We start from the raw sequence: 237,626 nt of genomic DNA, 5'->3' as shown, positions 1-237,626 counted from the left end.
AGAACTTCAAAGGAAGATAACGGGCAATCCTAACTTAACGAGCCTCTTCGTGACTGTGTGCCTGAGACACAGCTTCCTGCAGGACTAAAAAGGCTGTGACAGGAGACTCTTCATGAGAACGGCCGGGGGGGGTTCCTGGTATGATCACACCATTAGACCACATTTTTGGGGTTTGAGACAGGAAGGAATTTCATTTCCTCCACAGTGAATTTCTTTGCCTTTCTTGACTGCTTTTAAGCTTAATGCCATTAAAAATCAAGCCCTTTAAAAAAATACAATCTCTGAACGTGGAAAAACAAATTGCTTGCTCATTCCCATCCTCAGTGGTGGAAGGTATGAGCGCAGCCACCGCGGGGCACACACCTCCCTCACTCTCAGCCTTCCCTGTGGTGAGCTGCGGAAAGTCACGAAGACAGTAATTTGAATAAAGGTGGGAAGACCAAGTCTTGGGCAAATGTCTCCATCATTTTTGCCTGTATTATCAAGTTGGTATGAATAAAAACTCCAGATTTTTAAGGTAAAATTAATGCCAGGATTTCAGCATTTTTTTCCATTATATCAATTCTCTAATCAACCTCCATCTCCCCCGTTCAGAAGGGGAAATACATACCAATGTCTGAGACAGTGCCTTGTACCCCATTTAAGTTTTCCGTTTTTTTCAAGGTTTAACTTTTTTAAAAGTCCATATCATCAGGACCCTGTCAAAAACAGAAAACTAGGAATTCACTATGAATACACCAGGGCAAAAATTCACATTTGATTAGAGGGGAATGGTTTTTCTGTTTGTTCATTTTTTTCTATGTGCATCTCAAAGTTACTTCAAATACCAGCAGCACAAAAACAACGTCTGTTCCTTAATTCATAATGCCACCTGGTTCAAGCCCCACATTTCACCACACAGGTGAAGCAGCGAGTGTGGAGGGCCATGTGGCCTGGAAGAGGGGCTTCAGCCTGTCTCCTGGCTCCCACCTGCCCTCTCCCCCAACAAGAAGGTGGCTCAGAGTGGGAGCACAGGGCAGAAGAAAGGGGGGCATTTGCCGGAGGCCAGACTGGAGGAAGAGTACGTCTGCCAGCCTAGAAAATCTAGCCCAGGACAGAAGAGGCTGACTGGGAGAGCTGAGGTGTGGAGCTGGTCTCCAATCCAGAAACCGGGAAACCCTGGCAAGAGCCATTGAGGGGCACCAGCCAAAGAGGGATGGTCCAGACCAATCCAGAGACCTGCGTGAAGAGGTCTGGCTTATTAGGAGACCAAGGAAGGGTAAACACAGTAAGTTTGACTTTTAAAACCTAGAATTACTGAATTAAAGTTAAAAATATTAACCTGAGACCTCACCCAAGCCCTAAGGCACAGTGGACAATAATCTTCACACTAACCAGAGGCAATTGGTGAGCCCTTCCCTTCTGTGCTGACCAGCTGGGACTGGCCCCTTGGCCTGGAGGCGCCGAAGCAGCCACGGTGCTCTGACTGCAGCCGCCCCTGGTGAGCCTCAGCAAGCCTAGGACCCTCTGTGGAGAACCCTCCTCCTTCCTCCGTCCTCGGTCCACAGCAGCCAGATGCCTACTCAGTTCATCAAGTCCAGTCAAGTCTAAGCACCTCGTGAAGAACGTCTGCTTTAGTTGCTACTATGAGTCCCGCACGGTGTGGTGGACACTGTCTCCTCGTCGTGAACTGACAGCCTTGCTGTCCCCAGCCCGTGCCCAGACTGAGGTCCTGTTACACTGGCTTTAAGGAGCCAGCCAGCCAGACCACACGTCCAAGCATTTTCTCCAAAGGCTGAGCACCCTGGGTAGGCCATCAGAGCAGGCCCCTCCTCCCTGACAGGGTACCCACCCTTTGAACTGCAGGAATGGCTCAGCAGAGCCCCCCAGGCCATCTGAAAGGTCCTAGTGAAGTGAACCTGGGGAGGCCCTTGCCCCCTCAGCTCCTGCATCGCTGCACATCAACCCCCTCCTCTCCAGCTGCCAGGCCATGTCCCAGTTCTGTCCCACCACCCCTGAGGCAGTGGGCACCTGTGTCCTCTTGTCTGCATATCATTTGGGACCGCTCACACTACCATCATGAAAAAGAGGACCCGTTGTGCCCACCTGTGCCAGGGAAGTGCGAGCAGTTTCTGTGCTGGTGGAAGTGCTGACACTGCCAGCCTGCAAGGCACTTGACACCTGGACCCCCAGACGGAAGGAAGTTCATGGAGAGCAGAGAGGTGTGGCAACTTGTGCCACACCCCCTGGCCTTCAGGTCCATCTGGGCAGGCCAGGGCAGCAGGGCAGCACACAGCGGGGCCCTGGCCTGAGGGACGGCAAGTCTTCTGGGGGAGAAGGAGCCAGTGCAGACAGACGCAGGCGCCTACCCCTCCGGTCTGGCCTGGGAACGAGGCCCAAGGTGGGCGGAGGGAGGGAGCACTGCTGCTCAGGTTGCCTTTCAGTCTAGCTCCCGTGAACCCAGCTCCTGTGTCCAAGGGAGAAGGGGCTACAGCAAAGCGGAAAAAAACTCAAAGAGCTGCTTATTCAACTTAGCAGACCTTGGGAAACCCAAGACAGTACTTTCCAGAGGAAAACCAGGAGGGGGAGTTTTTCCAGAGTTTCGGTAGATGCCGGCAGGGCCCTACAGTGCAGGCAGCTTCAGGTAGTGGCCGAGGGGAGCTGGGCTGGAATGGAAAGTGCCACGTGGGAGCAGTGTGACCCATGACCTCCCACCAGGCCTTTCAGAATTCGCTGTGAGGAATTTCTGCAGAGCAGGTAGAAACAGAGCAGGCACAAGACCACTCTGTGGCTGTCACCCGATTCTCTGTCCCCTGGTCCAAGCTGGGACACACGCACTAACACACCACCGAGGCTTGAGTGCTTGCTCCTCAGAAGACTGCCAAGTCTTCTGCATCCCATCAGCTTTCTGTAAATTGAAAGGCTCCAAAAGCTGTATGACAGGAATCCTTGTGAATAGTAGCAGCAGCCGGGGGCTACAGGGGAGAGACATCACTCTGGACAATGGGCCTGGATTGCCTGGTAAGGACCGGGTAAGAACCAGCCGCTGGGAATTCAACGGTGAGGACGGCGAGGGGTGTGCGGGAGGGTCTGAGGTGCAAGGCCTGATGGGCGCACTCTGCCCTGCAGCCCCTCAGCACCCACGGGTCTCGGCATCTGAAGAGCCTGAGCTTGTGTTTTCATTGCTTATGATTCAAAACTGTCTCTTTCTGAAGATTAGAGCAATATTATGTTTCCATTTTTAAAAGCTCTTTGATTTTTCTGTTTTACTGAATAATCTCTTAGAAGATTCTCTCCTTTTTACCTTATTTTTCTTTCATTTCTGTTTCATAAGTGGGTACGAGGAAGAACAGAAGAGTATCATCTATAAAGGGAAGACTGAAACTGTTTTTCTCCCCCAAAGGGAGTAGTCTTTATTGTTACTGTTATTATAAAGGTAATACTGTTTATGTCAAAAGTTCAAAAAATATAGAAAGATGTAAAGGAAAAGTAACAATGATCGCCAATTCACATTATGCAGAGGATAATCACTATTAGTGTTCTAGTAAACTTACATGTGTCTGTCTATACACACACGCACACATACATTTGTACAAGACAAAGAGATGGACAAGGGGGTGGGACACAGAGCATGTGAGAGCCTTTCTATGTCCTCCAACAAAAGCCTGGTACTGCCCCTTGGACCAGCGCCCAGATGCTGTCACTCAGGGAAGACAGATAGATAAGCAAACCCCATGTTTCAAAATTACCCATAACGCACGCAGCAGCTCCACAGATCAAATTAACCACACAGGACATCCCTAAAGACTGCTCAGGAAAATCGCTAGAACCACACTGTTATCTAGTTTCCAGAACAATTCAGAACAGCATCAGTGAGGAAACTCATGCAGTGCAAAGCATCGTCGTTGACGTACATCATCTGATAGGGGCCGCAGCTCCTGAGTGGCTCAAAATACCGCAGGTGTGGGTGGGGGGCCCTCCCGCCCAGGAGAGTCCTCCAGCTCACTCCCCCGCGGGAGGCTGCAGAAAGTCCGCACGGAGCAAGGCTACCCCTCTATTTGGAGAAGGCCCCAGAAAACTGACAAAACTTTTGGAAACGGTTCATTGCTGGTCTACATCTAGGATAAACCAACTAACTTTCCATCAAAGCAGGAATTTAAGAAAAAACAACACAGAATGAAACAAAATGTCACTAACAAGGAGAGTCAGCTGGTGCAATCCCCATGTTTCCTCTTTGCGGTCAGACAGCTCTGAGTCAAAGTCCCTCCCTAGGCTGTGTCCCAGCGTGTTCCATGCAGCATCTAGGACACCATCACACTGAAAGGCAAGGCCAACTGGGCATTCTGGACCGCACTTGCTGAATTGGGCACCCTCGCACTCCCCCACGTGAGCTTGCACAGACATGCTGTTTCTCCGAGTTGCAGGCTCTGTGTGGGAGGCACCGAGTGGCAGTAAGTCACTCGTGGGTCACTGAGAAGCACCTAGTGTTTGCTCAGTGGATGTTTACTGATGCCACTGCGGAGGGGACTCCGGCCTAGGCCCAGGCAACATGGCCCACCCTCCGGAAGACTCCATGAAACAGTTAAGAACACAACTGGTTATTGACCTGACACTGTGGTTAGCACCACAGCCAGAGTAGGATGTTAGCAGATCCTGGCCTACCTGTACCCTGCAACTGGCAGAGAAGCTTTCTCTGCAGAAATGACCATTGAACTTGGAGGCATGTATCCAAATGTGTGTACTTGGGGTACCTGAAACTCAGAATATCTAAAGCTGAACTTGGTACCCTCCGTCTTCTCCCCCAGAACTGTCCTTCGTGTTATGTCCTTGAACCTTAGTTGAAGGGGCCTCCCACTGCTTGTCCACGTTGGAAGCCTGGGAGTCGTGAACATACTCCCCACACGGCCTCCCTCTCTCAGTTCAGTGATCAAGTTTTGCCCGTTTTACCTTCTCCATCTGTACCCCAACCCCCACCCTCTTTAATAGCTTCCTAACCAGTTGACATGGTGGTGATTCTGTTCCCTTTAAACCTACATTATACACTTGAACTAGGAAGTTATTCTATTTCCCTGCTTAAAACATTGCCGTGACGTCCTCACTGAAAGTCCAAGCTCAGTGACCTGGCAAACAGGGTCTTCACCAATGGTCCTGCCTGAACACTGACGTTCAGGTCACACCGACCTGCGTGCAGTCCCCCCCCCCGCACACGGTGCGCTGCTCCGCATGGCTGTGCTGCTGCTCAGCCTGCTGCCTCTGCCTGTACACTGCTCCCTCCTCGTCCAGCTCCCACTGCTCTCCAGACTCTGCTCCGCAGTCCTCTCTCCAGGAAGGCTTCCCTGGGTGGAGCATGTTGCTGTGAATGAACAGACCAGGCCCGCTGCACTGACCCATGGCAGAGCCTCGGGAGTGTCTGACACTCGTTCTGAGGGTGGCCCCTGGCCTGAGTTGTCACACTGTGGGCCCAGGACACATCAGCGAGGTTACAGGTGACTGTACCAGCAGATCACAGACAACCATCAAAAGCCCTGGCCCTCACCAGGAGGCCCGTTCTGTGTGCTCCACCTGACCTAGCACTGTGCTCAGCTGACACAGATGGGCAGTATGGGCTGAGCCACACTCTTGGGGAGCATGAATCCGGAACACTCAGCATCACAACCAGCAGACAACAGTTTTGGTGGAAGCCAGGAGACAGTGAGTGGGAGCAAGAAACAGAGGCCATAGTAGAGTAGAAGCCACTAGTGAACAAGTGGGGTGGACATTAAGGTCAGTTCACTGTTAGCACAGTTGAGCTATGGCCACACAGTACAGCTGACTCTATTGCAAGCAGCTGACACCTGCTTAGGAGAGACAGACGCAATTGTCAGTGACTGCAGTAAGCAGCACATCAGAGTGGGCTCCCCATGGCTGTCCCAGGGTGTGACTGAGCCACCTCAGCTGTTTCCAGAGTGACGCTCATGCCTCCATTAGACGGCTATGCCCGAGTGCTCCTGGTCTGCTGACGTCCTTATCAGAACGCCTCATTTCCTGAAGCACTCCTCACAACTGAAGGGGCTGGGGTCGGCCGGCACCCGCCCTCTGGCCCTGCAGGCCCTCTGTCCTGCCTGGGAGAGCCTGCACATTTCCTCTCTACAAGAACTCAGCCAGCAGGCCTGTCCCAGCCACAAAGCCTTTCTTGTGAGGAAGGAGTCATCACACGATGAAGAGAGCCACCATACCAGTGCACAACACAGGCAAGACTGGCTTTGCTTCACCTCACTCGACTGCACTTGGCAGGCACTGCGTGTTTTACAGATGAGAGGTGTGTGGTGACCGGCACGGAGTGAGTCTACTGGTGCCATTTTCCAACATTTGCTCACTTTGTGTCTGTGTCACATTTTAGTAATTCTCCTAACATTTCAAGTGTTTCCATTATCACTTGTTATGTTGATTGAAGTTTATAACCTGGAAGTGGCCTCTAAGTGAAAGGAAGGGCCCCTGACTCTCACTTTAAATCAAAAGCTAGAAATGATCAAGCTTAGTGAGGAAGGCATGTCAAAAGCCGAGATGGGTAGAAAGCTAGGCCTCTTTTTCCAAACACTTAGCCAAACTATGAATGCAAAGGAAAAGTTCTGGAAGGAAATTAAAAGTGCTACTTCAGCGAGTGCATGCGTGATAAGAAAGTGCAACAGCCTTGTTGCTGACATGGAGAAAGTTTTGGTGGTCTGGACAGAAGATCCAACCAGCCCCGACACTCCCTGAGGCCGAAGCCTAATCTAGAGTGAGGCCTTGACTCTCTTCAATTCTGTGAAGGCTGAGAGAGGGGAGGAAGCTGCGGAAGGAAGGTGGGAAGCTAGCAGAGGCTGGTTCATGGGGTTTAAGGAAAGAAGTTTTCTCCCTAACACCAAAGAGCATGGTGAAGCAGCAAGTGCTGATGGAGAAGCTACAGCAAGTGCCCCAGAAGGTCTGGTTCAGATAATTAATAAGGGTGGCTACTCCAAACAACAGATTTTCTATGTGGACAAAGCTGTCTTCTATTGGAAAAGGCTGCCATCCAGGACCTTGACAGCCAGAGAGAGGAAGGCAATGCCTGGCTTCAAAGCTGCAAAGGACAGGCTGACTCTCTCATTAGGGGCTAATGCAGCTGTGACTTCAGGTTAAAGCCAGGGCTCATTTACCATTCTGGAAATCCTAGGACCCTTAAGAATAATGCTAAATCTACTTGGCCCTTGCATCTATAAATGAAAAAACAAAGCGGGGATGATAGCACATCTGTGTACAACATGGTTTCCCAAATATTCTCAGTCTACCCCTGAGAACCACTGTTCAGAACAAAGATGTCTTTCAAGGTATCACTGCAAGGACCAATAGTACACTTGGTCACCCTGAGCTCTGAGGGAGACATACAATGAGATAAATGTTGTTGTCATGCCCATTGACACAGCATCCATTCTGTAGCCCATGAATCACGGAGTAATTCTGACTTTTAAGTTTTAGAATTTAAGAAATGCATTTACTAAAGGTGGCACTGATGGTGATTCCCTTGATGACTTTGGGGAAAGTGTATACATTGAAAACCTTCTGTAAAGGGTTCATCAATTCCAGATGCCATTAAGAACATTCATGATTTATAAGAATAGGCCAAATATTAACAGGACCTTGGAAGAAGTTCATTCAAACCCTCGCAGCTGACTTTGAGGGGTTCTAGACGTAAGTAGGGAAAGTCACTGCAGGTGTGGTAGAAATACTAAGAGAACTGGAATTAGAAGTGGGGCTTGAAGATGTGACTGAACTTCTGCCATTTCAAGATCAAATTTGAACAATGAATGAGGAGGTGTTTCTTTTGTATTAGCCAGAAAGTAATTTCTTGAGATAGAATATACTTCTTGTGAAGATGTTAAGACTGTTGAAATGACCAAAAAGGTAGGATTTGAGAGAACTGATTCCAATTTTGAGAGACGTTCTATTGTGGATAAAATGTATCAAAGTGCATCACACACTACAGAGAAATCATTTATGGAAGGAAGAGTAGATCTACATGTAAACTGCACTGTTGTCTTATTTTTAAAAGGGCCGCTGCCACCCCAGCCTGCAGCAACTACCACCTGGCTCAGTCAGCAGCACCAGCCTTGAGGCGAAGCCCTCCACCATCAAAAACACCATGACTAGCTCCAGACTCAAATGACGGTTAACATTTTTTCAGCAATATTTTTAAACTAAGGTATGTATGTATTTTTCGACATAGTGCTATAGCGCAGTTAATAGACAACAGTACAGGGTGAACATAACTTTCATTATAAGAACTGAGAAACCAAAAAATCATGTGCTTGCTTCACTGCAATGTCTGCTTTGGTACAGTGGTCTGGAACCAAACTTACAATGTCTCCAAAAGATGCCTGTAACTATCATAAAACTATAACACACATAAAATAAAGCCACTCTCATACATTACTGGCATATGTCTGACAAAGACAGGCCTTTTGTAATACAATTTGACAGCAGCCACCAGGAACAGCTGGACACCCTGCTACGTGGTGAGCTGTGTCCCCTGAAAAGGATGTGTTCAAGTCCTAACCCTGGAACTTAGGAGTGTGTCCTTATTTGGAAATGGGCTCTCTGCAGATTGGTTCATTAGCAATTAATTGAGACAAGGTCACATTGGGTTAAGGTGAGCCCTGAATCTGGTAGCTGGTGTCCTACAAAGAGGACGTGGGAGGACACAGAAGACCACACCATGTGTGGTCACACAGAGAGAGAGGCAGACGCGGTGCATCTACAAGGGAAGGCCAAGGACCGACGGCACCACCAGGAGCCAGGAGAGTGGTGAGGAGGCGACTCTTCGTCAGACCTGACCCTGCAGAAACTGTGATTTTGATGTCTATGCTCCACACTGTGAGAATGAATTTTATTACATTAAGCCACCCCGTAGGTGGAATTTTGTTACAGCCGCCCTAGGAAACTTTACACCCCAACCCCCAAACAAAATGAAGCTGATCTTAGGAAGCTATTTCAAAGATATAGTTTAAAATATGGAAATATTCGTAACATGAACATGTCCTTCATGGTGTTATTTACAAGTGGGAAAAAACAGAAAACTATAAAAAATATAGTAACCCAAAATGGCTAAATAAATTATGCTCACGAAGACTATACATCATGAAAAGTGCTTTTGATGCTTCATTTAATGTGTCGACTTGACTAGGCCACCGGGTGCCCAGCGAGCTGGTCACACACACTGGTGCATCTGCAAGGGTGCTTCTGGATGGGGGCACAGCGGACTGAGGAAAGTGGTCTGCCCTCCCTGGGGCGCAGTGACCTCACCTGTCAGTGGGAGACCTGCCCATAAAGGGCTGAGTAGCAGGGAGCTCAGCCGGCCTGGTGTCTAAAGGTCAGGCCAGGTGCTTTCTGGAGGTCGTACAACACACTGAATGACTTTCGGGACTTCCTTCCCCTTCCCCTCAGGTGTGTCTTTCGGGTTCACCCCGAGCAGCCTGTAACCTACTCGGGGAATTGGGATGCTCTGGGTCTCCAGACAACAAACACCACAGCCTCTTAGTACACCAATGGCTGCTGAAGGATCTAGAAAACACGGGGTTGCTTCCGAGTAGGAAAAACAGTAACATGCCTAGAACAGGGATGGAAGAAAAAGATGTTGGAAGAATTCTGCTCTTCCAAACAAGGCATGCCTGTTTTACCTTCAGCCTTGTGGCTAACCCTGCGTGTCCGGGGCAGCAGAGCGCAAGTCCCAGGTCCACGCAAAGGGCTGCCATCGCCTAGCTCCTCCATACCTGACACCTCCTGTGAGTGACACTCACTGCCTTGGCAGCGACCCCTGTTCTCACGAGTTAGGTGTGGGTCTCTGGCACGGACTTTCCATGTGTCTATCACTTCTCTGCCTGAGCACTGAGTTTCCATCAAAAAATGAAAACATGTGTCACTTCCCCTCAGACTCCAATTGTGAAAAACCATTAGCCAGTTCTCCAGACTCAAAAGTCTAGAGTAATTTTCTACTTCTCTTGGCCTCAGAACAAAAGCAGCAGCATCTAAGGCAAGGGGGCTGCTCCACAGCACAACTTTCAAAGCAGCAGGAGGGGGGTCCGTATGGAGCAGAGGGATGCTCTGTACTGACAGAGAACCAAGTGGAATGGAAGGCGACAGAAGACAATTGTCTCCTACTTGCTGCCTTGGCTCCAAGGAGCTCTGGGATTCCAGGAGGCTCAGCTGTCTTTGAGTCACCAGGAGGGCTTCAATCTTTTCTCTGTGCAGAGCAGGACCAGCCCAGGGGAACTAGAGATGTGGGGGGTAGGTCCTCCAGTCTTGCCCTCTTCATCCAGCTCCCAGATGCTATGAGAACAAAGCAGGACTTAGGAAGGCCAAAGTGAAGTCCCCCTTGCTACAATCACTTTTCCTTCTCCTGCAGCCTCTCCACACCCACTGTCCACTGAGCTATAGAGGTGACCAGAGAGAAGATATGGGAGTTGAAGCAAAGTCGGGGGCAACTGCTGGGGTTCAGGCAGGGAAGCCAAGTCATCTGCGCCATGTGCAGAGCTGGACAATGCTAAAGGAATGAGGGCAGAGGGGCAGATGGGGAAAGGGAGAATCAGGACCTCTCATTCTTCACACAGACACTCTGAAGGAGTAAAGAGAATAACTTCTGCTTGTGGGATAATAAGAAACCAGGTCAACCACAACTTCCTGAAGCCTTGGTTGTAATTCAGTTCTCCAGACCAACTGGATGCCTCTGGACAGGAACTCAAGAAGCTGGGCTGAAAACCACAAGGTAAAAGGAGCCAAGAATAGCACACAGTCGCCCATGTCTAAGAGGGCTGCCACAACGAGGCATCCAGGGCACTCCTACTGAATGGGGCAGCTGGACCGGGCAGATCTAGATGCTTGCGTCTATCACCACCTATAAATCCATTTCCAGCTTCTGGAGAAAGTAGCACATGTACTTATGTACTTTACCCAGGTGGCAGTGTGTGACTGACATTGGGTTTGGTTTACCCAAACCCCTTCTCCATAGTCACCTACCACCTTGCCCCCTTCTTCCTGCTTATAATGTGAAAATGATGTCTACAGTTGCAGCAGCCATGTTGTCACCATGAGGTGACAGACATATATAATTAAGGCTGAGAATCACAAGTGACCCTGACACTGTCAAGCTACTAAGCCAATACAAGCAAATACATATAGCCAGATTCCTTATGTGACACAAATAAAATCCTATTTGTTGAAGTACTATATTTGGGTTATGTTACTTTCAACCTTAAAGCTTTCCTAAAAGTACAGGAGATCCAGCTACCTTTACTGAATTATTAAAGTGTGGTTCCTGACAATGACTTAAGTCAAAGTGAAATAAAAAATGCATAGCTTGGTCAAACAATTTTTCTTCCAACCTCTAGTCATGCATGCACTAGTCATTCACTCTAAGCTCTTAGGTGCAGGAGAGCCCAGGGAAGAATTTAGCTAGTATTGAGAGACAGGTACTTATTTGCATATGAATACACAATGAAATATGTTCAGCTATGGAAGAGATCGCAGCCAATGCTCCAACACCCATTCTATCTCTGAAGACCAGTGCAAGCCAGCCATGATAAGACTGTCTCCCTTGGAACTGGTTAATTAGGAGACAGGCAGACCTAAGCCAATTTGGGTTAAGGGCCTACTTAAGTTTCTGGGGAAAGGAGCTAGTTTCACTCTCTCCTGCTGGATGCGAACAGGGAAGTATAATTTTTCTCACTGCTGCTGGCAGCCACATTATGACCATGAGAGTAACAAGTCTCATCAGGAAGCCAACTCTGTGGCAGCATGGAATAGGTCCTTGGTGACATCACTAAGCTGCTGAATCAGCTGGCTCTGGAGTCTACCCTTTCAGATTTCCTAATATATGAAAGAAATGCCCTTGTTGTTCACATCCACTTGAAGCAGGGCTTCTATTACTTATGGCTGGGGGTATCCTATTTGATACAGAATTTGGTACATGAAACTGAAATTCTACAAGTCTCAGACTCTAAACACAATGTAAAATATGTTCAGTGGAGAAACTGGAACCAGTGGCAATGGGTACCCTGCTATTATTGCTGGTTGGTAGGTTCTAAAAACTTGTTTGGCAAACAGTTGGGAAACTGTTTTACTTGGAGTACAGACATATGTCTATTAAAAGTACCGCATTTGGGGTAATAATAGGACAAATTAGGAATATTGGAATGAATGAGCTGCTTCTTGTTTAGCAAAACCCTACAAGAAAGAGTCAAGCAGGTACTAAAAGTGGCCCACCTGATAGCAGAAAAGAAAAGGAATATAGGTATTTTCCAGAGAAGCCCATTCTGTTTATGGTCTATAAGTTTGTTGAGAGTTCAATAATTTTGAGCCTTGAAGGTTGAAAATAAACAGACAAGCCAAAACAAAAAGGAGGAAGAGGAGAGGGTGTGCACATTCACAGAAAAGAGGAGGCTCCCAGACACCCTGTAAGGGCGAGGGTCTTTCCTGGCCAAAGACAATATGTAAGGATGAGGAGAGGTGGTTGTTTCTTCAAATGTACAGATACCAATGCAAGGCTCCAAGGAACATGAACATTCATGGAAATATGATGAACTGAGGAAAAATAAAGCTCAAGTAATCAACTCAAAAGAAATGGAGATCTATGTAGTTTCTGAAAAAGAATTCAAAATAATTGTCTTAAAGTACTTCAGTGAATTACAAAAGAACAGATGCCTAAATAAAATCAGAAAAACATAACATGAACAAAATGAGAATACCCACAGACATGAAAACCATAACAGAGAAACCAAACAGAAATTCTGGAGCTCAAGAATTTAATAAATGAACTGAAAAATTCAATAGAGAGCTTTAACATCAGACTTGATCAAGCAGAAGAAAGAATCTATGAACTTAAGGGAAGTCACAGTCATTGGAATAAAATGAAAAAGAGTGAAGAAAGTCTAAGGGACTTCAGGGATAGCATCAAATGAACCAATATATGCATTGTGGAGTAAAAGAGACAGAGAGAGGGAAAAAAGGACAGAAAGGTTATTTTAAAAAGTAATGAAGACCTGGCTGTTGTAGCTCAGTGGATTGAGTGTGGGCCTGCGAACCCGAGGATTGCAGTTCAATTCCCACTCAGGGTACATGCCTGGGTTGTGGGCCAGGTCCCCAGCTGGGGGCACATGAGAGACAACCACACACTGATACCTCTCCCCCTCTCTTTCTCCCTCCCTTGACCTCTCTCTAAATATAAATGAAAACAAAACTTTAAAAAATGTATGATATTGGTATAAAGACAGACATATGGCCCAGTGGAGCAGAATAGAGACTGTGGAAATAAACCTATGCACACAATTAATTTTCAGGAAAGGTACAATACAATACAATGGGGACAGAATAATTTTGTCAACAAATTTTGTACAGAAAACTGGATATCCACAAGCAAAATAATGAAACTGAACCCTTATCTCCCACCAGACACAAAAATCAATTTAAATGAATTAAAGACTTGAATGTTAAGACCTGAAACCGTAAAACACCTAGAAGAAAAGCTTCTTGACACTGATCTTGGAGAGGAGTTCTTGGATATGACACCAATAGCACAGGGGTCAAAAACAGCAATCCACAGGGGAGACTACACCAAACTGAAAATGTTTCTGTGCCGCAGAGAACAACGGAATGAAAGGAAACCAATGGAATGTGAGAAAATATTTGCTAAACACATATCTGTTAATATCCAAAATATATAAAGAACTTCTGCAACTCAATCAGGAAATAAAAACAAAAACAAATAACCTGATTAAAACATGAGCAAAGGACTTGGACATTTCTCCAGAGAAGACATACAAATGGCCAACATATATGTGAAAAGATGCTCAACATCACTAATTATTAGGGAAATGCAAATCAAAACCACAATGTGATAGCATCTCACACCTGTCAGGATGGTTGTTATTAAAAAAAATAAAAAAGATAAATGTTGGTAAGGGTATAGAGAAACTGTTGACTGAAATGTAAAATGGCGCAGCTGCCATAGAAAACTGTATGGTAATTCTTCAAAAAATTTAACATAAACTATCATACGACCCAGTAATTCTACTTCTGGGTATATTCAAAGGATTGATATCTGCACTCCCATGTTCATTGCAGCATTATTCACAATAGCCAAAATATGGAAATAACCTACAATAAACATCTGTCGACAAGTGAATGAATAAAGAAAATGTTTTATATACATACAATAAAACATTATTCAGCTTCTAAAGAGGAAGCTATCCTACCACATGCAGTAGCATGGATGAACCTGGAGGATGCAATGCTAGGGGAAATAAGCCAGTCTGAAAGGGGTACACACTGCATTATTCCACTGCATTATACATCAGATATCTAACAAAGTTCAACTCACAGAAACAAAAAAGAATGGCTTCCAAGAACTGGAGGGAGGGGAAATTGGGATTGGGTGCTCGACAGAATGAAGTTTCATTTGTGCAAGAGGAGTTAAGTTCCAGAAATCTGCTGCACAACTTGGTGCCTACTGTTGCCAATACTGTGTTGTGTGCTTACCATCTCTGCTGACAGCAGATCTCGGGTTAAGTGTTAGCACCATAAAAAGGGGTGTACAGGGTAGATGTGTTTATTAGCCTGACTACAGTGCTGGTTTCATAAAATGTCTATGTCCAAACTAGTCACACTGCACACATTAAATATGTGCAGTATTCTCTATATCAACTATATTTCAATAAAGCTGTGAAAAAATGGTAACTCTGGAAAGCATTTGTATTCTTACAAGTTAGGTTCAGATATAGTTGACCTATCTCTTTAATGTGGCCAATTATCACATGTGAAAAAATTTTCCAATTCAATAAAGCAATTGTCCTTGAAACAATACCCCCAGTTATGGACGATTTTTGAGTCACACGCACACTGAAGATAGAATTAAAAGACAATGCTTGCTTCTGTGACTGCACCTTCACGGAACCTCAAACTCCACCTTGTGGGTCATGAGTCTGTGGTTTCATCTGTTTTTTTCCACCCTTGATCTCACACTGACTTAAAATTGGGAAGAGTTGCTCTTCCTCAGAAAGTGAATCTCTCTGAGGCTTCACCCTGGAGCGGAGGCAGTGGGGTTTATTCCCAAATTCACTAAATTTGCCAGTCCCTTCTCCCACCCCCGCACCAAGTCCTTCTGTTGTCTATCTGGAGAAAGAGAAGAAACATCATGTTGAAAATTTGGATTAAATAGTAAATTTTGAGACAGTGGGAGATTAACCATTTCCCACTAAATTAATAAATTTGGTATTTTACCTGCTCTGGTTCTAGTTGATGACTAATTTATGACTTGGACAGACATTTTTAGCCCAGTACACGTGGCCAAGTAACACTGAAATCCCACGAACGGATGGCAGGGAAGTCCGCGGAACCATCTTTTGTGGAGCCGCTCCACATTTCTGCAGCACCTGCTCTACAGTCATTCATTCTGAAACGTATTTTTCAAACATTCACACATACTGAAAGGTTGAAGGTTGCCATTTTCATTTACAACTTAAAGAAAAAGCATTCCCACTTCTTCAAAGTTTGGGACTTAATCAGGTGATGAACTTTGGCAACAGAAGTAGCAACTGAATGCCATGTGGTATCTTGCCACTTAACAAAAGAGACATTTATAAAATTTAATTCATTTAGTTCCTTCTTTCTAACTGTAGTAACACAGCTTTTCACACATGCTGGTGATGTACACAATTCTTCGAGAGAAATAGAGTTTCATCTGAGGACTTCACTTATTTCAGTGTAGCCACAAACCAAAAGCATACTACCTATCTTTCAACCACAACTGTGAAGCTAGCAAAAAAAATTAACAGCTCTGAGATATAATTTACATACCCTCAGTGTACAATTTAGTGGTTTTTAGTATATTTGCAAAGTAGTGCAACCATCATCACTATCAAACTGCAGAATATTTTCAGCACTCAGTAGGAAACCCCGCGCCCACGAAGTCACTATGCATCCTCCCCTGACCCAGCCCCCGGGGACCACGGCTCTGCTTTCTCTGGACACTTCACACACTGGATCAGGCAATATTTGACACTTTGTGACTAGGTTTTTGAAATGAGTAGTGTGTTCAAGGTTCATTAATGCTCTGGAATGCATCAGTCCTTCAGTATTTTTATTGCCAACTAATATTCCATTGCATGGACATACCACACTTTACTTACCCACACACCATTTGAGGGTATTTACATCATTTCCACCTTCTGCCTCTTTGGATGAATGCTGCTATGCTCACTTTTGTGTGGTTATGTTTTCACTTCTCTTGGGCATATACTAGGAGTGGAACTGCTGGGTCATATAGCACAGTACTCGATTTTTAATGTTTTGAAAAACTACCAAACTGTCTCTCAAAGCAGCTGCACCATTATTTTCCATTCTCATCAGCAATGCATCATGGTTCCAATTTCTTCACAACCTTACCAATGCTTGTGATTGTCTTTTTTAGCTCAGTTATCCTAAAGGGCATGAAGAGGCATCTCTTTATGGCTTTGATTTGCTTTCCCTCGTGATCAAAGAGAATGAGCATTTTTTTATTGTGTGCTTCCTGGTCATGTGTACATCTTTCTTGGAAAAATGCCTATTTCAACCATTTGGCCATTTTTAAGTCGAGTTGCCTTTCTGTTGTTCAGTTGCAAGGGTTCTTTTACATTCTAGATACAAATAACTTGTAAGATACTTAATTTACAAGTATTTTCTCCCATTCTGTGGGTTGTCCTTTCACTTTTTTTATCATATCCTTTGAACCAAGTTTTAAATTTTGATGAAGTCAAGTCCAATTAATTTTTTCCTTTTATTAATTTTGCTTTTAGTGACATATTTAAGAAACCATTGCCTGATTGAAAGCAAAAAAATATTTACTTCTGTGTTTTATTTCAAGTCTCTTATACTCTAAAATTTAGGTCTATTATCCACTCTGAGTTTATGTTTGTATGTGGTGTAAAGCAGGGCTCTAACTTTCTTCTTTGGCAGGTAGATGACCAATGGCCTCAGCACCAACTGTTGAAAAGATTATTCTTCCTCCACCAAATTGTCTGGGCAACCTGGTCAAAAACCAATCAGCCACAAACGTAAGGGTTTCTGCCTGGACTCTCAGTTGCATCCTGTTGATTATGTGTCTACACTCTGCCACAGAAGCTAGAAAATGTCACCCTTAGTGAACTGCCTACCTACCCCCTTGCATTCGCTGTCTTACAGTAAGGTGTCCGTCCCTGTGTCTGTTACACAGGTCAAGATAGTTGTTTTGATGGTGAAGGGCAGCAGAATAAGCCACCTCAAAATATGTCTCTTTGGTGTAAGGATTACGTTTTGAGTTGATTTGAGAAACTGCAGTAGGAGAAGCTACGAAAACAGAACATTAACCCTTGTATAAAGGACACCTATACGTACAATGGAAGTTTATATTCAGAAGGGGGCCTACACCAGGCAGAGAGCTGTCACCAGATAACTTGGTCACCGAGAGGCTTGTTTGCAGAGTAGCTGACTGAACCCCTCCTCCTCCCGCCTTCCCACGCAGAGCCTTCCCCATGTTGCAGGCTCAGACCCCTCTCTCCTTCCTTGGCTGAGGATGGTATGTAAGTCTCAACTGTCTGGCTGCCTTTGAGTCTCGTATCTTTGTGGGGCTCCTGTAGGTACACACGTATAATTAAAACTGTTTGTTTTTTTCTCCTATGACTTTCTCCTTTATTACAACTTGGGAGGAGAAGGGAGGAGGGAGGGGAAGGGGTTGATCTCAGCAAAGCACCTAGAAGGATGAAAATAATTGTTCCTTTCCCACAATGGACAGGGACACCCTTAGATGGAACTGACCTAGTATGCAATAATATTTCTGTTACACCTTACCTCTCAGAACCATATAGAATGATTAAAATTATTTGGTCAATTAATTAGATTTTTCCCTGAGTTTAATCTGGTTGATGCTGGCATGGTCAAAATTTCCACATGTCTCCTTCTCAACCCTGAAATCAGGCAGATTGGTACGCCTGGATGGTATCAAGAAATCATGCAAAACAAGTTTCATCATTTTAAAAATGTGTCTTAAATAGAAAGGGGGAGGGGGTAGCATATCCAAAACAGCTTGTGTGGTCACTCATTCATTCCAAGTTAACATATCAGTGTTGGGTGCTTTTATTTAAGCTACCTTATTTGTCCTTCATAAGAGTCCAGTGAAGTCCAAGTTGTCATTTTAGAAAGGAAAAGCCAGGCTCAGGGGAAAGTAACTTGTTTGAAGTCACACAGCCAGTGAGTGACAAACAGGACTTGCTCCCCGCTGTGGACCATTGTGCAGAGGCCTGACAGCCAGTGGGCGGACATTCCCTACCCCCTCTCTGGTCGCTGTTACACTCCCTCCCCTATTCAATAATGTGGAAGCTACGCAGGCAGTGGAGGAAAACAAGCAATGAGTGTCCGCCCACTGACAAGGAGTGTCAGGTTGTTAGGAACTTTCTGAATGAGCATCAAAAACCTTGAAAGGTGCATATAATTGGACTGAGGAATTCCACGCCTAGGGTGTTAAACTGAGAGGAATCAGAAACTTGCACAAATATTTATGTACAAGAGTTTAGTGAATTATGGTACTATTCATAATTGTGAATGATTGGAATTAATATAAATTCCAATAAAAGAATAGTCACACAAAAGAATTCTACAACTGTTATAACTAATGTTTTAGAAGAATACTAACATGAGACATTTATAACACATGATTAAAGAAAAAGAGCATGTAAAAAAAAACACCAAAAAAAGACTAGATGGACATATATCAGTATGTGATAACTTGTTACCAGAGTTATCTTTACCTGGTAAGAATACAGTTAATTTCCATTTAATTTTTTAAAGCTTCATTGTATTTTCCAAATTTTCTGTAATGAATATTATTTTATAATTATATAATAATGTTATAATTTTAAATCAGAAATAAGGTTATATTCTTTCTTTCTTTCTTTTTTAGAAAAAGAGGAAGGGAGGGAGAAAGAAAAAGGAACATTGATGTGTGAGAGATACATCAATCAGCTGCCTCTCACATGCCTGCCTATGACTGGGGACCCGGCCTGCAAACCAGGCATGTGCCCTGACTGGGAACTGAACTGGTGACCTTTAGGTTCACAAGCTGGTGCTCAATCCACTGAGCCACGCCAACCAGGACAAGAGTATATTCTTTAAAATATATATTATTTAGTGTTAAAGACAATAGGCCCCAAATGGAGTCACCATGCTAAATGCCACATTACCAAACCATGACTTAACTGCAGTCTTGGCTCTCCCAGGTATGGAACCCTCCAATCAGAACTCACCTGATCAGCACTGGTGAGGTCACCAGGCTGGCACAGCCCAGCCATCCATCCCCTCTGGCTTTGATCCACAGTGGCCTCTGCATGGCCTTACTTTAGACACAGGAGAAGTGCTAGGAAAATATCAAGTGCCCGAGTGCTTTTAAAAGACCCCCTGCCCCAAAGGAGATTCGGAACATGAACAAAACCCCATTTCTGTAGCTGTGTAAATCCAGCTGCTCTGAGTTCCTGGAAACTGTCAAGTTGCATCTAGAGGTTGTTCAGGTGAAGGCAGCTGATGCCAAGAGAGAGTGAAAGGTGAGAGGATGGAAGGCACGCTCTGACCCAGCCTTCTCCACATGGCCTCATGGGCCCGGCACTGGGCATCACTACCTTACACGGAAAATGTATGATCACTGGGAACAAGGAAGGCTTGGGTTCCAGACACTGCTCTACTGCATTTTGCCACGTATAATGTGCGTCCACATTTTTATGCACATTTTACATGGAATTATTATACCCATGGCATGTAATCATTATACCCATGTATAATGTGCATATTCATTTTCCCTTCAAAATTTTGGGGAAAAAAGTACACATTATACATGACAAAACATGGTAATTTCATCTCTAACTTAAGAATGTGATCTTGGTTAAGTCACTCAATCTCTACAAACACCAAGTTTCTCACGAGTAAACTGCAACTTAAAATGAGAATGAACTGAAAACACTTGCAAAATGACAAGGACTGAGGAAATAATTCTCCCACTCCAAAGGGTTATGGACACTCTTAAAAGTGGCCACACAGAAAAGCACACATGAACGAGACTTAAGTGAGACATGGGGCAGATTCCCAGGTGTGGGTTACACTGCGGAGGACCCCAGGGTCACAGACACAAACACACCAGGCACTGACCCAAGCCTGAGGAAATGCAGACTTTCATGGGAAACACAGCTGCTAGCTGAATTCTGGAGGTTGCCCAACAAGATGTCGTAATGTTAAAGGGAGAAATTGTGTCTTGCAGAGCAGGGAGGCTCTCGGAGGCCCTGGCCAGATGCAGAATGCAGGCATCGAGCTCCGGACTACACCAAACTTTCACAAAGCTGCCACGGGGTCAGGAATAAGGAACTCCAGCAGCAGGTGAAAGGCCTGGGAAGTCAGCTTTGAGGGACAGACGACTGCAGCTCCAAAACTAGACAGCCCAAGGACAAGGATTTCCTGTTTTTCAGAACTTGGGCTGCTCTAGCATCTAAGAGGCTAAGTCACAAATGATGCTAATAAGCAATGAAAATAGCTTCTTACTGAATAGAACATTGTTATTTTCAAAGGGGAAGTAGGGAAGTGACTTGAGGTATAGTTAGCAGTCTAATGCTGCCTTTGTCACCACTACAGACGGAAAGGCCAGCTCATGTGTCAGACACGTTAAAAAGTGAAAGCACCCGCAGCCTACAGGAGCTTTCTCCCCAAGTGCTTCAAGAAAGAAACGAGGCCAGCCTCCATAATGGTGTCGACTACACAACAGCGTTTCTACAGGGTCCCACAAATGTCGCCACGCTGACCCATTCTTTAATGGAAATAGCCAGAGAAGCAGAAGTACCAAGACTCTGAGAACATCAAAGGCCCCGCTGGAAAAGCCCCCACACGGAGCAATGTGTGGGCCTGAGTCCTTCCATTCTGGAAGGGTGAGGCCTGCGCTGATGATGCTGGGACGAGACACCAAAATCTTTAGAGAAGTGAAACAAGATCACTAAGTAGCCTTTCCCTTAGAATGAATGCTAATTATGTGGTTTTGATTTAAAAGGTACAGAGAGATGTTTTGCATGTTTTACTAATATAAAAATATCATGATCATTGGTCTCTATCCCATGTCTTCTCTTCTAAAAAACACCATTTGTCTCTAATTTGACTTACCTTCCTTTTTTCTCCACCCAAGGAACTACAATGCTTATTTTTAAATTGTACTGTTTTCTATTTGTCAGAATACTGCCTGCTGCATAAATAGCACTGAATCACTTCTCTGTTCTTTGCAAGGATACTAAGTGAGTGTTCCTCCAGTGCCTAACCTTGCCTGCCCACCCGCCCTCCTAACCCTAAAGTTACATGACCACAGTTTGGCCATGTTGTCAAACCCAGGTTAAAATCTGTTCCTTCTTCCAAACTCTCCCTCCCCATCTCTCTGGAAGCACTGCCAGCCCCTCACCCAGGATCACACCCATCTCTGTGCACGTCTGCCCCGCAACGACGCAGGTTCTTTCAGAGACATTACAAGTGTTTGGAGAGTCAGAACATTCTGCTTTCAAATCCTTGTTCTGCCTCTTGCTGCAGTAAGGGCTGAGTGACCCAGCGGAAATGACCGAACTTCTGTGGGCTTCAGTGTTCTAAGCCTCACCCACCAGGTTCGCTGTAAGGCTGCAACCAGCCCAGCCCCAGCGTGCTGGGCTTTCTCTCGCCGTTCTGAGGGCACTGTAGGTGCTAGACACACGCCTGTGTAAAGACTAGATAAGATATGAGTGTGGTAGTAGAAATGGAGGAGTCGCAAGCAATCTGAGAAAGGACAGAACTGGACCTTGACTGCTCTCTGTTGAAATCAGAAATGCTGACCGAGACCGTCTGTCAGTCGGTACATCATATTGCTGACAGATGAACACACACCCCAAGTATCCTCCTCAGTCTACTGACTGAGAAAATACCCATCTTCTTTCATGATCAGTACTGCTATACTCAGGGAGTCCCAGGAGCTTTAGAAGATACGTGCAAATCTATTAAAGAGGTGACAACATAAAAACTAGAAACATATGGGTTGGTTTATAATATGACACATGTAAAGTCTATTTATTTCAAAACTAACATCAGCATCCTTGAATGCAATCCCTTTTCTGCCTTTGTTTGCTTGTTCCAGTGCTTGGAGCTTACTCATTTTTTCATGAAGGTGGTTCATGAATGGTCATGGATGTACCTCCTAATAACTGCTGTCACTAAGTTCTGCCTGCTGCATTGGAAGAGTCATCCTGGAATAAATGAGCACAGGTATCCCCATCCTGAGGACAGCTCTCTCCCCAGAGAGCACACACGTGCCTCCTGGCCCCATTTCCTCCTGGGCACTCACCCCAGCCCCAGTGAGGGGCCGCTACCAGTACACAGCATGCTGGCCGCATAATGTTATCTTTCTCCTAAAAGATGTACAAATGGTGTCCAGAAATCCTACTTAGGAAGCTTCCTTCAGACACACTTGGGGATTCCTATTGCTATGTTTATTTTCTGCCTTATATTGGGAGGAATATAAACAGCATGTGTGTAAGAGAGTGGCAGGGGGGAGGGGATGAAATGGACATGGGGAGAGATCTAATAGTCACGTGATCCCTTGGAAACCAAGAGGAAGTAGGGCATCCTTGGGTCTTGCAACATTCCAACTTTCATTATGTCCCCTTGATGCCCAGCAACAATAATAAAGGAGCAAAAATAAATCCCTCTCTCTCACACACATGCCCCTAACATCAGTACCCTTGGATGCAATACATTTTCTGAGCATCTGTTTGTTGAACACTACACGTTTTTTTAAAAGTTCCACAGGCAGAAAGAGATCGAAACAGTTACAAGAAATGTTAAAATTAAAACATAAAACATCTCAAGATCAATGAGCATGACATGGGTCCTGATCTCAGTATTTCTCCAGCTGATTATGTAAGAAACAATCTATTGTGTTGCATGCATTAGCTGAGGTACTGTGTAGATAAAAAGGTAAAACCATCCTGAAACAGGAAACCAGTATTCTTCCTGTCTAATCAACAAATCTAAAAATTTATTTTTTTTAACTATTTACTCTGGCTTCTGTCCACCACAGTGGGGTGAACCACATGTTCAGAGTAGAGGAGAAAATGTTCATGAGCCACTTTTGTCTCCCCGCCCCCTTAGAGAAAGAGGGGGAAAAACTGCTTCATACAGGAGGCGCGAGGCGTGTGCTTTGGAGCCGCCACAGCAGTGTGGGCTCAAGTAACCGGAGGGACTTCACCTACATCCATTCAGTCAACTATGGGGGTTTAAAGAAATTCCAAAGAGTCATCAGAAGAGGAAAAATAAAGGTAATGCTTCTTGCCACACAGGTAGAACCTTTGAAAATATGTGTAATATGTAAAATATTTTGACACCCCCATGTTATTTTTCCAGAAATAACAGTATAAATATCCTCCCTTGTTCGAGGGCTCCCCATCAGCCTCTCTAATCACTACTCACAGCAACCTCACCACCTGCTGCGATGTCCAAGATGCACTTCTTGTCCTGCATCGCACTAACTCTCGCGTTCATCGTAGATGGTGCACCTACCTCAGGCTCTAGCAGGGACACCCGGCAGAAGCTGGTGGACATAAAGGAGGACTTGGAGAAGCTTCTGAACGGGGTCACTGTAAGTCTGTCCACTTTCCTACTAAAAAGACTCTGTTTCACTTTTCTGCCTGGAGTGCACTTTGTACTAACAATCTGTTGTGCTTTCTCAGAATTACAAGAACCACGAACACTCCACGATGCTCACGTTTAAGTTTTACACACCCAGGAAGGTAAGTACAACTCTCTAAGTTCATTTTTGTGTTTTATTAAGATTTGAAGTAACATGCATATTCACACAGATTGCATTAATAGCATTTCAACTGAGAGAAAGAATTAGTAACTTTGATTTTTAAAAACCTAAGTTTGATAATGGGGTTTTTGTAAAATGGCTTTCTCTGTATATTTTTATGTGGACTTGCTGTGTTTGGGGGGGGAGAAAGGGGGAAGAAGAGACAAGAATGTTATTCTCACATATTGCTGGGACAGTTTTAGAACAAGAGTATGTTGACGTACTGCTTTCTCTGAAAAGGCAGAATTCAGGGATACTCTATGATGCACTTTTACCATGTGGATGATCAGAGCCAATGTCAGAGGAGGCCCCTTGGGATAAATCCCTCGCTTTAGGGAGGAAGCCTACGGATCTGCCCTGAGGGCAGCGGAGCCCACATCCCCCGCAGAGGCTGAGGGCCAGGCTAGTGGAGCAGAAATCTCAACTCTGCCAAGTCCTAGCTTTGTGAACTTGGGCAAGTCACCGACTAACTTTGTAACTCGGTTTATTATCTATATCTGTGAATAACTGTAGTACTTTATGTGGTTCTGTGAGGATTAACGAGTCAAGGAAAAGGACTCCTAATAGTATCTGGCATATGGCAAACACGGCACAAGCACTGGCTATCAGCAGTAGTAAGCAGTGAAGATAAAATTCTCCCCAGGGAGGAGAAAGTAAAATTTCGATTTGGCTGTTTGGGGATTCAGGCAGCAAAAGCAGCACAGCTGGCCCGAGTCCTCATCACCCAGTGAGGACTGCCAATAGCTGGGCTATGCCTGCCCACAGAAAACGGGAAGAGCCCGTCCCAGGGTGCAGTGCGGCCCACAAAATGGGACTTACCGGATCCCAGAGTCGGCCCCATTGATCTACCTCTCAAATTATGCTCCAAGTTACTCTTTTGAAAGATGAAAAGAAATAACTTAGAGATCTCCAGCTTAACCAGAGGCACACATTTCTTACCGCCAGCAACTTAAAAAGACTCTAGACTTTTCTGGGGGGACTGGCTCTAAGTCATGCATGCCAAGAACTAAAGCCTTGAACTTGTAGAACTTGCAGTAGTAAGTTGAGAGGCCAATAGATGCAAATGTAAGATGTGTGGTGTAGTCCTGCCTCTCCCTGTGAAGATTGTTAGAAAGATAACAGGAGATGTGTGCATAGTTTAGAGGGTGGTAGATTCTTTGAAATCTAAGTTTCTAAATGACAAGTCAAGATCTGGTTGAAACCAAAAGTAATGTGATAAACTCCATCCAACTGTTCATTTTACCACCATTCCATCATTCTAAAAGATTTTGGAAAACTAAAAACATTTAACTCAAAGGATGCTATGTAATGCTATAAAAGAAAAAACGGAAATTTAATCCTGTCTCCCCCTAGTCATGTAGCCTTGGGGAGAACACAAATTCTGAGATTTACTTTCCTTATTTGCAAATTTGAGATGACACTGCATTGCCTATCTCAAAAGGTGGCTGTGAGACTTAAATGGACTTATTTAGGAGAAAACACTTTGAAATTATAATGTACTACTGAAGTGTGAAATCTTATCATTATGTGTGTTTAACTCAAGAGGCCCATCCAAAATCCTTCAAATACTGCAATGTTTTATTTGGTTGGCATTATTTTTTAAATGCATCTTAATGTACTCATAGGAGAGTAAACAATGAAGATGCAGTTATGTGACTTGCTGTTGTGACAGCCATCACTACATACAGTGACACTCACCTGATCTGTAAAATGTTGGGACTGCCCGATGGCTTCCCAGAGCCCTTCTGAGAGTCTCAGCTCTTAAACCACGAGATACTGGAATCACAGAACATGAGCCTGAATCTCCGCTTTCTGACTACTCTGTCCTAATGACCTCTGTACAGACTGGGAAAGAATTTAGCCTCTATCTGTGATTTGCAATTGGGTGCAGAAATGTTGACTTTTGCAAAGCCAAATTAGGCTGAAATTAATGATTTGTTATTTGTTAACAGTTAATTCTAATGGTGGGTAGCTGAACCCTAGTTTTTCCAGTTTTATAACGTAAACTCTATTGGTCCATCTTGACAGTAATGCTTACACAGGGAGGAGAGTGGAAAAGACTCTATACTGCTACTCTTAATAGAGTAAATTTGAGATGACTTTCTGATTCACCCTTCGTCAGGGAACACTACCCTAATCATTATTTTTATTATTCAAGGTCACAGAATTGAAACATCTGCTGTGTCTAACGGACGAACTCAACCCTCTGAAGGACGTGCTAAATTTAACTCAAAGGAAAAACTTTCACTTGGAAGAGATGGCGCGGTCAGTGGGAAACATCAATGTCACAGTGAACGCACTAGTGGTAAGGCCTCACCCCACTGCCTGCCTGGAAAGAACATGTGAGGGGTGTTCTGCAGTGGCTCTGCGTGTCTGGTACTTGTGATATGCTCCTACGTTGTAGGCCCACTGTGAGCACGAACCATCTCCACACTGGGTGCAGTGTGGGGTGGGGAGGGGTGGGGGTGTGAGGTAAGAGCCAGAGGGCTTCCTCCTGCCATGGTGACTGGGACAGCTCTGCACTGTCCTCACCCTGTTCACCCTTCACTGGGAGCAGGACAAGACACTTGAGTTGCAGTTCACAGAAAGCAGGCAGGTTTCATCATATATTTTTTAAATTACTGTAGATCATTTTCCAGAATAGCCAATACTGATTACCTGAAAGGCCTTTTGAATGGGGTTTCCTTACCATTGGTAGAAGGACAAAGAGATCTGTCCAAAAAATGGCAACTATTAAAATGGCCAATGGACTAGATGATTAACTCCTTACTTAGAGGCAATACTTTCAGAATCTAAAGCATCTTTAATGCCTGGGAAGCATGGACCCTGCAAGGGACTCAGGTGCTACGAGAGAGATTCATGACTTTTTTCCTCATCTTATTTGCCAGGATACAAAATTCGTGAGTGAAAAACTGTCCTGAATAAATAGCATAATTTTGATAATAGTAGAACCAAGTTTCTAAAAATATGTTAGTTAATGCTAGCTGTTTCCAAATAGGAGTCATTTTATTAGTAGCCTATTTCTTTCCATCTAATTTTTAAAAAATGATAGCCAAGTGCTAGAAGCAACCTAGGTGCCCATCAGTAAATGAATGGATCCAAAAACTTTGGTACATTTACACAATGGAATTCTATGCAGCAGAAAGAAAGGAGCTCCTACCCTTTGCAACAGCATGGATGAACTGGAGAGCACTATGCTGAGTGAAATAAGCCAGGCGGTGAAAGACAAATACCATATGACCTTACCTTTAACAGGAAGCTAAACAAAAAAAACAAACAAACAAGCAAAATACAACCAAAGACACTGAAATAGAGAACAGGCTGACAGGGACCAGACGGGAGAGGGGAGGGAACGTCAGGGGAAAAGGGGAAGAAGAGTTTACAAGAACAAGTATAAAGGACACATGGACAAAAACTAAGGGGGGGTGGAAATGGAAGGGAGGTGGGGAGCACTGGGGGGTGAGCTAGGATGGGAGTAAAAGACAGAAAACTGTACTTGAACTATTAAAACAAATAAATTTAAAAAATACACTGAGAGCAACATCACCTAGACACCATCATCGAGCAACATCATTGATATCTAGATGATATCGATAGACTCTTGTTTCTCATCTATGCCAAAAGGTTTGCTCTAAAGTTTTTGGTGAACATAGGTAAACTCACTCTAAATTCTTGATGCAAAAATTAAGATAAAATTATGAGAAAATGAGAGACTCTGCATTTCAAAAGCCAAGTATTTTAAAAAATCTAACCAAGAAGTTGCAATATTCAATTATACAGGATCTGGCAGAAGTAAGGCCTGCTTGAGTGTGGTTGGTAGGATAATGTGAGTGTAATAATTTATAGTTTTCTTTTTAGTATCAATGTATGGTTGCCTCTCATGCATCCCCTGCTGGGGACTGTCCTGCAACCCAGGGCACGTGCCCTGACTAGGAATCAAACTGCAGTCCTTTCGTTCGCAGGCCCACACTCAATCCACTGAGCTACACCAGCCAGGGCTAATTCATAGTTTTCATTTGAGCATTTCACCTAAAATGTCATATAGTATGCTTGAGTGTGATATTGTCATGTTACAGAATTACATGCTTACGATTTTGTAATAAAAGATTTTGTAATTTAAAAAAGGCATTATTCGTGCCAGACCCATATGTAAAAAAAGAGTAGAGTATCTTACTACAACAGTTTTCTCTCACTCAGTTTATGTTTCCAGGATAAAAATTACTTCAAATTTGAAAGATCTTCTTTTTGTCGTCCTATGAATCAGTCTTAGCTTGGCCCACAGAGGATGAGTTGAAATAGTTCTTATCGGTACAGAAGGTTAATTTCCAAAAACTCAGTACAAAGAACAAAATTTCTAACGTCTAGGTTTTCAAAAGTTGGTTTGGTACCTGATTGATGCTGAGGTAGGGTGGGGGTGGGTATGAGTATTTAAGAAACTGTTTTCCATGCAAACTTCCCCCAAACAAAAGTTTGTCCTTACTCTTGGCTGGTTCCATCTGGTTTGGGGGAATACGAAGAGATTCACTCAAAGGGAGTAACAGGAGACTGGAGGTTTAAAGAAAGAAAGCACAATGGGTCCAGCACTGCATACATGTAACTCTCAGATACAGATGTACACCCAGGTGAAAGGAGGGGTAAGGACTTTATTTTGCATGCAGCATTTAATGAAGTATTTGTCTAGATCTGTTTTTATTTAAAATGCTTACAGTTCAAAGGGAAAAAATCTTGTGTTCATTGAGATGGACAAAATTAACAAGCGAGGGAAATCTCAGCTTGTATGTTACTGTCACCTGATGTTGAAACATGTAATTTTGGCACGCCAATGTGATCATTTAGAAAAAATGTGAATATGATTCACCTACTTGAAAATAAAGTCCATAAGCCTATCAAATAATATAATGAAGGTAAACTACCCTGAATTTTTAAAAAACAATTTGTTTCATAGGAATCCACAGCAGAAACCCCATGCGAGTACGATGACGAGACAGTGACCTTCGTGGAGTTCCTGAACAAGTGGGTGACCTTCTGCCAGAGCATCTTCTCGACGCTGACCTAAAGGCTTCCCATTCAAATGGATTAGGCTTTCTATTTATTTAAATATTTAAAATCTTATTTATTTTTTGATGTATGGTTTGCTATCTTTTGTAATTATTATTCCTAGTGTCCAGCTGGTAAATATGGATCTTTTAAGATTCTTTTTGTAAGCCCTAAGGGCTCTAAAAATATACGTAAATTATTTATCCCAAAGTATTTATTGTTGAATTGTTAAATATAATGTACATGTAGACCAGTTAATAAAATTATTTAATAAAGTTGATGGATAACAAGCCCAGATATGTTATTCTGAGAATAGCACAGACTGATCACTAAAATATTTCCAAATCGCTCATGTGACCTCAGAGACAGTTAAGATGCTACAGAAGCTGCTCTGCCCCTGGAGAGGCACATGGAAGAGGAAATAAGCTCTTAAAGCTCTTGCTTTCTCCTGCCACAAGCTGATCTGTTCCTTAGTTCCAGTCTGAGAAAACCTCATCGAATTGTATGAGTTTCCTTCTCCAGGTCATGCCTTAAACAAGACACCAAACACAGTCTTGAAACCCCTCATGTAACTGGTGTGCCTCTCCATCCACTCTCTGAATCTCACACCTGTTCTCTGCCCTTAGTCTTCTCCCTGTCCTCTGGGCCTGGCTGCTAAGGCACCCAGATGGGAGGGCTCAGGGGCAGCAAAGATTCCTGACTGTCCCAGGCAAGCAGCCTCTGGGTGGCTGTGCCTCTTACCCAAGGTGGCCTCGCTCTAAGGTCTTCACGCTCCGCCCGCCCCTGGGGCCTGCTAACCTTTCTTTCACCTCCTCCCTTCCAGCCAGCGTGGTGGTGGTCCACTGTTACCTCTCCAGGTGCTGTGCTGCCCTTGCAGTGTCCCTGGGCCCAGCTTTGGGAGTCATCTCCCAAAAGATGAGTGAGCGTCTCATCTCTCCGTGAGATGCTCCCTGTGTGACTCTTAGTGTGCCATCTGTTTCCTGACCCAGACACAGTCGCTGCCCAGAAAACAGCCTCTCAAACAGGCTCCTAGGACTGGATGGTTCATAGAGTCAAAAGCACAGTGATGGTTGGGATATGGGAAATCTTTGGGTTGCAGTAGCATCCTTACTAAACTATCATCAATGGTAGCACAGGATGAAATGCAGATAAAGGGCAAGATATTGTGAGATCCAAGGCCATGACATTAAATTGCTACAGCAAGAATAGTAATAAAAATTGTGATTATCACCTAGATTCTTCCAATGGTCCAGATACAGGACAAAGGGAAAAATTAGTTATGAATATACAACTTCATAAAAAAGCATGTATGGACATGCTCACTGTGGCTTTGAAATGGTCTGTCTCTACAGCAGTCACAGGGCACACCTGGCAGAGCCCGCTATGGGTCTGCAGAGAGGCAGCGGGCCCTCCCAGACCTCTCACCCAGAGGGCAAGAGGCAGAGGGACCCTGAGAGGTGGGGTGTGGACACAGGCTGAAAACACCCTGCTGTGCTGTTGACGAAGACAGCCCCTTCTCTGAGGAAAAACCACTCTTCTCCTTGAAAGCATCTCAATGTCTCACAAATTGAGGGTGATTTTCTGCACAACTCGCCTCTCCTAGTTTTCATTTCCTCCAGGCCTAAAGTGGGAACTGTTAACATCTCAACATTGCTGGGCAGTGAGCTACAAAGTGTTTAGACCAATGGGGGTGGAAAACAAGTCTTGTTCAGGCTGATCTAACTGAGATGAGTGAACTCCCTGGAATTCAGAAATGAATGAAAACTTGCAAATGCCATTAACAGCTGATTGAGTCTATGCGTGGACTCCAAGTGGCCTCTTTTAATGATGCTGAAGCACCAGAGCTTCCCTCTGAGGGAGGCTAAGGACAGGGAAAGGGCACTGTTGGAGTGGACTGACACAGGCAGACTTCACATCTGGCCCAGGAAGACACCAAGAAACACTTCAGTAAGGGGGCACCAGCAGCCACCTGAGTTCTGTGGAGATTTTCTTCCTTAGGACCAGAGATGACAGATGGTGCTTAATGGCTTAAAAACCATTAAGACATCATATGTATCTGACATCTATTATCACAGAGAAAATGACAGAGTAGTAGGTTGCATTTTAAGTCAATTTATAGGATGTATTAGGATCAAAAGATTTTTAAAGAGGAAATTCTCATACTTCTTGTTTACATAACGACATTCTTTCTCCTTTCTTACATCAAGGAACAATTATATTTAGGAATCGTGAATTTCACCTCATTCTCAAAGAAAATAAATTCGCCTTTGTAAGTCACAGTAATCATTAATGTTATGAAACTTAACAACATTCATATCTAGTCCCCATCAATATTTGCAAAATATTTTTATGTATTTCATGCACACATTATACTCAAATTATTTAGTTTGATTTAAGGCTCTCTTAAAATAATGCTCACTTCGTTTCATGTGCAAAATGAAATACAGGGCCTGGTACAAATAACACCCCTTTTTTATTACAAAAACATAAGCATGTAATTCTGTGCCATAACAATATTAACAATATCACTCTTGAGCATACCATATGACATTTTATGTGAAATGTTCAAATTAAAACCATAAATTATTATACCCACATTATTACCCTACCAACCACACTCAAGCAGGCCTTATATCTGCCAGACCCTGTAAAATTATCTAAGAATACTTCCCAAATAAAAAATTCTAAGTTTCTATAACAGATACAAGTGCTCATTTGACTGTTTTATCCCATATGGGCATTGCCTTAATACACGATGAACACAACTATGTTTTTTATTAACAGGTTTAGCATGCCACTTTCGAACCACTTTTATCCCATGGCACAGATAAGACGAGATTACCAAACATGGAGTAAAAACAGGCCAACTGCGCTGGGCTCCAGCTGTCCCTGGCCCCACACACAGCCCTCATAGGTTGAAGGGACTCAACACTAAGCCCCCATTCATAAGCCACCATTCACGCCATGAGTTTAAGGACTGCACTGCTTCTCCTAACTGAGCAGGATGGAGGGAGAGGGAAGCATGACAAAATGCAGGGCAGGGGTAGATCTAAGAATACAAATGGACAAAACACAAGCATGTAATTCTATAATGGACAGGATAGCCTGGACACAGCCTCCTGTCCTCACACACCTGTCCATCCTTCCTTCCTCAGGGCAACTGCTCGGCTTCTGCTCAATTCTTGCTCCTTGGGGTTCCCTCCCTGATTCCATTCAGTAATGCACTCACACAGCACAGGACTCCCCGACGGCAGGGCATGTCCCTGACCTGCTAGCACCCCACACCCCCAAACAAGTCATGACCATTACATTAGGCGGCTCCACTATAAATACACGCACATCGATGAAATTTTCCTGCTCTTATAAGCAAACATTAAAAATCAAACAAACACCCCAGCCACAGCACTGTTGCTCACCATCAAGCCACTGGAAGGCGACCTGTCTCTGCCTCCCTCCAGGTCCCCACTGCGCATCCAAGCCCTGACCACAGCCCGTCTCACACGGCCATGCAGCTCTTCCTCGCCTGGAGGACGGTGCTCCCCAAGGGTGCTGGTAGACCTGCCCACACCAAGAGGGCCTGTGATAACCTGCTCGGTGCAGCATGGGGGCCTTCTTTAGGGAACCAATCAGCATGGTGTGGCAAATGCTGATCCGGAAAAGCGATCAATGCGAGGCAGCACACAGGAGCCAGCTGTGCAGATCAGCTTTCCGTGGGGTGGGGAATCAGGCCTGCATTGTACCTAGGCTGCTGTGAGACTTGCTTTTGCTTCTGCTAAAACTCCCTCACCCTGAGTTAAGACTGCAGATGTTTAATGTGTATCTCTGAAGCAACTCCCTCAAGTCTGTGCTAAGATGTCCCAAGGACAAAACGTAACCAAATCAATCATTTTTATCATTCCCTTGCACTTGCAACTTTTTTTTTCTTTTTTGTTATCTTAACTAAATCTATAAATAATGAGAACCTTCTCTGATATAACGTGACTGGAAAGCAATAAAAGCCTGTCCAGGCAAGGGTCAACTCGCTCTCCCCTTGAGAGAGTGGCCGCGCCGTCCCTTTTCCTCCACAGGCCTTGGCAGTCCGTGTGAATTTGTGTACTGCGTCCACAACACACAGACTCCAGCAGGCCACAGTCTGCATTAGCCTTCTGCCACTTTGGCTCCACAAAAGGCCTTGGACTGGTGCCTCCCGCAAGCAACCAGGTTTGAGTAGTGCAGTTTTGTCCCTGGAGGACTCTTGGGGGTCCGCACTACCCTGGAAACTCCTTGTTCTGCTCCCCTAACTCTTCAGCTCCCCATCAGACAGCCCCACGTGTTCCTCGTACTTTCTCAGACTCAGATGTTCCGTGTTCCTTGATGTTCTAGTCCTAATATTCTCCTTTCACTCTCCCTGAGGCAAACACCTTTTCCCACAGTCTAATTACCTCTGTGCAAGTGATTCGTAAGTTTTTATCTTTATAAAAACGTTCAAGGTCTCCACCACAGCAGTTTCCATTGCAGACCACCTCCCAAACTGAGAAAGTACCCTAGACTTAACCCTCAACTTCTCCACTGAGTTCTACACTCCAGCATCAGTGACATCTCCCCTCTAATCTTTGCTGTGTCACACCCAATGAGTGTGAGCTCTCTGATGCAGCCTTCCAACTTTCACCCGTCCTTACTCAGACAACAGAACCTTAAAGCTGAAAGAGGGCTTCAACTTAGACACAACCAGTTCAGTGGTTTCTGAACAATTTTGGAAGTTGAAGTTTAGAAGTTTACTTCTCTGCAAGCAAAACAGCTGTACAACCCCACTCTGTAATAGATAAAAGATAATAAGCATTTCTGCTTTGACAAAGAGTAGCCTGGAGCCCTTTTTTCTATCTAGCTTCTACCCTTCAACAATAACCACTAGTAATAATTTCATCCTTGTAATAATGAAAAACCAAGCCAAGAGAGATTAACCTATAACTGTCACAAAAGCCAATGTCGTGTTTCACACCATCTCCTGACCCTTCTATTAGATGACAGACAGCCTTCTATGAAATGCCCTCTCCTTCATCCTTCACATAGTCTCTCTTGCCATCCCTACCTAGACATGATCTTTCCTTCTCTAAACCAAACCAGTGCACACACGGAGTAGACAGAGCAGAGAGAGACACTCAGTGACTACCGCTATCTGCTGAATGAGTAAGGGGCGCTTTAGCAGAGTCTGTAAAACAGCTGGGTCTCTCATCACTGCACCTTTTATGAGGAAGTGGAGTGTCCTACACTGGCCCTCACAGCAGTGCCTCACCCCGGGCCTTGACTGGGCAGGCAGACTCAGGGGCCAGCCTGGGCCGCTCAGCGTGCTCTGCCTACCGTTTCAGTGCCCATCCAAAGCAGAACACATACAAGCGTGAAGAGCACAAAGAAGGTGAAAGATCTCGTACTGATATTTTCAAAGGCAGATTTGCCATAAAAATAATACAAATAAAGGCTGGATATTAACTGGCCAGCCTTTAATAATTGGAGGAAACAATTTAGAAAAGAGACTAAAAATATTTAGTAAGAAAAAATCAGTCTGGAGAAATAAGCAAACAGTTCATCTAACTGACAAAAGTGGAACTTATTAATAGTACATTTATGTTTCTCCATATAAAACTGACCCCTTAAAACTATTGAAAAATGGCAATTTTACATGGTTCATCCTACTATTAGTAAGTAGTGTCTACTTTATGAAAGACATGCATGCCTTTCAAGAATGACTTCAATGCTCAGCCATAATTTTAGAATAGACAAGCCCCCCGCCCCCAAGAAACAAAAAAACCCTACATCAACCTCTTAAGAGATTTTTAAGTCCATATGGGGTGGCATGAAGCTTATAAATCTGATGAAGATCCAAGATGAGAGGGATAAAGCCTGAGAACCAACAATATTCAATTAATTTACCTGTAACTGAAACTAAGGACTATGTTGACGAGGCTAAAGTTATGGAACACACAGTTTCACTAAAGATACGTGTCCTAACTTCAGAGTAAATAAACTGTTCCTTTTCAGCTAAGCATCATATCAAAAAAATTTAAAATTAAACAATCTTATGATCTTATTCCCTACTAAGTCTAAATTATAAAGAATTAAGTCACATTTGGATCAATCTTGTAGGACACTTATAAATGAGTAATCTTATTTAAAGCATCTATGATACTCCTATTAGGCAGAATAACTCATTTATCAAATTATTCCCTAACATGTCTAACATTATTCTGCATTTAGAGGTGCAGTTTGACACGAGAAATGATGCTTTAGTCACTGCTTTTTACTATCATGTTAACATGGTGATTGCAAATATTAGGCACTCAAATGTCTGTTGAATTAGCCAACAAATGAGTAAAAATTACTATTTTTATTCTTGGGTTATAATTTTTAATTAAAAAAACTTGCAAGATATCAGGACACAATGTTGAATGTATTTTGCTGTATGAATAGTTTTAACACCAACTTAAAAGAATGAATTTCCTTTTAAACTACAAAAAGTGTTAGGCTTTCTGATTGATGTCTGTAAAAATGAATACAAAATGGCTACATAATGAATAAGGTAATTATTCTTAAAAATAATAAAAATTCAAAACCCTCATGCTTCAATGTGATTTGACATGAATGTTTACAAATTTTTGATAATCTCTAGACACTGCTCTTGCAAGATTCTGAATTTGTAAGCTGAAAATCACTAATGTGCTTCAAAGATTCTACTAGTCAAAACACACCGAAAAAAAGAAAAGGTTTTTAATGTGACCATGGAGAGCCTAATTCACATGCTAAATTGCTCTATACAGGGAGACTTCACAATCCAGGAGCCATAGCCATGCTGCTGTAAGTAGGATTTCAACACAGTTTTAGCTTCTTGATAGGATCCAGACACACACTACAGAAAGAAAAAAAATGGAATTATAGAACACAGGCAGAATTTGGCTAATGAAAAGTAAGTAGCCCTAATCTTGACTCTTTAGTTCCACACTTTAAAAATTAAAATATGTTTGAATTCCTATATTATATTTGAAACTAAAAATTTTCCTTCCCATCACTCCTGAAAGAAAATTTCTTCTTTAACATTTTTGATTAAAGAGTAATCACACTCACTACATAAAATGTGAAAAATAGATAAAACTTAAAGAAGAAAATAAAATCACCTCTAATCTCCAAACTATAGATAACCGCCATTCACATTTTGGTTTATTCCCTATGTCAGCCTGGCTTCCTTGTGGTTGCCCTGCACCTGCAGAGCTCCGGGACAAGCCAAGGGCTTCAGCAGGCGCTGTGCTTGGGCACCTCACACTGGTGAAGCTTCTGCCCCTTCACCAGTTCACTCTCCACCGGCTCCTCCCAGGTCTCCCCGCGCACAGGGGCAGTTTCTCAGGCAGCCAGGATACACAGAGGATTGACCTCAGCCCTTCCATGGCTCTCAAAGTACAAAATCTACCCAAGTCCCTGGCTGGCTCACCACTTGCCCCAAGCAGGACTGCACTTTGGATTTTTCCCATTGGTATCCTACCACTCTGGGCACTTGCAGCTGACAAAGCCCCAAATCAAGACTGCCCTCTAGCAGCAGAAGCCTTGCTTTTGGTGGCGTTCTCCCTCTGGTAAAACTATAGTTCTTGCCATCTGAACTAGCAAAGAGGAGGAAGAGGGACAGGAACGGCCCCAGCAAAGCAAGCTCCTGTTTTGATCCTGAGTTTTAACCATTTTTCAACAATATACACTTTTCAGTATGTTTCCTGCCTCTAGTCAATTTCCAAAGTCATGAAAAGAAGGTTTTTGACTATTTTGTCTAGTTTCATACTTGTTTTATAGGGATGACTTACAATCTCTTTATGTTGCCAAAACCAGAAAATGTCCAGATGAACTTTTACATTTATGAATGTGTGTGTGTGAGCACAATCGCATTGAGCACAACCACTTCACAACTGTGGTCACACAGTCTGAGCACTAAGGTACCAGTAAGACTGAGAGATGCTCACATGATGCTACATCATTACTGAGACTGGAACTAGATGATCAGAGACAATACCTTAATAGCATGGATGTCATATTATGAATATGGCTCATATCAGATTATGTTGAATGAAAAAACATATTAAAAAGATCCTTATCCAGAATGCACTTAATATTTTAAAATTATGTGTACCCCAAAATTTATATGCATAATGAGAAACTGAAATAACAGGCTTACAATTATATGATTATTATATTTGACTAATAGATGAGATTACAAGTAATATTTTTCTTCTATACTTCAAAAAATTGTCAAATTATCCACTTAAACATGCATTATACTAAAAAAAAATAAATATTTTTAAAGAAAGAAAAAGGTTATCTACATCACCTACTTTCTTGGGCCAAAATTACATGCTGAAATTAAAGCTGTTTCACAACTTTGATACAGAGAAATTAGTTTATTTTGATATCTTAGTGCACTATTTTAGAACAGTTAACTTCTACAGTTAGCACAGTTAACACTGCAAACAGAAGGAACCTGGTTCCCACTGGCTGCTCCAGGCATGACAGCAGGTTCTGAACTACACTGTCAAAGCACGTCATACAAAGACACACCACGGCTACTTCAAGTGACAACACTTACGTACCTAGTTTCTAGCATGTTTGTTTAAAATTAAGTTTACCATTACAGGGCAATATCCTATATTCAAGACCTATTCAAACAATTTGTGCTACACATGATCATGAAATGACTACACTATTGTTGTCTTCAGTTACATTCCTACGATCGATCACTGCATTCCTTTTAGGACTTACCTTAGCCGCATGATATGTACTAGCTTCAAGTACATCCTCTTTCTTTGCTTCCCCGGCAAGCAAGTTAAATCGACTTAACATTGCGGCCTTGCACAGCCGACTGGCCATGGACACGCCACTTTTAAACGGGGAGCTGAGAGAAAAAGGAATGCAGCAGTCACAAGTGGTCATGCAAGGACTTACCACACAGGCTACTCTAGGGATTAAAATCTGCCCAGAATCAACAGATACTTATCTCAATTATGTACAATACACATATAGCGAAATTTTCACATAATAATATTTGGAATATTTCATTAGTTTCTGAAGTTAACTTCTTTTTGGTTTTAAATTTTATTTATTATTGTTATTGAAGCACAGTTGTCTCCATCCTCCTCCCCATCGCTCCACCTCCACCCTTCCCCACCTCCCACCCACCTCTGGCTTTGTCCATGTGACCTTTATACATGTTCCTTGATAACACTTCCCCTGTTCTTCCCTCCCCCCTTTAATGAAACTACAGTTTAAGTTATTATAGCACTGCATTAGAAATTAAAGTAGACAGTGCTTCTGATACTTGACTGACCGAAGCTGGGGCACAGGAACACTTTCTGGGATGACAGAAATGCCCTGCATTTTGACTGGGTCGATGGCTGCACGGGTGTGTGCCTGTGTCAGAATTCACAAAACCGCCCAGTGCATTTATTCCACCGTGTATAAATCCTAACTCCCTGCTAAAGTAAAATATGCACACCAACCTCCTGATCCTACATATATGGGTGCAAGTATGTACACGTAGAAATATGTATTTTCCTGTTTTTAACAAAAGTAGGTCCACATATCAAGAACTTTTTGGTTATTGTAACTCCTTTCCTGAATATCTTCTCGTTATTTGCTCTTACAATAGATTACAAAAATGGCCCAAATCCTTCATTTCTTCGTCTCCACATTCTTTATAATATAATCTTTCAGGTTCACCCATCAATTAGCCTTCCCTCCCCCCTGAACTTGGGCTACCTTTGAGACTGGCTGTGGCAGACAGACTAGACCACGTACCAGCTCAGAGCCAGGATCTCAAGAGGTATTGTGTTCTCATTCTTGGTTCTGCTTCCTCTGCCACGTGAGCCCGATGGGACAAGTCTGCTAAGCCGTGAGAACGCAGGCACTGGGCCCAGCTGTCCTGCTGAGATCCGCCAAGTGGACCTTCAGTTAACCTACAGCTAACCCTAGACACGTGGGGGAACCCAACCAAATCAGCTCCGTGGATAGAAGGACTTGTCAGTGGTAATGAACGATTGCTGTTTTAAGCCGATAAAGTGCTAGGGTAGTTTGTGTGCAACAGCAATTAATGTGCGCTCCTCTGTGGGAAAGCTTCTGGTCTCTACATATTAGTTTTCCACCGACTTTCATTCTTATAGTTTTTCACATTATTCTCTTGGGCTTTTCAGGTATAAAATGGTACCTATGCAAAGAGTAGTAATTTTACCTCCTTCTTTCCAATATTTTATATCTCATTTCTTTCTCTTGTCCAACTGCATTAAGTAAAATGTTAAGTAATAGCATTAACAGTAAACAATCATGTTTGTCTAGATATTAGTGAAAATGCCTCTGAGATTTCTTCAATCATGATACTTCTGGACTAGTAAAGATACATTTTATCCTTAACAAAAAATCTATTCCTGTTTTATTATCTTCATCTAGAATAGTTGTTTCTTCAATCATGTACTTCTGGCCTAGTAAAGATACATTTTATCCTTAACAAAAAATCTATTCCTATTTTATTATCTTCATCTAGAGTAGTTGTAGAGTTGTATCATATGCTTTCTTATAATTTATAGAGATGCGGTGTTTTTCCCTAGATCAACTAATCTGACAAATTACATTAATAAGAGTTTCTAACCTGGTATTATTTTTATTATGTTACTACCCACATGTTCCTAGGGAAAAAACCCAATTGATATTGTTGTATAAAATACATTATTATTTTAATGTACTGCTTGATTCTGCTTCCTAATATTTTATTTAGCAATTTTGCTTGGATAAAAAAGTGAGCTTGCTCTGCAACCTTGGCAGGGAGGAGCAGCAATCTTCTATTATACTCAAGAATCATTGATACATGATTAATAAAAGCATGTCAATGTTTTCCTTCTTTTTAGATAATATTGGAAATTTGTGCTATTTAAAGGTTTACAAAATTCCTCTGACCCACCTCAGAATGGGTCTTTCTCTGAAGAAGAGTTAGGGTTCCTTCTTGATAACTTCCTCATGAAAATAATCTATTTAGATTTTTCCTTCTTCTGTACCAGTTTTAGAAATATTTTTTCCTAGAAATTTACACATTTCAACCCAGATTTTCAAATATATTAGTGTGGTTGAGCAAAGAAAGTTTATGATTCTTTTAATTTTCTCTGTTTCTGAGTAATTACTCCCTAATTCATTATTTTATAAGAGATTTTTTTCCCCACAGAATCAGTTTAGGATTACTTCTTTTTTATTCTCTAGCTCTTAGCACTTCTAGTTTCATCAATTTCTTAATTCTGCTCATTTCCATTATTTGCTGACATAAGCATTTAATGTGCTGGCTTTTCCAGCAGCTTTGCTTTAGCTGCATACCCTACAAGTTATGATATGTAATGCTTTTAATAGCCTTGTTTCCTACATATTTTGCAGTTGCATTCTGTATTTCCTCTTTGAGCCAAAAGTTAAGAGAACTGTGTCATGGTCATGAAATAACACTTGGAGAAATACAGGTTCTGGAAACTGATTTTGAAAGCTGGCTCTACCACTTTTATAGCTTTAGTAAGTTATATAACTTCTCCAGGCCTGTCTTCTCTTCAGGAAAAAAAAATTTTTAATTAGTACAATGCCTACAGCATAGTCACATTCAATTAATAATATCGATTATTGTTGTTGCTCAGAATTCAAATAATTGTATCTAAAAAAGTTAGAATAAAAACTTGTGTTAAAATGTGTTCTATGTAATATGTCATTTTTAAAGAAATTAACTATGCTGACCTTTCCGTGATCTTCCCACTTAGGCCATCCACAATCTCCAAAGAAACATCTCCTTGTGCCCAGTTCAGACTCAAGAATCTACAGTCCACATCAGGCTGAAGTAGAAATGCAGATGGCACTAGGCTGATGTGAGGTCGGTTGACCAGGTAAAACATGGGAAGCTTTGCCGTGAGTGCGTCATCCACACGGTGCTTGATGGCGATTTCTAAGCCTCTTGTGTCACTGCAGTTCTCATCCCCTGGAGGACAAAATCAGAACACTCTACTGACATCACAGACGCCCTGCAAAATCCACCGAGGAGTCTCGCGCCCACTTCCTTACCCCTTATCCTGCATCCTGCCCTCCCTCCTGCTCTCGGGCAGCTACTTCCGCATTCCTAACCGGAAAGAGGGCAAAGCAATGACAGTCAGAGTCTCCACTCCCCCCACAGGAAAGAATGAATTAGTATTCCAGTGAATAAAAGCAAGAGCCAGAGCCGGCACAGAAGGAAACTTTTTTACAGGGTTTGCCAGAGAGAACCGGCTCCTCCTGTCTGGGTTTCTCAGAATCCAGCATGACGGCAGTGGCACATGCGCAGCACTTACATATGCTGAGAAAAACTCAATGAGAGTAATGTTACTTTTCCATATCCGAGGGCCACAGATTACAGCTGTTCTAATACCACAACATTCTACATTCACAACACAAAGTTTTTTAAAGGTGACCATTTCCGATTAAAATTGCAGGCAATACCAAAGGCAATTGGTAGCGTTTTCAGATAAAATAATTGTTGAACAAGACAGCTCAAAAAGCCAGTGGGATTAGTAGAATGTACGGACTGCACCAAACTTAGCACAGAAGTCAGGGAGCAGTCATTCCTGTTCAAGAATCGGTGACTTTACAGCGGGTCTCTTTGCCTTAGAGGCTGGGGGTTTTCACAACAGGAGGGTCTTGTTGGTACCACCAGACACATTTCACAAATAAAGATTTGTGTCCACATCACTGGAGGAGTTGCCTTAGCCTCCGGACTCACCCTCATGACTATCTGGGAACTAGAAAGGGGAGTAAAAAGAACCTGAGTCGCTTCCGACACCTTTTTCCTAAACCCTCCATTGAATGTTTCAAATCAAGATATACTGACAGCTGAAGGCTAGTCAAGGATATACTGGGGCACAGAAAGAAGTTGGGAAGACATAAGGTTTGTGGTATAGTCATTATTTCTGCAATGAACAGAAGACATGAATTCAAAAGAAAACATTAGATATTATTTACACACTGCCCTACAGACTAAATGTGTCCCTACAAAATTCACTGACTTGCCCTGGCTGGTGTGGCTCAGTGGACTGAGCGCCAGCCTGTGAACCAAAGGGTCGCTGGTTCGATTCCCAGTCAGGGTACATGCCTGGGTTTCAGGCCAGGTCCCCAGTAGGGAGAGTGCAAAACACTGGTGTTCATCTTCCTCTCGCTCCCTTCCACTCACTCTAAAAATAAAAAATATTAAAAAAAAAAAAAAAGACGTTACCCAGGTGAGGATCTAAAAGCTTGCACGTGGTGTAATTTTTCCCAAAATTTAACAGTGAAAAAGAGGCACATAATGGTAGTGCTTAAATGGATCCACAAGAGTACCTAAAGCTTTGAAACTACTAGGACTTTACAAAAACTACAGAAATAAGCTCCAAAGTTATTTGCCACTGAACTAATGTTTGACAAGCCACTGAAATATAAATACAGCATTCTGTAATATCCCCCATCGAAAAAAGAGATAATTTACTGATTCACCTTACTGATTCTGCGTTCTACTTACCTCCTACTCAGAGGATGGAGATCATAACCAAATGTATGAAAAAGGCATAAGGGTAGAAAAGAACCAAAACAGGCACTTAGTATCATTCTTATTTCAGGGACAACTATATGTAAGCTATTAGATTTGAGAAGTTCAAGGGAACATCTTCTAAAAGAAAGTAAAAATTGAATATTGTGTAAATTGAAGTATAAGTTCTAGAGCATATCTAATTGGCAAACCAAAGTATTAAGTCTTGGCCTCTTGCAGGATGACAAAAACTACATTATACTAAGTGTGAAATAATCACAGAAGAGTGGATCTATTTTCTTCCCTTAAATACAGTGCCACACACAGCCAACCTGAGTTTACATTGATGAACAATGTACCTCCTTGTACGAGCACTAGGAGGTACCAGGGCACACTCACCTACAAGTACACCGCTGATATAGACGGGCTGTATGAAGTGACTCAGCAGCGCCCCCTGGACACCAAGCACTTCCCATTTCATCAATTTGTCACTTGCGGACATACTGCTTACTCTATTGGCAACATCTGCAGGACAGTAGACAGTCAGGTAAATTTTGCCTTCGACAGCCACATGGAGACTCAGTTCTTCATTGGCTTCAAATGCAGATATTGAATGTGGATTAAGACGCCTGGAAAAAGAAAAGCAAGTTTCTTCCTTTAACAAACAAAGCCGATCAGGTAAAAGCCACATGTACGTAAGAACTGTTCTTAAACCTGTGTGCCTGGCCAGTGCACATTTGATTCAGCAGCAGAGGCAGATGCAAACTCAAACCGAGGCAGGAATGCAGTGGCTTGGTTCCAAACATTCTTCACGTGCCTTAAAATCAAATGAAAACCTAACTTTTTGTCCTTACTACAGTTTCAGAGTTATGAAAATTTTTTAAAAACTACAAAATGAGGTAATTAAAAAAACTGACAGTCTTGCCCTGGCTGATGTAGCTCAGTGGATTGAGCATGGGCCTGCGAACCAAAAGATCGCGGTTCGATTCCCCGTCAGGGCACGTGCCTGGGTTGCAGGCCAGTTCCCAGCAGGGGCCAGTTCCCAGCAGGAGACGCAGGAGAGGCAACCATACGTTGATATTTCTCTCCGTCTCTCCTTCCCTTCTAAAGATAAATAAATAAAATTTTAAAAAAACTGACAGTCTTTATTCAAGATTCATCTTCAACACAATGTTAAAACAATGAAATCTAGAATTATTTTTCTTGAATTTCCTCTCCAGAAACACCCATTGCCTTTGCTTTCGAAGGTGTGAGAATAATTTTTAACAAAATATTGAGCATGGTTTTCTGCAGACAGTTGGACTTGAAGTAAATTTTACTTTCTTTTTTGTGCTTCTCTACATTGTTTAATTTTCAGGCTAACTAAGGCTACCCACTCATCAAGATAATGAAGTGTTGGCCATGTACTAACCAGAAAAACAAAACTCATTCCTTAACTCCTGTATTACTGTTTGAATGGTGCATAAAGCCAAACCTTTCTGACATCTATGAATTCTTAAAACTGGAGGTTTTCAATAGCACAGGAAAGTGCTGAAGTGCATCAATATTTAAGCAGTAGCAACCGATCAGACCGAGTAGAGGGAGGGAGGCGGAATTGGGGGCCTCTGCAGTCTACAAATAACATCTCGCGGCTGGAGGGGAATACGTGAGAGATGTGACCGGCTGTCCCATGGAAGGGACTCAGAACCGCTGACACAACCGCCCCAGCTGCTTTTAGAAACAACTTCTGTGGTACTTACAGCTGTGACTTGATCTGGGCCGATCCTTTAGGCAGCTGGTTCATGTAGAGGTAAATGTTGATGTTCTGTTTGACAGTGAGTAAATTTGAAGCTGGCTCAGTACAAAATATTGATTTTTCCATCATAGCAGGATTTTTGCTGTAGAAGAGCAGAAGTTGTCTGTAAAAGTACCTAAAATAAATGAATGATAATGTTACTAAGTCATATAGCTTAAAAGTATTATCTCAATGAGCATCACATCCCCATGTGTAATGAGCAACATCCCTGTACTTCAGACCGCTCATCAACAACTCCTAAAATAACCTCAGAGCCAGTCCCTCGAAACGGCCTCAGCTGGGGCCCAGCTGGCCCAGTGACCCGCCATAAAACACCCTTCACTCCTGGACTGCTGCCCCACTCCCGTCTCACACACACAGAAGACTCGTTTTTCTCCTGACCCCTCCCTCCCTCCTGTCACAGATTTTGGAGACCAAAACCCAAGAGCACAGGAATGATACAGTGAAGACCACAGTTGTATTAAGAAGTGAAGGTCTCCTGAAAGACACTACTAATCAAATCAAGGACAAACACTGTTCTGCTTATTAAAAAATGGCTTTAATCCTATTATCAGAAATATGTACATAACACGAAATTAAGCACCAGTATGTAACAGTGCCAAGCATGGAAAGAAATAAATCTGAAAGAGGAATCTTTAAAGAGGTCAAGTAATCCAACAGCACCAGGGGGGAAGGGAGGACAATGACTTGCAGCACCTCAGTTGACTCCCTCAAACTTTCAAGATCCATATTTAAGTTTTTCACATAAAGTAATATGCCTAAATTTGTTTAAAAATACTCCAACTAACAAAACACCACCTACAAAAAGTGAGGATGTGTAGTTAAATAAAAAGACACATGCTGATAACTAGATACTGATAACTTAATATTAGTATCAGAATGCTGAAATTAATTACCCCATGTGAACTGTCCACTAAAAGGTTTTATATACTGTAAGTTCAGTGAGGTAGTAACACTTATTTCCTACCTCTCCTGCTTTCACACTGGCCTCTCTCCTGCCTGTTATCGATCCGCTTGTAAGGAGCAGAGGGACTGATGAGTTCAGAAAAGGAAACTAGGCGTGCTCACCTCACCCCTTTCTCTCTCTCTGAGATCTGTCAGCGTAAAGGTGACCTTACCTACACTGTTATACAGTAAACTTACACAGACCTCCTGAATGGAAACCCATCCGACTCCCATGCTGCTCTGGACAAGTATGGCTAACTCAGAGGTAAAATACAACCAAGCTTACATGGTCCGCATTTAAAGCTATGCTCTCCAATTAATTACATTCATCAGTAATAAATATGGTACTTTTATCTTGGGGAAAAAAGGTTGTACGACTCTTACAACTGGATTCTTAAGGTCTTGTTATTAAAGCCACTAAAATCCACAGATTAAGACAGCGCAGTCCATACAAGGCGGCTTCCAAAAATGACATGGAAATAATCAAATCAGATGGCTTGGATAAGAGACTGTCACATCCCTGGCTCAGAGAGCAGTGAAACTCCATTTGTAAATAAAGACAAACATAGGCAGCTAGCTCTTTTAGAATGGAAGCATTAACGTTTGGTGGCACAAAGTGTGTTTACTACCTTACCTAAGGAGAGACCTTCTTGCCGTAACCACAGCATGCGTGTCGTGCAACACTCTTCCATCCGGCTTAATGCACTGGCTGTAGTTGTACTCGCCCGTGCCGAGAGCCACAACTTCATGCCGCCCGGCTGGAGGGAGCAGTGACAGCAGCAGGTTATTCTACCTCCCTCTGCCCCAGGTCCAACCACCATACCTCCAACTGACCATTTCACAGTCAGTAAAATATACAATCCAAAATCACGGGAAAATAATTCTACAATTTCAAATAAGAGTTTGAGAGTCTCCAACAACTCAATTAAAACAGCATGTTTTATATTGCCATTTTATCTAAATTTTTACAAGCACTAGAATCACCAGATATCCTTCTCCATCGAGATGGATTTTGCTTGCTAAGACTTCGCTTGCCATTCTATTTCTGTTAAGCAAATTATAGAGTGCCTCTATTTTTTGTAATGCCCTCAAGCACAGCAATTTTTCGTTTCTTTCTCTGCTTTACTGAAATTGCTCTAAGGAAACAAGCACCCCATGCTCTTCCCAGTCTTGCTCCACTTCCTCCTGCTGCGCCTTGAGATTTCCTTGAGGCTATGCTCCCCACAGACATCACTCCCCTTTCCTTTCACACTAACTATGGGGTCTTCCCATAGCCTGGGCCCTACTTCATTGCTCTTTTTTCTCTCGATACTCTCCTCTGATTATCTTGCTTATTCTTTTATTTCAGTCTTGATGATCTGAGAAAATCTCTCCTCTTAGTCTTTCAAATGAAGGTCAGTTTCACATTTGCAATTACCTAAGGGACTTTCATTAATTCAACCAAAATTGTTGAGGTCCTCACAAGTACCAGGCATGGAAGTGGACGCTGGGAGGAAAAGGCTGAGCCAGATCCCCACATGAAGTTTCTAACAGAAGACTGAATAATTCGCAAACTGTGATCAAGCCTTGAAGGAAACAAACATAGACCTAATGCAAAGACTGGTGAGGGAAATGCTACTGCACGCAGACCAAGTGCAGAGTCCTTCCCTCTGACCCTGGAATGGAAGTCTCAGGAGGCAGCATCAGCAGCACAGTGGGGAGGGAATGGTATTTCACCATCACTTAGAAATAGCTGGTGCAGACCCAGGCCTGACAGAGACCAGCGCGGCTGCTTCGGGAGAGGGCCGCGAAGGGTGTGGCACCAGAGGTGGTTGAGAGAAAGAGGCACTGTAAGCCGAGTCTATGGATGTGACCCGGGAGCTGTGGCAAAGCCACTGAAGGTAAGAAGCAAACAACATATTGGGTCACATTCTCTGTATTGATCACGTAAGTTATCCCAGGAACATGAACTTGACTTTCCTCAGGCTTTCATCCTGTTTCTAACTTCTCTCCCATGCTCTCGCCACACAACTTCATGTCAGCTTCCCTGTGTGCATGAAAACACCTCTCTCCCACGCAAACTTCACGTTTTTTAAAAACATTTTTTCTTTTCCTGTTCAGTAATTCGGCTAGAGCACGCTCTGAAGCCACCCATCCACTGCACTTCCTCCACTGCCCTCCTCTATATAACTCCCTCCATTTTGAAATAAAGTTTGCAGCTTGATCAGAATCCTTTGTCTTGCTGCCATTCTTCGCGCCTCCTGTCCCATCCCCCTTCATCCGTTACAGGTACATCGGCGGACCCCGTTGACTGCCTCGCGGGCCGAGGCAATTCTCTAATTAAGATCCAATCCTTATAATATTTGTAGCAAATTATTTGTTGCCCATTGCTTAAACATCAATTACCTTAATCATCACAAATATAATTTACTAAGCTTTTACTAAATTTATGCCTACATTATCATAGCCAATCCTAACAACTCCATGAAGTAAAAGTTGTTACAATTCCTATTTTTAAGAAATGAGAATTGAAGCAGAGAGATGTTAAGCATATAACTTGCCCAATAAAGCAGCAGAGCTGAGCCTGATGCTACTGTTGCCAACTACAGCACATTATCAATCCCTGTTCAAAAATCTTTCACAACTTACTATCGACCTCATTCAATCCAACCTCTGACTGGCTTTAAACCCCTCCAATAAGCTGGTGACATCTCGCCAAACTTCTTGTTGTGTATTACTCTGTATATAGACTCTTCTGCACTCACCACCGAGTTCCCTCCCTGGCCCATGGACAGTTCTCTCTCTGCTGCTCTCTTCCCTCCACTGGGCCTGCCTACCTGTCTCTCTCCAAGAACGTCTTCCTTTCCTCTATCCCTCTCACCTTACTAACCCTTAAAGAGCCAGCTAAGTCTCACCTGTCCGAAACCACTCAACTGTATCAGTTCCTTCCTGTGAATTCTTACGCATTTGTGGATTACAGGAAACAATTTATAACTTTTATTCACCTTTGACTTTAGAGACAAAATCTCAAATTGTTTTATATCATCTTTAATACCTGACTCAGAGATGAACATAAAATCCAAAGTCTTTTAATTAATGGTCAAGAACACTAAAGAATAAATAAAAACTAAAATATAGTTGGAACATATCATATCCACACAAAAAAACAGAAGGTTCATGATTTTTTTCATGTATTGATAATTTCTTATTTGAAAACAAAGCAAGTCTGTTAATTTTTACAGAGCCCTTCTCAAAGCTTGTTATAATGGGGATTAGATTTCAAAATTACTGTTTAAAATGTCAGGCATTTTACCATCTGCGGTTCTCTACTGGTTCCTGCTAAGTATACTTCACCTTTGTGAAGAGAATCTTTGTCTAATGACCCACACCTATTAGAAAAGGCCACTTCAATAAAACACCATTGTCAACGGAAGCAAAGAGAATCAATTAAGTTACTATTATAGTTTGGATCATTAAGGTATCTAATAGCTTTTTTACACACCAACACATGCCAAATATTTGGACTTACCTCTTTCAGTTATAAAAGCAGCCAATGAATTGCTACATTTCAGATATTCTGAATGACTGGAAATTAGTTGATTAAATGTTTCTTTAACGATATGAGAAATCTTTGCATACTGCTTATGTCTCCCTTCTAGAAAACAAAACAATCACATGTAATATGAATTTGAATATTGTGTTTTCTCCCAGAGGCCTCTATTTTTCATATTATAGTTTCACAATTGGATGAGTTAATAATTTATAAAGATATACAAGTAAGTTTATATTAGGTCAGGATTGAGATTTTAAAGTATTTAAGCTGTAGTTTTCTTGGTCTTGAGTGACAAGTAACTACCATCAAAAAATGAATTGACACGAATTTCCAAACAATCGAGCAGCAGAAAGCCAGTGCTTTTTATTAATGACAAGACTACCAATGATAAGGAACAGAATTCTCAAAAAAGTAGTTACATGAAACTGATAAACTCTCTCCTAGAAAAAATGACATTTCTTCAATCTTTCTTCTGCATTCCCTATTTCTTTAATTTTTAGCAACATACGAAAGGGAATTAATTCTCTTTGAAGAAATGCGACAGGTTTGAATGATAAAATATTAATGTTTATTTTCATACTTGTGCATATTTTAATTATATATTGTTATTGGGTTGGCCAAAAAGCCTGTTATAATTTTTCCATAAAATAGAAACACATTTTTCATTTTCACCAGTAACTTAATTGATCTGGATATTTGGAGCATGTTGGCTGTCTCCCGCTATTGGCTTCTAGTGGGGAGAGGCCAGGGTGCTGCTAAACATCTTCCAATGCATAAGACAACCCACAGCAAAGAATCATTTGGCCACAATGTCAGTGGTACCAAGAAACTTCGCAAACCACTCTCGACACATTCGATCAGTCACAGCACCTTCTCCACACACTGCACAAATCTTTTTTGTGTGTGTTTCAGCTACATTTTTACCTTTTCTGAATAAAGCAAAATACATTGAAAACACATTTTCTTCCATCTCCAATATTAAAATGGCTGCACAAAAATTCAGCAATTTTTGTTAGTTTTTTATAAATACATGCTGATATAACAGCTGTCATTATACAATCTAACAAAATTGTTTCCAGTGAAGTTAAAAAATATCATCCTAGGGAAAAAAACATAAGTGGACTTTTTGGCCAACGAACCCGACACAATTTTTAGTTGGTTACTCTTCTAAAACAGAACACTACAAAGCACTTTCCTACCATAGTGCACTTTTGAAACATATGCTGGCTCAGGTGAAGCAACAGGTTCTGCAGGGATGGGAGGAGGGCCTGTGAATAAAACCAGCAGAGAAGCAAACATAAAACTTCACTATTCCAAGAGCTAGTGAAAAATAAGAGTCCAATAAATTACAGAGAAGAGCAAGTAGCTCACCACTCTGTAATGAAATGGCAATCCAAGAAGGATTAGTTTGTTTGTACACTTCTGCAAACTCTAGACCATTAAATACCCATTAACTAAGTCTGGAGGAATGTCCTTCCTGTTTGAAGTCAATTACACAAACACATTTCTGGGTTTCCTAATCTTATGCTACTATAAAGCTTGCTTTGTAACAGTTATGACATTCTGAGAAGACGTTCAAATGAAATCCTATTTTATGTGCTTAAGAACAATTTCCTATTTATAGTAATACTGTGTAAAACATTTAAAACTAATAGTTTATTTAAAATTTAATAAGCAAAAAATGATCATTTTTAGAGCTATATTGACTAAAGTGTTTTCTAGAGGAACACTACATTCAAAGTTTTCAAAGCTTTTAATCCCATCCTTTGCAATGGCTTTGCAATTTGGTTCCAAAGTTAGGAAATCCAGGAAGAATAAGAAAACATGACACTAAACCAAGAGGTAAACCAAAATGTAACCTAACACGAAATGAATATATGCTTACTATGCCAGCTTTTGTAACATGTTAACATGTTCCTCAGATTGATGTTTACCGGGAACTCCTATCATCTGATCATGTGTTACTCACACACTCTGCTGAAGGGCTTTGCATGTCAGTCACTGGAGGTAGGTACTACCCTTGGCCCCACTTTTCAAATGACAAAAACTCAGGCTTGGAGGGCAGGTAATTTGTCTCCCCAGCATCAATAGTCCAACCTGAGCAGTCCAATTCTGCAGTTTACACTCTTAGCATATCTGCTATGCTACTTTAGGCCGTTATTTTCCCAAGTAATTCCAGCATTACTGAATTTAACACAGGCAAATGTCACAAAAATTGCATTAAAAAGCTCTAAGTATTAAAAGCACAATGTTAAGTGAAAAATAAAAGCCCAATAAATTACAGAGAAAAGCAAGTTCTAGAGCTGGAACCCACTGACAATCTGACAAGTTATCAGACAATTCAGCAACATGTTTTCCTCTTTGGGGATTGAAATATATTAGAACAATTTTAACTATCAAATACACCAGAAATCAAACAGCAATGGTAAGGAAATTACCCAAATCCTCTCACTTCTATCTTGTAGTTGCCAAGTTAACTCATTAACATCACATTCTCCACGTGAATCCCCCTAAGAAAATGGTAACATTTTACTAACACTTCATAATCAAGAGTATTTACCTGAGGTTTCCAAATGTCTTGGCTCAGGTTCATCCAGCTGCAGTAGTTCATCAAGAGCTAATTTTGCTGCATTGGATCTGGACTCCTTTTTATTCTGTCCCAGTCCAGTCTTGTACTGAATACCATCCACCACAGCACAAAAAGCAAAATATGGTCCCAAAACATTTCCTTGAAAAAGAACTTAGAGTAAATGGTGCAGGACTTCACAGCATGAACCTGCAAAAGGTATTTGTCACACAGGGCAGCACTGAACGACTGTGGGAAACTAGCTATCTCAGCCTGTCTTTCTGTAGGGCCAGCACAGGACAGAGGGAAGCTGGTGGGTCCCGGAACCAGTTCTGAGGAGTCCTTCAAGGGGCCGGCTGCCCCGCACTCGGCAGTAGGGCCCACTTTACAGGACAGGGAGTGATGGCAGCTGGCACAATGCCCAGCAATGGTAAGCATCCGAAAGTATCTGCCAAATGACCAGGGACAGGCAAAGGTGGAGCCTCTGGCAACACCTCGCTTCTTGCCAACTTCAATACCAACAAAATTGCCTTTCTCCCTCCCTCCGAGTGCCCAGGGTGGAGGGGAACCTCTGAAGAAATCCTGTGCCCTCTCAGGGAGTCAGTGAAAGCAACTCAACCCACCACAGTCAGAGGGCAGGTGAAAGGGATTCACGAGGAAAACCAAACAAAATAAAGAATTAAATGTACGGTCATCCAAAATTCCTACCAGGATTACCTTTACACCATTGCTCTGACCAGTTTTCACATTTTCCTGATAAAAAGGGAAATGGAATCATTTCCTAAATTTACAGGCTGAAGAGTGTCCCCGTTCCAGTCTCATTTGCTGGTGCTTGGACTTGAGGAGGCCTTTCGGAAACGTCGGCCACTACTCCGGTTATGGACAGCTAAGTACAACGTCACCCCACACGAGCCTCCTCCTCCTCATCTCTTTGTTCTCGAACATTGTTCTCGAACAGTACACCCACTGCCGGTTGTTTGTGAAGAAGTGCATCAGGTTACAGGCGACTACTGACTGCACCTGGGAGAGCTGCTCCCCCACCGCCTACGACCTGCTTCTTCCCCAGTTTCTTCCTCCAGGACCACCTGGGTTCCATTCCAGGTTTGCTGCACCTGAAAATACTACGTGTCCTTCACAAGAGGCCCAGCCAACCCCTACGTGTGAGATTCCTACGTGTGAGACTCCGTCTGGCGCATCTCTTAACCAGGGCTGTCGGAGCCCTGGCCCCCTAGCTCTGGAGCTCCGGTGGGAATGGGTCTGAATCCCCTGTGGAGCGCATGGGACACATTGACACTCTGCTCTCACCACCAAACCCACTGAATCAGAGCGATCGACTGGTACTCCACTCTCAATCAGGGGGTGGTGTTTTAAGCAGTTTTTGCTCAGCTCAGGGAAGATGTACCCCAATCAATTTTTTCTTCCTTGTGAGCCACAGTTTACCTTTCCCAAGGGCAGCCTGAGAAGAATGGAGGAAAGCCAGCTGGTTACACAGAAAGTGAGCCCCTGGTACTGACCACATGAAGTAGTCCGACCAACAGTGACGGACCTGGGAAAACTCCCTTCCACACCCAGACCCCATCTGCCCAGAGGGAACACACACGCGTGTACTCAGTTTCAAAGACTGTCGGCACCTCTCAGGAGCACGTCTCTTATCCCTCCACTCTCCTGAAGTGCTTCCTGGGCACTCGGCACAGGTGACACGATCAGAAGCTGCTTTCCACCTGTGGCTGGTCTGCACGCCCGTGGCCTCCACAGGCACAGCGTGGTGACAGAGGCTGCTGGGCGAGGCAGTTTTGAGACAACTGAGAGGAACAGTCACAGACAGGTCTGCAAACGACTATATGCTTTTTTGACCTGTTATTCCTGAATTTCAGAAGCCAAATTTGACCATAATTTTTGTTAGGCATCAACCTCACAGAATCTAGTTCATGAGATAATCATAATCCAAATATTTAATGTCCCTAAAAACTATCTTTATTCTACAAGTATTTACAACTGAGAATAACACACGAGGCTGATGAGATTTCAGTCCAACAAGCTATACACAGGAAAATTAAATGCTATGATTATAAGTATTTTCAGTTATTTTGATTCTCAAAAGGCTAAATATTAATGCAAATTTTCTGAAATATACCAGTAAAAGATACTAGTAGTTATCTGGCCGTAACATTACGGGAATACAGAAAATAGTCAAATGTGCACCATTTGCATGCTGCTTGTAATAGAAAAAGTTTCCCCTCCTGTAATAAGCAGACTCGGCTTTCACTTGCCTGTTGTTACTGTTTCCTTAAGGTCAAGCTGAACCCGCTGCATCTGTGCAAACTGGTGCAAGGCCGACACGGGATTAATCTCTCCACGCTTGTATTTCATTATAAACTCCTTAGGTATTTTTTTTGGAGGAAGGACTGGGTTTGAAATAGATGAAAGACCTTTGGAAAGCAACGGTTCTGGAAAATTACCTAAAAACAAAGGTTATGCTTGTCAATTTGGTAAATTAAAAAAAAAGTGAGCAAAAGCACTAGTCTTTCCTCTAAAGTGGAAGACTGTCCCTGACACGCTTAGTCTTGTGTGTTTTTCATTTCATTACATCCAAGTGTCTGCTCAGCAATCTGGTGCAAACAACCATTGCAACCTGTCGCTTTGAACACTAGATACACTTCCAGAGCCCTGAAACTAGTTTGCAAAGAAGGGCTATCACCCCGTTACCAGCGATGAAGCACTGCGGGATTGCAAGGATGCCAAGGTCTGCAGAGGCTCTCCAAGCCCTTTGTACGAAGGGCGCCACCGACACCGAGAACGGAGCAGACACAGACCTGGAGCTAGGCCTGCATCTCTGGGTTCCCAACTACTGCGTATTGTCTTCCACACTGAATTCAGCAGAACTGTTAACGGGTGTTTGTCTCCGCTGCACACAGCACGCTCTGCCGAGTGACCTCTGGAACACAGACATGTGGGTCCAGGCCCCTCCTGGAAGGGGCCACAGCCTCACCTGGCCCTGGGAAGACACACCTGAGCTGCATGGCAAGCCAGCAGTAAAATGTAACTGAGCAGCCAGGGGAGGGGCATCTACAGGCCGAGTGGCAGGTGGGGCACAGCCACAGGTGTTGGGGTGGCTAACAAGTCCCTTGCGTTTATTCCGTACAACAATATCATATTCACCAATACCATTGATTTGGATATTTTGAGCAGAGTGACTATGTCCTGCCATTGACTTCCAGTGGCCACAGACAAGGGCTGTGGCTAAACATCTTCCAACATGTAAGACAGCCCCACAGCAAAGATTTTTTTTCCAAAATGTCAGTAGAACCGAGAAACTTCCGGAAACCACTTCCGGCAGGTTCCATCAGTCACAGCCCCCTCTGCACACACCATACAAACCTTTTCTTGCGATTCAGTTGCACTTTCACCTTTAATTACAAAGCACAATAAGCAAACAATATTGCGTATTTCCTTTCATCCTGAATATTAAAATGGCTGCACAGAAATGCACCAGTTTGATACATTTAAAAAATTGCTCGTCAACATGACAGCTGTCACGATACAATGTAACGAGGCGGTTTCCAGCGAAGTTAAAGACCGCTAAGCGCGACCAGAGCGCGTCCTGCCGGGGTCGGAAGGGAAGGACCTGCTCTGCCAGCCCGACACCAGCCCACAGGCCCGGAAACCCCTGCGCGGTGCTCGCCCGGAGTCGAGAGAACTCGGGGAGGACATCGTACCCGTCACCGGAGTGACCTTGGACGCCAGGCGGGCCAGGCCGTCACTGTCCGAGGAGGGCGCGGCGGGCGGCGTCACCGTCGGGGCTGGCGGCTGGGCCGGCAAGTTCTTCTTCAGCATCTGAGCAAAGCTGGGGACCCGGTCGCTCTGGAACCAGCCATTGTTGGCCGACATTTTCTCGCCTGTGAACGGCAAGAGAGGTGGCACGAAGAGGCACACGCGCCGGCCGCAACTCTAACTGACGTCGTGGCGGCTTCGGGACCAGTTTCAGGGGACGAGGGGCCTGCCCTGCTACCCGCGCTCCGGGGAAAGCCTGGGGCCCTCGGGGCTTCGGGGAAGGGGCGACGAGCAAACCACAGCGCCCGGGGAGGCGCTGTAGCCGCCGTCCTGGGTGGCCTCCCCGGCTCCCGCCAACTCCCACCCACCGGAAGCGTCCTCCCTGCCCTGCGGCCACACTCCGCGGGCGGAAAGCTGAGGCCCGGCCGCGGCTCGCCAGCCGGTGCTGGTACTTCGCCTCCTCGCCTCAACCTCTCACTTCTGGCTTCTGTGTGAGAGAGCCACGCGGCCGGCGCTGGCTGTAGCCCTCAAGCGCGGTCTCGCGATGGTGGCCTGGTTTGACAACGCCCGCTCCCGCCCTCACCCAATCACCACCATCTCTGAGCTGCAGGCCCGCCCCTACACCTGGCGTGAGCCAATAGAGGGTGTGGAGCTGCCAAAGGTCCGGGGCGTTGGGGCAAGTCACGTGCGCTGAGGCCACGTGCTGCAGGCGGGCGAGCTGAGCGTGGGCTGAGCGTGGGCGTGCGGGCGCTGCGACTCTCAGTGCTGGGGAGTCAGGCAGGGCGACGCGGGCCTGGAGGGTCCCTGGCTCGGCTCACTGATGCCCCAGCAGCCCTCACAGAACCGTGCATGGGGCCCCTTGTCCTTGGTGCTCTCGCCTTCGAGGAAACCCTTGGTTCTATCCCCAGTTCTCTGCTGACAAGGCCTTGTGAGTGCCCGAGGTTCAGCTTCCTTGGAGCCTAGGGTTGACGGAAAACACGGGAGACTTGCGCTGTGATCCGGGAAACGGGTCTTCGCGCGGCGGCGCTCGCGGCCTGGCCGAGCCCCGCGTCTTCCCTCCTTCGCTCCGGGAACTGCTGGGGAGGCCCTCGGGGAGGTGTCAGCTGCTGGATTGTGGAGCACGTCTTTCTCGTGAATTACTAATAAGTTTCGGCGCGTGAGGCAGGAGGATTTGAGTGACATTGTTGTAACAAAGTTTAAGTGTGCGCTACTTTTTCTATGAACAAGGTTTCTGAAGAGTTAAATCACTGCACCCAAAAAGAAAAAAACAATAGAGTCGATGGAGTTATACCGCCTTACAGCAATAAGTAATATCCACCCACAAATACCGGGGCTAATTGGTAGAAAAAAAGCAGCTTAATTCTTCTCATTAAGCAGTGCGTTTTAGTAAAAGCCTACGTTTAGTGATTATCAAAATGTGTTGATTATGTCGTTTTGATGAAGTGTCATTTAATAATTGTAATCTAACTCAATCCACAATTTTACTTCGCAACATTTAGAAGCTTTTGGTCACAAGAAATTGAGAAAATTCAAATGTTGCCAAGAAGCGTGGTAAGGATGATGAATAAAACTTCCAAGCACAAAAATGCATAATTAGGATTAAATTTCAGGAGACAGGCAATAGAAATAAAAGCTCAAATAAAAGGAACAGGTAAAAATTACTCTTACAGATAAAGCATATATTTTTTTTCTTCTGAAATAATTTTATATTTACAAAAAAAAATTGCAGTAATCCATCTGTACCCCTGCATGCACTGTCCCTTAATGGTAACATCTTGTCGTAACCATAGTCTATCAAAACTAAGAAGTTAACATTGGTACTAAGTTTCAGTTATTTTGTTTGATGAAGCGACTTTCTGACAATATTATCTTAGATCGAAAGTAGCTAAAGAAAGCTTCTCTGGAAAGTCGGCGCAGTGGACACAAGGTTCCCACAGTCCCCAGGGCAGGGGCCTGGGGAGCACGCAGGGGGTCGGAGGGCGGCGGAGCTGGGCTCCCGGAAGGAATACGAAATTTCCAGCCACTGGGGTTTTAGGGTTTTTTTTTCGTTTGTTTTTGTTTTTTAGATTTTATTTATTTATCTTTAGAGGGGAAGGGAAGGAGAGAGGGAGAGAAACATCAATGTATGGTTGCCTTTCGTGCGTCCCCTGCTGGGAACTGGCCTGCAGGGAACCGGACTGCAACCCTGGCATGTGCCCTGACTGGGAATCGAACCATGATTGTCTGGTTCGCAGGCCCGCGCTCAATCCACTGAGCTACACCAGCCAGGGCTGGGGTTTTAGTTTGCATTGTGCTGCTGAGTTAATAAAAACAGCCGTGTTGAGCAGGAGTCAGGGACTAGAATACCCGCTGTTTCTGCAGCGTCTGCTGTGCCTCTCCCTGGGTGCCCCTCCTCGAGCTCATTTTTACACAGACATCGTTTTTATGAGCACTGCTTATCTTCTATGAAAACATGCAGTAACTGACAGAGGGTGGACAACTATTATTTTAAAAAGCTATCCAGGGAAGAAAAAACTCAAAAACAACTACAGACTGAAACCAATTATCGTCACTTTATTACAATAGTGGCAAACAATATTTTAATAGTATTTAATCATATCACAATTACTCAAACTATATACAAATAGATATTTATACAAGTCTGCATTAAAAAAGAAAAAGTAATTAATAACCAAATATCACATTGTGAACAAGATTTTTCCTAAAAATATGGCCAATAACAAGAAATTCACAGTTACTTTGAAAGTGTTTTGAGATGCAGAAATCATATTGCACATAATATAAACCCTACGAAGCAGGTGTATATATTTTAATCTAGTTTTCCACAAAATTTACATCATGCAATACTTCATTGTATACAGAACAAATAGGTTAACTTAAAAACCTTCAATATAATGGCCACAAAATTAGAATTATTTTAAAGTTATATTTTAAATAATTTTACTATACAAAAAAACCCAGTGTAATAAAACTTAATGGACACAATCACAATGTGTTCACAGATCAAGTGACTTTTTAGTGTTCTTCCTTGTCCTTTCCTTTCTTCTCCTTCTCGTCCTGTAGTGCAGTCCCCAGCTTTTTGATGAGGACGGAGAGAACCTTGTCCAGGGGGTCCATGACCCCTCTCTGAAGCCACTTAGGGATGGTAGTTCTGGCGTGGTGGAAGCCCAGCTTTTGAAGGATGTAATCAACGCCCACTGGATCAATCTTCCTTCCAGTCCAAGAAATTAATCTAAAATAAGGATAAACAATAATTAGGAGCACAGTGTCCCAGCACTGTCCTGAAGGAAGTTCAAGAGCATCACTAGCCTCCATTATGTGCTCCAGACAAAGTATTTTCAGTAGGTGCATCTGAATAATCTCACCCACAATTCTTGGATTCACTGTAATAGCATTAAAAAATATGTGATTATTAGTAGCCTTAATAAGCCTACACACAGTAATGGGGGTCAGTGAATTTCACCTGATTCTTCCAAGCCTAGTGTTCCACAGCCATCTTAAACATTTAAAGGACATCTGGTTCACTCTAAAAGATGTTAATTACCTTGGTGGGAGAAGTCGTTCCACAATGTATAGCAAGTCAGGATGACACACACTTCAAATACCTTTGTTTTGTCAATTACACCTCAGTAAAGCTGAAAAAACACAAGTTCATGTATGTGGCACAACAGTGGGGGGTAAAATATGTGGAGTGTTTGCTGTGTACTCAGCATGTTCCAAGGAAGAACTGTTTCTTCCAGTTCTCGGTAGTCCTTTCCACGTGGAAGAACAGCCACTCGTGGAAGGCTCCTGGCCTTGGCCCACCCTTTCCTGAAGGTTTATCTGACTGTACACTAAGGGAGGAACGAATGGAGTGGTGTAGTTCAGTTCCCTCCGCCCTGCCTTCTCTTAGGAACCATTTATGGTGGTCTGTCCCTTTATGCCACATGGTTTTCAAGGACAGGCCCCTAAATCTTCGAGGCAAGACTGTTCCTGGCTGCCCGCCTATGGCCAGGTGATCACCCAGTGCTGCTGGCCGCATAGCTCCAGCCACCCCTGCCAGGAAGGTCTGTGGCGCTGAGACAGGGCAGCCCAGCCTGGACTCTGTGGTGGAAAGCCACTGTTGCTAGACACCCAAACCACAGTCTGTTACCAGCTTCATCAGTAAGGAAATTGTCATCGTGATTTCCAGCTGCTTCTCCCACTGTTTCAATTAGGGGAAAGGCTGGTACTAAGCTCAGATCTCCTGAAACTCTTCACAATCATAAGCACTCGGTGTTAATTAACTTATGCCACTACCGTAACAACCCTACATGGCACATAATACCATTTTCTAAATTTTTCCTGTGCAGCAACTGAGGCAGAGAGCAGTTCTTAGGGCCGCTGGGTGAGTCGCTTCTCCAGAAAGCAGGGCTAGGCACCCCGGCTCTGCCCCATGCTGTCCAGCCCTGCCCCACGTCGAGGAATCGCGTGCTAGTTTGCTGAAGGAAGGAAGGAAGGTACTTATGGCAAATGAACTATTATATGCTCATTTCAAATTAGAAGACACAGTAGGTCCGTAAACAACGTTTCGTCACAACGTTGTGGAACCTCGCTGAGCCTATACAACAGTTTTGTTACCCACTGTTTCCCTCAAAGTCACAGAACCAACTTACTGACGTGAGGGGCTGACTTAACTAGCCAGTTATGTTTACTTAGACTTAACAAATACAAAACAGATTCTCTAAGCAGTTTTATGCACTATGACCTTGGCAATATTTTAAGGTTGTTCCTTAGTACTGACATTGTAAATATTTCTCCTGTGTTTATATGCTATTCATACTGAAGTCATACTGAAGTGTTTTGTTGATTTGGTTACAACACATTTCACTGCATACCAATTGCTAACACGAAGTCACTTTCTGCTTATACAGGGGCCCACTGGCTCACTTCTAAATGTGCGTGTTGGTGAAAAGCATTTAATAACTCGACACCTAATTGTGACCCTTTCCTGCCCGCTCCGCAGCATCCAGGCAGACACACATGCCCGCTGCTGACCTGAGCGTGGGCTCCAGGTGCCACGTGTTGCACAGAAAGTCCCTCCAGTCCACGGTGGTGTAAGTGATACCATCTTCTCTGTCCTTGTCCGAGGCGGTGTCATCGTGGATGATGACTGGACTTTTCTGTCCTGGCCGAGTCGATAAAATGCGAGGTGGGAAAATGGCTATGATAAAAATAATAGATTAGTATTGCAAATGTTTATCAGTTTACTTTAAATCACTGCACAAACAATAATTGGCTCCCCTTGTCATTTTATCTATGAACTGGCCAAAGCCTCATTTAATTACATTTCTTAAAAAGTAGCATTTTTATATAAGCTATAAATGAGTGTCAATAACTAATATTGCTTAGAGAAAGATAATTATCAAAGTCATTTCATTGTCTTACAATCAGAGATAATGCCATCATTTACTTTTGAGTGAGGGCGTAGGTTTTGCGTGTACCTGTGGGCCTAAGACGAATGGGGAAGGATAAGGGGACTTATCTGACAGCGGGCCTGGGGCGCTGAACTGACAGCTGTAGGTTTCCCAAAGAGTGGCTTCAGGTGAGCGACTTGTTATTTTCACCGCTTTGTGGAGATGCAGTTCACATACCGTACAATTCATTCATTTAGAATGTGCGGCCCAATGGTTGTAGTGTGTTAATGGCTGTATGTGCATTTGAACAGCGGCAACTAACTTAGAAGCTTCTTCTGTGGGCAGGCTTCTCATCTGTGTAGCGAACACTCAACTGTCTTATGAATAATGGAGTCTTTCTGAGTTGGTGATCATAAATAATAGACAACATGCTACTTTAGTATGCAGTTGTTTCCCTTAGTCATTTCACTTGAGTAGTAACATTTCTTCAAAGAGGTTTTCTTTTCTTTTCCTACTCTGAGAAACTCCTGCACGTCGATAATGTCCACACACACATGGAAACAGTGTGACGTATGAAATACCACCCGGTGCGAGGCATGACTACAAGGAGCACTGTGTGTACCTGGCGGACACTCAGTCTGTCCCACGGTCTTACTGATAGATTACTTATGGGTACTTCTTCATTGACATTCGCTGCTCCTGGAGGAAGGAGACACATTCTTCTCGTGTACCTCAGCCCATAAAAGCCTGTATAAGTGGCAGACAGCTGCCTTTCCTGAAGCTTGAAAGAAAAACCACAACCTGCAAACACGATGACCCTGCGCACCTTTTTCCTTCTCTTTAAGGTAGGCCGACACGAGGTCGTGGAGGAACATGATGAGCTCGGCATCCATGGTCACACAGATGTGATCGGTGAACTCCGTCACCACACTGCACTCCACCTTGGGCTTCAGGCTGGCATCTGCAAGGCAGAGTTCCTTTACTGTAAAGGGCGACAACCTAAGTCTCTCGCCTCGAGTCAGTGAGGGACAGACGGGGTCTGTATACATGTATCCCCCTGAGGGCAACGATGGGGAAAGGAGCGGCTTCTGTGTGTGATTTACAGAGTGAGGATAGTGTCAAGTGCGTGCCATTCATTCCTCATAAAACCCCTATGAATGAAGTCCTATTATTATCCTCCATTCTACTGAGAAAGAGGTACAATGGGTTAAATTATTTGCTGTAAGTCATATGGCTGGTAAGAAAATCAATTTGACCCAGGATATCAATCTCATCAGATTATATTGATATCATAGAAATAACCTTCGGGAAGACCGTTGCTTGAGGTTCCTTTAGAATTTTCTTAGTAATGTTAGAAACTAAAGGTCATTTTTCCACATACCTTGTAGCGAAGGTTCTTGTGGTTCTTGAACATGAATGGACTTGAAATCAAGCTGCATCCTCGGCAATGCGAAGATAGTCTCTGTTTCGTGGTTGTAGGAGGAGCCGCCCCTGAACCCGCTCAGCAGGCTGGAGTTCTTCACCGTGGTGCTGTTCTCCGTGTTGTTAGCATCTACGTTACGAAGCAGGTTCAGCTCTACGGGCACGAGGGGACAGTAAGCACCAAATTAAACCAACAGGCATGGGTAAGCCTACAGCTCTCATGAAACTCCAATACAAGAACTTTTATCATTTCCAAAGGTGGGAAATAAACTCACATTTGAAAACATAGAGCCCTGTAGGGTTGTGGTCTTGAGAATAGTTATATTCTCTCTATATATAGATAGGTGTGTACATATATTTATATGAATAAACATAGTGCTAAAATCGATGGAGCGATTTATATTTATCTATACATATATACACGTATACATAAATAGTAACACATATAACTACTCTCAAGACTGAAGCTTTGTAACATGATTTTGAATTAAATCCAATAATACAATCCATTTTGGTTTTTGTTCCTTGAACTTTAAAATAATATTATTCTCACCTGAATTCATGTCTGAGTTTAAGAGTGTCATTAATCTCAGAGTTCTCCATACATTGAATACTTCACTATTACAGAATTTGTGATTAAGTATGACCCTGATCTTGAAATCAGGTAGAAGTCCTGATTTTCCTCAACCAATGTGCCATGATTACATTATGGTTGTCTTGTAAAATTAGCGCCAGGCACATGGGTAGCGGTTCAGTAGCTACCAGCCCCCCCGAAAAAGCCCTCCCTCCCCACAACGTGCACTTGGAGGGAAGAGCATCACTACGTGCACAGTGCTCCCGGTGCTTCCTTCTCCCCTGTTCTCAAACAGTCTTCCAACCCGGGGGCTGCCTGTGCCACGGTAACTGTTTTCCATGGGGCCCAGGCCGTCATCTTTCACATTTTGCAAAGTCATTTTTTAGTAAAACATTCCAGTCTTAATATGTCTCAATCTAGTCAGCTTTCCGATACAAGTAAAACAATTTGGTAAAAGCAGTACTGTAACCTTGAACACAAAACAAGCATAAAATAAAACTGTTCATGGCTACATTATTACAAGACTGGTGAATCTAATCGAAGAAAAAAACTCACCAAAACTTACCACTTTATAGGAATAATATTATTTAGTTTCATTTTACTTTATCCAGAACCTTAAGTTTGTGGCATTCTATTACTGAGCTTTGCAATAACTTGCCCAAACCTGAAATGTTTAGCGTTAGTGTGAAAATATTTTTCCAATCATCATGAAGTAAACTTAACTTCATTTATGTAGGCCAATTCTATTTTGAATGTTCTCTGTTACAGGTAAACTAATTTAAGTCCATGAGATGTTGCATCCCCGGGGCAGTGAAGCCCAGTACTGATATTGTTACTATGGCAGCAGGACTAGAACGAAGCTTGTTTAATTGAAAAAATGAAAGCTCTCATTCCACTTAAATGCTAAACAGTCAAAAGAGCCCAGAACAGAAAAAAAACAAATATCTTCAAAACAAAAAATCAAACTTTTGACCTTCATTTCTCGTGGCCGTAACGTAATTGAACCACTCCTTCACACTCGCCACTCCGTGGGGGGGGTTCTCATGGCGACGCCGTGTTATCTTGGTTATTGTCGCCATGGGGCTTTCCAGAGCGCCACAGGGTTTGGTGACCATGGTGTTGTGGCCCAGGTGGAAGTCCAGAGTTTGTACGATGTACGTAGAATGGTCACCCGAGCCTAGAGGAAAAGAAGTTTCTTGATGTAACAAACTGTATTAATACAAGAAAACAGTGTGGCCTTGAGAGCGACAGATTTAACTAAGTCATAAAAAAGGCTGTGAGCACGAGTAACTACGTAAGAAAAACTGTCACAAGTGATGTTGCTTTTAGTTATAACTGGATTTACCCCAGTAAGGTGAAGAGCACCCACCATTTTTTTTGGTCATCATTAAAAACCACTAAGGAGGAACTTAAGGCTGCAAGGAACTGGGTTTATCGCCCCAAATAAGAGGTGAAAGCAGAGTCCGGCCCTTCGCAGCTTCACGCTTCAGTCTTGACTGGCAGCTCCCCTCCTCACACACCACTAAGAAGAGGCTGTGTTCCCTTCTCCGACTTTGTGAGACTCTCCTACATGTTCCTGCTCAGGTAAGACATTTCGTGACGGCTACCATGACTCCGGCCAGCCCTAGCAGCAGAAACCTGAATGCCCACATCAGAACCGGAGCCGATGGGCAGGTTCAGGAGTAAGTCCTTCCCCACGTTCGCGGATACTGACTCATAGCAGTGAACTTGCCACGTCAGCCACAAAACAACAAACAGAGATGGACTTCAGGAATATCGTAAGAAAGAACAAAATATGCACGTAGGAAAAAAAATCACTCTGCCAGGTAATACCATCATATCAGAAGAAAGAAAAGAGTAAGAGCTCAAAATATGCCAGTTTACCATCTTCCCAGATTTTCTGAGCTTCGGTCCAAAAAGCAATGTTTGGTTCTTCCAAGTGAAAAAGGGCCCAGGATTTTGAACGAAAATTTGGACCGTGAAAACAGGCCAGTGTCATATGATTGCCGTGCAAGCTCATCGACCCTCCAAACTGCATCCCGTCCTCTGGCAAGGGGACCTGGAACAAGGAGAGGTGGCATCCCGACACCACCTTCAGCACGCCGGGCCAGTGCCGGTGGTGCGCGGCGTCCAGCACTGTAAGAGAACCAAACAGCACCTGTCCCGGCTCCTGCCACGCACGACTTGACCGGCAGTGGCAGGAGCCGGCAGCGGGGGCTCGGGTAAGGGCAGCCCACCACCACCAACCCTGGTTACTGTGACACGGAAGCTAACAAGCAGCCTTGGGAAAGACGCTGCGCAGGGATGGACACACAGAAAAGGAGCCACCGCTAATGACGGTACAACCGACACTGCCGTGACGCCTTGCACATGCTCACGACACTCCCCATAGTCTCACAGCAGCTCTGTGAGCTGGGCCTTCATCTGGATTCTGAGTGAGTGAAGCAGAGGAGGGGTGAAGAGAAACAAGTGACCACTGGAAATCAAACGCAGTCCCCTGATTTTCAGTAACTTTTTTTACTCTTTTGTACCCTTGCTCCTCAAAAGTGAGGTCTGAGGACCATCAGCACCGCCCCGGTCCTTGTCTGAAAGGCAGACTCCAATAGCCCCCGACTGCAGTGTCAGAGTCTGCAGTTCAGTGAGGTCTCCAGGGGCCTCGGACGTGCAGTCACGTGTGAGAAGCTCTGCTTCCCACTGACTTGTGTCCCCACTCACTCTTGCAACAATGTCCTTTCCAGCTGTCCCCACAGCTTTCATTCCAGACCGGCGAGGGACTGTGCACTGTGTATAGTTGGTGTGTCTCTAGTTCCCTTTAATCGGAAACAAGTCCCCAGGCCTGTCTTCCATGTCCAGGACTTTTTAGAGAAGCCAGGCCAGGCATTTTGGGACACTTCCCTCTACCTGTACACACCTGATACCAATTCCAGTGGAAAGGAAATATGGGCCCGAGAGGAACAAAACAAATAAAGCCACAGGGAAGCAACTGAAAAATATCTAGAAGGTAGAATATTCTGCAGGACAATTGTCCAAATTTCTCAAATAAGTGAGGTCGTTAAAAAAGGACTATGCTGAATTAAAAGGGTAAAGGAACAAAACTGGATTAACATGTGATCTTGGACCGGAGATACTGCTTTGGATGGTTTTAGGATAATTTTAGGCCAGCTGTGGAATGCAGTCCCAGGCTAGAGCAGGCAAAGCGGCGAAATGGAGTGTGGGAGGCTGCTGGTGAAAACATCTGAGCAGCAGGGCGGGCACTTTGGCAGGAAGTGCGCACACGCACACACACACGCAGGTGCACAAAAAAGTGTCTGGGGGTCTGGGCCTCCAGGTGTTCATAGGGGTGATTTCTGGGTGGAATGTCATGTCTTTATTTTTTTTGTATTTTCTAGTTTTTTTCCCAATGAACAAGTACTGCTTCTGTGATAACAAGAAGTCATTAAAAATTATTCTGACCCTAACAACTTTTTGCCAGTGTCACCTCTGTCCCCTGGCTATAGCCCCTTGGTCTGGCTGGGCTCCCGTGGGGGGCGCCCCCGCACTGAGGTGGTATGAACGTGCGCGTCATGGTGGCAGCCACTGCGCTGGGTCACCTTCCTGCCACTCTCAGCCGCCTGCAGTCTTTCCTCTCCATGGTGGCCAGGGCGACATGTCACAAAGGAATATTTTCAGACAAAGTTAAATGCCAAGTCTGTTCAAACTCTCCAACAGCTGCCCACCCACCACATGATGACCCTTATCTGAGGGCTGCCTCTCTGAGTGCAGGCCCAGCCTTCTCTTGCTCGCTCACCTTGTTCCACACAGTGGCACCTGACCAGTCCTCAAAGCCGGTTTCCTCCTGTTGCAGGGGCTCGGCCCCCTCCCGAGCCCCCTGGGCCAGGACACTCCTCCCCAGGTCTCAGCCTCGACCTTTCTCTCTAGAACAACTATCCCTGACCCCCGTCTTTGGAAAGGGCCACCCCACACACTCACTCTCCATCTCCTTCTCCCGCTTCGGCCCCTTTCCCGGCACTTCTCTACCTAAATTGTCTTCGTTGTAGTTAGTAAACCAGTTACACTGTCTCTCCCATTAGCATGTAAACTTCATGAGGCTAGAACTTTGTCCACTAGATCTTCTGCACCTGAAACAGTGCTTAAGGACATGACTGAAAGTACTGAGCATGTGCTGGCTGAGGCACCGAGGGGAACCAGTGACGTGCCTACTGTGACACGTCACTACCGGGCCACGCAGACCCTCGGACTCCACAGCCCACTGTCTGGGGGGAATGCGGGACTGGCACAGTGAGTGTTTGGGGGCTTCGAGGAGCTGCTGCTGGGGGCGGAGAGGGGAAGGGGTGACTTCTCGCAGGACGGCTGCGAATCCCACTGGTGGGCAGGGATCGGTGGGCCGCTGAGTAAGCTGGGGAAGAGCGTAGGGCTTACTTTGTAAGTGTGGTGCACAGGCATTACGTGGCTTTAAGTGAGGGCTCTACCGCGGTCGCTCAAAGATAAGCACACGTGCGGGCTCAGTTCTAATTCTTACACTGCTCCTGCGAACTTCTCTCCAGGTTGTTCGGCACGGCCTTGGGTGGGAGGTAAGGAACGGGTCCCCAGGTGGACAGAGCTCGTTTGCTGGTGTCAAACTGTTGCGTGAAAAATTCCTGGAGCTTCATTCCTATTTTTATCAGGTCTGGCGTGGTTGACCTTGATATCATCACTTGGAAAATGTCCCACTTCAGATCTCCATGGACAAAAATCTCGCTGGAACATAAAGCAGAGTCTTTCTCAGGCACCCGACAGAGGACGGTTTAGAAGCACGTGGAGAGCTCCCCTCCCCACCCAGCTTTCGTTCCCACTGAGCGCACGAGGGGGAATCATCCTGCAGCGCAGGGCCTGCCGCGGCCTCTCCAGCATGGCGGCTGCCCGGAGCAGCGGGCGGAGTGTGGAGGCGCCCCTCCTCCCGAGTACCTCTTATCGGCCATGCTCGAGTCCGGGGCGGCGCACAGGTTCACCTTCCACTCGTCCTGCAGCTTCAGGTCCGCGTTGCTGAAGATGCCCATGAGGATGCTGGAGCCCATGTAGTCCACACGGGCCTCTGTAGAGCCCATGGTGACCTGGATCTTGTGACTGGGCTGCTGATTCGGGTGTTCGGAAATATGCGCTGAAACAAACAACAGTCACTGTTCCCAGAAACGCCCACTGGGAACGACTCCCCAAAGTCATTTTTTAAAAACTGGAATGTCAACATACCGACCATCTCCAGAGCGTTGACATCAATGGTGCCGCCAACAACTCCCCCCTTGGAGTCTAACTGGGACCTGCCCAGCCCCACGGACATGCTGATCTCCCGGTCGCGGTGACTTCCCACTGACAGGCGGCCCTGGCTCTTCAAGCCGCTCGTGGTCCAACTGCAGAAGAAGGTTGCCAGTGAGACACATGGCTTCCGGCATCATGAGTTACAGCAAGAGTGAGATGATTTCAAAAGTTTAAAAAGAAGCTGACTATAAAAACTGATAAATGTTTAAATGTTACCACTTACGAGGAGGCTTTTTGCTTAACTAGAAAGTTATGCTGTTTTACTTACAATTTTCTTTTTCAACCACACTTCATGTTGTTTTATAGGAGCTTTAGGATTAGATTCAGGCACTGTCAGGGTGGAGCAATGTTCTGCTTTACTCAACTGTCTTTACTGTTTCAAACATTTCAACACTAAAAAAAGTCTCTGAACTGCTTTACCACAATGTAAGAAAAATCAAGACTGACGATTAAGTCATCTCTTTAAACTGAAAAGCTTACGTTGTGTTTCCCATCACATTACTCATGTTCATCTGAACGTTCAATTGCTTCAGGTTGATAGCAAACACGACAAGTGTTTCCCACGGGGTCCCCTGTTGACTTGCTGCTTTGTTTGACTTGTTGAAAGGAGTTGATGTTTTTGAAAGTGAATCTAAAACAAGAAAAATCAAATGCACACTTATTCACATACTCAGTGATTACGATGCAAAAGCCACTCTAATCACCATGGCCCCAGAACTGCGGACACGGGGTTCTCGTGTTCAGGCCTCTCTCATCAGAGAGCGGGCCGTTCCCCGCCGGCATCCTGCAGATGCCGGCAGCCGTGCCCTTGAAAGCTCATGAAGTGCTGCACACGCTCCACCGTGGGTGTGCATGGGACGTGGCAGCACGGGGCACTCGGCCCCCAGGCTTCCTCGACAGAGCAGGAAACCCCTGGTTGCTACCGGCCAAGACAGGACCGCCAGCCAGGGCCCACTCTGCGATGCCTGGCTGCCGTGTGCCTATCTCCTGGGTCTCACGGGGACACGGGCATCAGGAATCCCACATGCGCTCACTGCACTGTCACCTCGTGACATGAACTACTTGCTCGTTTTTACACGTTTAGACACAAGTAGAGTGTGAGCACATGAGAGTTCAGAAAACACCGAGTCACCAAAAGACTGACCGAATGGGTACTAAGAGATTGGCTTTTCCAACATCGAGCTTCTCTCATAACATCGTAGGTTTGTTTGACTTCTAAATAAACTAAACCACTGAGAAGCACAGACTAATAATCACAGGAATGTGAGGTACAGCGTAGGGAACACAGTCATGACAAGGTGATAACTCTGAGTGGTGCCGGGTGGGTCCTAGATATATTGGGGGACCAGTGTGTAAAGTACACGGCTGTCTAACCACTGTGCTGTACACCTGAAACTCATACAACATGATACTGCATGTAAACTGTAATAGAAAAAGCAAACGAAATAACCACACCCCATGGAGCACACTAAAATAGGCCCATTCCCCCCTCTCCACCTCCCTTTCCAAAACTGCTAGTACCCAGCTGTCTCCTCTGCAGGCAGAAACTTCCAGGGGTTGCTGCTTGGTTGTCCAACCCCTGCCCGCCATCATCCGAAGAGACCTGCAAGGTCAGACCTGCCTGCGGGAGGGGCAGAGACCTGGGAGTAACTCGCTAAGACCTTGATCTGGGCCCAGGAGGGCCAGTGAGAACAGGCAATGTCACCTCTCCGGGGCACGGAGGAGTCCGACACGCTCCTGGACCTCACGGACGCAGGGGACTTGAGGCTCTGTGCGGCCCCTGGTGACATGGTGCTGTTCGCCAGGTGCTCGCTGAACGCGCTGGGGGACGGGGGCATGTGTGTGAAGGAGGCCGACTGGCTGGGCTGCTCCCAGGTCCTGCAGTAGGCCTTCCTCGAGGACTCGGGGGACAGGTGCTGGCTCACCCCCTCGATGGAGTCAGGCGTCCCTGGGCCAGACGCTAACAAGATGCAGAAACAAAAGCAATTGATGGTAAAATCAGCATGTCACAAAATGAATGTTGCAACTGTTACCACTTCTAATCCCATTATGCATTTCTTCTGGTTCTCTGTTTGATGCAAGTGCAGAAGCTTACAGTTCGCCAAGAGCCTTCCAACAGGGACACTGGGAGAAGGGCTAGAGAGGCACTGCGTGCCCCCTTTGCAGACGCGGGGTGGGCCTAGACCGACGTCTCCCGCTTGGAACTGTGACCTGCTAGTTCCACCTCTCACTCAGTTTCATCCGGCAGCTCTGTCTACGTCCAGGAGGAAACGCGCAGGCACCGCGGACGCACGCTCCCACCCAGCACTTTGTTTTCGACGCTTCATTCCCCACGGCTGACTTGCATGGGGGAATATACAGGGCCTGCTGCAGTGTGGCTAGCAGGGTAATAATGCGGGTGTAATAATGTATCATATTAATTCAAACATTTCACCCAAAATGTTATATCGTGTGCCTGAGTGTGATAGTGCTATGTTACAGAACTACATGCTTGTGACTTTGCAATAAAAGATTTTGACATAAAAAAGGGGCCTTATTTGTGCCGGGGCCTGTATTTCCACATCTGCAGGTGCTACAAAGATACAGAGAAACTCTCGGAGGCCACGAGTCAGCTGAGCACTGTGCTCCAGCACACTCGGGGCTCACAGACGCTTCCTGCATGAGGGAAGGAAAGGCACAGAGCGCCTTCTCAACCACCAGTCTTGTCATAGTGCTGCCCAAATTAAAAGCAACATAAGTATGAGTCCAATCACACAACAAGCTTACTTGGCAAGTTTATAGTTTGGTCTCCAAGGAAGAGGCGCCTCGCAATGCTTCTCCTGTACCAGGCTCTTGGGAACGCTAGGATCTCACTGAGTCGGCGCATGTCGTATTTAAAGGATGCGGAGCCTATGTCACAAACAGCTGGCGCAGAGACAGAGAGGACCTGTTAGAGCTGACTCCCAGACCTGTGATGTTCCACAGTGCTCGCCACACTTGAGCTACACTTGAGTTACACTTGTTACAAGTCATGAAACACCAAAGAGTGTGGCACAGTCTGATCAGTAAGTGATAACGTGCTCCTTCCACGAGAGGGAAGAGCACATTCCAACCTGACACCACTGGCTCCACCCCTTTTGAGAGGCGGGGCAGGCTGGAATGATCAATTTCTCACGACATTCTCAGAGAGGCTCCGAAGGTCAGTCTCAGGGATGGCTTTCAACTGTGACCCAGGGCTTTTCCCAAATATGGCAAATGGCTCGTGGGGACCAGCTGGGACGTATCCCCTCAGAAGTGGCCACGCACCAGGCAGTTGTGGGCAGTTGTGGGCAGCAGTGGATGTCAGTGAGTGTGCCTGTGCTCGAGCCGCAGTGCCTGAACCTGCTCTCTGCATCGGCCTGAGCTCTCGGCCACCCAGCCCAGCCCACCTGCCACAGGAAGGCTTGGGAGGCAAGTCTTTATCTTCTACCTAGCTTAGTGACCTCTCGGTCCCTCTGTCGCTCAGGTGGAAAGGCTGAGGCCACCCCGTCCCCTCTGCAGCTCAACAGACTCGTGGGTTCTCTTCAATTTCTCGACACCACACCTCCTCCCTTTCACCACTGTCCATGTCCATGCCGCCGTGACTTCTTTCCAAATGAACCACTTCTTTTCCGTACAGAAACGCACATGCAGAGATGCTGATGGTTCGTATACAACTCTGCCTTGTTTCATACGGTCTGAGCCCTTGAGGCAAGATCCGTCCTCCGTGGACGATACAGTTCGCTAATCTGCGGACGACGCTGTCCTCCCGTTTCCTGACCGCCTCCGCCGGCCCCACTGCCCACAGGAAGCGCCACAGGAGCGGCTTGGTCTCCGGCCCAGCACACGTGCGTGCCGAGTGCTCGGGCACCGCCCCCCTGGGGACCAGCCCCGCAGCTGCGGGCAGCCCCTCTCAATAATCAAAGTCAAATGTGTGTGCAACACCTTTAACTCATTCCTCCTTAGTGTTTTATGAATTTGCAATTTGAAAATCAAGTAAAAAATTAGAAATTTTACCAGTCAATGGTAGAGAAGAAAAGCAGCAGTTTTGGGCGGTTCAGTGAGGGGTGTCCCAGCCCCCAGGTGACCTTTCTCTGTGTTCTCCTGGAAACCACAATCCTCGCACGGGTGAGCACATGCTGCGGGCGGCACCGCTGCTCCTCCCCCCCCTTCCCCACTAAGAGCCTAGTGATAGGTGCATTTAATACCCGAACACTGTTAAAAGGAGGCCCTTGTTTAATTCTGGGAAACAATATTTAAATTAAAAAACTATAAAACTGCATACCAGATATATTTATGAGCGTGGTGTCCATTTTGCTCGCAGACTTGTTTACAGACTGACTTTCAAAAAACGAGGTGCCTCCTGATCGCCGTATCCGAGATAAACTCACTTTTACAAACTCGAGGTTTATGCTCAGGGAGTCCTTCCGACCGGTGACGGAAGTGGGTTCTTCATCCACATTCCCTTTAAAACACACACACACAACCACCTACTGTAGTTCCACAACATTATCCCGACCCCTGGAAGTGAGCACCAAGTGAACTCGCGTCAGTGAGGTAAGAGCCCCATGTAACCGCCTAACGCGCACCTGCAGTGGTGACCCTGCAGCTCAGAGCGCCCGTGAGAGTCAAGCAATAACAGTGACACTGGCCACAGTCTCACTGTAAATTAGTGAACACGGTGCACACACTTTAAACCTATATCCAAAGGAATTGTGCTGTGCATATCACTTGTAAAATGTTAGGAGTTTTAAAATTCTTGTATAATTAATCTACCTTGCCTATTTATTGCACATTTTTACTTATCTGTAGAGACAAGGTAGATATTACCAAGAGGAAAAATGTTTAAGTTTCTGGTCTTGGTCTACGCCCATTATGAAAGGCATCACGCACTCTGAAAAGATCAAAGCCTGGACAGGGCCGTCACGTGAGGAAGAGGCGAGTGTGCCAGGTGTACCTAGCGCCCCCGACCCGGCCGTGAGGCCAGAGACGGCAGTCTTCTGCTTCCCGGCCCCGTACGGGTGGAACACGTAGAGTGAGAAGTCGGACATGCAGGCCGTGAAGCTCAGCCCCGAGGAGCTGCTGCTGGACGTGGTCAGATCCGACTGGCTGCTGCTGTGCCGGCTTCGGCCGAGAGGGCTGCCCAGGCCCGATGAACCTGCAGCCGACACAGACACCAGAAACCTCTATAAGCTGCAGGAAACCAAAGCCTGTCACCAACAGTCTCAGGAGCCCAGCGTGACTGGAAAATAAACTAGAAACACTCAACCATAAACTCATCCATAGCTTTAAATCCTTGAAAACAAAATGATGTCTTAGATGTATTTTCCAATTAATTTACTGGGTAAACCAGGGTTGCACACTCGGACAGAGCCATGTGTGCGTGTGAGCGACCAGCTCCCCCGCTTCCTGTTTTGTCTCCCCCTGCGCCACCGGAAGTCAGCCAAAGGGGAGTCGCAGAACAGTGGGGGTCTAGGCAATGGGCGGGGGACAGACTGGACAGACTGCACACAAGCCCGAGTCAAACAGCGGGAGCCTGCACTCCAGCAGGAGACAATGGGGACCGTGAGAGAGAGGCACAGGAATGCACAAAGCTGTACCATCTGCGACAGCAGCACGGACATAGAAGGGATAATGCTCAGTGAAGTCACTCACTCAGAGAAAGGCAAGTACCATGTGATTTCACTTACACGTAGAGTCTAATGAACAAAATAAACAAACAAAATTGAAACAGACTCACGGACACAGAGAACAGACTGATGGTTGCCAGAAGGGGGGGTGTTGGGGGCCTGGGTGAAAAGTGTAGGAATTGAGACATGCAGACCAGTAGTTACAGAATAGTCACTTAGGGAACACGGTAACATGTAACAACCATGTGTGAGTCCAGGTGGGCACTCAAAATACTGGAATCGCTTTGTAAAAGTAGTATGTGATTGACTAACCGCTGTGCTGTATATCTGAAACTAATACAAAATAACACTGAATATAAATGGAAAAAATAAAAGAACTCCCACTGATAAGCCCCCCTCAAAATGCAGAAAGTTATGAATCCTCTTTCTTAGAGACCAAGTGTTCCCAGTGGCCAAACTTTCCATGGGTGGATGGGCTAACCCCCAACACGCTGTCAGCACAAACAACACGAGGCCACCCACGCAGAGTGTCAAGTAGCCCTTGGCTCTGCACAGATGGGACAGAGGAAGGGAGCTTTACCTGGGGCTCCTGTCTTGCCTGCAGAGGCCTTTGCCCCACCCTGGGAGGCACTGCTTCCAGGGGACACAGTCTCGGCCGGATATGTGGTCCCTAAAGTCTCCAGCTCTCCCCGGTTTGAGGAGAACACCAAGTCCAGGGATGGCAGCTTCAGCATGCATTCCACTCTGGACACTGGCAAGCAGCTGAACTTGATCTGAGAGGGCTGTGGTGCAGACAGCCAAAAGGGAGGAAAAGGCTCCAGGTTAGACACATTCAACCAGATTCCAAAAATTACATTTCCCTTTCAGGCCACAGGTTCTGGCTGTCCGACACACAGAAGGACTCTGTGTTTAATGTACTAGCTTTTGCAAACAGACCCATGGGGCATCCAGCAATGTATTAACATAACGGGATCACTTTTAAACATCTAAGTATTTGAGGAGTCTTTTCTGAGTGATAAATATTTAGGTATTTAGATCATTAAAGACCCTTGTTCATAATCAAGTCTAGGAAGTCCTTTCCCTTATGCTAAAATTTTAAAAGACTTGCATTGAAAAAAGTTCCATAAACTCTCAAGTGCTCAGCCATTAGTTTTCAGGAGACCCTGGAAAGCTACGCAAAGCACCAGGAGGAAGTTCTGGCCAAACGGCCGCTGCAGAGAGCAGCTTGCGCAGGGGACCGACCGCTACCGTATCTTCTATTCTGGAGATGGAGGGCACGATTCCAACTGAGGGTGAGCGAAACCCTCAAGTTTACCAGTGAGCAGTTTTCAAATCCTCTTACTAAATGGCCTCAATCGGATGCCAACTTTACTCCCAAGGGCCTACTGATGGGGCTGCATCTTAGAGGGAAAGAACAAAGAACAATCACATGACCCGTAGCAAACTCTCAGAGGCACTGCTGCGACTTTGTCTCAACTGCCCTCTCCCTTTGCCGCAGGCAGCAGGGCAAGAGATACACAGGCCGCCCTGCAAAAGATGTTCATGCTTAAGTGGGATTTTAACTCACGTATTTTTATTTTTGCCACACAGGCCTGAAATCTAAATTTTGAAAACCCTCCTTGGCAGAAAAGCACATACATGAAACTGCACAGGTGCTTCCCTGAGGTGCTGGGTGCCTTGCAGCCACAGTGCATCCAAAGGTCTGTGAGCCCCGGGAAAGACAACGTGAACGCAGAGGACCAGGTGGGAGAAGCCAGAGGACCAGGTGGGAGAAGCCAGAGGACCAGGTGGGAGAAGCCAGAGGACCAGGTGGGAGAAGCCAGAGGACCAGGTGGGAGAAGCCAGAGGACCAGGTGGGAGAAGCCAGAGGACCAGGTGGGAGAAGCCAGAGGACCAGGTGGGAGAAGCCAGAGGACCTCGGGAAAGACCGCCCCTTGGACCGAGGGGGCGCGGGGCCCACCTGCACGCGCACATACACCACGACGTCCACGGGGAAGGAGGAGCACGCGGACGTGGAGGACGACACCAGCGACACTGCCGACTCCTCCATGGGCTCCGGGATCTCAAAGTGCCCCATGTCCTCATCCTGGGAGCTGACTGCTGTTGGAAGGTCCGGTTTCAGCCTGGCCATCGGGACCAGGGCCAGCCCCGCACTCGGGGCTGTGAGCACGCTGCCACCCTTGCTTCTGCGGCCCCTGGAGCCGCGCTCCGGTCCCCAAGCCCATCCCCCACTGTGGCACCAAACGCAGCAGCAGCGATGCCTCTGCCCTCAAGGACTGCCCATCGAAGAGACGCCTCAGGACCTCAGGAGGGGACCGTCCTGAGCTCACTGTGGCCGTGCGGAACCCCCCATGCTCACCAGGACCTGGTCTGTTTACTTATAAATGAGGACTAGCTGACCCCTCAAGTTCTTTCTCAGCGCTATAATTTTTTTATGTTATCACTGAATATGTTATGTAATAGCAGATAATGCTGAAATTATGTGTTATGTAATAGTAGATAATCGCAAAATCCTTCTAAGTCCTAGAGCCCCAAAATGTGCACGATGGGCGAGCTGGAAGGAGGCGCTCACCTGTGTAATTCCTCTCAATGGGGGTGATGGGGATCGTCTCCAGAGCCTTTTCCAGGAAGTCCAACAGGCAGGGGCTGATGACCATCTCTTCCGGCAGTGACTGGAGGGCGACCCAGGCATACAGCTTGGCCGTCTTCACTCCTCCACTTCCTTTTCCCTTGGCTAGAACAATGACAGACGTGGGGCGAGCTTAACACAACAGATGGCGACTTCCTGAGACCTCAAAATTTCACGGCAGTCTATTGACATGACTAAAACCGTACAAGAATGTATAAGGACCGTGGGCAGACAGACACGAAACGTTAACATCAGAACACAGAGGTGACTAAAGACATAGATAATGAGGTATTCCTACTTGCTCTAGCTCATGAATTTTGGTTAGGTTTTCAATACAGAGAACTTTGACAATCTTTAGTGGCAAGTGAAGAAAAATGCCATTATTTTCAGGCTTCTCTCTGTTCTTGCTCTTCTTAGCACCCACACGTCCGCAACGCATCCCTGCGTGGGCTGTGCCTCTCCTTCCACCTAACCCAGTATTCCTGAGTCAGCAGGGTGAGTTCCGCGGCTGCCTCAGGCCTGGCTAACTTTGCCTTAGGATGCTGACTGTAACAACACATACCAGTTTTGTAAACCTAGGAAGTAAATTCAACTTCTGTGAGCTTTAACTTCCCTCGTGTATCAAGTGGGAATAATAATGCCTGTTCTGCACTTAGTGGGCACAGATGTTAGATGTGCCTTGTCAACTGAAAATTATATGAAAAGATTAGCATTATTATCATGATCACAGGTTACTTTAAAAGATTTATACATCAAGTTCCATCTCCCAAACGAAACCGTTTCAGATGATGACTGTCCACTCTGCCATTCCCTCTTGGAAATTCAATGTGGGCAGGGCACTGTTCACACAGTGTGGTACCCAGGCTCCAGAACAGCCTCTGATGTCCTGGTCTGGCATCCACATCTGGGAGTGGCTCCCCCCCCGACAACTCTGATCAGGGCTGGGCTGCAGGACCAACAGGCACTGTGGATGGGATGATGCGTGACTTCTGAGGCTGAGCCATACAAGGTAAGTCCCTTCAGCCAGGGACTCCTTCTGAGGGACTCCCCAGTCCAAAGGAGAGGCCTGAGGGGGCAGGACACAGCTCGCAGCCATGTGCCCCAGGCATGCATTCAGGTGACACAGGCCTCGCCCAAGCTTGGCAGAGGCTCTGTAAAGGACAGTGAGGTCAGATGAACCCAGCCACACTGCTCCTGAGTTCGTGATCTACGAAAGCTGGGTCTGAGGTTATAAGCTGCCCGGTTTTGGACGATCTGTTGTGCAGTAATGGATAACAAATGCGGTCACACTAATGCACCCTGTCTTGTATAAGTCTGATGTTTCCATCTAGATCATCGCTTCCAAATTGGAACTGCAGAGCTTTTTCTAAATATGTGGAATCAAAAAAACTAAGTGTTTACCATACTAAGTTTATTTTAACAACTGATATTCTAAGGTAGTATCAGTTTGAAAAACAGGCCAGAGTAGCTAGCTCATACTCCCATCTGTGAATCCTGTACAGCCATTATGAAGTCTATTTCCTCTTCTCTTAAACCTGTGAGTCTGAAAGTCTCAACAGAGCAAGCAGACGATGACCAAACAGTAAGTCGTGAGAGAAAGGAAAAGCCGGGCATGTTTCCATCAGTACCTGAGGGCGGAGGTGGGGGCTGGGGAGGAAGTAAGGTGTTAGTCTTGCTCTGGACAGTGCAGGGCAGAGGAGGAGGAGAGGCGGCACTATCTCTCATACCGGACAGCTTGGACTCTTTCGAGAGTGTTCTTGGCAGGGATGACCCTCTGGAGGCGTTGGGCGACTCGGTCTTCAGCGTCTTGGAATTGTAATGCAGCTGCATTGGGAAGAAAAGCCTTTCAAAGCCAAAACCACGCCAGTGAGAGAGAGGAGATGTAGGAGAGGTGTGGAAGGAGGGCAGGCGTCCGGCACCCGAGGAGCCAGGCCCCGTGCTCACAGGGTAGCTCTGGGACCCTGGCGCTTCTTCGCTTTCTCGCCTCTTCAAACTTGAAAAGGTTGCCCTGATGGTATTTAAAGTTATTTCTAGCTCAACATTCTAGGATTCCACAATTCTAGAATCCAAAAACTAGTTGTTTAATAGCATTGTACTATGCAAGGCTTAGTAAACATGTTCTAACTGTCAATGTATAAAAAATAAAATAAACTTTCTGCTCAAACTTTGTGGCAAAAGCCATCCTGGAGCAGTGACAATGTGCCATGAGGAGGCTCACACGTTAGCGAGCCGCTCGGACATCCCACTTCCACATAACCGGCGAGAGAGAGCAGACGCGGACCCCCGGGACGTGACCCCACGCCCTGGGCCCCCAGGCCTGCACCTTCACGTCCACGCCAGGGATGTAGAAGACCGTGGTCTCCAAGTCACTCGGCTTGGTCTGCAGGGACGACGGCACCTTCTTGCTTGTCATTAAGTGAGTCGTAGAAGCATAATTAGTTTGAAACTTCTTTTTTGAAGGAGAATCTTGATCTAAACTCCTAGAACTTCTGTCATAGCTCCTAGAAACAGAAAAGTGTTTTATCTTTCTAAACGATGACATTCCTCTCTCTTCTTTTTGTTAAAATCAAACTGTCACTTACACAGTTAGTGGAATGCCATCCCTCAACGATGAGGTTGAGAAGGGAAAGCTTTTTGGGGTGTCTGGCTAAACCGCAGACCCTCACACTGGCGCCGGTTCTGCCCTGCAGTCCGAGACCTTTCCTCTCACCTGGGCTCGTGCCTGGCCCACTGGGCACAGACACTGAACTGAGTGCTGCTGCCCGTTACAGAGGTGAAAACAGTGGCACCAGCGAGTTACTGTGGTTTATCGGGGTTCGACCCAAAACAAATGGTCTCTTTTCACCATCACTACTACCTTTGTAAGAATTTCATTTTTATCTTGTGATTTCATAAAAGCCTCCTTGGGACCCTTGCTGGTGTGGTTCAGTTGCTTGGAGCACCGACCCATAAACCCAGAGGTCATAGGTCTGATCCTGGGTTGGGGCATTCGAGAGGCAACTGGTCGACGTTTGCCTCCTTGCTCTCACACCTCTCTCCCTCCCTCCCTCCCCTCTAGGACCAATGGACATGACCTTGGGTGAGGGCTAAAAAAAGAGAAGAGCCTCCTCTGGCAGACAAACTAGTTAAAGACCTTTCTCACAGAACATCACGAACACAGGAGAAGGGAACACGTGGGGTCGGAGCCCACCGCTGGTCTCCCAGCTTCAAGGTCTGCGAGCCTCACCCTCTGGTTCCATCTGCACTCCCACCACCCACCCAACTATGATCTTCTTATTCTCTTCCACATTGGGAAAGAAAAGTGAACCAACAGTGTGACAGGAAGATAACCTAACATCCAGCCTGCTCATGGCACCAGCTGCTACTGATGAGAGCAGACAGTGAAGCCGCAGGTGTGCCAGGACGACACCCAGCACACGGAGGCCCCTGTGTGCAAGCAGCCCCGCCACCCCATTTCCCAGTGAGTCCGTCACAGTAACCAGCAACGCTCAGCAGCCAGAAGCTCCCGAGGTGGCACTGCTCTCTAAAACAGAGTGTGCTCTGAGAGGGGGGCCAACGGAGAGATTCACACTGGTCTGAGGGGAACCCAGAGATGCAACTGTTTTAATTAAAGAATTTCCTAGAATCTAAGTTAGACACCCACTTCTAGTTGCCAAAAAACATGACACACCTGTCTAAACAAAGCGTGCCGCACAAGCACCACTCGGACACCGAGGTACGACCGCGCCACTCTCCACACCCGTGCTGCTGCAGGGTGCACTGCACCAACGGCGCTTCCACCGGGCAAGACTACATGCACCCTCGTCCAGGCGCTCGCTCACCTCCTCAAGCTGATGTCGTCATGCTCTTGTAGGAGGGTGGTCGGGTGCAGCACGCACTTTCCACTGTCAATTTCCACCCGTATGTCTAGTTCAAAGTCGATGTTCCTCTCTGAGGTTGTGCCACTGAGGCTCCGGTTGACAGGTGCCGTGGGCCAGCGCTCTGTGAACAGCTGGTGGACAGCAGCGAAGCCCGTGGCCTTCTTACGAGATGTATGTCTATGGAGAGAACAGCTGGTCACCACATCAGAGCAAAGCGGGAAAAGTTTGGACAAACTACCCTCCAATGTGCTGTGCAAACCACAGTCTGTAAGTAGACTGCACTATTTCATAGGTTCACACAAAATACTCAACCAGCTCGCACTAACTGAAGCTTCTCCTAAGTGTAACGGAGTCACGTCTCATTCCACACCCATGTGTTGAGAGCTATGACTGTGCACCGCCCGTGCACTGAGGACACGGGCGCAGTCTCCACCTGGGGCGGGGGGGGCAGCTGCAGAGGAGTGTGGGCACCACACCCCGCATTTGGGAGGAGACAACATTTTGCAAATGCTGTGAATCTTCTGCGACTGTATTAGGGGCAGAAGCACAGGAGGAGGGAAAAAAACAACGCCCTATGGAGCCGCATTGCACCAGTACACCACGGGCACGTGTCCCCATCTCGCTCCATTAGGCATGTGAACAGCTGTTTTCTGCAAACAGCTACACGCAATGCTTTAAGCTCAGTCACCCTAGATTCAGAGATGTCACCCGAGGATCTTAAAACAAAAAGGCTACTCACGAGGGTTTCCTGTAGATATAAAACCTTTCCTTCTCATGATCTTCATCCTTTTCATCCTTCTCGGAATCTTCGCTCGTAGAAGACAAACTGTCATCTCGCCGGCCATCTTCAGGCTGGAAGGCGGCGCCTGGGGACAAGCCCGGCACACGGGGGGAACGGAACACGGAGCAGGACCCTTCGCTGCTGGGTGAGTAATGAGAGGGGCCGTCGATGGTGACTGACAGAAGATCCAGTTCTGTCTCCTCCGGAAACTGATCGTAAAAAGGGGAAACTGGAATCAGGTTCAAATCATGAACTTCTCAATTAAAAAAAAAAGACAGATGTTTAAGCATTTAAAAATTGTCCCAGAGGCAAATTTCCTCACTCTGAACTTTTTTGGAAAGAAAGGTCAGCTTTACGATCGTATGCATTGGCACAGCAAGGAAGGAAGCGGAAGGTCGAACCACAGAAAGTCACACCACCGACAGAGGAAACACTAGAGTGACACTTAATAAGCATGTGCCATCGTGGTAATCAGTAGGAAGCGCAAGTTAAACATGCTGCGGAGAGAGAGGGAAACAAGGGCCCGCTGCAGTCGGAGGCTGGGAGGGCGTCAGCAGCAAGGAGGGCGCCCCGAGCACGCTGCCGGACGGCTGGGGACAGCAAAGAGCTTCATGAATGAGCAGGTCAATGGCTCAAACTTAAGAACCCTACACGTGAGGGTGAACAGTTCGCATAAACACCGTGGCACTGAGGACTGCAACCCGTGGCCACTGCATTGAAGGGGGCGACAGAAACGCGGGGCTGCCCGCGAGCTGCTTCGCACTCCCAGTTCTGAGAGCTGCCCGAGGCCCTTCGGGAGCTGTGGGCCTCTGTCCAGTGCGATGTGCAGGGGGAGCGATTCTTTGCTGCGGCTCCTATTTGACACCTAGTGAAGTTCTAATTTCCTAATTCAAAACTTCAAACATTTGCAGGATTCACCTTTTCTTTACTTTTGATAAGATACATGTTATTTAGTAAATAAAGTAAATCAAATTTTACTTGTCAAAGCATCTTCAATTTTTAAAACTATGGTGAGAATTTATATAGATAAATATCCGTTTTATATTCATTTTTTATTTAACCATGCCTAATGATCTCTTTTGTAGTTTATAATTTTATATACTATTTTTATTAACAGCATACATTGTTATATAAAAGTAGGACTTGACTCAGTTCAAATGTTAATGCATTTAGGAATCACTCAATCATTCCCAGTATACACACATATTGAATCATTATGCTATACAGCTGAAACTAATACAATGTTATATGTCAATTATATCCATTAAAAAAACTTAGCTGGTAGATTCCACCCTATTCACTGTAAATGATTTATTTCCAAGTCCATTTTTAGAAAAAGGATAGGTTTATCAAGCTCATTGTATTATAATCTAGTAGTTTTCAAACAAAATTCATCCCTGGCTGGTGTGGCCCAGTGGACTGAGTGCTGACCTGCGAGCCAAAGGGTTTTTGTTCGATTCCAGGCAGGGCATATGTCTGGGTTGTGGGCCAGGTCCCCAGTGTGGGGTGCGCAAGAGGCAACCACACACTGATGTTTCTCTCCCTCTCTTTCTCCTTCCCTTCTCCTCTCCCTAAAAATAAATAAGTAAAATCTTTTTTTTTAAAGCCGCATATATTTTTAAAAATTCAGTTTGACTAAATTTCAGGGCAGCTATGGGAAATACAGGGTTCAGCAGAAGTACCACTGCCTGCTTGAGTGTGGTTGGCAGGGTAGTGATATGGATGCAGTAAGTTGTCGTTTTAATTTGAACATTTCACCTAAAATGTCATAATGTGCTTAAGTGCAATACTGTCCTGTTACAGAATTACATGCTTATGATTTTGTGGTAAAAGATTCTGTAATAAAACAGGGGTGTTACTTGTGCTGGACCCTGTACATTGAGAGTGTAGCATAAAGGAGCATAAAAGAGAAGGAATGCCAGGCACATGTGGAAGAAGTGCCAAGTTCTAAAAGTCGCTTGACAACATCTAGACAAAGGTTTATATGAGTAGTATGTAAGGTGCATTTTTAAAATTCAATTGTACTTTTCTGACTTATTTAGAGAAAATATCTGGCTCATATAAACATTATTTTGACTTACAAATTATGACTAGCATATTTTCCATACTGTTTTAAAAATGAGAATAATTTTCTAGGTGAAGTTTTTATACATTTTTTATGCTAGTGACTCAAAAGAAATAACATTCAATGATTAATTTGTTGTTCTGTGATAGGTTTGATTTTAATTTGAACCAGTTATCTACCTTTTTTAAAAGAAAATACTCATTTTGTATTAGGGATTAGCAAATAACCAATAAAATTGCATTTTTTGGTTTACAATTTGGTTGAGTTGATTTATCCTTTTAATTGTGAAGATTAAATAGCATTAAACTATGAAGAAGTATAAAGCTAAAGTATACTTATGCAAGAGCTCTGTAACTCAAAAAATCTTAAACCTTTATCTAAAATATTTCTGAGGTCTGAGTTTAGTATGAAATGTGAGGAAGACATTGAGAAAGAAGATTTTTCAAGATGGTTAATTAGTTTAAAAGCAGAATTTACATTGTTCTTAAAAAGTACCTGAAAGTACCCTTCCCCGGGACAGCTGGACTCTGGTGTGCTTGCCCACACTGTTTTTTTCAACTTAAAATAATAAGAAAATGTATAAAAACTCACAAAAAATGATTTCAAATAAACAAATACAAAAAACAAAACAAACTTTTTTAAGATGCTATTAAATTAGACTGCAGCTTCGAAGCCGACCTGCTTCCTTCTGGCTTCTGCTCTCGTCTGGACGTATTTTACACTGCAGTGCAAAGTACTGAAACGCACAAACGCAGGACCACTCCACGTCGCACCTGCGCACAAGCCCTAGCTTGGTGCGGCTCTGCAGCAGGAGGAGAAATGCCCCAGGAAACCTGAGCGAGCAGCGGGGTCTTCACTCTCCGCACAACGCCGCCGGGCGGCGCCCTGCTCTCCCAATGGACGCTCCGCTGCTTGGGCCGTCACAGCCCCCACCCAGCCGCAGGCAGGACTCGAGCTCTGAAATCTCAGAGCCGTCACAGCTGTGTGGTCCCTTGGCCCCATGCATCTAACACAGAAAGCCTCGCTTACTGTGTCTTGGATGTTGAACGTCACTCGGGGCCCAGGAGATGCTGCGTCCACACGGATTTCCGGGAGCTCCTCAGGGTCTCCTGCTCGAGAACTGAGTGAAATAAATGTGGAGTTATAAAACATCAGCACTCCTGTTTTTAAAAAGACCCTGGACTTCATCAGAGTCTGATTTAAGACACTGCGGTCTATTTCTAAATGTTTACCATAACCAAAGACTGAACTTTTAGTACAGCATTTCTTAACTTTAAGAATCTCATAAGAAAACATTGAATGTTTCATTGACATAAAATGTTCTAAAAAAGAATTAACAATTTTTACTTTATAGTGCTCATTTATTAGTAAACCAGCATTTTCCTTCAATATGTAAAGTCACATGCTAAACGTGTGTGAAATCACACACTTTCTAAAATGACACACTTGGAGCAGCAGCTACTAACCGGCCCTTTTTCCATTCTTTGGACAGTCCGCAACTTCACACGTAAACCTGCCTAAGAAGTGATGTCCTTCGTTCCTGAAAAGCACGCGATGACAGTGGCTTTTCAGGAATGAACGTCTTCACTGGACTCCATCTGACAGTGCCCAGGAGTCACAAACTGCTGGTGTGTGAAACACTAGGTCTGCTCTGGCTTTCACGAGTACGTGGCTCCCACCCTCAGCACACCACACACGAGCAGTGGGCCTTGCTCGGGCCGCAGGTGGCCCGGCTGGCTGGCTGGACTGCACATTACCTGGCCCTCTCCGTCCGCTTCAGAGGCGGCCTCCCAGAAGCAGAGACGGTCTTCGACCGGCTGTAGCTGGGTTTGTAGCCCAAACCCCACTTATCCTTCAGGGAAGCAGCCTAATGGAGTGGGGGAGAAACAGGGTGAGTGTAAGCCACTGTGAACCAGCCGGCGGCCGCCCCAGGTCAGGAACAAGCAGGCAGGTGGAAGTGAAGCGTTGGCCAGCTGCGCTTTGGCCCCCGTGTCTGCTGAGAGAGGGTACAGCAAACACAGTAGCCACCAGCTGGCCCGAGAGAAAGACGGGAGCGGGGTGAGCATCACAGAGAGAAGGTGGGAAGAGAGGAGACGACTGAAGAGGAGCTGAGAATTACGAGGAAGGAGGAGAAGAGCCCCAGGCCCCTCGGGTCCCACCACAGGCAGCTGGGACAGGCCCCCACGGCGGCAGGGGAAGGCAGCGGCGGCTGGAGCGCTCTCCGGGCCTCCAAACACGGAGCAGAGGGCGGAGCGCAAAGGGATGTACACGGCGGAGGCGTGTGGCGCAGGGGGACTCGCCGGACACTCGGGGGGAAGCCGAGGGAGGCCTGCGTTAGGGACACAGGTTTTCGCTCGTCGGGTTTCCCCCGACCCTCCCTGCCTAGTTTTGTTTTTCAGTCATTACTGAGTGTGAGCGACCACACACACTACACAAGCATTACTTTAATTATGCTGTGTACAGGGTTATGCATTTATTAACACTAGAAGCCAGTGGAGAATAACTCAAATGGGACCTTACACTTGACTGAAATCAGTGACTCAGAGCGACACTCAGACTAGGTTGTCTGAGACTCGGGGGGCACAGGAAGAGGGCTCAGGCCCAACACTGCTGGGCCCGTCCCACCCCGCTCTGACCCAGCAGCGCTGCCTCGGTCGGTGTGCGTGTACGGGGGCGCCTCCCAGCACCCTCTTCCGGGACGAAGAAATGGAGGGTTCTGTTGTTTATCTTTTCTTAAAAAGTGAGTTTTCCACTCACAAGACCCAAAGCAATCTACTTCCACTCAAATAAGTTTTAGGGTTTTTTTTCTACTGCATGTAGCATAGCTAGATATTTATTTGAATTGTTCGGCAACCAGAGCAAAGTCCAGAAAATGTGGTGGGTAGTGGGGTCAAAGACAAACAACTTGCTCTTTAAGAGACTAAAACACTACTACGGGCAGCTAAACACACATACGGTAAAGCGGGAATCAATCTCTGAACGGTGCAGTGAGCCGTAAGGAATGGGACGGGGTAGAAGGGACACAAGAGAGTTCCCATCTGAGGTCCGGACTGAAAAGAAAGGGCGAGGTCACGAAAGGCAGACTGAGCCCCTGGCTGAGGGCAGTTTGTGGGTCTGCATCTCGGCGCCGTGGGGACTGCTGGTGTGTAACCGTGGTCATGTGACCCCCCTCCCATGTCTCCGTTTCCTCATCCTTTAACCGGGGAAGGACACGAGCTCCTCACAGGGCTGCCGTAAGGACTTCCTGGGCCGTCACACTCACAGAGTGCTCTAAACAGTGCCTGGCGTGCAGCCAGAGTGAGGTGCACAGACTAGCTGGTATTGTCACCAGCAGTGGAGGGGAGAGAGAACAGTGTACGTGCCATCGTAAGGTTCAGGAAGCAAAAAAGAAAAAGCCTACTCGGGAGGCGCTGACTCACTCGCATGCTGGACCTCCGTAATTTCTTGCGAACGTCTCTTCGAATATCATTCACGGCAACAGATTCTAACTGCTGGTAACGCTGAATTTCCTGGTTTATGGTTCCTTCACTGGCACCTAATTTTCTGGATGCAAAACAAATACGGCAATTAATATAAAGAAGTTAAAAAGTAAAGCTGATTTTTACTTGCTCCTTCTTAATTCTTCCACTTTTCAGAACATCAAAGATTACGTACGAACAAGCCACAACCCTCTAGGAAGTTAAGACTCAAACCGGCAAACGGTGCAAGGCCGGCTCCGAGGTTTCAGGAGGTTTCAGGAGGCGGTCGGCACTCACTCCCGTGCTGCCTCCCGACCCTCTGTGAGAGCCACGCACTGCTCTGCGGAGGGGCAGGCACGTCCTACCTGCACAGTGTAAGCCTCAGGAAGGTTTTAGGGAGGAAGCATGCATCTGCTTCAAGTCAGTTTTTCCACCCAAGAACAAAACTCAAACTGTAATGTAAGTCAACAGGAAAATGTGAATCACAGTATCATAATTAATTTTCAGACAAGCTTTCAGGCAACCCCTTTCACTGTAAAAAACATGTATGTTTATGTAAAGTCCTTGAATTCAAAATAACCACAGGTAGAGATGTTGGAAGATCAGAAAATATGAGGCATGTTGATCGTCTCTGGAAAAGTAAACTTTCAAGTCTGCTGAGAAGAACCCTACAGAGAAAATGCTACTTAGCAGCAGACAGGAGACGCAGAGAACAAACTGGCCACACACCCCTCCCCCGGTCCGCCCCGCGCCCACCTCAGTGCTGGAGAAGGGCTAGCTCAGGCAGGCCCACAAGCAGACACTGAATTCAGGCTGCAGAGGTTCACACTCTAATTCTTTATCCCCCCCAGCCAGCTTTCTCAACTGCAGAGCTTGCACGATGCCACCTAACCCTGCAGAAATGCTGGGGACAGTGAACTGGGATGACATGTCAAAGGCACATGCCGAGAAATCCTCAACTTGTTTCCCTGTCAAAAATGTCGATTCCTGAACTACTGACGTCACCAAAGACAAGTGGATTCACACTCGCACGTGAAGGTACGTGTAAGCGGCCATGCACGTGTGGAGGCTCGTGTGTGGGTCAGGAAGCCAGTCACACGCTGCTGGGAAACGAGGAACTGTGGCGGCACGAGGCCAGGACCTCAGGCTCAGCCGTGTCCCTGCGGGATGCGCGCCCTCGGCCAGCGGCCAGCGGTGGCCTTGCCCGTCTCCTCCACGCACGCCCAGCCTCCCCCCACTCAAGACCCGAGGGCTCTGTCGCCGGGGAGCCGTGTGCTCCACGAAACACAGTGGCACATACTTCAGGTCATCTATGACCTTGGCCTGCTCGTTCAGCTCCCTGATGTCCACGATTCGCTTCATCAGCTTCCTGCCCCGCAGGTCTCCCGGCTGGCTGCAAGGTGCGCCTTGTCTTCGATACTCGACAGCTTCCTGAAAAATCAAGGCCTGTCTGTCAGGGCCGTCCTCTGGTCACCCGGCAAATCTACCCTATCTCAGACGTGACCCAAATCAAGATGCATGCAAGAATCAGAGGCAGCTACAGTAGGCAGGGTGATTGGAATTCTCCAGTGATTGGCAGCCCTTGGCTTTCACGGGAGTCTACTTCGTCGGCACCTACGTTTCCCCACGAGTGAGCTCTGCACACTTGCACATGGGCCTGGCTAGACTGAGGGGAGACCCATGGCCCAGGGTCGCACAGATACTCTGCAGGGACAGAATGGCGCTGCTGGGGGGGCGTCAGGCCTAGCAGGTGGTTTACGAGTCGCTGCCCAAAGGTGAGCTTGTGGCCGTCCCCACTGACGGGGCTTCCATCTGAACTCTGAACGACAAACAGGAGCGTTAATTTTTCAAAGATGTCCTTCCCAGAACAAAACTATTTCATCATGCAATAGTTAAAAGGTACCTTAAGATTTTTTAATAATCAATAACCAGAATAAAGCAGAGTAACTGTCTTTCTAACTATGGAAAAACTTGATACTATAAAATGTACAGTATCAATGGAAATACATATATTTTTTAAAGATTTTATTTATTTACCTTTAGAGGGAAAGGGAAGGAGAGAATTCTCAGTGTATAGTTACCTCTTGTGCATCCCTTGCTGGGAACTGGCCTGCAACCCAGGCATGTGCCCTGACTGGGAATCGAACCGTAATCCTTTGGTTCGCAGGCCTGCGCTCAATCCACTGAGCTACACCAGCCAGGACGAAATACATATTTTTAAATGCCTATATTTTGTGGGCATGTACTCTGCTTTTGAGTTTCATTTTCTAACGTCTTTACTTAGACATAATTTACATGCCGTAGAATGCGCCCATGTCAATCATACAACTCAGTGGGCTTTACACACTCACAAAGCTATACGACCCTCAGCACAATCAGCCCAGAACGTTTTCATGGAGCACAAAGGAAGCCTCGCAACTGCCAGCAGTCTCTCCCGGGCCCCTCCCACCGGCCCTGCTCCCAGCCCGAGGAAACCACTAAGGCACTTTCCGTTTTACGGATTTGCAGCACTTCGAATGTCACCACGTCACCTGCAGGTTAAGGCACAAGTTGGTGGACAGACATTATTATGAGAGAACTCAATTAAAAGACAGTATGAAAGGGGACAGTATGAAAAACCCTGGAATATATTTATTTAAGAATTGCGTGTTCGTCCTCACATGTTTAAACTCCCGTCCCCTTCGGAGTGCTCCCCGTCGGATGCAACGCCCCTACTGAGATGGTTTTCCCGCTGCTCCAAACATTTGCACGCACCGATTTCGGTGCCTTTTAATGCTTCTGCTGTTTTTCGTTTCAGCTCTTCCACATGGGCAAGACGTTTCCCTTTGAGGACTTTTCTCATCCGAATGGAGAAAAAGAGTCGCTTGGGATGAGACTGGGTGAATAGGGAGGGTGGGGCATGGGGGTCACGCTGGTTTTGGTCAGAAACTGCTGCACACTCAGCGCGGTGTGGGCAGGTACGCTCGTAAACCGCCCATCGTGAAGTGGGTGACCACGATGAAAGAGTCACCAAAAAAAATTTCACTGAAGCCAAACACAGCCTCTACCACCACCGCCGGCTGGTCCACTGGCACAGATAGGCTCCCAGAACACTCCCCTAGCAGGAGAAGCCTGTGCTAAAGGGGCCTCCAGAAGCTAACTCCGGTATTTTTCAGGTCTCCCCTCATATTATGGCACTGGAAACAATACTATGAACTGTGAACACAGGAACTACCACGCCCTTCCTCCCTGCACAATTAGCAACTACACTATAATAAATAACACTGAGTTGATAGCGTCCCCGTCTCTGGTGGAAACACGTCTAAGAGCAAGATTACGTACAGTGTGGACAGTGGGAGACACAGTGTCCACTTCACCCTCGTCCGACAGGTCGCCGATGCTCACGGAGTTCAGGTCAGCAATGTCGTCCACGTCCTCCTCACCGGTCAGCGTGGTCAGGGTGTTGCCCAGGGCGTTCAGCCGCTTGCCGATGTTGGGGTCCATGTGCACGTCAATCCCACACATTTTCCACAGCACGTTGAGGGTCCAGGTTCCGGCACTACTGCTCTCTGTTGCACAGAGAAGTCGCATTTTAAAAATTCTACATTTCAGGGGTCAAATGGACAGAGGCCCACGGAGCAGGGCCCCAGCACCATGGCCCGACTGTCCAGGGTGCCCCAAGGCTGCCTCCAGGCAGCAGCAGCTGCTCCTGGGGCTGGGACTCCCTGTCCCTCATCCTGCCCCAAGGCTCAGCACCTGTGGCTGTGTCCCCCTGTCACTAGGCAGAGTAATCAAATTGCCAGTCCACTGAGGGTCTGTGCTGGGAAGCAAGACCCATGCCCTGGGCTGGAGAGCTCAGTCTTCCTGTGTCGGGGGCCTGTCGGGGGCCTGGGGACCTCTGGGGTGAATGAAGCTCCCCAAGGGGGAAAACGGGAGCTGCCGAGCCCTGCTGATGCAGGGTCTCATCCCAGTCCCTCCGGGGGGGACTCTGCGAGGCCCCAGTTCCTCCTCTTCACCAAAGCAGCCACCCCCATGTCTGCCTGTGGTCTGCAAATATCCTTCAAACGCTCCCCCTTTTGGTTAAGCTCGTTTCAGTGGCTTGTTGTATACAAAAGTCCTGACAAAGATTTTGGTGGGAACCCTCTCTCAAAACTCGAGTTCACCTCAGTCTTGACCTTTCCTTCTGACTTTACTCTGGACATGTTCTGACCTTTCCAGTCCCGACAGCGGGGCCTGTCACCCTGCTGCTCGGGGACATGACTCAACACAGGCACAGAGGCCAGTCTTGGTGAGCACAGGAGGTGGTGACCAGAGGGAAAGAAGCCTGCGGACGTCAGTCAGCTCCCCTGCCTGCAGCACTTAAGAGCCCTCCGCCGGCATCTCCGTCCAGCGCGCCCTGGTTCTGTGCCAGGCCAGGTAAGGGGCACGCGCACTGTGCTGTCACCCCAGTTGGACGGCCAATGACGGCTCTGGTTGTCTCTGGCCTGGTTTGCTGGAGTTTCCTCCTCCCTGGTTCCTGACAGTGTCCCTTTGACGCTGCCACCAATGCTCTCCTGCTCGGGATTCAGTGGCTTTCTGGCTGTGCTAACCAAGTTCCAAGTCCTTATTTTGGGATTTCAGCTTTTCCCAAACTTGTTTTCCACGTCACTGTGTTCCCGCTAGTTTGGACAACACTACTGACACACATTTTGCAGTCACAACCGCTGACACTCTCTGCCTCAGTTTTTTGCGACCTGCCCCTCCCAGTTTTGCTTCAGAAACTGCTATTCTACCCATCTGTTAACTGCTATTTAAAGATTTTATTTATTAATTTTTAGAGGGAAAGAGAGGGAGAGAAATATCAATGTGTGGTTGCCTCTCCTGTGTCCCCTCCTGGGAACTGGCCCGCAACCCAGGCATGTGCCCTGACTGGGAATCGAACCTCGATACTCTGGTTCGCAGGCCCCTGCTCAATCCACTGAGCTACACCAGCCAGGGCAGTGAACTGCTATTTAAATACTTGTTCTGCCATGAAGCTGGCTCTGATCCTAGTATCCTTCCAAATTTGGAAATGCTCTCTCCCTCCTGTAACTGTCAATAGCAATTGGAACTTTGTGTTTCATTGTACTTCGCAATACTATCATCTAATTATGCTGCAGAGCCTTAGCCTCATTATTACAGCTTAAATTTATAGAGCAGAAAGTACACCTTATTTATAGTACACCTTACTTATCTTTGTCTTCCCTAAACATGTGCGGTCTGTCTCGCACTGAGCAGACGTCTGATTCACAATTGTTAAATAGGAACATGCCGGTGATCAGTGCACACGTGTGAAATTTGGGGAACACCAGAGTCAGTTCAAAGGTCCCCTCCCCCGTCACTGTACGGGCAGAGAACACACACGGAGGCAGGGTTGCCCCTGACACAGGGGGCAGGAGTAGTAGCAAACGTGTGCCTACCGGCCGCTGCTTGTCCTGCAGTCCGGGAGCACACTTCGTAGGTGCCGTCGGGAACCACACCTGCACACAAGCACCCAAAACGGTTGGCAACGAGAGTGCACTGGAGGTCAAACGCTGTCCTGAAACTTCTCCCCCAAGAAGATCACCTAACATAACCAGGACCACAAGCTTCTCTAGGACTCAGCCTCCCAACTCGTGGTACTTCTCCCCCATCTCTGGTGTTCTACCCCATAACTGCAGGTGTTTAGCTGCAGCTGTGCCTTCTACCTTCTGCCCATGGCATCCTCGCCAGAGCGACTGTGCCCAGCTGACCCCGCTGCTCAAGTCTCTTCTATGTTACGTGAGGAACTGCATTTCACACTTTCTCTCAAGACCCCCCAGAACAGGAGCCTTACCTGATCACTTGTAAATCAACGTAGGGAAGATCAGGCAGTGAGTGAACCTTTGAGGGCTGCGCCATCAACAAGAATGGCTTTGTGGTTCACTCACTGACACTGCAGAAAGCTGCAGTTTTCCACAAACGTGTTTCGATGTTTTGAAATAGAAATAGCCCTCATTTTACAAAGTCCAATAATATTCCTATACCTGAACATCCTTTACTTTAACGAATGGAGACATTAGGTAGTGGTTTCTTGTTTTCGTTTTTTAATTTTTCAAAAGCCTACCCTGCGCACAGAAAACAAATGACACTCACAGGCATTCATCACGAGGTCCCCACGGACTTCTGGCTTCCAGTCGTCCCACGACGTCTCAAAGCCGTCAGCGAAGCGGATACAGAAGTTTTTGAAGTGCCCTTTGCTGACCAGGGACTCCGAGGAGCAGGCTGTGATGAGGGTGCTCTCGATGGTCAGCACCAAGGCAGAGCCGGCGTCAAGGTCGCCAGCGTGGTTGGACTGCCAGATGCATCAGAGAAGCAGTGAGACAAAAGGTGACAGCGTTTTACATTTGGAGATTCTTGGAGGGTTCATGAGAACAGAAACCCATCAAAGGTCAAGCCCAGAAAGCTACATTAAAAACCAGCTGAAAAAGATGCCTACTTCTAAAAATTAGCTTGCTCAAGTGAAATGCATTTCCATGTATTGTTTTTAAGTAAACTTGCAAAAAGCTAATTGTCTATTCTTCTAACTTGAGCTTCTGATTTCATTGTGAGGAGCATTCACCTTCACTCGCATCACCAGCCTTGCTGTGAGTGGTCCCCAGAGACCTGTCCAAACCACATGCCACGAAAGCACTGCCATTCAACCTGATGCCCAAATGCGTCACATGCTGCCACTGCTCCACCCAGAGTGCGTCCAAACAAAGTACTGAAGGGCAAATTGACTCAGTAACTGCTTAAAGGCTCTTTAAGATAAATCATAACAGTAAAATATAGGCATCTCCTCTAGCTGTAATTGCAACTTCTTGGTCTGACAGGGTTTAACAGCCTTTTTCTCTCTCAGGCACATGAGTGTGCAAATATGTATTTCTGAGAAGTGGTCCCAAATTATGAAAAAAAATTCTATTTTTTAAATTTTTTCTTTAAAAACTTATTTACTTTTAGAGGGGAAGGGAGGGAGAAAGAAAGGAAGAAAAACATCAATGTGTGGTTGCCTCTCCAGCGCCTCCTGCTGGAGACATGGCCCACAACCCAGGCATGTGCCCTGACTAGGACTCAAACTGGCAACTGTCTGGTTTACAGGCTCGTACTCAATCCACTGAGCCACACCAGCCAGGGCTAAAGAAAAAAATCTTGCTTTATCCAGGTACACACATAACTTGGAATTCTCATCACCATTAAATATCAGTTTAAAAGCACTTTGAAATTTCCCACCCTATTTAAGATGAGATTAGTAAATGTTATTAACTACTACTGTTAAATGTTCTTTTGTTTCTATTTTATTAACAAGTGTGTGCCAAAGCCTTCTTTGCTTACAAACAAGAACAATAAAAAGATTCTGAAAACTAAGATGCTTAGTGGTCAAGGTCAAATGAGGAGCTGTGAAACGGTGTCAATGTCATCCCTGTCCAGAGGCCCAGCAGAGCCATCAGAGACCGATCTCAGGGGGTTCGAATGAATGAAGATTCACTGGGGAAGTTCAATCATACTTGCTGTTTACTAGGCTGAGACTAGAAATGGTTCTCCTAGCAAATGCACTGTGGTGCACCACAGCCCTGGAAACGGCAGCAGAACTGCCGGGCTCCTTCTGTACCTGTGCCGCGGTTGTGATTGGCAGGCAAATCCCCAGATCATTGACGGTGAGCTGCAGGAAGAGCGTCCCGAAGGCCTGGGCAGAGGTCTGCTGGATTCCAGGCAGCATATCCACCACCTCCTTCGTAGCCACGTGGATGTCCTTATGCAGAGCCATCCGCTGTTCGTTCCAGTTGTCATAGGCAGCCTTGTAGTTCAGCCAAAACAGCACAGCTGGTGATGATGAAGGCAGGGCAGAAATGCAGTTTTGGTCAAAACTGTACAGCTGGACGGCAAGCAAACCTCCGCAGCTGCAACTCCCACAGATTGATAGTTACTCCCAGGAAACTGGAGCATCGGAACGGGAAAGAAGCTAGAGGATGTCGTCCACTCGACAAATGAAAAAACGGAAGCGGAAAGCAGTCCAGGTCCACTCACTGACTCAGCAAAATAAAACGTCACCCGTAACACCACCAACGGCAGTTTCCCAACCAAGAGACCTCGTCAGCAGCCCACGCCCTCCACCAGCCCAATCTTCAGTGGCTCCCTGCATGGCTCTCTGTTACTTCTGAAACACACTTCCAAAACATTGACCCAGTATGCACTGATTAGGCCCTCTCTCTCTGTTCAGCCTCAGTCCCCATCATCGTCCTCTGTGAAAGCTGCCGCTGCATTTCCTTGGACCTCTGTGCTCGTACGCCCTCTTCATCACGCTCCCCCATTTGACAGACACAGACTTGGTTCTGGCAGCCCACGCCAGGGGCTGTTCCAGGTCGGGGGTGTGGAGGCAGGGGAGAGCTGCTTTCGCTTCCTGTCTCCCTGGTGAACTCCTAGGTCCAAGTCCAATATGAAGAACTGGTGTCCCTCTAAACAGTACAGGACGAGGAGAGACCCTCTGAGGACCTAGCACCTGATCTCTAACGCCCCCAAGTCCACCCAGCTCCACCCACCAAACTGAGAGTCCAGGGAGAACAGGAGACTTCAGACTGCACTTCTAGACCAAAAAAACAGTAACTGTTAGAGAATAAGCCAGTAAAGACACTACCGAACAAATGAGTGCACTGGCTAGCCAGACCAAAAATCTTAGCAAATAATTTCACAAAGTAAAATGATTCTAAAACTTGAAGGGAATAAGCAAGAACCTCCTGCAATACCCACACCGCAGCTTCAGGGGACAGCGAGCTGTCTCCTCCAGCATTCTCACTGGGGACTGCAGGTGACTGACCGACCTCACCTCGGTCGAAGGCCACAGGCTGTGCGTACACGATCGGCCTGTTCAAGGTGATGAGCACAGCTTCCCTGTCTGAAGACCCACTGATCTCTTCTCGGAGGGCATTTCTTAGTCCGATTCTGGTTTTAAAATAGGCAACTTGATGAAAATCAGAACCAGCTTCCTCATAGACCTAAATTAAAAGTTCAAGAGAAGCAAGCAATAAAAAATGTTTTAATAAAAGAAACTAAAAGTTTTTAAACAACTTTATGGTTTTGTGTACCAAAATAACTATAGTACATTTTCCCCAATATTCTATACCACAAACACCTGAAATTCATATACAGTATGAATGGGTTTTTAAGAAGTAACTACAAAGTCAAACATCAAGTTCATATAAAACCTAGAGTGTGGTACATATTTTAAATGGCAAAGTAGTAAATGTTTTAAGATAATTAGATACTCCTCTCAAAATATTTTTATTTGAACAAATTATTTTTCTAGAGATAACAAAAAATTTTTGTTCATTTATTCCCACCACATATTCTTTAATAGAGACATTCAACTGTGAAACTGTGATATTCATTTAATCAGTTTTTCAACTCACAGAAGGGAAAAGGCTAAAATCTACAGGATTTCCAACAATAAAACAAAATAAACCCATGAGCTGTTAATATTAATTTTTATAAAAGAGTCTGATCTATGTGTGTGTGTGTCTATACATAAAAAGACATGGTATTCAAAACTTGCTAATACCATCATGTAGCTAATAACCAATGTTATTAGCACAAAGCATTGAAATAAAAATAACATTTACTGAAATAAAGAGAAGATAAGCAAACATTTAAGAAGATACTGGCTTAAGTTTCCTGTGATTGTATTTGTGCTAAACTCTAGAGATAGACCATAAAAGTACTGGATGAAATACCAAGGTAAGACTGTAATGGCCTTCATAAATAAGTTTTCATTACAATTTCCAATCAGAAATGTTAGCATAAATGAAATATTTTCATAAATATAGTAATACTTGAAGTAGTTAAACCTGATGTGCACAAGTTCAAAGCCACAGCACTGACATCAGCACACTCTGCACTCACCTGGTGTTTGACAATCTGTCCCAATGCCAGATTCAAATCCACCTGGCATTTGCCGAACAGTTTCAGGTAGCTGCTGCTTCCTGGAGATGCTTTGGTTTGGAGCCGGTTTGAGAGCTCCAGTTCAATCAGGCCGGTTTCGAACCTCACCGCTCGCATCGACGGAGTTGTGGCCGTGACTTGAATGCCCTGGCGGATGCAGGGTTGGAAGGAAACGAGAGCCTTGAAGCAATAGCGCCGCCCACCCCAGTGAAACCTTCCAGAACGTGATAAATAGATAGAGTGCTTTAAGACATGTACGGGATGTCTGATAAACTGATCAAACTGCCAATAGTCTCTGATCTCTCATTAGTAGGGACTTTTTAGCTATTAAATTTCATTTCAGTATTTTGTATTTAAAATGTAGACTGTTTATGGGTTAAATACATTATAATTAAATACCTATTTGATTTAAATAATTTTTATTTTTAAGAACACTGATGTCTTCAATATCAGAAATATGAAGGTTTTCTATTCAGATACTACTATGAATCAGACAAATGTACAAAATAGTTCTTGCAATTTATGAAAACAACTATTTAAGAAATAAAATGTTACCCAAAGGGAGTAAACTGTTATAAACGTATGTATACAGTACAGCAGTTCGAGAAGATAAGGCTGATCTGAATGTCCTGCTTAGAAAGCACCCAAGGCTTTTCAACTGCAGAAACTTGCGCTGCAAAAGCCTCCGCACACAGAGCACGGTCCTACGGCACATTCGAACACTTGCTAAGCTTCTCTGTGAGTGGACACTGGGCACTTCTGTTTTCTATCTGGCACGTTTACACGTCGCCTGCGTTTCCTGCAATGAGCGTGCGATTCATGGGAAAGACACCCCCAAGGGCAGCGTCAGCCCCCACGTGTCACCTTGAACTGCAGGTTGAGGGAATAGAGGAGGATCTTGGGCTTGTCCCCATCCGCTGTGCCCTCGTGCTCGTTCCACAGAGGAATCGGCTGCTCCCCACCTGGACGAGGTGAAATAACCGAGGGTCAGGGGAAACTTCTGTAAAGGAATGTCACTGTGCTGTGCACTGGAAACCCTGTCAACACTTCTTCGTTTTCACGGATCATTCACCCAAGCTCTGGATCAGGTCAGGCTCACGGAGGCAGGGACGATGCCGTGTACACAGACACTGTTTAAAACATCTCACAAGGACTAAATTGAAACATTGCCTGTGTGAGTAAACCAAACGTGACTTTACATCTCAGAAAATTTATCTGAAGCAAAAAATGTAAACTAATTTCTTTATCAAAAGTGTGAACTTTGCAGGAACTTTGTTGTTTGTATTTAGATGTGCCACACATGAAAGAACAAAAGAAAAAATTGAGGTGGAGAAAACCCAGCAGATTTTGCTTTGTTTTAAAACCCATGGATGTGTACATCCCACGTGACCGAAGTAAGCAGCACAGGCACCTGCAGGCGGCGAAGCCAGAGCAGGCACACCTGGTCTGCAGGAAGTCCGCACGGTCACACCCAGATGCCGGGCCCAGTGCTCCTCCCTCAGGCTCCAGGCCCCACGCAACCCACAGGGAGGGCCGCCCACTGCCCTGTGTCCCGTGTGGGTGGGGACGGGTCGGCTCACCAGAGACTTTCTGTATCACTTCGTTGACTTCCTTCATGAACACTTTCTGCACGAACACCAAGTGGTTCAGAAGGTCGGTTGTGAGATTATGTTCGAAAGAACCAACCTGGCAAACAGGAGTGGAGCTCAAGGTTAACTCTGATGACTGGAGGGTTTGGGTGCGGGTCTTGCCCACAAAAGTAATCCCAAATTCTGGAGCCGATTATCCACATTCTCTTTGAAATCAATACCCTGAAGAAGGGGTAAAAATATTCAGATTTCCCAATACATTACTGACTTATTATGGGCCAGTCCCCTGATTTAAAAAAAATAACAGTAGCCAATGAGGTATAAGAAACCATTTGAAAACAATAAAAATTATACTTTAATTATGCAACCTGTTAATTTTGAAACTGAAATTTTGTCTAGAGTAATATTTATCTTTAATGACCACTGCCATATTGTTAGAGCAATGAGTCAACACCACCATAATAAAATGCACCATGAAAATGTTGCAGAGATGGATGTGAAACCCAATGTAAGAAATAATGAAATCAAACATGTTTCAATAACCCACACCAGATTTGGTACAGATTTCTGCAGAACGACTGATTTAACGATTTGCCTTTAAAGCTGGGTCACCACAGGTTTTGGTGCACCCGAAGCTTGAAGACGTCTCATCGCGCAGAGTGAGAAGGTGACCAGGGGAGCTCACCTCCGCCACGCAGCGCAGGTAGTTCCCCTGCAGGTAGTAGCCCTGCTTGGTGGGCAGCTCGTCGATGCTCCACACCTGGTCTGAGCAGCTGTCGTGCTCCTCCATCACGTACTTCCCGGACATGGTCACGGGGGGCAGGTTCAGGCTGGCGGAGGGGGGGATAGTCGACATGTCCGTGGCAGAGACTTTGGAGGTGAAACGCAGTCTGTGATTTGGCAGCTCAAACGTAAACCTGGTCTGTGCACCTGTGAGAAGGGAGAAACACTTCTTCGCTCAGAAGCTCGTTCACATGTGTTCCTCACTCTGTTCAAAAGTGGTGCCCAAGAAAAATGTATGCATATCCCAAAACCTGTGTTGAGAGACTTGGAAAGGGTATTTTAAATTTGCTTATATCTTTAAAAACGTCTGTGGGTGCTATGGAAAGTCAGTCAGTATCATCGAGCCTGAAAGAAGTATTCACGTAGCTTCCAGGGCCCAACATGGTGTCGGGTGACAGAGAAACACTTACCAATGATCTTCATTTCATAGAGGGGAGACAGAGGAACAATTTCTCTCATTGCAGAAGAGATACAACAAATAAGTGAAGTGCAACAAAAGTGCATTAAGAAGCAGCAGACGCTGCACTAGAACCAGGATCTATCGCCAACTGCCACACGCCATGTCCTGTGCACACACATGCTGCTCTCCAGCCAACCCCGTCTCTGCTGAGCGTCCTGTGTACCAGCAGCTCGACAATGGTACACCAGCTGACCGAACGACAACCCAGAGTGAAATGATGAGCCTCTGGCCGGGTGACAGTGTACGTTACACACACAACGTCACAGAGTTAACATAAAGGGTTAACAAAACACATCAAGAGTTCCTACGAGCCAAGAAAAACACAAAGGACTCCACAGTAAAACGGGCAGCGGGCAAACAAGAACCGTCAGTAGGAACTCCGTGTAAGAAGTCACACTCAAAACCACAGGCTCATGAGTAATGCCTGCAGTAGGACGCAAACCACAGGGGACACCGTGCCACAGCTGCCAGGCAAGCAGAAATGTAGGCGTGTGGTGAGGACACGGGGCAGCGGGAACTCACGCCTCGCCTGGCGCCAAGGCCCGCTCTCCTCGGGGAAGGGAGGGTGCATTTCCCCCAGTCTCGCCGCCCTAACACACACCCTGGGAAACCGCACACGGGGCACGGATGTGGGACTGAATGGGACAGCAAAAATGCACAATGGGCCAGAGGTCCATCAGGGGCAAAACGGACACGTCAGCTGTGGTACAACCACTTAATGAACCACTATATTTCAGTGAAAAATGAATGAACATCACATACGCAAACAGACGAACCTTACTCAAAATGTACAGCAAAAAATATTCTGAGCGAAAAAAACGTAAATGAGATTGCGTGTAAATGGAGTTCAGAACAGGCAGCACAGACTCTCGGTGGCTCATGAGTGTGTGTGTGTGAGTGAGTGTGAGAGACCGCACAGGAGAGCCAAGGAAGCTCACGGCAGTGGGGGCCCCGGCAGCCAGGGGCAGCACCGCCTGGCAGCAGCAGAACTCCCTGAAGGCGACTGCAAGTTGGGTACTTCCTAACTTTCAGCAAACTGATAAACTTGCAGTTCTTTATTACCCTTTACACTGTGTATGTAATTTTAACTTGTATATATGACACATTTTAGATGAAAACATAACAGCAAAGAACTTTGGGGCAGGAACGTGAGGATCACAAAACCTTATAGAAGCAGCTATTCTAAAGAAGTCAGATGACCTCTAATTTGAGCTGAAGGCACGCATTCAAACAATGGGAACTGATAGGTGTAGAAATTTCTCCAGCTTCACGTTAAGTTGGAGAAACGACCTCTAAAGACTTCAGATGACAGGCCCACGGTGGTCATCAATGAGGGGACTGATGGTTTGTACTCAACTGAGGAGAGTCACTAATGACATTTAAAAGTACTTTGATTAAAACTATTTCAATTTTCATGTAACAGCTACAAAACCAAGTCGGCCCTTTCGTCAAACGGCTGCTGACCCCGCAAGAGCGCCACCCCGAGACGGGGCATGGGCGGTGCTACCTGTCATCCCATGGCTCCGCATCCGGCCCGTCTTGTACTCGGCCCGCAGGGAGGGCAGCAGTGCGGCCCCAAGGGCAACGCCATCCAGCATCGTGCTGAACTTCAGGACCAGAGGCTTCTTCTCCAAGCCTTCCGGCAGCTGAGGAAACTCATTTGTCTCCACAGGCGTCTGATTAACACTCGTTGGGGTTTTTTCAGAAGGTAGAGGGGTTGCGATGTCTTCTTTTACTGGCTGTGGGCTACAGAGCAAAAATAAAGAAATAAAAAGATTCAGAAGTGTATCCTGTGTTATACAGTTATTATATAAAGTTATTAGAGTTCTTAATGAAAAATATACTGTGAACAGACATTGTCTTCCTAATGCAGATCACATTCCTGGAAACAGCCATTGAAAAATGATGATTTGGAGCGGTAACCTAACAGAAGCAGCACCAAGATAAACTGCAACACTGTAACGCCAAGGCCCTTCCTGTCATCGATGTGAAACTGGGGTCCAGACTCAGGCGTGTCTGATTCGGAACCCCACGCCTGCAGTGTGCTGATGGGGGTGCATACCACCACTGTGGCCGCAACTACTGCGACCACACCTGAGAACGGAGCCACCACCAACACCCACAAGAACTGGGCGCTTACGTGTGCCAGGGACTCTTCTGTGTGCTGGGTGTTTCGATCACGTGTTCATTTATCTCACGAAACCCTCTGAGCAGACACTGTTACCTCCGCTTTGCACATGAAGAAGGACTGCTGGAAAGTGGTGAAACCAGGACTTGGACTCAGTCGGCCTGGCTCGAGGGTCTCATTTCGAAACTGTCACACTTTGTGGGCCACACAGTGCACTAAAGAAAATTGCTCAGAGTGCTCTAAATCAAAGCTCCTGCACACATTCTGGATTCCAAATTCCGTTAGCAGGAGAAGCATTCAAATTACTACTACTAGGGCAACTTCAGATGTGAGTTAATATTGTATTAGAAGTAAAGATCTAGACAGAACAGCTAGTAAAAGCACTGCTTCAGGGCACCATCAGAAAACACACTGTTTTTCTGTTGTTGTTTTACCTTAGAGGCCACAGAAAAGGAAACACAAGGAAAACACATTTTTCCTGGTTGTTCATCAGCTACAGCTTTGGGAACCACTAAGTCAGCAACACAGCCCCATGAACAAGGGCTGCCGGCCCAGGGAAGGGAGGTCAGCGCACCGAGGTCCGAATCGCTGCCCTTTACAACGCTTATGTGGCGGGATTGTGCCCTGACTTCACAGGAAGGACAGCCGAAGCCATGCACGGGACACAAATGGCCACCGAGCTCCCGGACGCCCATGCAGTCACACGTGTCTGTGAGTTCAAGGCACACAAGGACTGACACAGTCCAAGACTTTGTCAGTTCACTCTGACGATGCCCGCACGGCACTAGGACCCCTTCGGCTTTGAGCAACAGGGACACTGACAAGGGCAGCTGTGACGGGTCCCCATGTGACATCCAGCATTACCCACGAACACGCCTGCCTACCTCCCACCGGCCCCACATCCACCGGGTCGCTCCATGGGTGAAACCTGCCCCACCCCCGACCCCTGTTCACACAGCAGGGAAGGCCCCGAAGTGCCGCCACAGGGGGACAGGCCTGACGGCAGGGCTTACACGGTGGAGGGCTGTCTGATGAGGTCGGAGATCTGCTTTGACAGCTGGTGAGAGCTCCGGACCATCATGCTGTGCAAGGTGGCGGGGTGCTGGGGGATGTTGACGCTGACGGCGCCGACTCTGAGCACCGCGGCGTTGCTCGTCTTCAGGCCCCGCTGGGCGCTGTAGAGGGCCTGGGATTTGGCGATGCTGCACTTGACGACGGTCCTAGTCACAGAGACGGAGGGCCATTGAAATGCAGCCACGTGCGGGGAAATTTCATAGAAAGTAGTTCAGAGAGCAAGACAAATGCTGTTAAATTACTGAACTAAACGACCTCAGATTTTTCACGCATCTAAATCATTTACTGAAGAAACAAGTATCCCCCAAATGTTGAAATACACTTATCTTACAATGTTTGCTAGACACACCAAATACTCTACTTTCACAGAGGTCTGTGGCCACATGTGAGTGAATGCACGGACACTGACACGTTACACGCACGCGACACACAAAACTCTGTTTCCATTTTTTCTCTACTTAGGGCTCCATTTTCTTCTCTAACCTATTTTTGGGATCTGTGTACAACCACTAATAAAACATAGACACCGACTATAGAAAGATAAAAATGCTCAATATATTTCTTAAAATCGAATCGAGGAAATTAATAATCATCTAATATGTTAAAACATATTAAGAGGAATCAGCAGAAAGGAAGAAATTAACTTAGATTTTCTATTCCCAGTGAGTGACGGAGAGCTGTGGGAAGTCCCACCGAGGAGGGTCACTGCCCCTCGGTGAGAAGGCTGGCCTGGTGCGGACACGCGTGGGGCTGCGCTGCCTCGGTCTCCCGTCCCCTCTCCCCAGGGGCCGGAACAGCACCCTCAGCGTGATACGCTGTCCCTGGAGGGTGTGAAATGAACAAGCAGAAGGAATGAACAAGCAGAAGGAAGGATGAGGCTGCCCACGGCAGCTGGGGACTCAGGCAGACAGCCTGGGAGAGGCCCCATGCACAGTGGGACATGTGACAAAGTCCCACTAGGCAATGTGACACCAGGGAGAGGCTCCCCTAGGTAAGCTGCCCCGGAAAGGTCTGTTTCTAACTTGAACACTATCTTTCAAACGGGCAAGGATGCTTGAAGATAAGTAAATTTAGCACAAAATGCCATTTCGTGTTAACCCATGTCGGTTGCCAGGCATCTCTCTCCACTTAGGCTGAGAGGGTTCACTGAGTATCTGCTTATAGTCTCAAGGACCTAAAGGATCAGCCCCCACATGGAGGGGCTGTGAGAGTAAACCCCAAGAGGACGAAGGGTGGCTGTGTCAGAGGTCTCGACTGTCCACAAATGGTGAAAGCCAGGTATTATATAAAATTCACAAGTGGCCACAGAGAACTAAATTGCTTTTGTTTGCAAAGATGACTATTTCCCAGAGACAATCACTGACTAGAAAGAGAAGAAGATTCTGCGTAATTGGTCTGGCCAGCACCAAGGGCTGGCCCCGTTCTGGGAGGCCATCTACTCACTGAATTTTTTAATCCTTTCTGACCTATTATAGTGAATAAAGCAACTGTTAATCATCCATGATATTTCCTTTTAAATTCAATTTCAACATCAGCTAGGACACACTTCCACAATGCTAAAATGGAAATGGCTCTCTACTTGTAAACTGCACCACCTACTGGATGAAACTCAACATGCATTTGCAAAGAAGTCTGTCTCGTTATCAAGATGGTCAAGAAGCGCGATCTCACTGTTTTACCCTCGTCATCCATGGCAACCTGCTTGACTACTACTTTGGACCAGGTAAACACATCCCTAACACTGGGTTTTCAATCGTGTGCCAGAAGCCAGGACAGAAGGCCAAGGGGACTGACGGCCCTGCTGCTGCAGGTCCCGCTGTGGCACTTCTGGTGCAAATGCTGCTGTCGGGGACTCGGGCTACGTGTGGTCATCACCACGAGCCCACCGCACCCACGGGGGTGGCACTGCTGGGGGATGTGCCAGTCCCACTTTCATCACACTGAGCCAGAAATGGCAGAGGACACCTGGGCAACTCTCGTCAAAGGGGTCAGAGACCCAGGGTGAGGAACTAAGCGCTTCTCAAGCTGCCCGTAGGAGCTGCCAACTCCTAAGTGGTGCCTGGTCTTCAAGGAGGACGACACTCGAGCCGAAGCTGCCGTGTGCGAGACTTCTGCACGGCAAAGGCACCAGGAAGCCCCACTAACGAGAAGACAAGGGGAGCCTCATCAGCACGAAAAGTTTGTGGCAAGGGACCAGGGGCTGTAGAACTCCCCGACAGTGAGTCTGGTCCCCTGGCCCCACGGCGAGCCTCGCTGCTGTGGCCAGGGTGCCTCCCCGTCTGTGTCCAGACAGTGGGGCCTTCGAGACAGGCCAGGCACCCCTGCCAGTGCAGCAGGGTGAGAGAATGACTCAAGGATTCTCGCTGGGGTCTCACTGCCTCTACCCCCACCCCGGCCCACCCCGGCCCACCCCTGTGAGCATGGGTGCCCAAGCCCGAGGGCAGGACAAGGAGCCAGACTGATTCATGCTGCCAGCCTCGCTTCAGCTGTGTGCTGGGGCCTGGTACTGTGATCACAGGTTGTTCACTCAACTGTTAAAGTCACTGGAACTTTCTTTCCCACTTGGCAACTGTGCCTCCCATGCTAACTTTCTCAGTGGGAAACCCTGGGGGGGGGTAAAAACACCCTCTTTCACAGCCACGTAGCTATTAATTGTTCTTGTTCTACATCCAGATAACTGAGTGACAGAAGGGACACAATAAACCTTCTTCAGCTGCTGTGACTACTTACGTGCATTAGGTTGTCTTCAGTGCCTATGAAGATGACACTAATATGGAAGAGTGATTTCTAGAAAATAATCATCTCTCTAACATTAGTGCATTTATTCTTTATTAATATTTCTAATTGGCCGATAGTGTGACATACATCACATTAACCCCAACAAAGGGTTGGTAACTGACATTCTGTCTATGGCCTATTAAATATGCATGAAACAAATGTCACCAGGTATGATATTTTTATACTCTTATACCCTTATGACCTCACCACCATGGAACTCAATATGCAGATTCATACATTTTACTCAGCATGTTCGGATTTTACAGAAAATGTCCAAGGAAACAGCCAGTACTAAGTAACACAGCCGACTGCTGTGGTGGTGAGACTGCAACACTTCACATCTGGCACTCAGTGCGGCTCACTGCTACAACACATCACATGCACACGAGACAAACAAGGCACTCAAAATACAGAAGCACATGTAGAAGGAGCCACACATGGAATCTGTCAGGAGGGCAGAACACGCTCCTCATCTTAAAATACAGAATCTTAAGGTTGAGATATGTAGGCATTTTCATTGTTAGTGTTTTAATAACTACTTATGCAATCAGTGAAGGATCTTTTGCAAAGGGAAACACTTTAGCTTCTGCCACCACGTTGACCGTGAACAGGGACACGTGATAGCAGAAACTTTAATAGCAGCCCCTGTAAAAGGCAGCTCTTGCCTGTGCATTCTCCTGGAACGCCAGTAAGCTTTAGTCTATGACAGGGTCTACATTGAAACTACAAAACAATAACTAACTACATACATCCACAGCCATGCAGGTAATATTATCTCTAAAACTACTCAATACTTAGTCAATCACAAAACCCATGAAAAAGAGTAATGAAACATACAGAAACTCTTGTTTGGCTGTGCTTGTAGGAGATGTAGGGAAATCCTCCAGTCTACAGACGAAGATGCAAGGGAAAGCAGGAAAACAAAAAGGATGCAGGTGAACATTCATGCATAAATCAGTTACAATATGACCCAGCACCTGGAAAGTTTTTCTTATTTCCCACTTCTAACATTTTCCTTCAAAGAACCTTTGAAACTAATTTTTTAGTTGTTTCCTTTTAATTAAAGCTGGAGATAAAAAGCCTAAGAATAAACCCAGAAACACTTACCACTGCTAGAATCTGGCAGTGAATCCTACCTTTTGTTTTTCAAACCCGAAAGTTAAGAGATCTTTCTTGTTTTCTTTGTAAAAGGAAAAACAACCAGCAATCTACTACTACTAAAAATCCATTTTACAACCGTGTTTTGCAAGCTCAGAGACTGCGTGTGCCACTCTCCGCAGAGTTGGCAGACCGCAGACACATGAGGTGCAGCGAGACTTGGGGACACGACAGGAGGGACAGCCACAGACCCGGTTCCCTTAGGAAGAGTGGAGGGGCCAGGTGCTCCCACTCACAGCCCAGGGGGCTGTGCAGCCCTGGTAAGAGGTGACTCTGCAAAAGTGGCAGGGCCCGCGGCCAGGAGGGCAGTCCAGGCCTCCTGTCCAGAGCGAAGCATTTTAGGCAAACCCTTGGGTTCTGGCGAATCTCTATGTGCGGGTCGGCAGTGGGGATGAACCCCAGTCAGAGGACAGGAGGAACCTCTGAGAGGCTCCTGGCCCACAGCAGGTGCTTCCGAAGGGCGTCGCTGTTACTCGACAGTCCCTCCCCCATAGGCATGGTCAGGAAAGGGCTTGTCGTCTCTCCCAGCCACCGGAGTGAAATGTGTTCTCCTCGGTCCTGAGGTCACAAGTCCAAACTGCCCAGCAAGACTTACACTTCCCTTGCGGGAAATGCTCCCCAAGACAGCGATCACGTTATCCATGTTTAAAATACTACGACTAGGCCTGTAACTAGTCCATATACGACTAATATTTACCTTTTGTAATGCTGAACCAATCCGCTCCTTACTCAGTAAAGAGGGCATGATAGGAATTTCCTGGGACAACAATAACTAGTTACAACCTTAAGAGCAAGTTCTCAAAATCCAACCTATACATATTTTGTGATCACGAGATGAAGCTGCTCCAGTGAAAGGAAGCTGGGAACGCCCTGCCACGTGGTATGAACCGAGTCGGCGGTTTCGCAGACAGGTGACGGATGAGGGGTCTATCGTGTGCACAGGTGACCGCTGCCAGAGCGATTCTGAACAGATCCAGGAATAGGGCTCGTAGGAAAAGGACAAAGGGTCACAAGAAGTGACGTGGAAGGTAAGCGGCATATAAGAAGCTTACCTGCACAATGAGAAGGGCTCGTGGGCACTGCCGTTAGATTATTTCAAGGCGAAATGGCAAGAGGAAGTTTTAAAACCCAGCATGAATATGGGTAATAACTATTTAATGTAAAATCGAGAGTCTGCATCCTTTGACTGTAATTTCATTGAACTATTTGAATTGCGTGAACTTCTGCATCTTATATGTTCAACCAAAATTTGTACTGTAATCACTTTTCTTGATACACAACCTTACAACGCCCCAGGAATCAATGTTTTAGGGGGAAAGTGAGGTAGTAAAAAACAGAACTGCAGTACCTACACCACTAAGTGTACAAATATCAAGACTCACAGGGTGTGAGATTTAGCCAATGAACTAACTTCCCGTTCCTGAAACACTGTGGCAAACAGACCTGAGACAGGAAGGAGCACCAGCAGCGCACTCACTGTATGTTCGGAGTGATCCCTTCCAGCAGCACGATGTTCACGCCACCGACGTGCGCAGTGGCACAGGTCTCCGTCATCTTCTGATGTAAAACGTCTGAAGTGCGATAAAAAGTTATTATGTGAATTCTGGAACTTCATAGTAAAAATGCATTTTAGTTACAGTATGTTTGGTGACAAAAGATAATTTTAAAGTTGTGATAAAATTTAAACTACATTTTGAAACTACTTTTAAGAATTTCCTTGAAGTCCTAATTCTATATATTCATATATCCATATACACTATATATTGAAATTGAATAATGCTAAATGCACAGTTGAACACACCACTCACGCATCCCAGGTCCTAACGGCATCACACAGCCTGATGACATTTTAACCCAGAAGGAACACTCAATGCAGAACACTTGGAGTTTTTTAAAAATCAGAAAGAACGGCAGAAAGAACGTGCCCAGGCCAGCTCTGCGGGCCGGGAGCGGGCCGGCCCCTGACCAGCGAGGGCGGCCGCAGTGCGAGCGGAGCACACACCTTTCATCTTCTCCTTCAGGGTGAAGCTGCCGTGGATGCGCTTCAGCTCCGACTCCATGGTGAGCCCGCCGATGTCTGCCTCCAGGTGCGTGCGGTTCACCATGCCGATCCCGAACACGATCAGGGTGACGTGCTGGGGCTCCGCTGTCACCAAGCTGCGCTTCCGCTTCGTCATGCTGCTGCTGTCCTGTTCGTTCTCGAACACCACTCTGCAGGCCGGCTCCGTCGGGCTCCGCACGCCTGCATGAGCAAGGGGACACGGGCGGGTGAGAACGGCGGCATGACAGGACACTCCAAACGCGCCTCCCCAAGTTTCCGTCACCCTCCTGACCAGCTCTCGCCCTCCTCATCCCCATAAGATAACTTCACCCGTCTCCCACGGGCCCCTTGGCCACCCTGAAAGCCAAGAGCAGCATCTGGGATCAGCGGGCAGGCCTGTGTGACTCGGGCTGTTCCCGCTGTACCCGGGCTAGGGGGCCGGAGGCGGATGGTGGGGTCTGAGCATCATGACTGCCCCCCCTGTGGTGCCCACCCCTGCTGGGCATCTCCATCACCTGCTCGTCGCTTGAAGAAAGAAGAAAGTGGGAGCAACCTGAGGCCTCTCTTAGTAGCTCTGCGGTTCCAAACAGAAATCGTGAAAGCATAGAAAGAGCCATCACCTGCAGGTCCAAAAGCCTCGGAAGACTTTTCCAGGATGCCCGTCGGGTCGGAGATGAGGGAGTAGAAGTTGAGCAGCTTGTACATGTTCTGCCAGCACTCGGCGGAGGGCTCGCTCTGCTCCGACACGGTGATGGAGTCCGAGTCGTCCATGGGGATCGCCACGTGGTCCGCCACGTCCTTGGAGCCCTTCCGGGACACTTTGGAAGTCCTTCTCTCGGACCGTCCCAAGGAGTTTTTGTTCCGAGACTCCTTTTTGTTGTTCTCGTTGCTGGTCCGTTTGTTCTTGGTGTTATTCACTCTGGTGCCACCGTTGAGACTTCCCCGGGAGCTGCGGCTGAAGTCGGAGGAGCGGAAGTCCCGGTGTTTCCTGGTCTTGAAGGTGGGCGTTGGCGAAGCGGACCCCGCTGTGTACCTGCTCAGCTTGATGTCCGTCTGCGTGGCTTTGATGTCATCGACCATGGTGCTGAACTGGTGGACGAGGCGCACCAGGGCCATGTCCACGTGCTGGCTGATGGACTGACAGGAGACGGTGAAGTTGCAGTGGAAGGTGCTGTAGTGGCGCTTGCCCAGGTCGTGGAAGGACAGTGCGCTGGCGGAGCTCCGTGGGGCACACGCGGACTTCTCCATCACCACCGCACTGAGGCCGAAGGTCTCCAGCCTCAGTGCGGGTTTGAACTCCAGCGGAGGAAGATTCACGTGGCCCTGCCTAAAATTGAGGAAATAAAGGGGTTTTATTTCGTCTCTTCTAGAACTGTACACTTATTAATTTATTAGCAAAATAATCTCCAAGCCATTTAAATAATTTTAAGCATGAAAGCAAGTAGAATTTACTTTTTTCACTAAGCCACACTATTGTAAGCAGGAAACTGGGCTTTAGTCCTTCCCTGTTCTTGCTCTGACTAGTCAGAATCAGACTTCGGTTAACAGTATCAGTGAGGTACTGAAAACAATTTTCCTTGCCTCCGATGATACCTCAAGACGGTACTGAAATTCAAGGTCAATTAAAGATCAACTTACCTCCTTGCAAAAGCATGAATTGGATGAAACCAAGCACACGGCAAAAAACCTATGTCCATATTCTATTACTCCTGTCCACTTTAGCAAGACCCAAAGTGAAATTCAAGTTCACAAAAGATTAGCCAAACCCTGTTGGTAGGCACATTCTTTCCTAGGAGAACAGTGAGGAAACTCCAGAACCATCTGAGACAGAGACTGACAGTAAAACACGGCCCCTAACTCTCCCCACACTAGCTGCAGCGCTCACGCGACCTCTACTCTGCCCCGACAGAACGGCTCCTGCCGCAGGCAGGCTCAGCGAGGAGGTCAGGAATAAACTCCACGTGAGATGCATAAACTACAACCTGCGAGACTGCGAACGTGCAGCCGGTGCAGTAGACACGGAACTCTGAGCGCCGACACCGCCACAGGCACACGGCGAACTCTCGGGGTGCTCACGTGCTCCAGGAGTGGCCTGGGAGTGGGTCTCGCACTGCCGGTGCGGCCGTGCTCCTCATTAAAGGGACACTGCCTTCTCACCAGGACAGTAAAATGGGTTTCTCATTGGCACAAGGAGACAGCGGAGTTAAGAACAAACCAGCACCCCAGCTCCTGTACAGAACTCTATGTGCGGACAGCAACACTAGGCACCTTCTTGCCCTCCTGCCCTTCCTCTCCTTGGCTGTGTCCGAGTCCACGATGTCCGCCCTGAGGCAGTCCAGCGTCCCTGAGAACGACAGGTGTTCTCCAAAGTACATCCGGTAGCACAGCGGCATCGCGTCCTGTGACTGGATCCCCGTGTGGCTCAGCAGAGGCTTGAAAACGACCTGGAAGACACAAGACGTCCACAGGAGCACAATCTGTGGCTCGTCACAACCCGGGGCTGCTTGCTCCCCCCGCCCCAGTTCACAGCATGTAGCGTGAGGCACAGAGGAGGTCCTTCTGCAGTGAGCAGAGCGCTCATCTCACTTAGAACTGAACCCTGCTGCCGAGCACCTTCTGTCTGCAAATGAATCATTAGGACAAGGATTACTCAGTGCTGCCTGAGCATCTGAAAATACAAGGAAAATAAAATTATGAGTTTGCTTAAATCATTCTTCTTGCTTTTGAAAAAGGCGTGAATATCTGCATTTCCACAAAAATCTGGTGTATTAGTTCACAGAAGTTCACCAACTTCCCATGTCAATATAAAAAATTTCCTGTGTTGTGTCTGACCTATTTTTAAATGGTGTCACTTAGTCATAACAGTCATTTGACAAAGAACTTCCTTCACTTTTTGGTGTCACACATACTTATGGAAACACATCCCCCTGGTTAACTCTCTAGGCGATTGAGGCTCATGGTCACCAAGAGCCAACCTAAGCAGAAGCAACAGCACAGGTTCAACAACTCACAGCAATCGCTCTGGCTGCTCAGGCGCCCCCTCCATCTCAAACATCCTCAGTCCAGGTGTCAATCAATGCTCTCCTTGTCTCATTCACTGCACACACTCCCTTAAGGGCCACTTTCTGAGGCTTAAAAACCCTGCCACGGTGGGGCAAGTGGACAAGTGCCATTGTGGGATGAGAAGCGGTCCACATTCTCAGTTGTTGCCAGGTGAGCCCTGTGCTCGTGATGGGGAGGCTGGGCCATGAGGGACAGAATGAACACACTCCAGACGGCAACCTCGGGAGACACACCCGTCACCTGGAATGACGGCTGCGGCCTGCAGACGACCTGACCAGCACGTCCACTCCAGGAAGAGTCCCGTGGCTCCCTTCACCCCCAGCCCTGGCTGAGCCTCAGCTTCAGCAACCACCCAGACTGTGATCTCCACGGCATCCCCACACTTTTCTTGCTGTGTCCATTTCGGACCAACCCTCCTCTGCTCCTGGAGCAGAGCAGCCTAGGACACTGCGAGGAGAGGACCCGATGGCCGCAGGGGAGCCCCAACCTCCCTAAGCGCCTCCCAGACCCTCAGCACCGAGCAGCCCTGGCTGGAGTCTGTGGTAAGCTCTCTCTCACACACTCCACTCACACCTAAGTCACTCCACGCAGTTTTCACTGAAGCTCTTCATATTCACGGGGCAGGTGTGTTTTAGAGTTTAACATGTAACATAGCATAGTACTTTAAAAATGTGTATTGAATGGTAATAAATGCAATGAATGTATTATAAAGGACAAAACAGAATATACTATCTCTTCCTCTATTTTCCCTTTTAAGAAAAAGTGAGAGTCCCCAAAACAAGCACGAGGTCATGGAGAAGTAAATCCCAAAGACTTAAGTGTCTGGAAACTGTTTTACCATAAACTACCTCCTCCTGGGGGAGAAAACGGAAGCTCCCGTTTGCAGACTAACCCATAGGTGGTAAGGTCGTGAGGTGTCCTCACCATCCCAGAGACTCAGAGGACAAAGCAGCCTTTGTGTCGACAGCGTCTCTCTGTAAAGGACCCCGTACCCCACCGGGGCTCATCCCCCCTGAACCTGGGTCTACCCGTGGGCCTTGCTGCCCTCCTTCTGGGCACAGGGCCACCACAAGGCGTCCTGAGTGCAGAAGTTCACTCGGTCTCCCTTGTCCCGGGAAGACAACGGCCTTCTGGCCCAGGACCCACTCTGCCACTCGCCTCCAGGCCACCGACACTAACACCGTGTCAGAGATTTCGCCTTGTGCTCTCCGCATTTGGCCCATTAAATAAGACCTTCCCGCCATTCCTCCTTCACCTCATCAAAGCCACCACAAGACTCACTGCTAAGAGCCTCGCCACCGTCGGGGTGAGCAGGGCCTCGCCCCCCCCACCTCGTCTCTGCCCCAGCCCACGGCTCCCCACAGCGAGCCCAGTCATGTGACTCCTCTGGTGGGAACCGTCAGTGCCTCCCCCCTGCTCACTGGAAAGTCCTCCCACGGCACAGAGACCACGGACATGACTAAATGTATCTTTCCAGTCTCGGGATGTAGCCAATCTGTATCTCCAAACAGCCAGATGCTACTGTGAGATACACAGCCATGCCACTCTTCTGTGGAATGAACACGGGTAAATGTCCATTGACCCACGCACTCTTTGAAGACCCTAAGGCAGGACGGTCCAACCTTTCGGCGTCATCTTGGGCCACACATTAAATACGCAAACACTAATGAAAACTGATGAACAGAAAAAGGTTTTAGGTGAATTTAAAATTTTGCGTTGGGCCGCATTTATAGCCACCCCAGGCTGCGTGCAGACCAAAGGCCATGGGATGGACACCATGCCAGGAGGACAAGCTCAGAGAAAGGCTGTCACTCGATGCCAAGGTGCCCGCTGGAAATAGCTGCCCCTGCTTGCAGCTGCCCTGTGAAGGCCACGACGGCCAGGGAGCAGCGGGCCAGCTCACCTGTGCGTCAGCCAGCTGGACCGCAGGGAAGCCTTGGTTGGCCTCCTCCACGCCCGCCACGTCGTCCTGACTCGTGCTGTGCTGAGAGTGCGTCCCGTCCAGGGTGTTCTGCTCGCTCGACAGTACGGTGTTGAAGTCTGAGGCCGAGGGTATCGTAGGAAGATTGGGCACGACCCCTACCAGGAAAAATGTTCGAGAATGAAATCTAAATTGTTAAAAAAAGAGTTAACACTTTCAGGCCCTTTATTGATAACAGACGTGATTAACATAAGGCCAAGTGACACTAAATCCTCAGAACTGTCCGTCACCCTCCTATGTGAAGTCTGCCCGGAGGAGCAGAGGTGCAGCAGCTGGTGGCAAGCAGTGTGGGGGCGGGGGAGGGGGTGCAGGTGGCGTCCACAGTCGCACCTGCGAACTCTCTGCCCCGTGGACGGCACTCCCTCTTGTCTTCCTCCCTTTCTCCTTCAACGCCAGGCAGAGGGCCCGTGAGAGATGGAAGGGTCCTTTCTGGTGCTCGTGAAACGGAAACTCTCTTTCTAGGGAAACCAGGCAGGCCAAGCGTGGCCGCCGGCCCGGCATCAGCAGTCCGCCTTCCTCAGCCAGGCGGTGCAGAGGACCGAGGCGGTCAGCGTCCAGATCGGGTCCAGATGCAGAAGTGGTCACACTCCGGCAGGAAAAATGACTTTGCAGTTGCGTAGCAACCACTTTTCACAATATCGTCTTTTCTGTCTGAATAGCATTCACTAGTGATCCAAAAAGCCATGACACAGATTAATTTTATCTGCTTTCTGTAACTAGAATCGAAGGCTACCTCACACATTCTTTAAAAAATGTATTTTTTACCAAAAAAAAAAATACATGCATGTAGTGAATTTGGAAAAACATAAAAACTGGGACAGGAGGGCTGGCTCCACTCATGCTCCAGGAGAGACCCCCATCCCCTGCCGGCCCTCTCACTACTGAAGCTACTTTTAAAAAGCGATCGACCGCCCTTGTCTCTTTTCCTCGTCGAGGACGAGAATCTTACTCTGTCCCTCTTAGTGTCCAGGCAGCCACCCAGGGTGTGCGCACGCTGGAGCCTCCGGCCCGCAGAGGCCCGGACGGACTGAAACCACCGCCTCCTCTGGCATTTCGAAAACTAAACCAGCCACACCCAACAGAAGTTTTGAACTCCTGAAATCACGGGCGCTCTCCCATTTGACACGTCCGACTCGCACGGGAGCATGGAGTGGCTGCTCGCGACTCCCTCACCGGCAGAACTTCCCAGGTGTTTCACAAACGGGTCCGTTTCAACTGAACGGTGCTTACGCGTTTGTGGTTTCTTTCCATCCTCTGAAAACCAGGCCCTGCCCGGCCTTCCCAGGAGCCCTCGGGCAGTGGAGGGACAGGACCGACCGGCCCCTACCTGTGGGAAGACTGTTGTGCCCCGACTTTGTGGCCGGGGACTCCTGCACCACGCTGCCTCGGTTGCCCACGGCGTTGGACATCCAGTTGTAGAAGCTCACGGAGGACGGCTCCGACAGCAGCGGGTGCTCCGACAGCATGTCCGTGGCCAGAGCGTTCCCTGAACGGAGAGAGTGGCTGAGTGTTAGCACCGCTTACCTGCTGAGGAGCGGAAAACGAGAAGTGAAAAGGCATCTGTCCTCGCAGACGTTTCCAGACGCCCCACTCGACACTGGCATTCGGACGCGGAGGCGTAACAGCTTATGCGTTATGCCGGGGGTTCATCGTTGCCTGGTCTAGACAGCACCCCACGCCACACCTGGGTGGAGAGTGAGGTTAAACAAAGTTTCCCCAAATCCTCTCTCAGATACAAGGTGTAAGGTGACAGAGGAGTTCTAGCCCCACGAGCGCAGGTCTTGTCTCCGCCGCGGTGCCCCCGCACGAGCAGCCCGGGCCCACCTGTTCTGGTCAAGGAGCTGCTCTTGCCGGCCGCGCCGCCCCTCTGGGGCGTCCCCTCCAGGAGGCTGTGCAGGCTCGGGAAGCTCCCGGTCAGGCAGCTGAGCAGGCTCTCCTTGCGCGGGCTCTCCCTGACCGGCGGCCCCGCGCGGCCCCCGTGCACCGGTGAGTCCGTGGCGGTGTCCCCGCTGGTGTAGCTCAGAGAGTGGTACGGGTGCACGCCCTGCAGAGGAAGCACAAGGCTCTTCCTCACACGCCAGCACCACCGCTGCCGCACCGCCACCAGTGCTCACTGCGGCGCACACACCAAACGAAACGCCGTCCTCAGAACCACACACTGCCTCCAACTGGACGCTGGTCACGCACAATCGCAAGGTGATGGACATTCTCAGTACTCTACTTTATTGACCACAATATTCAATGGAACTAAAAAGAGAACCCTAAGGCTTGGTAGTTGAAGTAGTCCTTACTCAATATTAGTTACTGCGGTGATATAATTTGCAAAGAAACGCGTGCACTAAAAGTTACCAATCATGTAAAATTCAACATACAAAGACTATTTTTACCAAATTTAAATATTTATGGTGGATACCTAATACTTAAACTTGAGATAGCCAAAGTCAGGGTATTCTCCGCAAGTCTAAACAACTCTTAAAAACAGCGAAACTGTACCTTTATCTTCAACGCGGAGTCGCTGTGGGTGTGCGTCTTGGACAGCTTCCTCATGATCTCCGCCCCGGTGACAGGCCCCGGGCCACCAGCGGGTGGCCGGCTGGCCGGGCCTTCCAGCAGCATCGTGTGCTCGCTGACGGTGGCTGCAACGGACCGACGGTAAGCGGCTGCAGAGCGCCAGGCACTCCCCCAAACACCGCCCGGCGGCCCTGGCGCTGCCACCACACTGGGCGGACGGGCTCCTTGGCGAGCTGCCTGCGCTCCCCTCCTTTCGCCCCTCACTCGTCCCGCCCTGTCTCCTCACTGAGCCTCGGGAGAGGGACACACACCTGCGCTCTCACACACACACCGCCCCCTGGCGAGGGACCCCACACCAGTCCAGCTGAGCTCAGAGAGCCTGGGGTTTTCAGAGTGACGCCCGCATTTGCAGGGAATTAATTAGGAGGCCCACCCACCACACTGATCTTTCAGCTTTTGTGCAGACTCGAAATTTGTCAAAATAAATAAAACACAGCCTATTCCTCATAGGCTGTAAAACATTCACGAATCACATGTACGTTTCTGAAAACAGAGAATCTGGGTGAAGTGTTACATGTCACTGTTCTGAAAGCTCTCATTTCCAGACTGCCTTTTTCCTGTGGCACTGGTATTATTTTTTCAAGCTACCATAAGGTAAATTGCAGTGGGCAGAACCCAGCTCTCATGAGAACGGTGAAAACAACTCTGAAAAGCACTAGAGTACGTACAGGGTGGGGCGACTGTGGGTTCACAGTTGTTGGTGCGGGAGCTAATAGTCATCAGTTCACAGTAACACAAGAATAAACTGGCTCGCAGACTCACAGCTGCGAGCCCACGTGTGTCCTGCCCCATAGGTGTGTGAGATGCACACGCATAGCCCGTGTGCTAAGCCACTAGGCTGACAGAGTCCTGGACGGAGCCCAAGCCCCCAAACGTGACATAAAGTCAGGCTCAAACAGGCCCTGGGTGAAAGTCAAAGGCCCCTTTCAGACACTGTGGCACAGGGCGAGCTGACAGAGAGACAAATATGATTTTTAAATAGAGAATTAACATGTTTCCCTCAAAATATTCTAGTCACGCGAAGGTGTCTACTGTCTGTCCTGGATGGATCAGGAGAAGTCTACCACAATACACAAATTAATATTGAGAATCAAATCAGTGTAAGACTCCAATATTATTACCATTTACCTGGACTAATACAAATCATATTTATATAATTAAGCTATAACAAATTCAAATTCTAAATTCGGGGCACAAATCATTACAATTGCTACCTGCACTAGGCTACCAAGTGCGTAAGTCACCAGCTAAATGTTTACAGTCACCTGCATCGAATTCGAACTCGGCCCCGTCGGCGCTGGTGTCGCTCTGCAGGCCCCCTCCGTTGTCCAGCCCGAGCCCGTCCTCCTGGTCGGGGTCCGAGGTGGCCTGGGGCTGCGGGGGCCGGGCCGGCCGGTGCAGGCTGACTCCTTTGAAGGCCGGCGTCACCACAATGAACTTCATCCACTGCCTGGCCAGTGCGACTAAGCCTTTCTTTAAGGTCACCAAGGCAGGAAGCCCGTCGCTCTGTGATGACAAGGGTGTGAGGAGCTGTCACCTCACTACAGCAACCATAGTTCTCCCCAAAGCGCTTTGCAGCATTGAGTCACTTAGGTCTCGTAACTGCCACTCAGAAATGGTGAGACCAGAACTCAGATGTTAGGCTGGCCTGGAACAACACGGACCCACCGACCCCTGACCTGGCGAAGGGCCCCGGGTAGCTCTGCTGACAGCAGCTGGTGAAGGGCAGAGGCCGCCTGCAGCCCTGACCCCTGACCATCGCTGCCTTATGAAGAGCTTTTCACAGGCAGAGGCTCACCGAACTCCTCTGTACAACCACGTCATCCCCCCTCGGTCATCAGAAAGCCCTTGTGCTGAAATGCTGCTGTGATGTCCCACTCTGGAGATGACTCTCTTGCTTGGAAGTCACTACACCTTTGGCTTCCAAGACGCCCTTTCCCGGTTCTCCATTCCCTCCCCAGCTCCTTTAACTTCAGTTTTCTCCAGGACCCATCCTTGACCGGTTGCTTACTCGACACTCCAACCCCACAAGTCTCACCCATGACCACATCTTCTAACACTTCACGCCGCCCGCCCCCCGCAGCCTGCGTGGCTACCTGCACTCTTCCTCTAACTGCCCACATGCTTCTCCCGCCCCGTGGGTCAATGGTCCCTGATGGCAGAGGCCTCTCTGGAGCCACATGTGTCCCGGTCACTGACCATGGTGGCGTCATCGATGATGGAGTAATTGGCCTGGTGCAGGTAGTGGTGGAGTATATTGCACAGCAAACACGAAGGGTTTTCTTGGAGAAAGCGGGCAACTTTTGTCAGTCTGTTGTATTTACTTCTTAGGGGAAAATGCACACTTTTATTCTGAAACAAAGCAAAATAACAGGCTCAGAATGATGTACTCAGGACGACACAAACAGAGGCTATCTGGCATCGCAGCTTGCGTTGAAAAGACCAGGGTCATTTTCAATGCAAGCTCCAGGTCCGCCTTGGATGCTGCGGACCTACCTCCAACGCCTCAGTCATGATGCAGCCCATCACGGCGCAGACTCGCAGCGTCCCCTCTGTGTCCAGCTTGTTCAAGGCCGACTTCAGCTGATCGATGGGAACGAGCCAGGCACCAACAGCAGGGGTCGCCGTGCTCAGAAGGTTCAGCTGCCTTCAGGTGTATTTTAGGAATTTGTAAGACAAATGTCAAGATTGTATTTCAAACAATTTTCCTTATCTACTGTACTTAGTGGCTATTTTGTTTAGACAAAATTATTTTCCTTTTGACCACCAGATAATAGAAAAGAAGAAATATAAAAGAGCCTATTAGAGGTGAGAAAAATGAAAAGTTCGTGGCAGGGCAACATGTAAAACTAATGCCCTGGGAAACAAATGATGTCGGACAAACGCCAACGGCATCTGAGCTGGGAGAGGCGGGCAGACAGGGTGGCCCTGGCACTAGACCTATCCGAAAGGTGACTCAAAACACACGTGACAGAGCACTGCACGTCGCTGAGATGAAGAGACTGTGACAGCAGCACACTTTCCAGGCCCCTTACCTAGAAAACGCGTGAGCTGGCGACCGCACGTTGGTGGGGGCCGCGAAGCTGAACCAGATCTCCTGGATGGTGAGCTTCATGCTGCAGGAGTCGGGCGGTGGCGGCAGGAGGGGCACGTCTTTCTTCAGGTCATCAGACTCGACTCCTTCGTCCTGCGTAATACAGAGCACCTGGAACTACTGCTTAGGGACTCGAAGTGCTATTCTTTTCCAGGTGAAGAAAGTGACAGAAAGAGGTGTTGTAACTTGCCAGAAGTTACCCAGCTAGTGACTAGGTAAGTGACAGAATTAAGGTCTTCTGCTTCCGACTAAACCCCATCTTCCACAGCACAGAATATTTCAAGCCGCCAAATAAAGAGCCATGACCAGTACCACTGTAACCCATGTCCAGACAAACAACACTCTGTGAAAACCCTCGGTCACGCTCACATCTAAAGCTGTCCTGGGAAACAGAAAACTATGGGCAGCCACAGCCCTTCAGAATGCAGGGAGGTGAGGAGTGGAGTATTAGAAAACAAACAAAAGTCTCCTGCCTTTGACATCTGCTGGAGGTCTTGGATTCACTTTCAGATATCACCGGTCACGATAAAGGAAAGACCAGCACTCTCCCGTGGAGGGATCGAGGCACGAAGAACACCCACAAAACAGCTCCCGACCCCACGTGTTATGACACCAGGTGGATCCCAGGCCCCAGTCACGGGAGGGGGCGCAGGCAGGCACTCCACCCCCTTGTCTGTGATTCTGAAATCCACGGCGCTCTGAAAACCTAACCCTTTTCTGCACCTGTGGCATCAAAACCCAATCCGACTGATGAGAAGCTCTTTATCCCACTAGGTAGTTTGATTTAAATTGTGCTGCAAAAATACTTAAGTATTTCAAGGTGAAACGGCCTCAAATTCGCTGGAAGTTCAAGTAACAAACATATCGTACACACCCCATATTTACCTCTCTTTTGAAAGAAAACCACCTGAATTCTCAAATGCACCTGGCCTGTGGGCTCCAGACAGGGCTGAAAGCCAGGCAGTGGGTGTATGAGGACACAGAAGACAGACTTGAGGAATGAGAAATTTCAAAGAAAGAGGGGGGTTAGTAGACAATAAGCAGCTAATTGTCACAACATGGGAAGCGAGGAAGAATAAAAACCCGAGTGGATCTTGGTGCACACGGCACATGGGGAGCGGTATCTGAGAGGTCCCCCGATAGGACCCGGAGCTCGGGGAGGGCTGGTGCTGATGGCAGAGCCCATGGGACGGAGCAGCGTCATCCCCGGGGCTGGCCCAAGAAACGAGGACAGAGCCCAGGAGAACAGCACTGCCACGGACAAAGAGCTGCAAAGGGAAATGGGCCAGGGGAAGAACCCCACACTGAGACCAGTGGGCACCTCAGCGGGAGAGCGGGAGCAGAGGCGAGGCGGCGCCCGAGCTGCCTCAGGTGTGCGCAGGTGAAGTGGCGGAGGGAACGAGCGGCCAGGGCTCCTCTGTCCAGGGAACAGCCACGGACCCTTTAATTTATTCACTGAAGTGCTTGTCCCCACCCGTCCCCCAAAGACCCCACAAGGAAGCTGGGATTAAACTTCTGATCTATACATCAAATCAAAATGAATGTTTCCAAAGAAATTCCTAGAAACCTGTGGTTCGTGGGTGATTCTGCAAATAAACACGGCGTATCCACAACACAGTTCTTAAAGAAAAGGTGGTCTCTTCCTGCCTCAGCTGGTCTAACCCTGATGTGATCGGAAGTGCACGTCTGAGCTCCAGCCTGAGAGTGCCCCACAGGCTCGACCTGGGCGGCAGACCCTGAGGCCGGCGTCTCTCTCGAGTGGTCGCCCCACCCTCCGTGACTCCAGAGAGCGGAGTGCGCGCACTCTCCTGCCCCAGACGCAGAGACTGGCGAGAGTGAACAACTCGCCCGAGGTCACCCACCGGTAACTGGTGCAATGCTTTTGCAATCTAGAATTTTAAATATTTTCATTACTGTGGTTCCTGTACTTATCACCATGAAATTCTGCCATAATAAAAATAATAAATGGGGGGCATCTGAGGTGTCTTTTGGGGTCTGACTGGAATTGGCAGATGGTGACAAAAATATTTAGAACCGGCATGAAATACTACCAGTACCGAAACTAATTATTTAAAAGTTGAATTCTGCTGAAATCCTTGAACTAACTTAAAAACAAATCACGTTCTGAAACTCTGTTAACTCAATAATTCAGCAAACCTCATTACGCACCTGACATGAACACAGCACCGTGTTAGGTGCTATGACAGACATCCATGTGTCCGTGACACGGTGCCCACGAAAACTACTCTGGTGGAAGTGGAATCATTTACTACCAAAATGCCTTATCCACCACGTAAGCACGATCCAATCTATAGGAAGACCAGCAAATGTACCCCAGAAACGAAGTCTGAGTGGGTGTGCTGCTTTCTAGGGTTTGTTATTTTTCCAAAGTATCATCATCATTGACCAACCTGCTCATCAGAAACAGAGTTTCCATTTAAGTCGGAAGAAGGGCTGGCTCGGTCACAGGGAAGGTTGTCGTCAGAGACGTCTGTGTTGTAGCCGCTGCCCGTCGGGGAGTCCGAGGAGTGATTGGACGTCAGCACGCCGCCCCCTTCGGTGGCGCTCGCCTTGCCCATTGTCCCAAAAGCATTATACAAAACAGCACCGGACTGTCTTCCTCCTGCCAAATGCGAGAACATCTTTATTAAGACATTTGGTATCACACTCTACCATACCCACACAGAGAAAAACAAACATCTCATAAAGAACTTTTTCATTCTCACCAAAACTGAGCCCCACCTACAAAGGTGACGTGAAATCAGATTACCAGGGAAGCAATCGTAGGCACGTACACCCCTACTATGTACAACTAGCCCCAAATGGCTCCTGCACAAGTCAGCCTTCCTGTCTCGCACGCTACTCAGCCACGTGAAAGAACACAAGCACAACCGTAGGTCGGTCTGTCTCCCTGAATAACGGGTCGCAGCATTCTCACCCTACAGGGCCCAGCTCTGCTCATCAAAGTTCCGGTTTCCAAGACACAAGTGTTCAGAAGCTGGGCGGCTTTGATCTGAGCCACAGATCACTCTGTGCAGGCGCTGAGATGCTGCGGGTCTGGACGCTCTGCTGGCTTTGGACCACACAATGGAGGGAACAGGGACGGGACGCCCACCCCTGGTAAACAACCCCAGCCCCACGCTTGCTGCTCCCATGTGCTGGTCTGGGTTGCTGAAAGTCACGAGTGTTCCAAACACTTCAGCAGTGTGCGGCCGGTCTGTCCCCACTGAAGCAGAATTGAAAAAAAAAAAAGAAAAAACACCTACCTTTTATGGTTAGGTTTTCAAGTCCACATTCGAACATTATCCAGCCCCACTTCTCTTGGCTGGGACCAATTCGGGTCGCGTCTGGCACAGCTTGCTGATCAGTCTCATCCACAAACGTAAACTCATCCAGCTCCTCCAGCGTGAACAGCACTTTGGACTTTTCAAAGGGGATGGCGGTGATGGCACAGGTGCCGACATCTGTCATCACAAGAGAACGACACCGCCACTTTTACAGACAGAGGCTTTACGTATTTTTTCAAACAACAAACCATGTAAACATTTAGCACAGTGGTGGTGCTCACAAGGTGTCTGAGCAGCCTGCCAAAGACTAAAGACAAGCAGACGAAGGCTGCTCCTGCGAAAGCCGCCTGACCTGGCGCTGCACACCCACAGCTGGCCCCACCCCAGGGGGGCTGGGGGGACGTGCCACAGTTAACAAGGCGGCCGGCTACCCGGAGGCAGGACGGACTCACTTCCGAAAGGGCAGAGCGACTCAAAAGTCTGAAGTTTAAAAGCTCCTGTGTGATTCAGCTACACAGAGAACTATTCTTAAATACTTTCTCATTATTTTATGTAAAAAATTGTTTTAGTTACTCAGCCTCAAAAAAAAATTATTTGCTAAAAAACAAAACAAAACGAAACAGCTTTTACTAAAAAACCGCTTTATGCTAACACATTCCACACAATTCAGGCCATAGTCCACCGTTCGTACCTGTGACATGAAAATTAACATCCCACGTTTCTGGCACTTTTTTCCTTTTTACCTTACTTGTTAAAATTTCTCTGATTATAGCTAATGAATACGAAAAAATTAAAAATCAGAAACAAGATTAAGAAAACACACGTAAATTCACCCAGGTGAAGCCCCCTCCCAGCCCTGCTGCGAGCCCCGCCCTGCCCCCATCTCCAGCAGCGGCGGCAACCCCACCGGCACCTTATTTAGCAGCTGCTCCGGGACAGCATTTTAACAGCTGCAGGATATTCCACCAGGAACATACTCTGCATTCATGATTAGAAAGGCTTCCCAAGTCATTTTCCTGTAGTTTTTTCATTATCTAATTATTTCACATTTGTCTAACTGCATGAACTTACTCTGAAATATGGTGTAAGGTGAGGATATAACTTGCTTTTTACTTAGACTTGTGGTTAGGTGATGCGCTTGCGAAGCTCCCAGGATGTGAGAGGGTCTGCAGCGAGAGCCCCTGCATATACACTCCCCTCTACAGGTACCACCAGTCGTTAGCTTACTGAATATGCTTCCACAAATGTCTTATGCACACTTAACATTCACATTTTTTCCCTGTGTTATTCTACACTATAGTCTCCTTAAACTTTCTTGGGGAGTCTTGACGAGTTTCATCCGCATCATGCACCTTTCAAATGTGTATTCAGTTACTGCTTCTGGTCTGCCCAGCACCCTGGTGCACAGGGGCCACAGTGCACAACAAGGGGGCCTTTCATGCGGACGCTGCTGCTTTCTGCACCTGCATGGGGACTACTCAACTCGGGAGTTGGAAACGCTGTTTCAGAACCCTCAGGTCCGGTGCTCCAGCCTCAGACACAAGGGTGGGGTCGTGACCTCGAAAAAGCTCAGAGGTTACACAGACGCAGCCACGACAGCCCTGACAGCCCTCGGGGACTTCTGAACCAACAGGACTCAGTGAGTGGCTCCAGGGCAATGATCCGCCTGCTCAGGACAGCAGTCCCCTCGCGGACGACTGTCCTCTTCTGGGTTGAACCTCGGACACTGAAGTAGCCCAGACCTCTGAAGGAGCACAGGCACGGGGCGCCGTGGAGAGGCTCAGGCAGTTGGCGCATCTGGTCCTCCCCTGCAGCAGGGCCTTTAAGAGGCAGGACCTGGGCTACCACTCCTGCTGCCGCTGCATCTCACAGACTCACCATCTATCGTGGACACTGAGCTAATAGTTTTAATGAGGTGGGGTGGACAGAATGGCTACCGAAGTGTGCAGGACAATGAGCAGCGGCAGCGTGGAGAAACAGGCGGTTTCTAACTGGGGCCATGCCGTGCACTCGCCGGCCGCAGCCTGCCTCCCATCTGGCCTCGAGTGCCAGCGACAGGGAGGTGGACCCCGCGGGCTCGACGTGTGCAGGAACGCCCGCCTCCTTCTCACAGAACACTGCCATCGCGGCAACACTCAAAGGGGGAAGTGCCTCCTTTCGCAAAACACCTGCTGCCAAATCCTACCTGTTGTATCGAGACCCCTGAGCTGCCCATGAACTCGATGGATGTTCAGCTTGGCGGCGATCTCCTTGCCCTTCTCAGCTCCAGCGTTGGACCTCAGTGACCCAGACGACTGCGGCTGCATCCTGGTGGCGTGCACACACCTGTCGAACCGGGACGCCCTGCCGGCCTCCGTGCCGCTGGCAGCCTCCTCGACCACACCTCTTCACAGAAAAGAAAAGGGGGCACCATGCTCACGTCTCAGCAGCACGGCTCGGGAAACACACCGCACTCACGAGCGGTTTAGAGCAAGCATTCCGCTGTTCTAACTAAACCAGTGTGAAAGGACAGTCTTTGTTCTCCACTGAAGGAAAGTGGAAATACAAGCAGTACAAACTTTCAAATACCCACAAAGGGAGATTTAAAATTCCAATACCAGTTTTGGGCTTTAACTCTGGAATTTTCAGAAACGCATTATAAAGATGGGTAAGGCCTGTTCTCTCATCCAGTAAGATCATCATGGCTCAGGTCACTAAACTCACCCCTACCTGTTCATGCGGACTTGCGTGGCGATTCTGTCGAAACACAAAGCGACCAGGGACACGTGAGTCACACTTCTGCTGGGGGCCGTGCTGGGGGCCTCTTCCACTGAGGCTTGCAACAGACATAAGTTGATCTGACACAGAGAACAGCACAACTGTCAGCGCTGAGCAGTGAGAAATGGTCGAGCGCACGCTTTCCAGAACAGTGAGGACTACTGCCAGGAGTGGCACCTGCACGTGTCTGAGGGTCACGAAGACAAAGCGTGTGAACATAGACCTCACAAAATCATCATAAATTCTTACTGGATGGATGTGGACCCTGTGGTGTATCATATCCAACACTCTGCTGAAGTAAGCTTATTTATGTTACATTAATTCCTACATTAGCTCATCGAGGGAATAAAACACCTGCTTCTGACATTCCACCCTGACTCGGTTCAGTGAATACAAAAGACGAATCCACCAGGACGCGTCAGCCCCTGGCCAGTCACCTTTGGTATGCTGACGCTGGCCTGCAGGCCTTTGACGGTCACACTGTCCGGTTTCACCGCGAGGCTGGTCTGCGTCTGTCCCTCGGGCGTCGTCCCCAGGGTAGGGTGCTCAGGCTTCATTGCTCTGACGTCTTGTTTGGAGGATAACTACAGGCAGTGGACGTAGGAGTCTTATTTCATGACCGCGTCGCACCTGCCACCCCAGCCGCCTGCTCCTTCTCCCTGCACCTTCGCACCCCTGGGGGGCCCTCTGCCATCGGGTTAGCACCCTGGTCTTAAAGTCCAAACTGGACCAAAGGGACTGGCAGCTTCGGCGCTCAGAGAAGTGACAAAGAGAAAAGTGACACAGGCCCGCAGAGAAACGGTGATAATAACAACAGTGGGTACTTTTTCGGATCCCTAAATTCTACTCATGGTACTTGAGGGCAGATTTGGTTTCTCCAAATCGGCTCCTTGCTGCCTGAGAAAACTCTCCAATTTCTTCTGATATGTACCCCTCCACCCTAACTCCCAATATACTGCAATAACTGGATCACTGAAGACAGTCGGCCTCCCCCAACTGGGCCTCGGGTGCCCAGTCCACACAGGACCCGGACCAACGTGCGAGCTGAGGGCACCTGGCAGGAGGGCAGCGGGACGCAACCACCTCGCCACGGCGGTGGCTCTGACCACAGCAGCAGCTGGATGTCAGATGCCAGTGGGTGGGGACCTGACTCCCCGAGTCGAGCAAACAATCTCAAAAAAAGTAAGAGACAAGTTTTCTCATCATAGAGAATATCCAAAACACTAACAGCTTTGCTTCCTCGGGAAATGAAAACCAGCCCTGGAGCAGGCCCATTCACTCAGGGCCAGAGCTTTTCGGGACAGAGCTAGAATTAAGCTACTTCTGAAATAAATGGGAAGATAAAGCTCCATTTTAATAAACATCTGACTACTACTTAACCCGCAGTACAGTTTAGTAGATTGCCATCTCTTATGGAGCCAATGACATACAAAGGCCATTTAGAAATGTCCGCATGTTCCAATTCAAATGAAGAATACATTTTTAATAAGTTCAGTTTTTTCAAGTTTGGCTATTAGCTGCACATGAAGAATACTCAATTCGCCACACTGGACTGAAGAAGTCCTTACATTCTCTGAGAAGGTGGTCCTGCTGTTTTGGACAGCCTCCCTGAGGACCTTGGCGTGAAGGTCATCCACAATGGCCGCCGGGTGGCGGGTGCTGGCGCGATGGGCCATCGCCTCGATGTATCTGTGGGAGGAGAGCAACGAACGGGAGGCTCAGGTGACCGAGACGCTTCACTGCGCGTTCCACTCTGGGCCACGTGCAGGGCAGTTCTGTCTCCCCAGATAACCTCTGACTTCTTGCAGGACAGGGGGCCTGTTATCACCCCTCTGTCCCTCCAGCAACTGGGCAGCAGTGAGAATATCAAACATAATAATTAATTACTGGGCATCTGATCATCTCATGCTCACTGGCCCAAAGCAAAAAAACGAAAATGATGCAATATACTTCTTATAACATTACAATATAATCCTTTGGAAGGAAAAGTAACAAATGACAGCTAAGTGAGACACAGACCTTTTAAAATGTCTCTCTGTGTCTGCTCACCCAGACATCCACCACCGCATCCTTCTCTACGAACACACACCCCGCACGCTCACTGCACAGCACCCACTCGTCATTTCATGAGACGACAGGTACGGCCTTAGACAAACTCAATACCTGTCTAAAGCCTCAGCCACCAGGGGCGTCAGCACGATGTCCATAGCACCTCGGACCTCCACCACGGCCGTCGTCCTGGTCTGGGGGACGGGCTGGTCCAGAACCCACTCGTCCGTCACGGGGTCGTCCTCCGAGCTCTCTGGGGCTCTCCTCTCCAGAGGGGTGTACGGTGTCCTGCACGTTGGACAAGCCAAGTGCGCGTTACAGAGACTGAGAGGAAGCAGCTGGAGCGTCCTCAGGGGGAGTAAACACTTCGACCTACACTTATTCCAACTGAAAAGTTCATGGAATTGGGCTAGACAGTCCATGTCCCAAATACTTTTCAAAGACAGGACAAGTGAGACACTAAAGTAGAAACTGACCAAACATGGTTAATATAGCAAGTGAGAAAACCACTGTGATGTGTTTACTTAATGAAGCTTTTCCGAAATACGAAAACCGCACCTGAGAATTCCTGCCAGGCCCCCGTCTCGGTGAGCCCGGGGACGGCTGCAGGGTGAGCTACGAGAAATGCCCCGACTACTGACGGATGCAGGCAAAGCCACGAGAGCCAACAGTTGAATTACTCGGGGTAATTTATTCATAAAATGAATTCTATATTCAGATAAAGGATGGATGTTGTTTAGAATAAACTCTGCATGTCTCATAATCAAGACAGACGGGCTTGAGGCTTTAAAAGTATTTATTTTCACTTACTTTGAAGTTGACCCCGAAAGTTGCACTCCTCTGTCTAGCAAAGAATTAGCTGTGAGCCCCTGCTTGATAACCTAGAACAACACAGAACACCACTTATACTCGAATTTTAGCGTTATTCTCCAACTTTATGCTTTACTTGTGAATATCCAGATTACTTCATTAAGGTGACTTTCACATATATGACCTAAATATTTGACAGACAAACTGAGAAAATCCCAGAAAGTATTTATTTGGCAACCTCACTTTCGGTTTATCCAGTGAAAGGCCAGAGCAGCGCCCTACGGGCTCAGCACTGAGAGCAGAAGCCTAGACAGCAAGGCTCGGAGGCAGTGCTCCAAGTCCTCTCTTCCTGCACGGCTTTGAAATCGAGCTGTCAGGCTGATTTTAAAGTCATTTCCTAGCACAATGGGCAGGTGAGTGGGAAATCCCATACAAACTTTACACAACAGGAAAGCCAGACTGTATTTTAGGTCCATGAAAGATGAAAAATATAAATAAAGCACTTGAACAAGCGAACTGAACCCTTTTAAATGTTAGGCAGCTACTTACATTTAATGGAGAACAACAACTTTCTTACTTCCCATGTTCTATTTTTAAAATGACCTAAAGATATGAATTCCTTGACTTACTTTCTCCAGACATTTGACTGCTTAATCAAACCCAACAGATTTACTGAAAATACTAAAATAATTCTAACCCCTCAGATCCTATGCTGTACAAGTACCATTCGATTTCACACCACAAAATTCATACACTAACATTCACATGGAATAAAGAAAGCACTTTTAAATCTTAGCATGAGCAAGTTAGCCCAGGCAAGGAAAGACATGGGCACAACCCCAAAACCAAAACTTTCCACCTCTCACTACTGTTTCCTTTCCTCAGTGCACGTCGCTTGCATGTACATGCCTCTGCACACCTACAGGGATATTTACTCAACTCCATTTACCACAGTCCCATCACTGGGTGAGCCCCAGCTGCCACAGCCCCGTAAGCTCCACCCCCTTCCTCCCCTGCACACTGACGACTCAGTCCCACTGAGCAGCCCAGCATGCGCCTTCGCAGGCTGCTGCCCAGGCTCATGTGCATGTCCGAATGAGGCTGAAATGCACTCTCACTCCTGACACCTGCTCTGCCACCCTTGTGCAGGTCTCCGGGCCATCAGGAGCGAGTCCCTGCTGACCCGCCACACCCCGGTCACACTGACTCCCCTGCAGCCCGTCAGCGAGGCAACTCCTGTGCCTGCACGTTCGGCCCCGGGTCTCCCGCCCTCCGCTCCTCCTCGCCCTTCGAGCCCCAGTTTGAACTGGGGCTGTCTCGTCAATACGACCTATCATTCTCCTTCCCAGCACCCTCTGGCTGTTGTCACAAGACTCTTCGCACTTGTCCCTATGTGCTTATCCATTCATCTATCCACTGTCTGTCCCTGTCCCCAAATGAAACGCCCCATGCCACTTTCCCCACAGCGAGTGCTGGGCTCACGTGGCACATAACACATGAATTACAAATGAATAGATTAAGACACTTCAAGTACGTGCTCACCTATGTGTAACCAGTTCTGTAAGATTTCACGTGCTTGCTTGTGGTCTTTAAAATCATAAAACTTTCTCTTAGAAATGTGCAATTCTATAATAAGTTTTCATAGTGGCTGCTGTCACTCCATTTACTGACTTCTTTATGGCCTTCCTACCGAAAGCTGTTCACAGACCGCATCACGGAGGTGGCCAACGGCCAGCCGCACTGCACTGTCAGACCCGGTGGTGAGTGGGTGGGGCTGCGTTTGCACAGTAGCAGCTACGGGTTACAACACCCACTACCAAAAACAACATCAAAACTTACTTTTAAGACACAGAAAGTACCAATTCACAGAGACTTGATCCTATTTTAAGAGTACAGTGTAGAAAGGGACTATTACCATTAGTTAACGCTGCAATCTTTCAAGTCTGTAACTATTTCTCAGTCTGCAACTTTGTAACTACTGAGACCTACTACCATACTTCAGAATGGTGAAGCCCAGACCTCAGAAAGTCTATCTTTCAGAAAAGTAGCTGAAATGACTGAGTGCAATTCCGAGAACCCTTCCGAACTTATTTTTCTACGTAAATGTATCGTAAATGTATCAGTAGAGACTGACAATTTGACTTATACCTTAAAAGTTGGCACGGAAAGCTGCTCGCACGCTGACGAGCCCTCCTCACTGGGGGGCGTGTCCAGATCGAGGGGGCGATGCAGCGAGGACTTGGAGGTCCTTTTGTTGGCCGGGTGCTTCACCGCCCAGTTCACCACCTGGAACTGAGTGAGGTACGTCTGGTAGCAGCTCGTGGCTGGCTGCTGAGATGCGCCTGGCTCGCTCCCCACCACCTTCTCCCCCTCTGCAGCGTCCAGGTGCTCCAGGACATCGTCGTCCCCACCCAGAGCAGACACGAAGGAGGCCTGGGAAGGGTGGGTTCTGAATGGCAGGGTCCGGGGGTCCTGAAGGCTCTCTCCGTGGCCGAGGAGCGGTCCCTCCACGCTGTGGTATATGGATCCCCGGCTGTAGTCAATCTGCTGCGTCTGCTTCTTCTTCTTCTTCCTCCCTGGGTAAGTTCCAGGCCCTTCGTCACTGCTAATGGGCTCAAACTCCTCAGCGGCAGAAAAGTAGGCCTCGCTGTCGGCCACAGACATGCTGGAGTCCATGGACCGGTACTGAGGGAAGGAGCTTGAGTCCGCCGACGGCGTGTACGGGAACGAGCCGAAGCTCCGCCTCTGCTTCGGTGAGTCTAGGACGTTCTCGTCGCTGCGGGAGACGTCGCTGCTGAACTGGACTCCCGTGGCAGTGGGCTGCTTGTCCCCATAAAACGCGGCAGTGAGGCTCTTGGTGCTGCCCAGTCGGGTGGAGCACACGGAGGCTTGTCGCTTCAGTGGGGACCGCAGCGGGGACTGACCTGCTGACTTGTCCTGCGTGTTTGGAGACACGGGGCTATGTCCTGAAATTTCTGCAGGAGCACTGAAACAGAAAGCAAAGCCATGACCCTTCGCTGCTCACATAATTTGTTCCAAGTGCAACCAGCAGTGCTCATAAATTCCTCCTATGCCCTGACCGGCACGGCTCAGCTGGTGAGCATCGTCCCGCAAAGCAAAAGGTCGCCGGTTCAGTTCCCAGTCAGGGCACATGCCCTGGTTATGGGCCTGGTCTCAGTTGGGGTCACGTGCAGAAGGAAACAGACAGATGTTTCTCTCTCACACTGATGTTTCTCTCCCTCCCTCCCCTCTCTCTGAAAGTAAATAAACTAATGCAATCTTTAAAACAAAGCCCTCTAGTAATCTGAATCATTTGTTTTACAAAGGAAAACCTAAGATTGCACAATGAAATAACCACAGGAAGTAACAAAACTGTACAATGTGCTCCCGTCCCATATAGTTTCAAAAAAACTGAGGAAGCTTAAGACAAAACAAAAAAAGACTGAAACCCATAATATACTCTATCCATAATCCATGAAAAGTACCGCATTCATCTTTTTTTTTCCACATCCTTTAAAACCTTGTCCAAGAAAATGTACCAGAGACCTTTCATTACCTGAGAGGACCTGAGAGAAAAAAAAATCACAGACAGTCCCAGTATTGCTGACTGTGGCAGCTAATACAGAACCGGCTGGCCGTGGCAGGCGCAGGGCCACATGCCAAGCCTGAGGCCTCAGTGTGATGGCCCAGTGGGCATATGTCATGAAGGGAAGTGGGCTTGTGAAGACAGAGATTTGGGCTGCAGTTCAGACCCGTCGGCTGCAGACCCTAAGGGAAGCTGAACAGGTTGCAGAGACGGTCTGGGGAAGCAGCACAGGGAGGGGAGAAAGGGCAAGGAACAGGGCGCCCTGTTCTCCTGGGGACAGCTCCATGTGACGAGGGCCACTGTGAGAGGAAGAGAATGAAGAAAGGGAGGGAAGAAACGGAGGATGTGGGAGAAGGAGCAGCTCAGGAGGAGGGAGGAAAATCTGAAGTGCACCATCCAGTCGGGAGGGAAGCGTGTTTCAACAAAGGAGGAGTCAACCACTGCAGAAAGAGGGGGACAAAAGATGGCCCCCGGGCCAGGACTGCCCAAACGCTACCAACGGTTCACTCCGAAAGGCCAGGTGACCCAAAAGGGTCTTGTCATTACACTTTCCTGAATGTTCCTAGTATCTGGAATGGTATGTGTTACCTTTATAACCAAAAGGACGACAGCAAGTGGACACCTGAAAACACATCCAGGAGAAGGCACTGCCCGCGGCGAGGGAGTGGAGAGGAAAGAGCTTCTCCTGCCGCATGGAGCAGTCCCAGCCCCCTTCCGAGCAGCCCCCACCTGCAGGACACTGACCTCCCGTGGCCTTCGTCTCTCTGTGCGCCCGGCAGGAGCGCCTTCGGCAGCACCTGCTCTTCGGCCCCCGAGGACGGGCTTTCCCGGTCCCCAGCCAGCAGGGGCTGGGCCGCGCTGCAGCTGCTGTTGTCATCGGAGGACGAGGACGAGCTGTGACAGCGCAGAGGGACCTGCAGGCTCAGGTGCTGCGTCTTCCGCTCGGCCTCCGTCCCCGTGGGCCTGCTCTCCCATTCTCTCCGCTTCCCGCCACTCACAGGACCTGCACGGGCGAGCCAGGGCAGCTACGTGGCACAGCCGTCCCCACGGCGGTCTGGGACAGACAGCGCTGAGTTCAGTTCCCTGTCTTTGAGCGCCCCCACTTTTTAAAGGCCAAGTGTGGGACTTCGCAAAGACGTTACCCACCTACATGTGGGTTCACAGACAGTGAGATTTTTCTTCTTTTTTTAACCTTTTATTTAAAAATTTTCAAACTTAATAGAAAATGTTCAGGAACAGCACAAAACCACCACACACCTTTACTTGGAATTATCTATTTCAAATATTTGGTTCCCTTTGCCCTAGTCACATATAATATACAAAATACTTTTGGAGAGTACCTGGCAGACACTGGGGCCTTTTTACCTAGACACCCAAGTGTTTATTTCCTAAGAATAACATAACCACGGTCCGGGTGCCGACGTGAGCAGCCTGGTGTCTAGACAGCACTGCGAGTTCATCTGCCACTGCCTTCCAGCCCCTGCCTGGCCCCGAGGTGCCCTTCACGGCACTGCGCCTCCAGCACAGGACCCGCTCTAGGACCACGCATCACTGCATGTGGCTGTCCCGTCCTCTCTGACCTGGAACGTGTCCTCAGACCTATCGCACACGGGCTCAGCCACACACCTGACCGCGCGACTTCGTGTGCCCAGTCTCAGTGACGAGCCTCAGTTTATTCACTGTCAACAGCGATGACACACAACTCACATGGAAGTTGGGGGATGAAATAAGAAAATGCCTGTGAAAATCTTCAAAAACAAATACTCAAATGTAAGGAAGTAATATTATAAAGAAGACACTGCAGTAAAACTGTACTTAGAACTTCCTTTTCTTTACATGTCAAAAAGTTTCAGTGTTGGTTGAGTTCATAAGACAATCTGCTCTTATGAGCGAAACTGCTGAAATCAACCTTAAACGAGTGTGAGCACACGTCTTACTCAGCAGTGGAAAATGGTGTAAACGCGAATCTGGCGTACGGAGCCACGCCGTCCAGCTCTTCCTACTAAGAGCTCCTTACACATGGAAAACCTCTCCACTGAACTCCTAAACAGATTCTTTCCTAACCTTGTTTGTCTACTGAAGACAGGCAGTGCCAGGTGAATGCTTCTGAATGACCGAGGAAGAAAGGCCCAGGACCGGTGAGTTCCCGAGGCCCTACCTCTCACCAAAGGCCGAAAACCGAAGCGGTGAGCACGCACTGAGCTGTGGGCCACACGACCCAGATGCCCAAAGGCAAAGCCCCTCTGAAGTCTTAGCGAGAAGACACCGGGCAAACCGATGGTGCGGTGCACACGCCACGCACTGCTCACACCGCACGCGCGGACGTGCACAGTTACCCCACAGGCTCCAAGGAAAGACCACATTCCTCTTCCCGACACAGTTTGGTGTCAGCGAGGACATTTCACAGAAGCAGGTGATGACTCTGGGGCCGAAGGTGTGAACATCACTATTGTTAAAGGGTTTTTATTAAAGTAAACTGGTAAAACAACTGTTGCTTTGAAGCACAACTATTCCAAGGTACAACTCTGGAATTTGGCTCCTAGAAAAATAATGACATGGAAGGAAATATTTAGAATAAGCTTGGATGAATAGTGGACCCATTTTTGCCTTGAGTGAATCTGAAAGACTCATGTTTTATCTGGCATCAGCTGAGTCGCCTGCCACACACAGGGAGATGGTCACGTCCCCCTCCAGGACAGCTCCAGACCAACACAGGGGATGGTCGTGTCCCCCTCTGGGACAGCTCCAGACCGACACAGGGAGTTGGTCGCATCCCCCTCGGGGTCAGCTCCAGACCAGACACAGGGAGATGGTCGTGTCCCCCTCTGGGACAGCTACAGACCAACACAGGGAGATGGTCGCGTTCCCCTCCGGGATAGCCCCAGACCAACACAGGGAGATGGTCGCATCCCCCTGTAGGACAGCTCCAAACCCGAGTGCAACAGGGTGGTAGTGCCCTGCCCCCAGGTTGGTGCAGGGACAAAGGCGACAGGAGAGGAGCAGGGCGCATTACCCTCTGCAGGTCTGGGGATCTCCTTGGTGACGATCCACTCTCCGGGCTGTAGCAGAGACTGCCCATAACACATCTCTGCCTCCACGCCGGTGCTCGAGAACGCAGAGCTGCTGGAAGGGGTCAGCTCTTCCAGTCTGAAGAAATCCAGGCCAGCCGCCGTGCCACCAAAGAACCTGCAGCCACCCAGGCAGCCACACCTGTGCCTGCACCTCTTGCTCCGCAGGGGGTCCTCGGGCCACAGAAACCACAGCCTGCACAGAGCCACAAACAAACAAACAAACGAATGAGAAACACTAATGGGGCAAAAGCTCACTAAGAAAAGAAGAACTTTTTGGCAGATAATCAGTTACAAGTAAGTTAATTATGAATGTGAAAAGACACAGTAAACCAAAAAGGCTTATTTCTACTGTGGTATGTCTTTTTAATCATTTTGCCGTTCTAAAAAAACGAACAATAGTGTCACCATGTTCAGTGACACGGAAATAAATAGGAATAATAATAAGAGAGCTACAGCACACATTAAAAAAGACAAAAGAGCTAGGAAGAAACAAATGTAAAAATCACTAAAATCCGGTTTAAAAACAACAGGATATTCTCAAAAGAACTACAAATTTAAACACGAATCTAAAAAATGGACAAGGCTACTAGTATAAGTTCTGGTTAGTAGACGAAGCATTACCCTTAGATTCTCAGAGCCTATTTCACAAGGCAAATTTGATACACCCAAATGTTATAAATATGGGTCAAGTGAAAAATGGTTTCTCAGTAAAACCAAAATAATGTACTATGCTCTATTTTAGAGAAATGTTTGTAATAATTGTGTGGTAGGTACTCTAAATGAAGAAAAATGACAATGTACTAAAATTCTCCGACTGTGAGTGACCCACACACACCTCTCTCGGCATTAACTCCCCGCCCTTCTTAGAAAACGTTACATGACACGAATCTGAGAGCTCTCTCTCTGTTCCTTTTTCATACGCATTATCGCACAGACTCTCAGGGCCTCAGGAGGATGGAACTGGTGTTAGCACTAACATTTTATACTCATTCATTCAGATTCCTCGAATACCTGTTATGAGGGTACTGTGTACTGTCTGTGCCAAGCAAAACAGTCTCCCCCGGGAGGTTCACAGCACAGCAGCTGACGCGTGGTCGGCCACTGCCCGGTCGTACCAGAAACAAACACACCTGCTCCCAAAACTCCCGGGAGACAAATACCCACAAGGACACCCGAAGCTGAAGGTCGAGGAGTCACCAGGTAGAGACACAATCATGTGAGGTCTTGATTGAAAAGGCTCTCTTCCCATTCCTACCAGTAGAACTGCCTCTATAGTCGTGTAACCATTTACATCTTCGATTCCACTCACCTCTTAGTGCGGGCGTCGTGAGTTTCTAAGAAATGCCTCTGCGCCTCGTGCTTCGAGTGGTGGTCAGCCGCCAGCGCCACATCCACAGTGATGAGTCCTAAGCTGGCCGAGCCGGCCTCCAGCCAGCAGGCCCGCCGCAGGATCGCAGGCTGAAGGCCAGCGCGCGGGCTGTTCAGCTGCTCGATGTACTGTCTCACTTGAAAGTCCTGAATCGCCGCACTTACTCCCTCCCCGACCGTCTGGTTGTGGAGGTTACAGTCTGCCACCCGAACGGCACCCATCTATCGGTGAGTGAAGAAAACGAAACAGATCTCTGGTTTCTGCACTTTTTGGCAACTTAGAATAAACTACAGGGTAGGTAATTATTTCAAGTTGTGTAAAAAAGAAGAAAAAGGGGAATGAGAAATAGAAAAAAAATAAATGCAACAGAATAAAACCAGTCAATTTAAAAGAAGGATAAAAGGGAAAGAATGTAAGTCCAAAGAAAAACAAGAGAAGGAATAAAAGTAGAAGGGTGATAAGTAATAGAATCACAGAATCTTTAAAAAGCTTGATTTTTAAAAACAAGCTTTTCTCTGAAAAACATCATCGGCTCACTTCCCTGCCACAAAAGCAGGCTAGTGGTTTGTCTCTCTGCCATAAGCTAATATTATAATAATTCATTTAGTGTGAAGAAGCAGTGAGGTTATGCCTGAAAAAATAATACTGGAGGGGAAGGTGAGGGAGTGAAAGACAGCAGCCGCCTCCTAGGGTTTCTGCAGTGTTGGGCGGGACAGCAAGTCACGAACGTGTTGGACTTGGAGACACGGAGGCCTGGTCTGGTCCAGAGGGAAAAGAACCACACGCCCAGACGCAGACTGACGGGCACCTTTATGTTTGTGGCACAGCCGTGCTCCACCACGTAGATGTCCGCTCCATCGGCCGCCAAACGCGTCATGGTGTATTTCAGGTCATCTGACGCTGGACAGGGCCCAGGAATACAGCTCAACTGAAAGCAAAGGGGGTGGGACAGTTAATTCTATTCAAATCAACTAACAATGCACGGAAGAAATCTGAACTTCCTTAATTCAATTTCCAAATCTTCCACGTGAACACGCAGCAAATCCCAAAGACTTAGTGTAATAATGAAGTAAAAGTGAGTGTTGACAGAAAAAATGCAAGAGGGTAAGATGTAATTTTTATATGTCTATGGATTTGTGAATGCATGTTTGAACAATTACCTCATACTTCTCATACTTACAACTAAATAACTGGCTACCCATTTGCAAAACTAACTTTGTTACAATGAAAAAAACTGAACTACAGTGCTGACTTCATGGCTGTGCACATTTGCTTTACAGCTGATCCCTCAATCTATCCTGTAAAAAACACATTTACGAAACTTCTTACACACTTGTTAACGTACCTTGGACTCACAGAACCGACGATCAATCCCATGCGGACACATTATCACTGATTTCGGCCTTTCCAGTTCGTACTCCCGACACGCCACATGGAAGACAAACGTCTGCCCCCACTCCAAGAGGCAGGCCAGCTACAAACAATCGGCACAGATGGACAACACCGTTAGCACACCAGACAAGCACTGGGAGCTGGAAAGCTGATCAGGGACATGAACAGCCTGAAGGAACAGCCTGTCTGCCTGTTCGCCGGCATCGCAACTTTTCCACCTGGGCATCATTATCACAAACCAGTGTTAGTTTTCATTTGTGAATGACAAGTGCGCTGCCAAAATGAAAACTCATTTCAAATTTCAACCGAAAAATTCAACTTCTAAAGCAAGTACTCTTGTTCAAGGTTATACCTTTCTTCTTTTATGAAGAAGTAGAACCCTTGGCATAGAAAAGCACCTAGAATTCTCCACCTAATAGTCAACCAAGCTTCGATGGGAAATTTGAGTATTTAACTATCATACTGAACTATAATTTTAGGAAATTGGACATTTTGAAGATTGAAACACTTCTGTTTATGTAAACAGAAGCTTAAGTAACTATGTACCAATTCTTCACCTAACCCTGTAACTGACTATAGCAGTTAATAAGCATGCTGAGACATGGGTGTACATGGTATCACCCCTCTGTAAAGAGTGCACAATATAACCTCCTGGAAAGCGTCAATTCCCTTTCAACCACACAAAGAGTGGCCCGTCAGAAGCACCAGTGGGGTCATGAACCCCAGGCCGACGGAAGCCCCCCCCCCCGCCGCCCCGTCTCAGCTTAGAGACACAAGAGTCTGGCCGTCCTGGGACCTGCCTCAGCTCATGGGAAACACGCTCCCATTTTCACTTGTACATGTGGAGACAGGAAATGGTGGGTGATGGGCAGAGGCTGGTTATGAGGCCCAAGAGCACTGAATATTTATTTGTCTTCATCCATTTTCACATAAAATATCCTTTCAAAAATCATTCGTTTTCCAACTATTTCTAGAATCTTCACTTTTGCTGTCTCTAACAATTTATTTTAAATACCGAAGGTGCTCAGATTCTTCAGTCACCTTGCTGTCACCACCTGTCTCTCCATTGCATGTTTTGTACCCATTCTGTGACTCTTTATTAAAATTGCATACATACACTTCTGCCACATTCCAGCCCTTAGCAATGCCAAGAGAAGCAGGCGCATTATCATAAAGACACGGCTCGACAGGTGAAGTGTTACAGTACCACAGCCATTTGACTAGATTTCAGTGCTTCATTTCCAGAAGCAAACAGTCCTTAAGTCCTCCAAGTCTCCTAGAGACACACAGGTCAATGTCACAGTCCTCTGTCCTGAAAAGGACCCAGGGACGTGGAGAGCAGTGTGGCGATGGCTGAGGGAAGGGGGGGTGGGTGTAAGGGCACTCAATGGTAATGGGAAAAATGCAGTAAAGATTACATAAGTAAGTGAAAAGTAGACTCAGTTGGATGGGTGGTGGGAGGGAGGGGCCCATCCAAAGGATCTCCACCAGCCCTCCAGACCAGGCCCACTCACTGGGGAGCCCGTTCTCACTCCCAGGAGCCAGCGCCACAGTGCTCACAGCAGGCACAAGCGATGTCGTCTTGTTTGGGGGACAACAAGACAAGCAAAGGACCTCGCTACTTAATCCTTAATAGCACAGGTGCCATTTTCAAGACCTACTTAAGAAATAGACAAGGAAACCAAAGTTCTTAGTAAATTATTCTATATACGAGGAAAAGAAGATTGCTCCAACAGCAGAGAACCAACTAATGTGAGTTCAATAATGCATACATGTGTAATACATATCCCATCCTGAGTTTTTCCCACAGAAAGTGTCAAATCCCTTAAACTGTCACGTGGAGCTACAAAACATCACACTCCTCAGCTCCACGTGGCTTAGAGAAGCTGGCGCATCTCTGGCTGCTTTGTTGCTAGGAGACCCGCAAGTGCCAGCAGTCAGAGCACCAGCCAGCGGTGCGAGCGCAGCGGGCAGGCCCAGGGCCCAGTGCCCTGCTCCCAGAGCGTGCTGGGGGTGAGCAAAGGAACAGGAATGGGGGTGGGGGCAGGGCCAGACCCTTACCTGCGGTGCTGTGACCTTGGCCGTGAGGCTCCCGGCCTGGACGTCGATGAGCCACGCGTACTCCAGGGAGTCGCTCCCCAGAGGCAGGCCTTCTGCAGAGAACATGGCGTGCGCTCGCAGCTGGAGGCCCGACAGACTGATGTGACCTTCCCTGAGCGCTTCGTCCGCGGGGGGCCGCTGCTGAAAACAGGGACGCTGAGACGTGAGGCAGACAAGCAAATGGCATTCCAGTTTCTAGTTGCTTTTCTCCCCAGAGACAAGCAGGGAAACACGCTGCCCAGGACGTAAGGCTCGGGCTGCACCAGCTCCTCAACACGTCTCTCGACCACAGATGAGTCTGAACTAATGCAGTGAGACGGCGCCCGTGAGAGCCCGCCCTCGAAGCAAGGCAGCCGGCCCTGCACAGAACGCAGGTCTTGGAGCTGCCACTGCCTGACGCAGAAAAGGAAACCCGGACTGTGGCCGATGGGGAACATCACGGGCCCAGGTCTCATGGGAAGGCAGGGACCAAGAGATTAAAATATTGAAAAGAAGAAAATAACAGAGAACAACAGACCATTAAGACCATAACATGAAGAACTGGGGAAGAAAGCCATCTTCCATACAGCTTTTGTAGGCATGAAAAGGGCAGACTGATTTTACAGAGCAAGTAATTATTTGTAACTAAACGTAACTAAAAGCAGCAAATATTTCCAGCACTGCTAAGACTTGCCGCTTCCGAAAGCTGCAGCGTAAGTGCTGAAAGGGGGCTCTGCACAAAGCTCCGCCCCACAGAGTGCTTGGGGTTCTGGAGTCAGAGGCTGGCAGTGCCTGCCCATCAGCCCCCAGGTCGACCCACTGATGATTTCGGGTGTCAGACTCGTGTTCCCACTTATATGTGTACTTGGCTCTGCGTAAATCCATTTGTTTCTAAAGCCCACAAGCTGCCTGAAAGTAGGGAAGAGCCCTGAAGCAGCGGTAGAAAGAGAAGCCGTTTGGCACTGAACAGCACTGACTATAGGGTGACACTCTACGCAGGAATGTCAATTAACCCACTTGATGAGCGTCACTGGTCCTCCTCCACAGGAGCCCCAGAGGGGACATGAAGGAATTAACAAAAATCCTGTGAGTGTGCCGGACAGAAAGACTAAATCACTGGCCGCGCAAATATGCATGTCTTGAAGATTTATACTACTGGTTAGTAGTAATGTTTAGGTGGCAATTTTCAGTAGAATCCACCAACATTTTGTATATTTTCCCTTCCCTAAATAAATAAAAAAGTTATAAAATATTTATTTCCACTTCTAAAAACAATAGATATAAAATATAAATGCCTGGGATCACATAAACAGAGAGTAACAGAAAGAAAAAGAAAACAAAACAGACTTTTGAAAAATTCCTACACGCACACATACAAAACTTGTTGTGGCTACATGAGAAGTCTCTAGCTTACAGAGCAGAACGCTCCATGCGCAGGGGCTAACACGGGGTTCTGTCCCCATCAGGAGCACCAAGAAACTGCTGAGTCTCTGCCATGGCTCGCTGTCACATTACCTGGTAGTTGTCACTGATGAACACATTCAGGGGTGACAGGACAAGCTGCAGCATAGTCTCTCGAAATCCTTTCTTCATTTCAAAACACAGCCTTTCCAAGAAAGCCGTGGGACATTCCGGACCGTCGGAAGTCCCATGCTGAAGTCAAACAAAATGGCATGATCGAGATGGAGAAAAGGTGAAGACCAAGGAAGTACAGGAAAATAAAAATTACAAGTATGTAACTAAGAGATCTGACTTTCCAAAGAGAAACAGTGTTTGCTGACACGCACGTCACCTGCACCCCAGGATGAAACAGGAGGGCCATGTGCACCAGCGGGGACTTCTCTGCCGTATGACCCAAGGCACGTGACACAGAGCCCACATGCGGCACAAGGCCCGGGGTCACCCCAACCCCGTCAGACACCATCGGGCCCCACTGGGCCCCAGGAGCCTTAGGCTCTTGGGGAAATATAATCCCGCTCCACGTTAGCCGGAGAGGCCCGCGGTCAACCTCAGGGTGAACCAGGGTTTAAAGCCAGGTCCAAAGCTCTAGGGACACGATTCGACCTCCAAAGTCGAGCCTGAACCCTGACTTTGTAATAAGCCCACTGCAGGTCCCCAAGCTGGTCTGGAGTAGGAGACACAGGCTAAGAAAATGCAGAGTCCTAGGACAGCCACCAGGCTGACCATAAACAACGCAACTCTGGGCCATGGCAAAACATCCTGTAGTTCACACAGAACAGCGAAGAAGGCACTGGCGTGGAAGGAGGACAATGGCAAAACTGCCAATGATCGAGGAGTCACATTCTGAAGAAAACACGCTCCCTTCACACACAGTCCCACGCTCTGCTACATGAACACTTACAACGGGAAGGCGCCCGTGGACTCGGTGCAGATTCACCCGCACGGTGATGTCCCAGGGACGCAGGGACAGCGGGTGCACTGCCTTGGCTGCGCTTCCGTTCTCCCTCCTGTCACCTTCCATCCCGACGGCAGTCCACCCAGAGCTGGAGGATGTGGACAGGGACAGAACAGGACTCGAAACAGCCTCCTCAAAGTCCACGTACATGTCGTCCTCCCCAAAGTAGTTTTCCTGCAGGTACCAAGACAGACTGCCGTCAGGGGTGTGCAACGACCTCTCACCTTGGAGCCCAGAGTCCCTAAGCTGAGCACCTCTCTAGCCTATTTTATTTCCTTAAAAGCATCTGGTCTCTTTCCTTAAAATAAGTAAAAAAGTATACATATTTAAGACATATGCTTACTTGACTGCTTAGTAAATCAATATTCTATAGCAAAAAAGCCCCCAAAGTTACTGGTTTATTTAGTAACTTTAGTAACTGGTTTAGTAACTGGTTTTAGTAACTGGTTTATTTAGTAAACTTCTTGATAACACCACCCCCAATTACAGCAAAAGCTCGCAATCTACACCCTGGAAGAGATCTTTGAAGACCTGTGAGATTCGACGGTCTTCGTCTGCACTTCCCAGAGCGGGAAGTAAACAGTGCCCTGGAGGAATGACTGCCTGCCCCTCGCTGCAGGTCACAGCATCCCCCGTTAGCCAAGCACCCTCTGGCCCGGCCTACACAGTGGCAGGACCACAGAAGAGATGGCATTCTTTTAAAAACCATACCTTTATACACAAAAACGCATTTAACAGAGGCCCATAGAGTGTCATCTGAGAGTCTGGAGACAGCTCCATCTCCACGTGCAGCCTGTCCGGCGGAAGTTCCGAGGGGTCCACGGGGGGGCGCGAGGACGTGGAGGGAGCAGAAGCGGCTCTGTCTGATGTCCTCTGGGACGGCCTCAGCACAGACAGCATCGTTTCCTCCATCTCTGACACTGAACGAACCAGGAGCAGAAAGTTTGGTGACGGCAGCAGAGGACCTCTCGGAAGTCCTTCAAGGACCTACTAAGAAATTCTATTTGGCAAATATGAAAGCAACTGGCCCTGTTATAATGGCTAGAGTATACAATGAAAACAAGCCTGAAAGACTAAGAATTAAGAATGTGAAACAGAAGAGACCTCGCTGAAATACGAGCAGAAATACTTGAGTCGGACTACAGAAGTGATGAGAAGTTCCCAGGAACATCGCGCCCCTGCGACACGAACCCAGGTCACAGTCAGGCTTTAACCCTGCTTGGACTAACGTGCGCTTGGTTGCCTACGAACAGCTATTCAAACAGTGCGCTGTTACTGAGCTCCGGACACGAGAACGATTTTGAGAACCGTTCTTTAAAACGTCACCTACTGGAAAAATGCAGAGGACCCCAGTTATAAGGCACAGAAGCCTCAGAGTAACTATGATATCACCAAATGCACTTAAGAAACTAACATTTCACAAAATCAAGTACTTCAAGTATTAACGCACAGACTGACATGTACTGTGTTTGCCATGCCAGCTCTGCCGCTCCTATCGTGGCAGACCTTGAGAAAATTACGTAATTGCTTTCTCTGGCACATAAGGACTGAAAGAGATAACATAAGTCAAGAAAGAGCTTGGCCTAGTATTTGATACATAGTAAGTGCTCAATAAAAGTTAGCCATATTATACCCAAATCCTTAAAGGATTTTAAACATATACAATTATGTCAAAACAATAGATGCATTTTTCTGTTCCTGTATCTTTGATGACTATCAATCATAGCATCAGATTTTCAAAGTGCAAATGATACAGAAAGTCTTACGCGACTGTTTCAGCTGCTCATCTGCTTTCTGGGGGTAAATCGGGTGCCATGTGTAGTCGATGGTGAGCATGACACTCGGGACAGCCCAGCATTCAACCCAGCCAGCCCTGCGAGAGTCAAGAGCAAAGTCTCTGGTCAGGTGCCCACCCTGTCACTGTGCACCAACAATGGGTACAGGTAAGGAGGTCACCACTGTTCTCCGAAAGACTCCGCAACCCAGAGCACTCACGCCACCCCGTCGGGCACTCACTTCTCCTGAGTCAGGTTCCGCCATTTTGGCTTGACTGTCTTCTGGCCGCTCTGGCACTCAGCAGGGAGGCCGGTGTCATGAGTCATTTTATTTGGGTGGCAATTCTTTACTAGCATAAATAATGAATATTTGCTAGGGTGGCAATCTGGTAGAAATAGATGAAGATCAACGTCTTCTCCCTAAAAATTAATTCACAATAACCAACAGTAATAAAATAAGTACGTGAACATGTTAGGTTACTATTTACTCTCTAGTAATCTTGAGAAAACATTAAAAAGAAAGAAAACACGAATTACCAAAGTCAGATTTAACACTGAACAGTCAGATAAATAACTGGAATTGAGATTTTACACTGATTAAAACTAAATTCTGATGAGAATGTCAAGAAAAAAGTCAGGGAAACAAGCAGCGTAGTTGCCACGGAGCGGTAAAAGGATCATCTTCCACAGGTGCCCGTGGATATTTCTCACGCAGTTCGGCAAGAAGCAAAACTAAAAATTGCCTCACTAATAAAAGCTCAGGTGGGACATGTTCTGTTTTTGTGCGGATTTTTATGAAACGATGGTCTCCTTTGGTTCTAACAAGTCTTGGTTCCTCCACCGGCGTTTAGGAACCCTGAAACGGCGCCCCTCAGGGTCTCCCTTCAGCCTCGCCGTTGTCCTTCGGGTCTTCTAAACTCTCCCAGCCTGACGCCTGGTTCCCTCACAGGCTCAGCGCCCCCCACTGAAAAGGACAGAGCCCTGAGCTCGACTGCCCGGGTGCGAATCCACCCGGGCCGCTCGCCGGCGGCCTGACACGTTACCGAGCTCGGCGCCTCGGCTTCCTACTCCTTGCACGCAGGTAACACCTCCACCTGCCCCCAAGGTCTGCTCTGAGCTAACGACGACACAGAGGCCTAGAAGGCACGTCCGGCACACATCTGGACTGATTCACAGGTGTCAGCTGCTCTTCTATCATTGCTGCTACTTTTCACCATCACGACTTCCGTCAACACTACAACCACTACTGACTGCTACACCCTAAAACTGGGTGTTCCCCAACACTCTGAATGCATGAGAGCAGCTTTCAAACAAGAGCATTTGGGGTTATGGCTTGAGTCCATGGTTGCAATGAGGAATGAGAGAGGGGAAGTCTGAAGTCTAATTCACAGACAGTGAACATTAGATTACCCACAGAAGTTAGAGAGCAATCAACTCAGGGACCTGTTTCTTTATGGCCCAACTTCTCAGGACAAGTCAGAAAACTTGGGGGAATGGCAGAACACTACAGTTTACCGCCATAACAAGGGCAATTGTGTGACCTGGAAGTCAGTGAACAGTGGAGGAAAGCTAATAAGCTACTTCAGGAAGCCAGGGAACCACGGAGGGGGCAAGGAGGGGTGGGGTGGGAGTGAAGACAAGCCCTGGGAAACCCGACTTGCTAACAACCCTTGTGGACTGAGTGGGGGTCCGACCGCACGCACCCGGAGGGAGAACTTGGTGCTGCACGTCGCCGGGACGAAGTCCATGAATGGCAGGGAGAAGTCGATGTTCAGGGTTTCCCCGCAGGCTGCCAGGTACACTGAAATAAGAGAAGAAAATTTACTTTTAACTTCAATAAAAGTTTAAATAATAATTGCCTCAAATACACACCCAAACAAAATTAAAGTTAAGACTATATGTTTAACCCAATACAAACCAAAATACTTCTCTAAAAAGTCCCCCATGGTAATGGAAAAAAGATCAATCCCGGTATCTATTACAAGTACAAAATCCATGCCAATTTGTTGGTATTTATCTCAGTAAACAGAATACTTCACATAATTTTTTAAAAGTCCCTACCATTTTCCTGTTGTTTGGTGGAACAATCGATCCAGTTGTGCTGATTGGCCGCCCAAATCATTTCAAATTGATGAAACATGATTTTAAAATTCCAGGTGTATGGAACAAATGAAAAAATGTCCGGAGCACTATCGCTAGACCAGTCTTGAATTAAATCTAAAATTATCAGGGTGAAAGAAGTTAAAGTTCACTGAATTCAGAAAACAAAGTGTAAAGACTCTAACAACAGTCAAAAATGAGTTTTTATTTATAAATAAAAGAAACTTTTATACTGAAATATTAAAAGATTTTGATTAAGGTATAGCTAAAGGATTTAATGGCAAGCAGATGTCTACTTACTAATCACAGTTCCAAATCAGAAAAAAATCTATGCACTTCATGAATTATTTTCTAAAGAAACGACAAAGAGAAAAGCACCACCTGATGTTCTACTGCCCGGACACCCAGCACGGAGGGGGCCCGCCTGTGCAGGTTCTGCACTGACCACAGACCCCTCTCGGAAATGAAAGTCTGACTGCTTCACTGTACCCTCTCCTACCTCTTCCTTAAAGAGGTGTTCACTCCTACCTCTTCCTCCCCCTCCCTCCCTCCCTCTTTTTTTTGAGGGGAGGGTGCAACCTGGGAGGTGGTCACTGGAAGATGGCATCTCATTCCATCCATTTTTAAGTGCAGCAGGGCTGCTCGTTTTTTGAGGCTGTTTATTCGTTAAACGAACACACACAGATGTGCACCGAGCGCCAGACTCTGCCCCGGAGCCCGGTGCACAAAACACAGACCTGGCCTTCTAAGAACCGAGGGCGGTCACCTCTGCCGACTGCTGACTAGTCCTACTGCTGATTTGTACGGTTTAATCACTGCTTTTTAAACTGTGTGCCTATTCTTAGTGTGCTTATCCTTTGGCGTCTCAATTATTTTTCACCGTGGCAGGGAAAAGCTCTTTTAGAGGACTGCAGCCCTGCCTGCCACGGTGGCTTCCTCCTGCCCCCAGCACCCCCTCCGTCGCACACTCTGCCTGCTGCTGGCAGGGAGACTTCGGTGCCCATCTCCTCCCAGAGCTGCTCTTCAAGCAGCTGTGTCACCAGGTCCAAGGCTGACTCCAAAAGCAAAAGCTATGAAACGGACAGCTGTTCCCTGTGATGAATCTCACTGCACTGAGTTCACTAGAAAATTACCTGTGAAGAAGTTCTTCTGTGCAAAGATGAAGTGGTAGGTGGCTTTGTACACCTCTAATTCACACTGCCACGTCTGGGGCATGTTCCACACCCGGGGGTAGCTGGCATTGATATGGAACTGAAAACCAATGTCAGGTCAAAGGTTAGCGCCTCAAACATGACCCTGGGGGAACAGCATCAGAGATGAACTCACACACACTGGTGAGTAAAGATCACTCTCTTCCTACTGAATGGGACAGAGGTCCCTTCCACATTTCAATATTGCTATGGCTAAAGGGCAGTATCCATGGTTACGTCCAGTTCCTTGAAATACTAAGCCATGATGTGGTCAAAAACGTTGAGGAACAAAAACCAGGCTATAGTTTCAAAACCGTACTCAAGCTAAATCCACGCAGGAACAGGCAACCCCTAACTCGTCTGCGTGCCGGAACTGGTCAGCCAGAGGCTCCGGCTCGGGCTCGGGGGTGGGGTGCGGTGACGCACACTCACGTGCAAATCTGCGCCCAGGGCCCCCCAGGCTCTCACAGCTGTCACAGGTCCACACTCCCCCTGCCAAAGCTGGACACTCCCGTGAAGGCACGAGCTGCCTACCCCAGCCAGCTGTACTGACCAGCAAGGGCTCAGCAACCATTCAAATGCTGACCGTGCCAGTCAAAGACCTATTTATGGCATCGATATCTTCCTGGTCAATTCAAAACTTTCCTTTTAACTTACATACATCATGTGTAAGCGGCTTGTTTGGGGAAGCAAGTAAGGACCTACTGGTAGCGCATTTCATAAAAGAACCTGCTCTGAGTAGCAGCCACGCAGAGCGGCGGTTGTTGCTCTTGTTGGCCCGCACAGAAATACCAGGCTGCCTGACCACGGAGTCTGCAACCTAAGGTTCGCTCACGAGCATTTCCCAAATGCTCCTGTTGTAAGAGGGAGCAACCCAGGGTGTCAGGATCTTCTCCCTTTCACCTCATTCATCATGAGTGTTAAGCCCTGAGAAAGAATCCGATGGGGCCGAATGCCGGACTCACCGCTAACATTTCTGCCTCCAGAAGGGTCCGGTACTGCATGCTGGTCGTGGCATCGACATGTAGGAGCTGTCCTTTAATTGCAGGGGTGTAACCTGGTGAGTGAGAGCGTAAAAACTGAGAACCCAAAGACATACACACACGATGTAAAAACCAGGACCCCGCCACCACCCAAAGCAGAAAGCCCTGAAGGCAGTGGCCGTCGCTCTATAAATCCACGCCGGTGGGGGAGGGGGTGCTGTCCCTAACAGCCACCGTCCTCGTGTGAACGCACCGCAGGGAGAAAGCTCGTCCCCACGTCCTGCGGACCGTGGCTGGGCACCCTCGTGCAGAAGCGCAGGTCCCCTCTCAGTGACGGTGCTGAACTCTTCAGCGTGTGCCGGGCCCTGCCCCCTCCCCAACTCAGCCCACGTGTTCCTGTCACTCCCAGGCCTCCTTCTCGACTGTGACACCACGTGTGTAGCCCACTCTCACGAGAGCAGCACAGAGGGTCTCCCACTCCTGTCCATGACTGAGGCACTTCAGGAGCGCTAACCCCTGGTCCTCATCATAGGGGCACTTCCTGCTCTGGGCACTTTATTTTCAAACACCTGAATCTCTGAAAAAAGGTTCCACGTGCATTTGAGTTCTGTGTTTTTGCTATCTCAGACTTAGGCCTATTTTCCCTCAGACAGTCTTCTTAAAAGCACCTGACCTTGACCAAGGGCCTGACCGGTCCCCTTGGACCCACAGCCAGCATGCTGCAGCGCATCTGTGAACTCCCCCAGGGCTGCCGACAGCGCTCGGCCCTGGGCCAGCCCCTCCCCATGCACCGGTAAAGGTGTGAGAGGTTCTGTACAGATATTACTGACTACACACGTGGTCAGCGTGCAAACAGTAGCAGCACTCCCACAGCTGAGCCGCACACAAGTCCGTGCGACCCCAGCGCCTGTCCCCGTCACAGGCCTGCAGCTGCGGCTGCCTACCAACCACGGGAGTCCTGCAGTCCCAGAGGCTCTGCTTCTAGACTCAGTGGGATTATTCTTTCAAAACTTACTAAAGGAAGGTTTCGCTCTTCTCTGAAACAGCCCAAAGTTAGAGGGAAGGCACCCGCCACCCCTGTTACTTCTTCAGCGGGTTATCGAGGCAGGCAGACCGGCTGCCACTGTTTCATGACCTACTGGGCCCAGTCACCCCCCGCCCACCCTCTCCTGAGATGAGCAACGAAGTAAGTGGCAGGAACAAGCAGAGGGCACCAAGAACGGTGTGAAAACCATTCTCCACTTAGCCATCCCAGCACTGCTGGTTAGTGATTTTAAATATGGGTAAGGTGCTATTCCCCGCACACCGGAGGAAGTGAACACAGTGGAAGTTCATTTCAGTCACCCTCAATTACAGGAATACTAAGAGGACAGAAAGAACACGAAACAATGAAAGTGGCTGTATATAATATTTTGGTCAACCTAACAGAAATATTTAGTCATGCTGTTGATTCACTTATATCAGAGCACATATTTCAAATGTATAATGAATTAGATTACTTCAGCTCAGATGAAACTAGTTAGAGGGGCAAATTTAATATCTGAAATATGAAGCAATCTCGTTGAAGTCATGCTGTTCAAAGCACCCGTTTACCCCCTGACAAAATCCACGCTATAACCTAGAACAAAGCCTTCAAGCCGTTCAGTCAGTCACTGGCCGGTCACGTGGCAGCTGCTGGGCTCAGCGTCAGGTGGACGGAGTGAGAAGGAAGACCCAGCAGCTGCTCCCACGGTGTCCCAGGGGTCGCATGGGCCGAGCCAATGCTGCTCACTCTTACACAAGAGAAATACGGCTATGATGAAAGCACAGATTTGTAAGGCCTGTCTTGATTTTTAAACACTTTCCCCTCTCTCTGGGCACACGAATGATTTAATTATGTAGTATCTATTGTCGATAACTACGGGCATATTAAAATATAATGAAAAGCTGAAAAAGAAAGCCCCAGGGACGAACGTCAGTTCAGACGAGCTGACGAGCCACTGTCTGCGTGCCGGCTCCCTGCGGCTCGTGCGGAACAGGGAGGCAGCGGCTTACCGTGCTCCGCAACGGTCATGGGGATGTTGATCTCCAGGTAGGAGCCGGCGCCCACGTTCACGTGCACCGCGTTCGTTTCCTGCCAGAAAGTCAGTTCACACAGAGCATTTGCCGTAAGTGCTCTAAAACCTTCACTTTTGAGTTCTTATCACAGACAAAAATATAGTCATCAAGGACACTAAATACGTATCCAAAGTTCTTAAGAACACAAGTTCAAATTCATACCAAAAATACACTAAAACAATCCGGGCAAATATAAAGGAGAAAGTGAACCAGACTGCAGTGGAAGGCATTTTATTAATAGTGGCTAACTTCCTTCTGCTTCCAGCACTTAATGAAAGCACCCTACATGCAGCTGTTGAGGGCGGGGTGGCAGGAAGCTCACAGAAATGAATCTAAGTACAGAACTGGCCACCAGAAAAACACTCTGGAAAACAATGTTCAAATTTTAAACACTATTTTCTGAACATTAGTTCAATAATTACCCTATTCTTGGTAAACAGCAAATCAATTGTGGCATCGGCAATAATATTCATGCGCAGTTCAAAGGCAAGGATCTGCCTCGGCCTCCCTGGCTGTGCAATTTCAGAAACTTTCAGAACTTGATAATCGGGTGGGAAGAAAAACTTCCATAAACAATCTCTGTGTAAGGTAGAAAGAATAGTAACATGTTATTCCAACAAAATTACCTCTAATACAGGACCAGAATCAATATTAGAACTGTGTCTTATCGCTACTATCTTATCTAACAAACAGATGAAAAAGAAAAACATTGAATCACAAACGTCTCCTCTAGCTCCCTCTCAGTAACACAGCAGCCTTCTCTGCGGTGAGAAAGACCTGCACCAGCCGTCCAGACGGACACGCTGCTGGCCGAACTCTAAGCAGTGTCTGTTAGCGTAAAAACTCAGATGTGTCCTCATCACTCCCGGCAAATGTCCTCTCCTTTGCACAGGACTCCTCCTCCCCTCGCTAACCCTTACTTATGTTTCAAAACGTAACTCACATGTCCCCCACCAAAAAAGCCTCCCCCGATTCTCTTCTCTTTTCATCTTTAATATGAGTCATGTACCTTTACAGGCTAAACTGTGGTTCCCTAAATATTCTTATGCTCAAGTCCTAACCTCAGAGTTTGGCCATATTTGGAATCAGGGTCTCTACAGAGGTAATTAAGTTAAAATGAGGTCTGTCTGGTGAACCCCCATCTAATTTGGACACAGAGACCACCTGACACACAAAAGGGAAGACCATGCAAAGATGCAGGGAGAAGACGGCCATCCACGAGCCAAAGGAGAGAGCCTCTAACACGTCCTTCCCTGGCGGTCGCAGCCCTCCTGAGAAACCAGCCCTGCCAACACCTTGACTGCAGATCCCCACCCTGGGAACTGTGAGAAATTTCTGTTGTTTAAGCCATGTGGGCTGTGGTACTTCATTATGGAAGCCTGAGCAAACCAATTCAGTACCTTTCTAAGTTTTTCAAGAGTTTTTACTGACCTCTATTATATCACGTAATAAACCTCTCTTATTTCTTTTGTCCTCCTCTAAAGCTGAACTATCTGTTTTTATCTTGGAATCCACACAGGCCCAACCATCGCTGACATATTCACTGATTAAACACAAACAGGAAAAGGAAAGACCCTACTACAAATGTGTGGTCAGTCACCATCTGTCTATGAACAAACTCCTCCTTTACAGCAAACTTAAGCCGGTTTCTCCACAAACAAGTCACTGCAGATTCATGTGTATAGGGATAACTTACCCTGCCATAACAGAACAGCTTACAGAAGTATCGGGTTAGTTGTAATAAAAATTAATAGTAGAGCTCAATACATTTGAAAGACTTATTAGAAATATAATTTACTCACGTACCTCTGCCGATCAGCCCATGGCCCATAGTTGAAATCTGTTCCTTTACCACAAACTATATCCAGTCCCCAACATGGAGGTAAATCTTGTAATTTGCAATCCTCACTGCTTATTTCTCCTTCAATATTTTCTTCTGTTTCTTCTGGAACAAGTCCTACACATTGCAAAATATAGAAAATAAAGGCAGTTACTTAAAAGAACCACTAAAATATTTCTTTAGTTCAGCAGTTCTAAAAATTTTTTGATCTCAGGAACACTTTATACTTATAAAATAACTATACATATATACATATGTATATATATAGTATATTTTAGTAAAATGTAACATTTTAATTTCACTTTTAATAAAAATATTTTCAATGAAAAATAACCATATTTTCTACAATAATTTAGTAAACAGTGTTGACATTATTTTATTCTGGCAAATACCTGTAACATACAGCTTAACACAAAACACATGGGTTCTCACAGTTGCTTTTGCATTAATTCTATCACTTATGGATTTGATGAAGCCTAGCTTCACACAAATAGGTGGATAGAAAAGGAAGGAGTGTTTTGATAGCTCTTTCTGACAACTCTGGCTATTCCTCCGTGACACTCTGCTGACATGCAATAAGCAGCATTTTCTCAAAGGCCAGCCACAGTGTGGAGTCTGGCTGTCCTGTGTGCCGCCACACGAACACGTGCCGCCACACGAACACGTGCCGTCTCTCTTGCTCTTGGCGTGGGCCTTTCACCCACCACACGACTCTGCAACCTCACGCATAGGTCATATGGAAGGCATGGGTTCACTAAGACAAGCACAGCTTTCCCAATATTAACGAATGCCGTTATTAAACACTTCAGAAATCACATCGATTACCATCACTGGTGGGCTCACCTAGAAAAATCACCAAACTCACAGTTGTGGACCCAAATTTCCCAGAACCCTAATTTTCACAGGAAAGCTCAAAACCACTCTCTGTCCCTAGCTACTCTGTCAAGTAAAACTGGCATCCCATGAAACACGCCAACGGCTCATCCTGAACCTCAATGACACACCATGCTCCCTCCGAACACGCGTGTGCTCTGTGCCCCAGCACAGGTGCGTGTGTGCCTGCCATCGTATCACACCAAACGGTCAAAGCTTCCTGAGGGTCCGGATTTGGGCAACGTAAATCATTCGGCTGTATCACAGCGATGCCAGCCGCCGTTTTCCTGGGAGTGCGCAGCCTGACAGCCAGGGCTCCTCACCCCAGGTGCGACCGGCACCTGGACTCGTGCTAGGGCTCCAGCGGTTTCCCCACTGCGGCTATGACACCACCCATGCAAACACCGACACGGTGAAGAGGCAAACTGTGTCCCAGGTTTACTTGTGAAATACTCCTGACCTCATAAACCCCCACAAAGGCAGAGAAAGATCAGAAGCAAGAAAATGGAAGTAGAAATCCAATATTTAGCTACTTTTATAAAACTGAAACCACCCCTGAAGCACCGTAGCTGGATTTTATCCCTGAAACTGGGGGCCTCCCATCTAACACACCGTGCTTTTCTTCCCCAAGCGAACTCGAAGTGCCCTAACAAACACCTCACTCCCAAAGGTGTTCACTCATTGTCACTCGCATTCACAATGTTTGAGGTGTGTCTGATAAAAGAATTGGAAGCAAAGATCGCATCATTTTCTTTTGATTCAACTTTCAACAGCAACACAGGTATTTTCTATTGTAGTGGACACTGTTACAGGTACACTTACCACTTACTGATGCTAACTTACACCCTAAGTAAAGAGACTTAACGTAATTGCACAGGAGAAACAGAATCACAGGTGGACCCAGCTCCAGGCAGCCCTACCTGGCTCGTCCATGTAGTAGTAGATGTCCACGTCGTTCGACTGCATCACCACGAAGCCTTCTCCCATCAATCTTGGAGGTCTGCAAGGAGGCACAAGGCAAGCTAAGTACAGTTCCAGAAGACAGGATGCTCAGTGCTCCACCGAGCATGTGGTCTGCCGTGGGGTGGCAGCTGTGTGTCCACGGTTCCCTCTGCACCCCAGGCTCTCATACACAAGCAGCCCTCCACCACGAGGGGGAGCCCACAGTGCATCACTAGTACACCCTGCCTCCTGATTCGAGAGCTACTCAAGGGGCAGGGCGCGAATTCAGAAAGCTGGGTGAAAAACTGACCAGGACTTGGATGCTAAGCAAGTTCCATCCTAAGTGCCCCAGCCTCACTTCAACTGTTTTCCAAGAGTAATTCCAACTCAAGTTCGAATTTCATTAACTCACAATGGTACTCCACTGTAATGAATTTGCTGAATTTACTATTTACTCATTCCTTTTATAAACAAAAAACCTACCTGTAAAGTGTATTTTCTAACATCAAATTATCAAGGCTTAATTGCCCAAAATGAGTTTCCCAAATACACTAAGGAGAAAAGGGTAAAAAATTATAGCTACATAATCTTACAGAAAAATGTTTAAAATTAGAGTTTACCAATGGATAGCATATCTACTTCCCTTATAAAGCAGGACTAATACTATTCATTGATTTAATAGCAAAATATACCTCATTATTGCCCAACTGGTAACAAAAAAACTAAATGGATGCTAAAGGTCTTAATTCATATCTACATTAGATATAAAAAGATCATTATGGCCCTGGCTGGTATGGCTCAGTGGACTGAGCGCCGGCCTGTGAACCAAAGAGTCACCAGTTCAATTCCCAGTTAGGGCACATGCCTGCCTTGCAGGCCAGGTACCCAGTAGGGGGCACATGAGAGGCAACCACACATTGATATTTCTCTCCTTCTCTTCCCCCCTCCCTTCCCCTCTCTCTAAAAATAAAGAAATAAATCTTTTTTAAAAGTTAAAAGCAGAAAGAGAGGACTGTTGTAACAAGGCATCCTCACTCATCATTCTGAAGGCCGACGTATCGCGGGCTGGGCACGAGCATGACGCGTGCGTTCTCCAGCTTCCCTTTCACGATGTGCATGAACTGGTCCAGGTGACTGGAAGGCGGCTTCGTGGTGTAAGTTAAGAAAGCATCGTCGAAGTTGATGCACAGAGTCTGCGGCTGGTAATGGTTTCCAAAGGCCAAGCGTCCCTGAGAAAAGGAGAGACACTGTGCCGTACTATTCAGGCTCTGTTTGTTCCCTTAGCTGACCTAGTAACAAGCATTTTCAAGCAACAACTGAATGATCCCACTTTACCACTATGTGTAATGAAATTACTGCCCTGATCTATGTAGACCTGGGTTTAAAGAGATTCAAGCCCTGTGAACAAATAGCCTTTCAGATGTAATAAATTTGTGCTAAAGTGGTACTGGTGTTAAAATAATTCCTTCACACTTAATGAAAGCTGGAACCAAAATAACTACAAAATTACATTCTTTTCTTAAGTGAAAATTATGTTTGCAAAAAAAAAAAAAACGTCTGTTACGAGCCGACCAAACGTCCCTTGCAGCAGAACCAACTCACGGTGCTCACGTTGACCTTTATGACCGGAATGAGGGATCTCCAGGAAGACGTGGGGTCCTGAGATTCCGTTTTCACTTTTACTCTGAGGAAAAAAATAAAAGCTGACATACGTAAGAAAAACTTAAATCCCTGAGGATGCAGGGGACTTCCTCCAAACATCCGTCAGTAACACCAGCCACACCCCTCCAGGTGCACCTCCAACGGCTCCTGGCAACAGAACGGAGACCGTCTACCCGAAGACTGACATCCCTACAGTGCGCATGGGAGGCAGTCCGTCACGTGTCAGTTTTGGGGTTGGCGAGCACTAATGACAAACTGCACTCTCAGAATGACAAGCTTTAATGTCCAGAGTGCAAACTGGGAGAGGCCGTCACTACACCCGCCACTGTGCTCACTGCACCCCAACAGGACATTTTACCAGACAGCCGGAATCACTGTCCACACAAGTGACCACGGGGCAAGTCACTCCGATGTCTCCTACCATCCGGCGCGTTTCCGACAACTAAGCTGATCCTCTTCCCCCCCTACCACCACTCTGTGCCACAATAATGTCCTCCCGACAAAACGAAAAGCACAGGCCGAGAGCATACAACACTCAGGATGTGAGACGTCATGAAGACTTTGCAGGGAACTAGAGGCGTCTCACTTCCACCACCCGGAATCTCCTGAACCACATTCCTGGGCCGTGTCCACGGATGGGGGCCCTCACCACCCCCTGCCCCCCTCTCCCCACAGCTCCCTGACTAGGCATGCCCATTGCTTCTGTGAGAAATGGGGATTCACTGTTATCACCCTTCTTGCTCACTCTCCCTGTCTAACCTTCATGCCCTGTGGATTCGTCCACTTAAGTGTGTCTCACCCCACCCACTTCTCTCCCTTCCCTTTGCTACCGCCCACGTGGTGAACTGCTACAACACCTTCGCATCGGGTCTCCCCACCCAGTCTCATGGCCCCCCAATCACATCACAGCATGACTGACCTGGGGCAAAGCCCTCAACCCAGCTAACCATTTCAGTCTCGTCTATCCCCCCTCACACCCACCACGGCCCCAGTGTGTAACTTCCTGCTGCACCTCACGCCCCTCCTCAGTGGGAGACCCACGTGACTCTGCCCAACTCGTTCATCTTCAGGTCCCCGTCCTCCAGACCCTTCTATGTGTGTTCACAGAAGCCTACTCTGGTCCTTGTGGTAACACTTCTCGCACTGAAATGGCCTTGCCTATTAACCGATCTAACTCCCAACTCAGCTATGAATTCCCTAGAGACAGAAGAGCTGTCATATTCCCAGTATCCCAGGTGCCCTGGCTCAGTGCCTAGGACATAATATCCTTTAAATACTTAATTGTGAATAAATGTCCTCCTTATTTACCCACACAAAAACTATTAGGTATGCAAGGCTATTCAACATTCAAAAATCAATCAATACTAACAGGCTAAAACCAAAAAAGCAAATGATATCACTAGATGCAGAAAAAGCATCTGACAACATCCAACAGCCATTCATGGTTAAAACCTCCCAGTAAACCAGGAACAGAGGGAAAGGCCTTCATCTTCACAAAGAGTATCCACAGTCAGTACTACAGGGTGAGAGGCTAGAAGCTCTCCCATCAAGGTCTGGGACAAAGCAAGGGAGTCCAACCTCACCACGCCCTTTCAAGTTGAGAAGTTCTGGCTATTGCAGTAAGACAAGAAATAAACGGTATAGAGATTAGGAAGGGGGAAATAAGACTTTCTGCATTTGCAGATGACACAACTGTCTCTGTCGAAAGTCTGAAAGAACTGATCAAAAAAAGTCTTAGAACTAATAAGTGATTGTAGCAAGGCTGCAGGATACTAGGTTAATAACATAAAAAAGTCTCTCACTGTCCTATATACTGAATAAGCAAGCGAATGTTTACATGTCTGAGATTAATAAAATTCAAGTGTGACAACGAACCTTTCAATTTTGGACTGGGCTCTTGTTCTCCCATTTTCCCGTGTTTTATCATCCTCCTTCCTGGGTGGGATTATTGTTGGCTCCAAGCCAAACAGTTCTTGCAGACGTCCGTACAGACCCGAACGGTTGTAGACATGAAACTCGAAGTCGTTGACTGTGATGTACAGCCTGGTCTCCGCCTTGGGGTCTGAAGACACCAACAACACACACGCACAGTTCTTGGTTAACGTCTTATAAACGCCATTCAGCGTTTTTGTCACACCTTTTTCACAGCAAAGTAACTTAAATGATTTATTTTAAAACAATTCTATGAGGAAGAGAATCATATTTGCAAAATGAAAACTCACCATGCTGCTTCTGCTTTGGGTTATACATTTTCCACCACCGAAAAATTACAAATCCATCTTGAATTCTAGGAAAGATAAATTACAAAATGAAAATATAAGTAACAATTTACTTAACTTGATTCTTAATTAGTTATTGTAAAAGGCAGGCAACTGATAATAAGGAATACAAGAGTTCTCAACAGAACACTGGCATACCTAAAGGGTTCATCTCATCTAGTTCAGTGCAGGTAAAATGTAATACCACACTACGTTCAGCAGGAAAATAAAGTGCTAATAAAAATTTCTCTTGTCAATATTCCTAATGGTGTAAAAACTACACAAAGCCGATCTTGAAAGGGGAACATTAGCACACTGAGGGGAGCTTTTAAAGATACTCCTTCCTTTCTGTAATGACAGATCACTCGTCCTCCTATAGGAGGAACTTACTGCATCTCAACTTCTACTTTTCACTTTTAATTTAGAAGCAATTTTAGAAGTTGCCTCTACTGTTTTAAGGGATGTGTACGCGTTGCCAAACCCTAGCATATCTCAAATAGCTCAAATTTTTCCAGGTTGTATCTTAGTAGCAAATTTTAAGAAAATCACAAAAATAGAGTAAGCTTTTCTTTCAAGGCTTAGAGAAAAGAGACCATATCAAACATATTATCATTTCTTATTACATTCAGATTTGTGTTTCCTTCTTATAAAGTAAAATTACAGTTGTTGGCAGACGCTAAACAATTCTAAAAACTTATGACCCCACCAACTGGGTGAGAGTTATCAGCATCTCTGCTCCTGCCTGTATAGAACAAATGGCCACCATAAATTCTACAACAGAGATGATCAGTTAATTTAACAGCTCAATTTTTCAACTTGGAATAAAAGGAGATTATCTGTTTCTATAGGCTGCTATTTCCTACATTTAGTGCCAGTCTAAACCTTAAGTAAATTAATCCACTGAAGGAAACATTTTAGAACATTAACTCATCAGGTCTGATTTACTGAAAATAATGATTTTTTGATTTATGGTCCTATTTGAACAGCCAAGTAATATTAAATAAAGTATCAGGATCAGAAAAATCTTTTCAACATTTCAAGCTTAAGACAGGTTCTTATATTTGCTTTTGCTTTTGCTTTTTACCTAATAGACATGTCTTCTGTGATGTAATAGATTTCACGGACCATGACTTTTCCAGAAAGAACAGAGAAAGAGAAGGAGCCTGTTACAGGGAAAAAAACAAAAACGATTAATGTAATTCTTTTGATAGATAGTAGAGCCTTTAACACTTAAAATAATCGTAGCACTCAATTTATTCAATAATTAAATGTTCCCTCCTGCCTCCCTTCCTGACAGCCTTACAGCCTCACTAATTTCCATCATTCTTTCTAAATAAGTGCCACAAGCATCACCGCCATGGGCTGAGCTACTAGATCAGTTTTAACAGTTGCCCCATAATTCCCTGAATTATGCACAACCACTAAATAAACCCAAGTGGTGCCTAATTCACCATTTTCCTCCATCAATTCGTGTGACTCCAGGAACCAGTCACTGCCTCGAACTCACAGAAGACTGTGTTTGAGAGGCGTCTGCTTGTGTCCACTGCCAGGCAGTCGGCTCCAGGCAGAACGGTTCCCTTCAGGGCCCCTCTCCCTCTGTGACCACTGGTTTAGGACTTCCCAAGGCACAGAGCTTCCTAACACACCCTCCTATCCATCTGCAAACCTCCCACTTAGAAGTAGTTGGAAACTAAATTAATAAAGTAGGCCACAGGATGAAACACACCAGATGACTCCGATTTTTAAAGTACGGCTTACTTAAAAAAGAAAAAAAAACCACTAATACTTCATCAACCATTCAAAACTTCCTCTGGATGGCAGAATAATGAGAAACTTCTACTTCTATATTTCATATTTATCTATATTTTCAAATTATAGTCAAAGGTAACTATGGAGTCCTGGCCAGTGTGGCTCGGTTTGTTGGCCTCATCCTGCATACCAGAAGGTCGTGGGTTCAATTCCCAGGCTGCCACCTGCCTGGGTTATGCTTCAGTTGTAAATCAGAGCGTGCGCAAAAGACAACCGATCGATGTTTCTCTCACATCGATGTTTCTCTCCCTCACTTCCTCCCTCCCCTCCCCTCTATCTAGAATCAGTAAAAAGAAAAAAAGGGGGGGAGGAACTGTGGAACCGCTTTGAGAAATAAGAATGAGGTAAAGGACATAACATGTCACAAAGCGCTGCACAAGAGAAATTCATTACATTAGTTTAACATTCATAAAACAAAGATAAATTTCTAAAGCTACTACCTGTTCATAAAACATAAATTTATAATAAATACCTTAAGATTACACAGAAGAAAAAACTCAGGATTTCTCAAACTTACCAATGTGGATATAGCCACGTTTGTGTAATCTGTTAAGAACCAATGTTAAAATGAGACCGACATTCCGAGAATTGTAATAGGTAAGGTAAATGATCCACCCACAGGACAAAATGGTAGCTGTCGGGAGAAAACAATGCAGAAGGGTGTCACTTTCAATCACCTTAACATCTTAGTAAAGCCTCGTTAGTAAAACCTCATCAGCGAACGGTCGTTTGCCACGTGCAGAAATGACAGTGTGGGTGTGTGTCCCTTACGGCAGAACACCCGGGGTTCTAAAATCAGAGGCCGGCTCTCCTTCACCAGCTTCCCTCGTTCCCTGCCGGCCACCAGCCAGAAAGGCACAAGTCCCGGGCAGATCAGTGAATGCCCTCTGCTTTCCTCCTCCTGTTTCCCCTTGTGCTGCTTTGTGCTGCTTCAACTGCCGAACACAGGGAAGGGTGTGCTGGGGCAAGAAAGCCCATCACTCCTACGTTATGGAAACATCTGTCTACCTTTAGTGGCTAAGAGCTCATTCCCAAGCTTTTCCTAAAGACTAAAGTCACTTACAAAGAAAGAAAATGGATGACTTTTTAAATCAGAGAAAAGTCATTATATTTTAAATCAATAAACTCTGTTTTTTTAAAAAAGTAATAGAAATAAATAGGAATTTAACCCACTTAAGGGCATATCTATATTAAATAGAACGTCTTATACTATTTTGCTATAATTGATAAGACAATAACCTTTTAAGAATGCCTACTTTTACCAAATACACTACAATAAATGATATTACAAATTTGCCCATTTGTCATGAAGTTTATAGTCATTTATATAATTTATAATATTCCCCCAAAAAAACTAATTCATGAATATACAAAAGGTAAAATACAAGGAAGCATTTTCTGATAATAATTTTTTACCCATCTATTTAAAAAGTATAACTATTTACTAAATTAGAACAAAGTCATACAAAGCAACTCAACGTGGGTAGCCTCTTAGGAACACCAAATCCAGCTCTTCATTTCTAAAAGCATCACTCAATATAGAGGAGACGCGGCCGTCACTGACACGATGCGTCCCAGGGTGGCTCAGATGACGGTGACGGCTTTGGTGCAGCAAGGGCAACGACTGGCCCACCAAAACTGTTCCCAGAGCAGCTCTTTGGAAAAAGCACTTCACTGAGACACGGTGCTTTAGGTCTCATGTCATGCCGTGTGAATTTCTGCTGCAAACCATTGTGTCCAAGGCACACTGCTGCCGGCCGCTCAGAAAGGCCAGCGGTGCCTACAGAAGAAGGGCAGCTGGTGTTCCACAGCCTGGGGTCGGGGCCTTTTCTTTGCACCTCGCCCCGCCCCCTCTGAGTTCCTGAGGCTGCTCAGTGTTTTCCTGGTTGTTGCTGCTGACTTTTCCTTAAAGAAAGGAGCTGTACACACCAGAACAGAGAAATTCTGGATGGCAGAAGAGGGGACACACAGGAAATAAGGAAGAATTTGGTCCTTAATTAAACTATGCTGCTTTTATGAAGTCCTACTTCACACTAATGTTCTGCCTTTCGTTTTACTTTTTTTTTGCTTTTATTAAATGATAATTTACCCTAATTCATGTTTCTCCACTGGAAAAAACTGCACTCCAGTTTAAATGGTAATCCAATCCTGCAATGCACGAATCATTATAACCCCGTCACCTCTACCCAGGGCCCCACGGTAGGTCCGTGGCTGCAGGAAAGCAGCAGCAGCGCACACTCAGAGAAAAGGGCCCTGAGAGCTGACCGCGTGACCCTTTGGGGCCTCAGTTCCCCACGTGTTTGAAGGAAAAGGGTAATGCCAGCCTCCCTATGCCTGCTCAGAGCATTCAGTGAGACAGCACGTACACACAGAAGGTGCCTGATAAAGACCATTAGCCTCCCTGTCCTCTCTCACCCCACCTTGCCCTTCCCATTCTCCTCCTTACCATTTAGTTCCTACCCCAAACCCAAATCAAATACCACTGTCCCACGAAAACTTCCTGGGTGACAGCCTACAGGAACCTCCCCTTGCAGGATACTGTTTCAGAATTTCTCCCTTTCGTTTGATCATATACGTTCAATCACTTACATTCCATCCCTCTCTCTGCCATTTAACTATACACTCTTGTGTATTATCTGCAGGCACCTAGGAAACGTCTGGGATATTAGATAAAAGCAGCATTACCAGGAGAGCCCGCTGCCCAGTGTGTGAGGAGCGAGGAAGGAGATGAGCTTCTCAGGCCCGCATGTCCCATTTTACCAGGAGACTCCTCCCCTGTGTGGGGGGATGCGGTGGGGAGTGGACCTGAACGCAGAGGCATGACCAAGGGCAGTGTCTCCCCTTTCCGCCCCCTCCCTCAGCCAGCCAGGGCAGCAGCCTCAGAAAAAGAGCTTCCCAGAGCAGTTCCCAGAGCGAATATTCATGGAAACATAGATTAAATCTCCTTTCCAAAAAGTAAACAAACGGTATTTTAAGCATTCCAACTTCGGCCAACCACTGCTTAAAATGCGGCAGTTGTTATTCCACCCACGAAAAACAGTCGAGTGTAAGAAAACACACTGCCCTTACCAACGAGGAGCCAGACGACATTGGAGTTGTGTTCTATGAGGAAGTCCTCCAGCTGGGTGATGCTAGGGACGATGCTCTCGTTCTTCTTCTGATCCATTACTGCGGCCTTCCCAGAGCAGCATCCACAGGTCTCACCGAGTTCAAAGTCAAATTTAGAGTCAGAGATTTATTAACCTGCAAGGAAAATCATGCGAGGGGAAAAAGGTGAATTTAATAAACATGAAAGTTTATTAACCCACAGTCTGGTTCTTTCAGTGATAAGAATGCAAAAATACAACAAACAACCACAAAACATGTCCACATTTCTATAGAAAATATAAGACAATGTATCATACTTTAACATCCTGATTTCACCATTTTAAGTATGAATAGAAAAACAGGCCTCCATTACTATATTCTGGGACATGTATGATGTCCTAAATAAGAGGGACATCGTTATTCTGAAATACAATCAAAGATATTCATCTCAACAATACGAAGAGAGCAAATATTGTGAAGATTATCGTAATAAAGGGAAACCTCATTTAAGGTGGAGTACAGGGGCCAGAAGGGGGAGCCCTCACACACTACCACTCAACTTCAATTACACACCCAACAAAAAGACATCAGTTACACACTCCAACCGGAAGAGACACACCCTGCAAGTCAATCTGCTTCACTGCTTCACTGCTCCACAGGAGGAAGGAAGATAATATTTGAATGAGATAAATGCATCATTACAAGAGCACGTAATTATGAACTACTGCCGAGGATAAGCAAGTTTTTCCAAAGGTCCTTTTCGCCCTCAAGAAAATACAATGTTACATGTCAATTACATCACAATAAAACTGTAAAGAATGTTCTCAGACTTTTCAAAGCTTTGAAAAATCCATCAACCAGCAACTTAAAATGTGGCAGCTAACTTTACAACATAAGCTTGCTCTTTCTTCCTTTTTTTTAAACTTTCTTTTAAATTCTCACCCAAAAATATGACTACTGATTTGAGAGGGAGAGAGAAAAAAACATGGACGTGCGAGAGAAACGCCGGTTGGCTGCCTCCAGTGTGCGCCCGACCAGGGACCGGACCCCGAACACTGTGGCGCAGATGATGCTCCCACCAGCTGAGCCACCGGCCGGAGCTCCCTCCCTCTCTCTCTAAATCAATAAAAACACATCCTTGGAGAGGATAAAAGAAGAATATACGCATTCGTACTTGAAAACTTTGCAGTTACTGGTCAGTTCCGGCACACATGTAACAAACTATCTTGAGATACCTCTGTAGGGTTCCCAATTTCTATGTCAAATGCATGTCCTAACAGTTAAGAAACCAGGTGTCTGACCAAGCAGGGTAACTGACCCAAATACCTCAGTCTGTCCCAACACAAAGGAACTCCTGAACACACTGCCTGTCTTTCCTGTGACATAATGACACTCCCAAACAAAAATAAAACACAAATCAGATCACAACATTTTTATCCAAAGGAACTTTTAAGAGTGTTCCAACTCCTTTGAACCTTTTCTACAATGGCTCAAATAGCCTGAGCACTCAAGCATCTAAAGGCAGGCATCCTAATAAAGTAAACGTGTTTGTGATGCTCCTTCCGAGTCTATGATGCTGTGCAAATCAGTAAAGAAAACAGAGAAGTACCTACTGCAACTGAATATCTCACGTGAACGTGGTCCTCCAGAATATACAGTGATTTGAAAACCTCTGCCTAAACCTTTTTACCCATTAGGGTACAAGGCCTAAATTCCACCATCCATTCATTTAGATAGAGTACTAACCACTGTTCTTTCTTAAAATACAAAAACAACTTTAAAGTATGTCAATAATAGCTACCATTATTACCATGTGTTATAGTATGAGCAAGATCCAAGAATATTATACAAGTCCCGAGATTCCTGAAGATGGAGAAAACGTTAAAAAGGACGGTGTGGAGAGCAAAAGCAAACTCAGTTTCTGTGACAGGTTCAGCCAGGGACAGCTGTTGTGTACACAGAGCAAAGGTATCCAACAGCCCCTTCTGTTCATTTAAACAAACAAAACAGACAACTGTTCTCTGAGGTCAAACATTTATTATTTTTTAAAATATATTTTATTGATTATGCCATTACAGTTGTTCTATTCCCCCTTCATTCCCCTCCACCCTGCATACCCCCACCCCCACCATTCCCCCCTTTAGTTTATGACCACCTGTCTCAAGTTCTTTAGATTCTATATCTCCCATACTATTCTTGCCCCTCTGTCTATTTTCTACCTACTGTCTATGCTATTTATTTTCTGTACCTTCTCCCCCCTTCTCCTTCTCCCACTCCCCTGTTGCTAACCCTCCATGTGATCTTCATTTCTATGGTTCTGCTCCTGATCTAGCTGTCCTCTTAGTTTGCTTTTGTTTTAGGTGTGGCTTTTAATAACTGTGAGTTTGCTGTCCTTTCACTGTTCATCTTTTTTATCTTCTTTTTCTTAGGTATGTCCCTTTAACATTTCATATAATAAGGGCTTGGTGATAATGAACTTCTTGATCTTATCTGAGAAGCACTTTATCTGCCCTTCCATTCTAAATGAAAGCTTTGCTGGATAGAGCAATCTTGGATGTAGGTCTTTGGATTTCATGACTTGGAATACTTCTTTCCAGCCCCTTCTTGCCTGTAAGGTCTCTTTTGAGAAATCTGCTGACAGTCTGATGGGAACTCCTTTGTAGGTGACAGTCCCCTTAGCTCTTGCTGCTTCTAGGATTCTCTCCTTCATTTTAATCTTGGCTAATGTAATGATGATTTGCCTTGGTGTGTTCCTTCTTGGGTCCAACCTCTTTGGGACTCTCTGAGCTTCCTGGATTTCCTGGAAGTCTATTGCCTTTGCCAGATTGGGGAAGTTCTCCTTCATTATTTGTTCAAATAAGTTTTCCACTGGTGGCTGTTCCTCTTCCCCTTCTGGTACCCCTATAATTCAGATGTTGGAACATTTAAATATGTCCTGAAGGTTCCTAAGCCTCTCCTCATTTTTTTGAATTCTTGTTTCTTCATCCTTTTCTGTTTGGTCATTTTTTTCCTCCTTCTGGTCCACTCCTTTGATTTGAGTCCCAGTTTCCTTTCCATTACTATTGGTTTCCTGTGTATTTCCATTCAATTAGTTTAGCCTTCATATGTTCCTCTAATTTGTGACTAAAATCAACCAGTTCTGTGAGCATCCTGATCACCAGTGTTTTTAACTGTGCATCTGAAAGTTTGGCCATTTCTTCATCACTTAGATTTATCAGCTCTGGGGCTCTGAGTTGTTCTTGAGCCATGTTTTGATCTGTTCGTGCCTGTTACGTATGAGGAGAGGAGCCTTAGATGTTCACCAGGGCGGGGCCACCCAGGTCACTGGTTTGTGATGCTGTATGTGGGGGTGGGGTCAGACAGGGACATTGGTGGTCCCCTCTGCCGCTTCCTGCCACTGGGGCCTGTGCGGTCCATCTCACTGCTAGCTCCTTCACCGGTTTATCTGCGCACGAACCTGTGACCACAGTCAGCCCTCAGTGGGTCTGCCCACTTCTCCACACCTGGGATCCGCCCAGGGCTGCTGGCGCACCTGGGTCGAGAGCCCCGGTTGGTTCGGTGGATCTTTCCTGCCCAACCCCACTCTGCTGCTGGCTCTGCCCCTCTTACCGGTTTGGCTGAAGGGTTCGTTGTTGTCAGACTTCTGTGTAGTTCAATTTTCTGTGGTTTGGCTGCGTTTTTGTTGCTAAAACTGTTGTTTTTAAACTTAGTTGTGCAAGAAGGCGCAATGCTTCCACCTACGCCTCCATCTTGGAGGAAGTCCTGAGGTCAAACATTTAGATACAATCCTCCCCACCCACAAAAAACCATTCCCGGTCTTTCAGTTCCTGGATTCTCTGTGACAAGCATAATTTCACTATCCACTAACTCTAAAGCCCAGTAAAAGTAAGTGGTAAGATAACATTCAATCAGAAATAACAGAAATCGTCTGGCCACCTGGAACCAGAGTGGACTCCGAAGTCAGATTTGAAATGCAAAGCTCCGGGTCCCCCACCCTTCCGTCACTGGGAGACAGGCAGTGCACGTCACTGCTCTGCCCTGAGCCTGCGTCCTCTGTGTGAATGGCCTTCTCTCCCTGTAGGAGGTGCTAACGCAAACATAAAACCCACAGCACAGTGCTTGACAAGAACTCATTACAATCACTATGATTAGCGTTCTTTAAAAAAATCAGTTCAACAAAAAATGTTTAAGGTGAAAAAGAATAAAATGCATGGCAGTAAACAATGACCTGTGTCTTATCCATTGCAATATGTAAGATAAAGAGTGTATATAGTGAGCTAAATAATAGAACCTTATAACCTAAAGACATTATTTGGCCTACATCCCAAAGTGAAGATAAATAACACAGCTGTACGAACCCCAGTGAGCAGGATGCGCGCAGGAACAGGCCAGACGCCGAGGCACACCCGCACTCCGCAGGCACCCGCTGCTGAGGGAACGCTCACGTACATGACGAACGGCTCAAACGCCACAAATCAGCCGACCAAACAGATGCACTTTTCAATACCGTCATGCGTGCTACAAAAATAGCTCATGTTAGAGCTGAAAGAATTTTTAACATCTGGAAAATCATGTCACCCAATAAAAAAAATGCTGCACTGTAGCAAACCCCACTTTTATAACCTGAAATTCAGGCTGTTTCACCTAGATATCTACCGAAAGGAAAAAAGCTCTTAAAATGCTGCGGAGAACATGCCCACCACAGGGCGAGACGAGCCAACCCCCGCCTCGCCGAGCCTGGGAGGGCCGTGAGGCCTGAGCAGCACGCACCTCCAGCAGGCCCCCTGGGCTCACCGCCACCGCGGCGGGGTCCGTCCTGCCAGGTGCTGCCAGGGCCAGCAGAAAGGGCCGCAGAGGAGAGGGCTGACCTGCCCACCACCACAGCCCACACTCAAATCGGCTGTGGGGCCGTTTCACCTTTCATGCTGGCTGGTAAACCCACTCTGCAAGTTTCTTTTAGTTCTTTTAATCAAGAATGCAATGTATCACTTCCATCTTGATTAGAAATATATCAGAAGGCCTGACACTAAAAAGCATTAGCAAGGTACAATTCCAAAGGTTTCTTGTAGTAAAACGGTTTTGTATATACTCCTTAAGCTTCTCTCTCATCTTCTACCTTAAGTCACTTCAGTCAGAAAACCTTCCCTAACACTCTTCAAACTACCCAGCCAACAGAACAGGAACACAGGGTCTCTGGATGTGGGGGCAGAGGGAGGAAGACAGTGGCCACACCTGCCCACCACCATTCTCGCTACATCAGGTTCAAAGAAAATGCCTTTCATTACCATGTTGCCATGGAAAGGGGCCAACAGATCCATCTTACAGCCAATTCCTATGAGCAAAGAATATCGCTACAATTGGAACCGAACCCCAGGGGAAAGAAACGTTAAAGCCTGCTTCAGCGAGTTGTATGCGGATGTGCCCTAACCACACTACTGGTGACATCTGATGCAGTACTTTAAATGGATATGGAGCTAGATGGAAACTTACTGTACACATACATAAAAAGTGACAAAGTACAATAAGGCCAGTAGTACAAAGTACAAAGTACAGTAGTTTAAAGTCTAAACTCTAAACATTCTGGTCAATGTTATCTTACTCTTTGAAATGTTAACTCCATGGAACTAGCTCACCATTAAAATAGAGCTACCAAAGCAATGGCTAACATTTATTCACTGCTTGCTATGTGCCCAGCACTGCTCTAAACACTTTACATGTATTTATTCATCTAACCATCATAAATAACTACCCACTTACAATTCCCCCTTGCACAGATGAGGAAACTGGGGCAGAAGCTAAGCACAAACATGGCTAAAGGCCATCCTGGGATCACAACTAGACTGTCTGGCTTTAGAGTCTGTGTCCTATTGCCTGTCATCACTTATGTTCACAGAAATCAATAACAATCTCTTGGCTTATAGGTTTTTTTCTGTGAAAAATAAGTTCCCTCCTCCCAGCCCTAGATTCTACTTTAGGAGCTAAAATGAATGTTACCAGAATTCATATCTTGGTATAAGAAGAAATTCATATTTTAACCACTATGGCATTTTTCCTCCTAAAACAATCCTCCATTAAATCAAAGATCAGCAATTTTTTTTCCTTTAAATAACCACAAGCAGTAACACATCTAGTTCTGGAGCCCGATTGGCATCTCTGGCCAAACCACTTCCCCACTTTTCTGTACCTCCCTCTCACCTGGTCATAAAGACTGTATCTCTACATCATTCTACAGAACTTCGCCCCTAAAGGAAATAGCAATTGACAAAAGGTATGTGGTCATTTGAAAATATGTCCAAAAACTCTTCAATCTTCTTCCCTCCAAGAGGTGGAACTTAATGAATCCCTCTCCCAAATGTGAGCTGGACTTGATGATACAATTCTAGAAGAAGAGGGCAGCAGCCACGGTGTGTGACCAGGTCACAGATGACACCACAGCTTCCTCCCTGCTCCCTCCATCAGAGCATCTGCTCTGGAGGAAGCCAGCTGCCTTATTAGGACACTAAGAAGCCCCAGATCCTAGGCCTCCAGCCAACAGCCATGGGAGTGAGCCGTCAGGGTGGCAAACAGTCCAGCCCCAGCTGATGGGCAGGTGATTGAAGTCCCTCCCAACCAAGATCTTGGCTGCAAGCTCTTAAGAGACCCTAAGTCAGATACAATCATCTTAGTCATGTGCAAGGTTCTGAGCCCATAGAAACCCTGATATAACAAACATTTAAAGCCACTAAATTTGGGGGTAAGTTGTTATTCAGCAATAGGTGACAAATCCAAAGTTTAAGAAGGTAATTTTGCAAGACAGCTGCAAAGTATCTCTACACACATGGTTCATACTTGTACTCTTAAGCTAAACTACCCTCACCCTTTCCTCTTCCTCCTTACCAAAAGATCAGCAGCCAGCAAGCCCACACCAAAAAGGCTACCAGTCCAGTAAAGGAACCATGTTCTCTTTCTCCTGCAAGCGGGGGTCTCCTACACAGACTTCCTGAAGCACCCTCTCCTCATGCTCTTACCAACCACCATCACCACACCTTCCTACCTGTCTCGGCAGACGCCTACCTCAAGCCCCCTTGACCCGCGGCCCATCCAGCTGGGTCAGTGGAGGTGCTTCGCCAATTCTTCTTCCCATCCCTCACCCAGTGTGAGCCGGCTGCCCCATGGGATCCCTCCTGCTCAGTCAATGCTGCTCATCAGGCTTGCCCAATGGACAGGTTGTGGTCCTCGTCTCGTCTGCTGTCTCAAAGAGGACTGATACGCAGTCCTTCTCTCCCAACCCAGTTCTCCCACTGACTCCTGTGCCTCTCGTGACTTTTCCTCCTACCTCCCTGCCCACCCCGCCTCCTCTGAGGTGTGTTTTTCTTCCACCTGACACTTCAGTATCAGTGTGCCCTGTCCTCGCTTCTACTACTTCACATTCGGGGCTGTCCAACCTTTTGGCGTCTCTGTGCCACACTGGAAGAAAATGAGTTGTCTTGGGCCACACATTAAATACACTGTGATACATGACCACAAAAAAATCTCATAATGTTTTAGGCAAATTTACAATTTTGTGTTAGGCCGCATTCATAGCCATCCTGGGCCGCAGGTTGGACACCCTACTCCACATGTTCTCCATGAGTGATCTCAACCACCTGCACTGCTTTTAACTATCCCGGTGAACTGAGAGTCCACAAGTCATATCTCAGACCATATGCACAACTGCTTGATGACAGTTCTTGCTGGGAATCTCACAGGCCTCAAATACAACAGCTCCCGCTGAACTTCTCTCCTCCAACCGTGTTTCAACCCTAGTTCTCTTCCTACACCCCCTCGGAAGTGGCCCCAGCGTCCACTCAGTGTCCCGAGACCTCAGGTAATCCATTTCACTCACACTGCAAGTATTTCTTAAATGTTACGGGCTTGAGCACGACAGTGACAAGGAAGCACACAGATGCCACTGTCTCTCCAGCCCACTAAATCCTGCCCGTTCTGGCACCTCTGCAACTGTCCAGTCCATCTGCGTCCTCACTTCCCATCCGCACTGTTTCAATTCTGTTTCTCATCACTCACCTGGGTGACTGCAATGGCCTGTCCTTGATCACCACGCCCCCAAGCTCCTCTCTCTCCAAGTCACCATCCAGACTGCCTATCTGACGGTGTCACTTCTATTTGTCACACAGAAATTTCCCGAAATTTTCACAAATTGTAGATTTAATGTTTTCTTAGCCTCCCATGAAATTCTGCAATCCTAGCACTATCTCTAACGTGAAAAACGTATGCAAAAATGAGGTCTGTAGAATCCTAGTTTCCCACTGTCCCTGAAGTAGCACTGAGGCTATCTTCCTTTAATACTGAAAATAATATGGAAGATTATAAATACAAACATCTACAATACAGTTACATAGGGCTACTTTCCTAATCTTTTACATAAAGCAAAAACATCCTTGAATAAAAAACAAGAAAATGTATGGATTTACAAAAAATATTACATTCTAGAAAAAGTCTCACTGCTCTGGTGGCCTTCAGGGCCATGGTGACCACTGCTCTATTACTAGAGGCCTGAAATAATGCCTGACACTGTGGTACTCACCAAATATTTACCAATTGAATTAAATGTTTCTTAGTCATGCTAAACCATAGCTTTTACTATTCTCCACAGGACTCATAGTAAAAATGCACCTGAGTTCAACCACACACAGTGTTCTATGAAGAACAAACCAGAAGTCAACTAATTTTCATCATTTCTTTTTAAATCCTTTATAACAGGGGAAGATCAACGTGCATGCAAAAGAGAGAAAAGCACAGCGACACTGGGTAGTCCAGCCAAAGCCGTCCGCGGCCTTATGCTTCCAACACACAAACTCAGCACGTGACTCAACTGTCCGGAAGATATCGGTAGTTCCAAAGTCCAGTAAAATGACTGGCAGATCAAGCTGTGTACCACCCCGCTCCACCCCCAGTCCCCCACCATTTAAAGCAGACTAAAACACAACTGAAACAGAAAGTCGGATTTTCTCTGTCTGAGCTTTCATTGGGAATTAGATTTTTTTCCTAACTTAGTTAAAATATTTACCCGGGTTTTTTCCCCCAACGTCTTCAGTGTTGTTTTTCCTTCTCCTTATCTTCAAAAGGCCCATCTGTGGTGTTTCATCTTATCAAACCTAAAACAAAAAACAAACAAACAAAAAAACAAAACAAAAAGATTTCAACCAATAACCCAGATATTTTGGCTTTACCAGCAGTTTCACAGTTTCAGATTAAATTATTTGATTATACCTGCAGCTAAGTCTTTAATGTTAGTCTTCCTTATGTCTCCAAATAAGAAATACTCCTAAATCTACAATAAGGCCACAATTTCCAACCCATGGCCTTCCAAACATTTCAAAGCACATGGCGTGATAGTCAGAGGGTTCCAGCAGTCACACCCTGCTACCTGTAGGTACAACCTTCTCATAGTGTGGCCTTAAAAAAGTTCTCTCAAATGCTGGGACTCTGCCCGCAAGAATGGCACCCTGGTTTCCTTCCTATTCCCGGCCCCTGAAGCACTTTTTGTCCAATGAAAATCACCCTGCAAACTTTTAATATGCTTGGGAGATGGCAAAGCACACTGATTCCGGGGCTGCTGTAACCTGGAGCCAGGTCACCTGGTTTATTCATAGCTCTGACTTTGGATGAGCTGTTTTTAGGGTTGCAGGCTTTATAGTTTTCTTGCATACAAAAGGAGAATAATAATAGACCTTACATGATAGGCTTGTTATGACGATTAAATGAGGTAATGTATGCACCTAATGTACCACTCAACAGTTTTGTAAGATACATATTCTGGTAAATTCATCTGTTTTGATACTTCACATGCCTGGTTAACTTAGAATGAATCGTTTCGTTGATGTGCACAGAGGGGAAGCAGCAACACGAAACCAGTTGAAACTCACACGCTCAGACGGTTCAGATACCATGACTTCCTCACAGAGGAAATTTACAAGCTCTCCTTCCCTTTAACAACAGTCCCTAACTTTCTGCTGCTGAAACTAAGGCCGTGTAGGGAGTGGGAGCGGTGGGCGGAGGGGGGCGGCAGCGACGACTCTAGAGAACAAAATCAACTTCCCTTTACCTCCCTTTGACCAAGATAATGTTTCCGCTGAAATGTGTCCACTTCCATTGTGCAGACTCAGCCAGCACCGATTCAGAATACTATATACACGTCGCCTGGGCAGAAAAGGGGTTCTGAAGCCCCACCGCCCGGGATTAAGCGCTACGCAGCCTCCCGCAACCAGGTGCCCGCGCGGCTGTAGCCGCCGCTGGCAGGTGCACGGTCCTTCCCGCTGAGGCCACACACCTGCCAGCGGGCGCCGCCCACCCGCCTCAGCACCGTCCGCAGGGGCTACTCCGGCCTCCGAGCCCCCGCCAGGTGACTCTCAGGGCCTGTCAGGCCTTCCCACTGACCTTCGACACCAGCTCCGCAGGTCCCAACTCTGCAGGTGAGCACAGCGGAAGACTGGGAGATGAGCCGACGCCGTGGCACGCCGCTGCCTCGAAGCCAAACCCCCCGACTCCGACACGGCTGAGGTCCAGAGACTCTGGATAACGTGCCGCCCACCCGAACCGAGCCCAGTCCCCTCACCTGGGCGAGCGCTGGGGCGGCCCGGAACCGTCCAGCCCTCTCATTGGAGGGCGTCAAGGGCCTCGGACAGCGGCTGCAGCGCCGGCTGTACGCGGCCCGCGCCCACACCCTCGAGCCCTGCCAGCCGGGCCCGCCGCCGAAGATCTAGGCCCGCCGACCGAGGTCTGGCCTCGACCCAGGCCACTGACAGAGAGAAGCGGGGGTGGGAAGCAGTCCGAGCTAGGGGGGCCGGCCTGCACTGCGGCTGCGTGAATTGGTAACGTCCTACGTCACGGCGCCGGAGCCTGGGGGCACGCCCACCGCGGAGTCTCGCCCAGGAATCGGCGGGGCCCCGCCCCTCGCCCCACCCCTCGCCGAGCGGGAGGCGGAGCCAAGGCACAATTTGTAACAGGAAAAGTGGGGAACAGCCTTACCTGTGGAAGCTTTATGATTGCTAGGGGCATATGTGAAATACACACATGAGACATTGAGACCTGCAATTGCAAATAGTGTCAAGTGTGGGCCAGTCACTATTCTAAGCACTTACTCCTCCCAAAACCCTGTGAAGGAAACACTCTTATCCCCATTTATTTGTTTCACAAGTGAAAAGCTAAGGTACAACGAGGTTACATCAGGTAATCACATGGAGAGCTAGGTTTTGAATACAAGTAGTGTGTGCCTTCCTCCTGGAGTAGAAGTCCCTCATCTCACAGTTCCACATAGGAGTTCATGTGTACCCTAAAGGAACAGACATGAAACTGTAACCGGAAAAGACACCGGCGTTCAGGCTGCCCGCCACTACCAAATCCAATAAGCAATGACAGCAATCGAATTTTTTATGGGCCCTTTATTCAGATGGCCGGTGGTCCGAGAAGATGGCGGGTTTATACTCTAACAAACAGATCTTGTCTTTTCTTTCCAGGCCAGACCTGTCATGAGGTGGGGGCGGGTGTATAAAAGCAAGGTTCGTGGGGGCTTTGAAATTCAGGAAGGATTGGGTGAGTGAAGCTGCAGCCTTCCTGTTCTGGGCAGTTAGCTGTTCCCAGGGGAGGGAGGTCCTCTGCTCTCACTGGAACAAAGGTCCAGATGTCCAGGCAGTAACCTTCTAGCAGTGCCCCAGGGGGCCGGCTGTTTTCCCAAGAGCCAGGATGGGCCTTCTCTGCAGTTTCTGAAACACAAGCTTTAACATACACATTATTTGCTAGACTTATAACTTTTTACCTTAAGCTAAAATTTTCCAAGTCTTGAGTCCCCTATCAAAACCAAATGTAAACTAAAGTCGGGAAAGGTTCAACACGTGAGGAACCATATTAGCCTTTATTGCATGGAAGGCAACAGACGTCCAGGCAGAAGTGGTTTATAGAAGCACTGCATGGAAACCAAGAAATGCCCACCTATGTTAGTGCCTTCCATGGGCCACCAGGACACTCCCACCATCCTTATCCGAATGAGCTCTTTAGAGCTTATTTCTGTACTTCTACGAAGAAATGAATTTCAACGGTCTTTTCAAAGGTTGGAAGAATCCTCGTCATTCTTAACTTCGGTTCCCTAGTAAGGCACCAGGACTCCCACAAGGGTTCAAGTTTAAACAAATTCTGCAGAAGACAGAAATTGTCCCAGGACAAGTTCTCTGTACTAGAAATTATGTAGATGTGGTTCTGTTTCCTCCCATTAAAATTCACTAGACTAAACTGCCCCGGGGCTGGGGGAAAGGGTTCATCATGAGGGGCGAGGGGCTGAAATTCACTGTGGATCACAGCCAGCCACTGAGTGTACTGTTGCAGAGCTTCTGACTCTGCTTCCTTTCTGTCCCTATGACCAGAGCCACCTTGCAACTGGACACAGGCACCCAGACAGTATTATCCAAGTGGACCGTTTATTTTAAAAGCCTTTCTGTTCTAAAGATGTTTGATTTTGTGAAGACCATTCAGCCCCCTGATAGGCTATGGGACTCACCAATTATCCTGGCGAGGCCCCTCTACCCCTAGTTCCTCACGGGCTTTCACTTTCTGCCAGCTGGTCGGGAGATAAGACCACAGAAGCCACTGTCTCCATCCAGAGGCCCCAATAAGAATCGCTCTGATGGTAGAAGCCCTCTAATGGCTTCTTATGTTTCTTTTTTTACTTTGCAATAATTATAGATTCACAGGAAATTACAAAAAAAATACAGAGTGGCCTTGTGTATCCTTCACCCAATTTCCCCCAATGCTAATATCTTACATAATAACCATATTTTGCCATGTATGATGCACACTCACATTTTGGGCCCAAACTTTCAGGGAAAAAATATTTTAATTTGTTAATTCAATGTTTTATTCATTTATATTTAGATACTTGTTTTTTTGTATTATAAAGGAATTTTAGCACTTATTTTTTAACATATCATGGTACAAGAAATTTTATGTAATACATAATTACAAAACACAAGAACAGATGCCAGGTGTTTCAGGTGCTACCCATGTATAATGTTCATCCTTATTTATTCCCTCAAAAAACTAAGCAAAAAAGTGCACATTATACCCAGCAAAAAAAAAAATAGTATCAGGAATCTGACAACTGTATAATGTATGTATAAAGCTTTATGTCACTTTATTAAATGTAAGTTCAGGTTAGCACCACTGCAAACAAGGTTCAGAACTATTTATCACCAGGTTCTAGAACAAGTTCAGGGAAACAGACACCTTATTATCTTGCTGGTGGGCATGTGAATTCATTAGCCTCGATGGAGAGCAATACAGCGGTTCCCTTTTAAAACTTTAATTGCACATTTCTTTCAACCCAGAATTTCCACTTTTAGAATGAGTCATCCAGGTACATTTGCAATGACCAGTGTACAAACTGCCCATTGCTATGCTGTTCATAAAAGACAAAGATTGTTAACGTAAAGATGTTCAATTCTCAAAGACTAGTTTAAAACTTGTGGAACATTGTGGAGCAGTGACAAAACATGACAGCCATACATGCCCTGACACAAGAGGAGCCACAACATACGTTATTAAAAAGCTGGAGAGCAGAAATATGTGTATATGTGTGAAAAATAACAGGCAAATAGGCCAAAACCAACAGTGACTTGCAAAACATACTGGTCATAGACTCATTTGGACAAAAGTTAAAATATCCTGTTGCTGGCACATATTGTGAAATAACACGCACATACACGCCCACCTCTTTAGGCACAGGGTACAACTGAAAAAATTCTGGAGGACCTGGTGCAGACTATCACTAGGACAAGGAATGAACTGGGAGCCCTGACCCAGGACGAGTTTGGGAAAAGTTCTCTTCCACTGCACACCCTTTTTATAACAACTGAGTTTTGTGATGTGTGCATGCTACCTACTCTAAACTAAAATAAAGTATTTTAATGAACTGTAACCATCTTTTTCTTTGGCTCTCCCATCAAGTTACACTTTCTCCCTCCAAACAAAAGGTGGGTTGACGCTTGTGTTGGTTTGCTCAGGCAGCCATGACGAGATGTCACAGAGTGGACGGCTTAGCCAACAGATACTCTCTAACTGTTCTGGAGCGCGGACGGCCTAGATCAGGGGTTCAGTGGTTTCGGTTTCTCGTGAGATGTCTGCTGGTGGTTTGCAGATGGCCACCTCCTCACCGTGTCCTCACAGGGTCCTTTCTGTGCCCGAGTGCCCCTGGTGTCGCTCCCTGTGTCCCCATCTCCTCTTCTTACAGGGACACCAGTTGAACAGGACTCAGGACCACCCTAACAGCTTCACTGCAACTGAAGTACCTCTTGAAAGGCCTGACTTCCAAACACAGTCGCATTCTGAGGTCCGGGGGTCAAGGCTACGACATACAACTTTGAGGGAACATAGCTGAGCCCACCACACCTGGCAAATGTGATCTTCTCCTAAAACTGGTCTCATATTCACTTTACTCTTCCATAACTCTTTAACACAGACATCCCACATACCATTTCAAAGCTCTTGCTACCTTTGTTTTGTATTTTGTAAGTTATCATTCGATCTTGTGTGTGTTCCAGAAAGAGCTGATGGGTGGGATTTGTTTTTCCTTAGACAATCGATCTATTTGGCAGAGGGGCACGGCAAAGTAGGGCAAAAGCACTGGGGTGTTTTTGAGGCACTGTACCAGCAGGATTTCACTCTTGGATTTTAGGCCTCAAATGTAACATATAGTGTCTCCTTCTAAGAGAAAATAAATACCTTGACTGTCGCCACGTAGTATAAACTATTCATTTATGATCGTGTATGCCAACGCCCTCATGCTTTCATGGCAGACAAATCACCTGGGGACCTTTAATTTATAAAATAAGACTCTACTCCAAGGTCTGGGGCGGGATCTGAGGTTCTACCTGTTCAACAGCCCAGGTGGCGTTGTTGCTGTTCTTCTGCACCCGCGCTGGAGTGTCCAGGTTCTGGTCCGTGACGAGGAGTTTGGCATTTTTGTTAAATTCAATGGGAAGCCATTGAAGGACTTTAAACAGAGACAGAATCCAACTGGTTTTGTGCTGTCCTTCAACCTCCACAAGGCCCACTGTGTCCTCGGTTTGGGCTGTCCTCTGCCCCCTCTGGCAGCCATTTATTTGAAGGCCTTTTTTAATTCCATCCAGGTCTCTTCGCGGGTCCTGGGGTTGTCCAGGCATTCTCCTTGGGGCTTAACTCCAGGTAGCAAACTAGGTCACGTCCACTACAAATGATGGCATCCAGAAGGGAAAAGACAACCCACAGAATGGGAAAACACGTTTGTGATCATGCGTTCAATAAGGAGTTTCTGTCCCGGATACATAAACAACTATAAGGACTCAACAATGAAAATACAAGAGAAAATACCAATGTGATTTATTGGTCAGAAAGAGCAAGTTGTTGGGAAAACAGACATTCTGGAAACAGAGATCTTAGGGGAGAACTCAGCCAGACAAAAAACCGATCACATCAATTCCGTTTTGGCTGAACATGTAAGCCTTAAAATGATAAGCCCCATAAACTTGAGGTTTCTACTATTTCTCCTTAACAGAATCAGCACCGTGAGTTACAGCAAAAGGTGTCCGGCCTTCTTCATTTAAACAGCACAGGAAAAAATGTATTTCAGCTGGCACACATATACCCAACTTTAATATTCTGGAATTAATTTTCTTCTATTTTCCAAACAAGTTTAAATGTTAGACATCCTACCATTGAATTATTATTCTAAAGTGACTAAAATTTCTCAGCAATAGATACAATCCTCAAGAGCAAGGTTTATGGAACTTCTAAGTAATGCCAAAGTCACAAATCAGACTGTTAGCATTTTCATTAAGAAAAAAAAATGTTTCCTTGTTACCATGCATCAGAGATGTAATTCTCTAATGTACACTTTTATTAAACTCTAATCATGTTTTCCCTTCTATAAATTGCCACTTCAATAACAAGTAATTGAATGATTGCCCCATACCCAGCTATCATAAGCCACTTTTGTCCTGAACTGTAATGATAATTCTTACAAAACCCAGCAAATTATAATTCATCTCAGTTTATATAAACTAATCATCTCCTTAGCAGCCAACACAAATGTTAGCAAATACTGAAATCAGGTTGTGTGCTTGTGGGGCCAAAAATACCTTCAAAGTTCCTCTCTTTTGAGTTAAGAAATCAGTCAAACTTGAGAAGATACGAAAGAAATGAAAACCTTCAAGGTATGTAAATATGAAGGCGATACAAGAATTCACATCATTTTAGTTTCTTTAAAAGGACAGGCTGTAACCCTGGGAAGAGAAACCCAGCGTGGTGGTGATGCTGACCAGAGTAGCATCACTCTGGGGGCAGAGAGGACCTGGGAGCAGGGTTTCCCATGGAAGGAGCCAGACGTGCGTAGTGCTCCTGAAGCGTCTTCATTTCATAAACAGGAACCTACTGCAAAAGTCTGCTTCCTTTCCAAAGCAGTGATACTGGCCGTTTACAGTCCATGGCCACGCCACCCTGAACACGCCCGATCTCGTCTGATACTGGCTTTTTAGCATGTGTAGTCACTATAATACACCTCCATTAACCAACTCCCACTAGGAAAGAGGATGCAATTAACAAAACTAGCACGAACCAGGAGTTAACCAAAGAATGTATAAACCTTTATGAACAAAATTATAAAGGATGTGCAAGCTCCAAGTAAGTAAAGAGACAGCTCTGCTCGCAATGTTTGTGCTCAGCATAGTATGAATTATGTTTGATATATAAATTCAGTGCAGCTGGTAGTATAAGGAACACAAAAAAACTCATTATAAATTGTATATTGACAAAAAGTCCACAAACACCTAAATCAATTTTAACAAACGAGGGACGAACAGAAGGCGCGTCTAACACTAAGACTGAATCAAAGCATTGCTGGTAAGAGCAGCCGGATGCTGAGCAGGAACAGGACCTCCACCCTCTGTGCTCACTCCCCTCATCACTGTCAAGGGCGGCTGCCAACCACGCAGCCCGGGGCCCATGGATGGAGCCAGCCCCTCCATAAACCAGGACCAGAACTGGCCCTGCTCCTCCCTCTGAGAGAGGGCTGCCAGCCCCATGGCGGTGGGTGTTATGGGAGTCAGGGCGGCCTGACAAGGCTCAGTCCCAGGAGCACCTCTTTCATGTTATGAGAGATTGACACCAGCCCGCTCCATGCCTGGAGGTGTCATTCCCAGGGGAGGCAAGGGTAGACGCATGGTCGCCTGGCCCCTCGCACCCAGGTATCCCATCTCTACAGGGCCCTAATAGCATGCCATGTGCAAGATCCTCTGCTCCTGAGGGCATGGCCTTGCTCTAGAACCCCAGGGGCCCTGCTCTGTGGTTTTCCTGTGGGGACTTGAGACAAATGCCACACAGCAGTCTTTGCTACCACTGATATCCTCACACTGTAGACTTGCAGATCACCTGACCCAGCAGCAGCCTCGGCCCTGCAACCGGCCCTTTCTGGCTCTGGGCGCTGTTCAAAGTCCAAGGCCATTCATCACCCAGTTTACAGGCCATAGAAGTCTGGCCTCCAGAGCCCCGAGTCCACCAGCTAATGTGCTTCCTGTCTCATGGAAGGAGGTGCAGGACGAGAGCACCTGTGTTACACTTTCCAGGGGACATTCCAACACAACTCTGACCCCTGGAACTGGAAACTGTCGCGGACGTAGCCTGCCCCGGAAACTCCTCAGGGCACGCCCTCCACCGCCGAACACACCGGTCTCCTGGAGGCCTTCAGCGTTCAGCCACTTCTTGTGTACTCATGTTTTGCATCACAGTCCCATCAGCAAAGTGGATTAGGGTGGTGTCTGTGGGATGTCCAGATGGGAGGTGCCCCAAACTGCCTCCTCTGGTTTGGGGAATTGGCTACAGGGGCTCCAGAACCCAGAGAAACAGGTCGCTCGTGTTTGCTGGTTTGTAATAAAAGGCTATGATAAAGGATGAGATGAACATCCCTAGGGAAGACCGGAGAAGGGCAGGGAGGGAGAGGAGGGGCGGAGCTTCCATGCCCTCTCTGGGCACCGCCGTCCTGGGTCCTCACCTGTGCACCCACTGGGGAGCTCTGCAAACCCTGCACTTCGGGGATTGTATGGAGGCTTTGTCACATCGGCATGAGCCATCGCAAACGCCATTTCCTGACCGGTCCTTGAGTAGGAGCCAGCCAGTGTCATCAGAATAGAAGACACTCCTGTCCCCAGCAAAGTACAAGGTTTCAGGAGCCTGTGTCAGGAACACAGACCAACACATGTGCTTTCTATTATCTCACAGAAACCATTTCCTTGGTTTTGCCTTTGGGGTTTTCTTTCTTACTGCATTTTTTTTATTTTGTAAGAATAAGCAAATACACACACACATTCTTGTTTTCCCTTCCTTATTTAAAAGTTGGCATTCTACCTATATTCATTTCCCCCTTGATTTTCACCTAATACAATATCCTAGAAATCGTTTCATACCCATACATAGAAATCTTTCTTTTTTTAATGTAGTTACACGGAACTCTGCTGTGTGCATGTACTAGACTTTATTAGCCAATCTTCTATGCATAGGCACTTAGGTTACTTCCAATATTTTGCTATTAAAAAATGATGCAAAGAATAACCCTCTGTGTTTTTCACATTTGTGAAAGTACATCTTCAGGGTAAAGGCCTTAAACTGGGAATGCTGGATCCAGGGATAAACAACCATGAAGTTTTTGTGAGACATCACCAAATCCCCCCTCCCTCCCCATGGGCGACAGGCCTTGGACCCTCCCAGCACAGGTGACCGAGAGTTCGGTTTTCTCACTGCCACACCAGTGACGCAGACGGTTGGTCTTTGGAATATTTGCCAACCTGGTTGGAGAAACACCTCCTTTAATTTTTTCAATCTCTTAAAGTTTATTTCTTTTCTCACTTAAGTTGTTGTTTGCCATCTCTACTTGTTTTACGGATTCTCCAAGTCCTAAGGCCACCTGGCCACTCCCTACCCCTCTGTGCTCATCACACTCACCTCCCACCAATCCATCCCCACCCCCTGCACTTCTCTAGGCTCATTCGGCACCACCCTGAGAAACAGAATCAATACAACAGACATCTTGGCAGCAACGGTGACAGGCTGCGTTCTTCAGAAGCTGAAATGGAGTGACCGCGTATGTATAAAGATCGCTCCCTCTCTCCATAATGTACCTTTTGAGAACCAAGCTCATGCACTGGTAGAGTCTGCCATCCACAGGGCAGGCTGGAAACTTGAGCAGGAGTTAATGGTACAGTTCTCAGGCAGAATTTCTCGTGCTTGGGAAAGCCTGTTTTTGCTCTCCAGGCCTCATAACTGATGGGACAAGGCCTGGCCACACTGTCCAGGGCAAACTCCTTTACTTCAAGTCAACTGATCTTAGATGCTAATCACATCTACCAAATACCCTCACAGCAACACCCGGGCCAGTGTTGGATTAAATGACTGGGTACCGCAACCTAGCCAGGCTGGCCCATACGTTTCACATGCCCATGAGAGATACACACTTTTACTTGTGGTGTGAGCTTCACTGGGCCACTTTAAGAGGTTGAAATAATTACATCACACCTGACTGTAGCATTTAGTTTTAAAACAATTTTTTATCCATCTGTGCCATCAAAGAAGAGGTGATACATGTAAAAACCAAATAAATAAATAAATAAGAAAAAACTCCTTTTTGAAAAAGAACATTTTTAAAAGAGATACAAAGAAATTTTGCTATGGTTCTATTATCTTTACAACCAAAACATGATGTCGCTGTCTCCTGTTTAAAAAAAAAACCTTATCACTGCCCACTTAAAAAACTTGAAAATTTTCTAAGCGAAGAGTAAATCTTCTTCCAATGAAGAGTTTCCAACACACTCTGTACTCATTTGTTAAAAACATAGAAATCCGGCCCCGGGATGGGGTGGGGCGAACTTCTAGGCCCTCACTTCCTTGCCCGGGTCCCGTGTGAGCCAGGTGGCCCGAGGGGAGCCATCCTCCGACTCCTGCTCGCTCGATACTTGGGAGTTGCTGAGCACAGAAAACTTACACAATGGAACAGCTGGGTTCAGAGCAATGAATTTAAGTACAGTGCCAAGTCAGAAAAATAATTGAATGTATTCTCAAGTGACATAAACAGTAGCTAAAAATGGAAGTCTTCTGGCTGTGCCCCTTGCTTATACCTTGAAGGACAATGATGTGTAGTCAGAACTAAGAGTGCTCTCCTGGCCCAGGGGACTGCCGCCTGTCACTGGGTTCTTTACGTCTTCCATGTACCTTAGGGTCACATAGTATTATGTGGGGAAGCGCTCTTTCTCTCGCCTTGGTCAATGGTCTCACTGAGGCGGCCTTGTAATTCTGAAAACTTGGGAGTTAGCCAGGTCTAGTTTTCATCCTTTTGTATCGAACCACCCAAGAGGAAGTTATCTTTGCAGGAAAAATGGAGTGCCACATATTTAAATATTTGATTCACAGAACTACCTTTATGTTCCTAGATGCTCAAATAGCAACCGTAATGTGTTGGCTTGAATGAGCTGTGAGGTGCGCAGATGCATGGCTACACGTGACTTCGGGTGTGTCCGAAGGTGTTTCCGGGTCAGATAAACATATGATCTGTGTGCTGAGGAAAGCAACCACCTCCCCAGTGTGGATGGTCCCGTTGGAGGGCTGAACAGAACAAACAGCTAGGAAAGAAAGAGTCCTTTCTCTCTACCAATTCAATTGTTTTAGAGCTGGGACATCGGCCTCCTCCTGACCTGGGACTCAGATTAGAATTTATACCTCAGCTCTCCAGACCTTCCAGTCTATTGACTGTATTAAACCTTGCGTGTCTTAGTCTCCACAATCATTCAAGCTAATTCCTTGTAGTAAATCTGTCTATCTTTCTACCTATCTGATCAGTTCTGTTTCTCTGGAGAACCCAGACATACATCAGCTTTCAAAGAGGAGGCATCTATGGTGTTTATCTACACTAGAAGCAACGGGACCCTCGGACACAAGCCAGGGGCGATAAATTACTGAACAGGACCTGACAACGTTCTATAATTGGGATAGCCAGGAGAAAAAGGTTTGACTTCCTGGTTTTCTTGTTTATCCTCTGAAATGACCTTTGATGTCTCATAAAAATTTCCGTGAACCTGCTTTCATTCATTCAACAAACACTTAATAGAGTGCTTGCTACGTTCCACTGATGTTCCTATCATTGTGCTATTAGTGTTATTAAAAATTCAACTTACCCCGCCTCAGCTGGGTCCTGGGTGTTCTAGTCAATCTTTTAATGTATCCATCGGGAAGCAGCCTCTCTTATGAACATACTGCAGAAAACCATCCAAAGTCTGATGCAGGAAGCATTAAACAGGAGATCCTTATTCCTTCTCCCAATGGTTCGCATGCTTAATGGCATGTCCTTCCTTTCATGCCTTTGCTGTTTCATGAGATGGCCCAGCACCAAGAACAGAAAGAAATGATCACAGAAATGAAACGGGGCTGGGGCTGGAGTGAGGCCATTTAAAGGGGTGCCCAGACCTCTGTAATCCCAGCAAACACTGTAAAGTAAATACTAAAAGAAATTAGTGCCAAGGATCCACAGCAGAGAAAATACCAAATTTTCAGCAAAGACAGCATCCACCCCTTTGTATGCACAGCCTTGCCTCAGTCACCTCGCCCTCACCTCACCTGGACACCCAGCAGCCACTTGCCAAAGTTCAGCCACGTGTCCTGAACCTGCCGGGAAGCAGTGAAGACCTTTAGAGAACCCCCAATGTCTCGGTCTAAGACGCTACAGCTCGTATTCCTATTAAATCAGCACAGCGGTCCGGGTGCCCCCACAGGGCGGGCTCCCCACCCTCCTGCCCATTCGGATTCGGTGATGGAAGGGCCTCGGCATTGCTCACGGGTGATTTACCTGGGTGCTGTCCCAGTTCTCCTTCTCTCACTCTGGTCGAAAGTTCGACCCTTCCACAGCCCTGAGTTCATGCTCCAGGGCTCAGTTCCCAGCCCTACATCCCTGCAGATTGGAGACAACACGTCCTCCTACGTGGAGGCTTTTTGGTGATCGTCTGGCTCCCAGCGAGTTGATTCTGGAAAATAGAAAGTTCATCACATGCTCACCTGGCAGCCGTGGAATGTGTCACTCAAATCCCTGCTGCTGAGTTAATCCAGGCCTGCCCCAGGCCTGGAGGATGAAGGCCCCCTCCTTCCTGCAGGATGGACGCTCCCTTAGCAGGGGACTTTGGCTCCAGGATTTCCCACTGGCTTGGCCAAACTGCTGAAGACTGCGCTGAAGTCTGGGAGCCTTCCTGGCTGGTCCTCCTGCCACCCTTCCCTTCAGAGAGGTGGGACCCACGCAGGCTGAGGCTCTCCCCACTGCCCACGACTCTTCCTCTTCCAACCCTCGTGCACATTCGGTCCCCCCTCCACATCCGTTTTCTGAAGGACCCTGCCGTGCTCACAGTGCCCCCGTCCCCCCACATTCCTCTGTCCGGATCCATGAAGGACTTGAGGTGTCCATGTACTCAGCCACCACTAACACGGCACGCACAGTCAGGTTCTCACGTGTGTGTGTGAACACCACTGCAGTACCTTTAGGCCTGCCTCGGTCCTATGACTGTGATTCAAAGTCATTTCCCCACCCCAGACAGCTCCAAATCCATTCTCCTTCTCCCTTCACCCTTCACCCTGACCACACCGAGAAAATCGGCTCTGCCACCCGCCTTCCTCCTCACGCCACGACTTCCCTGTAAGGTCACGCCCGCCCCTCCTGGGCTCCAGCTGGGGTAAGACTTCTGCCTCCCTCAGGCCCAGTGTCTCCGGGCACCTGGGGAGGTGGTGGGCCCACAGGCCTCCCCAGTCTTGTCCCCTTTTCTGTCCTTTGGAGGAAGCAGTGGTGACGACGTCCAGTCCAGTCTAAGAAAAGTCTTCTTGCTCCTGCTTCATGCTGGCACATTTGTTTTTCATTTCACAGCTGAACTCCCTGAAGGTGTGTTTTGTGTTCATTGTTCTCTCATCCTCACGTCACCTTGTTCACCTGCAAATTATGGAGCTTCTTCTCTAAAAGGTGACACTGACTTCCCCACTGTCAGGTTTGTGGCCTCATCTCATCCGTCAGCCTGTCCGGCCTCAGAGTTTGGCTCCACGGACTACTCCCTCCTTTCCCAAACTGAAAAGGCTCCGTGCTCTGCTTCCTTTCTGACATCCGAATGACAGCCGCTCCCGAAACCCACTCCTCTCACCTCTCGGCGGGCTTTCCCGTCCCACTCAGGCTGCTCGCTGGCTGCCCAGGCTTCCGTCTTGGATGAGCCCCGGTCTGCCCCTTCCACATTGCTTCTTCCCTGCGCTCTGGGTCTCTGTTCTCACGCACTAGGCAGTTCCCCAGGACATGTCCTTGGTGGACTGTGCTCCACGAGTCTAATGCTGAATCCGTCTTCGTTTGCAGCCTCGCCTGGCCTTCCGCAGCCTCTGCTCTGCCTGGGGCCCCAGCCTCTCCCAGTTACTGGGGGTTCCACCACCCAGAGACACCGGAGTCTATCCCATGCTTCCCACACCCAACGCTCCCAGGCCTCCCAGCTCATACGTCTGCAGCCCGCTTTCTGGTGCTGCCAGAACTAGAAATGCATCTCTGGTGGACTTCTGCCCGCCTCAGACATCAGCCAACCCGGGACAACATATGCATCCCAATAAACAACCATAATAATGGCTTACAAGGCACTGATTACAACAGAAATAGGTAAGTAAGTGTGCAAGGAAGGAGAAGATCTTCCACACGGTAATACGTGCAGAGGAAACGAAACTAGAAAATCACAATGCTGCACCTCCACAGTAATTGCTTCAGGCAAGTAGTCTCACTGTAACCTCACACAAGATGAAGGAAAATACAGAAAATTTATGGTGGAAAAACCCAGCTGGTACTACCTTACTAAGTGTTCAAAGTTAATAGTGTCTACAATTGAGCAAACAGATACTGTGCATCTCCTGACACAATGCCCCGAGAAAGGGCCAAATGCCACCTGCAGTCTCCTGCCCAGAACGCGTTGTGTGGACCTAATCACAAGGAAATTTAGGAATCGGCAAACTGATGTTTTTCAAAATAAATGGCCCAAACCCTTCAAAAGGGTCAAGGTCATCAGAGTGGAGATTACAGATTAAGAGTGACTACAGAGAAAAGGAAACCAAACCACAATCTGTGAGCCTAGATTGACTCTTCAACCAGATTTCTTCCCCTTTTCCTATGAAGGCTGTTTGTGATTAGTAAAATTTGAATAACATCTGGAAACCACACCTACTCCCCCAGTTTAACCCTGTTGAAGTGAACCTACTAGTAACTGTGCTGTGGCTGAATGGAGAATGCCCTTGGCTTGAGGACACCCACAGTGACGCCCCAGGTGAGGAGGGAGCCTCGGGTCTGTAACTTGCCCTCAGAGGTTACAAAAAACAGAATTATAGCCACCTTGCTCTGTGTGTACAAAAAATGATAAAGCAAGTGCAAAATGTTCAAGTTTGAGGAATCTGGGCGAAGTACACAAGGAAATCTTTTGCCTTCACAGTATTTTTGCAACTTTTCTGGCGATCTTAAATCACTTTGAAATAAAAACTTAGAAAGCAAGGCCCGCACTGGCAGGATAAATCACAAAATGCTTTGTATGCATCGTGAGGGCTCTGCCACCTGGCGCCCTTTTGAACGCCCGCAGGCAGGCAGTCCCGGCCCCACTCATCCCACTGCCTTTGGTCAATCACTGCCTCGGCAGAGGCGCCCCTGAAGGACAGCTTCGTATAAAATCAAGCCCAATGCATTCCCAATAGGCTTTTATTAGGGATGATGAATAAACTGCTGTACAGCTAGCTACACCCCTTATAAATGTTCGTATTATAGTATCTGTGTGTTTTGTCTTTGTTCTTGACAAAGTCATTAGTAACCATAATACATATCAGAAATCACAGCACGTGAACCCCTAATGAGTAATTGCTTTTATCACCCCATGTACTTTTAGGAAAAGAAATACACCGTTTTCTAAGGCTGGAGTAGAAATTCCCAGCTACCAACACCAATGCAAGGGAGGGAGAATGGGCCCTATTTCAAAACTCAGGCTGTTCTGAAAATTAACTGGGCTTTGAAATATGTTAATATATTTATATTGGGATAGGAATGTGATTAATTTTCTGAGAATTCATGCAGAAAGAGCCAATAACAGCTACCATGGGCTAACATAGTAATACCAGGGAAACTGCCCAAATTGGCCATCTTGCTCCTGTTTAAAAACCCTGGGCAACTTGCTCCCTGCTGAGAATGGCTGGCGGGCTTCCCGGCTGTCCGCTGACCGTGAGCAAGCCTGTCCAGCAGCGGACCCATCCTGGAGTCTAAGCACTCTCTCTGTGTGTCCTCTCAGCAGGGCAGGTACTGTCCACAGTCATGAAAACAACTTTTTTTTCAGTTGACACTGCTATTGAGGTAGGAGTTGAGGGTGCTATTTCTCTGAGCCATCTGCTATTTTGATTGTCCTTCACCACAAGAGCACCAAGGGGGGTAGCGCTCTTGTTAAGTATTATGGTCAGGGCCAGGCTAAGAATAAGTCTCGTCATGCTGCTTTTGGAAGAGATGAGCGTCCTGCGGGTGACACTCAGCCTCTGAGGGTGGCTTGGGACAGAGGCGGGGGCTGACTGATGAGCGGCCAGGAGAGGTGTTCACACCAGCTGTGCTTGCGAGCCTGGGCTGTGATTTTTCTGCTTGTCCTGCTTCCATAATTGAAGCATTTTACAATTGAAATGGAAGCTGAGAAGCCTGGCAGTCCCCAAGCAATTCAAAAGCATAGAAATATTCCTTTTATTTTTGCCTGCAAAGCGATGAGCCATCGCGCCAGTGAGCCTGTCCTCTGAGAGAGTCGAAAGATCAGCACCTGGGTTCTAGGACAGGGCCCTACCATGTGTCACTGGGGACAAGTCACTTAGCCTCCCAGAGCAGCGGTCAGTTAACTTGCTCCATAAAGGGCTGGTCAGTAAATATGCACAGGGTGGGGCTAAAGTGGGTTCACAGTTGTGAGTGAGCGAAACAGCTTATTCTTCTGTTATCACTTATTGATTACTGCATTATTTCTCAGCCTAAGCCTACAAACATTTGCCCCACCCCACATTTTCAGCTTCACCTGACGCACAGCCTCTGCCACGGCCACTCCGCCCTGTGGAAGGAGCATGAGAGCCGCCTCAGGACATCATTTCATTTAACAGATGAACACAGATGTGTCTCCCAGTAAAACTTTCTAATGAACACAGGTATTGGAATGTCATATAATTTTCACATCATAAAACATTCTTCTTTTTTTGATTCTGCCCCCTGCCCCTCACTCCTGACATTTAAAAATAGAAAAACTCTCCTTAGCTCGAAGGCTGCATGTAAACAGAGTAGTCTAAAGTTGCTGCCCGCTGTTCCAGAACTTCGAGGTTCTTGTCCATGACAAGAAATTACAGTAGTTTCTCTTACTTTGTGCAATGACCAAATGCAAACACAGAAGCAAGAGTCCACTTAAAACACTTAAAGCACCACATAAGATATTAATAGGATGCTGTATTTTTTCAAGGATATTTTTCTTTTTTCTTTTTTTAAGATTCCACATAGAAGTGAAATCATGTGGCATTTGTCTGTGTCTGACTCATTTCACAGAGCACGATACCCTCTGGGTCTGTCCACATTGTCACACGTAGCAAGAGTCCCTTCCCTCTTTATGGCTGGATAACAGTCCGTTCTGTGTGGGTGTGTATCCCATGTTATGTAGCTGTTCTTTTGTCCATCTTCATCCATTTGCCCATTGATGGGCAAATAGGTTGCTTCCACATCTTGGCTGTTGCAAATAATGCTGTAACGAACACGGGGTGCACATATCTTTTCAAGCTAGTATTTTCATTTTCTTCAGATAGGTGCCCATCAACATAGGTTAATGATTTGGACACAGGCCAATTACAGAATAACAGACTCAAAAACACTAAAAAGACAACCCATTATCAGGCAGTGGTGGGAGTGAAGTTCAGTCTAATTTTAACCACCATGAACTTGAAATGTCTGTGGGCCACCCATCCACGCTTTCACACCTGCTCTCGGAGAACAGAGGCCCCACACCAGCAGCCTGCCCAGTAGTCCTCACCCGGAGGCTGATGGTCGTGTTTGGCAAAAACGACATTTAAATTTTTTGAATCTGAATGCTTTCTGTAGACCCAGGCCACATAACTTCCTATTGTCTCATGCCTGGAGTTATTGTAAGGACGGCCCCTGAAAACAAGAGAGGAACTATAACGCAGCAGCGTCCTGGTGAAGAGGCGAGCTCTGGCCCCAGACCACCTGCCCTGGAGCCCCTGCCCGATGCCTGCGAGCCGGGAGAGCCCCGACCAGTTCTCTACCCACAAATGGAAGACCCTAGAGACACTGCCTGGCTCATGGTAAGTGCTCGTTAGATGTTAGCTGCTCTCGCTGGTGGGGTTTGCTGCTGCCATGGAGAAGGGAAAAGAAGAGTCCAGGGCTAAAAGATAGATGTGTCTCAAACAGAGTTTGACAGGCCGACAGCAAGGCCCACCATAAATGGCTGGGAGGCGGGGGAGGCCCGGAGCAGTTGGTGGCGAATACACAGGACTCTCTGAGGACATGCGGGGTAGGACATCGACAAAGCTGGACTGAAAGGCCTGAGTTGGGGAGGAAAAGCTCCTCCTCTGCCCACGTATGTCCCAGACTTGGGGGCCTGTGAATTAAACTGACAAAGACAGATGAGTGAGAGAAAAGCCAAAGTTTAATCACCAAAACTGGGTAGGAGAGTTCTCAGAAAAATCTAACTCATGGAGGTGTGTAGAACTGGGGGCTTATTTATCATCTGAACAGAGGAAAGGGAGGGGCGAAGAGAAACTGAGTGACTTTTGGGAGAGGTGAGGAGGCCCTTCGGAGAGCAGATGGCAGCAGTGACGGTCTCGGTGGCGTGTGTGCGTGCGGCTTCTCCCTGGCGATGAGTCGCCCTCCCTGGGGGTGAACTCACAGGGCAGGGACTCAAAACTGGGTTCTCTCGGAGGCTCTGCTCGCAGGCAGATGAGGGAGCTGAGAAAGAGCCCATCCTAAACGCTCCCTGCACAAAGTAATCTTCACACCAGCTGCATCTTCTGGACCCCCTTGCCAGCATTTTATCAAGAGAAAAAAGAAACTTAAAAAGAACTCTGGATAGTAATAAAGGAGATGAGGTTGAGGGCACCGACATGTGTGACTAGCCCGCCACTGCGTTCCAGAGTCACTGCAACTTCACAAAAGGCTCCGTGGGTGTAAGTTGCCACGACTCTGCCTTTATTCTGCAGAATTTCTGATGGATGAAAAAGCCAGTGGTGGGCAGAGGACACCTCGTCACCAAGACAGAGGTATGAGATGAGATGAAGTGTCCAAGAGAAAGGGGTAGGGGCGCAGACAGCTGCGGAGGCCCCGCCACCAGCTGGCTGCAGAACTCTTCCTAGTGAAGCCCAACTCAGAAAGCAGTGCATCCGGGAGCCAGGGAGCTGCGGCGCGGGGGCGGACACAGCTTTCTCGAGAGAAGGAAGGAGATTCAAGTCATGTTTTCGAGACATTTATATTTTACAGCCCTTCTTTATGGCCACTAACTTTTTATTTCAAGGTTTACAGCACCCCCGCTGAAGAATAACCCAGAGGTCTCATGTGAATTGTCATCATCCTCCACGGGTTCTGCCTTCTCAGCTTGTTTCCCGACCTTTTGGATCAGGGAAGCTCTTTTTATAAAATAATCAAGCTGGACACCCAGCCTCTTCGGGTGCGCCGTGCCGGGGCGGACCGTCCTGCTTCGATCGCGGCGCCCTTTGCCGGCCCCGCGCTCTCCTGCTTTCTCGGGAGAACCCTCAGACGCGGAGCTCTCTGCTTTCCTTTGTCAGCCCCCGGCATTTCCCTGTTCTGCCCACGACTCAGCAGAGCTGCTTACTCTGTGTCAACTCCTGTGTCAACTCCTATTCTCACGATGGCTACTGTCCCAGAAGTCCCTCAGGGCATGCCTCCTTAGTTACACTTCTGCCTGCTGCTGACCCAAATGCAGAATTCACTCAGCAAGAGCTGAGGCCACCACCATAAACAAAGGCAGCTTGGGGAGTAGGTAAAAGAAATGTTATGAAAATCTTTGATGGGAATGGAAGGCATCTACCAAACATACTTAACACATCAAATTCATGCTCTGCAAAGGAGCCGACAGGGGCAGCGGGTGGAGGGCCCTGTTTCTGCCACAGCCAACGTCCCTGGCAGAGGTCTCTGAAGCTTAGTCCTTCCCCAGCCCCGTGACCTTGGACAGGGGGCTCTTTCTCTACCGGCCACAGGCTTCCCAACCCAGTGACGAGAAGTGGACTCCTGAGAAAAGTAACCGAACAGGCTCACAGTGTCCGTGGTCTGAGCGCGAGCCTTTTCCCCTGGGTGCAGCTTTCCCAGCAGTTCACATTTTTCTCATGGCTTTTAGGAAACGAACGGACTCAGTCGTGTCCGTGAGCGGTGTCCCAGCATCACGGGGAATGGAAAACAGGAGCTGTGCAGCTGTGCCCGCTGTGGCTGTGACCTTCAGGATGGGAAGGAGAGAGCACATTCTTCTAAGACTGTTCTCCTTCAGTGACAGAGGGGACCGTCAACTGACCTAAGGGTGCACTCTTTACACTACACATTGTTAGGCATACTCTGCAAGTAATTTACCTTCCATTTAAGAAAAATTTTTAGATGAAAATTGTAAATGTTTCAGGCCTTTGGGGAAAATTGAACACTCTAGGACCTACTATCTGAAAATTGTCCTCTGCTTTCTTCTCTCATTATTCTTTCTGGCTACCCATCCAGGTCCACCTCTGAGGCAGTGTTAGTTTTGCATGGTGGGGAAAATAAAATCCAAGGGATGAATTACCCCATGGTTCACGGCATTAGGCAATGCATTTAGACCATCTCAGTTCATTCAAAGAGAAGACCAGCAGGGAAAACTCAGGCCACGCAAGTCCACACCCAGGCTCTGCGGACAGCACAGCAGGTGGGAAGTAAGTTCACGTGAGCCGAGCGAGAACGTGAGGGGGAGGCACAGAGATCCGTCGGGTCGGTGTTCGTGCTGTTGCAGCACAGTCTGAGGCAGAAATTCGTTTTCTCCTGGTTGTTTTCCGAGCCTTATTATTCTTTAGAACTGTTCATGTATTTTAGATGTAAGACTCCGAAGGGATATATGTTCTTTCTACTTCATTTTCATTAGTCTAATAATTCTACTTGTGAAAGCAATGTGTAAGTTTCTCCAAGAAGACAATTTTATCTTATTTATGAGAGAAGCTGGGGGAGGGGAATGCAAGTCTTGGGTCAGAGCAGCCGCTGTGTTTTCCCACTCCCCAGCTGCGGTGTGCAGAGGACGGGGTGAACAAAGACAAGCAGCAAGGAGGCAGCCTATTCATTCATTCATTCGCTCATTCACTGAGTCATTCATTTGATCACTTACTCATTCATTAACTCCCTCACTCTCACTCACTCACTTATTCATTCCCTCACTCTCATTCACTCACTCATTCATTCATTCTCTCATTCATGTACTCCCTCATTCATTCATTCACTCACTCACTCACTCACTCATTTTTCATTCATTCAGTCGTAAGTGCAGTGGCCAGGATTCAAGGGAACTTGGGAGACACAGAACTGCTGGGTGGCAGCTAGATCCCAGTGCCCCGTCTGTGTGCAGTGCCCCACCCTTGTCTGTGACTGCCAGTCACACAGCCCATCCCGCTGAGCTCGCTCCGGTTGTAGTTTAACCCACGTCTGAGGAATGATGAGCAAGCTCAGAAGGAGTTGCGCAGCGCAGGAAGCACAGGCCTTCCAAATGCAGTGGAATGAGCAGAATGCCCCACATCCTCTCTCTTCGGACCCAGCGACACAGCGACGCCAGCCTGGAGGCTGTTTCGAACCCGAAGTGACGAACGTCATGAGCTCTGCACATGTGCATCAGCCCACATCTCCTCATTGACGGAATCAGGGCCATTCAGAGGTGGAGCTGGTCTTCCCCTGAGATGGTCTAACCTTCTCATTCTCAAATTAAGAAGTCAGGGCTCAGATTCCAACCCCAACCCGCCCTGTCCTCCCCACAACGCTCTCTAGAAGAAGACTCGTGATGAGACCGAGAAAGCCTGGCCACGTGGCCTCAGGAAGCCCGCCTCTTCCCCACCGCCCAGCAGTGCCAACCCCAAGGGCAAGTCTCCAGGCCAGCTGCAGGTAATCAGGGGAACCCCGACTTCTGCCCCACTGCCCAGACACCAACTGCGTGCCCTTCCTGTTGCTGCCCGGACGGCCTCGCTCACTTACAGGCTTAATGCAACACAAATGTTGTGTTTTTTCTTCACTTTAATTTTTTACTGTATTTTTCCATTACCATTTAGTCCCCTTACTCCCCCTGCCCCCTGCAATCACCCCACTGTTGTCCGTGTCCGTGAGTCCTTTTTCCTTTTTGCTCAGTCCCTCTACCCTCAACCTTCCCCCCAACACTAGCTGTCGTCCTGCTCTCTATTTATGAGTTTGTCCCCATGTTCCTTGTTAGTTCAATGTGTTCATTAGATTCCATTTATGAGTGAGATCATATGGTACATGTCTTTCTCTGATTGGCTTATTTCACTTAGCATAATGTTCTCTGGGTCTATCACTGCTATTGCAGTGGGTAAAATTTTCTTCCTTTTTGTGGCCAAGTATTCCACCGTGTGTCCGGCCCACAGGAACAACGGACTCATGACCTTTCGGCCCTGGGGGTCGGAGTCTGGCAGGAGCCTCACCGGGCTGACACGGAGGCGTGGGCAGGCCTGCGTCTCCTGCGGAGGCTCCGGGAAACCCACCTCCTCGGGCTGCCTGCTTCCCTCGGTCTGTGGCCCTGCTGCCCAGCTTCAAAGTGACGACCTCAGGCCCGGTCCTCAGGGGCCACCTCGCTGGAGTCTACTGCTCCGCCTCCCCTCCCCTGCTCCCGGTTTTAAGGCCCCACCTGGACAATCTGTGACAATTTCCCTATGTTAGAGCCCGCTCGCTAGTGACCTTCAATCCTTTCTCCATGTAGCCTGCCAAGTTCACAGGATCTGGGGCCTGGAGGCAGACATCTTTGCAGAAACCTTATCCCACTTCCCACACCTGCTAACATGAAGTTTATGCTCCGAATAATTTCTATGACCACAAACCTGGCGTTTTCATTTCTGGAAAGTTTTCACTTCCCTGGATCCTCTAACTTCGTATGACATGTCCCCCGGGAATTTTTACTGCTTCATAAAAGAGAATATTCCAGGGGGAGGACCAGTTCTTGACAACAATTCAACCACAAAGTAATGTCCATCGTTCGTTTGCCTTTTAGTAGATCTCAGAGGTGTTCAGCTTCCCCACGAGGAAATGTGATGTTAGTCCTACAGTTTTATAAATGACAGGATCGCGATACAAACATTTCCAGGGCATGCAAGTCAGTCCCTGTGAGGGAATGAAATAGTTCAACCAGCTTCTAGAAATTTTGGCATGGGGCATGTGTGTGCATGAAAAGCTGTGTGTGATGTGCCATTGGTACTAAATTCAAAAGTGAGGTTAAAAAGTTAGAACCCAGGCTCCCTGCATTTTCTCCCTTCTTGCCACCCACTCTGAGCAGGAAACGATCAGGATCCTCCCCGCGGTGATGTGACTCGGACGCGCTTCACACACTGCTGTCTAAGCTGCAGCCTCCCCCGAGGGTGCCTTGGCGGGGGGCTTCAGGGCAGCCCACCTAAACCCCAGGCACCTGAAGAACTTTCTGGGTGGGGGGGCAAGAGGGAGCACGCAGGAGAGGGGCGACGTGACAGAAACTCAGAGGGTGGGCGAAACTTCTGGGTTTATTCAGGCCAAAGCTGGAGACTTGGAGGCTTTCTGAAAACGTAATTCATGGTCACCATTGCTAGAAAACTTTCATTCTCTGCATTTTAAATTTTATGTTTTATGCAGTTGAAATTATATGTCTTTTAACTTAAAATAACTGCTCCTTTTGCTCTGGTCTGGAACAGGCAAGGAGATGGGGAGGCTGTTACAGGGAGAAGTTTTGTCTGAGGCGTCAGTCAGCCTGCCCTGCTCTTGGACAGCGACTCAGCCCTCAGCTGCAGAGCCCCAGGCCTCTGCCTGCAGGTGTGCCCTTGGCCTGCCCCAAGGGGAGGGGGAGGGGGGCAGTTCAGTGGCTCACATTTTGGCACCCTGTCAGTCCTGCTATTTTCATGAGATTAGCACAATGTTTGTGGTCCAGTATTTTTGTCACGGCCATCAAACAATTACCTCGTCAGACAACAAAGAGAAGCCTCTAGGCTGCAGATTAAACAGCAGCATCAAATTTAAACAAAACCTCAAAATTAATCTGCACACACGGACACACACAGTCGCTCTTAAGGATGAAGAATCCTCGTGAGATTAACACCTGTAGAGAAGGTAGATTTAGTTATTCAAAATTGAGCATTTTGGGTTCCTTCCTGGTTCTACGACTATTGCCATCATTTTTCCACGATAAAAACATTGCATCTTGTCAATCACCTAATGTAAGAGGTTGAGCCTCTGGGAAGAAAAAGAATAAGGAAGGGAACCTTTTGCTTAAGTAGGAATGTACAGCTTCTTGCCAATGATGAGACTATTTTAGACTTGTTTCAAGAGAGAAATGGTGGAGAGCTGCAGTTCTTAAAATAAGTGTCATATATGTTTTCCTCATTTCAAAATCTAGGGTCTGAGCCAGAGAGAGACTTAGGAATGGAAACTTGGGGACAAGGAAGGAACGCGGACGTGTGTCTGCTGGCTTCACTCTCCTCTGAGCCGAATCAGGTTATTAACCTCCGTGTTCTTCCCGAGATGACCTTACCAAGTAAGCAGCCATCCTGAGTGAATAAGTAAAACATAAAAGAAAATGACCACAGGGAACAGACACCCTTAAAACGGACAATGCTGGGGATACGCACAGTGCTCACCTGGGTAGACTAGAAATCTTTTGGCGCAGGGGTCTGAGATCGCGGCCACGGGAACTGAACGCGTGCCCGGTGCTGCCACGCAGAGCTGGGCGTGCATCACTGCCATGGACAAGGTGGGTCAGATTCCAAACCCCGTGTCCTCCCACTCACTGACGACACACGGCTCGGTAGCCACCACCACCTAGATCACCTCTCGCTTCCCTTCACTTGCCAGAGTGAAAGAAAAGCATTGTCCCAAAGTTTCATCAAACATTTTTTAAAGTTGGAGGAATACGTGCCTGTTTTAAATCACGGTTTATAAAAGAGGACATTCCCAATGCGGACCATCAGGAGGCACTAACCCATCTCTTCCATGTTCCAGGAAGCCCCTGTGGCCCTTCCTCCTCCTCTGGTCACTGGGTGACTGGTGTCGTGCTTCGCCTGTGCGATGCACACCGACATTTTTGTGTGCCCCATACACAGGATTATCACCCCCATGGTGTGTAACCATCATACTCATGTATAATGCCCATCCTTATTTTTCCTTCAAAAATTTGGGCAAAAAGTGTGTCTTATCCATGGTAAAATGTTCTCTATTGTAAAGGTAGTATTTGATGACTAGAAGTCATAGACAACCTGAAATAATGTACATTTGTGCTTCTGACTTTTAAAAAATTGCTGCCTTTCTGCACTATAAAGAAAAACATTCCGTCAAAGTTAGTACCTGGAGTTGGCTTGCAGCTCGCATCCCAGGGAATGCGTCCGTAGATCCCCAACGAGAACCGTGAACACAAAGAGCAAACAGGAACCTAGTGACCTGTTAACTGGGCATACCGTTCTCCACCTTCTCCTCACCTCCTAATCAGGACTTCATTTTCCAAACCAATAAAAGACCATTCTGCCTTGTTTTCTGGGAGTATCAAGAGAATACCCATCCATTTGTTCACAAAGAATATGCTATTTTAAGACACTGAGAGAGCCCAGTGTGCCAGAGGTGATCAGTGAGTGGACAGGTACTGAAGCCACAGGAGCACAAGGCAGGGTACAGGGGAGATGTTCAGGAGAGGTGGTACCCACAAGTCATTTCGGAGGCTCCCGACACTACCTCTGTTGGCAGACTGAGGGCACCCACGCTGACTGGATTTAGGCATGTGGACAACAGGGGGAGGCATGGAGTCTGCCCAGACACCTCGGGGCCTGGCTGCCGGGGTCCGAGCAGGTGAGACCTGGGTTGATAGCAACAGGAAACCACGGGGGTTTGGCGCAGGCCAGTGGCACAGAGTGGTGCTTACGGAGTCTAATCCGGCGGCAGACTGTTTTCAGGACCTCATTCTGAGATTTAATAATAGGCAAGAAATTCTGTTGGAATTAACCTACCCTCCCTCGCCCTCACATCCGGTCCTCATTGGAGGTGAGGAACAGTTGGTTAATACCTTCTGAATAATGGCCCCTTCCCAGCCTTGAAGTGGGAGTCTCATCTAAGATGACAGGATCTGAACTGAGGCATAAAGGTGCCTTTGACGCGATGTAGTCAACCCCTCTGCGGAGGAAGTGGACACTTGCCCTCAGGTCTGCGGCGGCCCCAGAAGTCCTGATGCCTAGCCATTTGTTCCTTGTCTTGCTCAGAGACTCAGCGGCTCTGCCTCCCTCCGCTCGGGGCCTCTCCAAGATCCACTGTCGCTCCTGCCTCCCAGAATCGATGGCTTCCGGGTGGAGGCTCCTCGAACTCTCCAAGCCGAGGGTCGCTCCACCTCTGAGATTCCTTCTGCCTTCCTTCCTCTGGCTTACACCATAGCTGCTCTAGAAGATGCTCCCCAGTTACCTCTGCTTATTCCTTTCCTCTGTGTCCTCAGTTCCTAGTAATGAAAACACTATTTTTCTGCATTTTGGAGGGAATGATTTGTTCTAGACAGGGAAAAAAACTTTGCAACTATATGCTATTTCTTTAACTGCTAATGGTGAGTCACCTGAGTGGTTTTTTAAAGCTAAGTTTTCTATACGGACATATCACCTATTCATTCTTTTAGAGCCAAGTCTATTAAAATATAAATTAACTTTTTTCTTCATGCCAAGAGGCGCCATCATTAAAAGGCATCCACCTTCCTGCCGAAACCAGCTCTCCCACATCTTTCCCATTTTATATCAGCAATACCATCCTTAGAGTTGCCCGGAAAAAAATGCGGAGTGGGCCCTGCCTCCTCCGTGTCCGCCCCTCCCCACATCCATTGTAACAGGAGACCCTCTTGGCCCCACCTCCAACCTTAGTCAGAGGTTGGTCAGAGGCTTCTGGCTGCAGTGGGAGCCAATGGAATGGCTGGTCACCAGCTGTTTCTCATGGAGACGATGAGACCGATGATAAGAAACAAATTAAACTGAAGTTTGGAGTGGTTTAGGTTCAACTTGAGGAATAACTTCCTGTGAAAAGAGATACCAAAAATTGGAATGGCTTTCCCAGGAAGATAACACAACATTTTCTGGATGTCTCCCAAAATGGAATAAGTTTGCCCTTGGATGGTTAAAACGATACCCTTTTATTGTAACACAATGCCTCAAGAGTATTTCCCTACTGAGATTCTTTAACCCGTTTTTCTCAAAATAATGAGAAAAGTAGACATTATTATGAAAATGACAAAAGAGCACTTTTAAAAAACAGTTACAAGATCATTTCAGCATAATGTCAATTTGTGATCTGATCATGGTTCAATGCGATCCATCGTTTTTGGGGTGTTTGCTAACGAGATGATCCAGACACACCCCTCGATCTTGGTTTGCTCCCTCTGGACTCAACCTGCAGGGCGGTGTGTGAGACGGGCTCCTGCTAGAGCTCTCGAGGCGGGCTTAGGGGGGCGCCGTGAATTCTTCCTGCAGCGATGTTTGGGAAGTTCACGGAGAAAACAACTTTCGAGGGGGGCCCTGAAGGGTGGACAGGACTTTGGTAGAGTTAGAGAGGAAGAACGCTTTTAAGATTCCTTCTAAAGGGATCAGAATTAGTAAGGTCTGGAAAGGGTAAATGCTTGAGCTAGGCAAAGGGTAGAAGGATGTGGCAAGGGTAGGCGCTGGCAGTAATAAAAACAGTCCAAACAAGAGTATGACCCCCCCAGTTCCCCGTCAGGGAGGTACTGACGTCCAGGGCGGGGCTGACCTGGGAAGGCCAGGATGAGGGTGGGGCAGTGGGACCCAGCAGATGCACTAGGAATGCCAGAATCCGAGCTAAGGGATCTTGGGAAACCTGTCTGAGGTCAAATAGAAGAGAGATCCCCACAAACAGTCTCACTGGAAAGCTGCACCCCACCCAGGGGGCAGGGCAGAGGCGGGGCCTCAGTGCCCTGGCCCTGGTTTGTCAAACACCCAGGCTGCCTCTGCCAGTCCTGGGTCACCTTTGTGACCTCCGCCACATCCCTGCCCCAGCAGCACCGACATTTACTCAATATTTGTCTTTAACTTAAATCATTGTTTTTACTTAAAAGATGAAAACGTTGGCATTACCCTAAGTAGAAAAACAGTGTCATTTGCTATTAATAGAATAAAACCATAGAAGCAAATTCAACTAAAGGGAAATGATGCTATTAAATTCCAGTTAAATGTCACTCTCTGCCTGTGGCTTTGAGCTTGACGCCGGCTCCGTGAAACTTCCGGGGTGGAATCTGTTACACGCTGAAGACCTTCTTGCACTAAACTGATAGAAGGATGGAAACAATTGAAGCAGGGAGCTGGTCGCAGGCTGTCTAGTGCGGTGAACAAGGACCAACTTTTAACAAAGACTTTCTTTGGAAGGCAGCGCTCACCTGTCAGCCTGCGCACGTCTCGTTATTGTCAAGTCACCCTCCTTCTAACACTCGCTCTTCGTTTCTTTTGGTTCTTACTTGTAGTTTCTGCAAGTGTGGACTTAAGCAATAAAACACGGATCATGTGTCAACTGTGCCTGGCTATAAGTAAGAGAGAAAATGTGTAAAGAGTGGAGAAGCTTTATTTTACATGATACGAGTGAAAACCAGAAAGGCTGCGTGCATCACACGCCTGTGCTCTCCGTTCAGGGACGATGACGGTGGAAATCCAACAAATCAAAAGAGCCCTGGAGCTTTCCACCTGAAAGGCTCTTTCCAACGCGGGTTCAATCCAATTAATTGATCTTAACTTAATTGATCTTAACCACCCATAGACACACTCCAGGCAATCGGAATAATTTAGATGATGCTACAGTCTGAAATCCGAGCAAGACAAGATTCAAATCGCATTTTACTTAATTTGATGAGTCTCACCCGTGTGCACTTGGAGCGGCTGATTCAGAGGTGGGCGGCAGGGCAACCACGGCCTCCTGCCCGGGGCAGTGCCTCGTACCTGAGGTTGGTGAACAGCGTCTCCAGCAGGGACAACTCCCCCGGGCGGGTGATCTGATTCCCTCTGATGTCTGTATCACAGTAATAACATTAACAGCGTCCCTAACGACAGGTAATGAAATTTCAGACGTGCCGTAGGCGCGGGCTCCTCTGCCGGCAAGGCCGGCCGCCGCCCACACAGATTCCTTTCTGTCGGGGGCACCAGTTTTCCCACTTGCTCAGCGTGTGGGAAAGCCGGGGCGGAATCAGCAAAAACAGACAACTACTGACAATCTTCACCTTGCAAACCCGACACCCCTACTTGTAAGAATAATTCCTTGTGCTACCCTTGCCTCAGCCTGTGCAGATGTCAAGGTGAGGAAAATGTCTAAAACAGTCTTAAAGAATAGAATGTGGCTGCCAGGGGTGGGGTGGGGGACTGCAGAGCAGGTATGAAGGGCATAAAGGCTCGGTCCCATGAGACAAGTAAACTCTACAGATCTGCGGCACACACGACATCGTCCCTACAGGTAACGATGCCGGATCGTACAGTGTAACAGTTGTGGAGAGACAATCTCAGGTGTTCTCACCACGATAAAAAGAAAAAAGAAAGTGGCTGGATCGACATTAATTGGGCACGAGTACAGGAATACTGGCTGGGAACATCCTCTAATGTCTGGCAGTGATGGTAGCTTAATGCAGAGGAAAAAAAACCCTGACTTTGACGTCCCCCAAAATCGCTTATATCACTGTAAATGTGATTTAGAAAGAAAAGAAAGGTTAAGTGCCATTAGGAGGAATTGAGACTCCTCCTCACTTGTAATTTAATTAGCGGTGAGTCAGTTAAAAAAAATATTGAACTGTGTCTTTAAAGAGCTTTCCAATGAATAATTAACACTCAGGGTGAGCGCCATCACCCTGACTTCACTGTAAACTTGGAATCTGAAAATTCCTCTCGGCCCAGAAATGTTTGAAAACTGGGAGGACAGGTTGCTTTGTGCGGCTTGCGCCTGACTGTAACCCCCAGGAGGGGGCTGTGTGTGGGGACCACGGTTAGAAGTCCTCATCCCCGGTCTTCCCAACCTGGTAGAAAGGGCTTCACTCTGTGTGTGCGTTTGGAAGACAGGTCTTAGTTCTCAGGGCAGAACTGGAAGTGCAATGAGGGGCAAGTGAAGGAGAGGAGGAGGCTGTGGCTGAGTGTGTACACGCATGAGCCCAGAAACTGAAGCTACTTGAAAACGAAGCAATTATCAGACAAAATTAGGAACAGTGGGCAGGTACTGACCATTGCCAGGCAAGACAAGGAAGGCATCAGCCAGTGGACGTCGAATCCGTTTTACTATGGACCCAAGTCGCAGAATTTCCAAAGACGCCAGGTAAGTGGACCATGCGTGTTCTGGTATTTGTGATCATCTACCATTTTTATTAAAAGCACCTCACTGAATGAAAACCAGGGGAGTGCTATTGCTCTAACATGGCTGCTTGAGTTTGAAATTCAGTAAGCAGGACAACGTAGCCTTGGTTTCAAAATGCGTAATGCATTCCCATTCACTGCAGCAGGTGTTTTTAAGACCCCGATTCCAAATTCAATCACACTAAAGCATTCATTTGAAAGTTCTGAAAATCATTTCGGCTTCCTTCTGTTGAGATAAATTGCCTTCTTGTTTTAAAAGTTCAGATTCCACCTGGATTTATCAGCTAGATCAGAAAGCAAAAATGTCGTGCAATGATGGCTTGTTTTGGCTTCAATGAGAAGGAAAGGGAGATTGTAAAATCACCAGAATTTTCTCATGTATTTTCGTTAACTTGGGGCCGATGTGTACTGAGTCTTACTACAAGCACGGCTGGGCTTCGCTGGTGCTGGGTGTGGACGGATACAGAAGCCCTCTGCGTAACCTTGAGTAATCAGCTCACTAACGTTTGCATGTGTTCAAAAGTCTATGGATTATACAATAAATGCTCACTCACAGGCACCTGAAAAGAGCAGAAAACTTGGAGCTTGAACTTGGCTCTCATTTTCTGGCAGCGAAAGTGAAAGTGGAAAGAGAGATGATTTATTGTCGTGGTTGTGGTTGTGTTTCTGAGAACAAGGAGGCACTGATGCTCCTCCAAGGTGGCAGCACCTGCCCTGGGTGTGAGTGGCTCACTGACCGACACTTACTCATTCAGCGAAGCCAGTGACCCTGCACCAGCATAGGACTGATTTGCTTTTGCCACGTCAGGTACTTTGATGGGAGACTGTGGCCAGTCACACACACACAGCAGAGGCGGCGAATTTTGTTCTATTTTGGAGAATTTGCAGCACGGTCATTCACGTGTCAAACAATTTGAGCTAACACCCCCTTTTTAACTGGTCCAAAATATCTTGGTTTCCATTATGTTGTTTGCACATACAAAAAATAAAAGGGCTCCATTCTTCTGATAACAGCTAACAGTAAGACATCCAGAAAGATGCACGGGGAAATACTTTACAACTATTAACTGTAATGTGCTCCGAAGGTTGCCCAAGTTCAGTGTCATTAAAAGCTTTTTATAGATGATTTCCTAACAGGACATAATGGTTCATAATGACTTTGATATTTTCACTTTACTCAAAAGTTCTGTGTTTTTTTAAGAACACATTTCAATTATTATCAAATAAACTCAAAATTTGTTGGCAGAGACAAACATCAGTATATAATGCCATAGAAGTACATGTTATAGTTAACCATCCAAGTTCCAACAACGAGCAACAATACCACCATAGCATGATTTTTGGAATTCTATTCTGTGACTGGTCTTTATAAATGTTTCATTCCTGGGGCCCCATAGAATAACTGGATAGGCAGGTGACTTGCTTGGCTTTGGTGAAAAAGGTTATCGTGAGGTCTGCCGAGGTCTGGCAGTATCTGGAAATTGAAATTCTTCACTCATTAATGTGGATTCAGGGAATAAGGCTGTGTGGCCCTGTTGACTGAGATACCATTCTAGCGAAACAAACGCTGAACGGTTGTAACTTTGTGTAACTTTGTAACCCGGTGCTCATTCACTCAGCAGATGTTCACGGAGCCCCTCCAAGCTCATCACAGTGCAGAGCATGAGGAGGGGACCGTGAGGGGACGGTCTGAACCCCACGGCACCGACCAGGAGGGCGGGCTGAGCCAGAGCAGCTCACAGACACATGGGGACAAGCTGCAGTGGGTGCTACGCTGCATAAAGGCTCTCCTACCACGTGGGGGACACAATGAGCACCCCGGGTGCCCCTGGGGTCACTGACGGCAGCTGGGCAGCACCAGGCTTTGGTAAGCCTGGTGGGACAGAGGAAGAAGAAGACAGTCTCCTCTTCTCATTTACGTGACTCAGCTTTCGGTGGGAGGAAAACCTCTGACCTAGAAATCCCATGATAACCGGTAGGAATTTCATTCATGGAGGCACTGTAAAAACGTTACAAGGGCAAACTCGGAGAGTCTCACAAAGACTGTGAGCAGAGTCTTGTTTCCTTTCAGTCAAACGATCTGTTTGTGTTACTCAACAAGCATTTCTTTACTGAGTATCTACTATGGGCAGAGGCTGTGCCAGGGAGCGGGAGAGGTGGGGGGCGTAAACCAAGCAGCCTTACCCTTTAAGAGTTCCCCATACGAAGACCTACTCCTGTGCCCATCCCCGCTCCCCCACGAAGGCAGCCTTGTGGGCATCTGGCTGGCTGGCCTCCCTTCCCCAGAGGTCTGGGTCACCTATGGTCTGAGTGGCCCGACTAAGGGGTTGTGCATGTGGACAAAGGATGGGCGTGTCTGCAGTGGGCTTGTACTGGCTCCTCAGAGACCAGTGTGCACACCTCCTTTCAGCTCTGCAGCTGCTGGCGGCTGCGGTGGGAGAAGCCGCCCCACGGCGAAGGGCGAACACTGTTGATGGCTGGCATTCGGTATGGAGGCAGCCGCACTGATAAACACCACTTCATACCACTGACTCGTTTCATAGTGGCCAGCGTGTCCACTGAAGTCGTGTTGAGTCAGAGTTGTTTTTCGGGACAGCTGATGTGCGGACACACCACTGTGTACAACACTCACTTCTAAACACACCTCTTGTACACTGCGGGTGCTCCCGTGGACAAGCCTTCAGTCTGTGTGTATGATCTCCGGAGGGAGGGAACTCAGGGTCACTGTGACTTCCGCAGTCCCCCAGCGCTGGGCAAACAGGGTCACGCACGGACACTCTCTGATCGCGGTAAAAGCGCATGTCGTTAGCAACAGTCACTTTGCTCTGTTTCTGTTACTCAGAATTCTACAATGCTGCCCTTTGAAATTACTCTGACAGTGAATCGCTTTCCCTCTCCCTGTGGGGTAATTTCATAAACATGAAAATAGCAAGTACTTGCAGCCCAGAGAGACACCTCCCAGTCAATGACAGTCTCTCTGGTCCTATGCATCCCTGGCACTGCCAAGCACTGGGACTCAAGCCACCAGCTTGGTCTATTTCTCGGTCCTGCTCTCGGCAGTGGGCCATACCCAGCAGGTCTCTTTCAGAGACCCAGCTTGCTGCTGGGGGGTTGTGAAGAGTCTGGAGAAAGGGCGGGCGAGGTGTGAGGGGTGCGCTTTGGGAGCAGCAAAGGGTCCTTGGCAGGGACCACAGGTCTGTGGCAGTGACGTGGGGGCAGACGGCAGCAATACCAGCCACAGACAAGTGTCCCAGGGACCTGGCCTTTCTCTGTCTCCATTTTTCAGTCCTCCAGTCAGACAGCAAAGCTCGGTTCTCGCATCTGCAGACCGCGGACTGTGCTGCCCACAATGGTCACGCAGGGGCAGACGCTCACAGAGCAGAGGTGCGTGCGCAGAGAGCCGCCTGGGCCCGCTCGGGACCGTGGAAGAGAACCGCAGACGACTGAGTCTCTCCCCTGCTTGGCCCGTTTCTTCAGAAAACCACTTCGTGTTCAATCACTTTGTCCATTTTTAAATGGAAAAAATGTTCATATTCTTTATTCTAGCAAAACTGAAAGTAGGGAGTGGATGACAATTTGATCCTGCACCCTGAGACGGTAAAGAAAGTCACTGCCTGGCTTTCTTTTCTCTCAATCCTAGTGTGAGAGGTGGGAGGGGAGGGGTTGAGGGTGCTCGGCCTTGGTGATGTAACTGCCTTGGTTTATGTCACATCAGAAGATGAGACAGCGTCCACTTCCTTTCCGGTCCTGCCAGAATTCCCAACGTGCAGACCACGTGGCTTGCTATCAGCCTGAAGCCGTCTGTCCAGGTCACTGTCCTGACCCCCGCCCTCTCTGGTGGCCTTGAGTAAACCCCAGTCCTAGGGGAGGAAGCCGAGGCAACCCGGCCGTGTCCCCATTTCGCTTGTCCAGTGGTTTCAGAAGTCTCATCCTGAAAAGAAAAGGCTTCGCACAGGCGTTGTCTTCCCTCCATGTTAATGACAGGCTAGGGACTCTGTCCTGCCAGCCAGCATGGCCGGTGTGGCCCCGGTGCAGCCGGCAGCTTTGCCATCCGGGGGGTCTCACAGCACTTCCCAGCCCCGCCCCTGTGGACCCAGGAGGGTGGCTCCGTCCGGCTGGTCTGTGACCGCGTTTCTGTGCTGGTTTCCCCTGAATCCCTGGCTGGGTGGGCGTCACACTTTTTGGGTCAGGGATACAGCAGCCTCGTCCATCACCCGCACTCCGGCTGTGACCAGTTCTCTGGCCTGGGCTGGGCCAGAGGAAGTGCGAACATCCATGTTTTTGAACCACGGATTCACACAGAGCTGAGGATCCTCTGGGGGGAAACACACACACACGTAAAACAACTCAACACTCTCTAGCGTTTGAGTCCAGACATGTCTGACAGACGGGGGCAGTGGAAACGGGTCAGCAGATCAGGCTGGTGAGAGAAAACTCCCAGGATGAGCCAGGCGCGGTCCCAGCAACAAACGTGCGCGGGGCCCCTGCCCTGTGCCACACCCTGCACTGAGGACAGACCTCAGTTTTGCGTGGAGACGGAGACTAATGAGAGAATAAGGAGACCAGCCCATAGGGCCTTCTGGGTGTGCTTCTGGCCATCGGGGCAGGGTTACAATTATGGTTTTCATAGCCTCATGGGTACAGGGTATGGGGGGCAGGGGCGCGGGAGAGCTGGAATGCACCCCATCCGCATCTCTGGTACACGTGGCCGATCTCCCCTGGACCGGTTCTAGGGTAAGTGCACCAGGCATCCAGACTGCTGCCAATAAATCCCCACTGCTGTTTGCCTAGCACAGGAGGAACTGCCAGTTGTGATATCATATAACAATAATAAATGCAAATAACAACGAAGAAAAGCGGCATCAGTGGTTCAAACAGCTGGTGTCCTGAGGTCCCCCAAGACGACAGGAGTTAACTGACAACAGCAAGGCACCCGAGGGGCCACTGAGGCCCAGTTCGGCCACTGCCAAGAGGCAAACACCCGCATGAAAACTCAAGTATCCGCCCCACTGACCACCGAGTAGGCAGTGCACGGCTCACAACGCCGAGGGCCAGGCGTCTCCGAGGGAGCTGCACTAACTCCAGAGCAGGATGCAGGAAAAACGACAGTGCTCGGTAGTTTATTAGGACGCCCTTCAGAGAAGCAAAACCCTGCCAAGTTTGGGAGGAATCCATAAAGCAACTGCGACCCTCCTTTACTGCCATTTTAAATTAATTTCCCCAATGCTACCACCTTTTAAAGACACCCTGCCAGCTCCTCAGGGAGCACATCAACCTTCGACCCTACGCTAACAACCAGCGGCCGGCGGCGGTGGAGATGTGCTCATTTGTTTCTCTTCCACACCAACCGCGTGGCCAGTGTTGCACTCGCCCACGCCATCGCTGGGCACCTTCTGGACTCTTCTTCTTTGTCAGGTTTTCATCAGGCCTCTCAGCAAACTGCTCCGAGTCTGCGTGTCCCGGGTGCCCCTGGTCTGAAACCAAATGTTTAACATTTACATGTGCTAGGATTGTTTTGACTACTTCTTGGGTGAAACTATTTCTTCAAATGAAGCATTTTTAGATTTGGGGGGCCAAGTCTTCAAATGATATATCAGCGTTGATGTCATACATTTTATCATCCACAATTAAAACTGAACATTCCTGTTTACATATTAGTTTCGGTGAGCTGTGGACAGCAGTTGGAGGCGCTAGGCCCCCACTCACACTGAGCAACTTCTGGAGAATATAATGATACTCCAGCTTTTGAAGTATTTTGGCTACAACAGGATTTTCTATGGCAAACATACACGATGAGAACATACCATCTGTCGTGTAAATAGTTAATGAAGGGACAAGCCCATGAGAGATCAGGCTCCAGAAGCAGAGAAGCGTCTCGATCACAGTGTGGAGTTTGTATGTAGCCTGGAGGAGGCCCAGGACTCCGTGTTGGGAGATTATATCACGTCTTCACCCAGGAGCAGCGCCACACACCCCTGGACCCTTCCACGGCACCTACAGACACCTCGGTTTCACCGTCTAGGCCGTGGGGTCCCCACTCGGTGAGAGCTATGACAATCAGTATTGTTTGTATAGTAATGTATTAATTATAGAAGTTTTTGCCTACCATTGTTTTTATTAATATGGCAATGAGCCAGTTATATTGCAGTACACTTTTATAAGGAGGAAGAACTTTGTATAGTAAATAGAAAAATATTTCAACTCTTCAGCTAACATTTCAATGTATTATACATTCACGTGTAGAAATTTCAGATATTCCAAGAGCTAAGCTCCTTCTCCCTAAAGCTGGTTCCACATGGATGGACAGTCGGCCTTCACCACTGCTATACTGTGACTCTTAAGGTGCCCTTCCTGAGACAGAAGACAACAAATTCAAGAGGAATTGATTTGGCTAAAGCTAACGCTAGGATGGAGACAACCAGAAGGGCTTCTCGGTAGAGTCAGGAATGGAACTGACAGCACCAGAGAAAATGGGCCTCCCTGACTTCATGGAGAGACAGATGCCCAAGAGGCAGCGTTTGGCCGCAAAACCGTGACAGCGCACGCGCACTGTTCTAGTGTTCACATTGCTAGCAGTCGTTCGAAGGACCGCCCTGCCCTGCCCCCACCAGGCTCTGTTCCAATCTGTCCCAGAAAACAGCACAAGGAATCACTGACCTATCCTGAGCCACGGTCACACTGCTAATTGGCAGGGATTAATTAATATCTGTGTTACAGTAGCACCCTCTGAGGAAACCCATGCCCAAACCCCTACTCCGACCACAACATATCGCTGTGCTATAAATGCAGATGCAAAATCCCTGGACACTGAAAACCAAAATAGCCTCTTAAGTGTTTTTCCTAAAGTAGGTTATAGGAATCCTCTTTTAACAAAGAGATCATTGGCTACCATAAATAGTAAGATAAAAGTAGTCTCTTGTTTCTACTGCAAAAATTGAAATATATACATGACCGAAGAGAAGACTCTGGGTTCTAACCTTCGATTTTTAATGCTGTAGTCATTTTGCAAATTTCTGCAGTATTTCATGCAGTTGTTTCGTGCAGCTAAGGCTTTACCACCAGATGATTACCTGCTTAGGCACTGTTAAGTGATTTAATTTCCAATATACTTCTTCACTTAGTTAACAAGGGCTATCAGTCCCATTTGGCTCATATAATTTATAAATGATTAATACAATTAAAGCTTAAGTCATAATCTAATTGTGGGAATGTTCCTATATATGAAGCAGAGGTTGCAGGGTTAGGACATATTTTTTAAAGTTGCCATATAACACGTTGACCAGCTGAATCCTAAGTCTGAAAGGTTTTCTAAGTTAAGGATAATAGTGCTATCACAGTAGCAAGTGCCACCAAAACACCCTTCCTGAGTCCCGTACTTACTGGTGGCCTCTGCCTTGGCGCAGCAAGGCCAGTTCCATCTCGCGCTGGAAGCACAGGGCTCACATCCCTGGGGTAGCAACGTGGCCACTGTGGACCTATGCGAAGCTGGTTCTGATAGGCTGGGTGCCGTCAAGACGCTGAGAAGGAGAACTGTGATTGGACAGAACTGAGCCGCCTCTGATTGGTAGTTGGAAATATCTATCATTTAATAAGTAGACGATAAAAACCATTCTGTATGTGAAGGATAAGCCGAAATGGGAGAGAATACAGAACAGGAGGCCGGCCAACGGGCTGTTATGAACACTTGTGTGAGGTGAGTAGACCCCTGGTTCGTGCGGTGACCCCGGACTTGTAAGAAAGTCATGGAAGGGAAAGGACGGAAGGAGCCCGCCGCTCGCTGAAGTGGGAGGAAGGGGAGAAAAGGACGGAGGCCGTGTCCGCCCTCTAGCCCCGCCCCTGCGTTGGCGTCCTCAGTTACAAAGGCCCTAGGAGCTGACCTGTACGGGCCTTTTCGGGTGATGGCAGAGGATGCATTTACCATCACAGTTGGACCAGTGGGAGGCCGCAGCAGGAGGCGTGCGCGTCAGAAGGAAGGAGGGGTGTGCCGGGCTGCCCTGGACGCTGCTTTACCGAGTTTCTTTACCGAAGGCTGTGACTCTGCCCAGGTGCCCGGACTGCGCCCTGCCCTCCAGCCTCGGAGTGCAGCGGGCCTGCAGTTGTGGGCCTGCAGTTGCTCGGCCAGGGCACCTACCCCTCCCTGGGAGTTCGCCCTTCACCCACCCTGCACTTTTGCAAATCATCCCTCCACTCAACTCTCAATTTTGCTGTTCGAATTACTACCAAAGAGCCATAATTTCAGAGATCAGAACCAATCATCAACTGAGACACCCACCATCACCTTAAAAAAGTGGGCTTCAAGCAGAACAGCCAGTACCCAGATAGAGCTAGACACTGAACTGACAAAAAAGACTGGAAGGGAGTCATGTCATAATTTCTGCCTCATTATGATAAAAAAAATCAAGGGATGGCCTGGTCCAAATAGAGAGCCAGCACCAAGTCGGATGCATGCGAAGAAGGAGAGGCAGTGACGACAAATTCTGAACGCTCACCGTGTGATAGGCTGGCATGTTACAGACTTCTCTCTCCAACTCTACAAGATAGGTACTATTCTTACCTCCTGTTATAGGTACGGAAACTAAAGCCTAAAGAGATGAGGGCAGTTGCCCAAGGTCACACAGTAGTTCCAGCTCAGGCTGAGGATTTACACCCAAGCATGTGGTACGGACACCAAAGGCTCACTGCCCTCCCGTGACAAGTGGAAAGGGAAGGCCCCCGTCTCCCGCTAAAGGCTGAAAAATGTGGGGGGTGGGATGGGAGCTGCATTAAAACCAAACAGAATTCCCTCCAGGTTCTGCACTCTGGCTGAGAGGCCCAATTTTGCTGATAAGGAACCAAGGTTCTCGGAGGTTAAGTAATGTGCTCTATGCGATTATGAAGTAGCACAACCCAAATTCTTCAGAGGACTATGATCCCTGTAGTAAGTTAGTGTTGAACTTCCATGTTGGAAGAGCTTGTGAGTACAGATTAACCTTGGAAGTTAAAGTGCTGATCAAAAGCACAGGATGCCTTCCCCAGAAGATGATTCTGCCATCACTAAGTGAGTTAATGAACCAGATCCGGCGCCTCAGGAGGGTGCTTGTCCTCAAGGTAATCTGGCTCATTCTCTCCCAGAACGGCATGGAATTGCAACTGGACAGACCCCATAGACCCAGACCATGCAAGACCTAGGGGACAAGGCTGGACTACTGGGCAGTAACAGCTTGGTGGGGTCACCACAGAAAACATCAGTTCAGTGGAATTGAACTAAGGTTCAAACATAGTTTGTCAGTTACAAGCATCTTAAGATTTGGGTTTGTAAACTGTATTATATATTGATGAAATACATACAATGTAGAGAAGGACATTAATAGTGCATGTCTAAGGTAGCGACTGGACGATTTAAAAGGTGATGGAGTGTTACGATGTAACTGACAGTTATTCTTGAGGGACAGCTGGGCCTTCCTGGCCCCGCATCCATAACACTAACAGATACCCTCCGAGACTTCACTCTCGCAGGACCGTGCCGGGGAGTTTAGCAGTGGGAAAACAGCCTCATGGGAGAACGATCTAACTCTGTAGTTCTCAAATGTGAATGTGTTTTGAATGCTGTGGGGCTTTTAACACAGATTTGGGGGCCACAACTCCAGAGTTTCGGACTCAGCGGGTCTCAGAAGAGGCCTGAATGTCTCCAGCCAATGCAAAAGGCAGAGGCCTGTGGTCTGGGGAGACGCTGGTCCCTGCAAATCTAACTGTGCAGGTAGGTCATTGCCTGGGTGAGCATCACCCAGGAATGTCTTCTTTTTCTCCTTTGTTTCCAGCAAGTACTGTTTCACATGCATGACAAGGTTCAGATCAAGATTCAAAAGTGAAAAAAGTATTTGCATCTCTGTCCTCAACAAAAACATAGAAGCCAACAAATGCTTACAGGATGAACCTCAAATCAGAACAAAAGCCACCAACCTAACCTCCCACGAGCCCCAGCGTGCTGTCTGGGTGCACACGTTCGAGCCATGTTCAGCTTTACTTGATGAAAACAGAAGCGGGAGCGCTCAGTAGGGGCGGGTGGGAGCAGCACGGTTGGCGGCAGCCGACACAAACGAGGACGTGAAGAGCAGAACGTAACTCACCCAGGGCAGCAGACTGAGGGAACAGTGACAGAGCAAGAGACAGAAGGAGAAAAACTACTCAGTGTTTTCCTATTTTCCTCTGCTTGTAAAATGCACAAACCGCACCTGCACTGAACGTGGAACAAAGAAAGGTTCCCAGTGGCCCTGTGTGCCTGGCCGTGCGTCACAGAATGTGAGAGCCAAGAGGGATTTCGTTTCACAGAAAGAGAAACTGAGGCTCAGGAAGATTGAACAACCATCGCACGCACCTCCCGTTGCAAGTCCTGGGGCTGTGATCCAACATCCTCTCCACCACGAAAGTCACAACTGTCCCTAAGGTGAAAGAAAGGTGCTCTGGTGAAAGCCTGAGGCTAGGGTCTGGGTTCCGGCCGCCCTCTGTGGGCCAGTCATGTCATCGGTGGCAGGTCAGTTTCTTCATTTCTACACCAGGAATGACAAGTCCCGCCCCCAGGTTGTTCTGGGGAGCAGCGATGGAGAGATATGATGTTGCATTTTGTAAGTGCACCGTATGGGTCCCCAGTACTCCACGGGTAGCTCTGGTGGGACAGGAGGGGCCTGAGATTACAGACAGAAAGGGCCAAGTGTCTGAAGGGGGAAAATGTATCCAAAATGAAGACCCCCTAACAAGTAACTCCAGAAGACTTCTGTGTCACATTCTGGTGCTGAATGGCATACACTTTGGGGAGGGAAAAAAAACGAACAAGCAAAAACCACGAAAGACTTCAGCAAGCCACACCCCCAAACACCCAGGCTGTGCCGAGGGCCGGCTCCGGCCAGGAGGCTGAGCAGGTCTCACTCGAAGTCTTTGGCATTAGTCACATGTCCCACAGAGCCACCAGGCTCAGTCCTGCTCTCCATGCCACGGCAGCTGTCACCCTGCCCTGGCTGGGGAAGTCCTCGGTAGGGATGGCCGGACCCCAACCTTCAAATGGCTCGATGGCTCTTCCAATCACCAGGAGCCTCCCGAACCTCTGTTTTGGGGATCAGAGTCTCCATGAGACGTTGCCACAGCGATCGCAGCTGTGAGGCCCCAGACTCCCAGGCCTGGGCACTGCTGGCCCGAGCTCCAACTATCAAGCACTTGAAGTCAGATGGTGACCTCTGTGACAGAACCAAAATAACCAAGGTTGTGCTGGGATGGGATCGGGAAAACTCAGCCTGAATTAGCACCCATGATATACCGTAAGAAAAACAGAGGTTACTTGCCTCCACGGTCTATGTTTAGCAGAACATGCTCCTTACAAAGCTGGAATGTGGGGCTGCTATTTATAGCAAGTACCATGAGCATGTCCAGGGCCTTCGTTGGCGTAAAAAAGCCAATGGTGGGAGCCAGGGAAGGGTACTTACTGTCAGTGTTGATGGGGATGTCGCTGGGCCACGCCCCGGGGCTGTCTGCTTCCCGGTCACAGGTGCTGTGGGGATCCGGGAAGCTGTGAGGACACAGGGAAACACTGATAGGAAGTGAATTTGTTTAAGTTCAAGTAAGTGTCCTACTCAACAAGGGACACAACAGGGCGGTCACCAACCCTGGTGCCGTCGGGACCAGTGGAAAACACACTGTGAGGAAGAAAGCCATGAAAAGAAACGTGGCGTGGTGTAAGGTGTGCGTTTGCTATCGCTGTCTTTTCAGCACGTTACCGAGGAAAGCATCACCTTTCTCATTGCATGATGTGTTCGTTCAGCTTAGTAAGTGCTTAGTGGGTGTGGGCGTGTTTCACTCGTATGGAGAAGATGGGACCTGTCGGGTTTTTCCCTTCAGAAGAGCTTGCAGCCCTGGGCAGGGTGCTTTGCTCTTGGTAGGGCCAGCACTGTTCTGTCTGGTGCCTCTGCATGGTGCAGGCAACCCCACGGGCTTAGGGTGAGAGGAGACAGCCGGATTTAGGCCCCCGCTGGTCCCCCCAGCCAGGTGACACTGCAGTGTGCAGACTTGGCTGCGTTGCTCCATGTAATAAAGATGCTTTTGAATAAGTTGTGTGCGGAGGAAATACGAGTGGACCCACCGTGACCTTTGGTTTCCCCACAAGGGGAGACTTTGTACACTGTCAGGCAGGCTCTGAGACCCTGAAACCAGGTTTTGCAGCCAGGATGCAGTTTTTCATAAGGGGAAGAGTTGCCTCCTAGTCTACCTGTTCTACATATCAAGTAACACAGTTATTAGTTAAGTGTTATAGATCCATTTAATGATGAACTAAGCTCGGCTTGCTTCCTTATGTCCAGGGTGGCAAAGAACCCCGATCTTTCATTGAGGCCCCAGCGTTCCCCAGAATAAACACTCTGGTGCCAGCTCTTCTGGAGAACTAGGGGCACCTTGGCCAACCGTGTCTTGCCCCCCGGCAGTCAGGAGAGCTGCTGTACAATGTAAAAGTCCTGACACAGGAGTGTCACTGGTGAATTGCTTCCAACAGTGTCCCTCTGCGCTGTCGAGGACCACGCCGCCTCGGTTGAGAGACAGAGAGGCAGGAGCTGTACACAGAAGTAGAAAACAGACAGTCTTCTCCCTTTTCTCAGGGAAACATGAACTTCATGTGTTAGTGAGAACCCAGTGTTGCAAAGGGCACGCACGGGCAACGGGGGAGCTGGGACTTGAGAAGCGCCTGGTACCAGGGCTCAGACTCTGCCGTCCTTACCTCCTCCCCATCTCTCCTCAGGGTTCCTCTCTCTCAAGTCTTGGTTTCTGCCCACAGGTCCCCCTTTCCTTCTCAGGCCTACCTCTTCACGGGGGTGTGGCCACACACTGCTCTCATGCTCCAGGTCTCTAGCTTTACTGCCTCTGGAGACCAAGGCTCAACGCTGGCCCCAGGGGAACATGAGTGAGGAGTCCCACTGGCTGGCCCAGTGTTGGGTTCACCCAGCTGGGCCCTAACTGTGCCAATCAGAGGAGGGGTAAGAGTGGGACCTGGGAGTGAAGGCTGCCCTGTTTGTGCATGGCCAGAGCAGGGAACGGAGCATTCCCAGGAGGAAGCAGAGCAGCCCCCCCCCCCGGCCGTTCTTACACCAACCAGCAAGTCAGTCAGGCTGAGCTACCGGGCCCCTTATCTGCACCTATTCAATGCGCACTTATTGAGGCCTGGCATGTGCCACATAGGAAGCTTGGGGCTAGAAGACACAGTGGTGGGTGTTCCAGGGCCTAGTGAATGAAATGACATTTACGGGCAGAACACTCAGGGGTTCAGAACTGAGGCTCGGAGTTGACGGACATGAGCTCAAGTCACAGCTTTGTCATTTGGTCGGTGTATGACCTTGGGCAGGTTATTTAACCTCCATTAGTTTCTATTCTCCCTATTCTTAGGGCACTTGGCCAAAGAGCCGGGCTCACAGTAATTAGCCGTAAGCTCTCAATAAATGACAACTGTTCAAAATCATATCAGAAAGGCCTTATTGTCCTCATGGTGTTAAAAAATGGTCTTCATGGAGATCAAAAACCTTTGATAAAAATCCATATTGTTTTACTTGGGGGTGGGGGCTGGGGGGCACTCTCCCCAGAGCGCCCTGTTCTGGCACAGACATCCCCATGCAAACTAGACCCCAGCATAACTTTCTCACTGTATGGGCTCCTTGTCCTAAATTCCTGGTGTGTCTGTACTTTGTGCATTCTCCTGCCCTTTCTCAAATGACGATGCTCCCTGTGGAAGACGCTGGGAGAGGAGCGTGCATGTTGTGTTCACGGGTCAAAGCCCCCCCAGCTCTGCCTCTGCATGTGGGGGTGACAGGATGGGGGCAGGAGCAGACAGAGAGAAGGTGTGGACAGGAGGGTGCTGTTGACCAGAAGGGCAGGTGACAAATCGCCGGGACAAGGAGGGGAAGAAAGAGTACAGAGTGTGGCTGTGGCAGTGGCTTCTTTGAAGAACTGCAAGGCAGACAGTCTCGGGCCCCAGGGGTGCAGCCAGAGAAGGACTGAGAGGTGAACGCAGACAGGCTGCACGTGCTCCAGGCCCTGGGCAGGGGGTCTGCGGATGGAGGCTGGAGGCTGGAGAGCTAGGGATCACGTCCGCATCTCAGAAGGGTGACCTTGGTGGTGGCGGTGTGGGCAGGGGACCAAGGGGCCGGGGCAAGGCCCAGGGGAGAGGCAAGGAGCACACAGGACGGCAGTGGGGATGCAGCGAAGGAAAGGGAGTCCCTGAGGAAGGTCCAGGTGTCACACCAGCTGGTCCCATTGTCGAGAGGAGAGAGGACAGGGCCCTGCTGGTCCACTGATGGCATTTGCTCTTTTTACTTCCGCACTGCATGCCCTGCTGGCTCTCTCCGCCACGACTCTGCCCCCAGGAGTCGGTAAGGGACAGTGAAGAAGTGCACCTTGTTTGAACGAACTGGCCGTGGTACCTTCTGGCCTTTGGCCTTTGACGCGGGAGGTGGGCAGTTCTTAAGTACCTGGCAGACAGGCCTGTTTTGCACTGGAATTATAGAGTAATATCTAGAATCTGTATAAGACTTTGTGATTTACAAAGCAATTTTCCAGCTTTTCTCACTGGGACTCACTGCTCTGGAGGGTAAAGCAAGCGCTCTGACCTCCCCCGCACTGCCGGTGGGAGCCGTGGCCAGCGGAGTCGGAGCGACCTGCCCAGACCCGCCCTGCTTCCCGGGAGCTGCCCTGGACTCCCGCACTGCCGCCTCCTCCCAGCACCTCACGGGCCCGCGTCAGTGGGGCCTCTGGGGTTTGGCCTGCCGTGCTGTACACTGACTTCCGTTCTATTTTAGTGTCTATCCTATTTACCCAACTTGATTGTCATTCTCAAAAGGCTAGGAATTAGGTATCACACTTTTTCCTTTCGTGCATACTAATTAATTAGATAGTCGAGAAGCACTTGTTATGGACAATAGAGCTGTCTTCTAAAACTAAAAAAGATCTGGGAGTTTGGGGCAGCGTCTAAAGGCAGCACGTGGCTATTCAGCTATTCATACTAAAGGGAAGGAGCTTGGGTCCGAGACTCAGGGTGGGGCCCACGGCTGAATGCGGGCAGGGGTGGGGGGCAGGGGCTTGCGTCCCTCCTACATCTGCCTTCTGCTCAGCTTCAGCCCTTACAACCCTCGGCCAGGTGGTCAGCTTTGCTGCCCCCAAATCCCCTCACCTCAGCGAGGGGAAGCAATGAAAACCACGCAGAACTGCTGTGAGGAGGGAAGGAGAGCCCACGCAGGCTCTCAGACTACGGCAGACGCTCAGCAAATCTCCGCGTCAGGGAGAGTAACTACCAGGATGTCGGTGGCCCAGGTGTCAGCTGGTGCTGCCACCCCCTTGCCTCCCCAGACATTCTGTGCCACTCAGGGGACGTGTGTGACTCAGTTCCTGCTCTCAGTCTCACCGACCTCTTGTCTCCGCTTCCCCCATGCACACGACCTTGGATGTGGAACTCAGGATGTTGTTACTTGAATTCCAACCATAACCTCCCCATCATAAAAACCAGTGCAGTTTGACAGATAGAAGATTTTTTACTCATGATCCCAAGGAATGATGTCAAGGAGGTTACAGTGCAGGCTTCCGGGCAGACAGCTTGGAGGACGACGCTGGGCTGTCTCCTCTGAAGACCCTGGGCTGCTTCACCACGCCCAGCATCCCGCCAAGCTGCCTGGCTCTGGCTCTGGCTCTGCCTCCCTCTTTGGTCCTGGCTGCCGTGGGTGGGTCGGGGAGAGGGCCGCAGCTCTGTCTGACCTCTACCCTCCCCCTCGCCCCATGGCTGCAGACTGGGGGCCACAGTCATGCTCCGGGGCTCAGTCCCCTCTCCTCCTCCACAGCCTCTTGTCAGGAAAGAGGAGCTGCACAGAGATTTAAGGAGATTGATTTCTCCACTGAAATGAATTACGCCTCCTCCTCATCCTCCTCCTAAGGGAAAGCCAGCCATGGTCAGTTTTCATTTCAGGTTCATTTTTTTCCCTTTAGCAACATGTTATCATTGTACATTGTGGTGATGGATGCTGTCTGCTTAATAAGATATAAAAAGATGACAGTGCATGAACTGGGCTTTTTTTAGATACCTCTTCATTTGGTTACATACGACCTTCCCCCCAACCCAGGCCTTGTCACTGGCCTCGCTGTCACACTGCACGGCAACGCAGGTGATAACTTAAAAAGGAGCTGCATGTGTGAGAGACCCGGAGGGCTCCGCGCAAAGCAGTGCCATAACTCGGACTCAGATAAACCACCTCCTAAAGAGCTAATTTTTCTCCAGCCTCTGGAATAACAGGCTGTCTTACAATCACATAGTATCTGTAAATTACTGCAACGTCTTCAAGTTACCTCTATTGGAAATAAAGGATGTCTTGTTATTCTGGGACAAGAATTATGTCTTTGTCTTTGTGCCAATGAAAATGCGGCAGCCTCAAGTTTGTGCAGATCTGGAGATCTGGTTCTTTAAAAAGGTGAGTCCCTGAACTCACAGTAGATGCAAAGCTCGGTTGAAGATATGAAGTGTGCCTTCCTTTTTCTGGGAACTCCCCAGTTCGATATCCTGGCACTAGGAGCTTTCGGTGCCAGCTGATGAAGAGAAAAGGAAGAACATGAGGCTGCCTTCTAACGCGTGAAGGCAGCTCCTTCACTGAACTGTCTTCTCTGACAAGCAGTCAGAGGGGCTGGTGTGAACCCAATCACACCACAGGACTGTACATCCAGGCTTTTTAGCTGTCACTCTGCCGGAGTACAATAGACGGCTTCACTCCAGAACTCACTGTGTTACTTCTTGTCTGTCGTCATTCTGATTTGGTGACACAAAGGGGTCTCTGGTTTCAATTTCACCCCTTTTTAAATTTACACTTGAGATTAGACACGTTCACAACCCCCTTCAATTTGGGAACAAAATTAGCTTTTGGAATGATTTGACAGAAGACTAAAATATTAAACCAACCCTCAAAATTTAATTGGTATATTAAGGAAAAAAACCCTTAACTTAAAAACAAGTTAGTGTTGGATTCAGAACTCCTCATTCTGACTTGCGAACAACATTTGTCTTTCGCTGTAATCCCTGCTATGAGTAAACTAAAATGTCAGCCTGAATCCATGGCACCAGCAGTAACACGGGCACTCGTTCTTGTGGCCTGGAATCCCTCCTCTAATCGTCTTCCACAAAACCCATCCGAAGCCAGGCCTCCTTCACAACCCCTCCGGGGGCCTGCAGCAGATGCCCCCCGGTCCTGGCTCCAGGCAGGGCCTGTGAGGAGAGCGGCCAGATCGGAGCACCGCACATCTCAAGGATGGGCAGGGCCAGGGGATGGAGAAAGAGGGAGATTTCGTCACTCGAGCCTGGATCTAACTGGGCCAGAATCCAGTCCCCGTGGGGCTCTCGGATTATGTAAGCTTAAGTCAGTCCCAGTTAGGTCTGCTATCCCGTACGTATAACAAGTAGCTTCAGAATACATTTATTAAGCGGCGTGTTGAAAAAGACACGCTTTCGGTGGCTGTTTCCAAGGCGACCCCAAAGCCACGTTCAAGGGCTGGCTGTTTCTGTTTCGGGATTGGAAACCTTTACTCACATGTTCCCCTCGGGGTGTCTCATCTGTGAGTCCAAGGTTCTGTTATCACAACCGTTTCTAAAACCTGGGTTTTCATTCCCTTTAGTAGCATATTTTGTTACTTAGCTTCCTGTTTCCAGACTTTCCAAGTGCGTGTTTAACGTCTCATGAGAGTGTGAGGAGCAGGACAACGTGAGACGGGCCTGTTTCCTGGGGGCGACACTGGCCAGGAGGCTTGTCCTCGGTTCTGCACTACGACTGGCATTTCTCTCTGTGTCTTTGGCCTTATTTTTAAGTACAAATGGACTCTTGTTAAGAATTTCATTGATTACTGAGATAGTTAAATTGAGCTGCTGATAGCTATGAAGAAAATCTAAGTGAACTGGCTTAATTAAAAAATATGTAGCTGGTCAATTCAACCACTAACTGATGGGCTTCTTCTCTTTCCACTTTGTCACCTTCAAGACACGTCCCTCACTCAGCAACTGGCTCTGCCAGGTGTTACTGCTCAGATGTATAATGTCCAGGGAAGAGGCAGGGGCTGCTTCTCCTGGGTCTCTTTCTGTCCGAGATGGAATCAGATCCCATTGGCCAGAACTGTCTCATGCGCGCACGTCTAACCCAGTTACTGATGAAGGGAATATGGATACACCATTGGCTTAATGCACCCTCTTGGGTGTGAGGATGGGACCCCCTCCCTTGAAGGACAGCCATGCGAGACAGAAGGAGTAGCCGGGGACAGCCACTGGGCTTCACGAGGGTCCACCCTCTACAGCTGCACCAAGCCCAGACCCAGACGGGCCTGCCCTGTAGTCACAACATTCCTAATACATTCTGAACAAGAAGCACCAAGAAAATTGTGTGGCCTGCCTTAGTCCTGGCATATTGACTAACTGTGCCAGGGGCTCGGTAGTGTCCTCTTTATCTCCTCCCTTCCCATCTCTCCTCGGAGGAATGAGAATAACATGGTGCCACAGGCAGGGAAGCACAATGAGGCAAACACAAGATGGAAGACACCCTGTCCTTGCACATGGGCCCTCTAACTGGCCAGGACTAATCAGACCCAGTGGATTCAACCAATCAGAAGAGAGCAGGACCTTGTCCTCAGCTTCCCAGAGGTGGGGACGGCCAGCCATCCCCAGGCCTGGAACAGCGCAGCAGGAACAGGTGGGCGCTGGGTCAGCAGCCCCGGTCCACCAGAAGGTGAGTGAGTCCGCAGTCCTCAGTTCACACAGATGGCAGAAATGTCATCAAGGGGCAGAGATGATGAAATGGGCAGAGATTTTACATCAGATTATGAAAAATATACATATGAAACTCTATCATGTTAGGGATTTGGGGAAGAGCTAGGAATATGTAATATCGGTAATTCAGTCTCCCTCCCCTCCCCCGACATTTGTAGGTGGCCATTTCCTTCATGCCAGGGGCTGCTACAGGCTCTGGGGACACAGAAATACATGTGACCAGTTCCCAGTCTGGGATGTTTGAAGTTTCATCACAGTGCAAACAAGGACAGGAACTGGGGATAAAAAGGGTAACTGTCCTAACATAACTTAATGTTCAGTATTCTAACATCTAGGTCTAACTATTCTAGGTCAGGACCTGGGAATAAATAGTTAACTTATTAAAATTAACTGTGTCCTAAAAACTGTCATTTCCCCAAGATGGAACGGGCTGCATTTTATATGAGTGTGCTTTCTGTCATCGGAGCAATTGGAACATAAGCGGAACATCCTCTTTGAGGACATTGGCGTAAGAACATGAGCTTGAGCGATGTGGCATTACTGAAGGCCCTTCTCCCGAGAATCCGTTATTCAGAGTGCACCAGTTACTGTTACTGGCTAACGACACAAACCGAGTGGTCTGAAACAAGACACGTCAACTCACAGTTTCTGGGCGTCGGGCAGGCTGTCGCTGGGACCTCGGCCTCCTCCGTGGCCAGGCTGTGGGGAGGCGTAGCCCAGGCTGGTCTCCACCTGAGGACTTCCCTGGGAAGGACCCAGGTGTTCGAGGGCTGCCGTCTGAGGGCTGGTGGCCACGGGTCACCCTTGTCTCCTTACCAGCCTGGGCACCTTGCTTGGCCAGCCTGTAAGGGAGACAGTCTGTTTTAGAGACAGAAGTCACTACCTCACATCACCTGACCAGGGAAGTGACGTCCCATTATCTAAGCTGTGTTCTGTGGGTTACAGATGAGTCACAGGCCCTCACATCCAGGTGAGGGGGTTGCACAAGGTGTCAATACACGCAGCGGGCCTCTCTGGATGCGAGGCAGAAACTCCCTGGGTCATGCTGTGGATGAATGACAGGTATGTGGAGTCTCGTGGAGGTAGGAAAACTTGGGGGAATCACAGAGCATGTCATCTAGTAAACAATGAAGGGACTGAGAAATAGGATTAAAAGTCTTGCCAGAATTCACCAATCTATGACATAGTATTCTTTAGGACAAAATCTGTCAAACTGGAAATTTGCCTCTGACAGAAAATTATGACTCTAGTAACAAATCTAACACACACACACACACAACAAGATTACAGACCATTCACAAAAATCACACTGTAATACTGGCAATGAGATTACCCAGTGGGATGAAAGAACAGTAACCACCCCGGGTGAGGTGCTGTCCAGCACGCAAGGAAGGCTTAATGCTAGAAAGTCTGGGAAGATGGTCCCTCATCCGGTTAAAGGAGGAAAATCCAATCCATGCTCACCTTTACACGCGCAAGGGTGGGGGACATTTAATAAAATGAATATTCTCTTCCGAATTTAATATATGTCTTAAAGTACTAGAAAAACAGGGGGACTTCCGCCAAGATGGAGGCATAGGTGGATGTGCCGTGCCTTCTCACACAACCAAGATTAGAGAAAACTAAATATTAGCAACAGAAAACACAGCCAGAACACGGAAAATTGAACTTTTCGGAAGTCCATTAACAACAAATTCTTCAGCCTGACCAGTAAGGGGCAAAACCAGCGGCTGGCGGAGCGGGATTGCACAGGAAAACTCGGTCAGACGGGCTCAGGTGCGAAATCCAGGTGCAGGGTCAGACCTAGTGAGCAACCCAGCGAGCGACCAGGCGAGCGACCGCGGGGGAGACAGCCGGGCCCGGGGCTGCGTGTTGACTGAGGTCGTGCATTTGTGCGCGGGTGGACAGGCGAGGGAGTGGGCGGTTGGACCGGGCCAGCAGGTCCCCACAGCAAGCGGCAGTGGAGGGCGCCGCCATTTCCCTGCTCTGACCCCACCTCCACATCAGCGTCATAACCCAGCGACTCTGAGTGGCCCGGCCCAGGTGAACCACCTAAGGCACTGATCCTCACCCAGCTGTGAGAAGCGGCAGAGGGGGCCGCCATTTCCCCGCTCTGGCCACGCCCCCACATACAGCGTCACAACCCAGCGACCTGGGAATCCAAGGCGCCGCTTCTCACACTTAAAGGTCCAGAACAGACCAAGAATGGCGCAGGAGGATCTCAGAGCCCCAGAGCCAATAAATCTAAGCGATGAAGAAATAGCAAAACTCACAGACGCACAGTTTAAAACATTGGTGATCAGGATCCTCACAGAACTGGTTGATTATACCGACAAATTAGACAAATATATGAAGGTGAAACTAATTGAAATGAATGGAATTGCACAGGACACCAATAGCAATGAAAAGGAAACTGGGACTCAAATCAATGGAGTGGACCAGAAGAAAGCAAATAATGGCCAAACAGAAAAGAGTCAAGAAGCAAGAATTCAAAGAAATGAGGAGAGGCTTAGGAACCTCCAGGACATCTTTAAATGCTCCAACATCCGAATTATAGGGGTACCAGAAGGGGGAAAGGCACAGCCACCAGTGGAAAACTTATTTGAACAAATAATAAAGGAGAATTTCCCCAATCTGGCAAAGGAAATAGACTTCCAGGAAATCCAGGAAGCTCAGAGAGTCCCAAAGAAGTTGGACCCAAGAAGGAACACACCAAGGCACATCATAATTACATTAGCCAAGATTAAAATGAAGGAGAGAATCCTAGAAGCAGCAAGAGCTAAGGGGACAGTCACCTACAAAGGAGTCCCCATCAGACTGTCAGCAGATTTCTCAAAAGAGACCTTACAGGCAAGAAGGAGCTGGAAAGAGGTATTCCAAGTCATGAAATCCAAAGACCTACAACCAAGATTGCTCTATCCAGCAAAGTTTTCATTTAGAATAGATGGACAGATAAAGTGCTTCTCAGATAAGATCAAATTCAAGGAGTTCATCATCACCAAGCCCTTATTATATGAAATGTTAAAGGGACTTATCTAAGAAAAAGAAGTTAAAGAAACATGAACAGTGAAAGGACAACAAACTCACAGTTATTAACAACCACACCTAAAACGAAAGCAAACTAAAAGGACAGCTAGATCAGGAGTGGAAACATAGAAATGAAGATCTCAAGGAGGGTTAGCAACAGGGGAGTGGGAGGAGGAGAAGGGGGGAGAAGGTTACAGAAAATAAGTAGCATAGACAGTAGATAGAAAATAGATTGGGGGGGCAAGAATAGCATGGGAAATATAGAATCTAAAGGACTTGAGACACATGGTCATAAACTAAAGGGGGGGTAATGGTGGGGATGAGGGGTAGGGTGGAGGGGAATAAAGGGGGAATAGAACAACTGTAACAGCATAATCAATAAAAAAATTTAAAAAAAAGTACTAGAAAAACAGTAGCTAACATGGCAGATTGAGCACTTGACAGTCCCAGTTCACAGCCTCCCCAAATTTATACCTTTGCTTCTTTTCCCATCAAGAGGTAGAGACTACTTCCCACGTCTGGAACCTGGGTCAGCCTTGTGGCCTGTTGACAGAATGTGGCAGAACTAAGCTTGTGCCAGTTTTAGGCCTCAAGAACCCCTGCAGGCCTCCACGGTCTGTCTGTCTCCACGTGGGGCACACACTCTGGGCAGCCTGCTGGATGGGGAGGAGCCACCTGCTGGAGAGCCAGGGGTGCCGGCCCAGCCTGGGGCCACAGCTGCGTGCAGACAGGTGAGGGAGCCCAGGTGAGGCCAGCCCAGATGGCCAATGCGTGAACAGGCGGTATCTTGAACTATGCAATGATGGCTGGACATGGAAACGTTTCGAGAGCATTTGTTGTGAGACGGTGGGTAACCGATACAGCTAGCAGCTCTGTGGGAACCCTCAGCTGGCTTCCTTGGCTTTGGAAATGGTAACTTCTGGCCACGTCATCCCTTCCCTTCATTTGAATGGAAGGAGGGCGTTGGGGAGGAAGGGGAGGAAAAAGCGGAAGGGAGTCTGGCTTACATCCAAGTCACTATTAAATTTCCCAATGGCAACACAGAATGCAATAATTACTGTACATGGATAAAAGCCTTTCTTGTTGACTGTTAGTCCATATTCAGGGCTGCGCTACTTTGCTTCGCTTCTCATGATGACGATATCTCTGAGGATGCCTTGATGCATTTAAAGGGCACCTGGCTTGAATGAGAATTTTAGCCAGTTTACACCTTTTCCCCTTGCATCTTGACATATAAATTCACCATAATGACTAGGCTTCTTATCCCTGTTGTGCCAAGATGCTTACTATGAGTGACAGCACTTGGAATCACAGTGGAGACCTTGAATTTCCAGAGGTGGAATACCACCTTCACCTCCTGGTTCAAAATCCCTCTACCCGCAACACATTCTGAAGGCCACTGAGCACTTTACCCTCTTGGTGCACGCAGTTAGAACAGGATGCCAGCAATGGATGGCATCGCAAGGGTGATTTGGGGCTACCTCACACTGCTTAATGCGTTTCATTCATTATGTGCCACTAAGCACTGTGCATTAAATGCTGCTTTTCCTTTTCTGGTGCCGTGTAGGGACACAGCCCACCATACTGCGTACACAGACATTCAAGATCACCCTTCGGGGATTAGCCAGTCGTTCTAACTACTGTGTGCCATAGACACTAGTTTAGATTACAGAAAGCAGTGTGAATCTGGGAGAATAAATAGTCTGTTAAACAGCCAAAGTCATGACTACGTAGTCGCCGTGAGCTCTAGTCTCTTCTGGAGGAAGAAGTGACGGGCTCCAGGGGTCTTTCATGAGTCCCTGTCATGTACTTGGACACAAATAAATGAGGGATTGAGTCGTTTAACATCCGTGTAGCATCTCCAGAACTGAGATTTCCCTCTAAAGTGACTCCCAGCTTCTTGACTCAGATCTTAAATGAGCGCACCAAGTCACCCTCAGGCACACCCCTTCCCTCTTTTTTTCTCTGAGGATCTACTCATTTTCCAATTTCCTGAGTGTAAGATGGCTCTCCTGGCGTAACAGCTTGACAGCGGCATCACTCTTTGGGATTCTTCCCATCTAATGCCTTCTGCTTGCACCAGTCCTTCACTGGCATTTTTCTTATAGGCGTTTATGAAGCAGCTAATGTGACCCTGACATGGGGCCCTGTGACCCTCCCTCGGGAAGAGAAGACGTTGAAGTTATTCTTTTAAAAACATGACTTTAAAAGGCACCATTACCTCTATCATCATCAAGGAAGGAAGCTGTTTGTCATCCATCGCTCACAGAAGCACATCCATAATCCCTCCTCTTCACTGAGAAAGAGAATTAAGCTTTGGAATCAAGTGCCAAGTGAGTTTTCCAGCTTAGGAAATGAATTCACTCTGGCCGAGGAATCAAATCCCGGCAGCTAAAAAATGCATCTTCAGTTGCTTGGCTCTGACCTGCTTCCGGCAGGTTCCGACAGAGCGGGGAGGGCAGCTCGGTGCAAGGCGCTCCAAGCACACGCTTCTTTCGGTCACCAGCCCTGGAGTGCGCAGGTCGGCGTGACCAAACTCAGCAGCGCTGTTGACCCGCTCAAATAAAGGGTCTGTTTCCGGCACATTTTTCACATGTACCACTTCATCACTTGCTTTTTTGTTTGTTTCATCTGGCTGCAAACACGCTCCCCAAATAGCCTGCCAGTTGGGATGGCTGTGTGGAAAACGCGAGATGGTGTGAAAAATCATCAGCCTGGGACCAGGCTCAGTGACAGTGGTCCAGCCCCTCTCAGTCAGTCAGCGGCACTTTGCCCCCAACCCGACGTGGACCCGTCGCAGACCTCTCGCTCTGCCATCTGCAGCTGCAGCCAGGTTCATGCCCCTTGTCTGCTTCATTGTCTCCCCGCTTCCTGTCTTTGGGTTTCCGTTCCGTTCTGATTCCAGGCACCTGGAGGCCAACTTCCAGCTGCCGGGGGACAGGTGTACAGCTCTCTGTGGTCTCCACGCCCCACAGCGTGAGACTCCCACCCCGTGGGAGACATCCTCGGTGCCCTGGGTCTCCACGCAGCTTGTCTGCAGCCTCACGCAGCCCTTCCCACCGGCACACACCTGCCCTGTGCGTTGTAGCAGGGTCTGTGACGCCCACGCCCTGTCCCCGTCCACTGTCCCCAGCTTCTGCACCATCATCAGTCCCTGGGCCTCAATATCTGCCCCATCCCTTCAAGGTAGAAGCTAGACCTTCACATGCCAGGTGCAGAGGTCACATACAGTCTCTCTAACACCCCCTTGTAAATGCAACTGTCGGCCCCACAGCCCCCACTTGGATGCAGAGAGAAGTAGTTTCCCTTTGTCATACCCTCCCCATGTGAGTCCGAGGTCACTGCAGTCCCCCAGGCAGGCTTCCTGGGTTCCGGTGGCCACTGCGAATGACTCTCATCTGGGGCAGGGGGTGGGAGGGACAGAAAACCTGCCCCACCCCGTCACTCTCAATCACCCTCAATCACCCCAGGGTGCATGCGGGAGGACACCGAGAGCCTGCTGTCCCTGTGCCCCACTCCATGTCCATTATCTGAGCAGCGCTGCCATCCTGGACATGAGAATTATGCCACTGCAACCCGGCAACCTGCCCGCCAGTGCAGGCCAGTGTTCTGAAGGCTCCCTCGGGCCAGCCCCGACCCGAGGTCACTCTGATTTTCGCGTCCTGCCAACTCTTCCGTGGCATGGTGGGGTGGGAAGGCAAGTCTCTCTGCCCACGGGCACACTCGGCTGCCTTTGCCTGTGTGCTTCGTGCACGGCACCTCCGCCCGCCCTGTGGGGTTTGCACTCCAGTCCTCGCCCTCACTGCCACATCCGTCCCCACCACCCCACCCTCCGAGGCCACCTGTGTACCCTGTTTCTAAAACCAGAGCCTCGCACCCCCTCTGTTCAGTGGCACAGCCTTCCAGCTCTTGCCCAAGCCCTCCTGGGAGATGCTTTGGTGAAAATGCCTCCAGCGCTCAGTGTGTTTAAACAGTGAGCAGGCAAAGCAAACCGGAGCTGGATTAAACAATGACCAGATCTGCTGAATGACACCCTGGGAAACGGCGAGGCTGGGTGGGCTTGGGGATGACTCAGTTCGGTCTATGGCTCTGGGCCGTCTTCCTGCCCTGGGCACTGGCTCCCTCCTTGGGGCTGGTGGTGGGGTGGCCCTGGAGGCCTGAGCCTCACACACCACAGCGAGGAGAAGAGTGGGAGGGCCCCTGCTGCCCGGCACCTCGTGGGCAGTGCCAGGACCCCCCAAACCTTTCCTCAGGTCTCATTGGTCAAAATGAGGATTCATTCCTCAGCCATCCCTGGTGAGGAGCAGCAAGACTGCCAACGAGGCGCACCCACCATGAACCACATGGGGTGAGCGGGAGGAGGGGTGGCAGGGATACCCTGACCAAAGTGGGTCCCCACGGGGAACGGGAGCAGTGAGTGAGTCCCCTGGGGAGGGAGGCCACGCACGCCTTACAGAAGCTGCTGCCTTCTGTATAAACTGGGGATATGGAAAACATCTCATAAATTGATCAAAATCTCAGAGATTGCAATATTGTTGTTTTTTTTTTGAAAAGCTTTGAGAGTCTTACAAACATAATATGGAGCAAAAGGAGACAGACACAAAAAAGAATGTGTACTGTATGGTTCCATTTAGGTCAAGTTCAAAAACAGGCGGCACATGGTTTTGTGAGAAATGAGAGGGGCAGTGGCAGCAGGGGGCAGGAAAGGGGTCCTGGGGTGACGTCCCTTCCTGGGTCCGCGCGGCTTACAGTCTTTCCACTGCACACCTTCATCCAGCTGAACACCCAGGACTGATGTGCTTTTCTGGAGCACATGTTCTACTTCTATTAGAAAGCTCAAAATGAAATTATAGTTTGAAGTGTCATGCAAGATACAGAGACCAGCAAGGTCAGATTGGGGAAGGACTGTCCAGGCAGGCACCCACAGCCAGCTGCTCAGGGAGTGCAAAGCACCGTGCTGCTCCAAGACTCGCTTAGTTCAAGCAGGCAGAAGTAGCCCAGGGTCACCTGATTCGAGTGGGAGGATGATGAAGGTAGAAGGGCAGGTTCTCAAGGGACTTGACCCACCAAGTGACCTTGGGGACATCACCTGGCCAGGAGATGTCTGAGATGCCAGCTCTAAGTCCTGGCTGGGAGAGCAGCGGTGGTTCCTCCCAGGCCCTTCAGTGCACTCTCGCTGCGTTCGCTGCCCGGGTCTCTGCGAGGCGGGCAGGGCGCTGGGCAAGATCAGACCCTTCTACTATTCTCATCCTCTGGAAATGTAGAGCCTCACAAAGTCTTCAGGCCTTTTTAATTTTCAGGTGAAAATACAACATCAAGAATACCCAGCGGGCCAAAAGGAGCAGAGAAAAAGTACCCGCATTGCATTTTCTAAAACCCTAAATTTATCTCCGCTAAAGTGAACAATGGACACCGTGGCTGGCAGGAAGGAGAAACCCACTTACAGAGGAGAATTTTGATCTCTACTCCATCGATAATTTTATTAGCAAAACGTCTAGCTTCAAGTGCAGAAAACTGCCCAATAAATGTTATTTTATGAACATGATAATCTGTTCATTTAAATGAACAGCCTGTATCTTTTAACAGGCCTGTATTTACGTTAAGTGAGTGTGACGTCAGGAAGCCGTCCTTCAGCACAGACGTTAGGGAAGCGGCGGTCCGGTGCGCTGGGAAGACAGTGATCTGAAACCTCTTCACTCCAGACACGTTCCTTAAATGAAGTGCTCATTTGGTGATGCTCACCACATTTTATTTCACAGGAATTATTTTTAGCTTTTATAGGAGCTGTCGAAAAGTTGTGTTTCAATAAGGAGGCCGCTGTTGCTTTTCTCTGAGCTGCCATCTTTGCTCTGTCCCCGAAGAATGGGCTTAATGAACTTCTGTATTTGTTAAATCAACGAGAAAAGACACCCTCCCTCTTCAGCACTCGCTATGGAACCTAATTTCAAACGCGTGCATGTAATTTGTTAAAAGAAAAGAGGAATGCAGGGAGAAGAGAGGGAGGGGTGGGGAGGGAGGGAGGGAAGGAGAAATCAATAATGAGGAGGAGAAATTAAAATCTTCGTGGGATAAATGCAATTCACAAGTGCTTCGGGGAACCCTCTGACTCTGCGTCTTTCTCACTTACCTGGCCTGGGGAAATACCCGGAAGCCCTTCTAAATGCACCACGTTTTAAATGCATCCTGTCTTTCACTCCCCTCTGGGGGAAACACACATTCTCACATCCAGTCTCAAAAGGCAGTCTGGAAGGAAACCCGTGGAAACCCACCCGTGAAGCCCGTGACTCAACAATTCTTTGCCTTACTGACCCGTGGATAACATTCGGGGAAACTGAAAACCGTCGGTTTCCGTCGTTACAGGTAGGTGGGATTAGCTTCTCTGAACGAGGAGAATCCCACGGGGAGGGTGAACAAACAGGGTTACAAACTGATGAGGAAAACCCCCGAGGTTAGGGTACTTGCGTGAGATGCCTTCAGGCGCCCTCAGTCCCACGGTCTTTTTCGCCCACCTTGCACAGACGCGCACACGGTGCAGCGGTGCCGGCGCGGTCTGTACACCTCTCCCCACGATCCCCGCTCTGCACCCCAAAGTGCGTCACCAGCCCCCCACTGACATGGAGCGACATCTCCCCTCTCCCACCTTTTAATCCACACCAGGAATAAGGGAGGGAGTTTCACGAGTCACATCTAAATTGAAATCTCAGACCGGAGCAGGGATTGAAACGACAGCTGTCTGCTGTCAGGTTCCTGCCTGTCGCTAAGTGGTTTGCGGTCAAGGAAGCAGGACTTTGCTAAATGCCACGGAAATTGAACTCGAGGGCAGGATTATTTATAAAAGATGGAGTCAGCAGTGAGATACAACGAATAGGAAAGAAAACGCATGGGTCGGTTAGTGCCTCAGAGGAAACACAAGAATGGTGTTTTTTTTTAAGATTTTATGTATTTATATTTAGAGAGGAGGGAAGGGAAGGGAGTGAGAACGAGGAGAGAAACATCAATATGCGGTTGCCTCTCGTGCGCCCCCTACTGGGGATCTGGCCTGCTACCCACACATGTGCCCTGACTGGGGACAGACAGGAGACCCTTTGGGTCCAAGGCCAGTGCCCAACCCACTGAGCCACACCAGCCAGGGCAAAACACAGCGATGTGAACAGAGAGGTGATTCTCCTCACAGCAATATCTGTCAATATAATTAATATGTGCTTGTTACCTTTCTATTCTTGGCTTGACTTGTCATTTAAACCTTACCGATTTTAAAAAAATATTTTATATTTTTACATCCAATTCTTCTAAAATCTGGCTGAAAGCTCTTTGACTGCAGGAAAAAAAACTGTCTTTTAAAAATATCTCCTACAATATCTTGCACTAGGTTGTGTTAAAAAATATTGGTTAGCTTGGATAACGAAATTAAACAAAAACTGATTTTTATTTACAATTCACTTTTAAATCTTTTTTTTTTTTTACTTACACAGGTCAGTGCATAAAATTTCTACTCTCCCTAGAGTAATGGAAATTCTTAGTCTTTTTGCTATGTTGGTTTGTATAGAAAAATGGTATAAAGCCATACATAAAATTCAATAACACACAATTTTTACTTAGTGTATATCATGAACTTTTTCCCCATAAATATTCTTCTACCACATGACTTTTATGCCCATAAAGTATCCTACTGCACGGGAACACAATAATTCTTTACCAAAATCCTATGATTTCTACTTTTTATTATAAATTATTCTACTGTGAATACCCATGTTTACATCATATAAATACACAGAGCTATTAATACTTAATCAAGTAATTGATTGAGCTCTGATAAGGGAGGATGTTTGATTAAAAAGAGACAAAGAATGGAATTAAATGGGTTTGTAAAAACATGTATAGCATGTTTTACATTTCCAAATAAAAAAGTACTAATCTCTTGAGTTCTGAAGTGTAACTTAGATATGAGATACTATGGTTTTACAGGAAAAAACTGTATGTCTTGACAAAGTGACTAATGTCCTTTTTTAGAGTATAAACTGATTAAATGATATAGTGTTAAATCATTTAACAATAGAGCAAACAAAAGTCCTAGCATTTATTTTTCTGCACCACATGGGAAGGACTCTTGCTAATTCAGAAAAGCTTGAAGACAAGTGCGTCCTAGATAAATTACGTAAATGCTGAATTCACGGATGTGCTATCACTGACACATTTCACTCTTGACTTGTGCCATATGCAAAATTTTATGTGGCTTGTTTTTTAAAAAATCTCCCAGTAACTGTCTGGATGAGTATATTCTAGGCAGAGGGGACCCACGTGCCAAGTCTCAAAGGGAAGGTGGCAGTCAGTAAGGCCTGAGAGACAGACAGAGGCCAGAGCGCCCAGGTTTTCATGCATGTTCAGTGAAGGGCACCGTCTGGAGGCAATGCGGACAGACCAGAGGGTTTGGGGGCTGTGCTGACGGGTTTGATCTAGGTTTCCAGGGCATCGCCCTATAAATGCTCCCTGCGCGGTCCACAGAGAGGAACAGCAGGAGAGAGGAGCTCGTGCTGCTGACGGCGATCTGGGAGACCAAGTGTGTGGGCTCGGACCGTGCCTGTCTCATCCGAGACACCAGTCTTACATTTTCTGTCTGTACGATCATGTCACTCATGGCTGCAGCGTATTTTGCATTGATATAAAAGTAACTTCAGAAACAGATCTAAACTCATAAGATCTTCTTCCATGTTCTTACAAAAAGTCACCCTGATAAACTATTCCATTTCTTCCCCCTTAACGGCACTACACTTAAATCCTTAATCCGTGCTTCTGCTCATTGTGAGCTTCTATTATTTCTCAGGAAAGCAGTTCATTTGTGGATATGGGGCTTTTGCCAAGTCATTGCCAACGGTGCCTTTGTTGACGTTTTAAAGCATTTGGCTATGGTACACATAATATTTCCAGCCAAGCAGGAGCTGATTACTTTTAAATAAGGTATTATTGGCAGCATAGGCCCTTCAATGAATTTTTGGTAAAAATCCACCTGTGATTCGCCACACTGACTTTACATGAAAATTGAAGCCACTTCTGTTTTGGGAGTGTGCCATCTCCTTCCTGATGTGCAAGAAGCCCTCTCCCCCCTGGGGTTTCAGAATTGTAAGCTGGTAGCTAAACAGTTGACGAGGGGGGAATTCTCAGCAAAACAAAACGTTCTAAAGAAACGACTCCTCTCTGTTGTTCAGCAAGCCAGGGTTACCGTAGAACTTTAAGGAGAGGTGCTTCTCTGTGCAAGAGCGGTGAGTTTCATACAGATCCCCACTCGGGTGGTGCCCAGCCCAAGCTCGGCAGCAAGCAGCGCCTCTCAAGGTGCCCGCGGAGTCCTGGGAGAAATTCAGTTTAAGCCAAGACTCAAAGCATCAAATTATATCTGACATCCTTCCCCTGGTCTGTAGTCAGGCCAAAACCTACTGTCCACAAAACGCTATAATCTGTCCTCTCTTTGTTTTATGACATTGTGGATCCTTACTTATTGCTGTCCATTCCCATCCCTGACCTCTGATTATGAAGAAGTTCGTGACTTTGATTTGTACATGTCCAGGTGGCCTTTTCTGGTCCTGGTAGATCAAGATGTGTTGGAAGTCAGTGCTTTCCGGGAACCCTCCTACCTATCACCTGCAGCACCCCCCGCCCCACACTTGTTTCACGGCTGACAGATGTTGCCGCCACCTGGTAGGGGCAGGTGTTCGTCAGCCCGATTACCTGAGGACCACGGGAGCCTATCCTCCAATCCTGGCCTCCCACACGGGCATCTAAACCTCTTCTAAGAAGTGATGTCGTAGGGACAGCACTAAGGGACTCGAGCACAAGACAGTATAATCTGTATTTCCCTTATCCTTAAAGACACTCTGATTACATCATTTAAAAATATTAACAATGGAGGTATTTTATGTTGTATAAAAGTCTTATCATTTTACTTTTAGTGAAAATTTGTATTACAGTAAACCATTGAGCATCCCATGTACATGGATATTTCTTACATTTTTAAGGTAATTTATTCCAGGTGAATATGGGGAGAAGCAGAGAACCTTATGAATCTTCTCTCCTGTTTCTCTTTGCTTTTGCTCTCTCTTAACACTTCTGCCTAAAGTGATGAATTACAAGGCAAAGGAGTAACATTTGGAGATGAAGATAGATAATGGGGAGGGAGGTACAAAGGTCATGGCTTAAAGCAGTGGGGACATACTGTCCTTTACGAGGCAGGATCCCCCAAAAACCACATTTATCTTCTGGAGCAGGGCCCTAGTAGTACAGGCTTCCCCCACCAGGGGAGTGTTCAGGAACCCATCTGTATCAGTGTACCAGCTGGCATGGTTGTGAGAGGCTGCGTTCAGCTTCAGGGAATTTTTTTCTATCAACACGTTTGCCCTTTCATGATGGGTGATTTACCAGTGTACCTCCCACACCAGGCTGAATGTTCAGCAGTTTTTGACCAAAAATGGCATGACCCCCATGCCCCACCCTCCCTATTCACCCGATCTCACCCCAAGAAATTTTTCTTTTGTTTTCCTGGATGAAAAAGTCCTCAAAGGGAAACATCTTGCCAACATGGAAGAGGAGAAAAAATGGCAGAAGTACTAAAAGGCATCAAAACCAAGGAGTTTAAAAACTGTCTTGAGCACTGGAAAAAACATCTTGACAGGTGTGTTGCACCAAAGAGGGAGCACTCTGAGAGGGGCTGAGGTTTAAACATGCAACAATAAATGCACGTTTTTTTTATAAAGTTCTGTTTTGGGGTCCCCCCTTGTTTATCTCTAGAGTATTTAAGAGGGGCCCACTTTGCCTTCCCCGAATCCTCACCCGGTTAGACTTAGGATGTCAGCAGGTCAAGTCTGTCTCCGTCCAGTGGTGGAAAGGACAGGCTGGTGCTTTTAAACGAAACAAAGGAGGGTGAACTGGTGATGTGGAGACTGAAGACTGTGTCTTAACTCTGTTACTGAGCTGTTCAGACCTTAGGATGCAATTGCATTTGCAACCTGCAGAATCAATAGCACAGAATGAATACGTTACAGGGCAGAAAGATGAGTAGGAAAAGGAAAAAGAATTGCATTTTAGTTTTTATCACCATTTTTAGTGTGTTCTAAGGATTCATCCTGCATAGGAATAACATGAATAAGAAATTACTTTAACTCAACTCACTGAAAGGAAAACTACTGGGAAGATGAAACCCCTCTCTCTTTCTCAAACTCCCTTTCTCACAGGTGACGTATATACGATACGTTTCTGCCAGTTTCCCATTGGTAAGTGATCAGCCCTTTCCTCCTCCCTCGAGGAAGGACAAATATAACCTTGAGGAACGTGTCTTTAAATAGGTTTTGGAAGGGGGTGGGCCGGAATACGGATGAGGGTAACACAGAGTCGTTCTTACTCTTGCCCAAAATAGAGGCCGAACAGACCTGATTTCCGTAGGTACGCGCAGGGGAAATGAAAGCCGGCCACTCGCTCTGCACGACCGTGAGTGCCCAAACGCAGCACTGGCTGGAGGGGCCGTGGCGGCCCCGAGGCTGTTGTCCCACAACCAAGCCCCCCTCCCAAGGCCGAGTCTCACTAAGAGCACTGATCTCCCCGGGTTCTGATTTCACATGCAAAGTCATCGTGAGCAAGGAGGTAAAAGAGTACTTGGGCCCGGAAAAATTCGCAACACGTTTGGTCCCCTGGGAAAGGTGTGAACGTCTCTTTAAGAATCTAATTTACTCTCGGCGATATCTGTTCTGGGGAGAGCCGAGAACTTTTTCATCTGTAAACTGTCATAACTGTCAAGAACTATGAAGGGTCTGAGATTTCACAGTGTTTGCAAGCTAATAAGTTAGTTCAGTTTCATGGATGCTGGCGGAAGGTATGAAAGTCCCGGACCAGGGACAAAGGACAGGTTATCACTCATGGCAGTAGCAGTAGCCAGTGTCACCTCCTGTCCCAGTTCCCTAAGCCTGCATTCCTCGTCCTGACAAGAGCGGGCCAGACGATACCTGCCTGTGCCGTGGGCTGCATCCCGACGGAGGAACTCCGAGCTTAGATAACGAATCTCCTCTAATGATAGGAAGCCTGCCTGGCCTTTGCCCCAGCGGGAGCATCGTGGATGTGCCACGCACGGGACAGTGAACCAGCCTGCTCTTTGCCCCAGAGACAGGCGCCACCTCTGCCTTCCGAGGCCGTCTGCCACCCAAACACCTTTGAAGACATTTCCCAGAACAAAGGCAGCTTCTTCTCTGCCGTGCTCCTCACAAGATGGGCATACATGTGAGACACGCATGGAAAACTGTCCTCCAACGATAATATATTTTGGTCCCCATTTTCTCAAGACCAACACCATACAGAAAGCCTCCCTTTGTCCACTCTCCTCGGGCTGGCAGCCTTCCTTGACGTCGGTGTGGGCAGAACCCTTTGCCCTAGGATTTTAGGGCAAAGAAGTGTGCTTAGAAGAAGGGAAGGAGGGAAGAGAGAGACAGTGTGGAGACAGGAAAGCCACAGACAAAGGCTGGGAGGTGGGGAAGTGCCCAGAATGTCAGGCAATGAGTGAAAAGTTCAGGGTGACCAAGGGTAGGCTGTGCATTGGGGGAGGGTGGGCAGAAGAATGAGTTCAGACCACGTAGGGCTGAGCAGGTCAAGTTTGGAATTTAACCTGAGAGCCCTGGGAAGCTGACCTGGACACCGGCCTACAGTGTTCGCAGTGTTATGGATGAGACATGAGACAAATTCACACGGACTACTGAGTCCTGTGGAGGAAAAGAGACGGCACGGCTACTCCCTCAAGAGGGGGGGGAGCCTCAGAACAGCCTGGCCACTCTCTCGAGGGGAGAGAGTGCTGACCCTTGTCTTGACAGGGTTTTATTGGGTTTCAATTAGCACAGGAATACAGGTAAAGTTCGTTAATCATGGTCAGGCAATAAGGATCAAACAATAGATAACATACAAAGAACTCTGAGGGTTTATTTTGAATCAGGGTCTGTTAGCTAAAGGGCTCAAAACTTTGGGAAACAAACTCATTTCCTGCTCAGACCTTTATCATTTAATTGAGAGCATTCTTAGCAAAGCAGGTTTCACAGGAGTTTATGTATTCTTTCTTAGACCTGATCTCCTGGGGAGCCCGCCCTTTCTAGCACAGGGCTGCACCACCCTCTGTCATTGTTTCAGGCTTAAGTCAGGCAGGGGAAGTAAGGCAGCCAAGAGATTAGGAGACTTCTTGCAGACAGAATGAGGACCCAGGCTATGTCAAAGCTGAGGGGTGAGGATCCATCACCCCCTTTCTCCACAGCCCCCCAAGTCCTTCCCTGGGGTCTCCACATGATCGTGCCTGTCTTAGGTCGTTCCCCCCTTGGGGCATCTTACCCGTCATTGGCTAACCCATCAAGCACTGGAGGACAGTTATGGATAAAGTAAAAGGAGCAGAAGCGGCACTCCTGCCAGGAAGATAAGCTTTGTCTCCTTAGTGGCATATGGTCTCAAGGTCACTCATTCAGCCTTTGCCATGGTGGCCGTTACAGCTCCTGAACCAGGCAGGGCAGTTCCCAACAGGAAGCCCCCAGAGACTTTCACAGACCTGCTGCAACAAGGTGTCTGTAGAAGCCTGGAGGGTGAAAGGGCCTGGAGAGGAGGGCGGGAGACAACGGGGTGGGGGCAGGAGTGGGGGCCTGCACGCTGGCACAGCCCCGCTTTAGAGATACTCCAGAGGGGGACCGAGGGGCTGGGCACTCCGCCTCCATTCTATCTGCCCGATGGGAGACGCGCTCCCAACTGTAAGGAACTACGTGGTATTAATATTTACTTCTTTTCTGTGTCGGGTGTATAAGTAAACATTGCTTCCTTCAACATTACAGATTTATTATGTTCTCTGAAAAACACAATATTTTATTTAACTTCTGAGAACTAAATTCCAAATACCCTTCCTTACGTGTGTTTTTTGCTTAAACTTGGGAAGAATTGCTCCCCAAT

General features: G+C 47.4%; 3 protein-coding genes across 12 annotated transcripts; 1 reads left to right on the top strand and 2 right to left on the bottom strand.

The window, feature by feature from the left end:
- Nucleotides 1-23,506: 23,506 nt before the first annotated feature.
- Nucleotides 23,507-28,990, top strand: IL2 (interleukin 2). Its single transcript, XM_037129910.2, has 4 exons — nucleotides 23,507-23,653; nucleotides 23,745-23,804; nucleotides 26,022-26,168; nucleotides 28,809-28,990. The coding sequence occupies exons 1-4, from the start codon at nucleotides 23,507-23,509 to the stop codon at nucleotides 28,917-28,919; spliced, it is 465 nt and encodes a 154-aa protein (XP_036985805.2). The 3' UTR covers nucleotides 28,920-28,990.
- A 6,676-nt stretch (nucleotides 28,991-35,666) lies between these two features.
- On the bottom strand, nucleotides 35,667-55,175 carry ADAD1 (adenosine deaminase domain containing 1). Of its 2 annotated transcripts, none has more exons than XM_037129907.2 (11): nucleotides 55,004-55,175; nucleotides 53,558-53,746; nucleotides 51,282-51,449; nucleotides 49,921-49,989; nucleotides 48,698-48,823; nucleotides 45,824-45,947; nucleotides 44,189-44,359; nucleotides 42,849-43,078; nucleotides 40,661-40,898; nucleotides 37,667-37,799; nucleotides 35,667-35,780 (listed from the first exon to the last, which is right to left on the bottom strand). In XM_037129907.2, the coding sequence occupies exons 1-11, from the start codon at nucleotides 55,173-55,175 to the stop codon at nucleotides 35,667-35,669; spliced, it is 1,734 nt and encodes a 577-aa protein (XP_036985802.1). The 2 variants fall into 2 exon arrangements, with proteins under 2 accessions (XP_036985802.1, XP_036985804.1); XM_037129909.2 differs by having other exon boundaries at nucleotides 44,189-44,326.
- Nucleotides 55,176-57,591: 2,416 nt separating this feature from the next.
- Nucleotides 57,592-173,047, bottom strand: BLTP1 (bridge-like lipid transfer protein family member 1). Of its 9 annotated transcripts, none has more exons than XM_037129905.2 (88): nucleotides 172,818-173,047; nucleotides 171,270-171,357; nucleotides 162,206-162,379; nucleotides 159,654-159,770; nucleotides 158,412-158,490; nucleotides 157,292-157,356; nucleotides 156,945-157,131; nucleotides 155,010-155,091; nucleotides 154,443-154,636; nucleotides 153,386-153,465; nucleotides 151,559-151,709; nucleotides 150,175-150,331; nucleotides 149,690-149,768; nucleotides 147,638-147,729; nucleotides 146,616-146,733; nucleotides 145,444-145,599; nucleotides 145,086-145,183; nucleotides 143,624-143,802; nucleotides 143,374-143,480; nucleotides 142,319-142,527; nucleotides 141,554-141,781; nucleotides 140,707-140,844; nucleotides 139,174-139,353; nucleotides 137,066-137,194; nucleotides 136,529-136,648; nucleotides 135,661-135,941; nucleotides 134,294-134,544; nucleotides 132,025-132,283; nucleotides 129,843-130,680; nucleotides 127,695-127,765; nucleotides 126,999-127,172; nucleotides 126,404-126,524; nucleotides 125,273-125,419; nucleotides 124,788-124,915; nucleotides 124,264-124,463; nucleotides 122,058-122,255; nucleotides 121,203-121,414; nucleotides 118,733-118,884; nucleotides 118,194-118,344; nucleotides 117,897-118,049; nucleotides 116,963-117,203; nucleotides 115,620-115,762; nucleotides 114,951-115,170; nucleotides 114,454-114,612; nucleotides 113,049-113,224; nucleotides 110,351-110,526; nucleotides 108,703-109,409; nucleotides 108,044-108,283; nucleotides 107,519-107,612; nucleotides 105,721-105,771; nucleotides 102,045-102,251; nucleotides 100,411-100,649; nucleotides 98,346-98,590; nucleotides 97,652-97,757; nucleotides 96,936-97,033; nucleotides 96,033-96,218; nucleotides 94,960-95,128; nucleotides 93,748-93,959; nucleotides 92,253-92,451; nucleotides 91,559-91,618; nucleotides 89,463-89,689; nucleotides 87,760-87,960; nucleotides 87,442-87,572; nucleotides 86,103-86,226; nucleotides 84,441-84,550; nucleotides 83,713-83,803; nucleotides 83,179-83,241; nucleotides 80,577-80,827; nucleotides 79,799-80,014; nucleotides 78,301-78,478; nucleotides 77,606-77,801; nucleotides 75,921-76,082; nucleotides 75,309-75,448; nucleotides 73,929-74,130; nucleotides 72,676-72,876; nucleotides 72,004-72,183; nucleotides 70,488-70,625; nucleotides 69,427-69,681; nucleotides 68,202-68,352; nucleotides 67,656-67,813; nucleotides 67,374-67,566; nucleotides 66,949-67,166; nucleotides 64,314-64,565; nucleotides 63,403-63,606; nucleotides 61,815-62,009; nucleotides 61,260-61,394; nucleotides 60,075-60,240; nucleotides 57,592-58,290 (listed from the first exon to the last, which is right to left on the bottom strand). In XM_037129905.2, exons 3-88 carry the CDS (start codon nucleotides 162,300-162,302, stop codon nucleotides 58,074-58,076), a joined length of 15,261 nt encoding a protein of 5,086 aa, XP_036985800.2. In that variant the 5' UTR covers nucleotides 162,303-162,379; nucleotides 171,270-171,357; nucleotides 172,818-173,047; the 3' UTR covers nucleotides 57,592-58,073. The 9 variants fall into 9 exon arrangements, with proteins under 9 accessions (XP_036985800.2, XP_053514645.1, XP_053514649.1 ...); XM_053658670.1 differs by having other exon boundaries at nucleotides 75,309-75,445; XM_053658674.1 differs by having other exon boundaries at nucleotides 77,705-77,801.
- Between the last annotated feature and the right edge of the window lie 64,579 nt (nucleotides 173,048-237,626).

The sequence above is a fragment of the Artibeus jamaicensis genome, unplaced genomic scaffold (genome assembly GCF_021234435.1).
Source record: "Artibeus jamaicensis isolate MK-2021 breed Jamaican fruit bat unplaced genomic scaffold, CSHL_Jam_final scaffold_537, whole genome shotgun sequence".
NCBI lineage: Eukaryota > Metazoa > Chordata > Mammalia > Chiroptera > Phyllostomidae > Artibeus > Artibeus jamaicensis.
The sequence above is the reverse complement of the archived record's forward strand: the minus strand, read 5'-3'. Positions and strand labels throughout refer to the sequence as shown.

Bases quoted from the DNA above. Each gene is read 5' to 3' on its own strand.
- IL2 (XM_037129910.2), top strand. From the start codon at position 23,507: ATGTCCAAGATGCACTTCTTGTCCTGCATCGCACTAACTCTCGCGTTC. The intron at 23,654-23,744 runs GTAAGTCTGTCC...GTGCTTTCTCAG, and splicing joins AGCTTCTGAACGGGGTCACT to AATTACAAGAACCACGAACA. The intron at 26,169-28,808 runs GTAAGGCCTCAC...TTTGTTTCATAG, and splicing joins TCACAGTGAACGCACTAGTG to GAATCCACAGCAGAAACCCC.
- ADAD1 (XM_037129907.2), bottom strand. From the start codon at position 55,175: ATGTCGGCCAACAATGGCTGGTTCCAGAGCGACCGGGTCCCCAGCTTT. The intron at 53,747-55,003 runs GTACGATGTCCT...CTTTGTTTTTAG, and splicing joins CAAGGTCACTCCGGTGACGG to GTAATTTTCCAGAACCGTTG. The intron at 48,824-49,920 runs GTAGGAAAGTGC...TTTGTTTTCTAG, and splicing joins TGTTTCAAAAGTGCACTATG to AAGGGAGACATAAGCAGTAT.
- BLTP1 (XM_037129905.2), bottom strand. From the start codon at position 162,302: ATGGATCAGAAGAAGAACGAGAGCATCGTCCCTAGCATCACCCAGCTG. The intron at 143,803-145,085 runs GTGCGTGCGGTC...ATTAATTTTTAG, and splicing joins GCACCAAGTTCTCCCTCCGG to GGAGAAGACGTTGATCTTCA. The intron at 75,449-75,920 runs GTGAGCGCCTCC...ACCTTCCAACAG, and splicing joins CATTGAGAGGAATTACACAG to CAGTCAGCTCCCAGGATGAG.